Source organism: Somniosus microcephalus, chromosome 17, assembly GCF_052327205.1.
Source record: "Somniosus microcephalus isolate GS21.2 chromosome 17, FLI_Smic_1.0, whole genome shotgun sequence".
Classification (NCBI taxonomy): Eukaryota; Metazoa; Chordata; class Chondrichthyes; order Squaliformes; family Somniosidae; genus Somniosus; species Somniosus microcephalus.
The window spans coordinates 38,290,562-38,517,980 of record NC_141003.1 but is presented as its reverse complement, the minus strand read 5'-3'; the positions used below and the strand labels follow the sequence as shown (position 1 = coordinate 38,517,980).

The 227,419-nt window shown below is 43.4% G+C and overlaps 1 protein-coding gene and 1 long non-coding RNA gene across 6 annotated transcripts; one reads left to right on the top strand and one right to left on the bottom strand.

Moving 5' to 3' along the window:
* Nucleotides 1-23,941: 23,941 nt before the first annotated feature.
* Nucleotides 23,942-127,958, top strand: anks1b (ankyrin repeat and sterile alpha motif domain containing 1B). Of its 5 annotated transcripts, XM_086010201.1 has the most exons (14): nt 23,942-24,157; nt 51,629-51,727; nt 59,582-59,734; nt 96,234-96,341; nt 98,126-98,188; nt 101,798-101,977; nt 105,114-105,242; nt 105,802-105,873; nt 107,649-107,735; nt 111,450-111,587; nt 113,867-114,037; nt 121,799-121,921; nt 125,660-125,751; nt 127,083-127,958. In XM_086010201.1, exons 1-14 carry the CDS (start codon nt 23,957-23,959, stop codon nt 127,126-127,128), a joined length of 1,662 nt encoding a protein of 553 aa, XP_085866327.1. In that variant the 5' UTR covers nt 23,942-23,956; the 3' UTR covers nt 127,129-127,958. The 5 variants fall into 5 exon arrangements, with proteins under 5 accessions (XP_085866327.1, XP_085866328.1, XP_085866329.1 ...); XM_086010202.1 differs by lacking the exon at nt 98,126-98,188; XM_086010203.1 differs by lacking the exons at nt 98,126-98,188; nt 101,798-101,977.
* LOC147105655 (uncharacterized) lies at nt 69,485-99,477 on the bottom strand. Its single transcript, XR_015081548.1, has 3 exons — nt 99,207-99,477; nt 72,873-73,092; nt 69,485-70,388 (listed from the first exon to the last, which is right to left on the bottom strand). It is a non-coding gene; the product is annotated as an uncharacterized LOC147105655 (long non-coding RNA).
* Nucleotides 127,959-227,419: the final 99,461 nt, after the last annotated feature.

Sequence of the window (227,419 nt, the reverse complement as noted above, 5' to 3'; positions counted from 1 at the left end):
GCCTTGCAAGGTAGGTTGGTGTGAGGAGTGACGTGCAGGAGTAGGCTTGGGAAGACAGAGTGATGGGGTTGGGGTGACACGCACATCAGGATATAGTTGAATGTGGCATTGCACTCACCTTTCTTGACCTGATGAGATCATGAAATCTTTTCCGCCTTACGACATCCCTGCTTCCACAATCTCCAGCCATGCCATCATGGTGTCTCTGGCTGCTCTTTTGCACCCATCCCCACGGAACAGGACCTCCCTGCCTGCTCTGACTGGACCAGCACTGCCAGGGAGGCATCCGTGAATCTGGGCACAGCCTTCTGTTGGTGTGACTCCATGACCCGCACAAATCTCGGTGATCTCCAGCAATTTCCACTTCTCCCAAACACCTTTATCTTTCCCCCAACAACCTTCAACTGGGATGTGTGCGAGGCTGCTTTAAATATCCGAGCTGAAAACGTGTCATCGGTGACATCAGCAGCCCTGCTCCATTTAAGTGGGCCGGGAAACTCGCATGACTCTTTCAATTGATGTAATTGAGTTAAACATTCAGTTCAGAACACGCTGTTAAAAAGTTCAGGATGGTGACTCACTACACGCACCGGCCCCGACAGTCGGGGCATGGAGTCTGCTGCCCCACTGTACTCCCTTTAAGGTTATTTTCCTGATTAGGTGTTTAGATACAAATTTATTCTGCAGCCAGCTAGTGATACACCTGTCCCTGGGTGTGGTTGTTGCTGACACTGAATGCTAAAAGTGGAACAGTGTTCCCATCCCACAGCATTGACATTCTTCACCTTGATGAGCACAAAATTCCACCAATATGAATACAAATTAAAAAATATAATTTTAATTTCCGCTGTATGCCAGAAGGGGATGGCGGGGAGGATTTTCTCTCTATGCTGGGTGTATCAACATCATAAACATCTTAGTTATAAATGCAAACAGAGAAAATCTTTTCTTATGGTTTGTGGAATTATAGACTCCCTGTAGCTCGTATTCTTGCACTACATCTAAATTGACTGATTAAACATGAGCTGTCAACCCAAAGGTAAATATAAGTGACCCATACTGCTGTAATTTTCCTTGATTGACGAAGGTCTCCAATTTTAATGAATAATTCTCCTCCAAACTGGGGAAACCTTACTTGCCTGCTAGGTTGGAGTGTTGGCCTCTGATCAGATTGTAGCCTGTAAGCTTAGAGCCATAATGTCAAGGCTCAGTTGCATCACCACCAATTCATTCAGTGAACCTCTCGAGGCTAGTTCTGCGAGGTTCCACACCGCTGGCGGAGTCTCTCTCTGCATGCGTATGGATCGTAAAATCGGGTACACAAGATCACTAGCCTGATTCACAGGTTGTGGGGGTGGTGTGGAGAGAATGTTAGGCTATGGCATGCATGGGCCTCATTTAAATAGCATCATCATTAAAATTAGATTTTGTGCTGAATCTCCTGACTCCTGGTGAGGCTACACGCACCTTGCCCATATAAAATTGCTGCATAGGATGTCCCGGGACAATGCCTGCTGAAGCAGGTTTCTTAAAGGAAGATGATTGTTGATATAAGTGTGTGTTTTGTTTCTTTCAATTACATTTTGCTCCGTGCACTAGTTGGTTTTGCTGGGTAGCCTGTTATTTTCTTCCCATTACTTTCTTTTATTATTCTTGGTTGCTACTGGAATTTAAATGTCACCACTCAACGTTCTGAGGTTGGGTATTGGTTTGGAGGTTCCAAACACAGTGCATGATTAGATGAGGAAGTGGGGTTCAAGAGCAGACCAACAAATGCCACTATTTTGTCCACATCCAACACTATCCTGGGATCCAAGATCGTGGATCCCTCCACACATATCAGGACATGTCAGAGGCGACATCTCTCCATCGTCTCCACTTGGCATGGCAAGCTGTCAAAGTTGCACCATCTGCTGCAGGATGACTTGCAGACAACATCTGTAACAGGGACAGTTCTTCCCAGAGAAGTGACGGTTACCACAGCAAGAAGACACCTGTTACATCAGACAGTCTGCAGTGTGCACATGTATCAAGCAAGTGACAAATTCTGTTTGTAAGATACAATGCTTTTGTCATTTTCCTTGTAAAAAGAAAGCATTAGCTGGGCAGGGTGCAGAGATTTCCCTGGGTTGCAGGGTTCCCTTGAGTGCAAGGCATCACAGAAATTACCCATGTGAGCATCATGGCTTCCTAATCAACCCAATGGCTATATGAACAGCAAGGGCTTGCACTCAATTAATGGTCAGTGGCATCCGACCACAGAAACATTATTATGCACATCAATGGCTGTTAGCCAAGAAGCAGCCATGATGCTATCACTGTGTCATGTCCATGGTGCCCTCACTGGAAGGAGATAAAACACTGGCAGGATGGCTCTTCAGAGACTCGGGCAAACCTCTCAATCCATGACTGCTAATCCCGCTAAGAAACCCCCCAACAGACGAGCAGCGCTTCAAGCTGGAAGCCTGAACATCTGTTTTCTGTTCTTCAGCTGCCACCTCCACCAATAAGGAAAGTGTGCCATCCAGGTTTGGCACAATGGAAGTGGTGTTTTAATGTGCAATAGTTGTGTACAGTGCTTTAAATGACGCTTTGCAAGGGGTACGGGAGTTGCCTACATAGATTTGTGCCATGCTTGATGGGACCCACCAGAAATTGTTCAAAAGTGGAAAACACACTTTCCTTCACCTTCCTCCTGATATCAGCAAACATCATTTTTGGCCTGGTACAAGGAACCTGGATAATTGCATTGGCCCAGTTAGCAATGTGTCTCAATGCAACTTGCATTTATACTTTTAATGGAGGGTGGTCTTCATTCCGGATAATGCCACCTTCCTTTGATGCACTTCCTGCAGCAGGTCTTCCAACTTTTCAACATCAAAGGGAGCAATGTCTCCACTGTGCCATTGTCAATAATCAGTGCACTATCCTGTCATTACAACTTCTGTTTAATGGTGAGCTGCAGCCCTTAAAATCTTCTGTCTTGCCGTATCCCATCTAAGTGCACTCCATGCTAAGATCTCTGGGCAAGTTAGCCATTTAGGCTATTCAAGTTAGAGGGAGCGCTTCCCTTCACAATGTGGCATGGCCTGTGCCCCGAGCTGCTGACTAGGTGCCATGGACCGGCTCAACCCCATTTTTACTGGACTCATGAAATTGGAGCTATCATTTTAACTTGTATTGTTGGGTAGACAGGAACACAGTTATAGAAGTTTAGTTATTTTTATATGGTATCTGGTTGGCTTACTACTCATCAAATTTGCCAGCTTGACAATAATTATGTGACCCAAGTTATCATGCCATTATTCCAGACACTGGTTCAGTGGAAATTAAAATATGGTATACTTGTATATGTTGGAATTGGAGGGTACACTCACTCACAAGGTAATCTTTACTTGCCAAAAAAAGACTTCTAACATTCAACATGTAGTAACCCAATTACTATCTTGATAACCTGGAAGGGACGTGTCAATGTTCTATGATAAACTTGGGCTTCTTCATAAAGGTCTGGAAAGCATGAACTAGAGGTAAAAGAGGAAGCGTTAACTTCAGCTATGACATAGAGTAATGAAAGTGTTCCCTCGGTGAACAAGTTTTTTGTCAACTGCTTTTTGCTCTGGCAGACCAAAGACCGACTGAAGTAGCAGATGCCACCAAATAGCAGCTTAGAATAATCTGGCTACATTAAAATTTAAAGCTGTGATAACCTTTACAACCATAAATATATATATTTTTAAACTTTTTTTTCTCTTTTCTAATATTTTCTACACCTTCTAAAAAAAATTTTTAAGTTTAACATTTTCTAAATTTAACGAGCTAGAAATTCCACGTGGTGAGTTGCTTCGCTTTTACACCAATGGAAAATGAGTTGAGTCTGGTGACAGTCTGGAGAGGGATTTACACCAGAATTTTCTGGGTCTACTCACTTGCATTTTCATTGGAGTTGTGATTGGTGATAAAAGGGAATAATGTGCTGGGGTGCATGGAAATTAGCCATGTTCTGGCTGAAGATTGAAGCAGCAAACTGGGACAACAGCAGGTGAGGAACAGTGCTCGGCTCAGTGAGATAACTCGAGCACAAAAAGCTAGGCTGACACTCCAATGCAGTGCTGAGGGAATGCTGCACTGTCGGAGGTGCCGTCTTTCGGATGAGACATTAAACCGAGGCCCCGTCTGCGCTCTCGGTTGGAAGTAAAAGATCCCATGGCACTATTTTGAAGAAGAGCAGGGGAGTTATCCCCGGTGTCCTGGCCAATATTTATCTTTCAATCAACATCACTAAAACAGATTATCTGGTCATTATCACATTGCTGCTTGTGGCAGCTTGCTGTGTGCAAATTGGCTGTCGCGTTTCCTACATTACAACAGTGACTGCACTCCAAAAGTACCTCATTGGCTGTAAAACGCATTGGGACGTCCTGAGGTTGAGAAAGGCGCTATATAAATGCAAGTCTTTCTTTTGTTCTATCAGCTGGCTAGGATGGGGGTCTCATGACTGGCTTTGTACCACTTTACAAAAGTAGAAGCACTTCCTGGTGAGGAAGTTGATGGGTTTTCCGTAGGAACTCGCAAACCAATTTGGGTGCCTGCGATTGCACGCTGGACCCTGGGAAAGCCAGTGGCCTGTAAAACTGTGTCCCTATCTTGCTGCTGCCTTCCTGTGATGCCCAAGGTGATAAATCCCCCAGCTCTTCTGTAAAACGCATCAGTCACCTGATGAATGCAATCCTGGCTGATATTACAGTGGTCCAACATGGCAGCATGTAACGGCTATGTGCTATAAAAGTTGAGTGCAGTCGTCGCCTTCATAGCCACAGAACAATGTGAACCGATAACCATGGTGCAGATCCTCCTGCAGTAGATGGTGCAGCTCCCCTATTGCCTCATTATCTGATGGGGTCCATCCCCTCAAATAATTCCTGACCGTGCTCGATTTTGTGATTCTTCTTTTCTTCCTCCATGATAGTAGCATATAAGACATGGATATAGGGAATGCCATACCTGCTCCTAAGAACCCCCCACTATGAATTTTGGGGGTTGGGTGGGGGGGGTGGGGGGGCAGAGACGGGAGGGTTGAAATCTCCCAGTGATCTCACACTTTCACAAGCGGTGAGAAGCAAGTCTAGGTCTATGTATTCAGCATACCGGAAAAGAATCACTGCAAAACGTCATTCCCAGCTGCAGAAATCATAATTGAAACCCAACACACTCTTCAGGCTCACAAACTCTTCACTCACACCTGTCTTAGCTGATCTTGACAACAGATGAGCCTTGTAATTTTTGCTCTAATGCTCTGAGTTCATTGCGAGTGTAAAAACAGGAAACTTGGAGCTGCAGTGCCATTGGAAAATAGCATAAATAACTCCTACAATAGCAAAATACTGCGGATGCTGGAATAACTCCCGTTCCACTTTGTGCCAAAAAAGTTATTTTTCTGCTTATACACTACAATTCTTTTGAAAACGATATGGAATTTCTAGGCCAACATTTTTAAGTTACATTTCTACCTCCAAGCTTTAAATGTCTTTTTTTAATATGCTTACTTGGCTTCAAAAGGACCTAAAGGTTAACCATGCCATGTCGTTAACCATGCCATGTCATGGACACAATCCTGTCAACCTTTGGCATGTCTTGCCATGTCAAATAGGACAGGGTTGATGGTCGGGTAAGCTCAATGGCCTTGGGAAGAAGAACATGCCTGGACGACAAAACAGTGCACTAGTGGTTAACATTAAAAGGTAAAATTTAAGCATGATCAGATTGTCTTTATGAATAAATGCAAATATATCCAAGAAGCCATCTGTAGCTGATGAGGCACCAGGCCAAGTCAGCTGGAGTAACTAGAAAGCAGTAATTTTTACCTTCAAAATGAAGATGTCAGTTCAGACTGACATAAGATGCAGAAGCAATGAGAAACCAGCAACATAGATTAACATTATTCAAGCTCGCTTGCTGACTATCCTATTCATAATGCAATTATAATTGGTGCACTTAGTCATAATGGAGATTTCTACAGCAGTGTAACAAATGGGTCATGTTTCATATCACCAACACTATTCGACTAATGAAACTGATCTGATACAGGAATGGTGCTTTATCAAATTGATGATTGTGGTGAAAATTTAACAAAAACATCCTTATTACTGTGATTTCTTTCCCCCCCAGTAATTCCTATCCTCACCCTCACACACACATTGGCGCACTGTTCTATTCAGTTGGGCGGATGATAGCCCAGGCTACAGTTATCTTCAGGACCGTATTCGGTGGTTTTCATTGTCTGAACAGCCAGGAGGTGTGCTGACTGAGGCTGTCATAACTTACATAAAAACAGAAAATGCTGGAGAAACTCAGCAGGCCAGGCAGCATCTGCGAAGAGAGAAACAGAGTTAAAGTTTCAGGTCGATGACCTTTTGTCAGAACTTACCCCTGGGAGTGATGCATTGATCCTTGAATACAGAACCTGCATGCGAGTAATGCAGAATTTGAATCTAAACACAAAATTTGTGTGTAGTGCTCCATAATTTGGCGTCACAAAATGTGGCAAATGAGCAAACTGTGAGGAGTGAATAAAGCAATAGGCACTGCCTTGCATTGCCTTCATCTTTTTGAAATTTAAAACAAAACAGATTAGAGTTGTGCATTAACACCTCCACTAAAATAGCACACAGAGGAATGTCATATGAATGTGTTAAGTGTTTGTTTTCTGTTATTGCTGGGTTTATAATTTGTGTGCCTGCATTTCTGATATTGGAAATTTACTAAACTACCTTTGGAACATAAAACAAGGGCAAGAATGTAATCAGTCTAAAATTTCCATCAGCCCTTTTACAAAAGACAGCATCTATAGATAGTTCAATGAGAACATAATGCATTATACCCTAAATGTGACATTTCTCTCTGTTTGCAACAGTGACAATAGTTACATATTTCAGAAAGTATTGTCCTTGAGAAATTAGAAGATCTTACAAAAATATATTTAACATTTCATTTGATATGAAAAGAAAAATAGTTTTAAAGTTTGTAGTTTATTATGCAAACCAATCGAGGTTAGCCTGAGAAGACCGAACAATCTACCTCTTTTTTAAAAATATTAAGCTAAAGTCACCTTTTGTCACATCTGATTGGCCCATTCAATCCATATTGCCTTCCAGCAAAGTGGTTTGTGGGAATGATATGACCTATGGCCCTTTTATTCTTGTAGTGAGCTGACTGGCCCTTAGAAACTCTCTGGCTCTTGGGAATAGGCACTGGCCAGAATATGTTCTTTCCTATAATGGTAACCAGGCATGCCTCACCTTCCCAAACCTGCTCCCAGCTCACATCACTGGCCTGGGCCACAGGTGTCTCCCTTGGATGGCTACTGTGTTTCTTTTTCTCTCCCTCTCTATCTCCCCCTCTCTCTCCCCTCTTTCTCTCTCTCTCTCTCTCTCTCACTCTCTCTTCCCCTTACTCTCCCATCTCCCTCTCTCTTAGCCTTATCTTCTCTCTCTCCCCCTGTCTCTCCTCCCCCACTCTGTAATGAAACTTTGAACACGGCACATTCCATCTGCCCAGTGTGAACAGGTGCAAATTGTGGCTGCTTTTGCTTTCTGTTTTCAGCTTATTCCAATTTTTCACTGTCATACATGTCATCTTGGAGTGACATCAACCCCAAAGACAATCTGATTACCTCCCCCAAGGGGGATAGTCACTAATTGTTTGTCCGACAATTGACGAGTGTGGGTTGAGCCACCAAAAGATTCTTATTAGCAGCATGATAAGCAGTACAACTCACTACAAAATGTGTGAATGCGTTCCTGATCACACATGGACAGACACCATGGGGGAGAAATTCAGTAGGTTGCGCCACCCGTTAGCGCCTTAAGAGGGCGCTAAGTGGGTCGCAAGCCAACTGACGCCCGGGCGCGGCACTGCCCACGCCTCCCGCTAAATTCCGCGGGACGTTAGTGGTGGCGCTAACCGTTAGCGCTGTGCCGCTGCTGATGACGTCATCGGTGTGCGCAGCGCCCCGCTGACGCCCCGGCCGCGATATTCGGCAGCGCCCCCTGATTTACCACCGGACACTATGTCCGACCGGTTCAGGGGGGCCTACCTGCAGCCGGGGAGGCGCAAATTAAAGGCGAGGTGCGGGGCGGCCATTTTTGTTGTTGGCCGCCTGCCAGCACCTGCCTGCGCTCCCGTCCCCGGCCTCCTGAACCCCCCCGCGGAGTACCGGCTGCGTTCCAAGAGCCCGGCACTTCTCTTCGGTGCCGGGCTCTTTTGCCTGCACTCCCGATCCTTGGGGGCCCAGCTGGGCCCCAGATCGCGCTGCACAAGGCCCCTCCCCTTTAAGAAGGGGAGGAAGGCCTGCAATACCGCAGCGCGACGTGCCGCAGCGTGCAGCGCCACGATATTCACTCGCAGCGCCCCAAGAGGGATGCGGGGCGCCTCCAGTAGCACCGCGCTTCCCTTTTGGGGCGCAACCACTCAATTTCCAGTGGGCGGGCGCGAATGTTTCCAGGGCGCTACTTTTAGCACCCTGGCGAGGCTGGTGCCCCAAACGGGGCTATACTCAATTTCTTCCCCCATATCCCTTTGAGCAGTGCTTCCACCAGTTGGAGGTGCAGAACTTAAGTAGCAGCCGATTGCCTATCTGCAACACAAACCTAGTAGGCACTGAGCCCTGGATATATGCGCACATGTTCTTTACCCAGCCACCCGGCACTGACTTCCAGCAACTGTCATCCCAAGTCTCGGAGTTTCCGTGTTGGCTACACAATGTATATCTGCTTTCAGCATGATGCCATCGTGCCAGCTGCCTTGAAATTTGAGGAACCCAAGTACATATCATGCAGCAGGCTTACTCATCTTGAATTGCAAATGCACAAGTGGCTTATGTGAAAAACCTAAGCTCCATCCTGCTGCAAATGATAAAATTGTGGGTTTTTTATATTCCTTTTATAACTGTATATGTGTATGTGCGAGATCATGTGAAAGATTTTGTACTCCCTAGGGCTAAAATGCAAACCGTCTTTCCTCACGAGACGCTAGCTGAGAAATGGGTCAGCTCTCAGTGCGAAAGCAGACTACATTGATGTTCTAGTAATTAGTCATTCTAAGGGACAGATGATACATTGGCTACATCAGTTAGCATTTCCTAGGTATGCTTTGGAGGGTGTGTAAACCATTGCACTCCAAATTGTGCCATGTACAAGATACATCATTATGTCTTTGAGATTGCCCTAACAGGACACAGTTTTAAGGATGCTGAAACAGGACTGTAAAAATTTACACTTTGTCATTTTGGTCTCATAAAAAGTTAAAAGTACTGTATCAGAGAAAGTTAAATAGTGTATTACTGTTTTATCCACTGATTTATTTTTGTTTCTGCTTAAATCTATATTTTACAATAAATTTATTTTATAGTTTTAGCTTGAGATGCTGCCTGACCTGCAGCATTTTCTGTTTTATTTCAGATTTCCAGCACCTGCAGTATTTTGCTTTTGTATTAGTGTTTGCTTCACTGCAACTTCTCTTCCAGGAAGAAGTTCTGCTCTTCGCTCTGACGGGATTTCCGTTTGTCTCTTTGTTCACCTTCATTGCTTTCTGTTTCCCTTCTCATGTTTGATCAAGTATCTAATAAAACTCGCTTTCATAGCCACATCTCTTTCCTCAGCAACTGTCTCCAGCTCTGACTTATTTCAGCAGCACCGACTCACACTGGCCCAGAAATTGGTGTCGGGGGCTTCCCGCGGGTGCAAGCCCCCGACCTACGCTTACATAGCACGGCGACAGTTGAAGCCTGGCCCTGCGTGGATTTCCTGTCAGTGGCCCGGTTCAGCTCCCGGTGCGCTGTGCTTGCGTGATCCATCGGCGTAGTTAGTTCGATGAGCCGGCTGGGATCACGTGAGCACTGGGCAACCAATCGGAGGTTGCAAAAGTTCATTCATGAGTTTGATAGTAAGAACTGTCAAACTCATGAAAACTCCGGGTGCCCAAAACAGTACTTAAATTTCAAATAAAAGTTTTTAAAAATCCCACTAATTAAATGAACTATTAATAACTGTAAAAAACTAATTTAAACAATTATTCAAATTTTTGAAAAAAATAATTTTTTAACAAACCGGGTCTAAAAATACACTTACCTTACTGTAAAGTCTTTAAAAATAATAAACCTGTGGGGAAAAAAATTCTAACTTTAATTAATAGACCACTTACCTTTTAAAACGAAGTACTTGCGTCTGCTTTTTTCTCGCGTAAAAACTGGAGGCCTTATCGCACGGGCAACCCTGTAAAAAAAAAAAAAAAAAAGGAATTTCAGCACGCACGCGCAGACTCCTGCGCGCACACGTTCGACCTCTGAACCCCTTGGTTCAGAGGATCAGAAATGCCGGTTTCCCGCGCATGCACTGTGCATGCAGAAAACCGGCAATTCCATCGGTCCCACATGTGAGTACACGGTGCTTACTCACGCGTTGGGACCCGAATTACTGGGCCACTATCTCAGAGCTGTCCTGGTCCACAGTTCCATTTCATCCTTTGCCTCATCCGGCACTTTTAACAAAAGACTTTCTTCCTTTCAGGTGTCAAGGACCACAAGATTCAACAACCCCCGGATCCTCCTTCCCCTTCATTTTCCTCTGACCCCATCCCTCCTTCCAATCTGCCCCTTTGACTTGTTTTCACTCTGACATTCCCCTCTCTGACCCCGAACGATCAGTCCTCACCAAAGGCCCTTATGCACCCATCTCAATAAATTTTGAGTTCGGTGCGATGCTGAGCTCTTCTTCCTTCGCTTCTGTGCCCACTTCTTTGACCAGGAGTCTTTACCCTGCACAATGGATCCTTTCTCCCATCTTCAGAATTCTCTTTCCACCTGGACTCCGCCCTCTGGCCTCCTTCCCTCTCTTGACCTTTTCGTTGGGTACTGCCAGCGTGACATCAGCTGTCTCAAGTTCTCTAGTCCTCTCACTCACTCTAACTTACCTCCCTCTGAATTTGCAGCACTCTTAGACTTCTCTTAGGTCCAACCCTGACATGATCATTAAACTGGCTGGCAAGGGCGGCGCTGTTATTGTTTGGCAAACAGACCTCTGCCTTGTGGAGGCTGAACGCCAACTCTCCAACATCGCCTCTTCCCCCCCCCCCCTTCAGCATTCTGAAGGGAACGTTCCCTCCGTGACCCCCTGGCTCACTCTTCAATCATCCACAACACTGCCTCCTCTTCCCACGGTACCTTGCTGCGCAAGCACAGAAGATGCAACACCTGTCCATTCAACTCTTCCCTTCCCACTGAACAGGGCCCCAAATACTCCTTACAGGTGAAACAGCGATTTATTTGTACTTTTAATTTAGTATACTGTATTTGCTGCTCACGAAGCAGTCGCCTCATAATTGGGGAGACCAAACGCAGATTGGGTGATTGCTTTGCTGAACACCTCCATTCAGTCTGCAAGTGTGACCCTGAGCTTCCAGTCACTTGCCATTTTAATTCTCTGTCCCACTCCCACTCTGACCTCTCTGTCCTCGGCTCCTACACTGTTCTAATGAAGCTCAATGTAAGCGCGAGGAACAGCACCTCTTTCGATTAGGCACTTTACAACCTTCTGGACTCCACATTGAGTTCAACAATTTCAGATCATAATCACTGCTCCTATTTTTTTGGACAACAGGTGTTGGTAATGATTCTGCCGTTGCCATTTACAGCTCCTCTAGACCCATCTTTTGTTTCTTTACTTGACCTATTGCCGTCCCCTTTTGCCTTGCACCATCATCCTTTTTGTCATTTAATCACTCCTGCCATCCCTTTTGTTCTTTCCTCCCCCCACCTTTTCCCTGCTCTGTACTTGCTTAAAACCTGTTACATCTCTAACTTTTGCCAGCTCTGATGAAAAGGTCATTGACCTGAAACGTTAACTCTGTTTCTCCCTCCAGTCCGGCTTCTGCTCTTCTCACCACACAAAATAGCCCAGCCAAAGTAACCAATGACATCCGGTATGACTATGACCATGGTGCATTATCCATCCTTATCCTCCTCAAACTTTCTGCAACATGTGATACAATTGACATATCATTCTCCATCAATGCCTCTCCATCATCCAATTCAATGAGACTGCTTTTGCATGGTTCCATTCCTACTTATCCAAACATAGCCAGTACACCTCCGGCAACAGGTTCTCTTCGCTCCTCTGCACTGTCGCCTCCAGTGTCCCTCAAGGATCTATCATTGGCCCTGTCCTCCTCCTTACATGCTGACCTTTGGCAACATCATCCATAGGGTCAGCATTCATGTGGATGATATGTAGCTATACCTCTCCGCCACTTCTCACAACCCCTTAACTGCTTCCATGTTGTCAGACTGCTTGCCCAACATCAAGTTTTGGATGAGTCATAACTTCCCCCAGCTCAACATTAGAAAAATTGAAGCCATCATCTTTGGCCCATGCCATAATCTCTGCTCCTTTGCACAGAATGCATCCTCCTCCCTGACCCCACTCTCAGACTGAGCCAGTACTTTACAACCTGGCCATCCTGTTCAACCCACATCCTACCCATCACCCAAACTGGTTACTTCCACCCCTACATTTTACCGTCTCTGTTCCTCCATTATCGTAATGCTTAGATCCTGCATTTGTCACCTCCAGACACCCTCCTTGATGGTTTCCCTTCCTCCACTCTCCAGAAACTCCACCTTGTTCAAAACTGTGCTGCACATATCCCATCTGGCACTAAGTCCCACGTCGCCCACTCCTCACTAACCTACACTGGCTCCTGGTCCCTGAATGCATTGTATTTTAAATCCTCATCTATAACTCACTCCACTGCCTCACCTCACTCTATTTCTGTAATCTCCTTCACCCCTATATGTCTTCCTCAATACTCTATATATCTGCCTTCACCCAGCATTGGTGGCAGAGCATTTCGACACCTTGCTCCTACTCAATGGAGTTCCCTCCCGAAACTTCTCTGTCCCTCCACTTCACCCCCCACTTTTAAAAGCCTTCTCAAGATCCATCTCTTCAACCAAGCTTACAGTCATCCCTCTTCTATTCTGGTTTGCTATCCATTTCCATATTTCTATTTGTGAAGCATCTTGGGACATTTCTTTGTTACAGTCACTATGTAAATGCAAGTTGTTGTTGCCGTCTGTCAATGTAGTGTTTCTATCTCACAGAGTTCAGGAGTGTACGATGGGCAATCCATACTATTTCCAGTATAATCCAGTGGCAAAAGGGAAATTATTAGTCCTGAGAGACACCATATCCCATTCACTACACATATAAGGTTTAAGTTTTTTTTCATAGGTGCACGAGCCTGTCAATGGAAGCTGTCATTTGTAATAAGCATGAATAAAGAGTGTTGGGACAGGGCTTACATCATACAAGCAATTTATTGATTGATTCAGTTCAGCTCAAAAGTTCATGTAGAATCTTTATTAGTACAATCATCCCACTCCCATCATCAGATTCTTTCTTTGTTTTGTTAAATATTGGCACCTGATGAAACATTCTTGATCTGTTCTCAACATGAGAAGATTGTGTTGGTGAAGCGTAATGTATAGGATTCTTTCATATATCCTCATCCTATTCAAATTGTATTAGGGGTCTGTTGAAATAAAGTTGGAGCATTTCAAATGTATAAATTCAATATGTTGTGGAGCTCAAAAGCAAAACTGAAATCTTTCAGTACTGTGAGGCTCTACAAAGCCTGCTTCAGAAATTCTTCACTGTGACTGATACAATAAAAATGATATGTTCACCAGTGTTATCAGTTCTACAGCTGCTAAAAAAAAAATTGTCATCCAGTCGAGTGAGGGAGAGCTTGGTACAGGAAACTTTGTGCTATCCGGCACTGACGGGACCGAGCTGTTGCCGTCCCATCAAAACTGCCGGACAAACCAGCGCTAATGTTGAAACATACGGAGATTTTGAGCTCCGTATCTGGCAACAAACCCTGTTGCTTAGCAACAGCTTCTAAACAGTCGGCCGTACCTTGCAAGCGTCTCTGTAGCTTAGCAACAGCTTCAGCGAGACCTTGCAGAGCCTGACTGGTGGGGAAAAAAAGCAACGAAAAGAAAAAAAAACTAACGAAACGGCTCCTGATCTTTGCCGGTGGCTCGAGCATTCCGGACAGTTAACCTCCGGATAAACCAAAGTTTCCTGTAAATTGTTCTTTTCCTTATTACAGAAGAAAGCATTCAATAGGAATAGCTCCATTTTAATTAAGCACAATGTTACCTTTATTCATTCTTTGTACTGAAGCTGTAATGACTAACTTCTTGTCCTGTCTTTGCCAGAGGAGAGTCTTTGCCAACGTGAAGCCTCTGCGGAAGAGGAGCTCCATGGTGGCCACATCCCTGAGCAGTTTGCAGGTCTACTGCATGGCTCTTCCCCGGCCTGTGAATCTCCAGAGAATCCTTATCATCTGTACACTAAAGCAAATAAGGAGTTCAACAATGACAACACCTTGAGAATCAAAGAGCCAACTCGGGAGCCAAATTTAATTAAAGCAAATTCACTAGAATGTCCAGATGAAACAAATGAGGCACAAAGGCTGCAAACTGTCAGTGATGCATCAATACTAAACAGAGAAAGCAAACCACAAGTTGTTTATAAGACCATTTTCCACACAAAAGTGAACCAGAATGACAGTGACACATTTGTCAGCACCAGAACTTTTCGGAATAACGATCACTGGATAAGCAGCACAGGAGAGAAGCTTGGCTTTGAGGATAGGGCATGCACTTTAGGAAGGCTAAGATCTGGAGGAAAGACTCTTCTTGAATTACAATTAGCCAGAAACATTTCAAAGTCGGATTCCAACCTTATTACTTGTTCACCGATTGAGGAAGAATCAAGGAGCAGTCGCTGTGAGTCTGTATCAAACTACTTTAAAGAAAACAAACAATGCACCGGAAAATGTCTGGAACGAACACCTTCTTTCACAGCTGAATGGGAAGAGGTAAGAGTTATTATGAAAGTGCCATCTGCTCCAGATGTCAATTGTGGACATTCGAAGATTGCATAGTGTTTAAATCGTGATTTGCATTAAGGGAACCATGAGATTATTAAAGAAATGACAAATAAAATCATCAGCTAGATAAGTGAGTGATGTCTAATTCCTTGTAGCGTGTTGCACAACTAATGCAGTAAACTGAAGCCCAGTGTGCACTGTCCACCAAATGAACTATACTTGCTCATTTATAATGGTACTGTATAAACCAGCTTGACAGGACATAACATGCAGAGTCCATTGTATACTTGCTTAGGCATCTATATATTAGGAAGTTAGTCATTTAATAATTCAGATTTTAACTCAGTCCCTCACAAAATGTTTATTTAATTTTATCCTGAAACTAAAAAATGTAATTCCTAAATCATTTTTAGGAATAGCAAGTCTTCATAAAGAAACTTTAAACATTTTGTGAGGGACTGCATAGTGGGGTGGGTTAGCACACTATCTTTTCACCCTGGGACCGGGATTCTACTCCAGCCCGGAATGATAGGCTGAAAGTCTACTGGCTGCTGGCTGTGTATTTCTATTCAACATCATTTCGGGTAATATCAATTCAGTTCTCTGTGGATGCAGAAGTACTCATATTTCAACAGTATATGGCATGACAGTCTCATTGAGAAAAGCCACCAGATTGTGGGAGGAATCACACTAGTGTAGTAGGTGCTATTCTGAGCTTGAGCGTAGGGCACGTTTGTGGGGCAGAGTTGAGGGAGCTTTACTCGGCATTTGGTGGTTCACCCAACCTCTGCCTGGTTATGGCTTTGTGCTCCCACTGGATGACAAAAATGAAAAAATATCCCCAACCTTGGCACCCTCACTGCAATGTGTTCAATTCATGTATTTGAGTAACTTTACCTATTAATTATTCAGATTTAATTTATTTCCAATCATGATTTCAGATGTTTTGATAACTTGCAGGAGATATGCAAAATAGTCGCTGTTATGATGAGTTTGAGACTTAGTTGACTCCAGTTTTTTCTATAGTGATGATTTCAGCAATTCCATTACCCGAGCCAGAGTACCGGTGGTTACTGACAATATTGCATCCTCTTCCATCCATGAGAATCAACATTGCGGACTTCTCCCCAACTGAATCATAGAAGTTTACAGCATGGAAGGGGGATATTTCGCCCATAGTACCTGTGCTGCTCGTTGCTGGAACAATTCAAAAACTAATCCCACTTGCCTGCTTCCCCACAGCCTTGTATCCACCTTTTCTTCAAATATATATCCAGGTCTCCCTTAAAAGATGCTATCATCTCAATTATTCCCTGTGGGAAAGCATTTCATGTTCCAATAATATGTTGAGTAAAGAAATTTCTTCAGACCTCTCTCCTTCCTTGCTAAGTGACAATTTTAAATTGATGAACCCTCATCACTGATTCCCCAACCAGAGTAAATAGTCTTTCCTTCTTCAGCCTATCAAATCTCTTCATCATTTAAAAAACCCTAAATCTCCTCTTAGCCTTCAGTATAAACAGTCTCAGGATCCCAGGTCTCACCTCACAAGCTATAGTTTCCCATCCCTGCAAAATCCTCGTGAATCTAGGTTGCGTGCTCTCTTAGGCCCTAATGTCCTTTCAAAGCCACACGCAGTACTCCAACAATTGCTCAGTCAAAGCTTTGTATAAATTTAATGTTACTTCTGTTGTGGGATTTCTCTCTGCCCCAAAGCAGACGGAGACGAGCGTGTACTGGTTCCAAGCGATCTTTATTCAAGCACGTGCAGGGAGAGGCCCTCTCAGTCTGAGCTGAGACGGGAGTGTAATTTTTACATTCGAGCAGTTGGCTTATATACAATCTTACATCTTGTTTCCTTCACATCTTCGGGACTTGACCAATTAATCACATCTCCACAAAACACATCTTATTTATCTCATTTGCCCTGTTTCCACATCTGCCATTGTTCTATCCAATTTACGTACGCTTAACCTCATCTTCGCAAATCACATCTTGGCGGCCCATTGTTCAGTGTATGGCCTCCTTGATTCTTTCACTCCCCCAATCATCATGTAATATGCTTTTTCCAACTGTCTGTTTAATAAAGACTTCTCCTTTATTACGTCAGCCAGCTAGTCAGTTAAGCCGCTAATCTAGCTTTTAACCTCTTCACTCCTTTGCTCTTGTTATTTATGTCCCTATTTATATAACCTAAAATGCTGTTGGCTTTTTCTATGGCTTTATCTACCTGTAGTTGCACTTTCAGGGAATTAAATATTTGGATGCCTAGATGTCTCTGTTCATCCACACCCTTCTATGTCTTTCCATTGAGGGTAAATTCACATTCCTTGTTTTTCCTCCCAAAATGAATTACCTCACACCTCTTCATATTAAATTGTATCTGCTACATGTCTGCCCACTGCTTCATTATCAGCTAGTAGATGCTGAAATTTGAGTTTACTGAGCCAATGCCTCCCTCGCTCACATCTAGTGATTTGTCTATAAGCTCATGAAAGTCATCCGACAGGAGACAAGTGAGCTATAGTGTCGACCAGCATTGGAGTGCATTCTTGCAACCTTCTGGCTTGGGTAATGCCCGCCATCACTTAAACTACTGTGCTGTGACCAGAAGATTATTTTCAACAGTAATGGAAGCTGATTTTACTTGCTTCTGAATAGATCACTGGATTTCAAACACGTGATCTTTATGACTTCCAGGATTAATTAACAACGTAGCTAGCACCATGGGAAGAATGGTATTTTTAAATTGTAAATGGATTATAGAAATAGTCAAGTAATGAGGATTTTGGTCATTAATTATTTTCCATTTATATGTGCAACTTTCCCTTTCTACAAACCGAGATATAATTGCTTTCTGGATTTTTTGAGAACAGGAGTATAACTAAGACTACAGCTGAGCAAACAGTTGTAATGGATCCCATGGTGAGCTTAATCAGAACATAACACAGCCCTTGATTCTGCAGGTGTACAAAACTCTGGAAAGGATGAGCCTGTGAAGCAGCTGTTTATAGATTAATGGTTCTTACTATGTTCTTTTCAGATTGATAAAATCATGAGCTCCATCGGAGCTGGAATCAATACTGGCCTGAAAGGAAAGCATGATGATGCTTCAGGTAAGGAACAAAATCTTAAGTCCACGCAATTACCTTTGCAATAAATTCATGAAAAAAAGTATTTGTGGCTGATGAATAATATGATTCTTCAAGACACTTGCCAGAGTGTTGCTATTTATATAGTCTTGCTAACTCAGTTTAGTGAAAGTGTTTTCTTCTTGGACCTTTATTAACAGTATGCATCATTAGGAAAAGTATGGGCTAATGAATGAAAGTCAGCATGGATTTTTTAAAGGCAAATCATGTTTGACTAACTTGATTGCGTTCTTTCATGAAGTAAAGGAGAGGGTTGATGAGGGTAGTGTGGTTGATGTTGTGTATATGGACTTTCAAAGGTGTTTGACAACGAACTACATAACAGACTTATTAGCAAAATTAGAGCCCATGGTATTAAAGGGACAGTGGTAGCGTGGATACAGAATTGGCTGAGGGACAGAAAACAGAGAGTAGTGGCGAACGGTTGTTTTTCAGACTTGAGGGAAGTATACAGTGGTGTTCCACAGCTTAGGGCCACAGCTTCTTTTGATTTATATTAAAGAACTGGACTTGGGTATAAAGAGCAGAATTTCAAAGTTTGCAGATGACACGAAAATCAGAAGTGTAATAAACAATGAGAAGGATAATAAAAGGCTTCAGGAGGACAAATACATACTGGTGAAATGGGCAGACACAGGGCAGATTAAATTTAACACAGGTTAGGCCACAACTGGAGTATTGCGTCCAGTTCTGGTCACCACACTTTAGGAAGGATGTGAAAGCCCTTTAGAGGGTGCAGAGAAGATTTACCAGATTGGTTCCAGGATGGGGGATCTTAGCTACAAGGACAGGTTGGAGAAGCTGGATGTGCTTTCATTAGAGCAAAGGAGGTTGAGGGTTGATTTGATAGAGGTGTACAAGATTATGACAGGTTTGGATAGGCTAGACGGGGAAAGGCTGTTCCCACTAGTTGATGGTACGAGGACTAAGGGACACAGATTTAAGGTTTTGGGCAGGAGATACAGGGGGGATGTGAGGAAAAACTTTTTTACGCAGTGAGTGGTGACGACCTGGAATTCGCTGCCGACGGGAGTGGTGGAAGCGGAGACACTCAGTGTTTTCAAGGAGAGACTGGATAGGCACTTGAGGGAAATAAACATGCAGGGCTACGGGGATAGAGCGGGGGAATGGGACTGACTGGATTGCGCTACAGAGAGCCGGCATGGACTCGATGGGCTGAATGGCCTCCTTCTGTGCCGTTATGACTCTATGACTATGAGAAGTTTGAAGTGATACATTTCGGTAGGAAGAATGAAGAGAGGCAATATAAACTAAATGGTACCATTTTTTAGGGGGTGCAGGAACAGAGATACCTGGGGGTGTATGCACATAAATATTTGAAGGTGACAGGACAAGTTGAGAAGGCTGTTAAAAAAGCATATGGGATCCTTGGCTTTATAAGCAAAGGCATAGGGCTCGATTTTCCCAGCCCCGAGGAGGCAGGTTTGGAGGCGTGCGAGTTGTTAAAATCGCCAAAACTGGCGGGTGGACCCGTTCCCACCTCCGAGCAATTTTCCCAAGTGCGTGATTTCTGATCCGCTTTCCATCCCGCCTCCAAGAGGCGGGATAGGCCCTTAAGGCCCTTAACAACCACTTAATCCCATTTTGAGAGGCCTTTCTGATTTTAACACATTTCCCCCATCCTACCCGCCGCCTCTGGAACGCGCCAAGTAATCCTGGCGGCCTCACTAGTGGATTGCTTACGAACAGCTGCAGCTCCACCATTACAAAGGAGTTTTCACCGATGATCATTTGCAGGTGGCAGAACTTTGTTGTTTCAGGTTTGGGGGAACTTTTAGCAGGCCTACTCATTGTTGTGGAAGTTTGAAGCCTGACACCCATCCCCAGTGTGACCTCCTTGGAAACCCCTCTCCCCACCTTGACTAAGCGCTTCCTCAACTGAGGCATATACCAGAAACATGGCGATCATTTAATTCCTTTCCTCCTGGACATCAGATTCGGATGAAGACCAGCCGCAGCAGCAGCAGAACCATGAGCAACAGCAGGAACATCAATAGGAGCGCCAAGCTGCTAGTCACCCACCTGAAGATGCACAGGCCAGAAGGCGCCAGAGCGCCACCATATTGCTGCCTGGGATGCAAGGGGCGCACTCATCCTGGCCAGATTTGCTTAGCCTGCACAATCAAACACTTTAGTCCCGCTCCTTACCAGATCATCGACAGTGGAGAAGAACCTACAGAATCCTATCACTTTGACCACCATTCTGATAATCGCAAGGCACCCTAAGCCCTCAATGTGAAAGTCCCATTTGCGAAATGACACAGGCCACAACTTCAACAGTTTGCCATCAAAACACTTTATAATACAATCACAATGATGGCTGGTCCAAAACAAAACAATACAGCACCCAAGTGACTACCCTTGTGACTACTTGTGCTTTATCTTCCTCTTACGCGTGCTCCTACGTGGTGCTTCCTCTGTGGCTTCAGCAGATGTGGAGGCCCCTTGCTCGCTCTCTTGCTGCTCCTGTCTCGACGCCTTTGGTGGTCATCCTCTGGGGTGGCAAACCTGTGCGGGCTTGCCAACAGCCTGCTGCTCCTATGGCTGTGCAGGGGCTGAGACGCCCATCTCATTTGGGTGAGGACTCTGACCGAGGGCTTTGCTGTGGCATGGTCGTGTGAACGCTTGGAGAGGAGCCCCCACTTCCTTCTTGTCTGCCACCAACATCCCTCTCATGGGTCAGCCCCACTTCAGAGGTAGCAAGTGGCTTGACAGCACCTTGCTGCACTGCAGGGAGGCCATGAGGACCCATTTCCGCACTGGAAGTCCTACTCCAGAGGACTTGCATGAAGGTCTGCTTTGTTTGCCCAATAGCTGACCATCGCTCCTCAAGAGATGTCATTCTATTCTGAACAATGACCATGTTTTCAATACCCTTGTGACTAAGATCCTCCATGGACCATGGAAGGAGTGAGTGTAGTGAATGCATAGCATAGATGCTCAGAAGGATACAAAGGACCCTCCCTGTGTGTTGTAATTAGTTATTGTCATGGCATCACAGTGATAGGAAGTGTGAAGGCTGCATGGTCGAATAGTTAAGTGAATGTGACCATAAGGAGAGAGGGAATGGGTAAGGGTGCAGGGATCTAAGTGTCAAGAGGGATGTGGAGGAAGAGGCTGGCAACGCAGAGTGCTGGTGAGGAGAGGCGATGGGGATCAGATTGAGGGTGATGGGAAAGCCATACTCACTTTTCCGGTGCGGAGAAGGTCATGAAACCTCTTTCTGCATTGCAGCCAGGTTCTGCCGCTCATTGAAATGGAGTTGACAACCTGGGCCACTTGTAGCCACACAGCTTTTGTCTGCTGGGGTGGTTTTTTCTCCCTGAGGAAGGGAACAGCACCTCCTTATTACAGCTGGCTCCGTACACCAGAGCTTGGAGGGAGGGCTCATCAAACCGAGGAGCACATTTTTGCTTGATCGTTGACATTTTCCACAATTCAACTCCTTCATATAAATTGCAGAGCCTTTGCAGTCTCCAGAAGAATCAAAGTTGCTTGCAGGCCTTAAATCCAACAGCATTGGTGACATCATCGGAGGCGACGTTCTGTATGAAAAGACTAGTTGGGCCAGTGGTTCCCACATGCAGGAAATGAATTGGCCAATTAGGGGAAAATCGCACTTTTTCAACACTTCACTTAGGAGTCGGGGTCCTGACACACCCCAGCCCGACCACACTGACAAAATCCAGTCCCTAGAGTACAAAAGCAAAGAAGTTATGCTAAACATTTATAAAACACTGGTTAGGTCCTCAGCTAGAGTATTGTGTTAAATTCTGGGCACCACACTTTAGGAAGGATGTCAAGGCCTTAGAGAGGGTGCAGAAGAGATTTACGAGAATGGTACCAGGGATGTGGGACTTCAGTTACATGGAGAGACTAGAGAAGCTGGGATTGTTCTCCTTAGAGCAGAGAAGGTTAAGAGGAGATTTGATTGAGGTGTTCAAAATTGTGAGTGGTTTTGATAAAGTAAATAAGGAGATGTTGTTTCCAATGGCAGAAGGTTCGGCAACCAAAGGACACAGATTTAAGGTGATTGGCAAAAGAACCTGAGGCGACACAAGGAAACATTTTTTACGCAGCAAGTTGTGATCTGAAACACACTGCCTGAAACATTGGTGGAAGCAGGTTCAGTAGTAACTTTCAAAAGGGAATTGGATAAATACTTGAAGGGGACAAATTTATAGGGCTACGGGGAAAGAGTATGGGAGTGGCACTAATTGGATAGCTCTACCAAAGAGCTGGCACAGCCATGATGGGCTGAATGGCCTCCTGTGCTGTATCATTCTATGATTAGCATTAAAGGTCTGCTGCCGATACCTAACCCGCACCAAGTCCCACTTACCATCACCCTTGTCCTCATTGACCTACATTGGTCCCCAGTTCCCAAAATTGTTTAAACCCCTTCATGGCCTCACCCCTGCCTATCTCCGTAACTACATCCAGCCCTACAAACCCGTCCCCAAACACACTATTCTTTGACTTTGGCGGCTTGTGCATTCCCCTCTCCTTTTCAGCCCATCATTGGCAGCTGTAGGCTTGATGCTCAGTAATTCCCTCCCTAAACCTCTCTGTCTTTCCACCTCCCTCTCCTCTGTCAACAACCCTCCTCAAAAGTTTCTGGTCACCCCATCTAATATCACCTCCTTGGAGCAGGCGGCATTTTCTTTTTGATAATGCATCCATGAAGTGCTTGGGGACATTTTTGCACGTTAAAGGTGCTATATAAAATGCAAGTAATTGCTACTGGATGACAAAGCTGTCTTTTTATTATGCTGTAATATTATTTGTTACTGCATCAAGAAAACATTGCATATCACATTAATTACAGCTGCTGCATTCACCTGCCCTTCCAAAATAGCTGTAATCTCCCTTTAATGATGAAGAATAAGAGAATCTATGAAAGGTTAATGAGGTCATAGTTCAATTTGAATATGCAGTTTGTGGCTCTGTCATTGGCTTGTAGAACGGTAGTTTTGATGGAGTGTGATGTACTTTATGACAGTTAAATAAGAGGTCTGAGCAGCTGTTAGCGTGATTTATTTGAGGCCACAAATATTAGTTTGAATTAACCATTAAAAAGGTTCTTCAACGCTCTCCTGGTGTAACTGCAAGTACCTTCTGTTACTCCATCCATAAAATATTTGAAAATGTTTATTGCTTTTAAAAGTTTTAGTATTTTAGCTGAAAGTGTGTTGAACTGTGATATTGTTTGAACATGATATTCAGGACTGGTGTTTCAGTGTTGCATGTCGGAGGAAGCAGTAGCATTTACAGTAAGCAGATGAAAGTGGTATTTCCTGCATTTGTTTTAACCGAACTCACCATTCAAGGTTGTATGTGTGTGTAGGAGGGAACAGCATCAGCATCTGCATCAGCAGCAGAATTACAGCTAGCAGACAAAGAAATCTGGCTTTCTGATGGCCTTTATAGAGACTGTGAGGTGTAGCCTGGGCTGGGCAATGAACAGGAGAGGGGGGGGAGCATGAAGCATGGTACAGCATACTGATGAGTGTGGGAGTACTTGATAAAAAGAATCCTAGCTGCTGGCAGAGCAGTGCTTACCGTGGAGAACTGCGACATTCACACGTTCAGGGACCAGCCTGCTCTTAATATTCTCTCTCTGATGTGTTCTTTAGACTGAGTACTATACATATACATATATATAGACACCTTGGCATGCTGGACCCACATCTTGTTCTAATACCTGCTGGCTGTGAGAAGCGTTCCAGCATTTAAGCAAGCTACAGAGAAATATATTGACAATAGAGTTGTGCACCACAAAAGCTATCAAGCTGGCGGGCTCATTCGACAGTCACATTCCGAGGAATACGATGTGGCAATGCCACCTCTCAACCTCGGAATGCCCCTATTACCGGATTGATGGCATGTCACTACTGAAGCGGCTTCCCCTTCAACCTCTTACAGGACCCAGAGTTGTATTTCAGACTGTGGGACGGTGGCTGGAGAGCATAGGACTCCCCCAGTATGAGAACCACCTGCTGGCAAACGGATTTGACAACATCCAGTTCATGGTAAGCTACCTTCTGTTTTATTTTTGCGCATGAACAGTTGATGTTTTCTCAAAACCATGCTACTTCTTATCACCCTCCCCCCCCCCCCCCCCCACCCCCCTTTCTCTTTTTCTCTGTCCAACTATATTGTGACCTGCATCCGTTGTACTGTTGCCTCAGCAACTGTGGACCTGTGTGGCCCATTAAATTTAATATTGTAAAGCTCTAACTACCCATTCAAAAAGGACAGAAGGAAGCATCAGTTTGGCTATAAATAACCCTGATGGATTTATCAGTTTCCATTGCGGCATAACTGATATGCTTCTGCAGTCTAACATGAAAGCTTTGGTTGGATCTTGAAGCTTTTTCTGTGTGTGTGAGTGTGTGTTTGTTTTGTAACTATGTATCATTGCTTGCACTCCATAGGGGCTAGAAAACACTTATTTCGTTTCTGAAAAGAAATTCTTTTGTAAATATACATACGCGAATGCTATAATTAAGGTAGTTCTAACAGCTGTGGGAGAGTTGAAAGTGAACTCTCAGTAAATGTGCACACTTAAAAGTTTTGCTGTCTGTAACTACCTAAAAAGGTACAGTGATGAAAACAGTAAGACATGAGAGATTTTCAATAGCCAAAAATTCTTAGGTTTTAAAGATTGTTGTAACATTTTAGAATTTCTCTTATAAACTTTTATTTTGCCAAAGAATTTACATAAAAATGGAACTTTGATGACCCAAGATCAATTCTGATCAATACGATTTGTGATTAAAACAGAGTCGAAGTTACCTGTCTGAGCCACATAGGAAGGTACATTTGTCAAGTGCTTGTACAGGGACAGTAAATGCTCTTCTACCTGCTGTACAGAAGTCATTTTTGTAATTTATTTTCACTCATAGAAATATGTGGTGATTTTCAGCTAGAGAGAAAAGCAATTATTGTAGTTACTAGGAGACCTGCTATAATTAGCTGTTTCTTACAGGGAGTGTCAATCACTGAAAGAATGCCTACATTATAATCTTTCCTACCCACTAAGCTAAAACCAGGATTGATTTTTAAAATGGATGTAAATTGGATTAATGCAGAATTGTATGGTTGATTTTCATGTATTTATTTTGTTGATAAGGTAGAATTATAATTCTGCAGTTTATTTATATCATGACAGTGGAAGGATATTTGTTATTGGTTCTCAAATGGTGGTGGTTTATTCCTGTCTGCAGTGCATTTCGTGTAATTTTCAATGTTTCTTGATACGTTATCAATTCTTTCAAACCATAAGACTGACCAGAAAGAAACATCTCCCATTACACAATAGCCTCTGCTCAGAGCTCAGCAGAGAATTGTGCGTTAATTATATTTAGGCGATGAACCAATAATGTCCCAGTTTTGCTGTTATGTTGGTAAAAATGCTGAAGGTAAACTGTTGAGATTTTGGACAATGAGTTGCACTTCAGCTCAGTCTGGTCACCCATTCCTTTCAGGTTACTCATAGCTGGTGTATTTAACAATAATTTGCAGTGTTTCTGCCAAGGTAAGTTTTGTCACTTTGGAAAGCGGTCTGTTCATTATGTTACACAAATGAAGACAGCTTTCTTTTTTAAATTAGGGGTAGCTGACTACAATGATCAGATTTGGCTCCGTAAAAACACAACACAAAATTCTGTTTCCTAAATATTTGAACTTCATTCATAGGTTCTTATTTACATTATGATAATTAACATTTCTTATTGTTAAAATAATTTCATGAGAAATATGAAAACAGAAATAGTGTTCACCTCTAGCAGGGGAAGAGGGGTAATTTAAAATATTTTTTTAACAAAGAACACATTTCAGAAATTGTTACTGTAATGTTCATATATCCCGATGTAATAATATTATATATAAGACAATAAACATTGGAACATGAGTAGGCCATTCAGCTTCTCGAGCCTGTTCCACAATTCAATCAGATCATGGCTGATCTGTTCCTCAATCCATGTATCCATCTTTGATCCATAACCCTTGATTTCTTTCCACCTGCTTCAAGTGAATCATTTTTTAGCTGACAGAAAAAGTTAGGATTTTGGGACATGAGTGCAGAGACTCATTTCAAAAGGGCTTAATTGATCCAGAGGAAATGTTGATGCACTTTTTATTATGGGGGGAGAAAAGTGAAAAAAAATTACTGACCTGAAGCAGTTGGAAATAAATCCCTCAGTTTATTGTTTATACAATGTTTGTTAATATATCAATATTTTGAAAATTACATCAGGATTGTATCAACATTACAGTATTTCCTAACTGTTGATTTAATTTATTTTTAAATTCCCCTTCCCCTTCCCTGCTTTGGTGAACACTATTTCTGTTCAGCTGTTTTTCTTCTGTCCACCCACCCATGTACACCAGCTTCTCACCTCAATAACTTGAAGGTGAGGTATTTTCATGGTGACGTGTACAGATACTTCACCCTTACTTACAATAAAGGAAATCAAATTGAAAAAGTTTACCTTGCAGCATGTTTAATATCTCTTTAAAAATGCCTTTAAGTAGACTTATTAAGAGGTATCATCAGATACAGATTCTTCCAAAAGTTGGAGCACTGGAGACAGTCTCCTTGCATTTGTGAATCACAATAATGAGAAAAAAATAGGTTTTGGTGAAGAATTTCTACCAGAAAAAAACAAACTTCTCTTTTCAGGTACTGTCAGACCTGCTGTACGTTTCCAGCACTTATGTTTTTATTTCAAATTTCCAGCATTTGCAATTTTTTCTTTCCTCTTTGCTATGGAATTACATTTAATTAACCCCATCTCTAAAGCATCAGTACTCTCACCAGCTTCTGAGCTTGTCATATTTTCTTATATCCCAATGTAATCTAATTGTTATATGCAACAGTTATAACATTGTAGAAGTAAGCTGAGGGACTTCTTTCCACTTGCATCATTGTATTCACATGTGCACCTGTAAATATTATATCCTTCAGCAATTACTTTTTATTTATCTTTTATTATTTGCCAAATTAAATAAGGGACTTGCCCTCATGCATTTATTAATCCATAGTTATTAAAAGTCCTTGGACCAACTGAGAAACATTGCATACTCCAGCCACTGCGCAACACGAATTAGATTAAGAGAACAATTTGACACTGAGAGCATTGCCTTAAATCAAATTTCCACAATGATTCTGATATGTCATTTCTTCTGTGCGTTCTACGTTAATAGAAAACAGACCAATCACATTATAATTAAAGCTTATAATTTTTAAAGTAAAAGTTGGTGTTGATATTGTGCTTAAAAAGACTTTTGCTGTTTTGCTGATTGAGATTGTTTTCTGGAAGATGGTGTGTGTGTGGGACAGGAGAATCCCTTCTGTGCTTCCCTCATCACCACTGACTTTGAAATAATTTATAAGAAATTTAAACAACTGAAGAAAAAATAATCAGTTGTTCCAGTGCTCTGGGAAGAGCATTATGTTGAATTCGAAATATTATTCCTTTTTGCAATTTTTTCTCTCTATATACCTGACCAATAACTTTCATTTGCTGGGGAAATCAGAGGGATGAGAATATTTTGTACAAGAAGAGGGTTCAGAGTTTTAAGTGGCGTTTGCCTGTCTTTATCTTTCTTCAAAACACTTTGAGTGCTTTCACCCTTCTTGGTTAATAAGCATTTCCTTTTGTTTGTGAGCATCACTCTCTGTTCTATTTGCTGAGCTTCTCATACAATCTAAGAGTGAAGCTCACCTCGATGTTTGAAAGATCTACAAAAAATCAATTCTCGTCCCTTTTAGGATGTCACTAGCCTGCATTTACTCACTTCTTCTCTTGCACACTTCAATATTTTCAGCCTTTTCTGTTAGAACAAATACCTGTTCCCCTTCAGCTGTTAAAAAGAGTTGAGACTGGTCTCTGTCATCTATAAAAGATAGCAGTGCTGTGTGTATCGACAACAACTGAGATAAATATTGTCAACTCAAAGTGCACAGCAGATTTTAGGAAGTGTATCTTCACTTCAGATTGCTCACTGACTCAATAAATTGCAAATGAACACAAGGTACTGGCAGCTAGCTAGTGGACCTTTGCATTTTGGACACAGATGATCAGTTCAGCAGTTTCCTTTATTGTATCTGTTAAGTACTAGTAGAGATTAATGGTGTAGTGGAATTCTGTCTTTAAGTTGTCTGTCTAATACAACAGTGTAGTCATTATCAGCACTGAAGAGGCTGAATGCCCATGATACAAGTGAACAATCCATGCAGACCCACAGAGTGAGCCTGTCGTTGTGGTGAAAATAAAGTTGTTTGCGTCTCACTGTCAGTGGTACAGATACAGTAAATATTGGCAGAATTCGTGATTCATTGTGTAATGCCAAAACCACTACAGTTTTAGTGCAATGTATAGAAGTAGGAGAATGAGTGGCTGTCCATCAACTGATTGGGGTAGGGCCACTAATGGCCAAACTGTTGTACCTTTTAAATTACTATGTTGAGGGTCACATGTTCTCCTCAGATATGACTTCCAGCCGCTGTGCTTTTCCATTCCTGTTTGCAAAGGCATTACAGCGGGGAGAAAGAGCCCTCTGCAGTTTTGCTTTTCATTCTGCATGCATTGTATCAGGCACACTATAATGATTAGCGTCAGCTTTTAATAAGCCTTTTCTCTAGATTTGGCATATCAATGATGCAGCATGCTGAAGTCAATAATCATTCCAGTGTGCCAGAGGGGACAAAATTAATGCATTAAATTTTTTAATGAGCAGCAGCTATTTACAAAAACGTAGCCACTGGCAATAGCACGATTAACGTTCCGAAAAAAACGAGAATATTCGGAATTTAAAGAAGAAAAAATTCCAACCTTTATGTTTTACATTGTTAAACATATACTGATTGGAAAAGTTTCAGCACATATAATAATACTATCGTCAAGTACCCATCTTCTAACTTAATTCACATCTTCATGTTTAAATCCCTTCATGGCTTCACTCCTCCCTATCTCTGTAACTTCTTTCAGCCCTACAACCCTCCGAGAACTCTGCGTTCCTCCAACTCTGACATCTTGTGCATCCCGCACTCCCTTTGCCCCATCACTGGAGGCTATACCTTCAGCCGTCGACTTCCCTCCCTAAACACCTCTGCCTCTCCAAGCCCTATCTTCCATTAAAACCTTCCTTAAAACCCACCTCTGACTAAACATTTAGTCACTTCTCCTAATATCTCCTTCTTTGGCTTGGTGATCTCCAAGTAGCCAGCATGTTGCCATATCTGTCATAGGATTTCCTGCTTACAGCAAGGATGCATGGAAAGAATTTATGGCACATGGAATTTATCCAACAGGTGGCTCCTACGAGCTGCAATGATTGGATATCAAGTTGTGACGACGTGCATGAGTGCAGTCATTCCATTTCAAGCGTGTGCCAGCTGGTGGAACTCCCACACCGTATATATCAGCATTATGATGGGGACTACTTCTCACCTTAATCGCAACAGGAAACTAACGTTTGCTCAAGCTCCTTAAATAAAATTATTTACAGTGAACCAAATAATTTTAACATAAAATGTAAAATATCATTAAATAGAATACATATCAAGACCATGTGGTATCTGGACTGGGGACTTACTTCATATGTACCCATGACAACCGTAACCTGTTTGGCACTTTGTCAGTTGTTATCATGGTTCAGGTCACTGTGGAATAAATTGCAAAAGTCGTGGGAAGTTGGCTAATGTTCATAAGCTGTTCAAGGTATATTTTTAAGTTTTACATTGTCGTCAGATCTGCTTGATTGAACTGCTGGCTTGAAATCCATTATCAACCACCCATATCTATTTGCAACGCATGATGAGTACAGTTATATCAGTTATAAAAATCTTTATGCAAAAAAAACAAAAATTGCTATTCCCTCCAATCCATAGTTAGTGAAATCAATTTGCTCAAAGTGTTACGAATGCACCGCCATTTTAGTCACTTGTACTCCTGAACTCTGCAGTGTCCTGCCTAAAATGTTCACCCACTCTGAAAAGGCATTCTCGTTCCAGCTAGCCTATAACAGTCTGGTTTCTCATTTTCTTTCTTTAAAAAAAAATTAGTTTAGGAATCAAATAACTCTAGAAGAGAATTAGTTGAAGGTCACAATAGTCATATTGAAACTGCTAAATCATAATCTGCTCTTTCGTGCCTTGCGGCACATGAGGCAACCCATTTCTTCCACTGCTTTTACACCCAGTAGATCACGGTCTGGGTTGTTTCTGTAATGAAGACCCATTTTTTATGTGGCCAAGTCAGTCGCCTGACTGGCTGGAGGTGATGGGGGATTGTCACTCCACTCACATTGGATGCAAGTACCCGCAGAGGTCAACCCCCAGTATTCAGAGGTTGGTCTCCTGCTCGCCAGAGCTATGATGATTGGGGGTGGGGGGGCAACTCTGCTCCCATTGGACATAAGTAGCCCACTAGATGGTGAAAAGTCAGTTCAGTATTCAGAGACCTTGAAACCGCTAAATACTAACTCTTGTCTCCACTTGCCGGGGCTGTCTGAAATGGGGCTCGAACCCATAACCTGATTCAAAGACAGGAATGCTATCACTGAACCAAGCTCACTCCTGGAAACTGCATACTATATATAATATATATATATATTCTGAAAGTGTGCTCTAAAATCTTGGAGATCAGTAAATGAGAAATGAGGTAAGTTTTGTAACGTGGTAATTCAAATAGTCCGAGCATGTACATCTCTCAGTACAGCAATAGAAATGCAACATAATGCCTTCAGAATTGGAAAATACTGCTATCCTTCACCCCCAACCCCCACCCATGCCTGCATCACAAGACAGCCAAGGCTAAGTATAAACCATGATTATTGGCCATAAAGTTCTGTTTCACACCTGCATAGTTCACTCCTTGAGATATCAACAGTCAGGGTGCTGTTGAGAGAATACCTCACCTGTTGTTGCTTGAATGGACAGCTGCCACTGTGCACTGTACACTGCCATTTGGGACTGAAGGACATGAATGATCTGAGTTTGGTAACTGCACTGATCAATCCAGATCGTTTCCTCTGTCCACTAATATTGATGATTATTGGTTGTAAACGTGCTTACGTGTTTGTGAGAACTAACACACTGAGGAAAATATCAGGCAAATAGCATCAAGATAAAACTGCTTACCTTAGAACTATTTTATTCCAGTTACAAGTGGAAATATCCATTTCATTCTCAGTCTAAGAAATAATAAGTTCTTGGAAGTTGCAGTAGTCAAATTATTGATTTCAGTCATTTAACCTATTGGGCAAATACATATCTAAACTAGGAACTAAGGGTGAGGTTAAATTAGATTAGTCTCTTTCAGGGGGAATTAATGATGATTCCATTAGTAATGTTTTTGACTTTTTTATCAAATATATTGGTTTGTTTTGTTACTTGATGAAAGTTACAGTGAGTAAGCAGTGTTGTTAGCCCTTGACCCCTGCATGTAAAAGCCTTGGGGTAAAATGTAAGAAATCTTGAAATGATTGTACAGAGAGGAAATGTTGCTGCGCTCTGTGTGTCAGCTGAAGGAATTCAGTGTGAAGAGCTAAAATTCAAGCGATTGCAAAAGTCCTTGGAATCCCTTAAGAGTGTGTTAGAATGGAAACTCCAAGCATTCACCCTTGTGGGATTTCACCAGATGAAACTTTCTAAGATCGCTATGGTTAAGCTTTTGAACAAAAGCCAAGAAGGTATAATTAAATGATTCAAGGAACTTCCCCTCTTTATGGAGCCAGATCAGATCGATATAATCACTGTTTTACGTAGTTCTAGTGCAGTAATGACCATTTATCCACCAGAGTCTAACTTTATTGTCTACATCAGTGTTACTTATACAATACCGTATTAGCCATTGTTGATCAAGAATGGTTGCTTTACCCTGATGTTGTAAATCAGGGATTGTATACTGTCCTTTTTCCATGGTTATCCATTTATCCGATCTCACTACATGTTTCTTGCTGATTGGTACCTATCACTGCTGTGCCACTCACTACTCAGAAAGACTTGAATTTGGACAACTATAGCACAGACACTACAAAAGGATCAGTCCACATGATTTTAGTTCCTTTGCATGGACAATGTGCATGTCATTATTGTGCTATTCATCAAGTGTACCATATTTATTAATGCACATGCTACAAAAAATGTAGAATGAGAGCCAATACCTCTAATCGTAGTCAACTGTGCTGTAATAATCCAGAGACTTGCCTGCTGCTCCACTCAGCCATTTAACTACAAAATAAATCGCCTCATTGGTGTGCTGCTCCAAGTATAAAACCAATTGGCACCAGTCAGCCCTTGTTACTTTTCTCCTCCTTTTGATTTATATCTTTGTAATGCTATATTCATCCGGAATTATTGGTGTAGTATTTTTGTTTATTCTCTCTCGGGAATATCATCCCTTATTCCATGCATATGTATCACTCATGTTTAGCTATAAAAAGCAATTCAATGGATATAAAAAGACTGATGTTCTGAATAACAAAACAATAATCCATAATGCTACTAACATTTGAATTGCTGCTGCTTTTCTTTTAGATAATACAATGAATGTCCCCATATTTAACATTTGAAAATGCCAAATTCAATATTTTTTTCTCTCAGAACAAAATCCTGTCATCTTCTGCTTTTACTGTATAATTGTATCATTCTGTAGAATCTGCAACTATAACCTGCAGAACTAGAAAACACAAGGACAAAATTAACCAGCCTAGAAACTTGAAGCATTTCCCCCACACACTAGTAGAAATGGTGAATACATGCACCAAAAAGTAGGTAATGCTATGTTGATTTAATTCTTCAAGAAAAGAGCTGGATCAATATGATAGTGATGGACCATTTGACACAGTAAAAATTAGTTTCTGTAGAGTATCATTTGTGGAAAGCAACCATTAAGCATTCGAAGTGTGAGTTATGAGGTTTGAATAATATTTGGGAGTCTTGCTCGATAAACCTTTGGTAGTCAAGGGTGCAATTCATCGAGCTTTACCATCTTGGAGCTTCTCCAAGTGGTTGGTCATTTCCTCCCTCAGGAAGAGGATTTGTGTAGAGTCCACATGAGGGAAAATTTATAGTGAACGTACAAAGTTTTCTTGATAAACCAAATGGCCTTTTCACACCTTATAGTCTCTTGAGATCTAATGCACCAATCTTTCACTCTGGGGTTGTTGCAATTTCTTACTTCTGCAGTGCTTAGAAATCGGTACTGAAAGCTTCACAATTTTAAAGAAATTTTTTAAAAGTACAAAACTCAATAGCCAGGTGCCATCCCAAGAAACAGATTGTAGGGTAATTTTATACTTTGAAAAAGCAGGTTAGCTTTGCTGCCAGTTGAGGAAGGAAGAATAAGAACTATTATTGCCTGTAAAGAAAAATACGAAAAAAAACTATGTTACAAAGTGATTTTTGCCACAAACCAAATAGTACATAGTGTGAGCACTACATCAGAAATTGTGGTAGTGAGCAATCTATTAAAAATTACCTTTTATTTAAAGGGTTTATTTCCTTTATTTTAGAGAAAAGGAATCACGTTGTTGAAGCAAAATGTAGCTAGCTCATTTCAAGGTCACTCCATTTATTTTCAATTTTTTTTTACTTCATTATCTACTGTTACCTTAGCAACAGTTCTTCTCAATAGTCAGAATGGGGTATGTTCAGCAAGTCATTTTTATCAGAAAATGGGGATGAAAATATCTTTAATCCTATATGCTTGCTGAGAATGCATATCAATTTAGTGAAATGGCGAGTTAATTTACAAAACAGAAAGCATTCAGGCCTGCTTATCCACAAGCCAACAGTCTCGCAACCTGTACAAGGGAATAACTTACTTGACCTCGTCCTCACCAATCTACCTGTCATCGAAGCACCTATCCTTGACAGTATTGAGAGGAGTGACCACCGCACAGTCCTTATGGAGACAAAATCCAATCTTTACACTGAGGACATCCTCGATCTGCAGTCCTGCCGCATCCAGTAGTGAATGGTGGTGGACAATTAAACAACTAATGGGAGGTGGAGACTCCATGAACATCCCCATCATCAAAATGGCAGGGTATGTTCCTAGGCCCAAATATCTTCAGCTGCATTATCAATGATTTTCCCTCCATCATAAGTATTATGTCCGTGTGTAATTGAGACACGGACTGCAGGAGTTGGTTACAACAGGTGTTTACTGAGTGGAGACAAAATTGGAACTACTATGCAAAGTTACTACACAGGCTTATATACAGGGGTGGTCACTACTGGTACTGCAGTATACAGGGGCTGCAGAATATAGTTCCTTCTGCAAAGTACATACACTACAATTCCTCCCCTTTTAGCTAAACAGTACATAACATTCGATTAATAATTAAATAACATATTTACAATTACAGTTGCTATATACATTAGCTGAAGTTAAGCAATTATAAGTTCAGTCTTTGAGGAGGCTTCCTGATTCTGTCTGGATAACGCCTCTTTGGGGTATCAGGTTCTTCTGGCAAAGTTGATTCGGAATCAACGTCGTTGTTTGGTTCGTCTGCTTCCAATATCACCGATTCTGAGGTAGATGCAATTGGTACTTCGGTTTCATCACCAGGTGTATCGGATCGTGGTGTGGAATTGACGTTTTCCAGTGACTCTAGAATCTGGTCAGCATGGCGTCTTACAATGCTCTCTCCAACGTCCACGGTATACATTAGAGGTCCTTGCCGTGTGCAGATCGTTCTTGGCTGCCATTTCTCTGTGCGGTAGTCCTGGGCCAAAACTGGTTGACCTATCTTAAAACTCCTGGTCGGCCTTTCATTCATATTCTGAAACTGCCTGTTCTCCACATCACTTCTGATGTTTGGCTTAACCAAATCCAAGCGGCATCGTAGTCTTCGATTGAAGAACATCATGGCTGGAGTTTGGTTGGTAACCGCATGTGTCGCATTCCGGTAGGCAAACAAGAAGTTATCCACCTTGTGTTGTAGGGGTATGTCTTCATTACACATTGCCTTGATAGCCTTCTTGAATGTTTGAACGAACCTCTCAGCCAATCCATTGGTGGCTGGATGATATGGGGCGGATGTGTAATGCTTAACACCATTGTTCTTTAAGAACCTCCGGAACTCTTCAGACACAAACTGTGGTCCATTGTCGGAGCAAATCTGTTCAGGCAGCCCATTTCTGGCGAATATGGTTCGTAAGACTGTGATAGTTTTTTCTGTGGTGGTTGAGGACATTTTTATTACCTCTGGCCACTTTGAATGTGCATCCACCGCAATTAAAAACATCGAGTCCATAAATGGACCAGCAAAATCAATGTGCACCCTTTGCCATGGAGATGAGGGCCACTCCCATGGATGTAGAGGGGCTTGTGGTGGGGCGTTTTGGACCTTCTGGCATCCTGTACAGCTCTTGGTCATCTCTTCGATTTCTCTATCGATTCCCAGCCACCACACAAACGCTCTGGCTAAGTTCTTTATTTTTACCCCTCCCAGATGACCCTCATGAAGCTCATTGAGCACTCTATCCTTCAATTTGGGTGGAATTACTACTCTGGATCCACACATCAAGATTCCTCTGCACACTGACAGCTGTTCTCTTCTCGGCGAGAATGCTGGCAGCAGTGGTTCGCCATGTGCTGGCCATCCCTTCACCGTTAAATCATAGACCCTGGAGAGTGTCGGGTCATTTCGTGTTTCCTTTTCTATGTTTGCATTCGTCACAGGTAGACATTGGACTATGGTCGAGTGGAATATCTCCACAGGATCCACTGCAGTTGCTTCTTCCACCGTCGGCAACGGTAGGCGCGACAATCCATCAGCATTCCCATGCTGTTTAGTTCCTTTGTACGCGATGTCATATTGGTGTGCCCCTCGGAAAAGGGACCACCTCTGTAGCCGTTGTGCTATCATTATCGGGACGCCCTTCTGAGGGTTGAAAATGGAGACAAGAGGTTGATGATCAGTTAGTAGAGTAAATTTCTGACCGTGCAGGTAGTGATTGAACTTCTTCACCCCCCCACACCAGGCTGAGGGCCTCTCTGTCAATCTGGGCGTAGTTACGCTCGGCTGAAGTTAACGAGCGTGACGCAAAAGCTATCGGCCTCTCTGAACCATCAAGGAATTTATGTGACAGTACCGCTCCAATGCCGTAGGAAGACGCATCACACGCCAGTCTTATCGGCAGTGATGGGTTGTAGTGAGCCAATACTTCTCTTGAAGTGATTAGGTCTTTACTCTTCTGAAAGGCCCGCTTACATTCATCGCTCCATTTCCATGCTACTCCAGTTTGTAGCAGGGCGTTCAGTGGGTGCAGAATTGTGGACAAATTCGGCAAAAACTTATGGTAGTAATTCACCAATCCAAGGAATGACCTCAGTTGCGACACATTTTCAGGCGCTGGAGCCTTAACTACCGCTTCAATTTTGTCAGGGGACTTATGTAACCCCTCTTCATCAATCACGTGGCCACAATACGATATCTGTTTCTTAAAAAACTCGCACTTGGGGCGATTGGCTCGTAGCCCATGTTCTCTTAGTCTAGTGAGCACCTGCTCTAGGTTGGCAAGGTGTTCACTGTCATCTTCACCTGTCACTAGGATGTCGTCCAAGTAACACTGAGTCCCCGGAATCCCTTGCAGGACTTGTTCCATCGCTCTTTGCCATATCGCCGGAGCTGATGCTACTCCGAAGACCAGTCGATTATACTGGTAAAGACCTTTGTGAGTGTTTATCGTGAGATACTTCCTAGAGGATTCTTCAACCTCCATCTGCAAATATGCTTGTGCTAGGTCAATTTTTGTAAAACGCTTCCCTCCAGATAGTGAGGCGAAGATATCTTCTATCCTCGGGAGAGGATACTGTACTGTGTGAAGGACTGGGTTCACCGTCACCTTGAAGTCCCCACAGATGTGAACCTTCCTTGGCTCCTCAGACTTATTGTTTAACGTTTTCTTCATGACAGGAACGATGGGTGTCGCCCACTCGCTCCAGTCTACCTTAGATAACACGCCTGCATTCTCCAGATTCTCCAGCTCTGCCTCGACGGCTGGGCGAATTGCATACGGTACCGGTCTAGCTTTGAAAAACTTGGGAATTGCATTCTCTTCTATTTTTATCGAGGCGGTTATGCCTTTAAGAGTTCCCAGTTCTTGTTGAAATACCTCTGGCGTTAGCTAAGATTTTTGACAATCGTCCAGGTGTGACGTCGTCATCCTTTTTACCAGCCACAGTCAGTGCCTGAATGGAGTGCCAGTCTAAACTTATCTTTCTGATCCATTCACGTCCCAATAACGGTGGTCCACCATCTTGCAGTATGTACAGATACAATTTCTGTATTTCCTTGCCGTTGTATTCGACAGGCACCCTTTTTTCCCTCTGGGGTATACTTTCTGCCCCGTATACGTCTTCAAGACAATGGATGTCTCTTTCAAGGGTATGTGTGAGAATAGCCGCTCGTAGTCTCGTCGATTCATGACGGTCAGGGCTGATCCTGTATCCAATTCCATTTTGACTTGGGACCCTGCTATCGTGAGGGTGACCCAAATGGTTCGGTGATCCTCTTTTGCGATTACGTTGTGAAGTTTGAGACAGCTTAGTCTCTTGTTCCCGGATTCACTATCGCTCTTCTGGTCTTCGGAACTACTGTCCGTCATCTTTTGTACTTTCCTGTACTGTTCCTTAGTAGCCTTTTTGTTGTCGTTAGTCTTCTTCCCAGACCTGCAAACTCGTGCAATGTGTCCCATCTTTCCACATTGCCTGCATATTTTGTCCTTGGACCAGCAGTCCTTCTGGTCATGGGTTGTTCTGCCGCAGCGATAACATTTTTCAAATCCCCATGTCATTTCATGGGTGCCGTATTCCTGTGGCTTTTGCTGTATTTCCGCAGCTCCCCTTGCTGCTGCTTCGTACGATACTGCCACGCTGAAAGCCTTATCTAGCGTCAGCTCTTTCTCTGAGAGTAACCTCTTCTGGGTTCCTTCACTCAGGAGTCCACAGACAAATTTGTCCCGTAGGGTATCTGCCAGTCCTGCTCCGAACTGGCAGTGCTTTGATAGCTTGCGTAGTTCCGTAAGGTAATCAGCATTGCTCTCATCTTTATGCTGATTTCTCTTGTGGAATTTAAATCTTTCTGCTATCAGCAGCGGTGTAGGATTTAGGTGTTCCTGTAGGATATCAACAATTTCGTTAAAACTCTTCGCCATCGGTTTGGCTGGAGTGATCAGGTTCCGCAATGGGCCGTACGTTCTTGCACCCATTAAGTTTAGTAGTACCGATGCCTTTTTCTCCGGCTACTTCGTTTGCCTTGCAATATACTTCGACTCTTTCCACATACGTGGTCCAGTCTTCTATTGCATTATCGAAGGCAGTGATATTGCCAGTCTTCGTCATCTTGGAAATCTAAGATGGTGCCTCCCGCGCTTTCTGTCTTCTCCGCTGCTGCTAGCGCTGTTGCTGGCGTTTTTATGCCTTGATGGCGATGCCCTATGGTCTTCGCACACTTCCCCCCCGTGCTGCTGCTAACGCCGCTCTCCGCGATCCCCGTGGCAAACTGCAGCTCCTCGCGGCTTTCTGCGCTTCTAATTTCTTTTATTTTCCCGTCGTCAGAGCAAACCCTACGGGACACTTTCCTCCCTCTTCTCGGGTCTGTACGCTGCCCGGCTTCGTAGCACCGGCCGCGCCCTGTGTGCTCCACCCTCTCTCTCTCTCTCCTCTTCCCGACAACGCTGCTCGGCCCCGTTGAAAAGCCACCCGATCGAGCTCTAGCCCACCGCAGCCCAGGAAGGATCAGTGTACTACCTGCCACCAGCCCGATTAGCTGGAACACCATAGACAGGATAACCAAGCCCCGCTCTCGACAGCCTCTCCTGCAAATCTTCAACTCCGATGAATCAGAGGCGGCTGCCCACGGTTGACGCCCGTTTCTTCTGTTTTTGTTTTTTTTTTTCTTTCTTCCTTCTGGCCTCGACCTCTAACAACTTCGCTTCAGGGATGGATCCCCATGAGGTGGTGCAGAACTGTAGGTAAGTTCGGATCTGCTCGTCGCCAGTATTATGTCCGTGTGTAATTGAGACACAGACTGCAGGAGTTGGTTACAACAGGTGTTTACTGAGTGGAGACAAAACTGGAACTACTATGCAAAGTTACTACACAGGCTTATATACAGGGGTGGTCACTACTGGTACTGCAGTATACAGGGGCTGCAGAATATAGTTCCTTCTGCAAAATACATACACTACAATTAGGTCAGAAGTGGGGCTGTTCATTGATGATTGCACAGTGTTCCATTCCATTTGCAATTCCTCAGATAATGAAGCAGTCCATGCTTGCATGCAGCAAGACCTGGACAACATCCAGGCTTGGGCTGATAAGTGGCAAGTAGCAGTTGTGCTACCCATGTGCCAGGCAATGTCTATCTCCAACAAGAGAGAGTCCAACTATCTCCAGTGTCATTCAACAGCATTATCATAGCTGAAATCTCCACTGTCAATATCCTGAGGTTGCCATTGAGCACAACCTCAACTGATCAGCCACCTAAATGCCATAGGTACTAGAGCAGGTCAGAGGCTGGATATTCTGCAGCGAGTGTCTCACCTCCTGACACCCCAAAGCCTCTCCACCACCTACAAGGCACAAGTCAGGATTGTGATGGAATACTCTCCACTTGCGTGGATGAGTGTAGCTGCAACAACACTCAGGAAGCTTGACACCATCCAGGACAAAGCATTGATCGGCAGCCCATCCACCACCTTAAACATCCACTCACTCCACCACTGGCGCACCATAGCTGCAGTGTGTACTATCTATAGGATGCACTGCAGCAACTCACCAAGGCTTCTTCGACAACACCTCCCAAGCCCGTGTCCTCCAACACCTGGAAGGACAAGGGCAGCAAGCGCATGGGAACACTATCACTTTCAAGTTCACCTCCAAGTCACACACCATCACAACTTGAACATATTTCGCCAATACATCGTCGTCACTGGGTCAAAACCCTGGAACTGTGGGAGTACCTTCACCACACAGACTGCAACGGTTCAGTATAAGGCTTATTACCACCTTCTCAAGAGAAACTACAGATGGGCAACAAATGCTGACCTTGCCAGTGACACCCATATCCCAAAATTGATATTTGTAAAAAATGAAGGTATAGGAAACTCGTTTAAACGGCACCTAAATATCCGGAATTCTCTATTAACCAGCAAAATTCTCACTCCGAAAACAACACCTCAATAACCGGCAATGTTGCTGAGTCCGAGTCTCCCACGGTGGCCGAGTTTGTCAGTGGGGGTAGTTCTCCAAACTGCCACTACTCGGCTTCTTGGCGCTGTCGGAAGTCGGAACACCTCAATACCCCTGTAACAGGAGTCTGACTCTCCCGCGCTGCCGGTAGTCTCTTCTGATCCGCCATTTTACAGGGGTACTATGTGTCGCCTACGCTGCTGGTAGTCAGTGCATTGCATTACCCTCAACTGGCAGTACTGTACTTAATCAAGCATCTTCCACCATCCATTTAACACAACATTCTGTAGGTGAGTACCCAATTACTGTATACTGCACATTTCTTGATTTTTTTTTTTTTATTTGTTAAAAATAGCCTCGGTAGATAACCCTCTCCGTCATCCGGAATTTTTGATCAACCGGCAACACGTCAGTGCCGGATACCAAAGAGTTTCCTGTAACTTGTTTTTAAACCATGTAGAATATAAATCTTTCATTAGTGAAGCACATTTGAAGAAACAGAGAAACTTCAATGCAAGGATGAGCGCTCCAAGAAATTATGCATACAAAAATTATATTTGTTCATCTTTTAAGACGTTGTTAACTGTAGTGGTACTTGTAATTTTGACATGATTACAAACATGGGGAAGTGTTCTTTAATCATGGGGAAATTATAGAAAATCTGTTGAGTAATTTGTGATCCTGTAAAAGAGAGTGCCAATAATTATGCTTTAGACTGTTGCTTTGGGATAAGACCATTACATGCTTTTGGCTCTCATAATCACTTGATTACAGTAAATTTTTGTTCAGCCCCCTCCCATAAAAAAGATTTATGATTTGGTGTGTGGGCATCCACACAACAGAAGGATAAGAGTGAAACAGTGTAACATCAGCATCTTATGAATGTACCTTGAAGAATTAAAGATTAGACATGGAACATGCCAAGTCAATGGGCTCCACAAATCTTTGAAGAATGAAACTTGTTCATGGTCCTAATAATAATGACACCCTGTAGTTGTCAGAACAGTATCCAGATTCAGAAATTCAGAAGTAAACTGAGGAATCTTTGAAGAAGATAATGGTCCCAATTTTGTGTTATGTTTGGAACTACCACGAAGTCTGGCACAGTTGAAAATTGTTTCGCTGTTGCTGTTGGTGTGGCACAGTTGCCTGCATTTAAGTGATATGTTAACCATTGTCTGAGCTGCTTCGTCCACTAATTTAGATTAATCCCTCTCCCTTCCTTCTGTGTCCTTGGTGAGTAATGAGGTTATTCCCTCTCCCTTCACCTGTCCTGAGTGAGTAAAGAGGTTATTCCCTCTCCCTCTCCCCGTCCTGAGTGAGTAAAGAGGTTATTCCCTCTCCCTCTCCCCGTCCTGAGTGAGTAAAGAGGTTATTCCCTCTCCCTCTCCCCGTCCTGAGTGAGTAAAGAGGTTATTCCCTCTCCCTTTCCCCATCCTGAGTGAGTAAAGAGGTTATTCCCTCTCCCTTTCCCCGTCCTGAGTGAGTAAAGAGGTTATTCCCTCTCCCTCTCCCCGTCCTGAGTGAGTAAAGAGGTTATTCCCTCTCCCTTTCCCCATCCTGAGTGAGTAAAGAGGTTATTCCCTCTCCTTTCCCCGTCCTGAGTGAGTAAAGAGGTTATTCCCTCTCCCTTTCCCCATCCTGAGTGAGTAAAGAGGTTATTCCCTCTCCCTTTCCCCATCCTGAGTGAGTAAAGAGGTTATTCCCTCTCCCTTTCCCCGTCCTGAGTCGGTAAAGTGGTTATTCCCTCTCCTTTCCCCACCCTGGGTGAGTAAAGAGGTTATTCCCTCTCCCTTTCCCCGTCCTGAGTGAGTAAAGAGGTTATTCCCTCTCCCTTTCCCTGTCCTGAGTGAGTAAAGAGGTTATTCCCTTTCCCCGTCCTGAGTGAGTAAAGGGGTTATTCCCTCTCCCTTTCCCCGTCCTGAGTGAGTAAAGAGGTTATTCCCTCTCCCTTTCCCCGTCCTGATTGAGTAATATTCCCTCTCCCTTTCCTTGGTGAGTAAAGAGGTTATTCCCTCTCCTTTCCCCATCCTGAGTGAGTAAAGGGGTTAGTCCCTCTCCCTTTCCCCATCCTGAGTGAGTAAAGGGGTTATTCCCGCTCCCTTTCCCCGTCCTGAGTGAGTAAAGGGGTTATTCCCTCTCCCTTTCCCCATCCTGAGTGAGTAAAGAGGTTATTCCCTCTCCCTTTCCCCGTCCTGAGTGAGTAAAGGGGTTATTCCCGCTCCCTTTCCCCGTCCTGAGTGAGTAAAGGGGCTATTCCCTCTCCCTTTCCCTGTCCTGAGTGAGTAAAGAGGTTATTCCCTCTCCCTTTCCCCATCCTGAGTGAGTAAAGAGGTTATTCCCTCTCCCTTTCCCTGTCCTTGGTGAGCAAAGAGGTTATTCCCTCTCCCTTTCCCCACCCTGAGTGAGTAAAGAGGTTATTCCCTCTCCTTTCCCCGTCCTGAGTGAGTAAAGAGGTTATTCCCTCTCCCTTTCCCCACCCTGAGTGAGTAAAGAGGTTATTCCCTCTCCCTTTCCCCGTCCTGAGTGAGTAAAGAGGTTATTCCCTCTCCCTTTCCCCGTCCTGAGTCAGTAAAGAGGTTATTCCCTCTCCTTTCCCCGTCCTGAGTCAGTAAAGAGGTTATTCCCTCTCCCTTTCCCTGTCCTTGGTGAGTAAAGAGGTTATTCCCTCTCCTTTCCCCATCCTGAGTGAGTAAAGAGGTTATTCCCTCTCCTTTCCCCATCCTGAGTGAGTAAAGGGGTTAGTCCCTCTCCCTTTCCCCGTCCTGAGTGAGTAAAGAGGTTATTCCCTCTCCCTTTCCCCACCCTGAGTGAGTAAAGAGGTTATTCCCTCTCCCTTTCCCCGTCCTGAGTGAGTAAAGAGGTTATTCCCTCTCCTTTCCCCACCCTGAGTGAGTAAAGAGGTTATTCCCTCTCCCTTTCCCCATCCTGAGTGAGTAAAGAGGTTATTCCCTCTCCTTTCCCCATCCTGAGTGAGTAAAGGGGTTAGTCCCTCTCCCTTTCCCCGTCCTGAGTGAGTAAAGGGGTTATTCCCGCTCCCTTTCCCCGTCCTGAGTGAGTAAAGAGGTTATTCCCTCTCCCTTTCCCCGTCCTGAGTGAGTAAAGAGGTTATTCCCTCTCCTTTCCCCGTCCTGAGTGAGTAAAGAGGTTATTCCCTCTCCCTTTCCCCATCCTGAGTGAGTAAAGAGGTTATTCCCTCTCCCTTTCCCCATCCTGAGTGAGTAAAGAGGTTATTCCCTCTCCCTTTCCCCGTCCTGAGTGAGTAAAGAGGTTATTCCCTTTCCCTTTCCCCGTCCTGAGTGAGTAAAGGGGTTATTCCCTCTCCCTTTCCCCGTCCTGAGTGAGTAAAGAGGTTATTCCCTCTCCCTTTCCCCGTCCTGAGTGAGTAAAGAGGTTATTCCCTTTCCCTTTCCCCGTCCTGAGTGAGTAAAGGGGTTATTCCCTCTCCCTTTCCCCGTCCTGAGTGAGTAAAGAGGTTATTCCCTCTCCCTTTCCCCGTCCTGATTGAGTAATATTCCCTCTCCCTTTCCCTGTCCTTGGTGAGTAAAGAGGTTATTCCCTCTCCTTTCCCCATCCTGAGTGAGTAAAGGGGTTATTCCCTCTCCCTTTCCCCATCCTGAGTGAGTAAAGAGGTTATTGCCGCTCCCTTTCCCCGTCCTGAGTCAGTAAAGAGGTTATTCCCTCTCCCTTTCCCTGTCCTTGGTGAGTAAAGAGGTTATTCCCTCTCCTTTCCCCGTCCTGAGTGAGTAAAGGGGTTATTCCCGCTCCCTTTCCCCGTCCTGAGTGAGTAAAGAGGTTATTCCCTCTCCCTTTCCCTGTCCTGAGTGAGTAAAGGGGTTATTCCCTCTCCTTTCCCCGCCCTGAGTCAGTAAAGAGGTTATTCCCTCTCCCTCTCCCCGCCCTGAGTGAGTAAAGAGGTTATTCCCGCTCCCTCTCCCCGCCCTGAGTCAGTAAAGAGGTTACTCCCTCTCCCTCTCCCCGCCCTGAGTGAGTAAAGAGGTTATTCCCTCTCCCTTTCCCCATCCTGAGTGAGTAAATGGGTTATTCCCTCTCCTTTCCCCGTCCTGAGTCAGTAAAGAGGTTATTCCCTCTCCCTTTCCCCATCCTGAGTCAGTAAAGAGGTTATTCCCTCTCCCTTTCCCCATCCTGAGTGAGTAAAGAGGTTATTCCCTCTCCCTTTCCCTGTCCTTGGTGAGTAAAGAGGTTATTCCCTCTCCCTTTCCCCATCCTGAGTGAGTAAAGAGGTTATTCCCTCTCCCTTTCCCCGTCCTGAGTCAGTAAAGAGGTTATTCCCGCTCCCTTTCCCCGTCCTGAGTCAGTAAAGAGGTTATTCCCTCTCCCTTTCCCCATCCTGAGTGAGTAAAGAGGTTATTCCCGCTCCCTTTCCCCGCCCTGAGCCAGTAAAGAGGTTGGTCCCTCTCCCTTTACCTGTCCTGAGTGAGTAAAGAGGTTATTCCCTCTCCTTTCCCCATCCTGAGTGAGTAAAGGGGTTATTCCCGCTCCCTTTCCCCATCCTGAGTCAGTAAAGAGGTTATTCCCTCTCCCTTTCCCTGTCCTTGGTGTGTAAAGAGGTTATTCCCTTCCCCTTCCCCCATCCTGAGTGAGTAATAATGTTACTCCTGTTCCCTTCCTCCTGCGTCCTTAGTGAGTAATGAGGAAAACCTTCTTTGAATTGCAATGCAAACAATTCATAGTGTGGTAAGAAATATCATTTTAAAACTTTGACCGGTTCTGACATTTTTATTTTCAGGAATGATTGGGCTGGAAATTATCCATTTGTACTTTTAAATGTTTTCGAGCCAGAAAATGTGACATTATAAACTTTAAAACTCTTAATTGATGTTCATTTGACTTAGAATGATTATTTCCTCACCAGCCTTTTAGATCCTTGACAAAAAAAAGTTAAGCTTGCAGGGAATTATCTGTATGTTCAACCATGCATCTGTAATATAGTCCCCTTGTAGAAGAAACTGTCAACTCAATTAAAGTGCTTATCACAGCATTTGGTGAGCTAACTATTTAGAGTTTGTGTTTACTGCACAGCATGAGCATTAAGGATATTTGATTGGTTTCTCAACAAACTGGATGAGTAACTTCCTGTTATCAGACTTTTGATTCGTTTCACATTTGAACTCCCTGGAACCCTGGACGTGTCTCTAAAAGATCTGCATTTCAGTCTTAGTAATTCAATGTAACAATTTTCACACTAATTAACTATTAGTGCATCTGGCTTACTTATTTAATTCCCACAAAATGTCCCTGTGGTAAATCTAAATCTTAGAAGCTTGAGTCATATTTGGTGAGAGGACCTTGTGTAGTCCACCTTGCTGGCAGTCTAATTCCATATCTTTATCACCCTTTAACTGAACAAAAATCTTGCATTTACCATTTACTTTTGCCATCTTTATTTCAAAACTATGATGTCTAATTCTTGAATGTTAGCTACAGCGCAGAAAAATTGATCTGATTCCACATTCTCCACGCCCTTCATAATCATAATTGCACTCATCAAATCGCCCCTCAGTCTTGTAGAGAGAAAAATCTCAGGGTAGCTAACCTCTTCTGATAGCTCTTTCCCATCAGGTCTAGAATTTATTTAGTATGCCTCTTTCTCACTGCCTACAATAACTTAATACCCTTCTTAAAATAGGCAGTCCAAAATTACATGTCGTACTCCAGATGTGGTCACACTGAGGCCAAATGTAATTTTAGAATGACCTCTCTTGATTTACAAGTTAGACCCCACGTTATACATCCCAACGTTCCATTTGCTCATATGCAGTTAGAAAAGCAATGGTTTTAGAGACCTGTCCACTAACACACCAAAATCTTTATCCTGCTGCAGTACCACAAGCACGTTTACATTTAGAACATAATCCACACTATCCTTTCTTCTGTTGCACCTCATAATTTTAGCCATATGGTAAGTTGGTTAGAAAAGTAAAAGCCCATGGGATCCAAGGGAAAGTGGCAAGTTGGATCCAAAATTGGCTCAGTGGCAGGAAGCAAAGTGTAATGGTCAACGGATGTTTTTGTGACTGGAAGGCTGTTTCCAGTGGGGTTCCACAGGGCTCAGTACTAGGTCCCTTGCTTTTTGTGGTATATATCAATGACTTAGACTTCAATGTAGGGGGCGTGATTAAGAAGTTTGCAGATGATACAAAAATTGGCCATTTGGTTGATAGTGAGGAAGAAAACTGTAGACTGCAGGAAGATATCAATGGACTGGTCAAGGGGCAGAAAGGTGCCAAATGGAATTCAGCCCGGAGAAATGTGAGGTAATGCATTTGGGGAGGGAAAACAAGACAAGGGAATACACAATAAATGGTAGGATACTGAGAAGTGTAGAGGAACACAGGAACCTTGGAGTGCATGTCCACAGATCTCTGAAGGTAGCAGGACAGGTAAATAAGGACAGGATACTTCCCTTTATTAGCTGAGGTATACAACATAAGAGCAGGGAGGTTATGTGAGAACTGTATAAAACACTAGTTAGACCACAGCTGGAGTGCTGTGTACAGTTTTGGTCAGCACATTATAGAAAAGCTGTGATTGCACTAGAGAGAGTACAGAGGAGATTTACAAGGATGTTGCCAGGACTGGAAAATTTTAGCTATGAGGAAAGATTGGATAGGCTTGGGGTTGTTTTCTTTGGAACAGAGGATGCTCAGGGGAGATTTAATTGAGGTGTATAAAATTATGGGGGGTCACGATAGAATGGATAGGAAGGACCTATTTCCCTTCGCAGAGAGTCAATAACCAGTGGGCATAGATTTAAAGTAATTGATAGAAGGATTAGAGGGGAGTTGAGGAGAACTTTTTCATCCAGAGGGTCTGGAGCTCACTGCCTGAAAGGGTGGTAGAGGCAGAAACCCTCATCACATTTAAAAAGTACTTGGATATGTACTTGAAGTACCGTAACCTGCAAGGCTACGGACCAAGAGCTGGAAAGTGGGATCAGGCTGGATAGCTCTTTTTCAGCCGGCACAGACACGATGGGCCGAATGACCGCCTTCTGCACTGTAAATTTCTATGATTTTACACTTCTCCATATTAAGTTGTATCTACCATTTCTCTGCCATCAATCACGTGGACCTGAACATTATGCAGTAGTCCAATATGTGGGACAGTGTCGAATGTCTTTCTGAAATCCAGATATACAACATCCATTGACTCACCGCTGTCCACTAGGTACATAATCTCTCAACGATATTCAATTGGTTGGCTAAGCAAGACCTGCTTCTTTTAAATCTGTGCTGGCTGTGTCTAATTAGCTCCATCCCACAAGGTGATGCTTTCTACTATCCTTCATCATAGTTTCAAGTAATTTTGCCACAATCAGGATAATGCTTGCTTGTCTGTAATTTGACATTTTGTCTAACCCCTTTTTTTTTTAAAAGACAAACTTGCTATTTTTCAGTTTTCTTAATGTGCTTAAATTTTGATTATCTTTTATATTTTTTTAATGTAACCTACATATGATGTCTCATTTCCTAAAAAAAAAACCTTTTATATTAATATTTATTTATGGGAGCTTGTGGCTGGGATCACTTAATTTGTTTACTGCTGGCTGGAAGAATACATAAAATAAGCTTGACCAAACAGTTTGTCAGTTCAAGATGAGGGTGGAGAAAGGCCTCTATATAGTTCAACTACTTAACCAGCATTAATTGCTAAGTCCTTTTAAGTGACAGAGGCACTTAATTATTGTGTATCTGGCTGAGTCGAGAGGGGGAATTCAGTTGTGTGGTTTTTCTCATTGGGGTTCTGCAAACAAGGCTCTTACAATGTGACCTGGTCCTGAAAGGGTGGTGAAATTGGATGGAAACCACTTTCTGGAAAACTAGCCTGATGCTTTTGAACTCACTGTGAATGACAGCTGTAATCAATGGTGAAGAATGCTGTTTTAATATTCCTTTATATCTATTTGGCTTCAAAGCAAAAGAAGGAGGTATACCATTGCAGGAATCATGAAAATATTTAAAGTCCAATTTATTTAAATATATCTTGTCAATTAATGTTCTTAATGCCAACTAGGCCTGTTTATCTACAGTATGCTTGGCATGTCTAAAGTCATGAGTTCTAGTTTCTTGGAACTAAGACTGACTACTAAAATCAATATTCTAAGTATCTATTGAACAGCTGCCCATCAGTTGTCTGTTCTAATTATATCCAACCTGTGTAGTTCTAATCACTCTATTGTTTTTTGGTTGAGTGCGACTGTACCATGTGAGCTCTGATTTCATCTATTATATCTCAATATTTTCTTGAAAAAATATTGTTCCATCAGATCCTTTGTATAATAGGTTTATTCAATCATGTCCAGATTTGAAAAAATCTAACTAGTGATTATTTAGTGGCTGACTGTGTTAAAAGATAACTATTAGCAAAGATATTAGGCAGAACAAAGCACTTTCCAAAACAAATTATACACAGGTTGAAATATTTTGAGGCACAACAAATAATAATCTGGCTTTCAGTGCTACATCGCTCCAAAGATTTCAATAATGTGTGAGAGGTTTAACACAAGATATCTGACTTATTGTAGCTAATAATTCAACAAGAGATCAAAATATAAAGCAATCATGCACAGAAGTAGAAGAACAGTGAAAGCCACAGCAACTGGCAATGCTATCTCATGCTATGCCGATATATACTTTCCAATATGGCAATAATAGCGGTATGGCCATAGAAACATAGAAGATAGGAGCAGGAGTAGGCCACTCGACCCCTCGAGCCTGCTCCGCCATTCAATGCGATCATGGTTGATCATCCAAATTCAGTACCCGGTCCCTGCTTTCTCCCCATATCCCTTGATCCCTTTAGCCTTAACAAATATATCCAACTCCTCCTTGAATAGCAAGAAATAAATTGCATTTATATAGCACCTTTTACCAATGCGCTTTGTGACTAATTCATTATTTTAACAGCTACTCACTACTGTTTTGTAGGGAAATACAGCAATCAATTTGCACACACGAAGATCCCACAAACTGCAGTGAGGTAAATGGCCAGTCAACCTGTTTTTTGATGGTGTTGGTTGAGGGATAAATGTTGGCCATGAACCAGGAGAACTCCCCTACTCTTCTTCAGATAGTGCCACAGGATCCTTTATATTCACCTGAACAAGCACATACGGTCTCAATATAACATCTCATTGGAAAAACGGCACCTCTGACAATGCAGCACTCACCCAGTACTGCACTAAAATATCTACCTAATTTAAATGCTGGAGTTTCTAGAGTAGGGATGGCACATACAGGCCTCACTCAGAGGCAAGAGAACTACCACTGAGCCAAGCTAACTCTTATTTTCATGTTGATGCATTGGAGGGGCCAATGCATCAACATGAAAATCCTTAACTCTTCACATAGACCACGAATCCAGCAGGCAGTTCGTGGCCTTCCACGGGTAAGTTGAGATATGCTGTCTGTGCTTCCCCAGAAATTACCATCAAAGAGCATTAGACTCTCCTGATATCAAACACTCCAGCACTATTTCAAAGAAGAACAGGGGAGTTATCTACCGTGTCCTAGCCAATATTTATTCCTCAATTAACATCCCTAAAAAAACATCTTATCTGGTCATTATCACATTGCTGTTTGTAGGAGCTTGCTGTGCGCAAATTGGCTGCCACGTTTCCCACATTATAAGTGACTGCACTTCAAAAGTACTTCATTGGCTGTAAAGCGCTTTGGGATGTCCTGAGATTTGAAAGGCGCTATATAAATGCAATTCTTTCTTTCATTATTTGACCTTTAAAATACAATTCACATTTGTCTTACTATTTTTCTTGTTCTCTGAATTTTCTGAAGGTTTTAAAATTTTAACGTTGTTGCACAAAATCAACATCCTCAGAATATTCAGGATTATCTTAATGATACTTGGTGAAAAATTGGAAACTGTGTTTTGTTGTAAGAAATGACACCATGAAATGAAAAGACTAGTCTGCAGCATTGGCCCTGAAATTAGGATCGGGAGCTTGCCGCGCGTGCAAGTCCCCGATGTGCACTCACCCTGCGCGCCGACATCTGAAGCCCGGGCCTGCTTGCATTTCCTGTCACTGGCCCGGTTCAGATGTCGGTGCGATGTGCTTACCTGATCCAGCGGCGTAGTTAGTGCGATGTGCCGGCTGGGATCAGGTGAGCACTGTGCAGCCAATCAGGGGAGGGGAAACTCATTCATGAGTTTGACAGTAAGAGCTGTCAAACTCATGAAAACTCCTGGCCCCAAAACACTACTTAAACCTGAAAGAAAATTTAAAAAAACATTGCACTACTTAAATGAACAATAAAGAACTCTGAAAAACTATTTTAAACAATAATTTTAAAATTTGAAAAAAAAAATTATATAAAAAATCGGGGCTAAAACTAAACTTACCTTACTGTAAATTCTTTAAAAATAACAAACCTGTGGGAAAAAAAATTCTCAATTGTACTAAAAGCCCACTTACCTGAAAAACTAAGTACTTACGTGTGGTTTTTCAATGCGTAAAGACCGGAGGCCTTTACACACGCGCAACTCTGGGGGGGAAAAAAAGGAATTTCACTGCGCACGCGCTGCCTGTGCAGTCGCGCGCGTTCTGCCTCTTAACCCCTTGGGTCAGAGGACAGGAAATGCCGGTTTTCAGCGCATGCGCTGTGCATGCTGAAAACCGGCAATTCCTCCGGGCACACGCGTGAGTACCCCGTCCGGGCACACGCGTGAGTACTCCGACCGTACTCACGCATTGTGCCCGGAATTACTGGGCCATTATCTTTTTTTGAATTAGTACCCAAATATATAGCACTTCTTTTCTGAAGACAAAATATGGTTCAAGGCCCCTTCTGGGGCAGAGATTGCATCTTAATAAAAGAAACATATGTTATCAGAATGGCACAATAGCTGTGCCACTAGATGGTTGTGTCATGCTGTGTACCACAGTTGTAAACCTTGAGGAACTGACTGTTCAGGGTAAAAGAAAGTGCCTTCTTTTCTGTGCATAGAATCAATAAGGTGTATGGAAAGCTGGTTTGCTCCTTCTGCTTCCTTTATTTTGTTTACAATAGCTTTCATTCTTTTATTCCACACTCCATTGATATCTAAGCAAGTCAACTTCAAAGAACTTTCAGCAAGCACAGCGATGTTTCAAGGCACAGTGTAGCTATTTGATGACCACTGTTCACCTGCTGTTTACTGTAGAATTCTACTGCTGTGCGTACAGTGACGGTGTTCATCAGATCGTTGCAATCACAATTGGACTGTGGGAATTACATCATTTTTCTCTTTTTTTTCCTCCCTTTCTAGGGAAGCAATGTAGTGGAAGACCAGGATTTGTTGGAGATCGGCATCCTTAACTCTTCACATAGACAACGAATCCTGCAGGCAGTCCGTGGCCTTCCACGGGTAAGTTGAGAGATGCTGTCTGAAAAGAGAACACCTACTGTAGTTATATTAAATCATGTGGAGAAGTAATTCACTTAGGAAATATCCATTGAAGTTGAGTATGCTGCTCTTGTGTTCATTTTACCGCTTCTGTGAAGTCTCCAATCTCTCTGATCTCATCCATGTAGAACATGTACAAACAAAACTTTTTTGTTGACATTAAAATTCAAACAACTGAAATTTTTCCCTGCTTCACTCGGTGGGAAACTACTTTGTCCATTATACCAACTCCATAACAAGCACATTGAGAAATTAGCCAAGTTCAGTGCTATGTCATCCATTGACCTTTTTGGTGGAAATGGAATAACAAGTTATGAAACAGTTGTAAGGACTAAAGCAAGTCCTGCTGGCAATACTAGTTTATTCTGCCTTTTTAGTTTGGTGTCAATAAAGGCACATTTGATAACAGTTCTTTGCTCTAATGTGCTGTTTTATAAATGCATGTACTGCATATGTATATATGTATATCAGAACTGTGTATGAGTTGAACCAATCCATTTGCCAATGATTAGGTTCAATTTAGATACCAATCTGTATCTAAATGCACTTAGAAACATAGAAGATAGGAGCAGGAGTAGGCCATTCGGCCCCTCGAGCCTGCTCCGCCATTCAATGTGATCCTGGCTGATCATCCAAATTCAGTACCCCGTCCCTGCTTTCTCCCTATACCCCTTGATCCCTTTAGCCTTAAGAAATATATCCAACTCCTTCTTGAATATATTTAATGAATTGGCCTCTACTACCTTCTGTGGTAGAGAATTCCACAGGTTCACCACTCTCTGGGTGAAGAAATTCCTCCTCATTTCTGTCCTAAATGGCATACCCTTTATCCTTAGACTGCGACCCCTGGTTCTGGACTCCCCGACCATCGGGAACATCCTTCCTGCATCTAGTCTGTCCAGTCCTGTCAGAATTTTATAAGTTTCAATGAGATCCCCACTCATTCTTCTAAACTCCAGCGAGTACAAGCCCAATCGACCCAATCTCTCCTCATATGTCATTCCTGCCATCCCAGGTATCAGCCTGGTGAATCTTCGCTGAACTCCTTCCATGGCAAGAACATCCTTCCTCAGATAAGGCGACCAAAACTGCACACAATACTCAAGATGTGGTCTCACCAAGGCCCTGTACAACTGCAGCAAGACATCCTTGTTCCTGTACTCAAAGCCTCTCGCTACGAAGGCCAACATACCATTTGCCTTCTTAACCGCCTGCTGCACCTGCATGCTTACCTTCAGCGACTGGTGCACAAGGACACCCAGGTCTCATTGCACTTCCCCTTCGCCCAATCTATTGCCATTCAGATAATCTGCCTTCCTGTTTTTGCCACCAAAGTGGATAACCTCACATTTATCCACGTTATATTGCATCTGCCATGCTTCTGCCCAATCACCCAACCTGTCCAAATCATACTGGAGTTTCTCGGCATCCTCCTCACAACACACACGCCCACCCAGCTTTGTGTTGTCTGCAAATTTGGAGATATTACATCTAGTTCCCTCGTCTAGATCATTGATATATATTGTGAATAGCTGGGGTCCAAGGACCGATCCCTGCGGTACCCCACTAGTCACTGCCTGCCACTCGGAAAAAGAGCCGTTTATTCCAACTCTTTGCTTTCTGTCTGCCAACCAGTTTTCTATCCAAGTCAATACCTTGCCCCCAATCCCATGTGCCTTAACTTTACACGCTAACCTCTTATGCGGGACCCTATTGAAAGCCTTCTGAAAGTCCAAATACACCACATCCACTGGTTCTCCCTTATCTATTTTACCAGTTACATCCTCAAAAAATTCCAGTAGATTAGTCAAGCACGATTTACCTTTTGTAAATCCATGTTGACTTTGTCCGATCCTGTCACTGTTTTCCAAGTGCTCAGCTATTACATCCTTTATAATGGACTCTAGCATTTTCCCCACTACCGATGTCAGGCTTACCGGTCTGTAATTCCCCGTTTTCTCCCTACCACCTTTTTTGAATAGTGGGGTAACATTAGCTACCCTCCAATCCATGGGTACTGTTCCAGATACCATCGAATGTTGGAAGATGATCAGCAATGCATCTACTATTTCTAGAGCCACTTCCTTAAGTACCCTAGGATGTAGATTATCAGGCCCTGGGGATTTATCGGCCTTCAGTCCCATCAATTTCCTTAACACCATTTCCTTACAAATACTGATTTCTTTCAGTTCCTCCCCTTCATCAGACCCTATGTTCCCCGACATCTCTGGGAGGTTATTTGTGTCCTCCTTTGTGAAGACAGAACCAAAATATGTATTTAATTGGTCTGCCATTTCTTTGTTCCCATTATAAATTCCCCTGATTCTGACTGCAAGGGACCTACGTTTGACTTCACCAATCTTTTTCTCTTCACATATCTATAAAAGCTTTTACAGTCAGTTTTTATGTTCCCTGCTAGCTTACTCTCTCATTCTATTTTCCCCTTCTTAATTAATCTCTTTGTCCTCCTTTGTTGAATCCTCCGGTTTACTGCTTTTTCTGGCCAATTTATATGTCCTCTCCTTGGAGCTTATGCTATCCCTAATTTCCCTTGTTAGCCACGGTTGAGTCACCTTTTTTGTTTTATTTTTATGCCAAACTGGGATGAACAATTTCTGTAGTTCATCCATGCAGTCTTTGAATGCTTGCCATTGCCTATCCACCGTCAACCCTTTGAGTGACATTCCCCAATCAATCCTACCCAACTCGCGCCTCAGACCATCATAGTTTCCTTTATTTAAATTCAGGACCCTAGTCTCTGAGTCAACTACTTCATTCTCCATCTTAATGAAGAATTCTATCATATTATGATCGTTCCGACCCAAAGGGCCTCGTACAACAAGATTGCTAATTAATTCTTTCTCATTACATAATACCCAGTCTAAGATGGCCTGATCTCTGGTTGGTTCCTCGACATATTGGTCCAGGAAACCATCCCGTAAACACTCCAGGAATTCCTCCTCCACAGTATTGTAACTAATTTGGTTAGCCCAACCTATATGTAGATTAAAGTCACTTGTGCTGTATAATTAGGAGACATCAGTTATTTAATATCCTCTGTCAAGAGGTATATATTTCTAATTTGATAATGGGAGGTGATTTGCTTATCTTAAACCAGTTCCTCGCAGCAGTGGTTGTAGGCGCTGTAAGAGTTTGTTCTGTATATCATCAGCAATCTGGAAATGCTAATGATGTGTATCCAGTGATGAGTTTGTTTGTATTAAGGTTGATAAGCTTATATAAACTAGTCTGGAACCAAAATAATTGCAATTGCAGTAATGATCAAATATGTTGACTCAAGGAACTTGAGACAAGTTGTAACTTGTTGACTAATGGTGAAATTTGTTAAATTATGACAAGTAAATCAGCTATTAAAAAGAAATTTAGGGTTCGCTCCCCTTTTAGTGTCTCAATAATGTCTATTCTGTTTCATCAGTGTGACATTTCCACATCTCCCACCATCTTTATGACCGTGAAAGTGCCAACCTTTTTAGATTTTTAAAAATTGTACAGTACTGTCAGCTCTTACTTACTAGATGCTGGATTGAACCTACTTAAATATTGAACTTGTCACATCTATGATGCAAATGGTCAATTTTTACATTTTTAGCATTTAATTGGATGAAAAATTAAAGTCTGTTGTCAGCCAATCCGAAACATTTTATCCGGTTGTTCCCTCTCCAAATTGGATGGTGAGAGCATATAGGGAGCGTGATTGGGTTTAAAGTTAATTTTCAGAGAAAAGGTTTAGAATGGAGAGAATAGGTAGAAAAATACAGTAAGAGTAAAGCTCATTTCTAAAAATAGGAAAGAAAATGGGGAAAAAGAGAAAAAGGCAACATTTGTAGGTGATTGAATAAGAAGCAGCAGTGTTTAATTATTTTAAATATTATTTTAAGTGCTTATTTTGTAATGTAGGATTGATGATGCAGTATTAAACTACTATTGAGTATATTTATTATTATAATGTTAGTATTTGTGTCATTGCCGTCATTTGTAAGGTAAGAAGTTTAAGATTTAGTGGCCCAGGTAGACCATCATTTCCCAGAATCTTCTGGTAATCTAAAGGTTAATAGTGTTTCATAAAATAAATTCAACACGGGCAATTAGTTTACTTGCTACAGTAACATTTGTACAAAAGACTAGTAATTAGCAGATGACTCTTCAGCTGTAACATTTAGATTAGATGTATTGCCTGATAAAACAGTGCTGACATTTAATTTTGAATATAACCTGAATTTATCAACTGATGTTATTCTTGATTCTTGATGTTACCCCACTATTCAAAAAAGGTGGTAGAGAAAAAGCGGGGAATTATAGACCGGTAAGCCTGACATCGGTAGTGGGGAAAATGCTGGAGTCTATTATAAAAGATGTAATAGCAGAGCACTTGGAAAGCAGTGACAGGATCGGACAAAGTCAACATGGATTTACAAAAGGTAAATCATGCTTGACTAATCTACTGGAATTTTTTGAGGATGTAACTGGTAAAATAGATAAGGGAGAACCAGTGGATGTGGTGTATTTGGACTTTCAGAAGGCTTTCGATAAGGTCCCACATAAGAGATTAGCGTGCAAAATTAAGGCACATGGGATTGGGGGCAAGGTATTGACTTGGATAGAGAACTGGTTGGCGGACAGAAAGCAAAGAGTTGGAATAAACGGGTCGTTTTCCGAGTGGCAGGCAGTGACTAGTGGGGTACCGCAAGGATCGGTCCTAGGACCCTAGCTGTTCACAATATATATTAATGATCTGGACGAGGGAATTGGATGTAATATCTCCAAATTTGTAGACGACACAAAGCTGGGTGGGAGGGTAAGCTGTGAGGAGGATGTCGTGAAACTCCAGTACGATTTGGACAGGTTGGGTGATTGGACAGAAACATGGCAAATGCACTATAATGTGGATAAATGTGAGGTTATCCACTTTGGTGGCAAAAACAGGAAGGCAGATTATTATTTGAATGGCAATAGATTGGGAGAAGGGGAAGTGCAAAGAGACCTGTGTGTTCTTGTGCACCAGTCGCTGAAGGTAAGCATGCAGGTGCAGCAGGCGGTTAAGAAGGCAAATGGTATGTTGGCCTTCGTAGCAAGAGGGTTCGAGTACAGGAACAAGGGTGTCTTGCTACAGTTGTACAGGGCCTTGGTGAGACCGCACCTTGAGTATTGTGTGTAGTTTTGGTCACCTTACCTGAGGAAGGACATTCTTGCCATGGAGGGAGTGCAGCGAAGATTCACCAGGCTGATACCTGGGATGGCAGGAATGACGTATGAGGAGAGATTGTGTCGATTGGGCTTATACTCACTGGAGTTTAGAAGATTGAGAGGGGATCTCATCGAAACCTATAAAATTCTGTCAGGCCTGGACAGACTAGATGCAGGAAGGATGTTTATGATGGCCGGGGAGTCCCGAACCAGGGGTCATAGTCTAAGGATAAGGGGTAAGCCATTTAGGACTGAAATGAGGAGGAACTTCTTCACCCAGAGAGTGGTGAACCTGTGGAATTCTCTGCCACAGAGGGCGGTGGAGGCCAGTTCATTAAATATATTCAAGAAAGAGTTGGATATATTTCTTGAGGCTGACATTGAATGGCGGAGCAGGCTCAAGGGCCGAATGGCCTACTCCTGCTCCTATCTTCTATGTTTGACATACCTCTGTGTGGAGAGATGCCCAAAAGTACATTTAAGCCACTTGCAAGTCCAAACTGGCAAAATGTTTTTTTCTCTTTAGTTATCATATTGTGCGATTAAAAGTTGTAAGAAAACAAATAATTTTTAAATGGTTTCCATCGATGTTTTCACTTTCCAGAAACTCACTGAACTGTTTCATTAAGAGACTTCGGTTGTCTTTTAACCAACAGTACTTCAGTTTATCAAGTTAGATGCTGGCTCTTTATTGCTTAGAAATGTGGTAGTAAAACCCAATGGATTCTTGTTATGTGCAAGAGCTTGGACTAGACAGAAGAGATTACTTAATTGAACTTACAATATTAACATATTCTTCTACAACTGATAACATTGGGTATTTTCCGATCGGAGGCTTCCCGCGTGCGGAGGGCTCCCGAAACGCCTATACTTCTGCTCCTGGGCCTCTCCAAACTGGAAATGCGCAGGGCCCACGTGTCCCAGAGGCACAGGCAGTTCGCAGCATCCCTGGGATCACGTGGGCCATGGGGAGCCAATCAAAGAAGGGAATCTCCCTTCATACACTTGACAGATAGACCTGTCAAATATATGAATGGAGATCACCCCAAAACATAGTAAAACTTTTCATAGTTTTTTTTTAAACATCACTTTTTAAAAATATTTTAAATAAAAATTTAATTTTTTGAAAAAAATAATTCAAGCTTTTTACGGGGCTAAAAATAAACTTACCTTTTTAAAAGTATTTTTAAATGAGTGAATTTTTAAAAAAAAAACTTTTTTTCAACTCTTATCCTGGTAAAAGCAGGCCTTACTCCTGCTTTTACCAGGTGTAAGCTTTCTAAGGGTTTTCTGTGGGCGGAGGGTCTCCAGAAAGCGGATCTATCCGCCCACAGAGGCCCTTCTCCAGGGCAGGTGTCCGATTTGTCAAGACGATTCTTGACAGATCGGAAATGCTGGTTTTCAGCGCATGCACTGTGCATGCCTGAAACCGGCATTTCTGATGTCCCTACGGGTGCGTACACACCCGTAGGCATTGAAATATCCGGCCCATTGTATTTAGCATTTTCTATTGATAGATTATGGGGCCCGCTGCGTCTAAGGCTGGAAATTAGAACTGATTTTCTGACATGCATTATACATAAGATAAGAAATAGGAGCAGGAGTAGGCCATATGGCCCCTCAAGCCTGCTCTGCCATTCAATAAGATCTTGGCTGAACTTTTAAATCAACTCCACTTTCCCACCCATCCCCATACCCCTTAATTCGCTTAGTGCCCAAGAATTTATCAATCTCAGTCTTTAATATACTTATCGACTGAGCATCCGCAGCCCTCTGGGGGTAGAGAATTCCAGAGATACACCACCCTCTGAGAGAAGAAATTTCTCCTCATCTCAGTCCTAAATGGCCTACCCCTTATCCTGAGACTGTGACCCCTAGTTCTAGACTCTCCAGCCAGGGGAAACAGCCTCTCAGCATCTACCCTGTCAAGCCCTCTAAGAATTGTATACACTTCAATGAGATCACCTCTCATTCTTCTAAACTCCAGAGAATATAGGCCAAGTCTACTCAATTTCTCCTCATATGACAGCCATCGCATCCCAGGAATCAATCTGGTGAACTATTGATTTGTAATTATGATTTGTTGAGGTTTGTGTACATTTATTTAGTACCCTGAAGATTCAAGTTTTGATGACAAACATTTCCTCAAAAGTAATGCTGGCTGAATTGTGCCCAACTGTATCATCAGAAAGCATATGGAAGTGTTTTAAACCTGACTGTAATGGTGTACAGTACCATCAAATTCCTAAATCTACCAACTGCACGCCCCACAAAATATTTCTATATGATGATTAATTCTGTCACAATGCTGAATAGGAATTATAATATGTTCTCAGCCACTATAATAACTGCATGATTAGCTCCCATGCCTAGAGATAGCAAATGTTATTAATGGAAAAACATAAGCTATAACAACTGACAGTATTAGGATGTAGATATTCTGCCGGGGTCCACCTGACAGCTATAATCTTAACATACTACTTTTTCTAATGATTTGGAATGCATCAGATATGACAACTGGTACTCAGGGCAGGGTTCCATGAAAATGAACAAGCTCTCCAACATAATTTTATGCATCTTTTACACATGCATTTTTCTCCTTTATTTCAGGTTAAAGTTATTGGATACGATGCGAACAGTCCAACGTCTGTGGCAGACTGGTTAGATTCTTTAGAGCTGAATGATTACATCAAGACCTTTCTGGCAAATGGTTATACATCAATGGATCTTGTGAAAAAGCTGTGGGAAATTGAACTCATTAATGTAAGTTCATGATTTGTGTGATGCGTTGAAAATAAACTATTAGTTCTGAAGAGATTTAAATTCTGAAGGGTTGTGTTATAACATAGCCTAGTGGCTTACTGAGGAAGTGGAAATGAGATAGAAAAGTAAGCCTGTATAAATCACTTATCTTGAATGCACCTTATCTCTATGCTATGTCAGTCTTGGCTGCTATTACACTTGAATTAGATGAACTCATCAATTTCTCTGCTGCTACACATTTGCCTCAGCCTTCATCCTGTGGCTGAAATTGTCACGTTATTTAGAAGACAGCATGTTTTCTGGAATCTACGGAAGTTTCTGCTGAGAAATGGTTAAATAATTAGATCTTGTCATGGATAATTTAAGTTCAGATATTGAGAAATAGTATTGTTAGCACATATGTGAAACATACAGATTTAGTGTATTTTCATCTCTCTTAAGTCACTGGTACATTCCTTGTTTTTTTCATTTTCAGGGATATAAAGAAATTTAATACTTTGTGATAGATATACAGGCCTAGAAATTGGCCTGAGGTGCCCAAGCGGCGCAAAGTTCGCCTGGACGCTGGAATTTGCGCCGCGATCGCCGCAAATTCAGTTGAAGTGCCCCTAGAGGGAGACGGGGTGCGGCTCGAGGCGCTCCGCGTCCCTCTTAGGGCGCTGAAAGTGAATTTCGCAGCGCTACGTGCGTGCTGCAGGCCTTCCTCCCATTGCTAAGGGGGAGGGGCCTGCAACAGCGCGAGTCCCGATTGCGAGTGCCGGCAAAAGAGCCCGGCACCAAGGAGAAGTGCCGGGCTCTCGGGAAACAGCCGGCAATGCCGCGGTGGGGGGGGAGACCAGGAGGCCGGGGACGGAGGTGCTGGCAGGCGGCCGCCGAAAAAACAGCCGCCCCGCACCTCCACCTTAACTTGCGCCTCTGCCGGCGCAGCAAGGCCCCGTGAACCGGGCGCGGGTAGCGAACGGCGTTACAGCGGCGTTCGCTACCAAATATCGCGATCGGGGCGCGAATGGGGCGCTGCGCACACCGATGACGTCATTGGTGGCGGCGCAGCGCAAAAGGCTAACGCCACCATTAGCGCCCCTGCTGAATATCGCGGGAGGCGCAGCCAGTGGCGCTACAGCCACTGACTGCCTCTTTAGGCGCTAACAGGTGGCGCTACTCACCCAATTTTTCCCCCACAGTATCTTATTTAACAAGAATTATTTGCTGTTGTGAGGCCTTATTAGAAACTGTACCACAGTATTGCTTCCACAAAACTCACTTCTCATTGGAATTTTACAGTTCATAATTTTATAATATCAAAATGCTTTAAAAAAATTAGCTCTGTGTTTAGTGTTAAAAGTTAGACTGTTCCATTGGCAGAATGTTTATGCCTTTCCTTTAATTAGTCGATAAGGAGACGCTGAGTTGCACCAGTGCCATCAAACAAAAACAAACAAATGTGCCCCCTTTTAAAGGGGTACAACTAATGGAAAACTACATCATAAAACAAAGGAAATTTGTAACTTAAATAATATTATTGCCCGTGTCCACTAAACACTGCAGTTGCTGTGATGCCCACTGGTCGCGGAAGGCCTCAAAAGTACTGGCGGACACCGCATGCTCCTTCTCCAGGGCCACCCGGGTGCAGACAAGGCCACAGAAGAGAGGCAGGCAGCCAGAGCAACTGCACCCACGGGCCACGTGGATGGCCATCTGAGGAGGTCCTCAGACATGCCCGCCCCCCTCCAAACCAGGTGGGCAAAGATCAGGAGCATGGGACTGAATTGCAGCCAGAGGTTGAGGAGCAGCCTCTTCAGGCAACCATACAGGTGTAAATGTGTAACACAGACTCGTCCAGGCCGTAAAAGTCACAGGCGGCTTGGGGGTCCATGATGAGACTTAAAAACCTCTTTGATGGAACTGCTCCATGCAACACTCTCCACCCCAGATTCCCAATGATGCAGGGGAGGACTCTCGCATAGCGAGCCCTTGCATTAGGGTCACCGCCTCCGCCGGACGGCAAGATGGCACACCAAGGCACGTCCAGACGGAAGCCAAGGGCGAGGAAGCGGAGATTGTGCAGGAGCAGCCCGTACAGGCAATCCCTCTGTCCTGAGTGGAATGGCACGGAGGGAATTTCCGAGAGATGGCGCAGGCACCTGAGGGAAGTTTCGGGGCCTTGCGCCGATGAGAAATTCCGTCCGAACAGGAGTCGGTTCAGACGGGATTGCTTGCGCCTTCTTGACAAACCTAGTGAAATCAGGGCTGGGTGCGGATTTTAGTGCCTGGATGGCTTTGGCCGTGGGCCGGATGTAGCGCCAGGACATCCAGGCTGCCAAAACCTTTGGCATCATCCAGCTCACTCCTCCGCCATCCAGAACATCCCTGACTCTGGTTACCTTAGCAGCCAGGGCCACCCTCTTCGCCAGCCACGTGTCACCAAAGCCGGCCACCCAGAGGCCAGGTTCCTAAGCAGCGGCTCCCTTAGTATGGCCTCTGCTCCAGATGGGGGAGAGCTCTGGCTAGAGACAACCATACTCCAGACCCTGATTACATCCCAGTAAAAGACAGGCAGCTCCTGCACGGACACATGGTTGCCGAGCAACTTAACAAACAGGAGTTACGTGTCAATTCAGGCCATGCATCTGGCAGAAAAAAAACATCGCCAGCACACACCATTCAGGAGGATCCTTGACGTACAGGTATCTCTGCAGAGTCTTAAGGTGGAACGCAAACCAGCACCAGACTGCCCTCCCTAAGCGGGAGACTCAGAACCACAGCAACCACCCATTGCTTCCTTTTGTCCCAGAAGAAGTCGACGAGTTTCCTCTGAACCTTGGTAACAAACTCTGGGGCAAGGATCAAAGTTACCAACAGTACAATAGCATAGTGGCCACCAGTTGGTTTATGACTAGTGTCAGCCCCTGTAGGACAGCACTCGGAGCAGATCCTGTCCAGCGATGGGTGACATTGGTCTCCAGCTCTTGTTAGTTCACCGGCCAGGCTTCTTCAGCAGGGCTAAGGTAGACTCCCAGGTACAGGAAGTGCGTGATGCTCCAGGCAAAGGGCCGGAGATGCTCCGTGAGGGAGTCCACCTGCCACTGATCAACCAGGAGTCCAGAACATTATCCCAGTTGATCCTTGCGGGGGACGCGGCAGAGTACACTCACTGGCACTCGTGCATCTTCCACGTGTCAGCGGGATCCGTGACCATGAGAAGCACGTCATCGGCATAAGCCAAGAGAACGACCTCCACAGCCAGCCTGCGCAGAGCCAGTCCCGACAATTCCTTCTGCAAGAGGCACAGGAAAGGCTCCACGCAAATGTTATATAATTGTCCAGACATTGGGCATCCCTGACTCACTCCTCTCCCAAAATTAAGGGGTGCCGTCAAAGATCCGTTCACCTTAATCAGACAGTCGGCCGCAGCATACAGAAGTCGGATCCAGGCGACGAAATGCATCCTGAGCCCGAATGCCTGCAGAGTCCCGAATAAGTATTTGGGATCCACCCTGTCGAACGCCTTCTCCTGATCCAGGGAAAGGATGGCGCTCGACAGATCGGCCCTCTGGGAATGGTGGATCAGGTCCAGGACCAGGTGGATGTTGTTGTGGATGGTCCAGCCTGGGACTGTGTAGGACTGGTCAGGGTGGATCATGTGGGCCAGAACGATGCCAAGGCGAGCACAGAATGTTTATGCAGAGGTAGTTGGAGTACATGTTTTAAAGTTCTAAAATGAGCATTCTGAATGAATGTACCAGATGTTTTGCAATGACATGATAACCAATCAGTGGTGATATTAAATCCAAAGGGATCTACTGAGACACAAGAGAAACATTCAATCCCTGGAGGTGGCACAGAGAGAAACGAGCCACATGACTGATCCCTAGTGCTATCATTGCCATTAGTGTTCCTAATGGATTGAATTATGAAGAAAGGTAGAGGAAACTGAAAAGGAGGCAAATGACACAGGAGCTTAGTGAGGTGGATAAGATATTTAGCAATCTAGAAAATGTAATTGCAAGCACTACTCAGGAAATGCTGTGAAAATAGGACAAGGGAACACAGGTTTAGATGGCAAAAGACACATTTAGCACTGATGCCAGGAGGTTCTTTCACAGGAACTGATTAACACACTTGGAATGAACTTGTGGTAAGGCAGTGAAAGCACATAGTTTGGAGTCAATTAAGAGATAATTGAATGTTGTGATGTTGAACCTAAGCCTTTCTAGATGGAAGGGCTAAGGTAGGCAAAGAGCCACCTAATTTATATTTATTCTGTGATCTAATGAAAACAAACTCAGGTTGTTAGGCACATGCACAATGTCTTTACTTGAATAAAAATCTGGATTTGGAACTCTGTGCTTTCTCTAATAGTCGTTAATGGGAAGCAAAGCTGGCTGGTTCTACAAATCCTATCTATATGCTTCTACTGCCATATCATTTAACGTAGTGCTTCGTCTTATTGCACCTCATATAGTATTGGAGTAGAATGCTCTGAGAGCAAAATGTGCCTGCCTCAAAGTCTTCCAAATAAGTGATGATGAAAGTGGAACCGATCATCCTAGGGGATAACTTTCTCCTTCAACACTTGCATGGTACAGAGCGGATCGCCCGCCCGTTATAGAGCCACCCGATTTCCATTTCCATTGATTTATTTGGCTGCATTTTGCAGTGGAATAGCATGCCCTGTGTGCATGACACAGAAGATGTTCATACTTTTAAACTAATAAGGAATCCGTAAACAATGTGTGTCTATAACAACTTTCAGTATATCGTGCAGTGCGAGTCAACTTGTACTTCAAAGGGGACTTTTGTTTCATTGTTTGTCAAATACCAACCAGGAATAGTTCATCAACAAAGATATGATCTTGTCAAAATTATCTTGGTTATTTTTCTAAGCAGTTCTGGCTGAGATGAACACCCTGCCTGTATAAGGATTACATTTTATCTGTGTGTCGATCCTGCAATGGACAAGTTTAAGTATCAAGTATAAACGACATCCTCCATTGGTGTTTGTTAATCCAGACTAACGACAAATTGGTGAATGTTGTTTACCAGGTGTACAGTTGGATATGTAGCATATTCTGTGTGTATCTTGCATTAACATGATATTATCGTATTTGAGCACTTGGTGGTGCAGTTGCCTAAGTAACTACGAGGCTAATAGGAAATGCAACTGATTGGCTCAGTGATGTGAAATAATGGAGCCATTTTGGGTACAAAAGAATGGAATTTGTGATCAATACTAAAAAAAAATTGAAGTTATCATGTATGCATTTTTAGCTCTTTAAGTTCTACGCTGTTTTCACTGAGGATTGCATTCAATTTGTATTCAGATGATTTAAGCTGAATTTACACACATCTCTGCCCCAGCCATGTTCATGTGTCAGATCATATCAAATTATTAGCCGGGTACATGGGTTGTTTCCTTTTCTCAGAACAGTAAGTGGCATTGGCCTGGGGCTGCTGGAGGAGGGTCTGTGCTTTGGTCATTTTGGTTTCTTAATGTATGTGATACTCATGCATGCACTCTATATACTGTATGTTGGTGTGAGCAAATAGGTAGCTAATAATTACAACTGTGTCACTGTTGTGCAACAAAAAGCCAGCAATATGATGCAGAATTAAAGGGAATTAATGGTTCTTAAAGAAATTACAGATTGCAGGCAACATACTGGATTTCTTTATTAATATTTACAAGTAATTTTCAAGGGGACACTATATTGTATCTCTCTGTGAATAATTCAAGGGATCTTGCAAATTTGAATCTTTGCTTTAGCAGATACGTGATAGAATTTGAAAAAAATGTGTAAAATTAAATTAATGGTTTGTTGTTCGATATAAAAAGCAAAATGTACTAAGTTTCATACTTAATGAAAATAACAGAACAAGTGAATTGTTCCAGTTCCTAAGCTGTATGGCTCATCGCTTCGTTAGCTTAGCTGGTCGCAGTCTTACCACTGGGTAACAGATTATGGGGATGATATTGGACCTTGGTGCACATATGTTGCAGGTGGAAAATGGGTGCAAATAGGTTCAGTTTAGGGGGCCAACCTCTCGCCTGAACAACGTCGGAAACATGTCTGACGCCATAGTGGTTGGGGTGCTGTAGAGGTGCCCTTTTGGCGGCTGTCTAAAACAGGCATTAGACCATTTCAGTATGCTGATATGGTGTCTATAACGCCTGTTTTAGGACCCAGACTGGAAATTGGTTTACCCTGAACACGGCAGGTTACCTGGTCTATGTGGGGCCTAACCAGCGATCCTTATAGAGACCGCTGGAGGCTGCCACCAAAAAGAAAAGCTTTTTAACAAAATACTTAGCTGAATTGTGCCTACCCCCTGCCCTGGGACTTACCCAAGGCCAGAGTCCCAGTCAGCCGAATTCGCTCCCCCCCGGCGCCAGCCCGCACCCCCCCCACCCAGCGCCGCCCGTGACCAGAGCTGCCGTGGTCCTGCTGCCAGCCTGATTGTAGAAAGTGCTGCACAGGGATCGCATGGCGATTCAAGCGCAATCCAAGTTCCAGGCCTGTGAGTTCAAGGCCACTATAGGGATGATATCCATGTACCAATGAGTTCATAATCTGGCTGACTCTCCTGTGCAGAACTGAGGAAGTGTTGCATTATTAGAGATGTCATGCTTCAGATGAGATGTCCTATCTGCCTGCTCAGGCAGATGTTAAAGATCCCATGGCAATATTTGAGGAGGAACAGCGAATTCTCCCCGTGTCCTGCAAAACATTCCTCCCTCAACCAGCACCACCAAAAACTGGTCATTCACGGCACTGTTCTATGTGGGATGTTTCTGGCTTACATAACAAAAGAGCGACTGCACTACAAAAACTAACTCGTTAATGTGAGCCACAAAAAACATTTTAACAATGCTATATAAATGTGCCTTTTCTTTTTCTTCTTGTGTTTTCTCGTTTGCCATACTTTACTATATTAACATTTTTCACTTGGGGTTGGTATGCTGGGACAATTTCAATAATTGATACAATTAATGGATTAGGTAAACTAGCATGTATGGATGAGGGAGAGAATGAGTCCCATTCCACTCATATCTGTGATTTAGGAACATAGGAACAGGAGAAGGCCATTCAGCCCCTCGAGCCTGTTCCACCATTCAATTAGATCATGGCTGATCTGTATCTTAACTCCATCCACTCGCCTTGGTTCTGTAATTTCAACCATTATCAGCAAAATGCATATTTTGATAACTTCATTTCAAATGGTGTGCATTTTCCAGCCTCCTTTACTGAGACCCTGTGTGTACCATTCTTTAAGTAGGGTCAATTGCACTGAGACTTCACTGTTGCTCACTATCTTGTACTTCTCTTGTCAAATCCTTTTGAACATTTTCTCACAAAACTCCCCTTTATCCCAGAGCCATAAAACCTTGGACAGGCCTAGAAGTTACTCTGCATAAAATTTTGCACAGCTCATGTACCTTGTAAAACTTGCAGCAGATCGTTTGTTCAGTTCCAGAGAGATTGCGAGGTGGTTAAAAGTATTTTAAATTACTGTAGATGGTTGATAATGTGAAATTATTCAATAAAATTCCAATTTTAAAAAATTGGTTACAAATAAGCAGAGAAAAACAAATGAACTTTTAGGAGCAGCTAAGAATGTTTTAAGCTAATAAGCCCACCTTTTCTTTTCTTTTATCAACCCTACCATATCCCTCCATTTCCAGAAACAAATCTAATTGTCTCTTGATCCTGTTAAAAACTATTACCTTCAATATCTTTCCCTGCTAACTTATTCCATATGTTTGTGTCATGTTGAATCCACAAAAGTATGAGTAACATCAAGAATGTATCACATCATTCTATTTGATGCACTACAAGGTATAGCAAATGTATAGGTAAACAAAAATGCAGTTTACTATCTCATGTGTTTGAAAGAAGAACATTATCCAGAGTTAAAATCAATGGCGCTTAGCACTGACAGCAATTATTAGGTGTCATTTTAGTCGGCAATTTTAAAATGGAGAATCTTTAAATGGTTGCTATGACAGCTGAAAGTTGCTATGGTAATTGTAGCATAGCAAAGAACAGACTTTCATTAGCAAATTCTATTCCCAATTTACAGCATTTAACAGTCCAGTCTTTCAGATTTACACTCCGCACAAAATAAAATGGTTTAGCTCCTGACTTGGCTAGGTTTGTGAAAATGAAAGTGTTCTAACCAGCCTCCATTTCTTATTTTTAAATAAAATAGTGCATTTCTTCTCTTTCAAATATGCTGCCCCTTCTCTCTCTTTTGTGGTATCTTATGAAAAGGTCACTGGGAATTATTGTCAGCCTTTCATGAATGCATCTGTTAAACTAATGCAGTGCTTTAGGGTGTCTTAATTGGCTGTAGGAGGCAAGCTATTTCAGTCTTGCAGCAATCTGTGCTGTTCGGTTGTCCTCGCATTGTCTCTGGAAGCACTTTAATTGGCCACCATTTGAGGGATGTTTGCGGGAAGTTGGTTTTTGGCAGCTGTAGAATTGATGGCCCTTATTTCAGATTATTCACAGTACATCTTTCAGATGCTATGGGATTTTCTTTTACGGTGGATGGGGAAGTGGCATCCCTTGTTCCATTTAACTAATCAAGCTTTTAAGGCACTAAATATAGTTGTGGCTGGAAGACAAAAGAAACTATAATGAATAAATTGCCTTTCTTACTGTCGGTGTAAGCAAAGGTATCCAGTCATCTGGGTTGTGAATCAGAGTGTAGCAGCTTGACTCCCTATGTGACAGAATATCCATAATAACCTGACTGCAAAAAAAACACCGATGCAGTCGAGAAAGTCTGTGCTGATGAAGAATTGATAGACTTGTTAAGGCAGTAAAACTGATGCAGGGCTGGCTCACTATTGACCCTTAGCCAAAACAGCCGTATTTATGTCTTAAGCCTTTGTCAGAATAAAAAATAAATAATGCGAATCTGATTTTCCTCTGATGCTTTGGTGTGGTATGACGCATCAAAGCAAGGTGCTCAGAAAGCCAGTATTCGACTGCAGATCTTTGCTGTCTGAGAGAGGATTGGGAATTCTGCATAATTCCACTAGTGCTTTGGGGTCAGGTGAGTCAGATTAACTGTTCACTTTAGAAACTGAGAGATGCTTAATTGCAGTTAATGGTCCATAAAATGGAAGGTGAAAAATAAGACAGATTTGCAGTTTTTGAATAGTAAAGGCAGGGGAAAATTGTTTCAGCTAACGAAAGCAGATGAGAGATCTGGAGCCTGTAGTCTCTCCCGATCCTTATTTCTTGATTGTTTTACATTACTTGCTTCTTTGTACACTTCCAGTTAAGAAAAGTAATGCAAGTATCTCAGCTGTATTTAACTGCAGAGTGTACGTAAATAACGCATCATTGTCATTACGTTTTCTGCTCAAAGGAACAGTACCCTAGTAGTGTGATGGTATACATCTTTTACATAGGGAGCAAGCTAGCACTTCCCGTTCTGCTGACATATGTAGTAAGATCATTCAGCATATTTCAAGAGCAAACAGTACAGCATAACACTGAAAAACAGCTATTTGATGAACTGCTATTTGATGAAAAGCTTTGCCTTCAGTGTTACCGCATTATGAATTTCTCTATTAAAAAACATATGCATAGGTGATTGTTGCTATTGATTAGACCTTAGCATGATTTGACATCAAATTTTGAACATAGTTCAGAGAACAATCACTAGTTCTCTGCCTTGATGCCTCTCCCTGTCAATAAAGCAAAAAGGAATCGTGGAACGTTTTATGTGTTAGGAACTGAACAGGTTGTAGCAGTAACACTTTATTAAAATAATTCTTAATTGAAGTGGTGATTGAAAATAAACACGTTTTGTTTTACCTGCTATTGAATAATACATTGGATGAGTGAGCACAAATCAGTTTCAGTATAAAGCTAGAACTATTAGTTACCAGCTAGTGCCTACCAATTGTTGAAGAAGCAACATTGTGGTGTTTGATAGGTTGGCTTGGGAATCCATGTGATTGTTCTAACTAAAGTTCATATCAACACACAGTGGGTATAATGGATTTTTTAAAAGAAGGATGCAATTTTTAAGCTCACTTAACTAAAGTTAATTTAGCTAAGTTTTGTTTTTATATCCAAGCATTTTCCTATAAGTATTCCAATTGTCTACGCTCATATCAGTTGTTTTCCCGAGTATATTATATTATAAAAGTAAAGATAGGGTAACTTATTCAATTTTTTATTCATACATTATGATGTAATGCATAACAAGTTTGGTAATTTATGATTTGCCTCATTATCTACAAATGATAAAATGTGGCAAATTTATGCTTTGCATTTGCTATCAAATGAATATTATAACTTAGCAACTATTCCACAGTCTGCTAAAATATGGAATTTAGTATACTAATGAAATACTAGTGTAGTTGATTGACCATGTTGTGGTATGGCAGAGTAGATTAGGTGGTACAGTGTATTTAGATCAGCAATGTGCATCATCCTGATTTTCTTTCGATCTCCCACTCAGCAGAGTTAGTGATCTGAGCCGTGTCGCGGCGAGGACATGATGTGTAGAGGTCAGGCTCCTTAGCCAAAGGTCAGACACCTTCCCACAAGTATCTCCTGGTGGCTCCAGTCCCAGAAACATTCATAGAAGCGAAGAGCCCTGCCCATATTCACAGTCACCACGACCTATAATGCTGGGGGAGATCAAAAGTGAGAAGAAAGTAGAACAAGGAGAGAAAGAAGTATATCCTCAGAAGAAAAACTGATTAATATGTTAATGAAGAAAAAAAAGTTGTTTCATCTCAGTTCTGAAGGAACTGAAATTCCACCAAGACATCGTGTGATTGTACTGTTAATGACACTGTCAGTTAAAAATTAGGGGAAATTGTTATTTCTAAGCTGTGACAACTGTAAGCAAAGCTTGAAAAAATAAGATATTTATTTTCCATTTTATTTTAATTCACTTTTGCTGTGCAAACCATCTGCAGTTTGTTTTATTCAGCAGTTTAACAACAACAACTTGCATTTATATTGTGCCTTTAATGTAGTAAACTGCCTCACAGGAGCGTTATCAGACAACATTTGACACCAAGCCACATCATGAGATATTCAGACTGGTGACCAAAAGTTTGGTTGATGAGAGAGGTTTTCAGGGGCAGGAGTCAATGTAGGTCAGCGAGCACAGGGGTGATGGGTGAACAGGGATTGGTGTGAGTTACGATAGGCAGAGCAGAGTTTTGAATGAGCTCAAGTTTACAGAGTGTGGAAGATGTGAGGCTGGCCAGGAGAACATTGAAATAGTCAAGTATGGAGGTAACAAAAGGATGGAGGAGGGTTTCAGTAGCAGATGGGTTGAGGCAGGGATGGAGACCAGCAATATTACAGAGGTGGAAATAGGCAGTCTTTGTGATGGAGTGGATATGAGATCGGAAGCTCAGTTCAGGGTCAAATAGGTTGTGAACAATCTGGTTGAGCCTCAGACAGTGGCCAGGGAGGAGGATGGAATCGGTGGCTAGTGAATGGAATTTGTGGCGGGGGCTGAAGAAATGGCTTTGGTCTTCCCAATATTTAATTGGAGGAAACTTCTGCCCATCCAATACTGGATAACAGACAAGCAGAGTGACAAATCATAGGCAGCTCCGATGGATGGGTCACATTGTCCGCATGCCCGTTACGAGACTCCCAAAACAAGCGCTCTACTCGGAGCTCTGGCACGGCAAGAGAGCCCCAGGTGGGCAGAGGAAACGCTTCAAGGACACCCTCAAAGCCTCCTTGAAAAAGTGTAACATCCCCAGCGACACCTGGGAATCCCTGGCCCAAGACCGCACAAAGTGGAGGAGAAGCATCCGGGAAGACGCCAAACACCTCGAGTCTCTTCGCCGGGAGCAAGCGGAAGCCAAGCGCAGGCAGCGCAAGGAGCGCATGTCAACCTAAGCACCCCACCCACCCGCCCCTTCAACCACCATCTGCCCCACCTGTGACAGAGACTGTAGGTCCCGCATTGGACTAATCAGTCACCTGCGAACTCATTTTTAATGTGGAAGCAAGTCATCCTCGGTTCCGAGGGACTGCCTAAGAAGGAGAAGAAGAAGAATAGTGGAGGGATCGAGAGCGGTGGCTGTGAGGTAGAGCTGGGTGTCATCAGTGTCGTTTTAGAGTTAGTTAAAGAAAGAACAACTAAAATAAAAAAGTTTGGCCTGTAATATTGTTCGCAGTTAATTCCTTACAGAATTTAAAATTTGTTCTTCGAGCTTCTAGTAGAGAGGGTTAAATAGATTGGCTGTTGTGGTACTGAGCTAAACAGATATTTCCTAGTCTATGCTGAGTTAATTGAGTGATGATGGAGATACAACAATATCTGAGCCAGGGAGGGGAAAAATCAGCCAGGATTCCTTGTCCTGATAACTAGTCAGTGTCCCTGCTACACTTATTTGGATGCCATATGAGGACAGGATTGGTCTTGATTGTGATGGTTCCCATGCGAAATAGTTTAGCAACACTTAGGCCACGATTTTGTAAATGGATGCGGCTTGGGAGTGGGTCAGCTGATTTCTGGGTTCCAGTCCCGCCCCCAACTGCATCCGGCCCACAGACGTGATTTTCCCTTGATTGACCTTGTTAAGCCCACCCTGCGGGCTTGCCGGCCAATTAAGAGGAAGCCGGTCAGATGACGTCATTTGATGACGCGTCATCTGCCGGTTTTCTTAAAGGGACCATGCACAATTTTTTTTGACAGCTCATTTCTCAGTGTTTGACAGCATTGGGTTGCTGCAAACACTGACAATCACTGTACAAAGTTGAGCTCTTGCACCCAGACTCTCCAATGACTCCCTCCATAGGCTAGAACAGATGGCAGCAGCAGGTGAGGTTACAGAAGCGATCTGTCACTGGTGAGAGAGGTTCTCCAAATGAGGTGGGACTAGACATCCAATTCAAAACTTGTTACCTACAGAAAAGTGTAAATGCATTAAAAATGATTTTCCCAACATTTTCTTACCTCTGAAACTCACCAGTGCACCATTGGATCCTTCACACCACTTCTGCAGCTGTCATCAATGCAGAAACATTACACCAGACTCACAACACGCCACACTTACCTGGCGTGGTGTCCGAACGTCATGAACCCCGAGGCAGAAGCGGCAAAATTGAAAAATAGCCTGTTAACTACTATCAAGTACCTGTTAACAGGAAGGTAAGTGGCTTTAATCCTCTTCCCGTCGCTAGGTGTCGTGTCCATGCGCAAATCGGGGACCCGACACTTGGGAAGATTGATTGGAGGCGGGTTGACAGCGGTCCCGCCTCCAAACCCGCACTCTGAGCGCCGGCAAAATTCCAGCCTTCCTGTCTGTGATGGATGGCACTTTAGGAACAGCATATGTCAGGCTCTAACTGGTAGCTCTACATTTTGGTAGAAATGAATAAAACAGGAATTATATGTGAGAGATGAAGAAAAAAATAACTCTTAGTTACAATGAAATAGGTGAGACTTTTCATGACTTTCAGTGCATTAAAAACTATAATTCACAGGTAGGATTGTGGTACATATTAATAAACAAGTCAGTCCAGCTTTGCTGCACGCTTTTCTGATTTTTGTCACTTGTAATGTCCGCTCATATAAGCATGTAGGCTTAACTAGGGGGTAGCCTCTGAAATATGGAAATCTGATTAATCTTATTTGGAATAAGTTTATTTTCAGTGGTTCCAGAAAAGTAATTGTGTATAAAGTGATTCTAAATAAAAGTCGTGAGGGGTGGTGGGTGTGGGTGTAGCAAGGTGATAAAGCTGTAAAAGGAAGCATGTGAGATCCTTAGTTTTAACAATCGGGGCATACAGTACAAAAGCAAAGAGGTAATACTAAACCAATATAAATCATTCGTTCAGCTGCGGTTACATAGAAACAGGAGTAATCCATTCAGGGCTCGAGCCTGTTCTGCCATTCAGTTAGATCATGGACGATTTGTACCTCAACTCTATTTACCCGCCTTAGCTCCATATCCCTTGATACCCTTACCTAACAAAAATCTATCGATCTCCATCTTGAAAGCTCCAAAAGACCCAGCATCCACAGCCTTTTGGGGGAGAGAATTCTAGAATTCTACTACCCTTTGTGTGAAAAAGTGCTTTCTGATTTTGCTCTTAAATTACCTAGTTTATGGTGCCCTATTTTGGGAAGGTCATGTAAAAGGGTGTAGAAGTGATTTACTAGGATGATATCAGGGATGAGGAGCGACTAAAGTAACTGCGGCTCTTATCACTAAAACAGTGAAGGCCAAAAGACAATCTGACAGAGATGTTCAAAATTAAGAGGGATTTTGATAAGATAAATAGGCAAAAACTATTTTCACTGGTTGATGAGTTTTTAATGAGAAGACATGAATTTAAGATTATCACCAGAAAAATGAAGGGAGAGAGTCGGCGATTAATTTTGACACAGGATTGTTAGGTCAGAAATAATGGTGGAAGCAGAATCTATAATAGCTTTTAAAAAGGAAGGTGGAGAAATAATTGAAAAAGAAAAAAATAAAGGAACTGGGGAATGAGACTAATTGGATAGCACTTTCAGAGAGCTAGCACAGGAGCGATGGGCTGAAGTACAACCACCTGTACAATAAAGTTCTATGATTCTAAGAGAGCCTTTTAGATTTAAAACTTTATGTTTTGGACTTGTAATTGTTGTAAGCATTAAGCTGAAATACGTCCCTTTTTTAACCAAGTTACTTTTCCAAATTACTATTTAGCTTTTCATCAGCCACTGTATGGGATGCATTTAGTAATCTGGATAAGATCAGACTTAAAGGATGCTGTCCTCCAGAATTAACTCTTTGGGTAATCATTATTTGGCCATATCCAGAACGGCGACCGATTGTGAGACTGTTGTAAGCAGTGCTTTTGAAAAGTTTCATTCAGGCGTTCGTCACATGGATTACATCAAAATAGCATTGGTGAAAAGATCAGAGCAGATCCTCGTTCTGGTGCCGTGCTATATACTAAGCTTGCTGTTCTGATCTCTTGCTGTCATACTCAGCCGTCTTGCCAGTGCCCAGTAGGCTGACGATGCCCCTTTAAGCATTAAGGAACAAATCCTTAATCCAATCGTTAGGATATGTGGTAGAATATCTAGAAGAGGTTTTATGTTGCAGCTAGTTTCGGGAGAGCATCATTATGTAATCGTCCAGGTGCTGTTTTCCATTGTTTATGTTCTAATCAGTGTTATTCTGCATAAGACACCAAGCAGAAGTAAGGCCAGTGAATCAGGTGGGAGTTCACAGTGGGTCTCTGCTATCACCAGAACAAGGTAAGTCAGGCAGTTTATATTTCAAAATGCAGTTGAGGGTGAAGGAGCCATGCATTTGCCGTCACCTGCAGCCTCATAGCATAAAAGAACCTTACGGCACTGCTGGCTCAAGGTGTTTATGAAGTGATGATTCCTCAATAAAAAGGAGCTACCACAGGCAGCAATTAAATGCAATGGGCATTTAAAACAACTTTTTGGTTAAGGTAATTTAAAAGGAAAACTGTGATCATCTCTGATGGGTTAGAATAAATTCTTTAATAAAATAAATTATTTTATCATTATGATATTGTTGGTTTAAGAATATTCATAAATACTAAGACTTTTAGCATGTAAAATTATGTTCTTATGAAAATACATTAGTCTCAGCCATTGCTCTTGATGATCTAATTAAAGTTTCAGATATTAGCAGATTTTTTTTCAACTTTGTATAAAATGCCTTTGAAAAAACTCATCATTCTTTCACTAAGTGAACTGTACGTTGAAATAGTTTATTTGCAAAATTTGCGGCTTGTGTCAAAGTATTGGAAGACTGGAGTATCAGATGGTTCTGTTCACAAACAAATAAATGAATAGTACATTTTTTAGTCTGTCTTCTAAGAGAAAATAATTGAAGCCAGTAGCAACTAACTCATAAGAAATTGTATTGAAATCTCCAGATTTAACCTTTCAGTCTCATTACTTTAATGGAATGTTTAGTACCGTGTTCCCTTGTGCCATTAATTGTACTGACAGGAATTCTGAAAAACTTCTTCTCAGGACAGATGGCTACCATTGGAGCAGTATTCATTCTGTGCACCTCGTAGGCTTTAGTCCCCAGTTCAGGATTGAAAATGCACTCTGTTTATCCATTTGGTGACACTATTTGGGCAATTCCTCTTTGGCCCATAGCTGTCAGTTTCCAAGAGAGAGAAAGAAACTAAATTAAACTAACTGGTGAAATAGAAAAATGACAGCTTCTAGTTCACAGTTGGAAATCAAAGGCTGCTTAAATAGTGAGTTAAAGAAATCTTAGGATGCATTTACACTACAACTATAGCATCGATGCAAAGCAATTTTGCTTCACATTAATGCTGCAATTTTAAAGAAAAGAAAGAATTTGCATTTATAAAGTGCCTTTCATGTCTTCAGGACATCCCAAATTACTTCGTGCAGTGTACCCTTAGTGGCCCCTCATGTTTACAAACAGTAGCTTATTGATGGAAATCCACAAAATGTAAAGGAAAGCAGACCATATCGAAAAGGTTCTTTGCAATTATTTAGGAAAGGAAAGCTGCAGTGTGGGGGATGGAGAGTTTAAATCCCAGACATGGCTGTCAGTTAAGCTCGCCTGCACTCACTGGGTGAGATTTGCCAGTTCTCAGCTGGTCCACGGAGCACTGCACACATGCACAGCACCGTGTCTCAAGAGGACAAAGCATTACCAACTGTCAGCCGATCGGGAAGCAGCATTCGCAGCTGCCAGAGTGAGACGTTCTATCTTCACAGCTCAAGAAAAAGCCATACAGGATAGCAGTAATGATACCAAAGGAAAAATAAGAAAACATTGAGAGGAAAGATGTACCCAATGTACCCAAATCCATGATCAGAGAATGTATGCGGTATAAATTCCTAAGCTTTGCTTTTAGAGAGGGAGGGCTTAAGGCATTGAATGACCCAAGGAACAGAAGCTCAGCCAACACCAAAAGGACAGTGATTAATCCCATTGCTTGCTGGTACGTACTGATGTATGATTACTTAATTCCAATGCAATGTAAATGTACAGTAATATCTATGCTACATTGAATATGCATGTTAAACACTGGGGGCAAAAACCTACATCTCCCCCTGTCTGCCAGTCCTTTGGTAGTGTCTCACTGCATGCTGTGGCAGCTGTAGGTGGTATTGGGTGACAGTAGCAAATGAAACCAACCCAAATGAAAAAACTCGATCGGGAGTTAGAAACTGTAACACGGTCTTGAGTAGTACCAGTGATTTTTTTTTAATAAACTGCTTGAGCTCCACTTCTCTGGTTTAAGCAATGTTATCTGAACCCTTTGATTCTATTACATGAGAAAGGAGAGATGGAGGCAGAAACAAAACAAGAAAAGGCCATTTTTCCTGTCAAAATTCATCTTGTTGCAATCTGGCAGCACTCTCCAACTCAATTGTTATTCTATATGTTGATTAAAATTTGAATTTATAATTTATTAAAAGTGATCTATTACAATGCAAAACCAAATAATTATACATCTGTTCATACAAATATAAATCGATCATTTTAGAACTAGCAGTATTGAAAAGTAAAGCTCTATTGCAGCATGAGATCAACCAGTCACAAAGCATCTAATTGCTGCAATATTAATCATGTCATGAAAAAATTGTCTGCTTATTTCTTGTGCATTCTTTGTCCTCTAGAACAATTATTATTGCATGTTGCTTAGTATAATTCTTCTGAGATATAAAAGGAAATTAAGTCGTTATTAAAATCAGATTGACTTTATAAATACCAAATAGACGATTGATGATAAAACTTCAGTCTTGCCTCATAAGCCTGTCATTTTAGTTTCTTTTCAATTGTGTTTCAATGAGTGGAGCAAATAGTCTCTGCATTTGCAGGTATTTTATTGTAATGGTTTAATGATAGTCCTGTTAAAAATCTACTGTATAAGTTGAATTTGCATATAATAATCTGATTTCCAATTGATTTGTTCAAATTAGTTTCACAAACTCACCCTATCATTCAGTGGGTAAATGGCCTCTGTGGTGTATTATTGTGCCATATAGATGAAGAAAGTCTAGGGTTAACTCCAACTCTGTGCTCAGATAGCTGATCTAGGCCATAGTGGCATCAGGAGAAGAGGCACTATAATTAGCTTACATGTCCCTGAAATAGTGAAGAGGAAAATCAGCTAAGGTTTCCTCGCCTATTCGATATCCAATAACGCCCACTGGAAAGTTGCATTTATGGACATTGAGAACAGGATAAGACTCAGTTGTGCTGGCTTGCATAGTTAAATTGTCTACCTAATTCACTGGCCAGGCTTGTGCCACTTGGGTGAGGTACTGGAGGACAGCCAGTACTTCTCAAACTGTACCTCAGCATCAGTCACCACCTTCAGGAGAGGAGGAGTAAGGAGAGAAAAATCAAAGGGGAAAACCTGTTTAGAAGGTACTCCCTATCTTTATGGTTTCTGTTTTATTGCACACTCCCCATATGTATTCGTTGTTTATTCTAAAACATGGTATAGTGAATTAATCACTAACAACTAACTTTATCAGTCTTTGGTTTATTTAAGGAAAGCATGAACTTATACAAGCTCTGTTGCATACAAGGCCCCATTAAAGATTAATAATTATACCAGATATGATGGTGAACTTTTTTCTTAAGAAATGATGATGCAGCAATTTATTTTTGCCCATCCTTGCTTCCACCACTATTTCTGCCCTGTACTACTAGAAGCAGATGAAGCTTAAAACTGGGGAAATGAGGACTCAAATATGTGTAAGTAACATTTATCAATAAAAACGGTGGAATAGTTCCTTCAATGGCTCCGAGTTTATTCAGTGAGCCATACATACTGGAAAGGTTCCAGGTTCAATCAGGTGTGTATTCTTTTTTTAAGATGCCCCTTAAAACCTACCTCTTTGATAAAGCTTTTGGCCATCTGTCCTGATATCTCCTTCTGTGGTTCGGTGTCAAAAATGTTTTTTTATTGATATCGCTCTTGTTAAGAGCCTTTGGACATTTTACAAGTTAAATGCGCTATGTAAATGTAAGTTGTTGTTATTCAATCTCAGCCGCAGAAGTAATTGGGGCGCGATAATTGGTGTCAATGCCCTTGGGTTGGGGAGAGATAAATCTGTCGGGATTTTCACCCTGGCTAGGATGCTCATGTGTTTAAGTAGCCTGAAAATACTCACTGTTGAGGCTCACACTTGAATAATGCCCACTTGACATCTGCACAAAAGGGTACCAGTGTCCATGGAACAACACTTTAGCAAGAAATCAATGCCTCAGGAGGAGGAAAGCAGAAAACTGGCATGGATGAGAGGAAGAAGTAGTTGCAACAGAGGTTCCTGTCTACCAGTGGACATGGTACAATACATGTGCTCGCTGACCTCCATTGGCTCCAGGTCTGGCAACGCCCCAATTTTTAAAATTCTCATCCTTGTTTTCAAATCCCTCCATGGCCTCGCCCCTCCCTATCTCGGTAACCTATTCCAGCCCCACAACCTGCCGAGATATCTGTGCTCCTCCACTTCTGGCCTTGTACGCATTCCCGATTTTAATCGCTCCCCCATTGGTGGTCGGTGCCTTCAGCTGCCTAGGCCCTAAGCTCTGGAATTCCCTCCCTAAACCTCTCTGCCTTTCTACCTCCCCTCTTTTAAGACATTCCTTAGAACCTATTTCTTGGACCAAGCTTTTGGTCGCCTGTCCTAATAGGTGGCTCAGTGTCAAATGTCTGAAGACACTCTTGTGAACTGCCTTGGGACGTTTTTCTACGTTAAAGGCGCTCTATAAATGCAAATTATCATTGTTGCAATAGAGCATTGCCATAATTGCATTAACCTCATTGAAAATTAAAGTCAACTTTCATTATCCCAAGTCCTCAAAAGATGTTCCTATTATATAACTAATAGCTTTAGTTGCAGTTAGAGAAAAGCAGCTGATCCTATCTATCCACATTCTTTCATTCCTTTATTTTCTATCTTGAGTTGCATTCCCAGACCTCAAAAATTATCAGTGTACGCACAACATGAGATCGAAGGGATTGGTTTCATCTGTGTAATAAAACATTATCCTTTCATGTCTGGGTTCAGATTCAGCTGAACCCTACATCTCGCCCATGCTATATACAGGAGACTGCATTGTAAGCAGTGAATACAATATAATGGACTGGTGTGGAATTGGCCACATCTGCCCCATTTCCTGTGTCTCCATTCTGACTCTCTCTCCCTCCTCTTACAGCAATATGTCCTCTTTTGTTCTCATCTTCTATCCCAGTAGCCTCTGCATCCTCAAAATCTTCTTTCTCCATTTCTGCAATCTACTACAAGGTCCAAATAGCACCACCTCTGTGCAGAGACTATTCCTTCTGCTACATTCTAATTCACTCCTACATTAATTCTACTTTCAACTACAGCTCCCCAGGCACTTCAGGTACAGTATCCTATCGCCATCCTGGGAATCCTGCAGGCCTCTGGTTTGAGTTGTTATCAACAATCTTCAGCTGTATATTCCATTTTGCATCCAGTCTCTCCCATTCACATCCCATTTCATCCACTCCATTTGAGCTCTTTTACTCACCTTTTGCCATCTAAGATGACCAGCACTTTCACCTCTCTTTGAGCTTTTTAAAATATCAGTTAACAGACTATTAAATTCATCAACTGCTGCTTTGTAATGGAGTTATAAACATAGAAGATAGGAGCAGGAGTAGGCCATTCGGCCCATTCACTACCCTGTCCCTGCTTTCTCCCCATATCCCTTGATCCCTTTAGCCTTAAGAAATATATTCAACTCCTTCTTGAATATATTTAATGAATTGGCCTCTACTGCCTTCTGTGGAAGAGAATTCCACAGGTTCACCACTCTCTGGGTAAAGAAATTCCTCTTCTTCTCTGTCCTAAATGGCTTACCCCTTATCCTTAGACTGTCACCCCTGGTTCTGGACTCCCCGACCATCGGGAACATCCTTCTTGCATCTAGTCCTGTTAGAATTTTATAAGTTTCAATGAGATCCCCTCTCATTCTTCTAAACTCCAGCGAGTACAAGCCCAATCGACCCAATCTCTCCTCATACGTCATTCCTGCCATCCCAGGTATCAGCCTGGTGAATCTTCACTGCACTCCTTCCATGGCAAGAACATCCTTCCTCAGATAAGGCGACCAAAACTGCACACAATACTCAAGATGTGGTCTCACCAAGGCCCTGTACAACTGTAGCAAGACATCCTTGTTCCTGTACTCGAATCCTCTCGCTACGAAGGCCAACATACCATTTGCCTTCTTAACCGCCTGCTGCACCTGCATGCTTACCTTCAGTGACTGGTGCACAAGGACGCCCAGGTCTCGTTGCACTTCCCCTTCTCCCAATCTATTGCCATTCAGATAATAATCTGCCGCCTTGTTTTTGACACCAAAGTGGATAACCTCGCATTTATCCACGTTCTATTGCATCTGCCATGCTTCTGCCCAATCACCCAACCTGTCCAAATCATACTGGAGTTTCTCGGCATCCTCCTCACAGCCCACCCAGCTTTGTGCCGTCTGCAAACTTGGAGATATTACATCTAGTTCCCTCGTCTAGATCATTAATATATGTTGTGAATAGCTGGGGTCCAAGGACCGATCCCTGCGGTACCCCACTAGTCACTGCCTGCCACTCGGAAAAAGAGCCGTTTATTCCAACTCTTTGCTTTCTGTCTGCCAACCAGTTCTCTATCCAAGTCAATACCTTGCCCCCAATCCCATGTGCCTTAACTTTACACGCTAATCTCTTATGTGGGACCTTATCGAAAGCCTTTTGAAAGTCCAAATACACCACATCCACTGGTTCTCCCTTATCTATTTTACCAGTTACATCCTCAAAAAATTCCAGTAGATTAGTCAAGCACGATTTACCTTTTGTAAATCCATGTTGACTTTGTCCGATCCGGTCACTGTTTTCCAAGTGCTCTGCCATTACATCTTTTATAATGGACTCTAGCATTTTCCCCACTACCGATGTCAGGCTTACCGGTCTGTAATTCCCCGTTTTCTCTCTACCACCTTTTTTGAACAGTGGGGTAACATTAGCTACCCTCCAATCCATGGGTACTGTTCCAGAGTCTATAGAATTTTGGAAGATGACCAGCAATGCATCTACTATTTCTAGGACCACTTCCTTAAGTACCCTAGGATGTAGATTATCAGGCCCTGGGGATTTATCGGCCTTCAATCCCGTCAATTTCTCTAACACCATTTCCCTACAATATCAGCCTCTTGTCTTTTGGTCCTATCTTTTCTCTTTCTAGATACTGAGATACTTGGTTTGTACTTCCAGCATTTTCTAATTTTAATGTCAAATTTCCATTATTTACATTTTTTCTGATATGCATATATGCATCTAAATGATGTTTTATCTGTGTATGCAAAAGTACTGAAGCAGCTAGTATTTTGATACTAGTTAAATCTGTGATTGACAATTCATTTTTCTTATGAACTCTGATCACCTTTGCTGTACATTTACATTGGGCGATAATAACTGATGAGCTTCATCTTCTTCACAGTTAAACTTGGGGTTAAGTTGGCTTTTAATAAATTAAAACCCTGCGATGAATTGAGATAGAATTTGAATGGAATTGAATCACTCTATGTTCAAACATTGAAATGAGATGAAATAGGTGATGGGCGTAACTCTTCATTTGCCAGACACTAAGCTCTGAGACAGCATTAAACTCGTTGTTAGCTTCAGGAATATTTCAAATGAATGAAAATGTTGGCACAGTGGGTTAGCACACTATCCTTTCACATCAGGGACTGGGGTTTGAATTCAGCCGAGACTGATGAAATAGAAGTCTCCTGTCCCTGCTGGTTTAAGGACCTTGCCTGAAATAAGTCTCAATCCAGTATCTAGGGCTCTCAGCCTAAAATTGCCTGCAATTTAGCGCTAATTGGTACCATTTTGGCAACTTACGCAAAAAGGCCAGTGAATGGATGGTGTGAGAAATGGGGGAAAAAATCACACTGGTGCAGAATGCAATGTTCTTCTGAGGTTTGGGTTAAGGTACACAGTTGGCGTAGAGAAGCTGGAGTTTTACTCTGCAGATGCTTTGCATTGTACCTGACCTGGGAGAGAATAGTACTGACAATGACGTAAGAAAACTACTAGGCACTTGGTCTGAGTATTAAACAAGGCTTTAATCAACTGTTTCGCAACATGGAGGTCTAGTTGTCCTTCACTAGTTCCTGTTTACAAAATGTCCTGAGCAAGCTGGGCCCGTGCCCGAGTATTTATACTCTCCCTGGACAGCGCCATCAGCAGGCCGCTCAGTATTATTCCATAAGTCATTTCTACATGAATGGCAAGATTCATGTCAGACATTACTGACAAAGTCGACTGTTAAATTGCCCAGCACTGGCAATCCTCACCTTGGAGACAACAACAACAACTTGTATTTATATAGCGCCTTTGACATAGTAAAACGTCCCAAGGTGCTTCACAGGAGTGTTATAAGACAAAAGATTTGACACCGAGCCACATAAGGAGAAATTAGGGGAGGTGACCAACAGCTTGGTCAAAGAGGTAAGTTTTAAGGAGCGTCTTAAAGGAGGGTAGAGAGGCAGAGAGGTTTAGGTAGGGAATTCCAGAGCTTAGGACCTAGGCAACAGAAGGCATGGCTGTGGTGTATGTAACCTGTTCCACCTTAAGAGAACTACCTTAAGAGATGTACTACTTTCTCTTGGCTGCTGTATACTGTAATACCGGTGGTGACCACACCGGTATATAAACGTTGTGTAGGGATTTGCTGGGCAGTTCAGCCCTGACCTCCGAATAGTAAAGACCTGTTAAAAGTTATTCTTGTGGTCTGTGTCCAGTGATTTATAATAAGCATAACTGGGACACACAGACATAACAGTGGCGACGAGTCCGATCTTACCCTGCGGCAGTTTTACATCCAAGGCAGCTTCGTCCTCCGAACGGGCGTCGAGAAGAGGCAGCCGCCCTCATCATCCTGCTGAGCACCATCGCACGGGAGGCATCGAGAACCCGGGTTAAAAAGAAAAATTCTGACCACGAAGCCCTCCATCAGCGACAGGCAGTGATCATCCCTTCTACCACGGTGGTGGGTAAGCCAATCAGCGACACGAGCAGAAAGTCGGCCACGTTGACTGTGGAGTGGGGGAGGGAAAACGGAGGAAAAAGGGCGGAGAACTCGACCGCGGCCGGTGAAAAGGGCCGGGCTGCAATCGAGGCCGAGGCGCGCAGCGACTGGGGCAGCTTAAGGCACGAGAGCCGCGGAGAACTCAAACGCAGCCGGTGTAAAGGACCGGGCTGCATGCGGGGCTGAGAGGCCCAACAGCAGGGGAAGCGTGAATGCCCACGGGAACCGCGGGGGAGTAAAAGCAGCGTCGGGGAATTGAGAACCGCTGGGGAGGCGAGAACGGCAGCAGCACGGCAATCGCCATTGCAGCCAGCGGGGGAAGAAGGCAAACGCGGGAATCCGCCATTGTAGTCGGCGGGGGAAGACGACGAGCGCGGGAAAGACCGCCAAGCGCGGGAAGCCGCCATTTTAGTAGGCGGGGGAAGAAGACAAGCGCGGGAAGCCGCCATTTTGAGAGAAAGAAAAATTTAAAAACTTGCAAGGATGCCTAAACATGGGAACATTAATACCTTTGATAGCGATATCGAAGATTGGACCACGTATGTAGAACGCATGGAAGTTTATTGTAAAGCAAATAAGGTACCAGATGATGAGAAAGCACTAACCTTATTAAGCTCAATGGGTGCGAAGACATACGTGCTATTGAAGCACCTTCTATCACCAGATAAACCGGCGGATCAGACTTTCGCGAATATTGTTACTGTCCTGAAAAATCATTTAAACCCCACGCCGCTGATGATAGCGGAACGATTTAAATTTTACAGAAGAACGCAGCTGAAAGACGAAAGCAACGCTGAATTTTTAATTGAACTGCGTAAGCTATCAAAGTACTGTCAGTTTGGAACAGGACTAGCAGATGCGCTGAGAGATAAATTTGTGTGTGGATTGTTAAAAGAAGGAACACAAAAGCGACTGCTTGAGGAGAATGATCTTATGCTTGATAAAGCTGTCACTATTGCAGCATCGCACGAAGCCGCAGCGAGAGGCACTGCGGAAATGTAGCTACGGTCACCGGAACTCAGCACCAATCAAATGGTCTTGGGTACAGTAAAATGTTATCGTTGTGGAAAGACAACGCACGATCAGAACCAGTGCTGGTTCAAAAATCAGGAATGCAGAAAATGTGGCAGGCTTGGTCACATAGCTAAAGTATGCCGGTCAGGAAAGAAGACCAGCAACAAAAAGTCACTGCAGGAAAAGTACAGAAAGGTACACAAGGTGACAGAGAACAGTTCGAACGAACAGAAGTCAAATTCAGACTCCAGCAGTAATGAACTGGGTAGTCTAAGAGTACACAATGTTGGTAATGAAGCAGACTTCCAAACAATCTGGGTCACACTTCAGATAGCAGGAGTCCAAGTGAAGATGGAATTGGACACTGGATCGGCATTGACGGTCATGAATAAGCAAGATTACAAAAGGTTATTCCCACATATTCCCCTACGGGATACGGAGATTGTATTGAAAACATACACGGGGCAAAGAGTATACCCCATCGGGAAGATAGAGGTAAAGGTGGTCCACAAGGGCAAAGAAAGCCGAGGAATGGACTTATATGTGCTACCTGAGGGAGGTCCACCACTACTGGGACGGGAGTGGATTAGGAAAATAAATATGGACTGGCATTCCTTAAAAGCACTAACGGTAGATTCCGATAAAAAAGATGTCAAACCTAAACGATTGTCCAGAATATTGGACGATGCTAAAGAGGTGTTCCAACAGGGACTGGGAACACTGAGAGGAATTACGGCAAACATCAAGGTTGAAGAACATGCAAACCCGAAATTTTTCAAAGCCAGACCGGTACCTTATGCGACACGACCTGCTGTGGAAGCTGAGCTGGAAGGGCTAGAACGTTCAGGAGTACTGTCTAAGGTAGACTGGAGTGAGTGGGCCACGCCCATTGTCCCCATCATGAAGCGTTCATCGAGCAACAAGCCGGGGGAACCGGGGAAGGTTCGCATCTGTGGAGATTTCAAGATCACTGTTAACCCGGTGCTTCACACGGCGCAGTATCCGCTTCCGCGGATTGAGGATATCTTCGCTTCGTTGTCTGGCGGGAAACACTTCACCAAGATAGACCTGGCGCAGGCGTACTTACAGATGGAAGTTGAGGAAGAGTCACGCCAGTATCTCACGATCAACACGCATAGAGGCTTGTACCGGTATAATAGACTGGTTTTTGGAGTGGCATCAGCTCCAGCAATTTGGCAGAGGGCCATGGAGCAGGTATTACAGGGAATTCCAGGCACACAATGTTACCTGGACGATATTCTGATTACAGGAGATGATGACGAGGAACACCTTGCAAATTTGGAATTGGTGCTCACCAGATTGAAAGAATATGGACTTCGAGTTAATCGCCAGAAATGTGAGTTCTTTCAGAAGCGGATCTCGTACTGTGGTCATGTCATTGACCAGGAGGGGCTTCATAAGTCTCCTGACAAGATCGAAGCTGTTGTGAAGGCTCCCGCTCCGGATAATGTATCCCAGTTGAGGTCGTTCCTAGGGTTGATTAACTATTACCATAAGTTTCTGCCAAATTTATCCACGGTGCTGCACCCGCTGAACGCTCTTTTGCAGAAGGGAGTACCATGGAAGTGGAGCGAGGGCTGTAAGAGGGCCTTTCGCAAAAGCAAGGCATTGATCACCTCAGAGGAAGTGTTGGCTCACTTCAACCCAACGCTGCCTATTCGTTTGGCTTGTGATGCTTCTCCATATGGTATTGGGGCAGTACTCTCACACAAATTGCCAAATGGCCTGGAGAGGCCAGTTGCGTTCACATCCAGATCATTGACCTCCGCTGAGCGCAACTATGCTCAGATAGATAGGGAGGCTCTCAGCCTTGTGTGGGGAGTAAAGAAGTTTAATCATTACCTGCAGGGCCAAAAGTTTACGCTTCTGACAGACCACCAGCCGTTGGTATCCATTTTTAACCCTAAGAAGGGTGTTTCGGTGATGACAGCACAGAGACTCCAGAGATGGTCCCTTTTCCTAGGGGCACATCAATATCAGATCGAATTCAAAGGTACAAAGCAGCATGGTAATGCTGATGGGCTGTCGCGCCTGCCACTACCTACAGAGGAGGAGGCACCGACGGTTGACCCTGTTGAGTTATTTCACTCGACCATCATCGAATGTTTACCAGTCACCAATGCAAGTATTGAAAGAGAAACCAGGAACGACCCGACACTGTCCCGGGTCTACGAAGTGACAGTGAAGGGATGGCCAGCACATGGTGATCCACTGTTACCGGCATTCTCAGCAAGACGAGAACAGCTGTCCGTCTGTCAAGGAACATTGATGTATGGAACAAGGGTGATTATTCCTCCTAAGTTAAGAGAGAGAGTTCTAAAGGAACTGCATGAAGGTCATCTGGGGGGAGTCCAGATGAAAAGCCTTGCTAGGGCTTATGTGTGGTGGCCGGGTATCGACCAACAGATAGAGGATCTGACGAAAAGCTGCTCAGGGTGCCAAAAAGTGCAAAATGCACCTCCGATTGCACCGTTGCATCCATGGGAATGGCCTTCAACCCCATGGCAACGTGTACATATTGACTTTGCTGGTCCATTCATGGACTCCATGTTTTTAATTGCGGTGGACGCACATTCTAAATGGCCAGAAGTGATTAAGATGACTACCACTACCTCGGAAAAGACGATCGCGGTGCTAAGAACGATATTTGCAAGAAATGGATTGCCAGAACAAATATGTTCAGACAACGGACCGCAGTTTGTGTCAGAAGAATTCCAGAAATTCATGAAGAAGAATGGGGTGAAACATTATACCTCTGCCCCATATCATCCGGCTACAAACGGGTTGGCCGAGAGATTTGTACAAACGTTCAAAAAAGCAATAAAGGCCATGAGCGAAGATCAGATTCCACTACAACACAAGGTGGACAAATTCCTACTGGCATATCGAAACGCCACTCATGCAGTGACAAACCAAAGTCCTGCCATGATGTTCTATAACAGGAGGTTGCGGTCCAGGTTGGACTTGTTAAAACCAAATGTGCGGAGGGAAGTTGAAAACAAACAGTTCCAGCATATAAATAACAAGACCACTCGGAGTTTCGAAATAGGACAACCAGTGTTAGCCCGGGACTATAAAAACGAGAAATGGCAATCTGGAACAATTCGGGCCAGACAAGGACCCCTGATGTACACAGTAGATATTGGTGAAAATGTAATACGGCGTCATGCTGACCAACTGGTAGAATCGAGAACAAGGGTCGAACCCAGGGTTACGGCAGAGACAACCGTGGAAGAAGTTAGTGAACCTGAAGCATCTACCTCAGAAATGAATGTACCTGAGGATGATGTCCAATCCATAAGAGGTCAACTAGATGAGTCACCCCAGCAACGAGAATCAGAGACCCCTGAAAGGCGTTATCCAACTCGAATCAGGAGGCCTCCTCAGAGACTGAATCTTTGAACTGTTTTGCATGAAGTTGTATATATATATATATCTATATGTTATTATGTTATGTTAAATGGGGATATAACTGTTAAGCTAAAAAGGGAGGATTGTGGTGTATGTAACCTGTTCCACCTTAAGAGAACTACCTTAAGGGATGTACTACTTTCTCTTGGCTGCTGTATACTGTAATACCGGTGGTGACCACACCGGTATATAAACGTTGTGTAGGGATTTGCTGGGCAGTTCAGCCCTGACCTCCGAATAGTAAAGACCTGTTAAAGTTATTCTTGTGGTCTGTGTCCAGTGATTTATAATAAGCATAACTGGGACACACAGACATAACAATGGCCACATAATATTCAGCTCCTGTGCTTGGGAAAAAAAGAAAAATAGTGAAACTGCTTGCCCTATGACCTATTAATAAGGGAGATTTCTTGCAAATGGTTCCATTCTGTGTTGTTAAATCTAAGATACAATCAGCTTCACTTATTTAAACTCAGATACTGCAGATGACCACTTACAATGGACAATCCTTTGTATCCCAAACCAAACCCTTAGGGGTCAATAGTAAATCTAATGATTACAACAAACACCAGTGCCACTTTCATTGGTTAGTGGCTATTGATTCAGTTTGGAAGTAATTAATTTGGTTTGGAATTGCAACACCAGGATGAGGTACAGCCCATCAGGATGATCAGCTGTCGGAGCAACACTCCACCCTGCAGCTGGGGCTGAAACTCTAACAGATCCCAGCACCCAGGGTTAAGTTTGTTACTGTATGTGGTTCCTCTAAGATTCCATTTCATCTCAGCTTTGCAGTTGAGCTACCACTTGTAGACACAGTGAATAAAGTGTGAGAGAAAAATCATACAACCACTTAAAAAGGACAGCTGCTTACAATAAACAAAATACCCAAGATTTTCCTTTTCATTCTGTAGGGAAGCACCTGGCCTCTACTCGGTGCCTCCCCCCAGTATGTATCTTAACTTTTATTTCATGGTGTCGGACATAGTTATGTAGGATGGGGTTGAAATACAAATGCAATAACTGCCGCCGCCTTCTTAGGCAGTCCCTCGGAACCGAGGATGACTTGCTTCCACACTAAAAATGAGTTCGCAGGTGACTGATGAGTCCAATGCGACACCTACAGTCTCTGTCACAGGTGGGGCAGACGGTGGTGGAAGGGGCGGGTGGGTGGGGTGCTTGGGTTGATGTGCGCTCCTTGCGCTTGGCTTCCGCTTGCTCCCGGCGAAGAGACTCGAGGTGTTTGGCGCCTTCCCAGATGCTTCTCCTCCACTTTGTGCGGTCTTGGACCAGGGATTCCCAGGTGTTGGTGGGGATTGTTATGTTCATTAATAACTAGACATTCTTATTATGAACACAGCTAGCTTCTAGCTAGTCATTTATTCAGTACTGTTCTCTAGGTACAGTATCTGTAGAGATGCAGCATGTGTGCTCCTGTGTGTAGGCTGCCATCTTGACTGTTGCCTTGTGGGTACTAGTGCCTCATGGGTAATGTAGTCTTAATATATATACAGCTGGGTAGTGTAGTCTTGTACATACAGCTATATCCAGCTCTACAGCTCCACCTAGTGTCCACTATAGAATGACATGTTATTGATCGATACAGGGATGTTGCACTTTTTCAAGGAGGCTTTGAGGGTGTCCTTGAAGCTTTTCCTCTGCCCACCTGGTGGTCTCTTGCCGTGTCGGAGCACCGAGTAGAGCGCTTGTTTTGGGAGTCTCATATCGGGCATGCGGACGACGTGACCCATCCATTGGAGCTGATCGAGCGTGGTCAAAGCTTCGATGCTGGGGATGTTGGCCTGTGCGAGAACACTGATGTTGGTGTGCCTATCCTGCCAATAGATTTGCAGGATCTTGCAGAGGCAGCGTTGGTGGTACCTCTCCAGTGCTTTGAGGTGCCTGCTGTACATGGTCCATGTCTCTGAAGCATACAGGAGGGCGGGTACCACTACTACTCTGTAGACCATGAGCTTAGTGCCGGGTTTGAGGTCCTGGTCTTCAAACACTCTCTTCCTCAGGCGACCGAAGGCTGCACTGGCACACTGAAGGCGGTGTTGGACTTCGTCATCGACGTCTGCCCTTGTTGACAGTAGGCTCCCGAGGTATTGAAAGTTGTCCACGTTGTCCAAGGCCTCGTCGTGGATTTTGATAATCGTGGGGCAGTACTGTGTGGTGGGGCAGGTTGGTAGAGGACCTTTGTCTTACGGATGTTTAGTGTAAGGCCCATGCTCTCGTACGCTTCGGTGAAGGTGTTGACGAAGGTTTGGAGTTTGACCTCCAAGTGAGCGCAGACACAAGCGTCGTCTGCATACTGTAATTCGATGACAGAGGATGGGACGACCTTGGATCTGGACTGGAGGCGACGGGGGTTGAACAGTTTCCCATTTGTTCTGTAGATTAGCGCCACTCCAGCGGAACTTTGCAGAACTCATTACAGAAAATGAAGGTGTTGTCTTGCTAAAAGTAGTTTTTGTCACCAAAATCTTACCCTGTTTTTTAAAAATTGCAGTTGATGTATGTGAACAAAGCTGCTGCTAGCTATACTCGAGGCCTGCCATCTTGGAAAGGTATGGGCATTGCAGTTGTGTATTCACACCGCCTTATGTTCGAATCCTATTTCTTAAGTTAGATGTGTCCCCGTATCTAGCCGTGTAAGACCAAAGAGGTGGATGAGACCAGTCATTGGAATGACCATCCCCCATAATGTTTACTTTTTTTTTTAAAGCACTTTTTAAAATCCACCTGTAAAAACACAGTTAAAAAGCCTTTGGGTAGGATTTACTTTTTTTGATTCAAAGTAAAATAAAATTATAGGGCGTGGAATTTCCTGTGGGGGTGCAATCAGGAAGTTACACCCAAAATTACGCTCATTCATGTGCCGATGTCTATTTGCACCCAAATTTCCTGCCAATCTCATTAACATACACCAGAACCTAAATATGGGCATACATAAGTGGAAATCAATGTAAATATTCGGGGCCCGTGGACAACGCCAAACTCGCAACATATATTCCTTCTTTAAGTATGAAAATTCAAGTTTCAAGCCACCAACTATCATTCACATTAGGCACAGCATGTTTAAGAACACAATCATGAAAGTGTTTCAATTTTTAATGTGACTTATGCCATCAAAATGCATTCAAAGAAACAGAAAATATAGGTTTCAGTGCAGATAAATTTTAAAAATCGCTCAAAAGTAGCACTAAAACACCAGAAAATTGACTTTGTTTCCTGCAGCACCTAAAATTCTGGGCTTAATTTAAGACTTGTTTTGAACACTTGTGTATGGCTCTTTAGCCTGCGGCAGAGCCATTATAATGAGCTGAGATACATTCGGGGGCAGGAATCAACAGACGGGCGTAAAAGAGCGATAAACTCGGACGTAGTGTAATTACATGCATAGCACACATTTAAAAATCTGGCAAAACACACACATTCTAGTTTTTGCTCCTCATCATAGATATCACCATATATTCCTCTTGTATGCATGAGGTATAATTATGTGTTAGTGTTAATTCATTTTCAGAGAGAATAACAAAAAAAACAACCTGAATTGTGACGCACAATTGAGAATCAACTTTTGCATTTCACACAATGTAGGAGCAGAATAAACAGAAACATTCAATTTTACAAAGGTGAATTGATTACTTGTATAACAGCTTAATGCACATTAGACCCATCAAGCCTATTCGGTTCTAATAATTCCACACCCTGGAGATCTGAAGTACTTTTTATTTGAAAGTATTTTTCGAAAGGAAATAATGTCATAGATTGGGACTGTAGGGAGTAAATAAATGCAAATCTTTGTCCCAGAGACACCCTGGGAACAGAGGAAGTGATGTAATATTAGTCACCTGGCAAAATGTTTCAAAAGTACACTTCAAAGAAGGTTGACTTATATTAGTTTGTTTCTTTGTCAGTGTATATATGTTTATAGAATAGAATATAGGATAACACTCTTTTACTGAAAGACTGTGTACATAAGGTTACATCATGAATGCATTCTCTATTTTCACATAATCCCATCATCGTTACAAAATGTATACCCTTAAAACAAAACTGGAAGTATTTAAATGTGTGTTATAACTTACTTTATAAGGCCAGTAAGCTTACATGGTTAAGTTAGCCCTCCAGGCCAGCCTTCCCTTTCCTCTTCAGTCTTGTTCTTGTGACATGTTCTTTTGTCACTCTCTCTTTGTGGTCATAGCATTCTACATTTAAATACTGGGGGCCTCATTGAAGGCTATTTCCCTGAGTCCCCTATGATTGTCATTTTCAATGTAGGCTGACATCACAAGCAGTCATTGACAGAAAATCTGGGACATTTGTCGTCAGGCATCTGCTTTAAGAAACACTAATACAATAGCAAAATACTGCGGATGCTGGAAATCTGAAATAACAACAGAAAATGCTGGAAATACTCAGCAGGCCAGGCAGCATCCGTGGAGAGACGGATGCTGCCTGGCCTGCTGAGTATTTCCAGCATTTTCTGTTGCTTTAAGAAACACTCTGATATCCTTCTGAAACATTTCAGTCAAGAAACCAGCAACAAGGTTAAGTGGCATTTGGTTAGTGTGTCAGTATGTATCAGGATGCTTTGGGACCTGTAACATTGCACCAGTTGTAAAGATATGGCAGCCAATGTGACAAACCAGCCTAAGAGCAAAGTGGACTTCAAAGCTCTTGTGTACTTCATTTCACAAAGACGTTAGCATTTTATACAGTGAGTATACAGTTTCATCCATATATTGTAATTCCCTGTCCACTGTAATTCCAACTGTGTTCTCTACATACTGTAATTTCAAAACAATCACCTGTTCATTTTTGGAAAGAAGGGGCCTGTTTTGCAGTAATTACATATTAAAATTCAAATGCCAATCACACAAGTTAGTGCATGAGTATCCCGATGAACAAGGACACAGCCATGCCCTCATCACACATACTACATCATTTGAGAATACGGTTATGCAGTCACACCTGCACCAGAAGAAATTGGATATAGGCTTGACTTTTCCATCAGAGACCCAAAATCAGAACGACCAAGAGGAAAATTACAATGAATTACTTCTTCTAATCATGACCCTGTTTATTAAAACAAACTCCTCTGTTAATGTTACACAAGAAATGGAAGAAGTATACCTTGCTGATATTCTGGCACCGTATAGCTATACCATTTCTGAAGCATGCAGGAGTCGATACATTTAAGTGGGGCTAATAAATGCCTGTTTTGTGTATCTAGGATCGATAGTAAAACTGGCTTATGCTTTGCTTTTGCAACCTAAGAGTATTAAAACATGCAAAATGTGATCAATTGAAATCTTTGCATAAGGAGCACAAAGGCCCAGCATTGACATTTGTTGATCTTTAGTTGTATTTGATTTCATTATGAATGAATTCTCATAACAGTTGATTCATAATCCTTTATGTTCTGAGAATGGTTAAAATATAATTTTGAAACTTGAACCTTTATGGATTTTGTAACTATATGAATTATCCTGTCATTAGTTTCAATGCTCAGTGCTCATTAAGACACTAAGGGGGGAAAATTGGGTGGCGCTAACATCGCTGGGGCACTAATTTTAGCGCCCTGAAAAAGTTACCGCCCCTCCACCGGAAATTCAGTAGTGGCGCCCCAAGCAGGAGGTGGATTGCTACTGTAAGCGCTCCACCTCCTTCTTGGGGGGCCAGTACTGAAGCTCGCAGCGCTACGTATAAAAGCGCCACGCACGGTGGTACGTAACGCCGCGTCATTGCAGACCTCCACCCCTGATTAAAGGGGAGGGGCCTAGCGCTGCGCGCACCAGGGCCCTGCAAGACCACCAGGGAGTGGGGTGCCGTGAAACAGCCCAGCACTCGAGGATTGCCGGGCTGAGCGATCGCGGCTGGCACCCCGAAAAACAAGGGAAAGGGGGCAGGTGCTGACAGTCGGCCAAAATAAAAATGGCTGCTTGACACCTGCCCCTTTAACTTGCACCGGCGCTGCTGCAAAAACGCCCCCGATCCTGTCGGACATGTCGTCCGGCGATAGGTCAGGGGGCGCAAGGGAAGTTTGCGGCTGGGGCGCTGCGCACGGCGATGATGTCATTGCCAGTGGCACAGCGCCACAGAGCGCTACCAGCTACCGTTGCCGCTAACCTCCTGCTGAATTTCGCAGGAGGTATTAGCGGTGCCGCTCCCGGGCGCTAGGGGATTTGTGCCCCGAGGGCGCTAACGAGAGGCGCAAATCAACCCACTTCTTCCCCCGAAGTGTTAGAACACCTGGAAAGTTCAGCAGAATCAGCAAAATGTGACAAGTGATTGGGTACTGAGCCGTGTGTCTGGAAGTTCAGGAGAATGCTGTGTTGTTGAGAAAATAATTGAGTTCAACTGATGCATGAATGTAGTTCTCAATTGTTCTTGCAATCGAGTAAAAGCTTGCAGTGCTGAGTTTAATTAATTTGTATTAAATGTGTTGATGGTAAACTGTCAACTCCGCATACCTGTGACTGACAAGTGTTTTAAGTTTAAGATTCTCATTATAGATAACCGTATTTTTCAGGGCCACATCCGCAAAGCTTCCGTCTGAACAAAATAAGAGGCATAGCTTCATTTACCATTTATATAGTCTCTTTGTAGCATAAGAATACAATTTCCATCACACTATATGAGATTCTGGACTTAATGTGAGCATTTAATGAAGAAGCGTGTTGCATGTTGGCTGAATTAAACTATTATTCAAATTAAGTTATAATAGCAAATCAGCTTGCAAATGAGAAGATGAGTTTTGACTGCTTCTGTCAGTTGACAATTAGGATGTGCTTTTTTGACTAGATAAAGCAAAGCTTTTAGACAAACATTTGTTACTCTGTGGCCCTCAATACAATTATATCCTCCTCATGCCAATCTAATTTGAGTGAAAATGTCCTCATCTGATTACTGGCTATCGCAAACATGGTGAAAGCAAGAATAACACTTGACTGAACACAAATAAAATCCACTGGGGACTGAAGAGAAATGTTCTGCAAGGCATTGGGTAAGTTACAAGTCATGGAGCCTGCCCTATACTGTGACTGAAGCAGTCCCATGTATCCACAGATTTACTGGATAAGCTACGTAAGGTCACTTTTTGCAAATTTGTGTTTGATTTGGGTGTTCATGTTGAATCTAAAGACTAATGATGTTCTAAAAATGCATTGCAGTTACATTTGAGAATATGATGTGGTTAACAGTGTAACCGTTACAATGTTTTAACAGCCAGCTTGAGGCAGGTTGCTGTTGATTTGCTTTGGGTGGTATATTCTCGTAGTGTGTGCATTTGCTGTTCGTACAGTTAAACACACCGCTTTATTTGAATGGTGTTAGAATATGGATACAATGTCCTGGTTTTTTTTTAACAGGTATGCGCAGCAGTTGCTTGCTTTCCTCATATTATGTAATGAGTTGAATGCTGTCAACTGTGTAATTAAAAATATGGATGACTACAGACGTGGTAATCCATTTTGCAGCACCTTTCTGACACAGCCTTCCTGTGATGTACATAAAAAGATGCCTAGCTTCTTCACCAGTCTTGCACAGCTGCAGGAGTAGTGAAGGTCTAAAGCTAAGGAATTAAATCTTCATTTATAGGGATGCTTCCTGGCATTTCATCTAGAAACACTGCAGTGAACTGCCAGAAGAAGGCTCGGGCTACATTATGTGCAGTGATTCGCATTTAAATCTACAAGGGATAGATGAGAGGCTTGTGTTTTTTGTCCAGTAAAATGATTTTTTAGAATTGCGCCTTGTCTAGTTATGATGACACATTAGGACGGAGCATAATTATTCTGGCTGCTAATTCTGTAACCACATTGCAGGACATCATCTCTGTAGGATTACCTCCCACTGCAAGGTCGTTTACTAGTTTGGGAGATTTGTTTTTCTTTCTTCTGCATTCTGTGAGGATTCTTATTTGCATCACTGAATCTTTTAGGTGTTGAAAATTAACCTTCTGGGTCACAGAAAACGAATCTTAGCATCACTTGGAGACAGACTTCACGACGAGCCTCCTCAGAAGCCTCCGCGAACCATTACTCTGAGGGTAAGCCGTGTTCATACAGTGTTGAATTAATACTGCGATTCGCATGAAATGTAGCACGGTATGATTTTAATTAGCGTATCTTAGGCCAATCCTCCGCACTGGCATGTATCATTATTAACTGCTTGCCTCTGTAATCTTTCCTGTTCCATGACCACCACCAACATTCTTTGTTTTGTATGTGAGAATATTCCCTGAAGATCTTCCAAGCAATATTGTGAAATTAAGATGTAGAAAAAACTCATTTCAGGTTTTTATTATTGTGACCTTTTGTTCAAACGTAGCCTGAAAAAAAATCTATCAAATCTTTCAGTGGGTGTCAAAGAAAAAAAAATCAATAACTATTCTCATTAAAAAGTAAACTCTATTTACCACAAATATCAGAGCCCTTCAGCTACAATACTGGGATTTAGGTAGTCACTGAGTCAATCTTAGCTTTAGTCTGCACCACATTAACCCTTCCTCAACAGAATTTACAGCATTTCAAATCTTTTCAACATTGATTAACTGGCTGCTCTTTGTAGCCCTTTCAGGGAAGGAATTTTTTTTTTTAGATGGTTTAAATTATTCGGAGTATTCTTGTTCCCGAAATTTTGTAATTATTTGCTGTTCATCTCGTTCTTTATCCTCATCCGATTCAATCACTTTTTTTTTGCCTGATTATATAGGACAGAATAAGCTAAAAGGTTGCACTGTGCTAAAGGAAATCCTTCGTGAGTGGTTCATTTCCCACACAGGAAGTGAACCCTTTAATCCAACAAAAGGATTTTTGCAGACAGTAATGGATTGCTGTAATTTGAGGGATCTGACACATTAAGATCCCAGCCAGGCCCTTCTGCATGCTTTCGATGGCTGTGTGATAGCAGCACTTTAATCTCAATTCTTGGAGTTGCGCAGGCAGATTCACATTTTGGCCTGTTCAAATGGTTTTTTTACAGATTCAACCCAAAATGCCACTGAAGCATTCATGGAAAGGTGTTTCTTAGTTCTGCTCACATGAAAGACAAGGGGATCTTTTCAAGGAGCTGCATGTTTTTCAAATAATTTAATATTCAGTTAAGAAAGGAAATATGCAGTTGTTGGGTTCACTAACACATGCAACATGGCAGAAATTAGCCTGGGGCAGTACTCTAGATGTCAAAAGGTTTTTTTATTTAACTTTTTTAAAATAAGTTAATATATATTTTAAGAATATATTTTCCCATAATTTACATTCGACTCTCAACCAAAGGTATCAAATCTTAAAGCTCGTTAAAACCGTGTTACGCCACAGATGCATCGTTTTCAACTGGAATTATTTAAAAGTGCTGATAAAAAGGGAAAAAAAAACTTCAAATGCTTGAAATCTGAAAGAGAAACAGGGAGTGCTGGAAATGCTTATCTTCCAGTTTCCAGTTCTGACAAAGGGTTTACATTGGAAACATTAGCCCATCGTTTCTTTCTTCAGATACTGCTGTGTATTTCCACCATTTTACGTTGTTTTAAAGGACATTCTGTTCTAATAAAAAAATCAGCAGAAAAAAATAACTGTTTCCAGGCCACTGTTGGGGATTCATAGAAATGTGCCCACAGATCCGTGCAATTTACATTGACCTGTTTGTACATTCGAGCCTGCCTCCCACTGCTGGGAGCGAACGTTGCTAATTCTTATGCAGACCACTAGGTGAATCACTATGCTATGATGGGACCCTCCATCTTGGAAGGAGGGAACAACTGACAAGAGTGGTGGAAGGAAAAGCCACTCATATTAGGTGCTATTCAGATTGGATCTCTTTTTATATCAATAGGTCAGTTGTCCTGAATCCCGCAATGCCATCTTGCAAGATGATGTATATATCGTATCTTGGATGGTAAGTCACCTCACTCTGAAATAAGCTGGGCAACATGGACTTGAGGCCTTCTCCCCCCCAATAGAGTGCGTGTACGCTACTTAATTTCTGATACCTGCCTCCACTGCAGGATGTAATTACTTCTACGCCATACTTTTCCCAAGGAACAGTTAACTCAAAACTCTAGTGAAGGGCAGATGGTCTGTCCTTCGTTCCTGCTTAGCTTGAAATTAAACGGGCTGTCCAAGTTCTGTCACTCTTTCATATGTTGTCCTGAAAAAAAATCACTTCATGTGCATATTGTAGGAAACGTTATGGAAACAATTGTTTTAACAATCATTTTTAAATCCCTGAGATCATTATTTGTGATTTAAAGCAATTTTGCTGCCATCTGTCTTTCTTTGCAATGTATTTTGCCTATTCCTTTCTCTGCTGTACAATGACCACCTGCCAACAGAAAGTGAGCACATATTGTAAGTTGCAGAAGCAATGTCTATGAATTCCAAATGTAAGCACTGTTTAACACAGTTTGTGTTATCGTTACTACATTTCTAGATCTTCTGCTGCCTGTAATATGCAATGGCTAATCTGACAAATACAAATGGCCTAACTACAAAGATTTGAGAGATGCTGTCACTTCAGTTAGGACACCCTGCTCCCTCACCAGCCCATTCCCATAATGAGCACTTACACAATAGTGTAGTCCTTAGGTTGGTGATTTTCTTTGCATAATATCTGATGCTGAATACATCTCGGATAGCCTCGGGGTGCAAAGGGAAATAAAGAGATAATTGAAGATGGGTTACCTTGAAATAGTTTTTATGGAAAAAATGCGATACAAATTGTTTCTGTAAACCTGGCCCTGGGAAACAGTTAATAAATCAGAGTTTTTATTGGAGCTTTCATTCAAATCATACCAGTCTCACACCTTCTGTCATGAACTATTTCTTTGACACTATGTTTAATGTAAAGACCTTCCATTTATAAGGAATAATATTATTCTGTGATGATTCTTCTGATCTCCCATAATTTACATTACCTGGCCAGCGGTGGAGAAGAGCATGCCATGTGTTTCTTTTCTCCCCATTGGTTGAACTGAGTAGATATGACTGGAGTAGTAGGTCTAGTTCCAGAAATATAATGCTGTTGATACTTCTACTGTTTAGAACAGTGCTGTACCCGGTTTTACCATTTCAGTCTTGATAACCTGTTGGAAAAGATGTGCCCAGGTCTCTGAAAAGATTAGAGAAGGATTGGTATGCAGTACTGCAGGTGATTCATATCCACAATGCCCGCATTATTCAGGGAGAGACAGCTACAGACATAGCCAGCACAATTGACATAGGAAAACAATATTGTTCATTGTAATAGATAAATAAATCCTGATCCTTATTTGCATGCTGTCCTTTTATGATATTATCTGCAAGCACAGGGACAGCTTAGTCCAATCCTCCCACTCCATTGCCACACATGACCCCATGTCTGTCACAACTTTCTCCAGCTCAACAAGGGCAAGAATGAGATGATCCTGATCGGCTCCTGCCAGAGAGTGTATGCCTCTAGCACTGACTTAGTTTCCCTTCTGGCTGTTCGCTCAGGTTCAGCCTGACAACATACAACTTCAGTGTCCTCCAACCCTGAACTGGGCTTCAAGTTCCACATCCAGTCTATCATCAAGAGTGCCTCCTCCTAGCTTTACAATTTGGCTGGCCTAAGTCCCTTACTCCCACCTCCCCCCACTACCACTGAATCCATTATCCATGCCTATTAATTCCTAGCAGGATTTCTTCAACACTGTCCTTGCTGGTATATGTAAACTACAACTCATCCACAACCCTTCCACTCGTATCCAATCCCAAACTCCTATCATCTTCTCCTCACCAAGCTTCATTCTTGTCTGTTTCCCAAGTGCATTGATTTTAAAATCCATGTCCTCCTTTTGAAATCCCTCCATGGTTTTGCAGCCCTTACCTTTTGAAATCTACAACTCCATGCCCCAGCAAGTACCCACAACTTTTCTAGCTCGCCACTCCACCTATGGTGGCAGAACCTTCAGCCATCAGGTGCACCCTCTGAAATTCTCTGCCCAAACTCTCCAGCATTACTACCTCTCTCTCCCCACCTTCAAAAGTCTCATCAAAACCTGGCACTTGTGACTGTGCTCTTAGCCACATCCCTGAATACCCTGCCGCCCCCACTTCCTCCTCATTTGGGTCATCCGAGGCCTCCTTAAAGCTCCTTGGGACATCTAGTTACATGAAAGGTGGTATAAAACTATAAGCTGTTATATTACTTATCATGTCCTTAAGACATTCCAAGGCACTTGACAACACATGGATTACTTATTCTTTACTGAAATAAATATCTTCTATTTGTCTGCTGTGTTATTGAAGGTAGCGGAAAGCTAAATAAAAATCAACACTTTGCATGTCTAAATTTACAATGTATAGCAGTCTTCATTTGAAAATAAAAGATTCAGTAGTTACAGTGCATCAGTTCAGGGTGCACTTCAGTCAAAGAACTCAACATCGATGTAACATTTTACTGATTACCCAAGAGTAGAAGATACCAAAACAGCCATCAAAAGTTCATCCTTTCCAGGACCTGTCTACAGTCTAATTAAAACGTTAACTGCAGTTAATATCTATGAGGGGCATAGCATAATGTAACAAGAGCGTTTCTCTGGGTTTTCTACATTAAATAAGCAGCTGCTTTTCATCAAAGCGTAAAACTAAAAAAAACCCTGAAAGAACTTTGTCAAAAATAATGATTGTTTGCCTACCTCAACGTTTGACTTTTTCAAACACAGAATCTGGAAAAAGTGTCCCTTTATAACTTATCCCACAGATTTCTTATAAAAATGGGCATATGTGGCACAGTTGGTTAGAGTGCCAATGCATGCCAATAGAGGTGAGGGAAAGGTTTAATCTTCTCCGCCTTTTCCCCTTCCATTGAACAGTTTAAATTTCTGACCCCAGCTGTATTGTTGTGGGGAGGCATAGAGCTGAGACCAGACACTACCTCGCAAAGGGGCGGAAAGTCAGAGAGGGGAGATGTCCCAGGCCACTGTCGCATGTCTGTTAGTTAAATAGTAGGCGTTATAGCCAGGGAACAAGTTGGCAAATGGATGTTCATGATACAGGCAGGTTGAGAGAGAAAAAAAATCTTCATAGTAGGAATACGTTCTGGGAATCTTGAGTCTTAGTTTCATAAATATTTAACCTGAAAGAGCGAAGAGAGGCCAGTTTGTCTGTCTCATTAAGGAGCATGTTACACAAGTTTGTTTCATATACTTTTGATTTCTATCTCCAGAGTCACATTTTTATATCATTTTTGTGTTAATGCTGAAATAAATGACCTAAAACAATTGTTTAATAATCTATACCAAATAGCTTTTGCTAGATTATTGGTGTTATGCCAAGATTAAAACAACCTGAGGGAGCCATTCATTTGAGATAGATTATTTAGGTGTGAGGGCTGTAAATATGTGTTCTGAATGTTTCATCAATTTGAAATGCTTAGATTTACACTGATGAACAACACAGAGGAACTAAACCATTAGGGCTGGGAGAGATTCAGTAACATAAATCATAACATTAATTAATGCGTTGCTATTTGCTTCTGGAACAGGACCCTGGGAACAACACTCCTCCTCAACTTTCCCCATCCCTTAGCCAAAGCACTTACACTGGTGGCTCTCTTGATATCCCCTCTTCCCATTTAATGATGCAAGGGGACGCAAGAAGGCGAATCAATGACAGCTACTTTGAGGATATGCCTAGGTCAAAACTGGAAAGACAAATGGCTCAGGTAAATTGCATTGAATAACATGCAATAAGCTGTTAACCTTGGGTTCCCTTTGCACTAGTTTGGCTTACTTTCCTCATAATTGATTATTTTCTTTGTAAGTTTGTTTGTCATACGATACTCCAGCACTACCTGATAATCTATCAGTTCTGTCTCTGTTATAGCTTGGTTAAAAAAAAATCTTCATCAATAATAAAACCTTTATCATTCAGATTCTCACTGGGATAGATTTTTTTACTTTAGTGAGTTGTAGAGATTTTCAGCTTCACGGTTTGTAAGATCTTCTGGTATTTATATAATTGTGAGAGTTTGTGCCTATTTAGGATTCCGAGCCTAAATGAAATGGGAAGTATGTCTTTGTCTGCATAACGACAGTCACTGCATTTCATTGTAATTCTGTGTATAACACTTGAGACCTTTTGATGTTAGTGTATATGGTGCTGTGTACATTTCTTTTGATCAGCCGGGTGTCTGACAGACATCCATGACATTGTTTAAGAATATCTGAGCCATATAATTTATCCCGGTAGAATATCCATTTTCCTGCTAAGACTATATACTCTCTCCCCATAGGGACATACCCCACTTACTTAAGGTGAGAAACCTTAAGTGCAGGCCTTACTAATACACCAAAACCACACAGTGCAGAGCAATGGTAAACTTCTTGCTGCTTGTCCAGCCAGGACCACCCTAATCATTGGGGCATTGGTTTGCAGAGCTGGGTGAAGTTGAATGCGAGGAATTCCAACCTCCAATGACTGAGCTCCCCTTCAGGTTCCTTCAGTGAGCCAGTTTGCAGGTCAATGGGTAACAGTGCCCTGGCGTATTGCAGAGCGATTTGTTTCGGGTATCAGATTACCAAGTCTTCCACAAAGGTTACAAACTTCCAACGCCAGGCACGTGATCTTGGAGCCAAAAGACTCTGCTTAACTTTATTCTCTCTTCCCCCCCTCCCGCCCCCCACCACCCCTGCCAAGAGGATACTAACTAGTTATGCTAAATCAATGCAGGTATTGTGTGAATAAGTAGAATTCAAAATGAATTAATGTAATATTCATACAGTGGAGGCTCCTTTAGATTAAATCTTATTTGACATTTTAAAAAGCCCGGAAAAGTCAAATTTGAGTGTGATGGACCTCCATTGACTATTGTACTGAGGAAAAAATGCTGGTGTGGCATCTCCTTTCCGAAACTTCACGGTGTCGGTTCCTGTTGTATTTATAACATTTTGCAGCTTGTTAAAGAGATTTAGAGCTAATCTTTTCAAATCCCTGTGAATAAGATGTTGACAGCTCAACGTTCAGGATGCAGATGGTGACGACATGCATACCTCTAGTGGGGGAGGCGTACTACTAGTCAGTATAAAAGTAAATGGCGTACACACTTAGAGTCAGACCCCCATTACCATCGAACAAGGAAATTAAGAACATAAGAAAAAGTCAAGGATAAGAAATGGTCATTTGGTCCATCAAAGCTCATCCTTTCAGTACTCCAATTGAAATTTGACTCAGCTTAGTGTCCAGCTGTATTTGAACATCCTGCAATATGTTTGACTCAATTACTGCCTCGGCATAATCAATGGAGTTGCATACTCAATTTTGTGGCTGTGTATCCCAGCTTCTTACTAACATTCGATTTGTCTTTTTATTTGCTTCTACACATTGTCTCGACTTTGCAAGTGACAAGTCTACTGGTACTTCCAGGCCCCTTTCTAAGTCTCCCTTTGCTAATTCTATTACCGTCATTGTATGCCTATGTCACTTTATTTTGCTCAGTATGCAGTACTTTGTTAATATTGGATTTAATTTCTCATTTGATTGCCTAATAGCATAACTGACTGGAATCCATTGTAGATTGTTGCTTGCATCATCTACTCTATCTTATTTTAGTGCTTTCTTCAAACTTACAATTGGTTACTGCGTCCAAATCTTATGTACCTGTTTCCAATTTTTTTTATCCAGTCCACTATCTACTCTGGATTCCCGTGGCCTTCATAGTTTCTCATGTGGGAACTTACTGAAGGTATTCTGAAAATCCAAATAAACAATATTAAAAGGATTTCCACTATCTGTCTTATTTATTCCTCAAAGAAATTGAGGAGGTTTGACAAGAAAACCCATTCTCAGTCCACGCTGGCTGTTTCTTTTTAAGCTGTTGCTCATAGATACTACCCCAGCCTATACTTTAGAATGGTTCCCATTATTTTATCCACTGTTGACGTTTGGCGAAGGGCCTATAGTCATCTGAGTCAGAAATTTTGCCCCCTTTTAAAATAAAGAAACTGTATTTGCTTCATGTGAAGCGCCCCCAGCACCCAGTGATTCTTTCATGACTATCGCCAATATTCTGCAGCACCCTAGGGTACATGACATCCACCCAATCTGCTTTAGCTTTTTCCCAGTAGGCTTTGTATTGGTTGTTTTTCTTACTTTCACTTTAATTTTCATCTATTTGGGGAACTGCTTGTTCAGGGTAGCAATTTTTTCTTTGATATATACTTGTCTTACATATTTAATATTACAGTTTTAAAAGTTTTCCTCAACTGATTTATCTCTGAGCAATACATCCCATTTAATTTATTTTGGTTGATCTTTCATTCCATTGAAGTTTGCCTTACTGAAATCATATTTCCTTCCTAATCCTCACTGTCACTGGTTGCCAGAAGATCTAACTCCAATAATGTTCTCGCCACTTACCCCCATGTTGGATGCTGTGCAATGTTAAGGCTTAGGATTTGATTTTTTTATTCTTACTTCTGTGACTTGGAACCAGTGAATTTTCTGTTGTGGGAAAAAAAATTCAACATAATGTGCTTTTTTTAAATTCTCCTTTGCATCATTGGAATGTTGCGTTGAAAGTGGCTTAGACACAAAGAAGAGGACAGCAGGTCTATCAGGCTTTGCTATATACCCAAATTATTTATAATTATCAATGCACACTCTCAGCGTGTCTTATCTTGAGCTGGATGTAGTTTAATCTCAGTTGGGCTTAATTGGCCTCCACTCGAAGGGACTCCAGTGAAAACAAATGTCATTCATAACTTCTTAATAGTCAGGTCACCTTTTTAAAAAATAAGTTTTGTTATCAAAGGTGCCTTGGGTTCAGTATTCCTCTGGTCTAATTTTACTTTCCTATTCAGCAGGCAGAATGGAGTGAGCCTTCCATTACTCTTCGGCCTCCAAATGAAGCCACGTCATCCACACCTGTACAGTACTGGCAACATCATCCTGAGAAGCTGATTTTCCAGTCATGTGACTATGAAGCATATGTAAGTACCTATTATATAATAGACACAGGGGGCAGGGTAATCTGGGGTTAGCATACTGCACAGTGATTTACGTGCATATGCTTCTCGTGCTGTTTTATAGCTTCCATATTACACTTGGAACATTACAAGGTAGCAATTACCGTCAGCGATACTATCACTTAACGAACTTGTACCCCACCCCCCCACTATTTAATGGAGGTGTTACATCATTTATTCCACCATTATGTGTTCATATCTTTTGCTGTGTTCCCCTCTAATGCTTTCTTTGTGCCACTAATACCTATTTTAGTCTGCTTTAGCTTTTTCCTATGTTCTGCCTGTTATTTTTCTTTCCTCCACTTTAATTGCCCTATTCATCCATTTTGGGGACTGCTTGTTCAGTATGCAAATTTTTTCCCCTCTGGTATATACTTGTCTTATGTATTTAATATTCAAAATATTAATTTTAATTGCAGAAACAAACTTTGAACCATTATATTTGAAAGTATTTATTACATATTTTCAGAATTCACCTATACAGGAAGTAGGACAAAAGGTGATTTTCTTTTCTCGTATTTAGTACTTAGGTTCGATGTTGGTGAAGGAATTGCGAGGAACAGAGTCAACACAGGATGCATGTTCTAAGATGCGGGTAGGTTGTCTATTGTAGATTTTCAGTGTGATATCTGGGCAGTACAAAATTGTGTCAGTGGAAGTGAGATACTCATGGTGCATTCACATCAGTGGTGATGTTAAGCAGAGATTGACTTAAAACCCTGGCAGAATAGAGGGAAAATCTACAAGATGTAGAGAAATTATAAACAGCCTTAAAAAGCAATGGGTTTATCATTTTACTACACCCATTGTGTAGTTGCAATTAACCCCATATTGGTTTACATATTCAGAGGTTGACTTTCATGTAACAGATCAACGTGCTTATTAATCTATATAATAAGGAACTGGGTGACACACAGTCTTCAACCAAAAGTTATTGCTTTTTGCTTCCTGTTCAATGAGGCTGAGATCAGGAACATCTCCAAATGGGGCATAGAAACATAGAAGATAGGAGCAGGAGTAGGCCGTTCAGCCCCTCGAGCCTGTTCCGTCATTTAATGAGATCATGGCTGATCATCCAAATTCAGTACCCTGTCCCTGCTTTCTCCCCATATCCCTTGATCCCTTTAGCCTTAAGAAATATATCTAACTCCTTCTTGAATATATTTAATAAGTTGGCCTCAACTGCCTTCTGTGGTAGAGAATTCCACAGGTTCACCACTCTCTGGGTGAAGAAATTCCTCATCTCAGTCCTAAATGGCTTACCCCTTATCCTTAGACTGTGACCCCTGGTTCTGGACTCCCCGCCATCAGGAACATCCTTCCTGCATCTAGTCTGTCTGCACATAGGCATCCCACCTATGCTGCTCAATTTCAGTACACAACACCCTACGCTCCAATACACAACTCAACTATGAGGCCAACATAACTGTTATATTGAATCTTTCAGTCGCTGCAAAAAGTTTCATTACATACTGTAGATGTGTTTTAGAACATTCAAGGATTTTTTTGTTGGGGGGAGGCAATTGGGGAAAATGATTTTGAAGTGATTGGAGCGCTTATTGACTCCTGCTCTGGTCTAAAGTGAGGTTCTAGCTCTAAATACATATAAAAGGGTAGTATGTGTTGTATTGTCGTCCGTAATCTTAATGGGGTGTGTGGTGGGGGCGGGGCAAAGCGAAAAGAAAGCCGCATCTTTTACTATCCTATTAGAATAAATTATTCTTGGACTTAAAGAAAACAGAGGGTTATTTGAACATGGAATGCCCTACCAGAAACAGTACTGTAAGCACAATCTAATTAACTTTTCAAAAGCAAGTGGCTAGATGTTTGAACATGAAACATCTTAAAAGGGTTTGGAGAAAAGGATTGGTGTGGGACTAAGTGGATAGCTCTTTCAGAAAGGCAGCACAGACATTATTGGCCAAATGGCCACCTCCTATGCTGTAAAGGTCTATGAACCTAACTTGTCCATGTGTTCTGTAGTGTACCTGATTTGCATACCTGTTTTATATTTCGCGACCTTTCTTTCTAGAAGCTGTTTTAAGATAATCCCCCTGTCAGTGGATACATAATGTTCTCCATTGTAGAAGTCTTTATTGTCTGATTTTATTTCTTTTGGAAGTTTTTTAATTAATAGTTAGACTTCTTTATCTTGGTTGATCGAATAACCAGCATTAACATTACAATAATAGGAATTTGCTGTCAGCAAGCACAAAAACTACAGTCAGTTTGTTCAAAGAATCAAAAAGATTGCTTTTCAAATATGCATTCAGGGAGAGTTGGAGTAGTGCTCACTCAATTTGTTGAGAATGTTTTTTTGTTCCTAAAGTCTTTATTTTTGAAAAAGTAAGTCACTGTCCTGTTTCCCAGAAGTCTTCAGAACAAATGAAGAAGATTCCTACAATTGTACTTTCAATCTCGTACAAAGGGGTAAAGTTCATCGATGCTGCAAACAAGGTAAGTGAAACCCATAGGAAGCAGCTGGGCAGCCCTCCAATTCCAATAATTTGGGAAATCTGATCTTGCATTGCAGGAAATCACATTTCTATTAATCTTGAAATTAAAAGGACTTGTAGAGGTTGTGGGTACCCTTGGGGCCAAGTTCCTTTCTAACTGAGATTGATGGGATGAAAATCTTCCCCTGCCAGCTCTAAAGTTTCAAAGCCTGGGCTCAGCCCAGGTTCTGATGGGCACAGGTCCACATCACACAACTGTCTGCTTGCTAACTTGGTACTAAATTGGCACTGAGAGGCTACCAGAAAGGCGTTTGGGTTAACTGAAATGTGACATTGGTGTGGCCAAATAGGGTTGAGGTACATTACAGGAAGGTCTTCTGTCTGCATCAACATATAACATGTATTTAAAATACATTTAAACATTATTACTTCTTCAAAACAAGTGTAACTCACTGGGGGAAATGATTCGGTGCCACAAAGCAAACATTTTTACAGGCAAATGTACAACAATGAGAAAAGGCGGGGTGAGTTTTAAAATGTATCTTGCAAGAACATAAAGTACGGAGCACAAACAAATTCAGCCTTTCAGGACCAGTTACCATCAGCTATATCATGGCTGTCAACCAACGCATTTAATCTTCTGAGGACAGGCTCTTTAAAGATTCTCACTGCAACCTCACAAAGAAGATAAATTAAGCCCAGCTGGAGAATATCAATCTAGCCTTACATTCTATGTTGTTCATCCTTCACCAGTTTCTTTCCTTGGTCCAAGCAGCACACATATCTTCTACACTGAATTACAAGGAGAGGGAAATTCCATGTAATCTCAATTTCTTGAGAATTGTTAATTTTGTCCTCGTGTCTGTTAGTTCTGCATTCACAGTTCATTTAGGTAACCCTCTTTCATCAATATTATCCATTCCTGTCAGCTTTTTTAGAAAAAAAAGCTTGCCACGCCAATTTAAATTAATGGTCAGAAAATCATGTACGGCAACACTTGAATTTCTAGTAGGCTCCCTGCCAGTAGTGCAAGATCAAAAAACATCCCTCATATCCCAGGTGTCGCTTCATCAATTGTATATGCAAAGTTAAAAAAATCCTTTTTGTTATAGTCAAATACCTTTCAGCTGATTCCTAGATCTGTGATTGACCTGGTCACTGGATATTTTCACACCAATTCCTTTTCCATTTATATTAATGGTCAAAGTTGTTGTACCCTGGCGGGATTGGGCTTCGGTGAATTCCACAATTCCACCAGCTTGCTTTAAAATACGATCCCTTTATTCTGTGCACATTTCACACTGAACTATGTAATCTTATATTCATATCAACAAGTGATTCCTTAGCCTATTTATTTAATGGGTCCAGATCCCTATGCATATCATCAATCTCTGTTTGTGTTCTCATCTGGTCACAGAGATCGATGCATTCAGAACATTAAAAAATATTATACAAGACATACATATCCATGCAACTAGCAATGTAAGGAGCAATAACTGTGTTATGAAACACTGATATAAATTGGACAGGCAGGAGATCAATGTAGGGAGTCTACTCGTTCATTAAAAGGCATAATAAGAAATTAAATTTTACATAATACCATCCTAATGTTTCCTTGGTTTGGAGTGGAAAAAGCAAATTGGTCTGGTTGTCCTGGGAGCTAGAATGGCCTCATTTCATGGATCCAGAATTTTTTTTAAACATATTCGTTCATGCAATGTAGAGGAGACCTGATCAGAATTTATTTTTCTTTGGAGCTGGGGCTTCAAAAAGAAGAGTTCTCTACAAAGCATAAAATATTTAATTCAACAACAAAAAGAGAAACTCCTATGATAGCAAGTAGAGTTATCAGCTTTTCCCAGGCTGGAAGACCACACTGCCATCAAACTGACAGCATTTGATTCCCTCGCACTGTGCAAACTCTGTGATGGTACACTTTCATCAAAATATATAACCAAGTTGCACTGACATTGAAATGCTGTTTGAAAATGGCTGCAAGTTATTTAGCTCTTAACGCCTAAGATAGCCAAATGTTGCCTCAGGAATATTCCAAAAGCCACAGAGAAATGACCTGTGGCAGCTGAGATTCAGAGATAGGTTATCATTTCAGAAAATCTGTTCTCCCTCTATTTATAACTGAAAGTCTGCCAGAGGTCTGTCTTAAACATGCCTTTACATTTTAGCTTGAAGCATTTGATTTCAGATGTTATTTTCCATTCAGTTTAATAGAACTGCAACCTGTTCTATAGAGCAGTAGATTCAATTTACCTGACCCAAAATTGTTGCCACCTACATTTTTGACATTGTCAGAAACCTTTCCTCCAACTGATTAATTAGTGATTGTACCTCTTATTATGATACAAACATAATGGCCCAGAAATTCGTGTCGGGGGCTTCCCGCGGGTGCAAGCCCCCGACCTACACTTACCTAGCGCGCCGACAGTTGAAGCCTGGGCCTGCGTGGATTTCCTGTCAGTGGCCCGGTTCAGCTCCCGGCGCGCTGTGCTTGCGTGACCCAGCGGCGTAGTTAGTGCGATGCGTCGGCTGGGATCACGTGAGCACTGGGCAACCAATCGGAGGATGCAAAAGTTCATTCATGAGTTTGACAGTAAGAACTGTCAAACTCATGAAAACTCCGGGTGCCCAAAACAGTACTTAAACTTGAAATAAAATTTAAAAAAACATCACACTATGTAAATGAACTATAAATAACTTTAAATAACTGTTTTAAACAATAAATTAAATTTTTGAAAAAAATAATTTTATAAAAAATCGGGGCTAAAAATACATTTACCTTACTATAAAGTCTTTAAAAATAATAAACCTGTGGAAAAAAATTCTAATTCTAATTATTAGACCACTTACCTTTTAAAATTAAGTCCTTACGTCTGCTTTTTTCAAGTGTAAAAAGTGGAGGCCTTCACGCACGGGCAAACCTGGAAAAAAAAAGGAAGTTCAACGTGCACGCGCAGACTCCTGCACACACGCGTTCGACCTCTGAACCCCTTGGTTCAGAGGATCGGAAATGCCGGTTTCCCGCGCATGCGTAGTGCATGCAAGATTCCGGCACTTCCATCGGGTCCACGCGTGAGTACTCCGTCCGTACTCACGCGTTGGGACCCGAATTTCTGGGCCAATATCAATAATTGTTCACAACTGTTAGAATTCAGACAGCATCTTGTATTACCATGCAGGAATAATATTGAGCGAAATTTTTTTTAAATTGCCAAATGGAAAATGTATTGCCGAACATCTCAATAATTGTATGATTGGTTTTGTAGAGAGTCCAATTAATCATGGTATGATTGTTTAATGATTGCTGCTACCTGTCCTTTGCGTTCTTCATTTTTTTTATTCTGCTGTGTTGAAGTCAGAGTGATTGAGCGTTTGTTATCGGTTCACTGAAATTGATGCAGTCAGGAAATGTTATGCAAGACATACACATCCATGGAGCACTATAATATAATTTAAACAGGCAATCAATGAGTGACTCCTAACAAAAGTTAGACTTGTTAAATCAGGCTGACCACTGCTACCTTTATGTATCTCAAACAAAAGACCTAAAAGCAGTTGCATGTGTTCCTACATAGTAATGAGCTTTGCTAATTATATGTAATGAGTTTCATATATTTTTGTGTTCAGCCCTGCAAGTGTCTATTTTTATTCTATTATTTCTAAACCTGCTAATTTTAGCACTTTTTTTTACCATCTGCAGAATATCATCACAGAACATGAAATTAGGAACATTTCTTGCGCTGCTCAAGACCCTGAAGATCTTTCCACCTTTGCCTACATCACTAAAGATTTAAAGTCGAGTCACCACTACTGTCATGTATTCAGCGCATTTGATGTGGTCAGTCTCTTGACACTTTTCATCTTTTTCTGAACTGCTGAAGAGATTCTGATGTGCGTGATTTTTTTTTAATTTTCTTTTCCTTTTCCTGGTTGGATTCTTCTCCACTAGTGAGTGACCGATTTCAGGAGCTGGGCTACACTCACTTTTGGCTGCAAACAACTAGTAGTGTTTTCTGTTTTGGATGATTGCTGCATAATAAGGTTGCGTGGAGCCATTAGCAAAGTGTTATGATTGAGAGCTGTGCAAAAATTAACAATAAACGCACTGCATATATTCTTAGTCCTAATATATAAAGACTGCTGTCTTGATATTGACCCACAACCAAAACAAACTCTGATGTGTGAGTTCCAGCTGCATTGTTCACTACGAGCGTTTAAATTCATTTTTTTCAAAAGAATAAAATTAAATTGTAGTTGATAAATTGTTCTTTGCAAGTGTTGAACTATTTTGAAGATTGAATCAAAGAAAAGGGTATAAACAAGCAAATTTATTATATTGCATGTCCAGATTTTTTTTAAAGACGGTTTAAATGACATACATCACACTCTGCTTTAGGTGGCCACATGGATTGCTTTAGAATTGTAGGGACAAAAACAAGCCTTGCTTTAAATATAGCTCATAGAATACTGTCACACATTATTCTATGAATGTTCATTAAAATCAGCTCTCAAGCGCACATCAATCATATTTTATATTTATAAGACACATCTTATGACACTTGTAATTTTTCTAAAAACAGTTTGATGAATTATGGTTTTTATAATGATTTACATTTCTTTTCCGATGGAAAAAATTTAAGCCCTTGACATTTGCTCATAGCTGGCAGGATAGGAGAATTTAATTGGATGCCATTCCTCTTATTGATGTATTTGTGTACAGATAATATATATTCCCAAACACCGCTCCTGTATTACCATTAAAATGTTCATGTAAATATTCTCAAGAACAGCTAGTGTTCTGACTTGAAGATTTTCCAATAATGTTGTCCATAGTTCTCACTGTGTTAAAATTCAGAGATGAGCAAAGTATATTTTCTCCCAGTGTTCGAGCCCATTGTGTGGCACAGTTGGCTTCCAGATTAATCGAGGAGTGCATTGTCGACATGAATCTTTAAACTCTGCAGAGTTGGCTAAGTGAAGCTATTATTGTACAGTTACAAAATAAAGCTGCAGCTATCTATTATCCACTAAGTTCTACAGTTTGCAGTTTCCATAAAATGTTACTTAGTATATTTTAAAATGTTGCTAAAATTTCAATGTGTTATATAATCTTGATAAATGACACATATAAATTAGGAATATTCAATACCCTAAATATGACCCTTTTTAACTGTTTTAAGTGGTTCTCAAAAAATGATAATGTGATCTAACTGCATCGTTGGATTACACAAAGTCATTGTGATTGGGGTGGGGGACTGATTTGCAAGAAGTGCAGTACGCCGCAGTCCTACATTTGAGAACCCTAAATATTTCCAGTTTTCAGCCAAGGTTACATCCATTTTTTTCACCCTTTTCTAAAGCAGCACGAGTAAGAACAAATATGGACACTGGAAGTAGTTCAAACATAAATGACTATAAAATGAACCCCAGTGCTGCAAAAGTCTCCAGTTAGAATCAGCGACACAGCTGCAGTGGAAAAGATCCTGTTGTTTCCATGGAGATCCACAGTGTTGCAGTTAAAATTGTTGGGAGTGAGCGCGTTTGGCATTAGAAATCTACCAGTTTAAAAAAAAATGCTGATACAATACCACCTTTGAATCATAATTATCCTACATAACCTCAGAGAGCAATATAAAATAAGGTATTATGAATAATCTGTCAAAAGCAGGTACCTCTGGGTTATTTATTTAGATATTGATGCTGCTGATATCAAATCAAAAAAATGTCAGTTGGTGGGAAGCCTCAAGAAGAAAAATCAGTTCAAGGTTGAATATTAATAAGCTGCTTGGGACACAAGCTTAATGTAATATTTCATATGATGGGTTAGACTTGGCTTAATTATAAAACATGCCATTTTTAAGCTAATATGCTGGTGCTTTAATATGCTGTAATCAGTCATGGCATTCATCATTCTTATTGTAATAATATGGATTAGAATAATAAACATACTTCAGAGCTCACTACTTCTGATCTCCTAAGGGTGTTACCCCCTGAAGTTAGAAAATATGCTTTACTTATACTGTAGATGATGCACGCAATTCCTTTCATGTTATTTTTCTTAAGTTGTATTCAAATGACTTACAAAGCCAACATTTTTTGATTTTTTTTTTTCACCAGAATTTAGCCTATGAAATCATTTTAACACTGGGACAAGCTTTCGAAGTGGCTTATCAGTTGGCCCTACAAGCCAGGAAAGGTGGTCACGGCCCACCCACAATGCAAGATAGCCTTGAAAGTAAAGCTGGCAAACCTATCCCAAAGCCGCGAGCAAGTATCCGGAAATCTGTGGTAAGAGCCTAATAAGCAGATAGATGCATAGCAACAAGATGGATCCTTTTCTGCTTGTTATTGGCACTAAGAAATTCATTGTATCTCATGAGCATTGCTGCTTGGAGGTCTCGTACATTAAAGACAAGGTGTCTGCTGATATAAATTGGATGCGGGATTGTTTAACATGCAATAAACAGTCAGAAGGAAATCAGTTAACTGTGACCTTTCAATAGTAATTATACAAATGAATTGCTATTTGAAATGTACCTGGTTATATGTGCTGCTAGTGAGCTGTTACAAACAGTAAATCGAGACTGAAATTTCTCCATAGGGACCTGTGGCAAGCCAAAGCTTGCCTTTGTCACCAGCAAAGGAGGTATAATGAGTCCATAAAATACAGTTTCTGACTCTCAATGTTAATCATTAATCATATGGGCTTTCTAACCTCTGCTGTTTATCAATGGATGAGCAGTGACGATGACAGTCATATTTGTAACCTAGTCTGCTAATCACTAATTTAAATACTTAAATATGAGTTAATTGAGCCCACTTTATCTCTTTGCTGCTAGGTATCCGATGCCATTTTGGGAGGGTGATTAAACGGAGACACTCTACTTGCCTCCTGCTACCCAGTTGTAAGGTTGATAGTGCCAGAAACCTGGCAGCAGGCTGCTGGCTCATCCTCTTAGCCCAGGAATGGTCACCCGGACAGAATTAAAACATGACTGAACAGAACAATCACACAGTGTTTCTAGAATAGATTGTTCTTAAAAAGGTGCAGCATGAAAAAATACACCAGCTCAAACACATTTCTGCTTGAATGCAATCTGTCTTCTGGTTCTCAAAATATTTTGCACATTGGATGATTTCAGCCAACAGAAGACAGTGCTTGAAATGAGCATCAAAAGCTAATCATATATTTAATAACTGGCTAGAAAAATACTTGTGACCAAATATGAGGATGCGATCACAAATTCACAGAAATTTGATTCAAACGCCTCTCGGGCTTTATCCCCAAATCTGCAGGAATTCTTCAGCTACAGGGATGCTGGGGAGGGGAGTTCATAAATTGCAAATAGTTTTACTTCAAGCAAGATATTACTCAATTATTAAGTGTCAGAGATACTGCAGCTGCCTCGTGCATATGATGTGCGGGCATTAATTCACTTTTTTTTTGCATTTGTTACTTTTGGTTTCCTGTTCTCTCCAAGTTTTGAAACATTAAACAAAAAGGAATCCAGACTTTCCCCCTGCCCACATCCTAGTTAAAATAAGAAAAATAGTAAATGAATAAATTAATAATATCCACAATCTTCCTCGTTCCTCGCTCTGCGCCTGCGCTCCTCCCCCCCAAACCACCCATCCTAACGACAGGGCCTCAGCCCTCTGGTCCTTTTATCTTCCGCACTGTGACGAGGCCACAGGAGCAAAGTGTGACTAACCTCAGCATGGGGTCTCAAACTTTGATGGATCGCAACAGTTTGGTCTCTTGGATGCAATCCGAGCCCCTCTCTTATTGCCTGTGTTCATCAAAAACTTGCCGCCTGTCTCCAGCTATTGATTCACTCAGCTGCTCCCAGCACACAGCTTTGGCAACAGTGATTTAACTAGTCCACAGTCTAGTGGAAGCACCAGTGCCTACCTCACACCATATAGGGTGAACCAATGTAACCTAACGTTCAAAGAAAAAAAGTTAATTAACTAAAATCACATCAAACACCTGCTTAAAAATATCTCCGGTTTGAATGCCCAGACTTGCAGCAAGGTCAAAAACTGCAGTTTAATATTCTAGCCATAAAATGTCAGATACATGTAGAATTTGAAAAAAGAACTCTTAAAGACTCAAACTTGAAGAACATCTGTATTTTCTGACAGAAATCTGCTCCAAACATATTTCTGATGGCCCTGAATTTGAAGAACGAATGCATTTAAGATTAGCTCAGTAGGTACAGGTTGAGCGTCCTGAATCCGGCAACCTTGGGACCGAGGCCGAGCCGGTTTTCGTGTTTTTCCGGACTTCGGAACGTGTTTCTGATGTCCGAAGTCCAGAAATATCGCAACCTGGGCTCGGGCGTTTCCGGACTTCAGAAACACGTTCCGAGTCCGGAAATGCCTGGGCCGCTCCGCGTAGCGCTGACGTGTTTCTCCGCCCCGCCCCTTCTGTTAAAGGGGAGGGACGCTGCGAGCTCTGCAGAGCATCCGATGGCCCACACTAGGCCACCAGGGCGGCGTGGTGCCGTGGCCGCAGCCTGCCGGAAACACTTAGTGAAGCTGTGCAGATTAAGGAGGGTAAAACACAACACTAAAGTTTTATTGCATCACTCGCATTTTTCATAGGATTTTTTCAAAATAAGACAACAAAAGTTAATGGCTTTTTGAAGTACAGGTTGAGCGTCCAAAATCCGGAGTTCCGGATTCCGGACGACCCTGTCACCAATCGTCCCGGCGTCTGGATTCCGGAACTCCAGATTTTGGACATTCAACCTGTACTGAATTATTGACAAACTTGAAGTCTGCTACTATATGCAGTGTAGCACCAGCACTGATTTCACCTACATAGGAACATTTTGCAACAATATTTCTTAATCCAGCTATTGTATTTTTAATGTCAACATCTCTGTATTTGTCTGTTCTATCTCCTTGTGTCGCCTTCCACTCTTTTTGCTCTCTGTCACTTCTGTGTGAACAATAATTTCTTTTAATAGTCCTGGGTTCACAGATCCTTTCTGAATCACTTGCTCAATCGTCATATTCAGGCAGCTCAGGAAATGGATGATTAATGAGAGAATTGTTCTTGGATTTTGCTTGCGAATTGTCTGTCCTGGCCTCGTTCACAGCTATGCTGGCTATTAATAGTATTCACATGCTGCAGGCAGAGAGTTGCTGCTTTCCCATAAATTCTCAGTATGACAGCTTGGCATTATCCCATTTAAAATAGCAGCATATTTTGTTAGCACTGATAAAGAGCCTCAGTAAACCACTCCGCCTGTGAGTAACTGGTGTTAAAGGCGGGTAAAAATGTCCTATATGCTCTGATCATAAATTGAACAGCCCCACTAACATCACCAGGCAAGAACCCACTAAGATTACGCATTCAACTGATAACCATGAACTATTCTGAAGGGTTTTGTGCATTGGGTATAGATTAATAATGGTGTAGAATAAGAATGTAGGGTTTTTTTCCCCTTGGGGTGGATTCCACTAGAAAACCATGCACCTGTACCTTGTACACTGATCTCGGAACATTGTTCAAGGCTGGGTGAGGAGGTACATGTGACCCTTAGGCTCCTCGAAACCAGAGGCTGCCATGTTGGTTTCCAGTGTGTGGAAACTAATCTGAGCGCCAAATTGAATTTCCCTGGTGAACATTAAAGCTGTTGTGTCTGCTACTTTTTTTTTTAATTGAATCTGACAATTCTCTTAACTCAGCGGGGATTTTCAGTTTGGCAAACACTGCAGAGTAATGCATGCTGAGTTGCAGAATGGGATATGTTGGGGAAAGGTGTGGAACAAAAAAATTGTAATAAAATTTACTTTTTTTTGTTTTCATTCTAACCCTGTTCTCTCCCAATCAGGTCCTAATGCTCACAATATCCCAGTCAGTGGGGAAGGCAGGGGAAGTGCTGGGCTGTCAAACTTGCCCCATCTGGGACGTTGCAAGGAAGTGCCTATCAGTATTACAGGAAGGGATTCCAAGAAATTGTTCCTCTACCGCTCCTTGACAGGCTAGCTGAGAAAGAGAAGACGTATTCGCAGGAGAGCGGGGTGCTATTATTCTGCCAGTGTATTGCATTACAGATAGGTAACAGAAGCCCTGGACAGCTGTGAATCTGAAGTATGACTTTGGAAGTGTGAATAGGAGACACTGAGCATTATATCTATTTGCTGTTATCATTGGTAATAGCATAGCATCAGTACTGTAATCCAGAGCACTGCAATGCAAAATCAGTGCTCTATTAGTGGAAAATGTGCTGCTCTGCACATTGTGTGTCATTTATTTTCATATACTTCTAGTACGCTTATTCCCAAAGCATCTGGAGACATAGGCCCTGATATTTAGAGGGTGCAGGTGAGGCTGAAAATGGCTGAAGGCCGGGGATGTGGAGGTTCTACCAATCTTAACGGCAGGGCCTCATTTGCATCGAGTAGCTCTGCCTACTGACCCGCAACTGGCCGAATGGACACCCTATAGCCGGCAGTGGGGAGGGAACACTGCCAGCTGAATGCTGCAACCGGGGCCCCTTAGGGACGGTCCCCGGCAATTGGGGCGGGAGGGGGAGGAGGTTGGCAATCAGGAAGGGTTGGGGGGAGGCCTGCGATCAGAAGAGCGGGGGGTGGGCTGGTGAGTGGGGCTGGGGGAGGCTGAAGGATTGTGGGGCTTGGGGGGAAGCACTCCTGCCCCACAAGGAGTGCTGAGAGAGCCACTTAGCTTGTGGAGTCGGCAGCTCCCGCCTCCATTCCACCGCCAAATTTCCCGACCCCTGGGAAACCCGCGCAGCAGCAGTTAATTTGAAACTGGGCTCTCAATTGCACTGTAGGAGCCCGATTTAATTATGTTAGTAAGCGTCCTGCCTCTCCATGGCGGGACGTATGCCACCATTTCATGTATGCAGCGTGCTGGAGTTGCACACTTCATTTTATAACCACCTCCGCGCCCCCCCCCCCCCCCCCCCCCCCGACCCCTCCCAGTGATCGTGGGGGGATTCATATCGAGGGTATAATCATTCTTTTCTTTCTTGCCAGTTTCCTCGCCCTCCTCTCCTGAAGGTGTTTCCAGTTTGGGGTGTGGTTCCACAGGCACCAGTCACCCTCCAGCAGCTCACCGCTTATCAATGACTAACCCTGTCTTTAAGGTTCAGTATGGAAAATAATGGTGTCGTGCCACTGGGTGAAGCCAGTCTGATGGCGAATAAAGCACAGAATCCTATTGGCAGTGCTTAATCATGGTACAGGTAACCTGATGTCCCATTCTACCCCCACCCAAGACCCCTAACACCTAGTGCAGCTGATAACTGATTATCAGGTGGGAAGATATTTCTATTTCTGCAATGGTGCTAGCATAAAATTGTATTACTAAATGTATTTAGCACTTTGGAACCTGCCCCATAACTGAACGTGAGACTGTGGTTTAGACCATTTGTTCGGGGTTTCCGTGGTTCTTCTGCCAAAGTTACGGCGAACAAGGATAGGGAACCTCTGGCAGAATATTCAACCCCTAAAAACACAGGAAGAAAATCCAATTGTCCAATCACAAGTCAGTGTAATTTGCAGCCCGGCTTTTAAGTACCGCACGGTGCTGACGGGGATATACCGCGCGGTGCGGACTGGGAAATACCGCTCAGTGCAGATGGGGAAATACCGCTCGGTGCTGACGGGGAAATACCACACGGCGCTGAAGGGGAAACACCGCTCAGTGCGGACGGGGAAATACCGCCCGGTGCGAACGGGGAAACACCGCTCGGTGCGGACGGGGAAATACCGCCCGGTGCGAACGGGGAAACACCGCTCGGTGCGGACGGGGAAATACCGCCCGGTGCGAACGGGGAAACACCGCTCGGTGCGGACGGGGAAATACCGCCCGGTGCGAACGGGGAAACACCGCCCGGTGCGAACGGGGAAACACCGCTCGGTGCGGACGGGGAAATACCGCTCGGTGCGGACGGGGAAATACCGCCCGGTGCTGACGGGGAAATACCGCGCGGTGCTGACGGGGAAATACCGCTCGGTGCTGACGGGGAAATACCGCGCGGTGCTGACGGGGAAATACCACTCGGTGCTGACGGGGAAATACCGCTCGGTGCTGACGGGGAAATACCGCGCGGTGCTGACGGGGAAATACCACTCGGTGCTGACGGGGAAATACCACACGGCGCTGAAGGGGAAACACCGCTCGGTGCGGACGGGGAAATACCGCTCGGTGCGGAGGGGAAATACCGCGCGGTGCTGACGGGGAAATACCACTCGGTGCTGACGGGGAAATACCACACGGCGCTGAAGGGGAAACACCGCTCGGTGCGGACGGGGAAATACCGCTCGGTGCAGAGGGGAAATACCGCTCGGTGCTGACGGGGAAATACCGCTCGGTGCTGACGGGGAAATACCGCGCGGTGCTGACGGGGAAATACCACACGGCGCTGAAGGGGAAACACCGCTCGGTGCGGACGGGGAAATACCGCTCGGTGCTGACGGGGAAATACCGCTCGGTGCTGACGGGGAAATACCGCTCGGTGCGGACGGGGAAATACCGCGCGGTGCTGACGGGGAAATACCGCTCGGTGCAGACGGGGAAATACCACACGGCGCTGAAGGGGAAACACCGCTCGGTGCGGACGGGGAAATACCACTCGGTGCTGAAGGGGAAACACCGCTCGGTGCGGACGGGGAAATACCACTCGGTGCGGACGGGGAAATACCACTCGGTGCGGATGGGGAAATACCGCTCGGTGCGGAGGGGAAATACCGCTCGGTGCTGAAGGGGAAACACCGCTCGGTGCGGACGGGGAAACACCACTCGGTGCGGACGGGGAAATACCACTCGGTGCGGATGGGGAAATACCGCTCGGTGCGGAGGGGAAATACCGCTCGGTGCGGACGGGGAAATACCGCTCGGTGCTGACGGGGAAATACCGCTCAGTGCGGACGGGGAAATACCGCTCGGTGCGGACGGGGAAATACCGCGCGCTGCGGACGGGGAAATACCGCGCGCTGCAGACGGGGAAATACCACGGGCTACTGATGGGGAAATACCGCGCGGTGCTGACGGGGAAATACCGCTCGGTGCGGACGGGGAAATACCGCTCGGTGCGGACGGGGAAATACCGCGCGCTGCGGACGGGGAAATACCACGGGCTACTGACGGGGAAATACCGCGGGGTGCGGACGGGGAAATATCGCTCGGTGCTGACGGGGAAACACCGCGCGGTGCGGACGGGGATATACCATGCGGATGAGGATATGCTGCAGCAGTATTTGTACAGTAAGCTACGTTTTTTTTTGAGCAGTACATGTTTGTAGGGAAAAGTCAATCTAACAAATTTCAAAGCAATTAAAATGAAGTAGCGTTGTGCAGCAAGGGAAATTGGTGTTGATGCTTTTTTTCTTGGACCAAATATAAATTCAATTCAGTTTCTTATGGAAAATTGGCACCTTTTAAACTAATAAACACCTGTCTGCATCAATTAAGTTTCTTCAGTAGAAAATAGATTTTTTATTTCCTGTAGACCTAAATTTATACCATATTAGCTATATGTAATGTTGCAAAAATGCAACTTCAGCAGAAAAAGTATAATCTTTATATATCTTAGTTGATGCAACATAATTGGGTTTCAATATGGTTCAAAGGTTTAACTTAAAGCCAAATAATATGAAGACTCAGTGAGCCAATGCATTAAATGCAATGTGGTGGAGCAGAGCTCTGCCCTGTGCTTGCACTTGTGGCAAGCTTCCAATTTCAATAGGCCTCGGAGGGCCATGGAATGGAAATAAGGCTCTGCTGCAACATGAGGGGGTGAAAAATCATCATTGGCTGCTCCCATACACCTCCCCCCTTGCAGCCAATTACAGACCGACACTGGGAGTGCGTCCGAGCGAGTCACCTGTGCCCTATTGGCCAGAGAGTAGTGTGTGTCATGGGACGGGGAGATGATGATGATGAACCCCAGAAAAGGGTGGGATTATTATTTTTTTTTAAAACAGCACTTGAAAGTATCTCATTTGCTTAGAAATGCCTCTGCATTTTTTATATGCATATGTACAGCTTTGTTTACACTTTTTTTTCAGGTGAAACATTCAAGTAACAGATGGTCCTTAGATCATATTTACACCCCTCACAGGCCTCCCCATCCTCCTCCTCCTCCTCCTCTTTCTTCCAAGTTTCATCATTCTCTGCCGCACAAGTTCCAGGTCTTATTTTTTCTTTGTGTGCTTTGCCTTGTCTGCCCCTCTTGAGTTTTTCCTCTCCTAGCATCGTCTGTTATTAACTGTGCAAGACTAAAATTCATGTTGTGTGATGCCTCAATACAACACATTTGAAGAAATGTTTTGTGATTGGTTTCATATGAATCTGATTGAATGGAAACAGCTCAATGTGTTAGAACATCCAAGAATTACAAGGTTTTAATGGGCTCAAATTTTAATGAGAACAGGCCAATCACCAATGCGACCAGCTATTTCCACATTTGAAAACTACTTGTACTTTCCTTCCAGTAAACAAATTGTCCATTTTAATATAATCTCAAATTCACAATTGATTGTTGAGTGAGCACTCTATACTTGGTTAATTTAAGTGGACCCTCAGAAACTAGATTATGTCAGAAACGCAAATCAAATGCTTTTTATTTGTAAAATGATCAGGGTAAAATAATTACGTGAATTAAATTGGAATACTATACTTGTACAGCTGCTGATGACCATCGTTCCTTATGGAATCCCAGCACAGCGTAACGTGTACATTTCTGCTGCTACTCCAGGCAAGCTTAGTTTAAGTTCATGTATATTATTATAAATACTAATGAGATATGAACCTGAATTAAAAACAACCATACTTCGTAGGTTTTCTGATGCGCATTTAATTATTCATGAGTGAAGCATTATTCCATTATCTCCATAATGACACCACAATGTCAATATTCTGTTTTTCAAAGTCCTTTATTAAGAATGGGAAACCGATATGGCAGCTGGAGCCCTGTTGGGTACACGTTGAATTTTAGCCTAGACAGTGCTGTGTTCATTGTTCAATCTTAACACCTACAAGCCTTGACTTCACTGCAAACATTTCAAACTGACCTTTTTATATAAAAAAAGAAAAGAAAGCTAATTTACTGAGCAGAGTGCAGTGTGAAAGCATGTAAAACTACTACTTGTTATTGCAATTTTACCTCCGTGCATCTTGGCTACCTTCAGGCGGTCCCGCATTCTCACGTTATATATAATCGATAAGGAACTATCTGTTGGTCTGAAGCCAATGGCATTAAAATCAGTCATCAGTCATAAGACACCATCTACTTAGTGACACACTAGAAAATACAGTCGGATAAAGGGTTTCTGTATGGGCCACGGACACCTATTCCAGTCTGGATTCTTGTAGAATTTTGAGCTGTTGTATTGTTTAGAGCTAACTGGTGGCAAGCAATTTCATAATCTAAAATTATTCTAAAATGTAGTCCATTTGGATATATAACCTTACTGACCATGTGCAGCATTTTAATCATGGTTTTCCTTTTATTTTCATTTATGGGTTTAAAAATTGAATGCATTAGTACTAGAAATTGCATTCGTGTGTTGGGCCAGACAGAGAGCTTTCCAACAGTACAATGAAAATGAGCATTTTAATTGGGCATTTTTCAAACAGGCCCAAGGTATAGCCACTTGAGATTTTTTTTAAATGCTTTATTACATAATAATAAACAACTCCATGCAGTTAGCATAGCAAATGTACACCCAGTACTGTTAGTGTTAACCTTGTTAAATCTGTCACTTGCTGTTCTGCTGGTTAATATAAAATGGTGGCTTGAGTATATGTTTCCAGTAACTGGGCAACACAGATTTTGTTGCACATAGGCTTGCTTTATAAACAGAATATCTAGTGCATCAAATATACATTTGATTTCTCATTCAAGGAATTTGTTTGATGTATTATTTCAGAATCCTGTGTGTTTGGTCACACCAGTGTAAAAGGTTTTTTTTAACCCACCTGGCAGTTAAATCTCTTAAGTCGCACCTTCCAGGTTTTCAGATCTTAAAACCCTCCATGAAACTGAGAGTCAGATGATGGGTTTTATAGTAATATATGTTAAGTGAATAGTTGAAAGAAATACAGTGGAGCAGCTTACCGACTCTTCGGAGTTTCATTGGTTGCTATAATGACTGTACATTGGTTCCACACATATTTCATGGAAGGTGCTTCAATATATTTCTGTTTTACTTAGTTATAGATAAAATGCCTTAACGTACAAGTTGCACTCTAGTTTATTAGTGTTTTTTTTAATGATGTATTGTTTACGCACAATAACAATAAATTGTGCTGTGGTGAGATTTCCCCTTTAACAGTTTTAATCGCACCGTCTCTAGGAGATGCAGAATGGTAATAAGCCGGATACCAACAACGAATGGTCTTTTTTTACATGATTTCATCAAAGACCAGTTTCTGTAAAACACTAGGTACGTGTCTTTTGCAGCTGGCCTATGCTGTAATCGTCTAAATAGTGTAATTTAAAATGAGCACAAAACAATTCAAGTTTCTAAAATTCCAAGCATCGTGCAGCAGTGGTGGAGGCGACGGGGGGGAATGTCCAGTTTTGTTTATATTTCTTTCTTTTTGCCCCCTTTTGAAATGTATTTTCCTCCTCACCCAAGTGGACAGGCAGGTGACCTACTCCCAGGTTAATCTGATGCCTCTCTGTAATGGAGCAGAAGGAAATGGTGTGTGAAAATGGCCTGGGGTGAAACTGCCTCTGTTTTTTCCCTGCACCCCACCCCGTGCAGGAACACCTGGCCTCCACTCAGTGCCTGTCCTGATGGACCAACTGAGATCAGGAAGTCCCCACGTGGGAAGTTGCAGATCCAAACCTGCAACCTACCACTCACAGTGTGTTGGTGTGCCTGCTGCACACAATGCTGCTCTGTGGCCAGTAGGTTTTAACATTTATTTTATACATGTTAAAGGTGCCTTCCAGGGTTACTGTTTGTTCTATGATCGTTTGAAGAATTAAACTCAAAAATAGTAAGTCATCTGCTTAATTAGGGCAGGCTCCTAACTGTGAAAAGTCCACATTACCTGAAGGCCTTTGAGCCCCTTTCATTAGCATTATTATTCAGTACCAACCTTTCAATGCGTTCATTTGAACTGACGCTTCAAACCTTTACAGTGTGGTAAATTTATTTACCTAACTAGCGAAACTTCAACCATAGAAGAGACTTGGCAGTTTATGTAAGACATTAAAATAGTCATAAAACATAATTTCTATAAAGTCAAGTGTTATTGCCATTTTAGCAATTACACTTCAGTAATATTTATAATGCTGATCAACTGCTTTTCCCTAAAAATTGTAATGTATTACTGTAAAAGTTTTTGTAGTTATTCACAGTACAATAAAAATCTATTTTGAATTCAATTGCTGTAAAAGAGCAACTCAGTACAAAATCAATGAGATATTCACCCAATAGGGTGCGATTATACCTTAGTTTTAATCTTTATTTTTAATTGTTTATAGTGGACACAAAGCTAATTATTATCAATAATTAATAAGCTTATTTCAGATGACTGAATTTTGACATATGTATATATATGTGTGTGTGTGTGTGTGTGCAGGCTGTACTTGTTGGAATGCTCCCTCCCGGCACCCGATATACCTGAGATGTTCAGTACGTACGGAAGCCAGGTTTAACATTCGTATGGCTGAGGAAGTCATGTGATGGGGCTGCTGTGCTTTGCTGTTATTAAAATACAACTACTGGTTGTTTCAGTAGAATTTAAATGTAATGTATCCTTACTTCATGTCAAAGAGAATTTGAACATGATGGTTTTTGGAGACAGTAAAACTCTAGTACATGTATTAATTTTTATGAGTCATATTTTATTTTATTCATGGATAAATGAAATCTCCAGTTGCTAATGAAGTCGTTCTTTTTCTTTGCCTGCAGCTCGATCAACCTCTTCTGGAACAAAAGACTCATCCTAATGTACCTTGGATTGTGGAACCTGTGCAAGAATCAAAAAGGGCGATGAACACTAAGTATGAGACCACAATATTCTAAACGCTATGTCTCATTCTCCTCTGTCTGTGCCTTTGCACTCTTTTGAGCAATCACTGCAAGCAGCACATTTTGTCTCCTCTGGTGACCTCTGACCCAGTGGAGAGGAAAACTGCACTCGCTGAGTGACCTTTACACAGTTACTGTCATCACTGCATGAAGCTGCTCTTTTTCCTTGACATTCCTCCCACTGTAGCAACAGGAATGAAACTGACACACGACAACTGTCTTTAGACTTATTTAAATCCAGTCCATCAGAAGGACCTAAGCTGATCCAGTTTCAAGATTTTTCTCTTGGTCTTGATATAACATTTTTCTTCAACCTTTTTCGGGTCATCGCGGATTTAGAAGAAATCAGTGGACTCTAACTCTGAAGACCTCTTCTGCCCATGTGATAACTTGAATGCTGCTAAAAGCTGATAACAAGTCTAAGCATTTTTTTTTTATCCCTTTTGGACTAACACTTTTTAACAAAAAGCTGTGATTTATGTAGTGCAGCCTTGGGATAATAAAAATGACTAAGCTAATATCTTTCAATAACTGCTTTTGTTTTGAAATGACTGCACTGTTTTGGTGGTTTGCTAACTGCTTTAAAAAATTGTTGTGAATTTCACTATTGTTTTACTAGAAATTTTACAACACATCCACATTTACTCAGACCAATTCCTTCAGAGTTTCTAGCCCTCGTTTTAAACACCGATCTGCACTGAAAATTTTGTAAATTTTTTTTCTTTAGTAATGTGGTACTGCAAAAGTTAGTATGAGAATATTGTTATTTATTATTTTTCATGGAAGCAGTAGTGATTTTTATGACATCTTGCTCCTAAAATGTGAAAGAATGAAGAATGTTTTGAAATAGAAAAAAAATCAGGAGTTTTGCACATAGGTGCCAGTTTTCAGTCTTATTTCTAAGCAGTGTTCAGATTAATGATCTAATGTTAAAACAGCTTGTCCAACAGCAATTGAGGGGCTCAAAAGAAGTAAATTCCTAGTTTTTAAAAATAATTTTCTCTGCGACTGGAAAAAAATCCATCATTCCAATGTAGCCGATTGCGGTGTTGGTGAGGTCCCTTGTGGAATACAGAGAAGGTGTTAATGTCTACAAGCCAACATCATTGCACTACAGGTGGAGGCACACTGCGTATTCATACAGTGCGCTGGATACGTTAGCAGTCCAAGTAACAGTGCTGGATGCAGAAGAGGTTGCCATTCAGATGAGAAATAATAGTTATCTCAGAAAATATATTGTCTGCACGTGTAATTGTTGAATTTAAATGAAACATGGCACAATGAATATATTTTTGTTCTATAGTACAAAACACAAAATTTCACGAATAGTGACTTGCTCGGCAGTGTGAAGCATCTTCCGCTTGAGGCAAAGACTAAGATCTGTGACTGATTACTTTCAAAAACAATGCAGCACACGACGTTTTTTGAACTAAACCTGTGAAACCACAATCAACTGATTTACTACCTGGAGCGATCAATGTTTATCGAATACGAGAATCGTCACGTTTCTCATTTGTTTGCAAAAAAAAATTAAAGATGTAGCAGCATATAATACGGCTATGCTGCATTGCCTATTCAAACCACGTTGAGCCAGAGTTTAACTGTGGTGTGCACAGGCAGCATTATAAAGAATGGTGATGATAACAGTTATATGACATCATCTGTTTAAAAAAAACTTATTGTGAATCAATTTAATGTTTATTTTAGAATCCTTATTGAACTTGTGTAATAATGGTCTTAAGTTGTTTCAATGTTACATTATTTTTATATGATATAGAAACTAAGCTGGGCTTAATGATAAAGGTCACCCAAATATAAGTTAAGGGATGACTATTAGAGCTTGGGTTGTAATTGATAATCAAATGTATATTGTATGGTTGGACTGAATTTTAGTTCAATTCAGTGTTAATCTTTTAATACGGTATTACAGTACTTGAACAATGCGGTATCCTTGTACATATTTTGCCTATTCACTGTTGATACATGTATGTAGTAATTTGGCAGTTTAAAAAAAACACTGTAAACATGGTACCAAAATGAAAATGTATGGGGATAAAATAGTGGCCTCGCTGCAACTAATAATTGTACATATGCTTGGGCTTCCAGTTACAAATTTTGTAATTTTGTCATTATTTATATCCTGCAAAAGCACATTAAATAAACAGGATGTATAAAAATATGAATGTTTTACGATTTGTTTCACTGCCTTGTCACATTGTAAAATTATCACCTCACGTTGGCTAAAAGCCAAAGCCTATGCATTAATCTGATTATGGATTGGTCAGAATCACTTTCTCCCATTTGCAGTAACTTAGCAGATCAAATTCCATTAGTTTACATCAGGAGTTGTACCTCTTAAATTATTTAGTTACAAAGTTTAAAACTCAGTCGAGTCCTAGTTTTAAGTCCACTGGATTCCAACGGTTTCTTTTATCATTCAGCTTTGTGGGATGATTAGTTCAGTCCGAATGGGACCATAATGGATCAACAAAGACTCCATCACCACCAATATTGTCGTGTTGATATTTCAATTCTTCATTGAATAATTGTGTAATGATTCCCAGGAGGCAACTTTGACAAATATAGGAACATAGGAACAGGAGTAGGCCATTCAGCCCCTCGAACCTGTTCTGCCATTCAATGAGATCATGGCTGATCTGCGACCTAACTCCATGTACCCACTAGTAAACGAAAGTGTGAAATATAAACCTTCCTTTTCTGTCTTGTGAGACCCACGGTATTTATGTACACTATTTTTGAGTTTAAACAGTAATTCAAAATTTGAATTAAATGTATGGCCACATTTGTAATTTAAAAAGTTTATTTTGCTCCATTTTTAATATCCTCCATTGAAGGGATGAAAATCCTATTATTCACAAGAGAAATACAATGAAGTGGGTGGAAGTTCGATCTACCTACACATCTAATGGAAGACATAAACACAATCGAGGACTTCTTGTGTCCGTGTTGATGTGATGTCAAAATGATATCAATAAAATGAATGAATAAATCTAAAGAAGTTTGCTAAATCACACGTATGAGGATAATTAATTCTGATCTCATTCTTCAAAATGGTTATTCTTTAACTGAAGAAATAAGCATCATCTATAAAGCATAATAATAAACTATGGTGCCTGAGAGATTTTCTACTCCTTGTGATAAAGCTTATCATCCCAGACCTACAGGCCATATGTTCACCCTCTGCCATTAACTCTCATCTAAGCTGTCCTTTTGGTCTATCTGCATAATTTCACAAGCTCTCTCAATGTTTTCATTGTTGTGTACAGGACATAGGATGGACAGCGAACTGAATCGGGCAGGCATGACATGTCAGATGAAAATACTCATCCGCCATTTGATATGCAAGAGAGCTGCTTTATTCATACAGCTTTGCTGAATAAATAGTGGTCTGACATTTACTCTCCTGGTGATCAGCATACTGATGTATTTAGCATAACACCAACAGTATTGAATATTTAATTTGGTTATATAAAATCAATACGGTTCTGTTAGAGCTACTGCGAAACAATCAATGAAGGAGCAAAAATATCCCACTGATATTCCAAATTTAGTGTATGCACTAAACATTATCAACGCTACTTCAGTGCCGAATTGTCTCCTCAGGAGTTCCTTTAATGGGTAAGAAGGGGATGAAATTCCTCTTTGTGCAGTAAATTCATTAAAGTTGCATTACATTTCTTTTTGTCGTAATAACATTGCAGGAAGGCCCTATTTTGAACCATGAGATTTCTGCAAGATTGCATTTGTTGGCATGCGCCAGCAACTAACCAGCCAATCAGAATGCACTTGCAGTAATGCTGCTGAGACGCTTGTTAAGCGGGTAATGAAGCAGTGAGGGAGCTGAAATCTGACCAACTTTACTAATGCCGCTGTGGTCTATTGGTCTTCAATCTGAGAGCTGTTGTACCCAGAAGTCCCCGCATTCACATAATTCCGACCCTTTTGCTTGTCACATATAAAAAGGGTGGGGGTGGATTTTAACTCCCAGCAGTTGTCCAGTGGGAAACTGCGCCGGCGAGTTAATTTCTCGCCCACCTGGCGGCAGCGTGAGACCACAGACCTCTACCATACTGCCGGCCCACTGCTCGCCTGTTCTAGGTGGGAAGTGGCTGCTGACCTACGGAAAACCGGGCAGCCCACGGGCGCCTGCCAGCATGCAGGTAGATATGGGGAAAAGAGTTGCTGCCTTTTCAATGCGAGAATTCAGCTCGACATTTAGAGGTAAGTTACCGGATACAGTTGATCCCACGTAACTGAACTTTTGTACAGCTTCTAGTGTGGTGTTCGCTATTGAAACTTCCAGTGCAGTCAACTCGCCTTCTGCCATGATCACTGTCTTCTTTCGAGTGATGGTTCGTCCAAATTCATTGCAAGCTAGCGAAAACCTATTGGAATACTGTTTTAGTTCCACTTCACTGTGTGAGATGAGCAATATTAAAGAGTTTTCCAACTGATCTTGTCTGGAGTAATAAACTTTTGGCACTACATGAGAAAACATAATATAGTAGCAGAGAGATGAATATACCAAAGAATGTTGGTGCCAAAACACATCCTGTTTAACACCACTACAGATTTTAAAGCTGGCAGATCGATTATCATGGTACTAGATTGTAGCCTTCATACCATCATGAAAGGATAAAATCAGACTGCGCAGGACTGAGGGGCAACCAATTCTCTCCAGTAATTGAAGAAGGCCCTTCCAGCTGACCAGATCAAAAGCTGTTGTAAGATTTCTATAGGCCATGTAAAGCGCCTTTCCCTGCTCCTGACACTTTTTCCAGTTGCCTTAGGGCAAAGATCATGTCAATAGTTGATCCAATAGCACAGAAGCTGCACTGACTCTGGATAAATACGTTCAGCAAGTACTTGCTACCTTGACCCATGAGAATGTCTCAACAACAATCCTAAGGAGAGAAATTCCCCTCCAGTTGTTGCAATCAATGCAATCTTTGTTTTTGCACAACAGAATGATGTTAGCATCCTTCATGTCTTGTGGTACTCCTCCCTCCAGCATGCAAGCAAGACATTGTGGAGGTGTTTAAGCACAACCTGTCATCCTTGTTTCCAATACCTCAGTTGGAATTCGATCTTTTCCTGCAGCCTTTCCTGATTCCAAGGAGATGGTTGCCATTTCAAGCTAATTTATAGATGGTTGTATATCAAGCTCGTCAATGGTCTGAAGTCTGGGGATTGCATTTAATGCTGCTTCAGAACCAGTAGTTTCATGAGTCAAGTTCCCGATAGTATTCTACCCAGCGTAACATCTGTTTATCTCGGTCACTGCTGATGTTTCCATTGAGGGATTTGAGTGGTGCAGTCTTCTTGCTTTCTTTATTCCATCATACATGATTCTTATGCATCCCTTTTCAAAGGACGTTTGTATCTTCTCGCACAGATCTAGCCAATATGATTGACACATTTCCTTGGTGTTCATCGTAAATTGCTTTTAGCCACTCTTAGGTTCATCACGTGTCTTAGGAGAGGGGTTGATTCTGTGGTGGAGATAAATACTGTGCATTTTGTTTCAATAACTGGAACCATTTCCTCAGAGTATGCTACAAGCCAGTCTCTATCTTGTACAGAAAAGTCTGGTCTACACTTGTGATATTTGTAAACTTTTCTTTATTTTGTGTTATAAGAATTAAAGTGACAAAACTTGCAAGTATTGCTGTACTTGAATTGATAATGTGCTACAAAAAGATAATTTGGTTTCCTGTTTTGCAAATATCTTACCCAGTTGTGTGAAACAAGTATATAATAGGATAAGCACAAAAATAATGAAATACCTTTGTTGCTTGACAATCTGCCATTATAACCTGGGTTCATTATGCTTCACAGCCTTTTACTGATCCATGTGTCGTTACCACCGAACAGCTAGCATACGGCAAATGACGAGGTCAAGAATATTTTTATTTAAAACCTTAAAACTGAGGTTTTTGTGCATACATTTTGCAAGACAAAGGCCTTCTCCTCAGCCTCTGCAGGGAAGGTAGCACATCTCCACCCACTTCCCAGTCCTCGTGCTCTGCAAATTGCCAAATGCCACATCCTATCTAACATTACATTATTGCCCCCAAGTGAAAGTATCTGAGCTGGTGCCTGTGAGTGATGCAGGAGGTGAGCTGTGGGGGGTTGGGGGCAAATGGACATGGGGCAAGAGGTCTGTGCATAAGTTCACAGGTGGGCTTCAATCCACATCATCTCCCTCCCTATGATCATCACCTTGCCATCATTGTAGTTGATCAGGAGGTAGTAAAGTCTCTGTTCTTCCTCCTCATCATCATCATTTTTGTCCTGTGTCACTCATTACTGTGGTGGATCATCCATCAGAGGAGGGTAGAAGCTATGCATAAGCATTACCCTCTTGGTATTGAGACAAAAAATGGAGTAGAAGGTTGCATCTATGTGGTGCTTCACAGGGATGGCAGGGCGACAGTGTAGCTTTTCAGTAACTAACCTGGTGTTGACAATATGCCACCGACCTTGGCAAGGGCAGAGTGCCTCCCATGAGCACAATGGTCTTTTCCTTGTATGGCACAAAGAGTTTAAAGCTAGGGACATCCCCTCTGGTGGCCTGCCTCTTGTGGGTATTGTGCACTAATTCTTCCTGCAAGAAGAGTGAGTACATGAGTTGAGTGTGTGCCATGTGGTATGGGAGAGCCAATGCGAGAGGGGTGCAGGTAGCAGCCTGTTGAGTTGTGCAAGTAAGTAATTGCAGTTAGGGGAGGTGGCTTGCCGTAGTGCAAAATGCCAAGTTAGAGCCTCCCTTAACCAGATTACATTTTGAAGGGTTAGTTGTGAAACTGTTGCTTTAAGAGGGTGAAGGATGTGTTGGTGGTCAGGGTGGGCAAGGAAGAAAAGAGAGAGTGTCCTGTGTGTTGCCTTGCCTGCCCTTGAGGGCATTGAACTTTTTTCAGCATTAATCAGCAGTCCCAGGGTAAGAGTTGGCATTCAGTGCCAGTACCACGTCCCTCCAGGTGGCATGAGTGACAGAAAGCCGGTCCAGACAAATTTTTACCCCATTGATTATAGATCTATCAATGTTGAGAAAAATAACCAACTTATTTTAAAAAACAGAATTTGCAACTACACTAAACTGACAAAATACATTTCTGAAATATGTTTTTCCTGCAAGTATACAATCTGAAAGGTGAGAGCATGTGCAATATTTCACTTAAAGCTGAAAAGAAGCAAACTGAAACTCTAGGGAAAGGGATTGCCTTAAATGGAGTGTAAGCAAGAGCAGTCAACTGGGGTCTTCTCTGTGTCACAAACCTCAAATGGGAAATTGTCCCAAATATAACCCCCTCCCCAGGAACGTTGCCTGGCTTTGATTCACTCCAATGGTGTGTGCAGAATGCGTACTGAAGAAAAATCACTTTTGCCGTGGGAAGTCCAAGTGTCATTTTGAGAATGTTACCTATTTGGTCTAGAACATATTTTTGGGTTAATTTATATTGTGATGTTGCCATGAAATCAAATTCAGTTTACAAGGGGTTAACTCCCAGAAATACACAAGCTATCGGGGAAATTGTTTTGGACAAATTTGCTAGGATGCCAGCCATCTCAGAATTGTGTTTCTTGTATATCAGATTCGTTTGAGACATATCTACCAGGCCTTCGAGATATTTGCACCTGTGATGTTAGAATAACTTCCATTCGTTGAGCATGGCAGGCATCCTAGTTACCAGGCATCAGGTAATGTAGATGCTATGGCTCTCACACCAAGGAGGGGAGGTCCTTAGTCAAGGCGGTGGTTCTGATTGGCAGCTTGATAAGCCAATCCTCTAAATAGAGAGCTGTGGGGCGGGACATAGGTTAGGCTTTAGGATTCCTCTGTGGGAAAAGACCGTCCGTAGCAAGTTTCACATCTGGAACAGCAAAAGAGGCAGAAGGGTCTTGCTTTCTCTCCAGCCAGAGGAACGCTATGAGAGCCTCCACATTTGGGCATAAACACATGACCTATAATGGGAAAGGCTAGTGCCACCTAGCTCAGAGATTGCTGGCATGCAAAGTGAGTTTAGCACATTACAGAGATAGAGTGGTGCACGTTGTTACTTTCCACGTTACAAGTCGTGATATGAAATCAAAGTATTTCACTAGGGGACTGCATTCGTTCATTCATTTACTTTGTGTAAATTAAGCCAGATTGTTAGTTTACTATTGTTCTTTGTCTGACTGGAGTGCTTCTCAGTCCACCTTCCAAATGATAGGAGAAATGCATATTGCAACATGTCCTAGATCATAATATCCAATATAGACACGAGGGGCTCATTGTTATGGCCCCAGATCACACTATTATTGGCCCAGAAATTCAGGTCGGGGTCTTCCGCGGGTGCAAGCCCCCGATCTGCACTTACCTTGCGCGCCGGCCGTTGAGCTGTGGGCCCCCGTGGAATTCCGATCCAGGACCTGGTCCAGCTGCCGGCGCGCAGTGCTTGCGTATCCCAGGGGCGCAGTTAGTTCGATGCGTCCCCTGGGATCACGTGGGCCATGGGGAGCCAATCGGAGCAGGGAATGCTCCATTCATAAGATTGACAGGAAGAGCTGTCAAGACTTATAAATACTACGGCCCCAAAACAGTACTAAATCTTCAAATAAATTTAAAACAAACTTCATATTTTTTAAATAAACTATAAATTACATGAAATAACTATTTTAAACAATAATTTAAATTTTTGAAAAAAATAATTTTATTTTCTAACGGGGCTAAAGTATTTAAAAATAATAAACCTGTGGAAAAAATGTTTTAATTTTAATTAATTCACCACTTACCTTGTAAAAAGCAGGCCTTATGCCTGCTTTTTACATGTCTAACTTCTGGAGACTTACCCTCCCGGGAAAACCTGCAAAGATAAACGAAGTTCAATGCGCACGCACTGCCTCTCCCACGCACGCGTTCGACCTCTGAACCTCTTCATTCAGGGGATCGGAAGTGCCGGTTTCCCGCACATGTGCAGTGCATGCAGGAAACCGGCACTTCCATTGGGCTTATGGGTGAGTACCCATAAGTACTCACCCGTGGAGGCCCGAATTTCTGGGCCATTGCTTTAACTAGATTTTGGGCAGTGATAGTCAACTCCACAAGCAGGGTCCACTTATAGGACTGACCAGTGACACTGAACCCAAGAACACTCGAACTTTGTAATACCAAAACACCAGAATTTTGCATGAGGTCCCCTCAATTGGCCTTTAACAAATCTTAACAACATTTGCTTATGGATTCTCTGATGCTAATCTTGACATAGAAAAAGGAGTTTTGGAGTTGCTGGAAATGAATGTGAATTCCACTAACCTCTTCATTTTAATGTTCAATTTGTGTTTGAAGTGGCCCTAGAAATAGTAGATGCATTGGTGATCATCTTCCAACATTCGATGAAATCTGGAACAGTACCCATGGATTGGAGGGTAGCTAATGTTACCCCACTATTCAAAAAAGGTGGTAGAGAGAAAACGGGGAATTACAGACCGGTAAGCCTGACATCGGTAGTGGGGAAAATGCTAGAGTCCATTATAAAGGATGTAATAGCTGAGCACTTGGAAAACAGTGACAGGATCGGACAAAGTCAACATGGATTTACAAAAGGTAAATCGTGCTTGACTAATCGACTGGAATTTTTTGAGGATGTAACTAGTAAAATAGATAAGGGAGAACCAGTGGATGTGGTGTATTTGGACTTTCAGAAGGCTTTCGATAAGGTCCCACATAAGAGATTAGCGTGTAAAGTTAAGGCACATGGGATTGGGGGCAAGGTATTGACTTGGATAGAGAACTGGTTGGCAGATAGAAAGCAAAGAGTTGGAATAAACGGGTCTTTTTCCAAGTGGCAGGCAGTGACTAGTGGGGTACCGCAGGGATCGGTCCTTGGACCCCCAGCTATTCACAATATATATTAATGATCTAGACGAGGGAACTAGATGTAATATCTCCAAATTTGCAGACAACACAAAGCTGGGTGGGCGTGTGTGCTATAAGGAGGATGCCGAGAAACTACAGGATGATTTGGACAGGTTGGGTGATTGGGCAGAAGCATGGCAGATGCAATATAACGTGGATAAATGTGAGGTTATCCACTTTGGTGGCAAAAACAGGAAGGCAGATTATTATCTGAATGGCAATAGATTGGGAGAAGGGGAAGTGCAACAAGACCTGGGTGTCCTCGTGCACCAGTCGCTGAAGGTAAGCATGCAGGTGCAGCAGGCGGTTAAGAAGGCAAATGGTATGTTGGCCTTCATAGCGAGAGGGTTTGAGTACAAGAACAAGGATGTCTTGCTGCAGTTGTACAGGGCCTTGGTGAGACCACATCTTGAGTATTGTATGCAGTTTTGGTCGCCTTATCTGAGGAAGGATATTCTTGCCATGGAAGGAGTTCAGCGAAGATTCACCAGGCTCATACCTGGGATGGCAGGAATGACGTATGAGGAGAGATTGGGTCGATTGGGCTTGTACTTGCTGGCGTTCAGAAGAATGAGAGGGGATCTCATTGAAACTTATAAAATTCTGGCAGGACTGGACAGACTAGATGCAGGAAGGATGTTCCCAATGGTCGGGGAATCCAGAACCAGGGGTCACAGTCTATGGATAAGGGGGCCTTTTAGGACAGAAATGAGGAGGAATTTCTTCACCCAGAGAGTGGTGAACCTGTGGAATTCTCTACCACAGAAGGCAGTAGAGGCCAATTCATTAAATATATTCAAGAAGGAGTTGGATATATTTCTTAAGGCTAAAGGGATCAAGGGGTATGGGGAGAAAGCAGGGACCGGGTACTGAACTTGGATGATCAGCCATGATCGCATTGAATGGCGGAGCAGGCTAGAGGGGCCGAATGGCCTACTCCTGCTCCTATCTTCTATGTTTCTATGTTTGAGATAAGTATAACTGAAGGAGTTTCTCTCCCATGGACATGCATTATTCCAAAATAGCAGTCAGTGTTCTGGGTGCTGATAAAAGTTCTGAATTTCCCTGTCCTGGATATTTTTTTAAAATTCGTTCCTAGGATGTGGACGCCGCTGGCAAGGCCAGCATTTATTGCCCATCCCTAATTGTCCTTGAAAAGGTGGTGGTAAGCTGCCGCCTTGAACCGCTGCTGTCCATGTGGTGAAGGTACTCCCACAGTGCTGGTAGGGAGTTCCAGGATTTTGATCCCGTGATAATGAAGGATCGGTGATATATTCTAAGTCAGGATGGTGTGTGACTTGGAGGGGCACTTGGAGGTGGTGGTGTTCCCATGCGTCTGCTGCCCTTATTCTTCAAGGTGGAAGAGGTCGTGGGTTTAGGAGGTGCCGAAGAAGCCTTAGTGCATCTTGTAGATGGTACACACTGCAGCCACGGTACACCGATGGTGGAGGGAGTGAATGTTTAAGGTGGTGGATGGGGTGCCAATCAAGCGGGCTGCTTTGTCTTGGATAATGTCGAGCTTTTTGAGTGTTGTTGGAGCTGCACTCATCCAGGCAAGTGGACAATATTCCATCACACTCCTGACTTGTGCCTTGTAGATGGTGGAAAGGCTTTGGGGAGCCAGGAGGTGAGACACTCGTTGCAGAATACCTAGCCTCTGACCTGCTCTTGTTGCCACAGTATTTATTTGGCTGGTCCAGTTAAGTTTCTGGTCAATGGTGACCCCCAGGATATTGATGGTGGGGATTCGGCGATGTGCATTCAAGGGCATTAATATCAAACGTAAGAAAAGTAGAAATTGGGTAAGCTTAGTAATTACAGGCTGCATCCTCCCAATTCAATTCTTGCAGCATCTAGCTGTATGAGAGAATACTAAGCTACGGTTCATGGTTTGCAGGTACAAATGGCAGGGACTAAGGTAAAGAAAACAATGCACTGCGCAGGATACTTAGGGAGTAAAATGAGATCACACTCCTACTGACCAAACTCTAAGAGCAAATACTGTGCAACCAAGCTTCCTAAGATAAATCAATGCTTTTGGTGCAAAAATAGGAACATGGAATCCTAGAACTCTGTACTAAAGAGCAAACATACTTCTGTTAGTAAGTTAACAATATACATGAAGCAGCTGGGTTCTGATGAATTAATCAGGCAAGATTAAATGGACGGATGTAAAGTATCTTCTAACACCTAATACAGCCAGCCGCTTCTTTCGAATGCATAGATTAAAGATACATATCATGAAAAATATTTTACAAGAGTACAAATTAGTGTTTCAGTCAGCTTAGTGCTGCCGTGGAGCGATTCTAGTCGAGTAGGAGCACGCTAGACACATTTACCTAGGCTGGTGCCATGGGCAACTCTCTGTGACAGTTCAGGAGCTTGAGGGCCTTCTCCTCGTAGGGGCTCAGGGCTCAGAGGAATGGGGTCACGCACCAACCCCTCTCCTGTCCATTGCCCGCCAACTTGACCTGTAAGGACAGAAGAGACAGTGTGCAAGAGATGCATGTCTCAGAATGCCAGCTTGTTTCCGGGGCGGGCGAACGAGTGTTTGGTCTATTATTAGGGAGCTCTGCAGATGAACATACTACGGATTTGCGTGCAGGATGTGACCTTGAGCTGGCTTTTCCCTTACAACCTGCTGTTATGGCGCCCCCCTTATGGTGTCAGTGCACCACTTTAAGAAAGGGGCCTCTCAAAACCAAGGTGCTGGGTGACGTCCTGAGTAAACACATTCTTCCAATAGTTTGCACTCCGTGTGAGGCTACTGCCCATTCTGTTCCTTAAAGACACGTCACCTGCCTCTGCAGCTCAGAGAGAGGCGGCCCATAACAGCTATCGTCTCTTCGGCCGTTGTTGCTCAGCGAAAATTTTAAAGCAGAAGAAAGGGAGAGAATAGTGAGTGTCTTGCCCTGGTCAGGTTATTAAATTTCTTGCAATGCTGCTCTGGGGTCCGTGGTGTCACAGAGGTCACACTAAGAGCCAGTGCCCCACCACCCTCCAGGCATCTTCGGTAACTTGAACGGGCAGCTTGGCCTTCCTGATCCCGAGCAGCCTATGCCTCCTCAGCTCAGGCTGTGGCTCAGTGGTAGCACTCTCGCCTCTGTCAGAAGGTTGTGTGCTTAAGTCCCACTCCAGAGAATAAAAAATCACTCACTTGCTCGTCAATGTTATAAGGCAGTAAGACCTGAATGCGAATTGCATTATGTAGTGACGCTAATGCTTACATAGATACATAGAAGATAGGAGCAGGACATTCGGCCCCTCGAGCCTGCTCCGCCATTCGATGAGGTCATGGCTGATCATCCAAACTCAGTACCCCGTACCTGCCTTCTCCCCATATCCCTAGATACCTTTAGCTCTAAGAAATATATCTAACTCCTTCTTGAATATATTTAAAGACTTGGCCTCAACCGCCTTCTGTGGTAGAGAATTCCACAGGTTCAACACTCTCTGGGTGAAGAAATTCTTCCTCCTCTCTGTCCTAAATGGCTTACCCCTTATCCTTAGACTATGACCCCTGGTTCCTGGACTCTCCGACCATCGGGAACATTCTACCTGCATCTAGTTTGTCCAGACCTGTCAGAATTTTATAAGTTTCGATGAGATCCCCTCTCATTCTTCTAAACTCCAGTGAGTGCAAGCCCAATCGACCCAATCTCTCCTCATACGTCATTCCTGCCAGCCCAGGGATCAGCCTTGTGAATCTTCGCTGAACTCCTTCCATGGCAAGAACATCCTTCCTCAGATAAGGCGACCAAAACTGCACACAGTACTCAAGGTGTGGTCTCACCAAGGCACTGTACAACTGCAGCAGGACATCCTTGCTCCTGTACTCAAACCCTTTCGCTATGAAGGCCAACATACCATTTGCCTTCTTCACCGCCTGCTGCACCTGCATGCTTACCTTCAGCGACTGGTGCACAATGACACCCCGGTCTCGTTGCACTTCCCCTTCTCCCAATCTATTGACATATACAGATAATAGTCTGCCTTTCTGTTTTTGACACCAAAGTGGATAACCTCGCATTTATCCATGTTATATTGCATCTGCCACGCTTCTGCCCAATCACCCAACCTGTCCAAATCATCCTGGAGTTTCTCGGTATCCTCCTCGCAGCACACACGCCCACCCAGCTTTGTGTTGTCTGCAAACTTGGAGATATTACATCTAGTTCCCTTATCTAGATCATTAATGTATATTGTGAATAGCTGGGGTCCAAGGACCAATCCCTGCGGTACCCCACTAGTCACTGCCTGCCACTCGGAAAAAGTCCCATTAATTCCTACTCTCTGCTTTCTGTCCACCAACCAGTTCTCTATCCAAGTCAATACCTTACCCCCAATCCCATGTGCCTTAACTTTACACGCTAATCTCTTATGCGGGACCTTATCGAAAGCCTTTTGAAAGTCCAAATACACCACATCTACTGGTTCTCCCTTATCTATTTTCCCAGTTACATCCTCAAAAAATTCCAGTAGATTAGTCAAGCACGATTTACCTTTTGTAAATCCATGTTGACTTTGTCCGATCCTGTCACTGTTTTCCAAGTGCTCAGCTATTACATTCCTTTATAATGGACTCTAGCATTTTCCCCACTACCGATGTCAGGCTTACCGGTCTGTAATTCCCCGCTTTCTCTCTACCACCCTTTTTGAATAGTGGGGTAACATTAGCTACCCTCCAATCCATGGGTACAGTTCCAGATTCCAGCGAATTTTGGAAGATGATCAGCAATGCATCTACTATTTCTAGGGCCACCTCCTTAAGTACCCTAGGATGTGGAGAGTGGCAAAACCATGGTTCAGAAACATCTGAAGTCCACAAACGCTCTAATCTGAAGGGAGGGAGTGCTGCACTGGCAGAGGTGCTGTCTTTTGGATGAGATGTTAAACTGAGGCCCTGTCTGCCCTCTCAGGTGGATGTAAAAGATCCCACGCCACTATTTGAAGAAGAGCGGGGGAGTTCTCCCAATGTCCTGACCAACATTTATCACTCAAACAACACCTAAAACACATGATCTGGTCATTTATTTCATCGCTGTTTGTGGGAGCTTGCTGCGCACAACTTGGCTGCCACGTTGCCTACATTACAACAGTGACTGCACTTCAAAAGCACTTCAGTGGCTGTAAAGCATTTCGGGACGTCGTGAGATAATGAAAAGTGCCCTAAAGGGCCTGCAGGGCTCCCTCCTGGAAATTGCTGGCTGATTTCTCTTCAGTGGACCACAGCTGTGTGAAAGTGGAGATGTTGCTGAGACACTGGAAACCACTTTTAAAAAGTTTTTTTTTTAAAGGAAAGAAAACCATGCTGCACTTAGCTGCCACCCCCTGGACCTCACTCTGAGGAATGACCTTTGTTCTCTTCCCTTTTATACCGCGGCCAAAGTTTCCCGGGCCTGTCATTACTTTCACCATTTCCAACTTCAGGTTTTGAAGCCAGTTTCTACATTACGGCGTATGCTAATGAGTTTTCCAGGAAACTTCGGCCAATGTTCCCTCGAATTTCTTTTTGTACTGAGCAGGCCACGAACTCCTTCGAGCGTGACCATGGGCAAATTTTACAGCAACTTTTACAACAACGACAGCAACTGCAGCCACTTAAAAGCATACATACAGTAATGCCATATTGCCACCCCACCGTCTCAAAATATGAGACAATCAGACAAACTCTTAAAAATCATGAAATCAGTTGGTTTTTTTGGTTTATAAACCTCATTAGTGGCTTTATTTAATCTCTAACAGGTCACAGCTCTTACAAAAACTATATTACACGTCTCTTGTGTTAGAATTTGTTCTGTCAGGCGTTCCCTCAAAGTTAATCATAACATTTTGGGGGTCATTGTCCGATTAGGATATGCTAATATTGGAGATTAGCTGCGACAATGGTGGAGGACAAAACAGATGGGTTGGCAGCATCCCATGTGAGGTGTTAATAGCAGACTGACTGGAACAATGGAGCTCACAGTAACTATCTGACATTGTCCAGGTCATCTCCTGTACCTTTGTAAATTCAGACAGGAAACATCAGGTTAAATTGATTAGCAGTTAAATGATCAAGATGTCCATTATGTCAAGGTTTGGAGGTTTAGTGAGAAGAAACCTCGCTTCAATATACATTCTGGGCAAAGTCTCACACATCCCATGCTACCTCAATTGGGTTAGTCAGACACGATTTGCCTTTAACAAATCCGTCCTGGCTGTACCTTATTAATCCATCTGAACCACAGGAGCAGATTTAACGTTTCATCCCAAAAACAAATAGATTGGATATTGTTGGCGGAAGGAAAACACTTGATGAACCAAATGACTTGTTCTGTTAAGTTTTCTTATTATTACACCAGATATTAGCAATAACTTTGTTTCTAACATTTGTTGGGAGGTAGTGAGAAACTAAAGCTGGAGTTGACGGGCAGTCAGTGCAAACATAAATCTGTACGAGACTCATGCCTTTAGTACCCTCAATTATCACTTGGGTTATATCACCACTTTTCATTGAAGTGCGCCCAAAATCACTTTCCATGGGAGCAAAAGTGCTTGTAGAACTGCGGCCTAATTTAAGATTAAAAAGTGCTTTCCTGCCCCTCCCGCCTTGGTATTGTTCAGCTTTAATTAGACACTCATTCACATCAACATTTCCAGTTCAGGACCGTCTTCTTAGGTTACACATCCACAGCTCACCTTTGTCGGCATTTCACCGCATGAATTGAAATGTGAAACATAAAAAACAATTGCCTGAAGAGGTTCACCAAGACACTCAGGCCTAGAAATTCAGTTGGTAGCGCCAGCCGCTAGCACCTTAAGAGGGTGATAAGTGGGGCGCGAAGCGGCTAGCGCCCGGGCGCGGCGCGATCTGCACCTCTCGTGAACTTGAGTGGACATTTAGGGGCGGCGCAAAACCGCAACGCCCGCACAGCTGCACGCGCAGACCCCGACGTCATTTCATGGTGCAACGCCCTTGGTGCGCCCCGAACCGAAACTTCAGTGGCGCCCCCCTTCTTTCCGCCTGGCGCTCCCAGCGACTGGTTGAGTGGAACGGTTCCCAGTCGCTGTGGGGTTGGGGGGGCGCTATTTAAAGGGGGCTCTTCCTGTCTTCTTTGTGGTAGCCATTTTGGACCACACCTGTGTGAGAGAGAGAGAGATTTGCAGAGAGACAAAGGGAGAGAGCTTTCTGCATTGACTCAGCGCTCGCACAGGTACTTCTGGCTTCAGCCCAGAGCTTTGCAGTTGGATTGATTTTTCAGTGCCAGAGCCTTGAGTGGCCACATATAATGGGGGCTGCAATGGGTGGAAACGTTGGGTTTCTCCATTGCATTGAGAGGGCTCAGAGACACCGAGAGTGCCAATCATGGCCAGAAGGAGGAGGGCCAACAGGCGTCGGCACAGGAGGCCTTACCCTCCCAGGGTATACCACCAGCAGTTCTCATACCTCAACATGTCTGAGAAGCAGTGTATTCGGAGGCTTTGATTCAGAAGGGAGGTGGTCACTGAGATCTGCCACCTGCTTCAGAGAGGTCTGCAACCTCAGCTGAGGAGCAGGACGTCTCTGTCGGTGGCAGTGAAGGTGACAGTGGCTCTGAACTTCTATGCCACTGGCTCCTTCCAATCCGCTACTGGGGACATTGCCAATGTCTCCCAGTTCGCAGTGCATTGCTGCATCCGCCAAGTCACGAATGCACTCTTCAAAAGGAGACGTCAGTACATTTCCTTCCCCATGACCCTGGACAAGCAGCAGGAGCGTGCAATGGGATTTGCAAGAATAGCGGGCTTCCCCATGTCCAGGGCGCCATTGACTGCACGCATGTGGCTTTGCGGGCGCCTCTAGAGAATGCCGAGGATTACCGCAACCGGAAGGGGTTCCATTCGTTGAACGTGCAGTTGGTGTGTGACCACAGGCAGCTGATACTAGCTGTCAATGCCCGCTTTCCAGGCAGCAGCCACGACGCCTTCATCCTGCGCCAGACTTCTTTGGCAGACCTTTTTGAAGCCCCGGCTCACCCAGGAGGCTGGCTTCTCGGGGACAAGGGCTATCCTTTGTGCACCTGGCTGATGACCCCGCTCCGTGCGCCCAGCACCCCTGCTGAAGAGCGATACAATGACAGCCATCAAGTGACCAGGAACATCATTGAGCACACAATCGGCGTGCTAAAGCAACGGTTCCGCTGTCTGGACCATTCCGGGGGAGCCCTTCAGTACTCGCCTGAGCGAGCCTCCCATTTCGTTGTAGTGTGCTGCATGCTGCACAACCTGGCTGTCCTCAGGACTCAGCTACTGCCAGCAGACATTGGAGAACCACCAGAGGAGGAGGAGCACCAAGATGGGAGGGAGGCACAAAGTGCAAGGGCCATCCGTCAGCGGCTTATTGCAAGTCGGTTCTAGGCACCCTCTCAGGGAATGGCTTGTGCCATTGAAAGAACATGAATGGACCCACTCCGCAAACCCTGAGCCGGTCAAGACAACAAATAGTTCAAAGTGCAAACATGCACAATCTGAATAAAGACAATTATTTATTTAACAAACTCTGTGCCCTTCCCGCATGACAAACAAATACAGAGAAACCCCCCAAAAAACAGTCAGACACATAACTGGCTCTCTCAACCTGGAAACAATGAACAAAAGAGTTAAACAAAAATGACCATGATCCTCGGCCTTCACAAAAAAAAACACAGCATTTTGCCACACCTCCTACTTTTTGGTCTGCGAGGGTGATCTGCCTCGCTTCCGAGATTGGCCCCTTCCCACCCTGCAACTCCTCCGCAATGGGACCCCAGTGGCTGCAGCAAGGCTGGGGGAAGGCTGCTGAGGGTCAGATAGTGAGTCGGCAGATGCCCTTGGGGGACGGCCTGGACCAGCTCTGGGCCTGGAGGGCCTGGCTGCTGACTGCTCCAACTCTGCTTGGGCGGCAGCAGTTTGTCCTACAGGTGGTGGCAGCTGCAGTGGAGGAGTGACAGTGTTGGCAGCAGGAATGCTGCCAACCTGACAGAGCACAGGCACTCCCTGGTCGGACGAGACACTGGCACTCACACGGGGCAGCACTGAACCATGCGCAGCAATCTGCTGAAGCACAGACTGCTGGCCTGCTATGGCGCGGCGAGGGCCCCAGCGAATCCTGCCCGATCCAGCGAGGGTGGCAGCAGTTAGTGCTTGTGTGGCCCTGATCTGTGTCTGCATCAGACCAGCCAGTGACTGCATGGCACGACTAAGCACTTGGCTGGAAGCCGCCTGTGCTGACCTGAATTCCTGTACACTCCTTGCCAGTGACTCTATGGAGTCAGGCATCCTTGCCACTGCAGCCATGAGCTCAGTGTGCCTGCGCTCCACCTGGGCGCCCATTTCAGCAAGGAGCCGCACCTACTCTGCGCTCACTGTAGCAGGACTGGAGGTCACACTCTCCCTCTGAGAAGGCTTCCCTACCCCCCCCACCCGCGTTGCTGCAGCCCGCTGGGCCCCGGAGCTTCACCCTCCTCAGACCCTTCCCCCCTGCTCCCCTCCAGGGAAGACGTGTCCCCATTATGGCCATGGGCTGCCTCGGCTGAGGGTGGCACTGATGGTCCGGCTTCCTCTTCCTCCTCCTCGCCTTCCGATTCACTCACAGTGGCAGCTTGAGGGCCCGCCTCCTCACCCGGCGAATCAGCATCTGAAAGCAGGGAGGTACAAGAGTTGCTTTAGCGTGAGGACAGGGCGGCAGCGAGGGAGGCATGAGTGCTGCAATGCACTGCATTGGTTCGATAGTGGCAAAGGATGCTGGTGTGAGGCACAAGTGGAAAGAGAGAGGTCCAAAAGGTGATCACCTTACCATTGCTGTCCAGAATGGGGTCGGCATCTCCAGTGGTGACGGGTCCAATCAGTCGGCCTGCCATAATCCGTTCCACTCGCTGCTCCAGATCGCTGAGGTCTTTAAGTTCAGGGCGGCCTCCCCCGGTCCGTTGCTGCTGCCTCCTATTGTGGGCCAGCTTGCCCTGCAAGAGAAAGGACGGGCTCTGAGTACAGTGTGAAGCCCTGATCTTGGCTGCACTGCCTCCCATGGTGGAATAGCCCTTACAGTGTCAAGCCCTGATGTTGGCTGCACTGCCTCCCATGGTCGAATAGCCCTTAGTGTGTAAATTGGTGATTGTGCATGTGTGAGGTCGTTGAACTTCTTCCTGCATTGCGTTGGGGTCCTAGGTACCATGCTGCTGGAGGTCACTCTGTGTGCCACCTCCCTCCAAGCTTTTCAATATTCGTTGGGCAGCAGCCTCCTGCCACTGTCCGGAAAGAGGATAGGTCGCCTGCGCTCCACTGCGCCAACCAGAACCTTCAGGGCCCCTTCACTGAAGCGCTGTGCTCCATGGTCATAGGCATAACGATGTCGCAGCAGGTCTGTCCAGGCCTAGAATCAGGGCTCCAATGTGCAGGGCGTGGCTGCAAGCCAAATCGAACCTCCCTCTTTAAGAGGTGACCGGCGCCAGCGTGTCTGCCTGCAATCATTAACTGGCCGCACCTGCGCTGCGTCCGCCCTCGGTGGTAGCGCCTCGCCTCTCCGGCTTAGCGCCTTAGGATAGTCGTGCAGCGCCTGCTTTAGCGCAGCAAGAACCTCTTGGGGCGATGCAACTCAATTTCACTGAAGGTGGCTCTAAGTTGCGCCGGGCGCTAAATTTAGCGCACTCTTGACTGTAGCACCCCAAACGTGGCGATACTGAATTTCTAGGCCTCACTGTCTAGAGATCAGGAAAGCTCTGAAACATCGAGGGGCGATCCATTTGTCAATAGTTCACCTTTTGCAAAGTTGCAACACGTCGCCATCTTACTCGACTTCAGTTTCAAAAACGTTGGACATTTTTGAGGCTTTAAAACCCGAGTGACGTTTAAAAAAAAACCTTTGGACGTTAACGTTTGTTTGCTTAAAATAAACATTTACATTAAATAAATAAAGGGATGTTAAATATGTGATAACTGATTTTTTTAAAAGTTAACCTAAAAAATAAATATATTCTAAATAGAAGATAATAAAAATATTACATAGAATTTACAGCATAGAAACAGACCATTCGACCCAACAAGTCTATGCCGGTGTTTATGCTCCATATGAGCCTCCACCCTACTTTATCAACATATCCTTCTATTCCTTTCTCTCTTGTCTACCTATCTAACTTCCCCTTAAATGTATCTGTGCTATTTGCCTCAACCATTCCATGTGTTAGCGAGTTCCAGATTCTCATCACTCTGAGTAAAGAAGTTTCTCCTGAATTCCTTATTGGATTTATTAGTGACTATCTCTTATACTTATGGCCTCTAGTTTTGGACTCCCCACAAGCAGAAACATCTTCTCTCTGTCTACCCTATCAAGCCCCTTCATAATTTTAAAGACCTCCATCATGGTCACCTGTCAGTCTTTTTTCTAGAGCCCAAGCCTGTCCAGTCTTTCCTGATAATTGTACCCGCTCAGTTCGGTAATCATCTTAGTAAATCTTTTTGCACTTTCTCCAGTGGCTCTCTATATCCTTTTTGTGATATGGAGACCACAACTGTGCACAGTACTCCAAGTATGGTATAACCAAGGTTCTATACAAATTTAACATAACTTCTCTGCTTTTGAATTCTATTCCTCTAGAAATGAACCCCAGTGTTTTATTTGCACTTTTATGGCTTTTTTTTAAACCTGTGTTGCTACTTTTAATGATTTGTGAATCTATACCCCTAATCCCTTTGCACCTCTACTCCATTTAGACTCTTATTTTCCAAGGAGTAGGTCGCCTCCTTATTCCTCCTACCAAAATGCACCAGCTCACACTTATCTATATTGAAGTTCATTTGTCTATTACATGCCCATTCTGCAAGTTTGTTTACGGTAGAATTAATTAAATGTTTTTAGTTCATCATGTACAAGCTCTTTTTTTTAAAATTACTTGTTGGAAATGACTGATATAAAAGAACAGCATAATAACAATGCTTCAGAAACATCACTCAGTTACACAGTTATGTATCAACAAACAATCCAAAAGCCCAAGGTGAGCTGAAAGAGGCATATCTATTTGTGCAATTAGTATTCATTTTAAAGTTTTCAACGTATTAGCCCATCACTCATCTCACTATAGCAGTGGCTGCACAAGCAGCAGGAGCAGTGGCTTTGCTATGGTGCCGACGTGTTGTACGTCCACATAAGTAATTAGAATATTAATCACAATGCAACCAGACAACCAACAAATATAAAGTGCTGTAGTTCTTTAGTTCACAGTATTAAAAAGAACTGAACAAAAACGGGTATCTGTATTTTCAACTTCAATCACTTCCATTAATAAACATTGTCTTCTTGAACCAGCACCCCCACCATAACATGTCAGAACTGCAGCACTTATTCACAAGTGCAGAAAAACAAATACACAATTTGCATCATCAAATTAAAAACAAAAAGCAGGAAAAGCTATGATTTAACAGAAATGAACATTTATCTTTCTTCCTGGACAGGAGAACCAATCAATCAGACTGACTTCGAAATGTTTACTAATATGTTGACGTAAAGATGTTAATTTACGAATTTCGATTCTAATGTTTTTCTCTCAAACATTCTCCACAATATTAGTTCCTGCTCTTATCACGAAAAGTGTTGAATTATTTTAGGTACTTCGCAATTAAATAGCGGAAAACAAACTTCATTGTACTCTCAATTTTTAATCTCCTATTTCAAACATTTATACCAAATCGAAATTGTACATTATCAGTTTAATCGAAGTATTTTCTGTGTCTTTCTCAATAAACAAATAGTGGTTTCTTCTAAAGTAGCTTCCTGCAATTTTTATACATCATTACATAACTCTTGTTTCTATTCACCCTCCATTAAACGTTTAGGAGGAAATCTATATTTGCATTATTCCTGGGACTTGTTCGGACTATAGAACGACAGACAAAATAAAATAGTTTGTGCTTTTCCCCTTTTTTGGTTCTCTTCCTAAAGGTTTAACTGATATATTTTTAAAATCAATAAAAAGTAATATGTAACTCCTACAAATCCTCCCCAACCCTCCCCCTCCTCAACAGCATGGCTGCATGTTTGTGTAAAGCAACTCACTTCACTCGATCGTTCAAAATCAAATATTGAGAAATTGCAATTTTAAAACATTTTAAGCATTTCACAGCCAGTTTAAAAGTGTTTGGACTTCAAGACCTGGTTGAAACTTGTTTAGAGGAAGGAAAATTGATTTTTGTTTCTGGTTCTTCCAAAATCATATTCGAAACTTGATGGGCCTTCAATAACCACAAAACTAGAAGTTATAGACTTAAACAAGTTGGCTTTTAATCACTAAGATCAGAGCTAACATCTCAACACGCCGACTGGTTCACAGGAATGAGTCATACAGATCCTGGGATCTTTATGTAAGAGAAGTCAGGGGCGGAGCCAAGAGCCAAGACCTGGAACCTCCCAGGTTAGTCGGGAAAGAGGAAGTGAAACTATACACAGTGGGGGAGGGTAATATACATGAGTGCAAAACGAATACAGGATCAAGACAAACAGATTTCATTACATTCACCCCTTCTATAGATTTAGTCCATCGGGGTGATGTTTCTTAAAAGTTGGTATAAGTGAGTCTGTCAGGAGGTTTTGCAGTTCTCAGTGATCGGCGCAAAGCCGGTTGGGTGCCTCTAGGGGAGCGGATTCTGGTTCCTCCGCTGTCCGGGCCTCCGCAGTGTCTTCCAGGTTATCTGCAGTGTCCTCCAGGTTAAAGTTGGGTATTGATACCTCTGGGCGTCCTGTCTCTTTGTAGTGTAGGTCTTCATCGGGTAGTCTCCCATCGTTCTCTCCGCTCCCCGAGGGAGCGAGGTCTTTTATGGAAACAGTGTCCTCTCGCCCGTCAGAGTATTCGATATAGGCGTACTGAGGGTTTGCATGGAGGAGCTGTACCTTTTCCACAAGGGGGTCCGTTTTATGGCCTCTCACGTGCTTCCGCAATAGTACTGTCCCCGGAGACGTCAGCCACGCGGGTAGAGATATGCCCGAGGTGGATTTCCGGGGGAAAACTAACATCTTTTCGTGAGGGGTAGCGTTAGTGGCTGTACATAACAGAGACCTTATGGAGTGGAGCACGTCTGGGAGGACTTCCTGCCAGCGGGAGGTCGGAAGGCCTTTTGACTTTAAGGCTAACGTGACAGCCTTCCAAACAGTAGCATTCTCCCTTTCCACTTGCCCATTACCCCGGGGGTTGTAGCTAGTGGTTCTGCTAGTGGCTATCCCCTTCAAGAGCAAGAACTGGCGCAGCTCGTCACTCATGAATGACGTCCCCCTATCGCTGTGTATGTAGTTCGGCATGCCAAACATGCAGAATAGATTACAGAGACACTTGATGACCGTGGCACTGGTCATGTCTGGGCAGGGAATGGCGAAGGGGAAGCGGGAATATTCATCAATGATATTGAGGAAGTATACGTTACGGTCGGCAGAGGGAAGGGGTCCCTTGAAGTCCAGACTTAGGCGCTCGAATGGCCGTGTGGCTTTGATAAGGTGTGCACGGTCAGGCCTGTAGAAACGAGGCTTGCATTCCGCACAGATGCGGCAGGCTCTGGTCATTGCCCTGACCTCCTCGATGGAGTGGGGCAGATTGCGGGACTTTATAAAATGGTATAGTCGGGTGACCCCTGGGTGACAGAGGTCGTTGTGGAGACCCTGTAATTTGTCCGTATGAATGCTGACACACATTCCCCGCGATAGGGCGCCTGGGGGTTCATTAAGGGCTCCCGGCCTGTACATAATATCATAGTCGAACGTGGATAGTTCAATCCTCCACCTGAGTATTTTGTCATTCTTGATTTTCCCCCTTTGTTATTAAACATGAAAGCCACCAACCGCTGGTCGGTGAGCAGGGTGAAACGTTTGCCGGCTAGGTAGTGTCTCCAGTGCCACACTGCCTCCACTATAGCCTGTGCCTCCTTCTCGACAGAAGAGTGCCTGATTTCAGGTCCCTGAAGGGTTCGGGAGAAGAAGGCCACAGGTCTCCCAGCCTGATTGAGGGTCGCAGCTAAGGCAAAGTCTGATGCATCGCTTTCGACTTGAAAGGGAATGCATTCGTCCACTGCACACACTGCAGCCCTTTCAATGTCCTGTTTAATACTGGTGAAAGCCTCCCGAGCTTCAGCCGATAGTGGGAAGGACGTCGATTTAATGAGGGGTCGGGCCTTATCAGAGTAATTGGGCATGCATTGGGCATAATACGAAAAAAATCCCAGGCACCTTTTTAAAGCTTTGGGATTGTGTGGCAGGGGCAGTTCCTTTAGGGGGCGTAATCGGTCAGGGTCCGGTCCAATTACCCCATCTTCCACCACACAGCCGAGGATACAGAGACGGGTTGTGTTGAAGACACATTTGTCTTCGTTGTAGGTTAGACTCAGCTTTAGGGCAGTTTTTAAAAATCTCGCAAGATTTAGATCGTGGTCTTGCTGGTTGTACCCGCAGATAGTAACATTGTCCAGATAGGGGTAGGTAGCTTGTAGTTTATTCTCGTCAACCATGCGGTCCATCTCACGTTGGAAGACCGAGACCCCATTTGTTACCCCGAAGGGCACTCTGAGAAAATGGTAGAGGCGCCCGTTCGCCTCGAAGGCGGTGTATGGGCGGTCCTCCGTTCTAATGGGGAGCTGGTGATACGCGGATTTGAGGTCGATAGTCGAGAAGACTCGGTATTGCGCAATCTGGTTGACCATTTCTGATATGCGGGGTAAAGGGTAGGCGTCCAGCTGGGTATAAATATTAACAGTCTGGCTGTAGTCAATTACCATCCGTTTCTTTTCGCTATTTTTAACTATGACTACTTGGGCACGCCACGGGCTGGTACTGCATTCAATAATGCCTTCCCGCAGGAGTCTGTCCACTTCCGCCTTGATAAAGTGTCTGTCTTCCAGACTGTACCGTCTACTTTTGGTCGCTATGGGCCTACAGTTCGGAGCGAGATTAGCGAATAAAGAGGGCGGGCTGATTTTTAAGGTTGATAGGCCACAGACTGTGAGTGGCGGCTGGGACCCGCCATATGCTAGCGTGACACTTTCGTGGTGGCACTGGAAGTCCAGGCCCAAGATTACATTAACACAGAGTTCTGGCATCACGAGGAGTTTAAAATCCTTGTAGTCCGTGCCTTTTACAGTCAGTGTTACCACACAGTAGCCCAAAATGTCCGAAGTGTGGGGCTTAGCAGCCATAACAATTCTGCTCCGTGTAGGGGTTACCGTTAATGAGTGCCGCCGTACCAGGCTAGGGTGGATAAAACTCTCGGTACTCCCACAGTCAATTAAACATTTCGTTAAATTCCCGTTTACCTGTATGTCCATCATGGATTTTGTCAACGGGTGTGGCCTGGATCGATCCACCGTGATCAAAGCCACTGTTGGGCCCTGGGCGGCCGTTGAGTCGGGAAAAGATGGCGGATCCCAAGATGGCGGCCCGCACGGCACGCACGAGGCGGTGACGGAGTTGGAAATCGGATTCCCCCTGCAGACTTTGCTAAAATGCCCCTTTTTCTTACATTTGAAGCATGTAGCGTCCTTCGCTGGGCATCGTTGTCTGGGGTGCTTGGCCTGGCCGCAGAAGTAGCATTTCGGGCCTCGAGACATTGCCGCTGTAGTAGGACTCCTGGGTGAACTTCTGTGTGGGGACTCCGGCGGCGTAGAGCTGCTCTGAGACCTGGATGGGGAAGATGGCTGATTCCAAGATGGCGGCCCCCTCGGTGCGCACGAGGCGGTGAGGGCCGCATGGCCGGAAGAATAAGAGTCAGAGTTTCTCTGGGCCACGTCCAGCGATCGCGCAGTGGCCACTGCCTTTTTTAAGTCCAGGACCTCCTTCTCCAGCAGTCTCTGCCGGATATAATTCGATTTGAGGCCCGTGATGAAGGAATCGCGGACCAATTCGTCAGAGTACACGTTGGCCGTCACGGCCTTGCAGTTACAGTCCCGGACCAGGTCCTTTAGGCCCTGTAAGAAATCGTCCATTGATTCCTCTGGTCGCTGCCTGCGTGTAGCCAGCAGATGTCTGGCGTACACTTTGTTTACCGGCCTCTGGTATTGGGCCTTCAGGATAGTGATGGCCTCCGTGTAAGAGGTGGCGTCCCGGATGAACGAATAAATCCGATGACTTACGCGAGTAGTCAGTAGCCTCAGTTTATCTACCTCGCTAGCGGATGAGGCCCCCGCGAAGAGGTCGAAGCATTTGAGCCAGTGTCCAAATTGATTTGATGCTTCAGCAGAATGTGGATCCAAGTCCAGACGCTCTGGTTTTAGGAGTCGATCCATCCTAGTATTCTTTAGTGATTAAAATTGATGGGCCTTCAATAACCACAAAACTAGAAGTCATAGACTTAAACAAGTTGGCTTTTAATCACTAAGATCAGAGCTAACATCTCAACACGCCGACTGGTTCACAGGAATGAGTCATACAGATCCTGGGATCTTTATGTAAGAGAAGTCAGGGGCGGAGCCAAGAGCCAAGACCTGGAACCTCCCAGGTTAGTCGGGAAAGAGGAAGTGAAACTATACACAGTGGGGGAGGGTAATATACATGAGTGCAAAACGAATACAGGATCAAGACAAACAGATTTCATTACAAAACTTAAGAGGGAAAAAAGTGTTTTTAACACTCATTTTTTTGTGAGAAGTTCATTAAAAATCTTTAAATTATTTCAAATCTCGTGCAGCTTTGACAGAAGAAGTTTCTCCAAGTTTCCCTTTCCCTCTTCAACGCTGTCATTAAACATACAACAACAAAAAACCTCTGATTCCAAACGAAGCTTAAATAAGAAAGTGAATAAAGTGGTTAAACACCCCAATCCTAAGAAGTTATCTATCTCCAGCCTTGGTGATGAGCTGGGACCAGTTTTGGAGAAGTTGTTTCCTCTTTTTCTGTTGGCATTCCCTCCGTCTCTCACAGACTCTGAGGTACAAATGGGGGCACAAACCTTTACCCACCTCTCACAACATGATTTAAATAACCCTGATAAACTTTCAAAAAGGGGACAACACCTGGCAAAATTTAACTGGAACTTACCACGGGTCATTCAACATCACTTTCCCTATTTTTTTCCAGTTTTAAACAATTTTCCGAATTAAAAAAAAATGTTCTCATTTTTGTTTCACCTCGGGCCTAAAAATTGTTTGCTTGGCCTCCTTCCACTGGCCATTGTATATGCGCTGCACCTCTACCTGTGTTGTTCCAAAGCGTGGCCACCGCTCAGTTCCTGGGAAAGGACTACATGCCTCTCCGCAGGAAAAAAGGACTAACAGAATCCCGAGACAACACTCGCCGGGTTCCAGGGCTCCGTATCTTAGAGCCGCTCCGAATTGGAACGGCATTTGCTGTGAGGTCACAAACGACTCTCTGGTGAGGATTCCGGGCCATTGTGTATTGGGCCCCTCCCCCCGCTCCAGCCCTGCAGCTTACTGCGCGGACTTTGAATTCAAGTGCGCGGGACCTTCCAGATCAGTGCGTGGCCGCGTGGCCGCGCGGCCGCGCACCTTACAGCGAACAGTGACTTCAGCGTAAATTGCCGTTGGCTAGATCAGCGTGGAGAATTATCGGTGTAAATTGCCAATTACACCGATGCAGGAAATTCTATCCCTATGTATTAGAAGCTGAAAATGAATATTCATCATTACATATATTAATAGGCTACATGTCACATCAAGACCATTGATTACCAAAGTACCAATAATGGCACAAAGTAAGGTCCAAATACTTGGGAATGAGAAGTTTTGTGCAGAAAAAAAAGTTAATGAAACCATTTCTTTTCTCAGTGCAATCCATAAAACAACTTGAAGGGAATAAATCTCTTCATAACTTCGGATATTATAGACAGATTTTGGCAGTGAATATTCCAGATGGGTTAGTGTAAAGTTCAAGTTTTGTTTCTTTTGAAAAAGCTGAGGTGCCAATGGCAAATATTGGAAAGCCTGGGATTATAGCAAACCTGGCATTTGTATCAAAAATCATAATTAAATGGGGACAAAGGGACTTAGTCACACATTTCTATTTTCTACAGGCCCAGCATTGCCCATGCTTGGTCATGATGCGCAGATAATCAAATCTTCAAGCCAAATTTTATCTATTTACGTCTTTCAAAAGAATGCCATTTATTTAGCTTGGAACTGATTTTGATTCATTTCCTTTCACATGCATGATTTCAGTTATTTCTGATATGAACCTCTTAGTCTCCTTGCTGTAACTAAAAGTGGGGGGCACATATGTGCTGACTCAATATAGATAAAGAGGGCAGACCAAGTTCAGTATCCATAAAGAAGCACACTGCCTGACACTTTGGGATGTAATTTCCTCCATGATACTGCCTGAATTGGGCAAGAGAGCAACATAAAAGGAGGCAAAATCCTGACCTTAACTTCCCTCCCCCGGGATCACCACTTACAGCACCTTCCCTGCTGGTGGAGAGGTAGAGTCCAGGTTCCTGGCAGAGTTTCCTGCCATCTGTCCCTGTTACTGCCAATAGAAGCTTGGCAGTAGTCCCTGGGCTATGATGGGAAGGCTGCAAGTGTCAGAATAGAGGGGCAGGAACTGGTAGTGGCTTCTTCTCCCTCCAATTCAGCCCATAAACTAAGTCTCGGTCTTGGCTGAATTGTGAAGGGAGCTTCAGCTGAATTCTTCTTCAGGGATCTTCTGCCCCTTTAAATCATCTTCTGCCTCTTCTAGCTGGTCCTGTTGCAGCACTACCAGGATTTTTCTCTTTGGCAGCAGTGGGCTCCATCTTGGTGTCAGGAATCTCGCCAAGAATCCACCTTGCATACTAAATAACCCGAGTCAGTATAATAGGTCAGGGATACAGCAGGACCGAAGGGGCAGACAGATGTCTCCTCTCCAGCACTCCATTGGTAAGAGAAGAATCTTGTCCACTTCCACCACTACTGTTGGTACATCTTCCATTGTGAATCATAACTTGGTAGTTTGTTGCATACACATGCAAACAGCCAACTTCTTTCTACATGAAGCTTGCACTGGGAACCCTCACTCACAATATCTACACAATTATACCCCCACATTCTATGACTAAGAGTATATTCCACTTCACCATGCCACGCAATCAATGCTGCTTAAAGACTTTCCCTCCAATTTCTAGCAGCAGCATTAACACAAGTGCATTTAAATGTGCAAGTACATATAAAGACTCCATTTAGCATTTATGTAGATTGTAAATGGAGGTTCAGCTTGGGATACTTGATTCTACAGTTTTCAAAGCCACATTCAGCCAACCACAAACACTTAACCGTAACCGGTAGTGGCCATCATGAAAGTAAAAGCCAAGTTAGTAGAAAAAAAAAGAAATACAATCAGCTACCACAGGATTTAAGGACATGGGAATTAAAACTAGGACTTGTTGAAAATTCAGTGCTCTATTAGACCTTGAGGATATTGATCCTGATCTAAAGGTGAATGACAGATGCTTCCAAGAACTTTGCAAGATTCAGATGCAAAGACCAGGTACCTAGTGAAACTGTAACTCTAGAATACTGTGGGATGTTGTGCTGACCTATTAAGATATGCTAAATTAATATTTGATATGTTGTGCTGCCACTTCTAAAGGCAAATCAACTTCCAGTAGAACAGACGATGGTACAAACTCAGCATGTTTAGCATTTAAAAATAGTGGCAGCCCTGTTACATCAAAGAATGCTTATGTGGAGCAGAAACATTTCTTTCAAGCAGGTTGCTTTGAAAGGTAATGTTGACTCCCATGTAAATGAAATAAATCAAAAATTAATTGAAATTTTCAATGAAAATGGCAATGGTAAATACAGCAAGTCATAGAGTCATAGTCATAGAGTTATACAGCACAGAAAGAGGCCCTTCGGCCCATCGTGTCCACGCCGGCCACCAAGCCCTGTCTATTCTAATCCCATTTTTCTGCACTTGGTCCGTAGCCTTGTATGCTATGACGTTTCAAGTGCTCATCTAAATGCTTCTTGAATGTTGTGAGGGTTCCTGCCTCTACCACCCTTTCAGGCAGTGAGTTCAAGATTCCAACCACCCTCTGGGTGAAAAAGTTTTTCCTCAAATCCCCTCTAAACCTTCTGCCCCTTACCTTGAAACTATGCCCCCTGGTTATTGACCCCTCTACTAAGGGGAAAAGTTCCTTTCTATCTACCCGATCTATGCCCCTCATAATTTTGTACACCTCAATCAGGTCAAGCTTCAGTTATCACATGCTTATCAGGTTCTCCTCGCTGAGCAAGGTTGTTCAAAAATTCTCAATTTCATTTATATCCCCTGATCCTAAATTAGAATTCCTCCTCCCATTTTGTAGTTTTGTTCCCCATCTGTTGCTGTGTAACCAGTGGTAGGAGGTGTGCAAGAGTGCACCAGGTTTGTTGGCCTTTCTATTCTTCCTGCCTCACTGATGGTCAAGCTAAGGTTGCAAACATGCTCTCCGAGGATGTATGGCTTCCTGCTTCTCTACAAACTACCTAACCATTGCAGTCAATGGCAATTTTCATCGTAATTTATTATCAGCTGCTGTTTTACAAAAAATCTTTAGTTACAAAACAAATCAGTGCTGAAGAAGGACTTGTGTGAAGATAAAGCCAGCACTGCTGTATAACATTAGTTAAAATATAGCAAAAGGTCATACACATTTGAAGCCATTGTTTTAGTGTCAGCATTTTGACAGACATATTGCCTCAGTATCAAAAGGTCATAATGTTTGATCTATGGGACTATAGTGAAACTGTCAAAGTGGTGACAAAACCAGTTTGCAACAATCAAAGCCTTCAGTGTGAGTCCTTTGTTTTTGATAGAGTGAACAGATAACAGCTCACCATATTTCAGTTTTAGAGGTCAGAGCCATAAAAGTTATGACTGGAATATTTCCTGTTCAATTTCATAGGCATTTGTAAGATGTGATCTTGTAAAGCTTTTTTGCCTGCCACTATCTAACACAGAAGAATCCAGTATTTCAATTCCATCAGAGGTAAGCCTGCAAAGCCACAGAACTAAATGGTCGAGGTGCCCTTACGCTCTAATAGTATTTCATTCAGTTCCCAATTTGCGGCGTTCTATCATCACTGACCTCAGTCGGGAATGTTGGTCTAGTTCTCAGCCAGGCAATAGGTGCAGTCAAGTAGAGATTAAAAATTCATGGTGGGTAATTTGAACTTTTTTCACCGGGCAATAAATGGGCGATAGCGAATCTACTGCCCGTTTTACAAACCGCCCTATTTTCCTTACCTCTGAAATCAATGGAGAGTAAAATCAGACGGGGTGTAAAACAGGCTACTGACCTGGTCCCGTCGGTTTCTTGCTAGGTGGATTAGGTTAAAATGACCCCTTATATATCTGAACCCTTAGGTCTCTTTATTCATCTACTCCATTTAAAGTTTCACCATTCAGTGCATATGCCCTCTCCTTTCCATTCTTGCAAAATGTATCACATCTCATTTCTCCGCATTAAATTTCATCTGACATCTATCTGCCCAATCTACTGACCTGGCTATGCCCTCCTGAAGCCACTTACCGTCCTCTTCACTGTTAATGATGTTCCCTATTTATCTGTTGTCTGCAAATTTTGTGTGGTTATGTCTAGACTGTACATTAATCGTCTCTTGTTTGAACATTTCCCAATTTTTCTACACCGTATTATTAGTCAATTTTCTTTCCACTTTGTCTGCTATTTCCCTTTTTATCTCATTGGAACATAGGAACAGGAGTAGGTCATTCATCCCTCAAGCCTGTTCCACCATTTAATTAGATAATGACTGATCTGTATCTCATCTCCATTTACCTGCCTTTGATCCATATCCCGATACCCTTACCTAATAAAAATCAGTCAATAACAGTCTTGAAAATTGCAATTGACCCAGCATCCACAGTCTTTTGGAAGAGAGGGTTCCACATTTCCATTATCCTTTGGGTGAAAAAGTGCTTCCTGATTTCTCTCCTGAATGACCTAGCTCTAATTTTAAGGTAGTGCCCCTTTGCTCTGGAATCTCGCAGTATAGGAAAAAACTTCTCTGAATCTAGGGCAGCATGGTGGCATAGTGGTTAGCACTGTTGCCTCACAGCGCCAGGGACCTGGGTTCGAATCCGGCCTCGGGTGACTGTCTGTGTGGAGTTTGCACATTTTCCCCGTGTTTGCGTGGGTTTCCTCCGGGTGCTCCGGTTTCCTCCCACAGTCCAAAGATGTGCGGGTTAGGATGATTGGCTATGATAAATTGACCCTTAGTGTTAGGGGGATTAAATACGTGGGGTTACGGGGATAGGGTGGGATATGTGTTGGTGTAGGGGTTACGGAGATCAGGTGGGATATGTGTCGGTGCAGGCTCGATGGGCCGAAATGGCCTCTATCTGCACTGTGGGGTTTCTGTGAAACTCTATCAAATCCTTTTATCACTTTAAACACCTCAGGCTAAAAATTCACTGGCGCCGCGTTTGGGGTACCAAGCTCGCCTGGGTGCCGGAAATCCCGCCCCGGACGGAGCCGGGAGCACCAGCCCGATATTCAGTTTGAGCGCCCCAAGAGGGTACTGCAGGTACTGCAGGCCTTCCTCCCCTTCTTAAAAGGGGAGGGGCCTGCACCAGCGCGATCACGAGTGCCGGCAAAGGAGCCCGGCACTGAGGAGAAGTGCCGGGCTCTCGGGACACAGCCGGCACTGCCCGGGGGGGGGGGATCAGGAGGCCGGGGAGGGTGGCGCGAGGAGGTGCTGGCAGGTGGCCACCGAAAAAAATGGCCGCCCCGCACCTCCCCTTTAAGTTGCACCACTACCGCCACAGGTAGGCCCCGTGAACCGGTCGCGATTTGCGACCGGCGCTACGGGGGGGGGGGCGCGACCCAATATTGCATTCGGAGCGGTAGCGGGGCGCTGCGCACACTGATGACGTCATCGGTGGCGGCGCAGCGCAACTTTCGCGGGAGGCGTGGCCAGTGGCGCTAAAGCCACTGAGTGCCCTCTCTAGGTGCTAACTGATGGCGCAGCCCACCGAATTTCGAGGCCCTTGATTAGATCACCCCTCAACCTTCTAAACTGAAGGGAATACAAACCAGGTTTATGCAACCTGACCTCATAATTTAACCCTTTTAGGCCATGCATCACTCATTGAAATTGGCTTTTTTCCATTCAAGTATCTTTATCTTTGAACGATTCCTCTCCTTTCCAATCTAAATATTGAACCTAATTATGTTGACGTTACATAACCATACATTGCCTACTTGCCTAACTTCATTTTCTGGAACTAGATTCAGCACAGTTTCTTTCTTCAATGGATTAAAAGCAAACTGACTGGGGCAGATTTTTGAGCCATTTTGAGGGGCAGCAGATTGTTCCCAATCATCCCATATAACAAAACACAGTTCCAACAGCAACTCAATGTTTCTGCCAGCAGTCACCAATCAGGATCCCAAATTGAGTTAACTTGGTTATCAGGGAGTATTTTTTCTCAATAATTCAAATAAATGTGTACCTACGCCTTTTGGCTATTCAAAAAAAAGTTGGTACCTTGTTCATCAGATAATGTAAATTAGAATATTTTACAACCATATGATTATGGCTACAAATCTTTTAACTACCTATTTCTAAAATCCTCCTGTGAAAGCCAGGATGAGTTGTTCAACTCTTACCCACTTTGGTTCAGCACCAAAATTTTCATCCTTGTTTCCAAGTCCCTCCGTGGCCTCGCCCCCTCCATATCTCTGTAATCTCCTCCAGCGCCACAACTCCCCGAGATATCTGTGCTCCTCTAATCCTGGCCTCTTGATCATCCCTGATTTCAATCACACCACCATTGGTGCCTTCAGCTGCCAAGGCCCTAAGCATTCCCACCCTAAACCTCTCCAGCTCTCTACCTCTCTTTTCTCCTTTAAGACGTTCCTTAAAACCTACCTCGTCTGCCCTAATATCTCCTTATGTGGCTCGATGGCAAATTTTGTTTTATAACACTCCTGTGAAGCGCCTTGGGACATTTACTACGTTAAAGGTGCTATATAAATACAAGTTATTGTTGTTGTTGTTGCTGAGTGTTCTATTCTGGAGCCTGCTTTACTTCGCAAAGAACAGATGGTGGAGGCCATTCAGCCCATCTACTTCATCCTTCCATAGAAACCTACAATCTCCCTACACATAAAGCATCCGACTGCCTCTTCAATAACTCCAGAGTTTTTGCATCCACTGCCCTGCCCATTCCAGGTATTACTCTCACCTCACTACCATCTGGCCATTCATAAAGAATTACGGCACCAGATGTGAAGAATTCTGTAGTGTCAGCCGTTGCTCAGTGGGTAGCACTCTCGCCTCTGAGTCAGAGTGTCATATATTCAAGTCCCACTCCGTGACACTTCAGCACATAATCTAGGCTGACACTCCCAGTGCAGTACTGAGGGAGCGCTGCACTGTTGGAGCTCCCGTCTTTCGGATGAGACATTAAACCATAAATCTGCTCTCTCAGGTGTACATAAAAGATCCCACGGCACTATTTTGAAGAAGAACAGTGGATTTCTCCCTGGTGCCCTGGCCAATATTTATCCCTCAACCAACATCTCTAAAACAGATTATCTGGTCATTTATCACATTGCTGTTTGTGGGACCTTGCTATGTGCAAATTGGCTGCCATGTTTCCTACATTTCAACAGTGACTACACTTCAAATGTACTTCATTAGCTGTAAAGTGCTTTTGGACATCCTGAGGTTGTGAAAGGCATTATATAAATGCAAGTCTTTCTTTCTTTAACTCACTGCCAAGACTCATTGTCCTCCTTTTTGAAAATGGCTGCATAATATGCAGTGGGTTTTCCCATTTATCTATTTCCTTATTTACAAGTTAGTTTAATCAGATTGGGTCTTGAATTCAGTTTCTATCACATTGGAAAAGGTGACAAGTTGTATTTCTTTGGTTGTGAATATCAAATACATTGGCTGGGGCAGTGGTGTCACAATCCATTAGTGTCACCCGATGTCTGTATTTTCCATCACAATCTGGAAGTGAAATTTCATAAATTCAATTATTGATATTACTGTTGAATATTTGAATAACTTAAGATTTTAGTAAAATTGGCAGTCATATTTTCAGAAAATTTCAGAATAACTAATAGACAACATCGCTCAATGTCTTAACACGCTGGCTCATATTCTAAATACTGCATTCCTCCTAATTAAACCGCTTATACCAACCATTATACCAGCGGGTCAGTGCAAGTCCTTAAAGGGCGATATTATTCAATATACCGCAATTATTTACCACAAGAAGATTTCAGCTTACTACAAAACATAAAGCATCATTGCCGAGGCACAGGAACACACATACTGTGTCATTCCTGGACAATGATGCTCTAAGATTCAGAGGAAGCAAGAATACCCAGGGTGTGTGGATGTTGCATTTATATAGCGCCTTTAACGGTAAGTGTAAGTTGTTGTTGTTGTTGCCTGGCGTCAGACTTGCATCTTTGGTAATGGTAAATCACAAAATTTATGCACATCATGCTGATGTGAATTAGATCATGTGCTGTCTCATGTTATACTGGAGCGGACAAATCTAATCCAGTGCCAGACATTTACAAGTTAGTTTAATCAGATTGGAGTTGATAATTAGAGACAATATCTCAAATTAGGACAATGGCCCAGAAATTCTGTTTGCAGGCCTCTCGCGGGCGGAGGGCTGCGATTTGGAAAAATCTGCGCTTGGACCGGAGGGCTCCCGGGAGGCGCAGAGTTCCTTACCTGGGCCTCTCCAAACTGCTGGTGCGCAGGGCACACATATCCCAGAGGCGCAGGCAGTTCGCAGCGTCCGTGGGATCACGTGGGCCATGAGGAGCCAATCAGAGAAGGGAATCTCCATTCATAGATTTGACAGGAAGACCTGTCAAATATATGAATAGAGATCACCCCCAAAACATAGTAAAACTACAAATAAATTTTTTAAAAATCACATTTTTAAAATGACTCAAAATTACATAAATTAACAATTTTAAACAAAAATTTTTAATTTTGAAAAAAATAATTCAAGTTTTTAACAGGGCTAAACATAAACTTAAATAACAACAGAAAATGCTGGAAAAACTCAGCAGGTCAGGCAACATCCGTGGAGAGAAATTTGAGTTGACGTTTCGGGTTGGACCCTTCTTCAAAACTGGAAAGAAAAGAAACTAGATCGGAGGCAGGGCTGCGATCGGACAAAAGAATAAAAGAAACAAAAGAAGTAAAAGAGATTAGAAGCTAGACGAGATGGTAATAGGCTGGGATTAGGTGTAAAGTGTACTGGCAGGGCAAAAGATAGCTGCCAGGTGTGAGAGAGAAACAAAAGGAAAGGGGGGGGGGGGGGGGGGAAAGGAGTGGAACAATTACAAGAGAAAATGAAATGGGGGCCGAGCTTATGATCTGAAATTGTTGAACTCGATATTGAGTCCGGAAGGCTGCAGACTGCCTAATCGGAAGATGAGGTGCTGTTCCTCGAGTTTACGTTGAGCTTCCATGGAACAATACAAGAGGCCAAGGACGGTGAGGTCCGAGTGGGAATGGAGCGGTGAATTAAAATGACAGGCGACCGGAAGCTCGGGGTCACCCTTACGGACTGAACGGAGGTGTTCCGCAAAGCCGGCATTTCCGATGTCCCTATGGGTGAGTACACAGCGCGTACACACCCGTAGGGATCGGAATTTCTGCCCCAATATCTCAAATCAATGTCTCAATACTGGAATTTCCATGCTACCTGCCATATTGACAGTATGAATATGGTGCAAAAATCATTGTATAACAAGCCATTGTTTACATACATCCAATTAGCAACAGACTCAATTATTTTGCGACACTTCCCAATTCCTTTTGCTATGGCTGTATTGTATTCTTGTCCACTTGCTGTTTACTGGCATAAGCTATGTCTTTGGCTAAGGTTGTTAATGGAGCAAAATATTACCTCAGAATCGAAATATTGCTTACCTACAAGTGTCTCTGGGCTCTCACAGCCTTTCTAGTGACTCTGTTATTCCTTTTATTTATTTAGGCCTTTCTCTCTGAACTCTGACATTCTGCGCACATTGTGTTTGTTGCAAGGTTATCACAATTTCCCACTCATTGTTTTTGTTATATAACTGGGGGAACTGTGAAAGATAGTTGGATGGCAATTCTCTGCCCCTTCCCCAGGAGAGGTGATATTTGGTGCAATGGTGTGGGCCTCTGTCCACTTTGAATGTATAAAATATGCATCAACACCACTCATGCAGCACTAATCCCATGTGGCATTGGCAGGAGAGAAATAAAAAGTGTTCATTGTGGGCCCTGATAAATGATTGAAATTGACGCCTCAAGCTAAATGGCCTTTCCTTACCTGCCCACCTTCTTATCTATAGGAAAAATATTTTGAATAGAATGTAACTCTGATATTAATTTAATTATCCTTTTAAACATGGTTGCTTCTAGAAAATGGATGATGCAGTGAAAGTCAGCACAATTTTGAAATTTGCAGATGCCACGAAACTTGGAAATTTAGTAAACAGTGAGGAAGATAGTAACAGACTTCAGGAAGACATAGACAGGCTGGTGGAATGGACGGACACATGGCAGATGAAATTCAATGTAGGGAAGTGTGAGGTGATACGTTTTGGTAGGAAGAATGAGGAGAGACAATACACACTAAATGGTACTGAAGAGAGAGTCCTGGGGGTACTTGTGCACAAATCTTTGAAGGTGGCAGGACAGATTAACAGAGCAGTTAATAAAGCATATGGGATCCTGGGCTTTATAAATGAAGATATAGAATGGAAACGGTAGCGTAGTGGTAATGCCACTGGGCTAGTAATCCAGCGGCCTGGACTAATGATCCAGAGACGTGAGTTCAAATCCCACCACGGCAGCTGGGGAATTTAAATTCAGTTAATTAAATAATTACTAGTATAAGTAATGGTGACTATGAAACTATCGGATTGTTGTAAAAACCCATCTGATTCACTAATGTCCTTTAGGGAAGGAAATCTGCCGTCCTTACCTGGTCTGGCCTATATGTGACTCCAGACCCACAGCAATGTGGTTGACTCTTAACTGCCCTCTGAAATGGCCTAACAAGTCACTCAGTTGTAACTAACCGCTACGAAAAAGAATGAAACCAGACAAACAGACGGACCACCCGGCATCGACCTCGGCACCAGCTACAGACGCGGCAATGGCACACACAACCCAGTCGACCCTGCAAAGTCCTCCTCACCAACATCTGGGGACTTGTGCCAAAATTGAGAGAGCTGTCCCACAGACTAGTCAAGCAACAGCCTGACATAGTCAGCGTACTGAAGAACTAGCTGCGCCTCTAGCCAAGCTGTTCCAGTACAGCTACAACACTGGCATCTATCCGACAATGTGGAAAACTGCCCAGTTATGTCCACAGATAATGAAGCAGTCCATGCAAGAAGACCTGGACGACGTTCAGGCTTGGGCTGATAAGTGGCAGGTAACATTCTCGCCACACAAGTGCCAGGCAATGACTATCTCCAACAAGCGAGAGTCTAACCACCTCCCCTTGACATTCAATGGCATTACCATCGTTGAATCCCCCAGTATCAACATCCTGGGGGGTCACCATTAACCAGAAACTTAACTGGACCAGCCACATAAATACTGTAGCAACAAGAGCAGGTCAGAGGCTAGGTATTCTGCGGCGAGTGTCTCACCTCCTGAATCCCCAAAGCCTTTCCACCATCTACAAGGCACAAGTAAGGAGTGTGATGGAATACTCTCCACTTGCCTGGATGAGTGCAGCTCCAGCAACACTCAAGAAGCTCGACACCATCCAGGACAAAGCAGTCTGCTTGATTGGCACCCCATCCACCACCTTAAACAGTCACTCCCTCCCCCACCAGCGTACCGTGGCTGCAGTGTGTACCATCTACAAGATGCACTGCAGCAACTCGCCAAGGCTTCTTCAGCAGCACCTCCCAAAGCCGTGACCTCTTCCACCTAGAAGGACAAGGGCAGCAGGCGCATGGGAACACCACCACCTCCAAGTTCCCCTCCAAGTCACACACCATCCTGACTTAGAAGTATATCGCCGATCCATTATCGTTGCTGGGTCAAAATCCTGGAACTCCCTCCCTAACAGCACTGTGGGAGTACCATCACTGCAGCGGTTTAAGAAGGCGGCTCACCAACACCTTCTCAAGGGCAACTAGGGATGGGCAATAAATGCTGGCATTGCCAGCGACGCCCACATCCCATAAACGAATTTTAAAAAACTCACAGAATCATACCTTTCAGCCAATGTCCCAAACTCCTACATCACCAGCCCTGGGTATGTCCTGTCCCACCGGCAGGACAGACCCACTAGGGGTGGCGGCACAGTGGTATACAGATGGGAAGGAGTGGCACTGGGCGTCTTCAACATTGACTCCGGACCCCCCTTCAGGTCAAGCATAGGCAACGAAACCTCCTGCTGATTACCACCTGCCGCCCTCCCTCAGCTGATGAATCAGTACTCCTCCATGTCGAACACCACTTGGAAGAAGCACTGAGAGTAGCAAGGGTACAGAATGTACTCTGGGTGGGGGACTTCAATGTTCATCACCAAGAGTAGCTTGGTAGCACCACTACTGACCGAGCTGGCCGAGTCCTGAAGGACATAACTGCCAGTCTGGGCCTGCGACAGGTGGTGGACAGATGGTGGAGCCCAGCACGTGAGTGCCAAAGTCAAGGCTGAAGCGTTTGCAACCATCTTCAGCCAGAAGTGCCGAGTGGATGATCCATATTGACCTATTCCTGAGGTCCCCACCATCACAGAAGCCAGTCTTCAGTCAATTCGGTTCACTGCACGTGATATCAAGAAACGGCTGAGCGCACTGGATACAATAAAGGCTATGGGCCCCGACAACATCCCGGCTATCGTGCTGAAGACTTGTGCTCCAGAACTAGCCGTGCATCTAGCCAAGCTGTTCCAGTACAACTACAACACTGGCATCTATCCGACAATGTGGAAAACTGCCCAGGTATGTCCTGTCCACAAAAAGCAGGACAAATCCAACCCGGCCAATTACCACCCCATCAGTCTACTCTCAATCATCAGCAAAGTGATGGAAGGTGTCATCGGCAGTGCTATCAAGGCAGCATTTGACCGAGTCACCACCACCTCCAAGTTCCCCTCCAAGTGACACACCATCCTGACTTAGAAATATATCGCTGTTCCTTCATCATCGCTGGGTCAAAATCCTGGAACTCCCTCCTTAACAGCACTGTGGGAGTACTGTCACCACACGGACTGCAGCGGTTCAAGAAGGCGGCTCACAACCACCTTCTCAAGGGCAATTTAGGGATGGGCAATAAGTGCTGGCCTTACCAGCGACGCCCACATCCCATAAACAAATAAAAAACGAGTCCAAAAGCCAGGAAGTTATGCTAAACCAATATATAAACACTAGTTCAGCCCCAACTGGAGTATTGTGTCCAGTTCTGGGCACCACACTTTAGGAAGGATGTCAAGGCTTTAGAGAGAGGAGAGCGTTGAGGGATTATAGTTACATGGATAGACTAGAGAAACTGGGGTTGTTCACCTTGGAGCAGAGAAGGCTAACAAGAGATTTGATAAAGGTGTTTAAAATCATGAAGGATTTAGAGAAGAGTAAATAAAGAGAAACTGTTTTCAATGACTGAAGGGTCGATAACGAGAGGGCAAAGAATTAAGGTGATTGGAAAAAGAACCAGAGGTGACATGAGGAAAAACCTTTTTAAACAACAAGTGGTTAGGATTTGGAATGCACTGCCTGATAGGGTGATGGATACAGATTCAATAATAGCCTTCAAAAGGGAATTGGATGAATACTTGAAGGAGAAAAAATTGCAGGGATATGGGGAAAGAGCGGGGGAGTGGGACTAACTGGATTGCTCTTCAAAAGAGCCGGCGCAGACTCGATGGGCCGAATGGCCTCCTTCTGTGCTGTACTATTCCATGATTCTATCATTATATGATTCAATGTCATTTCACCTCAGATACCCAAGTTTGAACCAAGGCCAGTCTGATGGGATGAAATTCTCTCAGCCACCTGTAAATCTCCTTCATATAATTCCACAGGATGGTCTTTATGAGCTCATACTATGAAGCATCTTAGAGGATGGAACAAGGTACAATCAATAATGAGGAACTTCAAAACCTTCAGTGTAGTGTCTACAGTATTCCAGGAGTCAACATAAAATTAATTACTGTACATACTGAGACTTCAAAACCCATTAGTAAAATCTGTTTTAAAACATTCAAGACGTTGGTATTTGAAACCTGTCTTGTTTGCAATGACTAGACAGTGCGAAGAAGTTTATGCAGACTTGAGGCCAATTACTGACTTAATTAATTTGCATCATCTCAAATTTAAAATTCTCATGCGGAAAACTGAATTCTCTGTGAAAGGAGTGGTTCAGGCATGAATTTCTACTGGTTCAATTTACTTGACACATTTTCGTTTTCACAAGATGAGAAACCTTTGCAAAATTGTGGTAGAATTCCTAGTTTCCCTCATCGTTTGGCCACTCCTCTGATTGAAAGTATCATGTAAATCATTCACTTGGAGCCTCAGGCATCAAAAGAAGTTCCTGAACTCAGTATATATATTCTATTTCTGGCAAGTTACCACATCAGTTGACACCCGGGCTTTCCCCAATCTCTGATTCTAATTTCACATGAGAAATTTTGAAAATCCAAGTAAGCTACATCTACTAGATTACGCTCATCCACTAGTTTACTTACATCCTTTGATGAATTCAGATAGGTTTGAAAGGCCCTCCTCTGAATCTATTCCAGGGCTACTATAACATCCAGCACGTGAGGGCACCAAATCTGGACACAGTATTCTTGCTGAGGCCTAACCAAGGTCTTGTACAAGGACAGTATAATGCTTTATGTTTTATATAGGATCATTCTGGCAATACATCCGAATATTCTACTTCCGATGTTAACTGGGAGCGGGGATGATATCGCGTGGGAAAGCTGGAAGTATGTTCAGCATGTCTGTCAGTGGCTTTTGAACTCAGCCACCTCATTATCATTTTACTTCTGGGTTTGCCATCCTATCAGCGGCAATGAGCGTGCTGAAGACCTGCATGATGCGATCTCAACTCCTATATTTAAAGGGCTAATCCAAAGATGCAATTTGGAGGAGTTGGAATTGGAATCAAGAGAGGAGGAAGTTAAAGACTGGAGTTACGATGTTCCAAGACTGCACCCAGGTTCACTAATGCCTCCCTTGATGTGCTGCCGGGGGCTGTGAGGAGCTGGAGGGACTTACTATGGGAGGAAGAAACCTGTGACAGAAACAAAGAAGGCGTGGCTGGAGGTGGCCCAGGAGGTGAGCAACATGATGCAGTGCCTGAAGTGGCTTAATGGCCTAATCAGGTCAAGAAAGGTGAGTACAGTTGCAGATTCGCCTACATCTTGCTGTGCGCATCACTCCAACCCCCCTTACTCTGCCTTCTCAAGCATAATCCATCACATCACGCCTCACACCCACTTACCTTGCAAACGCACCCATCCTTCTCTGTCTATGCACTTCCTCACATCCCCATCTATCCACCCACCACTCCCACTCACCCTCATCCTTATGCAATTTAATGCCTCTCCCTGATAATCACCTCGCCAAATGAGCTCTATCCATCGGCTGAACACATGCCATTCAGGGGTTGCACCACATAGGAGTTGTAGGAAGAGAAAGAGTAAGGCTTTGTAGTTGCACAAGGGAATGCACATGGGTGTATCAGAAAATGTAGTGCTGTTAAGTTTCTGTTCTTTCCCTCGTTGTAGGAGAAGAGAGCACAAGAACACCAGGGAGAGGGAAAGGACCGAAGGTGGCCCTCCAGCCATCTCACAACGAACAACTACAGAGGAGAAGGCACTGGAGATCAGTGGAGTTTCGGCAAGCCTGGCCGTCCAAGATGGGGAGATGGGGATCTCCCAGCTACCTGGTGACACAATTAAATATCAGCCACCCACGTCATACAGCGATCAGTCATGTTGACTTGTGTAATGAAATCTGTTTGTCTTGCCTGTATTCGTTTTGCACTCATGTATATTACCCTCCCCCACGCGGTGTATAGTTTCACTTCCTCTTCCCTGACTAACCTGGAAGGTTCCAGGTCTTGGCTCTTGGCTCCGCCCCTGACCTCTCTTACTTAAAGATCCCAGGATCTGTATGACTCATTCCTGTGAGCCAGTCAGTGTGTTGAGATGTTAGCTCTGATCTTAGTGATTAAAAGCCAACTTGTTAAAGTCTATAACTTCTAGTTTTGTGGTTATTGAAGGCACATCAACTTGATTTCAACAGAGTGTGAAATATGATCATCTCCATTATGATAACTTGCAACATTCTTACCTTGCTAGTTCTCATTTATCGCTGACAGGGCCTTCAAGCGTGCAGTAGGAGTTGCTGGAGGTCACGGATGATGATTCCTCAGAGGAGCTAAATCCTTCTGAGGGTGCACTGTCACAGGACTCCTGCATACCATGCAACAGCTCAGGTACTCGCACTTCAGTGAGACCTCGTAGACAGATAGTTGAATTTTCACCTGCTGACTCACACTTCACAACTGAGCAAGAGCAGATGGCGGTGGCAGGGAGAGCAGTGGAGAGTCCGTGTCGGAGGGTGCAGCCCTCTCCAAGCTCTTCTCAGCTGGACACAGATGCTGTACCCCGGGGCCATCTATGAAAAGGAGAATCATTGAAAAGCAGCAAATAATGTGCGATGCACTGACAGGCCTTCCAATCCCACTCATCACAATTGCACAAAGAATGTCCACCTCAAGCATGAGTGGGTTGATGTCAAAGGCCATTGAGATGATGTGTTCTTCCAAGGTTAGAGTGGCCAGTGCCATGGAACATCAAACTCTCTAATCAAATGACTCCATGCATGCCTTGACCACGGTCGTGTAGACTCTGGATGCCAACATGTCTGCCACCTGAAATAGGATGACAGTTACATTAGCCTTGGTCTTACAGCGCCCCACTGATCTGCACCAAAGTGCTCTCCAGCACAGTGGTAGCATTGAAATGCGGCTGGGACATGAGAGGGATGATGGCGAAAGGTGACATGGCAGTGGGGCTTCCACTTCTCACCCGTGTCCTCCCACCCACCCCCATCCCAGTCAGTAGCCCACATGCTGTCTCGTCTCCCGATGGCCGAGTCTGCCCCTGCACAGGTGCAGGTGGCGCAATCTTTGGTGGGGCCCTCACGGGCTCCAAAACCCAGAGGACATTGTCCAAGAGCATCTCCGTAGTCAGAGCAAGGATCTGAGCAGCCTGCTTCTACCTCTGCTCAAGCCACAGGGGTTGCACCACGTGGAAGTGCTAGGAAAAAGAGTAAAGCTTCGTAGTTGCACAAGGGAATGCACATGGGTGTATCAGAAAATGTTGTGTTGTTAAGTTTCTGATCATTAGTTAGGTCACATAAATATTATTCTTTTGCACCACTTTCCCATCTTGTCCTTTCTTGGGTGCTGGGTGGCAAGTCGCTTTTTAACTTGTTTGTTGATGAATTGGAAGACATGAATTGATGGGGACCAATGGAGGATGTTCAAGGGGTGGTTTGTTGTTTGCTGGACTGCCTTGTGTCACTGGCATTGGGGGAAGAGCGGCTGTTACATGTGCTTCTGACATGGGTCCACCGGTGCAACCCAAGTGAATCTTGCATTAATAAGGGCACCCCTTGCAACCCAGGCAGCAATATGAGCAACTCAGGGTGCATTACCACCATCATCATCACCACCCTCTTCCTCTTCCTCTTCCTCCTCCTCCACCTCTGAATCATCTGATCAGGTAAGAAAGCAGCTGTCAGTACTCAGTATTTATTGCCATATTTCCAGGAGATAGATTGACCCCCTCAATTGCCTTGCTTTCACTGGAGAGTTTAAAAAAGCCCAGGAAATCAGGTGTTAAACTCAAAAGTCTGTAAATATCGCTCTAATTGAGCGATTAACATATGTTAATTGTCAACCCGCCTCTCTCTCTCTCTCTCTCTCGAGGGGGTTGGTCACACGCGGCCTACCGCGCTGGAGTGAAATGCGGAAGACGGCGGGGTGGAGCCGGCTTCCCGATACATTGTACGATAGCAAAATACTGCAGATGTTGGAAATCCGAAATAACAACATTTTCTCCGGTTTTAACCCCACACCCGCTCCCAAACCCACGTCCTCCTCCATGTTAAAATATATCTTCCCCCCCCGTATCCCACCTGGCCCAGAGACATTACGGATATTTAATCCTTCAAGTTTCTGCATTGCACATTCTTTATTTAGCTCTGCTTAGTGTGACTGGAATTTGTCTACAGTCCTCCTCTGTGAAACCTGATGTGAAGAATCCTTTTAATAAATCTGCCATACCCTGATCAAATTTATCCTTCAATGGATCTACCCGTTCCTTGACTCTACTATGATTAACATGGTTGTAAATCTTTTTTGGGTTCCTCCTGCTGCCTCTGCAATTTGTCTATTCCTATCTTCTTTTAAAATACTTTCTTCATTGTCTATTGCCGAATGGCATTACCATTAAATCTTCTCTAACCGTGACCAATGATGCTGCACTCTTGAGGAAGTTTCTGCTTCTGTGAACAAATAACAGTTTCATATTGAAGAACATTTTTATTAGATACATGCTAAATATCTTCCAATTAGTCATATGTTTACAGCTGTCAGATGCTGCCTTGAATGGGTGCCGCCCCTTTATTTTTTTTGTCTTATGTTGCCTCGTAGTTATTATTTATTATTTCCTTCTGTGTTCATTCTAATTTCTTCTCTTAATTTGTTATTTTCTTTATTTTGCTGCATACTTGTCTGACCTCGGGATTATTTTTCCTGGATCCTACCTTCTGACTGTCCCATCTATTTTTATAATGAATGATCGTGTGACAGCATTGCCAACACTGAGATGTACCCCTGCTGCTCCAATCCAACAGTTGCTGCACTGGCAGTAAACTGAAGCAGCCAGCAGCACTATATCACACAGTTAGAAAATTGGCATGACAAAGTTGTAATGGCTGCAAATCTATAAAGAGCTGGTTGATGCAAGCCATGAAGTATGACTTTTACATTAGCTATAAAATGTTTAGTTAACTGTGGCTCCGGGGCATTAAAGTGATAAACTCAAGAATGAAAGGATCAGCATTGCAGCCTACTTAGACACTTCAAGCCTTCATCGTAGTGTCTCAGTGTTGGGAGACCTTTACACTGATTATTCTGATCACACTTATGTTTTCTTTTAAACATTCACAATAACTTTTACATTTTAAATTAGTAACAATTAGCATCTCTCTCTCTCATAATCCCCACACTTCTGCCTAAGTGTTCTATTAAATGAGTTGGCAACTCCTCCGTCTGAAGTATAAAATGACACCTGTCCTAAGGGCATAGCTCAGTTTTTCACTGGTATGTTTTCAGTGTTGCCAAGGGTAGACCATTAGAGATGGTGAGCCTTTTTTTTTTAAGCAAACACAAGATTGTAACCTCATTGAAATTGAGTCAGGGTGATCTTACAGTGAAACACACAGGAATAGGTTCAATTTTTTCCACAAAAAATTAGAAGTAGGTTTTTTTTTAGCTTTTTATGATCTTGCAAAATCCACTTCTTCTGAATGGAAAGGCCTTGTATTTCATAAAGAGAGAAAGAAAGAGCGAGAGAGAGAAAGAAAAAAACTTGCATTTATATAGCGCCTTTCATGACCTCAGGACATCCTAAAGTGCTTTACAACCAATGAAGTACTTTTGGAGTGTAGTCACTGTTGTAATGTAGGAAACACGCAGCCAATTTGCACACAGCAAGGTCCAAAAAACAGCAATGTGATCGTGACCAGATAATCTGTTTTAGTGATGTTGGTTGAGGGATAAATATTGGCCATAACACTGGGGAAAACTCTTTGATGAAATAGTGCCACAGGATCTTTTATGTCCACTTGAGAAGGAAGACAGGGTCTAGGTTTAACGTCTCCACAACAACGGAGAGGTTATGAGCTTCTAGTTCCATCTCCAGTCCTTTTTACTCTGCCGTAGAGCTAGAATATAGCCCATGGCTCTTTACTTGTAATCTAACTACTTGAAGCAGATCCCCAACCACATTACTATTCCCATCCACACACAATCTTTGTACAAAACACTGTTTCACCAGCTTTTCCCTGACCATAACATTTCATCTCTGCCTGTCTGAGGTCACTCTCCCCTGGGTTACTTTAATCTGAACTGTGCGTACAGTGTGCACTGTGCATACTGTGCTTGCTCGGGTTGAGATCTATGCTGCTTCCCTGTAAACCAAGTACTTCTATTATCCTGAATCCAGCATAGTCAGGATGCCTATAAGCATGTCACCACTATCTTACAAAACTGCAAGGAACCCAGCAGAGTTCCAAGTTAAAATTCCGTGCAGTAATTCCACAAAGGCACATTAGGTACATACTCTTGGTTTACGTAACCTACTGACATTAAAATAGCATTAAATAACCTTATCCATGCACTCAATGTTTAAAAAAAGTTCCAGCTGTGAAACAAAGAAACCCTAGCATAGCAATGAGTTCACATCCCGTGCTGCAAGTATTTGGTGGGTTGTCTCTTTTTATGAAAGCCAAAAAGGCACTATATAAGTGTAAGTTGTTATTGTAGGAAATATGCTGACTGGCTATAGCTCCTTTCCTTTTGTGCTGCATTGTCCCTTTCAGATAGTACCCCATAATCCAGCATACTCAGGTAAATAACACTGTGGCGCTCTTGCCTCTGTGGCCATTGCCACATACAAGTCTCTATTTCAAGTTCTCAGTAAATAAAAAAGGGTAGGAGTTTCCAATAGATTGCGCTGGTTTTTTCAGCGCAACTCGCCAGAAATCGGCCAAAACCAGTGCAAAAAAATCGATGAATTTTAAGCGGAAATTATGTCAGGCGCAAATCAAGTTTCCGCGATCCTTTGTGCCGGTTTAAAAAAACGTGCGTCAGTCTTTCAATTGGGGCCATTATCACTGGGAAGGCGCTCTGAACAGCGCGTTCCTGACCTGCTCCGCTGCCCGCACGCACCAAACCCGACGCAAAGGTAAAAATTCCGGCCTATGATTAAAAATGCTTATTTCTTGTGATAAACCCATTTTCAGCTGTATTAATAAAACTGCACCAGGTCACCACATCAAGGAATATCTTTCAATACCATTTTTTTAAAATTAAGTTCTAAAACGCTGTCCGATTGTGCTGGTTCATGGAAGATTTTACACTCAGCGATATGCAAATGAGTTTGAGCGGAAACTTGAAGATAAAATGCTCAAAACTCGGGCAGTTAGCGCCCGGATCGCTGATTGCGCCCACAGCAGACACTGTTGGCCAAAATGACTGACCCAGTTAGAATATGTGGGCAGTCCTTAAACTAAAAGTACATATGTGAGGGAGGCACCATCCACACAGACACAGAAATGACCCCCAACCAGAATACAATGGCTTACCATAAACTGTGGTTACACGCTTACCCAACATCAACCCTTAATCTCCCCTATTTCTCATTGGCGTTCTTTGTACTAAATATGGTTAGCATATTTAACATTATCTTCTCACCTTCTGTTGACCTTACTGCAACACAACACAGCCAACTCAGAGTTGTAGCTCCCCTGATACAGAGAGTGTGAAAGTTGTAACAGATTCCAATCATATCCTGCAAAATAGGAATTCTCCAGGAATGTAACAGAGTCTGGCCCACCTTCCTCAGCACATTGCAAAGATTTACAGGCACCACATGAAAGCTCACACACTAGGCTCTTGGCTCCTCTTTCCTCTGTGCTCCATCACTGTGGTCAAGTCACATTCCCTGCGATGTTTAATAATATCCCTCTAACCTTTTAGGTATCAGCAACCTGACTGTTCACTGTTTATTCTGGGATGCTCCCACCTCTGCTGGAAATGAAAAGCTGTGCATATATTGCTCATTAAATAGGTAAGAGCCGAGATACATATTTCAAACTGTTCCAACTTTAACTTCCTCATTAAATCCCTCCAACTATAGGCTGCCTCTATTAAAAAGGCAGTCCACGCAGTATTGATGTTACAGCCCACTTACCACAGATTGTGCAATACTTACCTTAATTTCCACAGTGTGCATTTTCCACATGTAGTTTAACCCAGTGTAAATTGACCATCAATTCAGCCAATTAGTGGACTGGTACTAGAATAACGCATACTCAATATTTGCATTTTGGGGGCGGTTATTATGGTCTATAACTAACTGCACTTGTGTGTGCAGTGCTTGGAAACATTTCAATGTTTTGATGTGATAAAGCAGAATAGAAATAAAAGTATTATTAGGAAGCTATAAGTCACTCCTTTTCCTCCTATATGGTCACATTTACTCATATTAAGCATAGTTTGTGGTAAACCATTGTATTCTGGTTGGGGTTGAACCCTGTGTCCGTGTGGGTGGTGCCTCTCGAGCCATTCGGAATATTTTGCAGGCTGTATAATTCATTAACTATTTGGGTCCATTGCAACTGAGGCAATGTTGAGACTGGCATAACTTATGGCATGAGGTCACCACAATGATAGGAGCAGGAAATATAATCAGGCTCAACAAACATATCCATTTATCAGAGAGGAACCCAACCTAACTGTTATAAATCTCATCATCATAAAGAAACTACTCATGAAATAACACTGGACAGCCAGCTGGTGGCACTGTCCAAGGAGTATAAGTACTCGGGCGTGGGCCCAGCTTGCTCAGGGACATTTTGTAAGACAGGAACTAGTGAAGTACAACTAGACCTCCATGTTTTGAAACAAGTTGATTAAAGCCTTGCTTTATACTCGAACCAAGTGCGTAGTGAGTTTTATTACGTCACTAACCACCTTCTCAACATATCCTTCTGTCTTCATACATGCATCTGATCGTCTCTTGAATATATTTATGTCCATGTCAATGGTCTTTCCTTGTTGAACTATTCCACAACTCACATTATCAGTTCCACTTTACTCCTAACTTACGAATTCTTAACTTGTTGTTAAAAGATAAAAAGTAAAGCTGGCAATCTGAGATAAAAGGAAAGCATACTGGGACACACCAAAGGTCAGTTAGTCCTGAAAGAGAAAGGCAGAATAATATTTCATTAGAACTCTTGCTTCTGTGTTGTTCAAAGAAAAGACACAGGAACAACAGTGAGAAAAGATTGTGATAAAGATCTCGGTCAAAATTTTCTGAGACCACACGTCACTGACTTGGCCTTGTACGCAGCAGGGAGTTTATCAGAAATGTATGGGTGCATTGCCTGAGATTTTCTAATAAGCAGCCTGCTATATTCAAGGCCCTGCCGGTGGTAAGGCGTCTCTGATAAGTTCGCCCCTCAACTTCAACAGTCTTAAGGTCTAATTATACAGTGATGCTTTTCCTTTCCAGAGATGTAGGCTTGAGGGAAAGGTAATCCTTTTCCTTCTTGAGTTGTTGTTCAATTTTCTGTCAGAGTACGTTCAATCTGCCTCCTTTTGCTAAATATTTCAAAATATAACATCAAACACTACCATCTTCAAACTATAAATTCCCCAAAATATTTTTACAAGCACAGTGTGATCATTTGCGTCATTACAGGTGACTCAGCTCAAAGTCTTCACATTTCATGCAACATGTAAAATTATATAAGTTAGCTCATTCCCTTAAAATAAAAAGTTAACAGTGTACAAATAGATTAAAATAGAGATTGCATACGGTGTTAATAATATAGCCATGGCATTTTATAAAATCTTTAAACAAAATGTGTAGTTCTGGTTCTCTGCAACATTGTTTGCGATGGCATGGCTTAAATGCTACATTCTGTGGCTTGTCACCAGCAGAATTATATTTATTAACAAAGATCGGAGGGTTCATTACCATTTGTTAAACTGTTAAATCACATGGCTATAGTGAATTTACTGCTGGATGGATTAAATTACCGCCAGCAGTAATTCAGTGCTGGAATATCATTCTTGCTGTTCAGTCATAAATATGTGCAGTTTGCTTGTTTATCGCCACATGAGCTTTAGCACAAGTACGCAGAATGATTTCCCACAGAGAAACTGAAATGCTGTTGCCTTTGTCCTACTCAGCCCCAGGATTAGGGGCCTGGTGATCGACAGCTTTTCCTTTTTTCATGTCTCCCTGGGATTCGTGAAATCCACTGCTTTGCTATGACTACAGTTCATCACAATTCATGACCATCAGGCTTCACTTGTTGTGTTCCCTTTAGTTCTCATACTTGGTGCTTTCTCCAATTCCCTGATCTTATTCAATCCTGAATACTGCTTTTTAATAATTGATTCATGCACGGAGCATCAAACATTGAACCAAGTTAATTTGTCCCACTGCTCCCAATGGTCTTAGCAAGGATATTACTCTCGTTGGATTCTTGCACCCTGAGCTGACCCTACTGTCCACACTTTTTTTTTGCCTTACTTTCAAATCCAGAGTGGAATTTTCAATAATTATTGAATTGGACAGCTGCAAGATTTTCCATATCCTACAGTCTCACTGCTGCACCACCTGACTGAGAACTGACGAAACTCCCCATAATGTGGGCAATCATTTGGGGTTCATTCAGCTTCACAAAGGATAGTAAACTTAGGGCTGGATTTTGCCAATGGGGAGCTTTTGGAGGCGGGACTCCCACTTGTCGGGTTTCAGTCCCGCCTCCATCAACTTCTGGCCAACCCACACAATTTTCCCTTGATTGACCTTGTTAAGACCACCTAGCGGGCTTAGCAGGCCAATTAAGGGGAAGCCAGTTACAGAGAACGTCAACGTATGACGTTTCATCTGTCAAATTTTTGACAGATGAATTGTCATCGTTTGACCGCTCGGTGAAGCTGTCAAACACTGACATTCTCTGTAGTTTGATGAGTCCTTGTATTCAAGACTCATCAAACCTCTTTCTTTAGCAGAAATTAGATGGTTGTTGCATCGGAGAATGCAGCGGCCATCTGTCATCTCTGCCGCGGAGATGCGAGACTCTCCGCATCCCCAACGATTGAAGCCTGGAGGAAGAAACAAAGGTAAGTAAACTTTTTCTAACATTTTCCACTTGCCTCTCCACACTTGCACCCATCACTCACCTCCACAGCGGACTTTTGCACCCCGCAGACCCCACAGACCCATTGCTAGCCTCGGTGACCCTGGCAGGGTTCGCAGCCTTCGGGAAGCCTGCACTTGTGTGGGTAAAATGGGGATAATCCTCATATCTGCCTGTTAACTACCTGGCAGCAAGAGCCCTTTGCCGATTTTAACCATAGGGCCCTATTTAACTGCTGCTGATCCACTTCCCACCCGTTCCGGGTGGGAAAAGGGTGCCCAGCTGCTGCAGAAGATTGGGTGGCCCTTGGCCGCCTGTTGGCTGGAAAGTTGGTGGCGAGGAGGGGGTCTCGGGAGAACCTCGCGGGAGAGGGGGGGTAGAGGTGGGAATCCAGGGAATGGGAGGCCAGAAATTTCCTTGTGGGGCCCAGAGGAAAACTCTTTCTCCTCCTGGCCTCCTGATGGAAAGTTTCAGACTTATCTTTTTGGCCTCTTCATCCTTCCCGACAGCTGCTGACCTGCTTTCACCTGGTGGGAATGGAGCAGCAGTATCCCCACTCAAGCCCGGGTTAAAATCCAATTGGGGTCCTATTGATGTAATACAACCCTCATTTGCATAAATTCATGAGCCCCCCCTCTCCTCTCGCAGCACCCCCTCCACCCCGCCTGTTTTAGGCTGATGCTTCAGCCGCCTTCAGAACCCTGAAGGTTAACATCGCAGGTGGTGGGAAAAGGGCACCTTCTACTGGGCACTTGGCCGCCCCATAACAGAGAGGCTCACCCCAGGTAGAACTGGTTCATGCTGTGTCCAAGGCCACCGAATGGACCTCACGGGAGTTTGCCCAGTCTACTAATTAACATAATTATTCAGTCCATCCCATTCAGGTCGGACACTCCGCAGAGAACGTGTAGGCCACAGGGAAAGGATATCTAGTGCAGCACCTGCTGTGCATTAGAGGGGAACTCATACTTTTTTCGATTGGAAGTTTGCTGCAGGAACTCCACTGACTGAATTGCAAGAGTTTGCTGAGGGGGGTGCAAGGACCCATTGAAGAGTAGGAATGCCCTCTTTGCTTAAAGTGCCCTCATTTGAAGGTGCAAAGTATGACAGTTTCTTGTGGGGTGTACTAGCTACATCTTTGTATTGGCGCTTGACCACTGCAACCTCAATCCACCCTGAAGCATGTGGGACACCACGGCCAATCTGCAGTACTTAAACATAGATACAAAGCACAGTTGTGTGTTCTCTTGGAAATTCTCTAACTGATTCTATCGAAAGCCTGGGCTTTTTTCCATGAGTCTTTTTTCTCTGGACATCTTACGTTACAGAATCAGCTGGACCGTACTTTAATGCAAGCTTCAACAATCTATTGCAGCCTTGCGGTCTGCTCTTTTGCAGATCATAGAACACTCCGCGGGAGTGACCGACAGCACGGACATGGCATGAGCGAGTTACCTCTCAGGATGGTGCGACATCTGTGCCACCAGCTGCCCCACTGAAATGACACAGGCAGAACGAGAAACGAGACAGACCCAGGCTAACCATCACAACATCGGATGTGGTCCCAGCAATTCTAGGGCCATTTCATGATCTAGCAAAAGGAGATACGGTGCTCCTCCATCTCAGGTGCCATTTAGTGACATCCAACAGGGGGCCACCTCATCTCCAGCTCCCACAGGGTTACCCTAGAAGGAGCACTAGATTAGATAGTATAAGGCACTCATCGAACACAGTGACCAAAGGGAAGCACAAGGGCAAACACACATAAGTAAAGCATCTTTTTATATCAATAAATAGATTAATTACAATTTCCATTGTGGGCAGAAATTGCATCTGTAATTGACTAGTTTTAAGCAGCAATAGATGAACGGATGGGCATTCATGGTAGATGACATCGAGTAGAGGACAATCATGTACACTGTGTTGAGGCAGTTCATTGGACATGTGATTAGAACTGCTTGTGCACGGACATACTACAACATTTAATGAAAGTATCTGGTGGACTTTAGTTGAAGAATTCTTCCTGGCTGCAGCAGCTGACTCTTGTGCTCATTCCCCTGCAATTCCTCCTCATCCTTTAGTTCCCGGAGGGCATGAAGAATTCCTAGAGGAATGCCTATCCTCACAGATTAGGATATTTAAAATGAATCTTAAGCTCCCTGCAATGCTAGGATATGAATAAAGAACAAGTAAATGCTCGAACAGAATGCAAACTTCCCTCCACCCCCTAACCCACCTAAAGAAAAACATTCAAAAATGCAATTATTGAAAAATTCTATTCCCAACTAGCAGAGCTTGAAGACAGAAAAATTAAAAGGCAGGCAGGGACTTCTATTGCAACCTTTGTTGGGGGGGTCTTCAGCGATGCCTGCACATTTCCCGGACAATCCTTGAGAAATCCCAGACCTGCTCCATTTAAATCATTTTTGGAGGCTTAATGAGATGCTTGATTGCTTGCTGCGATAGCCTGCAATGGTGGCATTGCAGGCTAAATACTGGACCTCCTGAAGGCCTGCTCACCCACTTTTCTGACCTCCCATCCCCGTTGTGAATAAGCACACAACACTGGAGAAAATACCCTGATGTTCTCACAATTAATGTCATTTACATTGATGACGAAGAGAGCTTGTTTGACTATAATAAGGCCAATAAATCTAATTTAGTTGTATTTATTTTTAGATGTGTTTCCATACACAATATTGTAATTTGCACCTTTTCATCTGCTTTAACAAGCGTGTGTGTACATAACAGAGCTGTGTTATCAGTGCCTAAAAAGAACTTGGAGTGCGAACATCCCACTTTTAAATGAAACACCAAAAAGCATCAGAGAAAAATACATTTCACAAGTTCTTAGATTGTAAACATCCTCGTGGAAAATGAAAGTCTAGAAGATAACACCTTGGGAAATACTCGAATTCCTCTGAGGCTATTTGGTGTTGTATTATTAATTTATCTTTATTTTGATAGGCCTCTCAATCTGAAGCATTTTAATCTTTCGGTAACGGTTTCTAAATGACCAAAAATGATGACACTGGACTGGGGCAAAACTCTTCTTGAACACCGTGAATTTGCGGATCTATAAACTGCTTTTTAAGTAATGTATCCAGAAATAGTGAGTTGCAAATTTAAATTGATGAGGTACGAACAAACTGCAGATGGTAGGTACATGACTGCTGCGAGTTTGCTGAATTAGAAAGGAGATATGGGGCTGAAAGCATTGCACTGACAACAAGAATTTAAGTAGCATTTCAGATCCACAACTGAGAAGATTTCCTCTGGTCTGTCAACTCTGCTGATCTGCAAATGGCTCCTTTGTAGACCATTCCCATTGTCTGCTAGCACTGTAAGTACAACTTGTGCCTTCATTTTGTAAGAAGTCAATACCTTGGACAGCCTGATTTCCCCCTTTTCTGACACAGTAACAACTTCCCCCCACCCCCCACATAAATGTAGCAATTTATTTTTACTCATCTTCCTCAGTATGAAGAATATAACCAGTGTCTCGGCTGTAATTATTGCTCAGATAGAACCAAAATTGTTACAAATGCACAGCAAGTTGATCAGCATCTGAAAAAACATCTTGAATTTGCAAACAGTAGTGTTTGTGGTTAGTGTAAGGTGCCATTGTGATTTCTCCTGCTCTGTTTATAAAGTGGAGCCCCTTAAAGGAATACTTTATGATAAGATTATATTTCTTAAGGCTAAGGGGATCAAGGGATATGGGGAGAAAGCAGGGACAGGGTACTAAATTTGGATGATCAGCCATGATCGCATTGAATGGCGGAGCAGGCTTGAGGGGCCGAATGGTCTACTCCTGCTCCTATCTTCTATGTTTCTGTGTTTGCCATGATTCAAGAGTAGGCTTTTCTATAAACATTTAAAAGGATTGTGCTTGATCCTGTCATAAAGCTTGATGTAAAAATTAAATTACGTACTGTAGGAACGGAGGTTCCTATCGAAAAGACTGAGTTCGACTCAGACAAGTAAAACAATGAACTTCAATGGAACAAAACAGGTTTTAACTAGAATCTGCTGGAATACATCAACTACAGGTCTGCTCTCCTCGAGGGCTCCACGAGGACTGATCCCCTGGTCAGAAGACTGACATCATGACGTCATCATGTTCTTCCCGCCATTGGGGGATCACGTGACTAACGGCATGACGTCATCACGTTGAAACCGCGCTGTAAAGGTAACAAGACATTGTACAGTCAAACAGTGTAATTAAAGGTACAGGCACAGACAGTAACTACATTGCTGTTAAAGGAATTATGTACAACCGCTCTGAGTCCTTTGGTGGCTCCGCCACAGTACAGCAGTTTGGAGCTAACAGTTTTGTACTTTTTCTGGGAGCAGAGTACAGGAAACTTTGTGCTATCCGGAGGTGAGCTATCCGGCAAAATGGAGCCACCGGCAGAAATCAGGTGCTGTTTTTTATTCTTCTTCTTTGTTTTCTTTGCTTTTTTTTCCACAGTCAAGCAGTGCAAGGTCTGTAGCTATAGCAACAGCTTTAGCTACAGACCCTTGCAGCCACACACGAGTGTTTAGAAGCTGTTGCTAAGCAACAGTGATTGTTGTCAGATACGGAGATAAGAATCTCCGTATCATTCAACATTAACTCTGGAGTGTACGGCACTTTTTAGGCAACGGCAGTAACTCGGTCCCGTCGGTGCCGGATAGCACAAAGTTTCCTGTACAAGGCTTGGATTTTCCTCCAAATTACCACGTGTTTTGGGGTGTAGTTGGAACAGTAAACAGAGTAAAATGGGTCCTTAGAGGTTACTGAGTCAAATACACAGTAAGAACTCTATAACTGAATTATCTTCCCAAAAAGGCACCAGTCCCCTTTAAGGGCAGCTAGAAGCCTGATCTACCTCATGAAAAATAGAGTCAAGGTGGCATGGCTACAACTCCCCCCACCTCCACCTCCCCCTCCCTCTCCCCCGACCCAGTTCCTCCAGCCTCTGCTCCAAACCCGTCCTAAATAATTATGGCCACTATATAAGTGGTGGTAAAAGCTGCACAAAGGTATCCCTGAGATGGATACCATGTTGAGGAGGTCATTTAGTGTGCTGTTATGGAAGGTTGGTTTGCTTTGCCTGCATATCAATCTCTTTAGTACTTTGCAAGTTCTGCCATGAATTTTGCTGTGTTCAAAGTACTGCTTTGCACCAGGGACATGGATATCCCAATGGGAGCACCTCTATTCTTAGGCAAGCTCTATTGTTGATCAAGCTTCCCTTAGACCCATATGGATGTGTGTAGAGAGTGCCCTGAAAATATGTTCTTAAGCTGATAGAGAACAAGCTGGGCCTAATTTAAATGTATTATAATATTTAAATGATGCTTAGACTGCTTTTTGGCAAGATGGCTTTGGTCCTGCTATAAGACCATACTTGGCACTGAAGTGGTGAAGATCTGGCAATATGTATCTGAGCAAAATCTTTTGGTTCCTAACTGGAGGTCTACTCCTGTCTTATCTACCAGAAAATATACTTTTGAATAGATCCAAATTATAAATGCACCCAGGCAGTTCACTTTTAGTTCAAATTGAAGCAGCTAACATTTTTCATTAAGTCTTGCCTCATCAAATATTAACTCAATCCTCCTTTGGACAGATTGAAGAAATACACATGCAATAGACACAGCTATAAGGTTTAGGTCACAAGGCAGGGGTGGAGTGAGCCTTTGGCTTAATAGTATCGGCAGTACACTGGCCAGATCTTCGCCACTTCTATATGCCACCCTGGAAGGAGGCAGAAGTGAAACTATTAAGTGAGAAGGTGACCTTGGTTGCCATTAGCATGATGTCCATGCTGACCCAGAGTCAGAAGGTGAAGGGTTTGAATCCTGCTCCAGACAGTCCCAGCGAGTGGCGAGGGATACTTGTGTCCGGTGGGTGTGGTTGGTCCCTCCACTTCACTGTATGGGTTGTGGGAGCCCATAAAACCCTTGGGCTATACTATTGGCTGGTATAAAGATGGTTATGGCCAGGGAAGGAACATTCACATTGCAGCCTGTCAGACTGTTAATCAGACTACAAACCTTCCATTACTTCACACTATCCTCCGAGGGAATAGATATGAAAACAACAACAAAGTTATGATTATTACACCCCTGAGACCTACTACTAAACAAATAGATATAGAGCAGTTTGAGCCAAGCAAGACACACACGCAGTTTACAAAAACAACTGACACCATTAAACCCAACAAAGTATCTACGGCAAACCTCCGTTCATTATAGACGATAAGACCAGTAATATTTCAAATGATGTATGGAGTGTTCAAATTAATCCTGTCCTTTGACTTGCAGACCCTGTCTATTTATTCTGAGGGCTCTATAGATTTGCCCAGGTTAAGCATTAACAGCTCACTTGAATTGAGAGCTTCAGGTTATTTTAGGCGAATAAGCTGGTAAACTACACAGCAGCACACAACAGTATCTGAGGACAGGTACACCAAGACAAAGAACAAATCTGTGGTGTTGAGGGGAATTCAATTGGCTGCTGGTATTAGAAATGACTCCCTACACCATCACCATGGCAATGGAACTTTTGAGAAAAGATGACAGTACAGCAATGCAAATTATTAGCATAATGATTAGCGGACAAAGGGTTGGTGGCTTGGGTTTGTATAACATAGAAACAGGAATGCAATAGTAATGTGTTACAGAGTACATTCTTCTGTCGACATGGTTGTTCCAGCCTGTACAGAATATGTGAGCAGAGACAGAGAAATAAGGCTTTTGCTTTATCTCTGCCTAATTAATGCAGTAAGTAATTGTCTGGTGAGAGCTTGCTTTAAATATTAAAATCAATGTTAATACGCACAAGCATAATTGCCCAATTTTCTTGAGGAGAAATGCTGTGTGCTCACCTTGCCTCCATTAAATGGGCAATGAAGGTCAGACACATTGTAGTCTTTCAGCAAGTGATTTAAAGAGGAACCTGCTGGATTTTACACCGGAGCATTTTTGATTTTGGAATTTAAGTTTGGACGTTTGTGATCTACTTGTGTAATTGTTGAGGTTTGATGTTACATTTATGTTTGTTGTCAGTTTGGCTGAAATATTTAGTAACATGATTTTAGATTGCTACAATTAAAACTCTGGAAATTCCTTTGGGTATTCCTCTTTTTGTTTTCTGGAGGAGGAATAAGATGAATGTCAGCTTCATTTACACCAGAGGCAGACTGCATTCACCAGCCCTTCCCCACACAGCCAGGTATCTAGACCCAGGCACAAGGCTCCACTTCATCATCAAGTGGGGGGCGGGGGGGAAGTGGTGAACATCCCCCATCATCACAGTGATGGCACTTTCAGCGCAGTCAAAGTAACTGCCCTGAACTTTTATGCCTGAGGCTCATTTCGCGCTACCACAGGGGGCTTCAGCAAAATGGGTCAATTCATAAGGTGCAGATGCATGATCAAGTCACTGATACATTGCTTAAGCCCCACTCCAGAGTGTGGAGGACATAATCTAGGCTCACACTTCATTGCAGTACTGAGGAAGTGCAGCACTGTTGGGGGTGCCGTCTTTTGGGTTTAACATTAAACTGAGGCCCCGTCTGCACTCAGGTGGATGTAAAAGATTGCATGCTGCTTTTCGAAGAAAGGCAGGGGAGACCTCCCACTATTCTGACCAATCTTTATTCATCAACCAACACCTAAAACAAATGATTTTGGTTATTTATCTCACTGGGACCTTGATGTGCACATATTGGCTGGCCCATTTCCTAAATTACAACATACTTCAAAAAGTAATTAATTATCTGTAAAACACTTTGGGGCATCCTGAGGTCCTGAAAGACACTATATAAACGGAGTGAATATTTGCACGAACATGGGTGGGGGGTGGAGCTGGCGATCTGTGGGGTAGGCTGGCGGGCGCAGGCCTGAGCAGTAGGCCGTGGCCTCGGGGTGGAGCCACCTGTACATTGATGCAGCAAAATCACCTCTGGATCATGCCACCCGGGAGTGTGTGTAGGGGCCCGAATTGACACATGGGTGCCATCCATGGATAGAGAATGCTGTGATGTGATCCAATTGTGGGGTACTCTCATTCTGCTGCCAGGTTTCCGGAGGGAAAATGATGAAGTTGTCTGTCCTGGTGAACAACACGTCAGTGACCTGTTTGGTGCATTTGTGTGTCGCAGCTGGATCAATGTCCCTTTGTTAGCTTGGTATGAACCTGAAGCATAAAAATTCAGGGCTGCCATGACCTTGACTGCCACTGGCAGTGACAACCCTGTGGTGGAGGTTTCCAACAGATCAGATTTGAGCAGCCAGCACAGTTCTGGCATTGCCTCCCTAGTGAAGCACAACCTGGGAAGACATTGTTCTCTGAACACTGCCACGTAGGTGTGCCTGTCTCTACAGACATGGCTATGTGAAAAAGGGTGGGTCAGGGCAGGCTGCTTCTGGTGCAATCAAATTTGCTTTGCATCACTTGTCTCATCCTCCATTTCCTCTTCCAAATAACACTAAAGGACATAGATCCCCCTTTGGAATCATCATCTCCTGAATTTTGATTGTTGCAATGATGTATTTCACTGGCAAAACCCTAGGCCAAAAAATTCCATAAACAAACAAAATGCCTAAAAAGGTGACCCATTCAGCTATCACAAACCCAAGGCCAATTTCATACAATCTCCAAATAGGTTGTTGGCCCTTTAAACGACTTCCTAAGCCTAGAATGTGCCTGACCCATTTATGTGAATGATCTGAGCATTCAGCGCATTCCCTGTGAGAACGTCAAGGAAATGTGCTTGTGCTAATTTCAACATGATTTCCTTTGGTTTTCATATTGAAGTGAGGCTCTCACCCATTTTGGGCCGTGTCGGCTAACCTCTATCTAGTTCAAGGAAGTTGACTTTTAACCCCAGAAGCCTCACCTGTTGCCCCATTGGGTCAGCGGTTTTGTTAGTTGCATGACTGAATCAGAGTGCGCCATTTCAGGTTACCGCTAGACTTGGCTATTCTTATGCTGTCCTGGATGACCTCCCATCTTCCACCCTCCATAAACTTGAGCTGATCCAAAACTCTGCTGCCCATATCCTAACTCGCACAAAGTCCCGTTCAACCATCACCCCTGTGCTCGCCGACCTACATTGGCTCCTGGTTAAGCAATGCCTCAATTTAAAAATTCTCATCCTTGTTTTCAGATCCCTCCATGGCCTCACCCCTCCCTATCTCTGTAACATCCTCCAGCCCTACAACCCTCAGAGATCTCTGCGCTCTTCCGGTTTTGGCCTCTTGCATATCCCCTATTTTAATCGCTCCACCATTGGCCGACATGCTTTCAGATGCCTCGGCCCTGAGCTCTGGAATTCCCTCCCTAAACCTCTCCGCCTCTCAACCTCTCTCTCCTCCTTTAAGACACTCCTTAAAACCTACCTCTTTATCTGTCCTAATATCTCCTTATGTGGCTTGTTTTGTTTGATAACGCTCCTGTGAAGCGCCTTGGGACGTTTTACTACATTAAAGGCGCTATATAAATGCAAGTTGTTGTTGTTATAGATCTGGGGTCCTAGTGCAGCTCTGTAAACAGAGACCTTCCATCTTGTGGCAAGTCCCCTTTACATTTGGAATAATTTTTCTATCTATTCCTAATGCAGAAAATAGAAGTTGCTAATGTATGTTGGAGGGTAAAAACAATTCATGTTGATGATTCTAATAATTAGGCATCAGATTGATCTAAGCCTTTTATCTTGGTAGGTGAGTGTTTTAATTATTCTTGATGCGCAGATTACTCAGGACAATTGGAGACTCGGAGAGCCTCCTGATTTGCATTTTGATTGTGGGGGCTGAGCAGTTGGATTTTCCATTTGATCGGAAAAACCTGCTGGAAGTATTTGTTGTCATATCAGGGGCTTGGTGTTGTCAATCATTGAGATTCGGTACAGAGACCGACCTTCAGCAAAATTTGTTCAAACTGTTCTGCTAATTTATGGCCAATACCACTGCTAGTTTTGATCTTGCATTTTAACTAATCTTTTCTTTGCAAAATTGATGCGTGTCTTGATTCATTTAAAATGCCGTATCAGATTCCCTCCTGTACCTAAGCCTGTGTTTATATTGCAGGTTGTCAATTTGGCTAGCTGCCGGGCGGGAAATAGATCAAAAAAATGATAATGAAGCCCTGCCGTTATGTTGGGCAGGTTCCGCGTCCCCGGCCTAGCTGGGTTCATCAGCTGTTTTCAGCCTCCCCACAAATATTGGGGCCAAAATATCTCCCAGTGTTTTGGGGGGGTGGGTGGGGGGTGATAATCTTTCCGAACAGACCATCGAAAAGAGAAGTTGATGTTTTTAAACGCACCCTATGATTTGCATGTCTGTGCTACGTAGAATTAGATAGAATTTACAGCACAGAAACTGGCCATTCGGCCCAATTGGTCTGTGCTGGTGTTTATGCTCCACACGAGCCTCCTCCCACCCACCCCTCTTCATCTATCCCTATCAGCATATCAACTTTTGAATCTTTCTCAGTTTCTGATAACTAGTACTGGTAAGGGGTTGCTGTTGCAGACACCATTTTCAGGCTCAAAGCTACAAATCGCATCAAAGAGGCTGACTCTCGGATCACTGTGTAGGAGACTCTTTGATAAGCTATTTGTGGAAGTGTTGTGTCGGTACCTTTCTACCTAGACACAATTAGAACTCAGAACCCAGAGATTCAAACATGAAGTGCTTTATTGGAAGGAAAGGAAGTTCTGGAAAGTTCCGAACAAAGAGAGCTAAACTTAACCGAGAACACCCAACCATTTATCTCCTGTGACAGCGCCACCACAGGTGGGAGGAGAACACACAATACATAACATTTCCTCCCCTCTTAAATGGAAAGTCCACATTATTCCTCAGCAAGTAAGTTACTTTCAATGCACTCAACGAACCTAGGGTAGAGGTAGACTGCCTCAACCCCTGACTTTACCCTGGGGTTTATTCTGCCCCAGTCTTGTGGGTAAGTCGCTAAGCCTACAGATCCAAGCGTCTTGGAGGCCGCCGCTCTCTGACAGGATACTGGCGGTCATCACTGACTTCCACAGCAGTAGGCATTGACTCAGGCCTAGATGGAGAAGGTGCCTGTGTCAGTCGAAAGTCAGGAGTTTGCACAGGTGGAACAGTCTCTTTGACTTCCTGTGTTGGAGAAGAGCACTGTGGCAAAGGATGCTGGTTTGCGGTATCATCCGGAAACAGTTCAGGCCAACCAGCCGTTGGAGCCTTTGTGGCTGTCTCTGCTCCTAGCAACAGTTGATCTGTGTGTCTTCTCCAGACGACATCCTCAGCAGTCTCAACCGTGTAAGACACAGGGCCTGTCTGCGCGATCACCGTAGCAGGAACCCATTTCGGTCCAGCGTTGTAGTTTCGAGCTAGGACGTGCTCTCCAGGGTGAAACCGTCTCTCCTTGGCTCTTTTCTCTCTCTTTTCAACTTGAGCTTGTTGTTGACGATGGACAACCTGGTCTGCCCTTGGAGGTTTGAGTAAGTCAAAACTTGTCCGCAACTGCCTCTTCATCATGAGCGAAGCGGGGGAAGTTTTGGTTGTGGCATGCGGCTCATTCCTGTAGGACAACAGGAAGCTGTTCAGACATTGGTGGATTGAGCCCTGACCTTGCGATGCCTTCAAGGCGTGCTTCAAAGTTTGCACGAACCTTTCTGCCTGGCCGTTAGTAGAGGGATGATAGGGTGCAGACCTGATGTGTTGGACACCATTCACATGCAGGAAGGTTGCATCTCCTGTGATACAAATTGTGGACCGTTGTCACTTACGAGTTGTTCCGGTGAGCCATAACGGCTGAACATCTCACCAAGTTTCTCAATTGTTTTCTCTGCCGTGGTAGACCTCATCACAGCGACCTCCGGCCACTTGCTACGAGCATCTACAACCACCATAAACCTCTTTGAAAGGACCAGCAAAGTCCACATGTACTCGCTGCCACACTTCTGCAGGCCAATCCCAGGGGTGTAGGGTTGCCAGCTGTGGAACATTCCGGACCCTTTGACATGGGGAACATCTTTTGGCTTTCTCCTCAATATTCCCATCGAGACCTGGCCACCAGAAGTAGCTTCTTGCCATTTCCTTCATCCGAACCATCCCAATGTGGCTTGTATGAAGTTGTTGCAGTATAGGTTCCCTCAGAGGTGGTGGAATGATGACACGGTGTCCCCAAAGAAGACAACCTGCCTGGACGGAGAGCTTATTTCTTTCTGAAATGTAAGGTTTCAAACTAGGAGAATCTCCTATAGCTCTCCCTCGAATGACATCGTCCATTACCTCAGACAGGACTGGATCGTTGCGGGTGTACCTTCGCACCTGAACTGCAGTGACAGGTGCTCCCTCCACTTGTCTAAAGTAGAAGATGTCTATCTGACGAGGCTCTGGGGGAGTAACAGGCAAGGGTAGCCTCGAGACCGTCTGCGTTGCCGTGCAAGTCTGATTTGTGATATTTGATGTCGTATGTGTGTCCTGACAACAGTAAAGCCCACCTTTGCATCCTGCTTGCAGCGAGAGATGGAATTCCGGTGTGGGGCCCGAAGATTGAAGTCAATGGACAATGGTCCGTCAGGAGTGTGAACCTTCTCCCAAACAGGTACTGATGAAATTTTCGAATTCCAAAAACGATTCCCAAGGCCTCGCGCTCGATCTGCGCATAGTTACTCTCGGCCTTGTTCAAGGTGCGTGATGCGAAGGCGATAGGTTTCTCTTCACCCGAAGGCATGATGTGGGATATGACTGCTCCCACACCATATGGTGATGCATCACATGCTAGCTGCACGGGTAGCTTTGGGTCGAAGTGTGTCAGGACCTCCGATTTCAGCAATGCTTTCTTTGCTTGGGCGAAAGCTTCGTTGCACAGTTCAGTCCATTTCCATGTTTTGCCTTGACATAGCAACTGATGTAACGGCTTCAGCAATGTTGCTAAGTCTGGAATAAACTTCCCATAGTAGTTAAGTAGCCCCAGAAATGAACGTAACTGGCTCACATTCTGGGGTGCTGGGGCCTCCACGATCGCCTTGACCTTTGACGGCACCTTATGCAGGCCAGTAGCGTCAATCACATGCCCCAGGTACTCAACTGAAGACTGAAAGAATTCACATTTGTCTTTATGAACTCTGAGTCCGTACTCTTTCAGTCGTTGTAGTGTCGCATCCAAGTTCAGAAGATGATCCTCCTCATTTGTCGCAGTGACAATGATGTTGTCCAGGTAGCACTGGACTCCTGGCAGTCCACTCAAAATCTGATCCATTGCCCTTTGGAATAGAGCAGGGGCCGACGTAATTCCAAACGGAAGGCGGCATTACCTGTATAGCCCCTTGTGTGTCACAATTGTCAGCAGCTCCTTTGATTTGTCATTGACATGCATTTGTAGATAAGCCTGGCATAAGTCTATTTTGCTGAACTTTTGCCCTCCGGCCAGGCCCATAAAAAGATCATCAATGAGGGGAAGAGGGTACTGTTCCGCAGACAGCACCGGGTTAATAGTCACTTTAAAATCCCCGCAGATTCGAACAGATCCATCCTTTTTCAGGACAGGAACAATGGGTGTGGCCCATTTGCTCACGCTCACAGGCTCCAGGACTCCATTCTCGACTAAGGCCTCCAAGTTAGCCTCAACTTTTGGCCTAATTGCATAGGGTACAGGTCGGGCTTTGTGAAACTTCGGCTTGCTGTCAGGTTTAATCTCCAGTCTCACGCTGATCTTTTTCATGCTCCCAAGTTCCCCATTGAAGAGTTCTGCATGTTTGTTTGACACTGCAGTCAGACCTGACTCCCCTTTTGACATCATGCGGACTGCAGGCCAGTCCAGCGTGATTTTCTCTAGCCACACACGTCCCAGTAGCGATGGGTAATTTCCCTTTACCACATATAGTGGCAGTTTTGCAGTCTGTCCGTTCAATTTAACTGTCACCTCAATGGTGCCTCTCATGGCCACAGGTTCGCCGGTATACTTCTTTAGCACAATGTTTGTTGGCTGAAGGGTAAGATGCTTTAGCATTTTGTTGTAGACAGTGTCTGAAACAAGGGACACAGCCGCGCCTGTGTCCACCTCCATCCGCACTGATTGTCCCTCCACTAGTGGTGACACCCAGTAGCCATTTGAATCACCTGCAACCGTCAGTATATGCACCTCTTCCTCCTCAGAGGTGTCGCTCCCCTCTGTTTTGCTTGTTCCATCATATTGCACTGAATGAACACTCTTTTTCCTCTCTTGTCCAAATACAGACATTTTGCTTCCATGCTTCCCAGCTCTGTCTGTTCTTTTTTTACCTCTACAGGCACGTTCAATGTGACCCCTTTTGCCACAATTTCGGCATTCCAGCTCCGTACACCAGCAGTCATTAGCGTGATGGCCCATTTTCCCACAAAGGTAACATGTGCCGTTCCGCGCACCTTTAGGCTCAGACGACACCTTGTGAACTCTACCTGTTGAACTCAACCGGTGAGCCTCCTTTTCCGCCATCTCCATGGAGACACTAACTTCAATGGCCTTTTCAAGAGTAAGGTTGTCCTCAGTAAGAAGGCGCTTCTGTATGGCTGCATTTTGCAGACCACACACGAGTCTGTCTCTAATGGTGTCCTTCAGCGCCTCCTTGAACTCGCAGTGTTCAGATAACCTTTTTAAAGCAGCAATAAACATCGTCACTGATTCCCCCTCCTCTTGATTCTGTTTGTGAAATCTAAATCTCTCAGCAATAACCAGAGGTTTTGGTGAAAAATGTGCTCCAAGAATTTCCTGCGAAGTAAATTGAATGTCTTCGGCCCCATTACACTCAAAAAGGTAGGCACGACCTTTTCGCTTGCCACCGCATTCGCCAATACAAAATAGTCAAAACGTTCCGTATATGCGCTCCATTGCTCCACATTTTCATCAAAATCACCGATGTTTCCTAATATAGTAGCCATCTCACGTTTCAAATTAAAATTTCTGTTTACTCACTGCCGTAACATTAATGTGATGCTGCAATCTCTGCTCCGAGTGTTTTGTAGTCGAAAACAAGAAAGTTCCCACAACGCAGATTCATCCGATCCTCGTCGCCACTTCTTGTGTCGGTACCTTTCTACCTAGACACAATTAGAACTCAGAACCCAGAGATTCAAACATGAAGTGCTTTATTAGAAGGAAAGGAAGTTCTGGAAAGTTCCGAACAAAGAGAGCTAAACTTAACCGAGAACACCCATCCATTTATATCCTGTGACAGCGCCACCACAGGTGGGAGGAGAACACACAATACATAACAGGAAGAATGCTAAGAACAGTTACAGTAAGGTTACTCAAGAGACTATTGTCTCTTTTGCTTGCAAGGCCTCTGGCTGATTTGAATCCATATGTGATTGTAATAATATGCCAGCTAGATGCTTTGTAATGTGCTGTCTTTGCCTGACTCTGTTACTGGATGAGCTTCATACAGCAAGGCTTAAATCCTCAGTTTTTAATTTTTTTTACTGTGAAGCATTGTAAAATGCATTAGTAATTCAGAGGATAGCATACCTGGCTTTGAAATGGACTTCCATTTCCAATTGTATCAATCTCTTTTAAATTGAGGTCAATAATTGTTTTAGTCTTTTCTGCATGGATGCGGTTTTCTGTTGTTCTCACAGGCCTAATGAAATGCATCATTTGTCAGGCCTAGATTCTAATGGATATTGTTACTTAACAGGGATGCAACGGGAGGATCCATTCATTACTGGTTATTTTAAATGTGTGTATTTAATCAAGGTAACCCACTGAGATGGTACATAATGCATCCTGCAGGGCAATGAAGACAGTGCATGTGGAGTGTTAATAAAGCCAATTGATAATATAAGCATCAAATAAATTACACCAGTTCCAGTTCAGCCATGTTCTTTATTCCTAGCTCCTTTCTTTTTAAAGCTATTTCTTTCTCTTTCAGCTTGCCTTTCCTCTCCAACTCATCAAGTGTGATCCATTCTCTGACTGAGAGAGTAGGCAGGTGATCTGCTGACCAGTCCTATTTGACTAGTGTTAGGATTTACTTGCCCTCTAATTGTTCTACATCTGCCCTGTGCCTCCTCTGACGGAGACTGGGAATTCATTGAGTGGAGAATCATGGAGCAAACTCATCACTAGATTGAAGCAGGTGTAAGGGGTGGTGTGTGTGGTCAGCTTCACCTCTGACTCCGAGTGGTTCGAATCGCTCCCACTCCTTTGGTTCCAGACTTTGGGCTTATTTGGGGGTTGTAATAAACTTGCAACAGACACCTGGGTTGGTCAAAAGAATTGAGATTTTTATTTTGAGACAGGAAAATATACAATACAATAAAACTTATACTCTAAAAGGGTGGGGAACACTCAGAATATGCAAGGGAGAATTACAATAGACAAAAATCCCCTACCCTCCCAACCCCACTGTCCTAACTAGGTTGAAATCCAGAGGACCAGGAAATGCTCACCAAACTACTTTCTTGACAGATTGTAGAGGTTCGCGATTTCGGGGTTCTCCTTAGTTGTGGCGGTTGGGGCCTGCCGTACCCCGGATGTGGTAGCAGACTGCACCTGCGTTGGGTCTTCAGTTTGGGTTTGTCCGCTGATGCGGTTAGCTGCGTAGTTTGGACGTATCGGGAGAGTACCCAATTTCTTTGGCTAGGTAAAGTTTTAGGGTCTTTTGTGTCAAAATCTTACCCAGGGGTAAGCCAGACTAGCCTGTAGAGTGGAAACAAGTTTTGATCTTCGAATTTTCGGTGGTTGGTTTCTTGTTGGTCGCGGTGGCCCAATATTATCTGGTTGGTGGTAATATATTGGTAGTTGTTGGTTTCTTGAGGTCTTTGGTTGCTGCAACTTTCTTTTCCTTCTTCTTCCTTCAAGTCTCCGATTCTCCGACTAAATACGGTAATGATATCTTTTCTGAACCGTACTTTCTCTCCTGTAACGAACTCGTGCTCTGATGATGAACTGTACTGTGAACGTGCTCTGATCTTTCTGGCACTGAGCCGACTGCACTGAACTGATTCACTGGACAAGCAGGCCTCAATTGTACTGGTTTGAGGCCTGGCTTATCTGACCGCCAAATCTCTGGTTCCTTTGTCAAGTTTTGGCGGGCTCGTTATTTTTAATATGTTTTAAAACTTTAACGAGCTTCGGAGATGGCCCATCTAACTCTTAATGAGCTTCGGGGATGGTCCATCTATTCTTAATTGGCCTTTAACTGCTTTCGGGATTGCCTTGAAACCAGTTTAAAAATGTAAAACGTTTTGGAAATCTCTCTGATTGGTTTTGGACTGCTGTTTGATTGTTGTTTCCTGCTGGGCCATGTTCCTTCTTTTGTTTTGCTGTGGGCATGTACTGTTTTATTCAAGTACTTTGTGGCTCTGCGAGTTTCGGCGGGAACAGGTTTTATTGTCTTTAAGCAAAGGTTGGGGTGGCCCAGAACATTCCCAGACGGCCCAATACTCAAACTGTCTGTTTCTGGGGCCCATCCCACCTCCCCTTTGTCACAGCTTTTCGCAGGTCTGAACATGCCTTTTAAACCAGCCAAATCTTCCTGGGGTTTTGATTTTTAAATCCCTTTGGCCCAATATTTCTTTCAAACAGTCCAATATCTCTTCTTTCTTACTTTGGGGGAAAGTGTGTAATTTTGCGAGCCTTACACAGGTTTAAATCTAAAGGAAATTACCGTTGTCTGGAATTGTTAACATAACATGAAAAACCAGAATCAAGGGTAATGGGTGAAACTGAAAAATTACGTGAGACAACACCCAGTTCACTACTGACGTTACAATATCTCGTTCATACACAATAACCTACCTTTGGAAATCAACCCCCCTCCCTCTTTTACTGGCCTCCCCAGCCCTCTCCCAGTGCTCGTTTGAGCCAGTCGCTAGGAGGTGGGTAAGGTGTGAGTAACCTGGTGCTGAGTTGACTCCATGATTCAATTTTTTCCCACCTACCTTGGTACCACAATCCTACCAGTGATGTGGCGGAGCTTGGGAGTGCGGCAGTGTAGGGTGGGGAAATAGTGGTCAGGTATCAAAAGCCATGGTGCTGAAAATCAAATAGAATTATGTACTTTACTTCGTGAACTGGTGAGATTCTATTTTCACAGAGTGGTAAAGTAATTGGGTCTAATTATTTTCTTTCATCAGTAATAATCAGTGACAACCTACTCGATTTGATACACGGTCATGCACATTGTCTGCCCTTGTTTCACATTTCTTTTTGCAATCAATGACTGCCCATTGGTTGAGGTAATTGGCTGTGATTATTGATCATTTACTGAAATTATTCAGTCAGTGAGGCAAACATCGCAAGAACACTCGATTGTTAAGTCGAAACAGTTCAGTTTAACACTGTATGACTCATTGGAAAAATCACATTTGGAATGTTAGCCTAGATTTTCCAATCAACACCTGACTTTCAGTCACAATGGGCTCGATTTTGTCAATGGGGAGCATTTGGAGGCGGGACTCCCACTTTTTAGGTTGTAGTCCCGCCTCCATTGACTTGTGGCCAACCCACACTATTTTCCCTTAATTGACCTTGTTAAGCCCATCCAGTGGGCTCAGCAGGCCAATTAAGGGACACCTGGTTACTGGTGACGTCAGCGATTGACATTTCATCTGTCAAGAGCTTTTGACAGATGAAAAATCAACGTTTGACAGCTCTGTAAAACTGTCAAACACTGACAATCTGTCTTCTAACTTGAGTCCTTCTACGCAGTCTCAGTTAGAGATCTCTCCAGACCAGAAAGCAGAGGCTGCAGCTTTTGACAGTTCAGCGGCCATTCTGCTTTCTGTGTCGGTGAGCTGAGGGACTCCCGAGAACTGAAGGAAGGAAGCCTGCAGGAGAAAGTGAAGGTAAGTAAAACTTATTAAAACACTTTACACTTACCTCACACACTTACCTCTGCACACATGCACCCATCACTCACCTGCACAGCGGACATCTCGACCCCTCCAACCCCCGCAGATCGACGGCCCGCCTCGCTAACTTGGTGTGGTTCAGAGCCATTGAACAGCCCACACTTCAGGGCTAAAAATAGAGATAAGGCAAAAAAACTGCCTGTTAACTACCTGTTAACAGGCAGTTAATTGGCACTAATCCCCTTCCCGCCTCGGGGAGGCGGCTCCCAGCACAGGTCGGATACCAGCCTCCTGGGACATTGGCACGGGGGCGGGATGGGTTCCTGCCCCCCGATTCTGCAATTTTCCCACCACTCCCGCCTCCAAACCCGCCTCCTCGGGGCTTGGAAAATCGAGCCCAATGAGTGGGTGGGGTGGAGGGTGCGGGCTGGTGGTGGTGGGAGCAGGGGTGTGGGCTGGTGATGTGGGTGGGGGGGTAGGGCGGAGGGTGCGGGCTGGTGGTGGTGGGAGCGGGGGTGTGGGCTGGTGGTGTGGGGGGGGTAGGGCGGAGGGTGCGTGCTGGTGGTGGTGGGAGCGGGGGTGTGAGCTGGTGGAGGGGGCGAGGGGAGGGGACGATGGTGGTGGGGGTTGGTGGAGGGGTGCGGGCTGGTGGAGGGGGCGAGGGGAGGCGGGGGTGCGGGCTGGTGGAGGAGGGCGAGGGGAGTGCGGGCTGGTGGAGGGGGCAAGGGGAGGGGCAGGGGGTGCGGGCTGGTGGAGGGGACGATGGTGGCGGGGGCGGGGGGAGGGGGCTGGTGGAGGGAGCGGAGGGGTCGGAGCTCTGCCCAATTTCTATATTTCCTGCATTTTCAGTGAGGGAATTGATGACCGCAGGAAGCTTCTGCCTGAAATAAATGGAGTTTAAGCTGAATATTGTAATGAAGTCCCAATGATGTAATTCAGATGTCTGCACAATTTAATCAACCCCATTGGTGCACTTTTTCAGTCCGGAGGACCTCTTTTTCATTTCCCACAACCCTATTGAGGTGGGGACACTGTGTTTACTCAGGTGCCCACCTCCTCCTACACTTGTTGCACATTAGCTGGAGTGGGAGGGTTCATCTCCGTACCAGAACGTGCCACATCCCTTTGCTGCACCTCCTCCAGATTCTTGTCATTGTATGGGGCAGTTCCACTACTTACTCCAGAATGGACGGACATCTTCTTCAGAGCCTCAGGATAAGGGGTAGGCCATTCAGGACTGAGATGAGAAGAAATTTCTTCACACAGAGGGTGGTGAATCTTTGGAATTCTCTACCCCAGAGGGCTGTGGAGGGTCAGTCATTGGGTATATTCAAAACAGAAGTCGATAGATTTCTGACTAGTAAGGGCATCAAGGGATATAACGATAAGGCCAGTGAATGGAATTGAGGCAGAAGATCAGCCATGATCTCATTGAATGGCGGAGCAGGCTCAAAGGGCCAAATGGCCTACTCCTGCTCCTATTTCTTATGTTATGATCTGGAATGCACTGTCTGAAAGGGTGGTGGGAGCAGGTTCGATAGTAACTTTCAAAAGAGAATTGGATAAATACTTGAAAAGGAAAGATTTGCAGGGCTATGGTGAAAGGGCAGGAGAGGGGGACTAAAGAACCGGCACAGGCACGGTGGTTAGAATGGCCTCCTGTGCTGTAAGGTTCTACGATTCTATTCTATTTGGAACAGTCAACCTCAATGAAAATGAACAGCAGCTCTTTAACAGCACACACCCTTTAAAAGCTGCTGTGCTTCTCATTCCCTACCCATTTTTGCGATGTAGAAAGCATGTATAAAGCATATTTAAATTAGCAACTCACTATCAGTGAGGAACTGCATGTAAATATATTCCCTGCAATCAGGGAATTGGCCTTTACATCTTTTGTTTACAGAGATTAATAGACACATGGAACAGACACCCATCATAAGCAGTTAATGCTGTGCCGAATAACTTCTTTAAACTGTAATTAATATCTTATTAAAAATGGAATTACAGGTGCTAGAGATACATTTAACCTTAGGGTTAAATAACAAGAGGTGTATTTTCAGGCATTCATTAATGTTAGCGAAAAACGTATGGTGAGTATAAAGAGGGTTCCTTGCAGCATCCAACTCCTTTGGTAACAATGAACGGAGGATATTATAACCCATGGGTTTTCATGTTAGATTGAGAACCTGGAGTTTGTTGATTAAAAAGGATTTTACGTCAATAATTAATTGACTAATCAATTCTCTCTGGGAGACGGGGGAAACATCAGAGTGCCATCATTTTGGAAGTTTTTAACTTAAATTTCATACCTCCCTTGGGCGATTAGGCAGGTTTGAACAAGTTCACGATTGTGCACGTTATACGTTATGCATTGAACAGAGATTGAAAGACCATTTTTTATCTCGTACCTTCTTAATTAACTCAGTTTAGGAACGCCCCATGCTGATGAAACCACTAACATTAAGTGGTCAATAACGTTGTAAATGAATTTTTTGCACCTGTTTTCACTATGGAGAAGGACGATGTAGACATAGAAATAGGGCGGGGGGACTGTGATATGCTCGAACATATTAACATCAAGAGGGAGGAGGTATTGGCGGTTTTAGCTGGCCTAAAAATGGATAAATCCCCAGGCCCGGACGAAATGTATCCCAGGCTGCTGTGTGAGGCAAAGGAAGAGATTGCGGGGGCTCTAACACATATATTCAGGACCTCTCTGGCCACAGGGGATGTGCCAGAGGACTGGAGAACCGCTAATGTAGTACCATTATTCAAGAAGGGAAGTAGGGAAAAACCGGGGAACTACAGGCCAGTGAGCCTAACATCAGTGGTAGGAAAATTATTGGAAAAAATTCTGAGGGACAAAATTTGTCTCCACTTGGAGAGGCAAGGATTAATCGGGGATAGTCAACATGGCTTTGTCAAGGGAAGATCATGTCTGACTAATTTGATTGAATTTTTTGAGGGGGTGACTAGGTGTGTGGATGAGGGTAACGCAGTGGATGTGGTATACATGGATTTCAGTAAGGCCTTCGATAAAGTCCCGCACAGGAGACTGGTCAAGAAGGTAAGAGCCCATGGAATCCAGGGTGCCTTGGCACATTGGATACAAAACTGGCTTAGTGGCAGAAGGCAGAGGGTGATGGTCGAAGGTTGTTTTTGTGACTGGAAGCCTGTGGCCAGTGGGGTACCACAGGGATCTGTTAAGTCTGTGTGTTCCAGTTATGGTTAATATGAATCACTGCACACAGACCACAAGAATAACTTTAACAGGTCTTTACTAGTCGAAGGTCAGGGCTGAACTACCCAGCAAATTACTACACAGCACTTATATACCGGTGTGGTCACCACCGGTATTACCGTATACAGCAGCCAGAGAAAGTAGTACATCTCTTAAGGTGGAACAGGTTTAAGTTCTCTTAAGGTGGAACAAGTTACATACACCACAATCCTCCCTTTTTAGCTTAACAGTTATATCCCCATTTAACATAACATAATAACATATATACATATACAACTTCATGTAGAAACAGTTCAAAGGTTCAGTCTCTCAGGAGGCCTCCTGATTCGAGTTGGATAACGCCTTTCAGGGGTCTCTGATTCTTGTTGCTGAGGTGACTCCTCTAGTTGGTCTCTTATGTCTTGGACATCATCATCAGGTACATTTACTGCTGAGGTAGATGCTTCAGGTTCACTAACTTCTTCCACAGTTGTCTCTGTCGTAACCATGGGTTCGACCCTTGTTCTCGATTCTACCAGTTGGTCAGCATGACGCCGTATTACATTTTTACCAACATCTACCGTGTACATCAGGGGTCCTTGTCTGGCCCGAATTGTTCCGGATTGCCATTTCTCGTTTCCATAGTCCCTGGCCAACATAGGTTGTCCTACCTCGAAACTCCGAGTGGTCTTGTTATTTATATGCTGGAACTGTTTGTTTTCAACTTCCCTCCGCACATTTGGTTTTAACAAGTCCAACCTGGACCGCAACCTCCTGTTATAAAACATCATGGCAGGACTTTGGTTTGTCACTGCATGAGCGGCATTTCGATATGCCAGTAGAAACTTGTCCACCTTATGTTGTAGTGGAATCTGATCTTCGCTCATGGCCTTTATTGCCTTTTTGAATGTTTGTACAAATCTCTCGGCCAACCCATTTGTAGCCGGATGATATGGGGCAGAGGTATAATGTTTCACCCCATTCTTCTTTAAGAATTTTTGGAATTCTTCTGACACGAACTGTGGTCCGTTGTCGGAACATATTTGTTCTGGCAATCCGTTCCTTGCGAATATCGTTCTTAACACCGCAATTGTCTTTTCTGAAGTAGTGGTAGTCATCTTGATCACTTCTGGCCATTTAGAATGTGCGTCCACCGCAATTAGAAACATGGAGTCCATGAATGGACCAGCAAAGTCAATATCTACGCGTTGCCATGGGGCTGAAGGCCATGCCCATGGATGCAGCGGTGCAATCGGAGGTGCATTTTGCACTTTTTGGCACCCTGAGCAGCTTTTCGTCAGGTCCTCTATCTGTTGGTCGATACCCGGCCACCACACATAAGCCCTAGCAAGGCTTTACATCTTGACTCCCCCCAGATGACCTTCATGCAGTTCCTTTATTCCTCCTAAGTTAAGGGAAAGAGTTCTAATCACTCTCGTTCCATACATCAATGTTCCTTGACAGACGGACAGCTGGTCTCGTCTTGCCGAGAATGCCGGTAACAGAGAATCACCATGTGCTGGCCATCCCTTCACTGTCACCTCGTAGACTCGGGACAGTGTCGGGTCGTTCCTGGTTTCTCTTTCAATACTTGCATTGGTGACTGGTAAACACTCGATGATGGTCGAGTGAAATAACTCAACAGGGTCAACCTTCGTTGTCTCCTCTTCTTCAGGTAGTGGCAGGCGCGACAGCCCATCAGCATTACCATGCTGCTTTGTACCTTTGAATTCTATCTGATATTGATGTGCCCCTAGGAAAAGGGACCATCTCTGGAGTCTCTGTGCTGTCATCACCGACACACCCTTCTTAGGGTTAAAAATGGATACCAACGGCTGATGGTCTGTCAGAAGCGTAAACATTTGGCCCTGCAGGTAATGATTAAACTTCTTTACTCCCCACACAAGGCTGAGAGCCTCCCTATCTATCTGAGCATAGTTGTGCTCAGCGGAGGTCAATGATCTGGATGTGAACGCGACTGGCCTCTCCATGCCATTTGGCAACTTGTGTGAGAGTACTGCCCCAATACCATATGGAGAAGCATCACAAGCCAAACGAATAGGCAGTGTTGGGTTGAAGTGAGCCAACACTTCCTCTGAGGTTATCAATTCCTTGCTTTTGTGAAAGGCCTTCTTACAGTCCTCGCTCCACTCCCATGGTACTCCCTTCTGCAAAAGAGCGTTCAGCGGGTGCAGTACCGTGGATAAATTTGGCAGAAACTTATGGTAATAGTTAATCAATCCTAGGAACGACCTCAACTGAGATACATTAACCGGAGCGGGAGCCTTCACAACCGCTTCGATCTTGTCAGGAGACTTATGAAGTCCCTCCTGGTCAATGACATGGCCACAGTACGAGATCTGCTTCTGAAAGAACTCACATTTCTGCCGATTAACTCGAAGTCCACATTCTTTCAATCTGATGAGCACCAGTTCCAAATTTGCGAGGTGTTCCTCGTCACCATCTCCTGTAATCAGAATATCATCCAGGTAACATTGTGTGCCTGGAATTCCCTGTAATACCTGCTCCATGGCCCTCTGCCAAATTGCTGGAGCCAATGCCACTCCAAAAACCAGTCTATTATACCGGTACAAGCCTCTATGCGTGTTGATCGTGAGATACTGGCGTGACTCTTCCTCAACTTCCATCTGTAAGTACGCCTGCGCCAGGTCTATCTTGGTGAAGTGTTTCCCGCCCGACAATGAAGCGAAGATATCCTCAATCCGTGGAAGCGGATACTGCACCGTGTGAAGCACCGGATTAACAGTGATCTTGAAATCTCCACAGATGCGAACCTTCCCTGGTTCTCCCGGCTTGTTGCTCGAAGGACGTTTCATCACGGGAACAATGGGCGTAGCCCACTCACTCCAGTCTACCTTAGACAGTACTCCTGAACGTTCTAGCGCTTCCAGCTCCGCTTCCACAGCAGGTCGTATCGCATAGGGTACCGGTCTGGCTTTGAAAAATTTTGGTTGTGCATGTTCTTCAATCTTGATGTTTGCCGTAATTCCTCTCAGTGTTCCCAGTCCCTGCTGGAACACCTCTTTAGCATCGTCCAATATTCTGGACAATCGTTTAGGTTTGACATCTGTTTCCCTGGCATCTACCGTTAGTGCTTTTAAGGAATGCCAGTCCATATTCATTTTTCTAATCCACTCCCATCCCAGTAGTGGTGGACCTCCTTCAGGTAGCACATATAAGTCCATTCCTCGGCTTTCTTTGCCCTTGTGGACCACCTTTACCTCTATCTTTCCGATGGGGTATACTCTTTGCCCCGTGTATGTTTTCAATACAATCTCCGTGTCCCGTAGGGGAATATGTTGGAATAACCTTTTGTAATCTTTCTTATTCATGACCGTCAATGCCGATCCAGTGTCCAATTCCATCTTCACTTGGACTCCTGCTATCTGAAGTGTGACCCAGATAATTTGTAGGTCAGCTTCATTACTCACATTGTGAATTCTTAGACTACCCAGTTCCTTGCTGTTGGAGTCTGAATCCGAATTCTGTTCATCCGAACTCTTCTCAGCCACCTTATGTACCTTTCTGCACTTTTCCTGCGGTGACTTTTTGTTGCTGGTCTTCTTTCCTGACCTGCATACTTTAGCTATGTGACCAAGCTTGCCACATTTTCTGCATTCCTGATTTTTAAACCAGCATTGGTTCTGATCGTGTGTTGTCTTTCCACAACGATAACATTTCACTGTACCCAAAGCCATTTGGTCTGCGCTGAGTACCGATGACTTCAGCTGCATTTCCGCAGTGCCTCTCGCTGCGGCTTCGTGTGATGCTGCAATAGTGACAGCCTTATCAAGTGTAAGATCATTCTCTTCAAGCAGCCGCTTTTGTGTTCCTTCTTTCGACAATCCACACACGAATTTGTCTCTCAGCGCCTCTGTTAGTCTTTCCCCAAACTGACAGTACTTCGCTAGCTTACGCAGTTCAATTAAATACTCCGCGTTGCTTTCCTCTTTCAGTTGCGTTCTCGCATAAAATTTAAATCGTTCCGCTAACATCAGCGGTGTGGGGTTCAAATGATTCTTTAGGACAGCAACAATATTCGCGAAAGTCTGATCCGCCGGTTTAGCTGGTGATAGAAGATGCTTCAACAGCCCGTATGTCTTCGCACCCATTGAGTTTAGTAAGGTTAGTGCTTTATCCTCATCTGATATCTTATTTGCTTTACAATAAACTTCTATGCGTTCTACATACGTGGCCCAATCTTCAACATCGGCATCGAAATCGTTGATGTTACCACGCTTAGGCATCCTTGCAATCTTCTTGAGAAACAAAAAAAAAATTCTCATTTATTTATTTATTTATTTTAAAATGGCGGTTTCCCGCGCTTGTCTTCTTCCCCCGCCTACGAAAATGGCGGCTTCCCGCGTTTGCCTTTCTCCCCCGCTGGCTGTAATGGCGATTGCCATATTGCTGCCATTCGCGCCTCCCCAGCGGTTCTCAATTCGTGCCTCCCAGCCCCTCTTGCAGTCCGGTCCTTTCCACCGGCTGCGGCTGAGTTCTCCGCGGTTTTTTTAAAAATTTCTCCCGCGCCTTACGCTGTCCCGGTCGCTGCGCCTCGCGGCCTCGGTAACTGCCCGGCCTTTTTCACCGGTCGCGGTCGAGCTCTCTCTCGACGCTGTTGCGTCTCCCAGCCCGCTTGCAGCCCGGTCTTTTACACCGGCTGCATTTGCATTCACCGCGGCTCCCGTGCCTTACGCTGCCCCAGTCTCAGCGCCTCTGGCCCCGACTTCTGTCCGGCTCTTTTCCCCGGCCGTGGTCGAGTTCTCCGTCCTTATATCCTCCGTTTTCCCTCCCCTACTCCACAGCCAACGTGGCCGACTTGCTGCTCGTCGCTGATCGGCTTACCCACCACCGTGGTAGAAGGGATGATCACTGCCTGTCGCTGATGGAAGGCTTCGTGTCAGGATTCTTCCTTTGCTCTTCAGACCCGAGTCTTTTCCAAGCAGGATGATGAGGGCGGATGCCTCTTCTCGACGCCCGTTAAACTGCCTTGGATGTATCTCTGCCGCAGGGTAAGATCGTACTCGTCGCCACTGTTAAGTCTGTGTGTTCCAGTTATGGTTAATATGAATCACTGCACACAGACCACAAGAATAACTTTAACAGGTCTTTACTAGTCGAAGGTCAGGGCTGAACTACCCAGCAAATTACTACACAGCACTTATATACCGGTGTGGTCACCACCGGTATTACCGTATACAGCAGCCAGAGAAAGTAGTACATCTCTTAAGGTGGAACAGGTTTAAGTTCTCTTAAGGTGGAACAAGTTACATACACCACAGGATCGGTGCTGGGTCCCTTGCTGTTTGTGGTCTACATTAATGACTTGGATATGAATGTAAAAGGTATGATCAGTAAGTTCGCGGATGATACAAAAATTGGTAGGGTGGTAAATAGCGAGGAGGGTAGCCTCAGTCTGCAGGACGATATAGATGTGTTGGTCAGATGGGCGGAACAGTGGCAAATGGAATTTAACCCGGAAAAGTGCGAGGTGATGCACTTTGGGGGGACTAACAAGGCAAGGGAATACACAATGAATGGTAAGACCCTAGGCAAGACAGAGGATCAGAGGGATCTGGGTGTGCAGGTACACAGATCCCTGAAGGCGGCGGAACAGGTGGATAAGGTGGTAAAAAAGGCATATGGGATACTTGCCTTCATTAGCCGAGGCATAGAATATAAGAGCAAGGAGGTTATGATGGAGCTGTATAAAACACTGGTTAGGCCACAGCTGGAATACTGTGTGCAGTTCTGGTCGCCACACTACAGGAAGGATGTGAACGCATTGGAGAGGGTGCAGAGGAGATTCACCAGGATGTTACCAGGGCTGGAGCGCTTCAGCTATGAAGAGAGACTGGGCAGATTGGGTTTGTTTTCCTTGGAGCAGAGGAGGCTGAGGGGGGACATGATTGAGGTGTACAAAATTATGAGGGGCATAGATAGGATGGATACTGAGGAGCTTTTTCCCTTAGTAGAAGGGTCAATAACTAGGGGGCATAGATTCAAGGTAAAGGGCGGGAGGTTTAGAGGGGATTTGAGAAAGAACTTTTTCACCCAGAGGGTGGTTGGAGTCTGGAACTCACTGCCTGAAAGGGTTGTGGAGGCAGGAACCCTCACAACATTTAAGAAGCATTTGGATGAGCACTTGAAATGCCATAGCATACAAGGCTACGGACCAAATGCTGGAATATGGGATTAGATTAGACAGGGCTTGATGGCCGGCGCGGACACGATGGGCCGAAGGGCCTCTATCCGTGCTGTATAACTCTATGACTCTATGACTTCCGCTTAGAAAAATTAAGGAAAACCTAAATGAATGGATGTAAAATCATGGAGGTGGTGAACACCCGAAAGCCTTGTGTGTGCCCAGTGTGCATTGCTCTGCACTGGGAGCAGTGAAGATGAAAATTTAACCCCCCAGTATTTTTAGAGAATTAATGAAAATTAAATAAGAAAATATTGTAAATGTTCAGTGAAATATAAAGATTACCTCATCTATGAAAACCATTTACATTGTCTATCCAATGGGTTTTGTACAGAATACAAAATGTGCTAGAGATCTCATTACACTGCTGATCTGTAATTAACTCATCTCCGTCAAAGGTACAGCTTGCTGTCATCTCTACTACAATCCTCACCCTGGAAGATGCCGGATTGAATTATTAGTGCGGCTAGTCCATGTGGAGGTGAATTGAAGCAAAAGATATGACGATGATAGTCTGGCCTAAATGGATTCAATCATATTTTATTATACAGTATTTTCAATACCCGTAAAACTATATATATTGTACATCGTATTTCAGACAGTTCATATCACGAATATGAATCGCAAATGAATCAGTGCTTCTCTTTATATGGGTTTCTGAAATGAAAATTGAAATTTAAAAAAGTTCTTATATAAAAAAAAATCATGGTGTGACAGTTACCTCCTCCAGCAGGAAGCACAGGAAATGCGATTCATTTAATGTGACAATGCGCTTGACTCTAGATGTTATGTAAGGAACTCTATGGTTCTAATTTACAATTCTAAAAACAAAATCACACTCACTGAACCAATTACTCACGGAAGAAGAAACGGAAATATCAAATATACACAGAAATATTAGTACCTTTTTTACTCTATTTCATTAATTTATGGACCTTCGCTATAATTTGATAATATTGAACAATAATGTGTATATACATTTTTCTGATCAGGGGAAATATTAATATTTCTGGTGAAAATAAATGAAAGTTTATGTGACCTGAATAATGGTTTGTGGTGAGCTGTCTGTACAGGAACAGATTAAAATTATATCAGAACGCTGTCATTTGAATCTCCATGAAGACTTATTTTAAGCAGAAAATAGCTACTTAAAGTTTAACTCTGTGTTGCCAAAGGCTGCATAATTGCCAGAGGTCATGTGATATCCTCAGTCAAAACAATTATTATAATATAATTCGATCAAAACTGAAAAAAAATCAAAATCAAGTATGATAGAAGCTGAACTGTCGGATTGTTTAGATATGATGCCAGTGCAATTTTCATGCTCTAATCAAAATGTTACAGTGTTGAGGAGTTGAAGTAATCTGTAAGAAACCAACACATCTTCGGAAGTTATCATTCTGAAATTGAGATTGTCCATGAGCTGTCAGATGTGCCAAAAGATATTATTGGTTTTTCATGCAGTCTGTGCACTGATTAGTTCATTAAATTTGATTACAATATGGAATTTTTCTCCCTTCAAGTACTGAGTTTCCTTCATAGCTTTTAACATTTTCTTGTCAGCTTGGCAATAGAGGCCAGATTGGGATGTTGTGTATTATAAATTTCAGCTGACAAGGAAATGGGTTGAAACTGCCCAAACTCATTTGACTTTACAACCAGTTGGAGAGAGGAGGCTTTCATGACATTAGTCTGTCTTGGATTTGATCCCAGATCCTCGAGGTGAAAGAACAGTGAGATACTCATTATTCTCTCCATTTCCTTATCAATGAAAATAACTCTTCACAAGAAGAAACCGTGTCATTTTAAGGTGGTGGCTCAAAAAGAATATCTGATGGTAAGTTCCAAGAATGGTTCCACTTGTGTGGAAGTTGTGTAGCACTCTTCAGTTATAATTATTATATATTGTGTAAGATATTGTCACAAATGCAACATCTTCATTACCAAAAAGTGCTGGAAATACTCCGCAGGCCAGGCAGCATCTGAGAAGAGAGAAACAGAGTTAGAGGTCTGTGACCATTCGTCAGATAGGGAGGAGGGTGGCGGTGGATGGACCCGCTTGGGCCTCCGCTCAGGAAGAAGCAGCGGGCCCTCAGGCCGTCCTGGTGGGGATGGAGGTGTAGAGAGACTGGACGTTCATGGTGAAAAGGAGACGAGTTGGGCTAGGAAACTGGAAACTGTTAAAATGGCAGAGTGCGGAGGATGAGTTGCGGACATAGGTCGGAAGAGACTGGACAAGGGGAGAAAAAATAGAGTTGAGATAGGAAGAACTAAGTTCCGTGGGACAAGAACAGGCTGAAACGATGGGTCTACCAGGGCAGTCGTGTTTGTGGGAAGGAGGTAGAAGCGGGCTGTGCAGGGTTGGAGTATGAGGCTGGAAGCTATGGGGAGAGGGAAGATCTCCAGAGGAGATGAAGTCAGTGACAGTCCTCTATATTTCAGTCATTTCAATCAGTTTGAACAAAATCAAATGCAAAATTATTTCACGCTTCAACACATTCTGGATAAAGTCATATGCTCCCATTATAAGATTAATTAAAATGTTTTGTTTCATAGAAGATAGAAGCAGGAGTAGGCCATTTAATGAGATATTGGCTGATCATCCAAATTCAGTACCCTGTCCCTGCTTTCTCCCCATATCCCTTGATCCCTTTAGCCTTAAGAAATATATCTAACTCCTTCTTGAATATATTTAATGAACTGGCCTCAACTGCCTTTTGTGATAGAGAATTCCACAGGTTCACCACTCTCTGGGTGAAGAAATTCCTCCTCATCTCTGTCCTAAATGGCTTACCCCTTATCTTTAGACTGTGACCCCTGGTTCTGGACTCCCCTGCTATCGGGAACATCCTTCCTGCATCTAGTCGGTCTAGTCCTGTTAGAATTTTATAAGTTTCAATGAGATCCCCTCTCATTCTTCTAAACTCCAGCGAATATAAGCCCAATCGACCCAATCTCTCCTCATACGTCATTCCTGCCATCCCAAGTCTGGCGAATCTTCGCTGCACTCCCTCCATGGCAAGAACATCCTTCCTCAGATAAGGCAACCAAAACTGCACATAATACTCAAGGTGTGGTCTCACCAAAATCCTGTACAACTGCAGCAAGACATCCTTGCTCCTGTACTTGAATCCTCTCGCTATGAAGGCCAACATACCATTTGCCTTCTTAACCGCCTGCTGCACCTGCGTGCTTACCTTCAGCGACTGGTGCACAAGGACACCCAGGTCTCGTTGCACTTCCCCTTCTAATTTATTGCCATTCAGATAATAATCTGCCTTCCTGTTTTTGCCACCAAAGTGGATAACCTTGCATTTATCCACATTATACTGCATCTGCCATGCATCTGCCCAATCACCCAACCTGTCCAAATCATACTGGAGTTTCTCTGCATCCTCCTCACAGCACACATGCCCACCCAGCTTTGTGTCGTCTGTAAACTTGGAGATATTACATCTAGTTCCTTCGTCTAGATCATGAATATATGTTGTAATGTGGCAGAGCCACTAAGGGACTCCGATCAATTGTATATAATTCCCTTTAATAATATGTTAGCTACAGCCCGAGTCTGTATCTTTGGTTTCACTGTTTACATGTACAGAGCGTGATCACTTTAATAGCGCGGGTAAACGCGATGATGTCACGCCGTTCATCACGTGATCCCCCACCAGCGGGAAAAACGTCATGACGTCAGCCACGGGACCGCCCAAGCAGTCCTCGTGGAGCCTCCGAGCTGACTAGACCTATATTCGATGTTCTCCTGTAGTTATCCATTAAACTCTGTTAGTTTTCATTAAACCTCGTTTATTTGATCGCCTGAGTGGACCTTAGTCTTTTGGATAGGAACTAGACATTCCTACAGTAATAACTTTTTGTCATTGTTTAATGTAACTTTTGTTTATTCTCGTAGAAGTTGTTGAAGTAGGAATTACCTGGTTCAAAAGAAATCATTAGCCCATCCGGTTTTATTCAGGAATTGTTTTTAATTACTAGCTGCATTTCCTGTGGAAAACATTCTCCTTTGAGTCGCGGCATATCTTCCCTGTCAGTTTTAGAATGTCAGCAGGAAATTGGAGAGCTTTAAGCATAAGGATTCATTCTGCTTATGCTCCATAATGCATGGGTGTTGTATTATTCACTTTGTGTTTCTCATTATACACAAAGTTTAACACTGCTGGCAGCTTCTCCACTCTACAAAAACCAAGACAGGCTTCTAGAATTCTAATAGACCAAATACAAAGCAAGACAAGTGCAGTGTTGGTGAAAATTGGAAACCTCTCGATTCTGTTCAGTTCCCTCACAGTGTGTTCATTTAAAAAAAAACATGGAAACACTACGTTTACCTGGATAATTACAGGGTTTAATTTGCTCAGTGCATACAAGTTATCTCAGTGTGTTAAGGTGTTGGTATTTTGTGAGTTGGTGTTAATGGAGTGATCATTAGTTTTTGCCCACACTCTTCCAGGAGTAAACATTTCTAACATGCAGACCCAGCACTAATGCTTTTTTTTTTGCTTGTTAACTGCTTGCTAAGCAGCAATTAACGTGAAGTGTGCCAATTTACTTCATCTGCACATTTCATTAATTTCTCCCAATTAAAGCTGGTGCTGAAGCACTAGTGGGAACCAGCAGCATTGAATAGAGTAGGACACAGTATGGATACTGCCCAAAGGCATCTTCCAGTAAACCCTGTAGCATGGGTGTAGCATCAAGTCTCTCCATGCTAGTTATTTTGTAAGACAAGGATCAGAAACCACATGCAGCAGGAGATTTGATGGCATAGGACACAGACTTTCAAGATTTGCTGCTACCCAATGTATCAATAATACCACAGACATCCCAGCTACCTGGGCCTCAGCAAGGAAGTTTGCAAGGAAAGCACTCCTGGCTGGCCTTCCATCCTACGTAAACTTGAGGTGATCCAATACTCGGCTGCCCGTGTCCTAACTCGGACCAAGTCCCGTTCACCCATCATCTTCTTATTCTTAGGCAGTCCCTTGGAACCGAGGATGACTTGCTTCCACACTAAAGACGAGTTCTCAGGTGACTGATGAGTCCAATGCGGGACCTACAGTCTCTGTCACAGGTGGGGCAGATGGTGGTTGAAGGGACGGTGGGGTGCTTGGGTTGACGTGCGCTCCTTCTGCTGTTTGTGCTTGCTCCTCTGCGCTTGCTCCCGGCGAAGAGACTCGAGGTGTTCGGCGCCTTCCTGGATGCTTCTCCTCCACTTTGTGCGGTCTTGGGAGTTGCACAGTTAGCAGAGGTAATGTATGAAACTGCATTTTTGACATTTGTGCAGCTTTTTCTGACAGAAACAAAACTGAGATACAACTGCAGCAGCTCTTGTGTTCCTTGAACAAAGATGTCTCATTCGGGCATAACCACTTTGTGTGATGCTGCTACCAGCATCATTTTGTAAAAGATTGACAGCTTGCATACATCTCTTTGATGTTATAGAGGAGAGGCGGAAGAAGCCATCTTTATCAAGAGTCTCTTCTCTTGGAAAAATAGCTGAGGGATGACCTAATAGAGGTCTTTGAAATTATGAAAAATTTTGATAGTGTGGATACAGAGAGAATGTTTCCACTTGTGGGGAAGAGCATAACTAGAGGCCATCAATATAAGATAGTCACCAAGAAATCCAATAGGGAACTCAGAAGAAACTTCTTTATGCAAAGAGTGGTGAGAATGTGGAACTCGCTACCACAGAGAGAGGTTGAAGCGAATAGTATAGATACATTTAAGGGGAGGCTAGACAAGCATATGAGGGAAAAGGGAATAGAGGGTTATGCTGATAGATTTAGATGAGGAAAGACGGGAGGAGGCTCGAGTGGAGCATAAACGCCAGCATGGACTGGTTGGGCCGAATGGCCTGTTTCTGTGCCGTATATCCTATGTAAGACTACTGGACTGCAAGGTTTTGGACTGTATTGAGTCAAGGAGCAAGAGGTGAGAAATGAGCACTTTCTGCAGCCTGCTAAACAAGGTGACAACATTCAATCTGGGCTGATGACATATCTGAAATTGCTAAAGGTGATGAGAATGGGTGAGTTTTCCTCAAGAACCATCTACTAGCTTTTCCAACTATCTAAGGCACATATCTGTCCTAGTGTAGATCGGATGCGATAACAAAGCCATAAAGTTAAATATTTGTAAATGAAGTTTGTAACTCCAATAGAACAGAGGTGGGTAGTTTATATCACAATCGATCTTTCTCAACAACGTTACTGATTTTGTTTTTTCGGCAAAGAAAAAGTTGCAGATAAAAGGTTTCATATTTACATGTGAATGGTTAGGTCAGAATGAATAGTTTACCATTGCAAAGCCTGTGGTCCATCGCTGAATCTCGAACGGAGCTGAACCAATTGAAAGTAAACTCCGTATGATGCAGATTTTCTTCAGAGAAATATTTGTGATTTTGATTCAAAATAAAATCATCAGTTTTGTGCAGCATTTCTTTCCTCGGGATTTTGATTGGATTGCCTACTTGGCGAGAGACGAAGCCCTCAACAAGAACTTGCCTTGATATAGCGCCTTTAATGTAGTAAATGTCCCAAGGCGCTTCACAGGAGCGTTATCAAACAAAATTTGGCACCAAAGAACATTTGACTACCGAGCCACAGAAGATATCAAGACAGATGGCCAAAAGCTCGGTCAAAGAGGCAGATTTCAAGGAACATCCAAGAGGAGGAGAGTGAGATAGAGAGACATAAAGGTGCTTAGGGCCTAGGCAGCTGACAACACAGCCACCAATGGTGGAGCGATTAAAATCGGGATGCACGAGGCCAGCAACGTGACAAATCAGAGAGTGGAGGGGTCAAGAGAAGTGAGGTAGAGCTGGGTGTCGTCGGCACACATGTGGAACCTGATGATGTGTTTTTGGATGAAGTCACCGAGGGGCAGCATGTAGATGAGAAATAGGAGGGGGCCAAGAATAGTTCCATGGGGGAACTTCAGAGGCAATAGTGTGGGAGCGGGAAGAGAAACCATTGCAGGTGATTCTCTGGCTGCATTATTTTAGGTTCTTAAGCCTGTTAAGCTATAGCTTATCTGTGTTTTCAGCATAGCGTGACTGCACTATCCATTCCCATTCTTAAAGCTGCTGCTACAAACAAAATTGACAGTGAAACCACACAGAGCGAGTGGTATTTTTGAGACTGATAACTGCTGCACAACACAAAAGCTAAGAAATTTCAATTTTCATAGCCATTGATTTTGTCAATTTTTTTGTTGTTGCAAGAGCCCCTTTTGAAAATGTGTCAGAAGCTGGAATTCGCACATTGAAATCGAATAGCAGAGCAGGCCCATTAGACTTAGAAGTGAATCATGCAACATATAATCTTAGCAGCTATTTTATATCTGTCAAAATCTTTAACATGGTATTAGTGATGCATGTTATAATTTAATACTTGCAGTTATATCGTGCATTTCACTTGCAAACATCTCGATGGGCTCTATACAATTATTTTTGGCTGTTGTTATATGGACAGATGTGCTATCACGTTGTCCATTCTTGTAACATTTGCTGATACATCAATATCAGATATAACTGCTGTCAAAGAACACAGTCTGGTGGGGACTCTCTTAGTCTGCTTCCTTAATAAATGCTTCTCAGTGAATGCAGGTTTCTTCTCTACAGTAGCAGCCACAGGCTTATAGTTTTATATGATCACTAATTTAAAAAAAAAGAATTTACCAGTTGGACTCTAAATTAATATTGCACACTGGACTCCAAACTGAAAAGTGTCAGTTTCGCTCAGCTGGTAACACAACTAAGGAGTGTGATGGAATACTCTCCATTTGCCTGGATGAGTGCAGCTCCAACAACACTCGAAGCTCGACACCATCCAAGACAAAGCAGCCCGCTTGATTGGCACCCCATCCACCACCTTAAACATTCACTCCCTCCACCACCAGTGACTGCAGTGTGCACCATCTACAAGATGCACTGCAGCAACTCGCTAAGGCCTCTTCGGCTGTACCTCCCAAACTAGCAACCTCTACCACCTAGAAGAACAAGGGCAGCAGGCGCATGGGAGCACCATCACCTGCGAGTTCCCCTCCAAGTCACACACCATCCTGACTTGGAAGTATATCGCCGTTCCTTCATCGTCGCGGGGTCAAAATCCTGGAACTCCCTACCTAACAGCACGTGGGAGTACCTTCACCATACGGACTGCAGCGGTTCAAGAAGGTGGCTCACCACCACCTTCTGAAGGGCAATTAGGGATGGGCAATAAATGGCTGGCCTTGCCAGCGACACGCACATCCCATGAATGAATTTTAAAAAAAGGCCTACTCCAGGACTTGAACACATAATCTAAGCTGACACTTCATTGCAGCACTGCGGGAGTGCTACATTGTCAGAGGTGTTGACCTGCGGATGACACATTAAAAACCAAAGGCCCCGTCTGCCCGATTAGATGGATGTGAAAGATGAATGGCAATATGAAGAGAGCAGAAAAATCTCCTATGTCCCGGCCAACACCCCTCCCTTGAATAACACCACAGAAAACAGATTCTCTCATCATTCATTTGGTGGCTGTTTGCAGGATCTTGCTGTGCGCACATTACCAAATTAACAAACAAGTAGTAATCTTTTGGTTGTAAAGTGCTTTGGGGTGTTGAGGACATAAAAGGTACTATATAAATTCCTTTCTTCCTCAGTTAATTCTGCTTTGAAGGGACTAAATTTTGAAAGAAATTGCAAATCATTATGTCAACCACTAGTTCAAAAGATGTTTCTAAGTTATTCTGTGTGACATGTGGATTATGAACCCCACTGAGAAGATTGATACCACAATCAGCCAGTTGTAATCAATGACAATGTAAGGTTTTCTGATGTATTACTTTGAGGTAAGGTGCATCTTCCCAGTCTCAGCAACTTAACTACTGTGGACAAGTTAGTACATATTTATGGATTATTTCACTTCAGAGTTGGAAGATTTTTCTTGACTGTCTGAGAACCTCATCCTTCAGATCAACACCTTACCACCTCCATTCTGTTTGTTTAAATGGTTCCAAAGAGAATATTGCACAGCCCTGGTGATGCATACCTGACGTTGCATGTCCACAACAATCTCCTTGTTCTGGTTCAGCCTTTTCTTATTTTTGGCCTGTGTTTATAGCAGAAAGTGGTTATCGTAATGAAACCTGGGTTCTGAAAGCCGCATCCTTATACGTGTCACTTACGGGTTAGTCTGTTCAAGTTTAATGATTAGCCCCAAACTATTATACTGAGATCAAGTTGGAACCCTGCCATGTTCTCCTACCTCACCCAAATGGCAAAAATTACCATACTGTCCAACCAGTCCAACAGGGTAAAAGTTAGTCAGTTCTTTTTCAAAATAAAAGGTTTTGACAAGGTAAACAATTAAATTACTGGTTCATGGGTAACAAGGGTGTTATCATTACAAGAATCAAGGGTGAAGTTAGATTTGTTTTCACCCAGAGCATTATTAGAACATGGGGTGCTTTACCCCAAGTGGCTATTAAAGAGGAGACATTTCTAATGCCCTCAGTGGCCTATGGCATCCTTGCATTATCAAGTTAGTATTCAGGCATTTTAAAATAATACAGGAATGTGGGCTTGGACTAGGTAAATAAGTTTGGAACAGGGTTTGGTCAAGCAGAAAACTATGTAAGCGGTAACTATAACCATATTATCTAGGCATAGACAGCAGTAAAAATGGTGTAATTATATGTAAAAGGAATATCAGGCTCCCAGTGGAAGGTAAGTGCTGATGAAGCATTCGTGCTATTGAGAAAGCTTTTCTCATCACTCGCAAACTAACCGTAGCATCTGGCAGTGTGTGAAGTGACAATGTTGTGCGGTGTTCTGATAGTCTTTTTGAAATTCAAATAGCTTATTAAAGTAAGTGTCTTTTTTTCTTGAAATTTTCAGCCAGCTTTGTGAACTGTCAGGTTCCCTTCAATATGCTTTTTCATCGAAAGAGTGAAGAAAGTAAACTTATAGACTTTTCTGTCATGATGTAATCAATCACTCTAATGGAATAAGTGCACAGAGATCTTTCATTATCTGCACTGCACATCTCAATGTCTGATGAACATCTGTAAAACCCTCAAAAGATTAAAAAGGGTCGATGATTACATAAATAAAAAGACACATTTGGGTCAAAATATAATTTGGATTAGAAACTGCAGTGCAAGAAAATGAACAGCAAAACATTTGGATTAGATCAAGTAGATGGGAAATCACTTGGGTCTTGCATCACCTTTGATCAAAAAGGAGTTTGTGTGCTCTATCATGAAGTAACAGGATATGGCTCCATGCCCATCATTCCTCACAGTTACCTCCCAATGCTGAACAGTGGCCAGGCAGTGAGACAACTGGTGGGCCTCCCATGGTACCTCAGTTAAGAGGGAAGCAGAAGATAGGCTCCCAGGTCTTTGCCATCTGGTATCCACTCTCCAAGAGTGATGCCAAAGCAGACCTGAGGAAGTGCCCAGAGACTGCTCAATAACTTCCTTCAATAACATTTGTTATTTCCCATTTAGCGATTGGGAATTTACCATATGGAGAATAACAAATGTAATCCTACCAATCCCTTCTCATCAATTTCCTGCTTTCCTCCTTTTTGAAAAAAACTTAATTAAAAAAATTAAATCAAAGGGAGATCTATCGCGCAGTGTGTTACAGGACCAACACTTCAAGAGATGGAACTCCACCGAGCTCCTGATCTCTGCAGCTCCCCTGCCCTCTCAAACACACAAGGTAAACAATCCTGTCTCAGAGAAAGAGAGAAAAATAGGGAAAATATTTGATTATAATCTAAATTCTTTAAAAAAAATTGAACCTTATATTTCAGCTCTGAGTCCAGTTGCAAAAAACCTTTTAAATTAATCCCACCACAGTTGCTTAAATTGTTACAGGGGTAACTGCATGAATTTGACTGTTAGATTACATTTATATTTTGATAGTTAGCTCAGGGATTCCGATTTCATTGTCTGTCTGATTGTTTCAGCGACTGCAAGGTAACTCAGTCTCAGTGTTCTGTGATTGTGGAGAAATATGCTGGAGTGATGTATAGTCCTCCATGAAATGACTTGTCTGAGTGTATGTTTCTTCTTTATTATCTCAGTATAAATCAAATGTGTTTACAATAGATCAGTTTACATTATCAAAATGATGAACAGTTCAGAAAAACTAAGGCAGTATTTTCAAATGGTGCCAAACAACATTTTCTACGCAGGTCAGGTCTGACTACTGAGGAAAAGCATAAGCTAGTGGAATCCTCCAAGTAAAACACGTGTGTGTGTGTGTGTGCGTGCGGTCTTGTACTTAAATGCTTTGACAATATTAAATAAGTGGATATAATTAATTTATTGTCAAATTGCAATTTGTGCAACATTCCGGCCTAGGCGTTCTGGCCCTAACCCACTGGTTGCCTGGCAGACCCAAGGTGGACAAGGCCAGAAATGTGCTTGGCAGCCCTCTGGCATGTCCCTGCCTCGTTCCCATTATCCATATGACAATGCCGGTGAAGTTAAATGTGCCCACCCAATAGGTGAACGGGCATATGAAAATCTCAGGCGAATAAGGGAAACAACCTCTAGTGCTCAGGTGTTGCCAGATGGGCCTCAGGCCAAATAGAGAAGAGGTGCCCCAAGGCCTCTCCCAGCATATTTCCACCACCGACTGACACAACTCCCTGGCAGATCTCTCGGGTTAATAGTTCCAGGGCTTGAAATACAGCTGCAATCAGGAGCGCAGCTTGGGTGGGGGGTGGGCGTAAGTCCTGTACCAAAGATGAGCCCCAATTGATTGAAGGGGTGCAGAATGTCTCGACCCCCAAGTATAAATTATTTGATATAAATAATCAAAATACTACAATTATTTTATACAAAATAACATTTAAATTAATGGCTGTTACTTTATTCCATGGCACACAACTCCAAAACTAGATAAGGATTGTAACTAAAGAAGCTTATATTGTTTTTGAAGATATTTTATTTTGTGTAGTCGTCAAAAGGGAGACTTTGCTTGCTGTAAACATACCGTTAACCTCTACTCTTTGTCCTTACTTCCTGCAAACAGGCAGCATGGCTCCAGTCACCATTAAATATCAGAACAATTAAATATCGTCAAAAGAGATTGAGTTTCAAATGTAATTCTTAGCAATTCAGATTTTGTAGTTAAGAATTTCATGCAGAGGCAAAATAAAAATTAATGAGCCCTGAACCTGGAGTGCAATGATCCCACATACCATGAGGTCAAAAAAATCAGGTTTAATTAGATAATTAATATGTAAGACACTCTACTTACTAGAAATGCATAAATAAATCAGCTCAGTGAATCCTGCTTCAACATCAAGTAAAATCAGCTTGACTCAGCATAAATATGTCATGGCAATGCACATTTGAGGTCTGATGTATAGTGTAACAGCATCCAGGAATTAACTGAGGAAGCCCATTCTAAATCAGATCATCTGTCAGTAGAGGAAACATTGTGTCACCACTATCATAGGTCAGTCCGGATGGCTCCGAAACGTCTGACTATATGCTACATCGAACGGGCAAAAAGAATAGAGATATATGATGAATAGGACTAGAATATTAAGATATAAGAAACGTGCTACAGGAACCACAAAATAATAAAATAAATGTTCATTGGCAAAGATGATAGTTAAAAGTACCAGTAAAGCTCCTGTTAACAAGGCTGATCAGACAGATTTGGAGAATTGAAACAAAACCAAAAAATACTGGGGACACTCAGCAGGCCAGGAGTACAATTGCTGCTGTGTTCTAATTGGCTTTTCAATTATGCATCTATTCCAATGCATTCAAATGCTCACAAATCCCATTGAGTAAAATAGCACATTGCAAAACATGACCTATAGCTAATGGAAATAAAAAGCATATTTAGAGCACAAAAAGGAATTTCCACCCAACAGGTTTTTGGGGAACATTTCTCCATTTGGCACGTCCACCAGATGGCTTAGCTAAAACTGAAACTGAATTGTGAGTATGGATTTTATTAACAACAGCTATAAAAAAAATGGAACAAATCTGAGTTTAGTGTAAATGGGAATGTGACAGTGACAATGAGCCCAAGAGAAATCTCAAATACCACAGATAAGAAAAAACAAAAATAATAAGGACATTTCAATGCGAGTCTGTCGCTAGACAGTAGACTGATGTTATGCTTTGACACAAATTTTAAGGCAGGCCTTCTTTCTAATGGAGAAAAGTAGCACCTGCTCCTAAGAACTGTGTAACATATTCAACCAGGACTAGCGGTTTTGTGAAGCATATTCCAATGACCTTGAACACACATTAATATGTGGTGCATTCATTAGTGCCAGTGTAAACCAAAATGCAGTAAATTTATTCAAATGACTTGCTAAATCAAATGCCAAAACAACCAATTAAATGTTCTTGTAGGAAAAGTAAACTATTCCGCATGGATGCATTGAAAACATAAAAGAACACCGACACTAAAATCTTTTTTAATGTGAAGAAAGAGAATTTAATGAGCTGAATAAAGTGTGATTAATTGTTTATAAATGTTATTCTCAAAGTTCATTTCACTAACTAATGACACTGGGCTCCACTCTGCTTTGCTAGCTCCCGTCAATCACAAGAGCCAGTAAATTGTAGAGTAAGAGTTAGTGCTATTTTTAAAATCCAATTTATATTCAACAACTTGACCACTGCTAAAGAAATGTAAAACGATCATGCACTGATGAGATTTTTGGTAAGCAATGTGCTTTAATGATGAACTTTAAAAGGCACATGTATGTGTGATGGACTGGAGCTTTACGCATTGCATGTTAGCTAACGAGGAACCTTTATATTTTGCACTTTGATTTGGACTTACGTGGAGTATATATTACACAATGGGCTGGATTTTGATGCAGGAGGCGGGACTACAACTTTCAGGGTTGTAGTCCCACCTCCATCGAGTTGTGGCCAATGTTAAATCTGTGAATCTTGATGTATGGTGTCCTTCAATAAATAGACAGAGACTGCAGAGGAACAATCAACGGTGTTTACTGGATGAGGGTTACTCTAAAACTAACAGTACAGATCCCTACTCAGGGTTTATATACAGGTGTGGTCACTGCCGGTACTACAGTATACAGGAGCTGTAAAAAGTAGTTCTCCCCTTAAAGGTACATACACTACAATTACTCCCCTTTTAGATTAACAGTACCATAACATTCATTTAACAATTAACACTTTTAACATGCAACATTAACTGAAAATAGTCCATTTATAAATTCAGTCTTTGGGGCGGCTTCCTGATCCTTTCTGGATAGCGCCTTTCCTGAGTGTCTTGCTCTTGGTGCGGAGGCGATTCTGGCCCCCTGTCGTCGGTTGGTTCATCAGCTTCCGATGCTACTGTTTCTGGGGTAGATGCTACCTGTATGTCGGGTTCATCACCAAGTACGCGAGACATGGGGTTGACTCGTTCCTGTGACTCTAGGATCTGGTCGACATGGCGTCTCACAATGTTCTCCCCAACATCCACTGTGTACATTAGTGGCCCCTGCCGTGTGCATATCGTTCCTGGTTGCCATTTCGCTGTTCGGTAGTCGCGGGCCAAGACTGGTTGCCCTACATTGAAGCTCCTTGTCGGCTTCTCATTGATGTGCTGGAATTGCTTATTCTCAACATCTCTTCGTATATTTGGTCTGAGCAAATCCAGACGAGATCTCAACCTTCGGTTAAAGAACATCATGGCCGGGATCTGGTTGGTGACTGCATGTGTCGCATTTCTGTAGGCTAACAGGAAATTGTCCACCTTATGCTGCAGTGGAATGTCGTCATCGCACATGGCCCTTACTGCCTTTTTAAAGGTTTATACGAACCTCTCAGCCAATCCATTTGTGGCTGGATGATACGGGGCGGATGTGTAATGCCTTACCCCATTCCTTTTCATAAATTTCCAAAACTCTTCGGACACAAACTGTGGTCCGTTATCAGAGCAAATCTGCTCTGGCAAGCCGTTCCTGGCAAATATGGTCCGTAGGACTGCAATCGTTTTCTCCGTGGTGGTGGAGGACATTTTGATCACCTCAGGCCATTTCGAGTGCGCATCCACGGCTATTAAAAATATTGAGTCCATGAATGGGCCAGCAAAATCAATATGCACCCGTTGCCATGGAGAGGAGGGCCACTCCCATGGGTGTAGAGGGGCATGTGGTGGTGCATTTTGGACCTTCTGGCATCCTGAGCAGCTCTTTGTCAGGTCCTCGATTTGCTGATCGATCCCCGGCCACCACACATAAGCCCTAGCAAGGCTTTTCATTTTCACCCCTCCCAGATGGCCTTCATGAAGCTCATTGAGCACTCTCTCCCTTAACTTGGGTGGAATTACCACTCGGGATCCACACATCAAGGTCCCCTGGCATACTGACAGCTGTTCTCTTCTGGATGAGAATGCTGGCAACAGTGAGTTGTCATGTGTTGGCCATCCCTTCACCGTCAAGTCATATACCCGAGACAGTGTCGGGTCATTTCGGGTCTCCTTCTCTATATCTGCGTTAGATACTGGCAAGCGTTCAATTATAGTCGAATAAAATATTTCGACAGGGTCCACTGCTGGTGCTTCCTCCGTAGTAGGCAGTGGCAGGCGTGATAGCCCATCAGCGTTTCCATGCTGTTTCGTGCCCTTATACTCTATTTCATATTGGTTCGCCCCTAGAAAAAGGGACCATCTTTGTAGCCGTTGCGCAGTCATCACCGGAACGCCCTTCTTTGGATTAAAGATGGAGACAAGTGGTTGGTGGTCAGTCAGCAAGGTGAACTTCTGCCCGTGCAGATAGTGGTTGAACTTTTTCACTCCCCACACTAGGCTGAGGGCCTCCCTGTCAATCTGGGCGTAGTTACGCTCGGCTGAGGTTAGTGACCGAGACGCAAAGGCTACTGGCCTCCGAGCCGTCCGGGAATTTGTGCGACAGCACCGCTCCAATACCATAGGGTGATGCATCACACGCCAACCGAATTGGTAGTGCTGGGTTGAAATGAGCCAACACCTCTTTTGATGTGATCAATTCTTTGCACTTCTGGAAAGCTCGTTTACATTCGTCATTCCACTTCCATGGTACCCCCGTTTGCAGTAGGGCGTTCAGTGGGTGTAGTACTGTAGACAAATTCGGCAAGAACTTATGGTAGTAGTTCACCAGCCCGAGGAACGACCTCAGTTGTGACACATTTTCCGGTGCTGGAGCCTTGACTACTGCCTCAATCTTTTCAGGGGACTTATGTAACCCCTCTTCATCAATAACGTGGCCACAATACGAGATCTGCTTCTGGAAAAACTCGCATTTGTGGCGATTAGCTCGGAGCCCATATTCCTTCAATCTAGTGAGCACCTGCTCCAGGTTGGCGAGGTGATCACTGTCATTTTCGCCCGTGACCAGGATGTCGTCCAAATAACACTGGGTCCCTGGAATCCCTTGCAGGACTTGATCCATTGCCCTTTGCCAAATAGCCGGAGCTGATGCTACCCCGAACACCAGCCGGTTGTATTAGTAGAGACCTTTGTGAGTGTTGATCGTGAGGTACTGTTTCTGTTGTGTCCGTGTGTTAATAGAGACACTGAAGGCAGGAGTTGGTTTCACAGGTGTTTACTGAACAAAGTCTGGAGGTGAACTAACTGATACAACACAATATACAGGCTTATATAGCCCGAGTGGCCATTACCGGCATTACAGTACACAGGGGGCTCTTAAAGGCACATACACTACAATTCCTCCCCTTTTAGCCAACCAGTAGATAATATTTTAAGTAATCATTAATTACATGTTACAAGAACAATAATCTACCCGTTGCTGCAGTTAATCAATTATAAGTCAGTCTCTTTGGAGGCTTCCTGACTCGGTCCGGATAACGCCTCGGTGGTGTAGTAGTTTCTGGTGGTGTAGAAGGTTCTTTTGGCAAGGCTGATTCGGCTTGAATGCCACTGTCGGGTTCATCTGGTTCCAGTATCACCGGATTGGAGGTAGATACTATGGGTATCTCTACTTCATCATTAGGCGTATAGAGTTGTGGTGTAGGTTGTCCCTTTTCGGATGACTCTATGATTTGGTCAGCATGGCGCCTTATTATGCTTTCTCCAATGTCCACGGTATACATAGCGGTCCTAGTCGTGTGCAAATAGTTCCAGGCTGCCATTTCTCGGTACGGTAGTCCCGGGCCAAAACTTGTTGACCTATCTGGAAGGTTCTAGTTGGCCTTTCATTCATGCCTTGAAATTGCCGGTTCTCCACGTCCCTTCTGATGTTTGGCTTGATCAAATCCAGCCGGCATCTTAGGCTTCTATTGAAGAACATCATGGCGGGAGTTTGGTTTGTAACCACATGTGTTGCATTCCTGTATGCAAACAAGAAGTTATCCACCTTATGCTGAAGTTTTATGTCTTCATTACCCATGGCCTTTATGGCCTTCTTGAAGGCCTGGACAAACCTTTCAGCCAATCCATTGGTGGCGGGATGGTATGGGGCAGACGTGTAGTGCTTAACCCCATTGTTTTTTAAGAACTTCCTGAATTCTTCGGACACAAATTGCGGTCCATTATCAGAACAGATCTGTTCAGGCAGCCCATTCCTGGCAAATATGGTTCTTAATACTGTGATGGTTTTTTCCGTGGTGGTGGAGGACATCTTTATTACCTCCGGCCACTTGGCGTGTGCATCAACCGCGATTAAGAACATTGAGTCCATAAATGGACCAGCAAAGTCGATGTGTACCCTTTGCCATGGAGATGCGGGCCACTCCCATGGATGTAGAGGGGCTTGTGGTGGAGCGTTTTGGACCTTCTGGCATCCTAGGCAGCTCTTGGTCATTTCTTCGATGTCTCCAGCGATACCTGGCCACCATACAAACGCCCTGGCTAGGTTCTTCATTTTCACTCCACCCAGATGCCCCTCGTGAAGCTCCTTTAGAACTTTATCCTGGAGTTTGGGTGGAATCACCACTCTGGATCCACACATCAAGGTTCCTCGGCACACTGACAGCTGTTCTCTTCTTTGCGAGAATGCTGGCAACAGTGGTTCACCATGTGCTGGCCATCCCTTCACTGTTAAATCGTAGACTCGAGAGAGAGAGAGAGTCGGGTCATTTCTCGTTTCCCTTTCAATGGCAGAATTTGTTACTGGTAGACATTCGGCTAATGTAGAGTGGAACATCTCCACTGGGTCTACTGTAGGTGCCTCTTCTACCGTTGGCAACGGTAGGCGCGATAAACCGTCAGCATTCCCATGCTGTTTTGATCCTTTGTATTCTATGTTATATTGGTGTGCCCCTAGAAAAAGGGACCACCTCTGTAGCCTTTGCGCTGTCATAATGGGAACAACCTTTTTAGGGTTGAATATGGAGATGAGGGGTTGATGGTCAGTCAACAAGGTAAATTTTTGTCCATGTAGGTAATGGTTGAATTTCTTCACTCCCCATACCAGGCTGAGTGCTTCCCTGTCGATTTGGGCATAGTTACGCTCAGCTGAGTTCAATGAGCGTGACGCAAAAGCTATTGGCCGTTCCGAGCCATCAGGGAATCTATGCGATAATACCGCTCCTACGCCGTAAGGGGATGCATGGCACGCCAGTCTGATTGGCAGTGATGGGTTGCAATGAGCCAAAACTTCCTTGGACGTGATTAAGTCTTTGCATTTATGGAAGGCACATTTACAGTCTTTGCTCCATTTCCAAATCACTCCTGTTTGTAGCAGTTCATTAAGAGGGTGCAGAAGAGTTGATAAGTTCGGTAAAAATTTATGATAGTAATTTATTAATCCCAGGATCGACCTTAATTGTGAAACATTTTCAGGTGCTGGGGCTTTTATGACCGCTTCAATTTTTTCAGGTGACTTATGCAACCCTTCCTTATTAATTATGTGGCCACAATATGATATTTGATTCTGGAAAAATTTGCACTTGGGGCGATTTGCTCGTAGGCCCCGTTCTCTCAGTCTAGTGAGCACCTGCTCCAAATTGGCAAGGTGCTCGTTGTCGTTTTCTCCTGTTACAAGGATGTCGTCTAGGTAGCATTGAGTCCCCGGAATCCCTTGGAGGACTTGCTGCATAGCTCTTTGCCAGATAGCTGGAGCTGATGCTACTCCGAAAACCAGTCGATTGTACTGGTACAGGCCTTTGTGTGTATTTATCGTGAGATACTTTTTAGAGGCCTCTTCAACCTCCATCTGTAGATATGCCTGTGCCAAGTCAATTTTGGTGAAACGTTTCCCTCCGGATAGTGAGGCGAAAATATCTTCTATCCTTGGAAGAGGATACTGTATCGTGTGAAGGACCAGGTTTACAGTCACCTTGAAGTCTCCACAGATGCAAATTTTTCTCTGTTCTTCAGATTTATCATTATTCAACGTTTTCTTCATGATCGGGATGATGGGTGTTGCCCACTCGCTCCAATCTATCTTGGATAATACGCCTGCCTGTTCCAAATTCTCCAGCTCTGCCTCGACTGCTGGACGAATTGCGTATGGCACCGGCCTTGCCTTAAAAAACTTGGGAATTGCCGCATCTTCCACTTTTATTGAGGCGGTGATGCCTTTCAAGGTTCCTAGTTTCTCTTGAAACACTTCCTTGGCGTTGGCCAAGATGTCTTTTAATCATTCAGGTATGACGTCATCATCATTTTTTTCCTTACTGGTCACTGTCAGTGCCGGAATGGAGTGCCAGTCTAAACGTATCTTCCTGATCCATTCACGTCCCAACAGCGGTGGACCACCATCTTGTAGAACGTATAAATACAACTTCTGTATTTCCTTGCCGTTGTATACAACAGGCACCCTTATTTTTCCTTTGGGGTATACTTTCTGCCCCGTATATGTTTTCAAGATAATGGATGTGTCTTTTAAAGGTATATGCGGAAATTGCCGCTCGTAATCCCGTCGATTTATGACGGTCAGAGCTGATCCTGTATCTAGCTCCATTTTAACTGGGGACCCTGCTATCGTGAGGGTAACCCAAATGGTCTGGTAATCTTCTTTGGCAATTACATTATGTAATTTGAGACAGCTTAGTCTCTTGTTTTCGGAGTCGCTATCGCTCTTCTGGTCTTCGGAGCTACTGTCCGTCATCATTTGTACCTTTCTGTACTTTTCTTTATTGATTTTTTTTTCCTGTCCGTGGATTTTTTTTGTCCAGATCGGCATACCCGTGCAATGTGTCCAATCTTTCCGCATTGCCTGCATGCTTTGTCCTTGAACCAGCAGTGCCTCTGGTCATGGGTGGATCTGCCGCAGCGATAACATCTCTCAAAACCCTGTGTCATTTCATGGGTGCCGAAGTCCTGTGTCTTTTGCTGTATCTCTGCAGCTCCTCTTGCGGCTGCTTCGTATGATACAGCCATACTGAAAGCCTTGTCCAGTGTCAAATCTTTCTCAGAAAGCAGCCTTTTCTGTGTTCCTTCACTTAGGAGACCGCAGACGAATTTGTCTCGAAGATAATCTGCCAGTCCTGCCCCGAATTGGCAGTGCTTTGATAGCTTTCTTAATTCGGTGAGGGAATCAGCGTTACTTTCATTCTTGTGTTGATTCCTCTT

What these genes read in the sequence shown, in the direction of transcription:
- anks1b (XM_086010201.1), top strand. Translation starts at nt 23,957, where the DNA reads ATGTGGCAATGCCACCTCTCAACCTCGGAATGCCCCTATTACCGGATT. An exon ending in CAGTCCGTGGCCTTCCACGG is followed by an intron (nt 51,728 to 59,581) that starts GTAAGTTGAGAG and finishes CCTTTATTTCAG; the next exon opens with GTTAAAGTTATTGGATACGA. An exon ending in AAAAGGGCGATGAACACTAA is followed by an intron (nt 125,752 to 127,082) that starts GTATGAGACCAC and finishes TTTGTTCTATAG; the next exon opens with TACAAAACACAAAATTTCAC.